Source organism: Aricia agestis, chromosome Z (assembly GCF_905147365.1).
Source record: "Aricia agestis chromosome Z, ilAriAges1.1, whole genome shotgun sequence".
Taxonomy (NCBI): Eukaryota; Metazoa; Arthropoda; class Insecta; order Lepidoptera; family Lycaenidae; genus Aricia; species Aricia agestis.
The window spans coordinates 28,589,550-28,877,907 of NC_056428.1; the positions used below are offsets into that span (position 1 = coordinate 28,589,550).

Consider the following 288,358-nt stretch of genomic DNA (forward strand, 5'->3'; position numbering starts at 1 on the left):
ACAGCTGATATAGATAGCTACGCTAACATTTAAAAACATGATCCCATCCAGACGTTTTTTTTTTCTGGAACCTAATTTTTCTATGATTTTTATAACTTTTACCGTATTGTACTGTTAGATACGGTCGAATAAAAGAATTAAAGACACATAGTTATTTTTATTGATTATAAGAATACAACATTTCGCACATACATTTATTTTACTGTTACATTTATCTTATGACACATACACTTATTCTTTAAACACAAAATGTCTAAGTAACAATTTGTAAAATTGAGAGCTACGTAGGGTTAATCACAAGATATACTGCTGGGTTACGGGTATAGCTTTATCATAAAACATATATTTTTAATTCTAGAAATATAATTAGAGATCAGTTAAAAATTAAGTAACTTTTTAAAACAACTTTTAAAAAGTAAAAAGTCCTAGTAAAAAGTCTACACTTTTTATGAAGGCTATAAAATAGCAAATCATTATTTTCAAGGCAAGGATCAAATTGATTTACCTACGACAAGAACAACATATAATATTATATTATGAAGGAAATGTTATGGTTTCTGTCAGACGAACGGCAATAATAATTGTCGACGGCTGCCGTCGACGACAATAATTGTCGTTCGTCTGTAAGCCGGCCCTTAGACGAACAATTTTATTGTCAATATCACGTATTGCGTAATATTATTGACCGTCTATATAGGGTTGATATTGAACATCACGCGCCTTCAATCTAATTGTCAAATAAACTGTTCAACAAAATTGAAGCGTAACGGGCCGGCTAAAAAGTTTATCTGATCTCTAACTCAACATAAACAAATACTAATATGACAAGACAGTTCAAATTTAAAGATAAACTTAAGCTAATATTAAATATTAGCTTGCATATTCTGTTTATATTACGTTAAATTTGGTAATTAAGAAAATCATACACATAAAAAGTTTTATTTACTGACATTTTTAACATTTTATATTACCAATTTACCATACTTTGACGCTGTTAAGCATTCGTGTACTAACCCACAAAAATTACTTATTGGGTTAGGAATGTAGAACTTTTATTCTATAGATGATTTAGAAAAAGACTACATTCAAAATTCAACAAAAAAAAAAATTGTGGGTCAGTACACAAATGCATAACAGCTCAAGCACTTATAAGTACATAGACACCGAATTAAAGTTAGTTGACAACAATGACCTACAAATAATCTTACTTCATTTTTATTACATTGAGTCCCACGCGTGTTTTTATAAGCTACTTCAAACCGTAGAATATAGGCTACGTATCCTTAATACCTGACTTGTTACTCTGCAAAATGTAGTCCCTACCTAGTGATGAAATCAAAGTTCTTTTAAATAATTAAGTACGTTTCAAAGTTTTACCACCGTACACATTTAATTATGAATAACCTTCAACTTAATGAAGAGTTTGGCAGATAATGTATGGGACTTATGTAAAAAGTCAAAATTTTGAATTAATTACATTTAAGTAATTAATATTCCACTCTGAGTGCGGCAGTTAGCTATTCAAGACATATAGTCTGTCAAGAAAGTGAAGAAATTAAAAAGTGGCAACATCGTAGTGTCATCCCTTTCAAATCAATCTAAGAAAAAAGGGATGACACTACTAAAAAGGGATTTTAATTTCTTCCCTTTCTTGACGGACTATAAGTTGTTCAAGTTATTCAAAGGGTTAATTCTGACCGCAACGTGATATTGTACTATATTGACAGGCTTCAATTGCATGAGACGTCATGCAGCCTACACGCTACATTGAAATGTGTCAATTCCATTTAATTAGAAATGCATCTCACGTTGCGGCTGAATTGTTATTGTTCTGTGGGCTAAACTGTATTTATTTATGCACTATTAATTTTGTTTAATCCTATGTGGCCCTTTAAAAAAAAACAATAAAAGTTTTAGCTGATAACTACGAATAATAAAAACTAAGGAAGAGTAACTCCGTCAAAAAACATGCTCCAAAATACTTGTCAAAAAAGTGTACCTTAGGTACACATTTCAATACATTTGCAATATTTAGGTGGCCTTGAGCGGTATAAAGGCTGACGTTACATGACAGTTCGAATGGAACCAAATTTTAAACGGTAATAGTATGGGAGTTATGGTTCCTTAGTTTTTATTATTTGTAGGCTGATAATAATAAAATATATTATCCTATACAAATATCAAATATTATTGTGTATATGGGGAGGGGAAGATTTCAGGACAAGCTCGAGCGTGTCAGATTAAGCTTATATAGGCTTCCGACATGTGTCTAGTTATCATGGTATAGAAATCAGCTTTCTCACGTGGTGTTTTTTTTTATATATTGAAATGTCATCGGAACTGTCAGATTAAGATATGTTTAGTATACCCCAAAGAAGCTTTCATATAAAGCACTGGTGATTCAAAGGTTAGGTAAGCTTGTACATTTTAAAATATAAAAAATAAAGCTTCATATTTTCCTGACTAAGCTTCGCAAATATTTTATTTTCCACTAAACTAAATGATTTAGTCCTTGTTGTCAAAAATATATTTATAATTTACTTAATTAAGCAATTTACTGAATAAATTTCCTTTTCAAAACTTTAAAATGGCTGCAGTTTATGGACCCACCGCAAAAAAACGCTCTTATTATTTTTTTATCAGTTTTACCTAATATAAAAAAACCTACTAGATCTCCATGACGCTTGAATGACTATACAAAAATAGCACTTTCCCCTCCCCTACTATTAGTGAATACTCTTTCTTGACAACTGTATCTATGGGCCTGTAATCTGTATTCACTAAGTGCGTGTGCAGGTGATTAGTGCGGGTGATAGATACAGGCCTTATGTCAAAATTACTATGTATTATTACTATGTATGTATTATTCCATTTCACTGACCTATTCCAACTTTATTTTTGTCCCAACCGTATGTGATGACTGACCAACATGATCTTTCCTATTTTTCTATTAGTACTATCGTTTAGATACTACTGTCATGGTTACAAAAATGTTTAACTGCATAGTGTGTGGAAGTAAAATAATAATTATGCCGCCATTGTGTGTTACCTGTGTTTTAAAAATGTCTTTTATTTTAAATTGTTATAATATGTATGCACAATAAAGAATATTTATCTTATCTTATTTATCTTATGTTCTTTCCTAATGTGAGTTTTTGTACATCAAGGGGTTGAAAATTAATAGTTACATCAATTTAAACATTTTTGATGCAAAAATAAATACGGATCATACGAAAAGCAACTTGGTATACAACTTTTAACGAGAGAAATATTGACTACCCTACAATAACAATGAATATAAAATCATAGGCTTACAATTAACACAAGGACTAGAACAATATTATGGGACTTCTCATGACTTAAATAACTTTTAAAATTAGATAAATATATACAAAAATACTAGATGTCCCGCGCGGCTTCGCCCGCGTAAATTAGAAATTTTACAGAATCCGTAGGTACATTTTCCCATAAAAAATATTTCCCCCGTTTTTCCCACATTTTCCTGAGTTTCTTCTGTCGTATTAGTCTTAGAGTAATAATATAATATAACCTTCTCGATAAATGATGAGTCTTACTCGATAAATGATCTATCTAACACTGAGATAAGTTTTTAAATCGGACCTGTAGTTTCTGAGATTGACGCGTTCAAGCAAACATACTCTTCAGGTTTATAATATTAGGTAGATATAGATTTTTTTTAATTATCGCTTGACAAACTCGAGTCTCGATCTAAAAGACTATGAAATGGTATAATATGGTAGTGATGATGATGATGATGATGATGATGAAGAATGTAATTTGCATAGTAGCATATGCTTTCTGTTCTTAAAACAACGCCGAAACTCCCAAACTTGTATCTATAAAGAATCAGGAATTCTCTCAGCACCTTCCGAACCACGGTATACGAGTACCAGGTATATCTCGGTGCAAAATCTTACTTGTTGGTAGCATATGCTTAGAATACTTCTCACGAAACCGAAGTCACCATATGTTTCCCTATAAGTTTTGAGGAGTTCCCTCGATTACTTATGGATCCTTCATCAGATCACCACTTTTCTGAATATAATACCAAATTGGGATGATACCCTATATACCAAAAGAAAAATTTTGAAAATCGGTTAACAAACGGCGGAGTAATCGTTGAATATAAGAAAACGAACATAACACCTCCCCCATTTTGAAAGTCGGTTAAAATTGTAGCCTATGTGTTATTTATTTAATATTTTAATCCGCACATGAATTGAATAACAAAATTTTTTTCAAATTAATCGTAGCACCATCTGTCAGGACAAACTAAAATTGAAATAGAATAATATTGAATGCGATGATAGCGCCGTCCGCCGGATCTAATGTAAAACATTCCAAAATCAACAACTCCTTATAAATAAGAAATTAATTGAAAAAACATTTTCCAGTAGACCAAACTGTAAATCTAAACCATTCTCGAATCTCCACGAACACACACAAAAAATTTCATCAAAATTGGTCCAGTCGTTTAGGAGGAGTTCAGTCACATACACACGCACACAAGAAATATATATATTAAGATATATAATTTGCTACTAAAATACTTTAAAGCAGAAAATGGACACAAAGAGAAGCGATCTAATACTAATGATAGATTGCAATTAACACTAGGTACGTGTAAAGGTGAATAATCGAGCAAGCTGCCGCAACCGACAAAAAAATCTAGTAAAATGCTACCTATTTACCGCTGCTTTGTTGAACGTAGAGCAATTTTCAGTCGCAGTCGCTTGCCGCTTTGATCGGAATGGTTACAGTCACAGGTTACAGTATTGGCTCTATAATATATATTGTTACATGACGAGGCGTTATTATGATGCGATTTTAAATTAGGTTTTAAAACTGAACTTTACTTACTACATAAGAAAATACATTGAATTGACTTGCCACCCACGCACAGTGTGATAAAAACCTCGATTTTGTTTCACCGCGTTTTTCTTTCAAAATACTATAGTTGATAGCTATATAAACATTAGAGTAAAACTCCGAGATCGATATTCTTTGTAGTTATTTTTTTAAGGAGTGTCAAAGTTGGCGTTTTTCCACCATATATACCAATTGAACAAGCACTTAATACTTTACTTTTTCTCCGAATTTGGTTAACCTACTGTGATCAAGTAGGGAGATATTTATTTATTTAGTAATTTTAGTTTTTTATTTTAAATTTCGCGATTAGATCGAATTAGAAAAAGTTTTAAGCATGAAACGATAGTGTGAGTAATCCTTTATCAATGTTATCAAAAATCACACTCTAATAACCTCTGTGTCAGAAGTTATATCGTATTTAAATTTTTTTTAATAAAAAATCGGTTTTTTTGTACCTAAGATTGTCACTAAAGGTCTCTTGTCTGATTTATCCGGTTGATACGCAAATTCGCAATCGATACCCTATACAAAAAATATCAGGATCACGTTTAGGTAGGTCTAATAATAAAAAATCTAAAAAGTGAAAAAATATGACGTAAATTAATAATTTTATATGCTCAAACAGTATCTAATCAGTAATCACCTTCTGATGTAGTCGGGGAAAATAAAATATCAACTTTAGTGACAACCCTAGGTATAAAAAAATCCGAATTTTTATAAAAAAAAAATTGAATTGGATATTACTTCTGACACAGAGGTTATTAGAGTGTGATTTTTGATAACATTGATAAAGGATTACTCACACTATCATTTCATGCTTAAAACTTTTTCTAATTCGATCTAATCGCGAAATAAAAAATAAAAAACTAAAATTACTAAATAAATAAATATCTGCCCACTTGATCACAGTAGGTTAACCAAATTCGGAGAAAAAGTCAAGTATTAAGTGCTTGTTTAATTGGTATAAACAAAATTAATGTTACTTGATTAGTTTTTTTTTTATTAATTTTTATGCAAATTTTTTACCCAGAAAAACGCCAACTTTGACACTCTTTAAAAAAATAACTACAAAGAATATCGATCTCGGAGTTTTACTCTAATGTTTATATAGCTATCAACTATAGTATTTTGAAAGAAAAACGTTGTGAAACAAAATCAAGGTTTTTATCACACTGTGCCACGGTGTTAGGCTGACTGTTGTACAGAGTTGCAGTAGGTTCTATCGTACGTGCAACTTTGCCTTAAGCAGGGAGAGGCGCCGTGGGGTTTAGGTGGATAGACCCTACGCCACATCTACATACCTGGCCCATATCGCCAATCTGGCTGACAGCTGGAATTTTGAATTGGTTTTTTAAATGCATCGCATCTTCTCGTCACGTTGTAATGTGTGTTAACATTTATTTACGTGCTATGTTTTTAACACGCTTTTATAAGCTTCTACTGTATGTATGTAACGGAATCTTTGAGCATGATTTTTACTTATCTCCAGTAGTCCAACTAATTCGAATATTTGCATAGGTATTAAAAACCAATAACAATGCAATAATTTGTTAAAATTAAAAAAAAAAAGCCTTTTTAACCTAGCTATTATTATAAGAACATATATGGCGAAAGCATCTAAGCGCCTTAGCGAAGAAACAGTCTAAACCACATTAATAAAAAAGAAAATCGTGTTCTACCCGGTCAAGAATCTGTAGACTATTTAAAAGACACCATTGCATCACAGCCATGTTGTCGCATGCCAGCCGTGTCTACAGGTATTTGCTTTTTGAGATGCCCTTATAATATATCATATCCTATAAGGGATTTCGAAATTCGACAGTGAAATTAGCGAAAGCGTATTAACTAGAAGCCCATTACTTTTTAGCGTTACAGTAAAAAGCGCTATCACTTGCGATACTTTAAATATTAATACATTTACATACAAAATATGTATTACAATCATAATATTCTTACATCTAATTCTACATTGAAAGTCTAAATTGACATTGGCCTTTATATAATCGTTTCAAAAACCAGTCCTTGCTTAGCACTTATCAAACAGATCGAGTTCTATTCAGTCCATTAATATTACATTTTAATTATATTTATCCTATCTCTTTCATACAAGTTACTTGCACAGATCTAGGTTAAAAATTAAACATTATTATTATGGAATGTACAGAGCAAGAGCGTCAAAACAATATATTTAACCCAAGGTTAAATTTCTCCTAGAACTGTTCAAAACGCTACCAAACATTTATCAAAATACATACAAATTAAATTCGGCATTATTTAGCCTGTTGACAAACAGTATCGTTACTATTTAAAACTACTTATTCTACTTATGGATAGGCGGAAATTGTTTTAAACGCATACGCGTATGAACATTTTTTTGGAAAAGTGTTTTTTATATAAGGAATATTTTGAATAAGTTAAAAATAACAGTACTAGATGTTCCTCGTAACTTTTTTCGCGTGAATTTTGGGACAAAACTACTCAATGTCCATTCGCGGAACTCTAAAGTATGAGCTGTATTTATATTATGGATTTTTATCTATCTATTTATATATAAGTACAGGTGAACAAATATACAAGCTGCTTCCGAATTATAATATTTATTATGGATACTATAATAACACTGCGTTACAAGATTTTGGTATCCTCTTAACAGCTGTTAGCTGGAATAAATATGGAAATGAGGTAATTAAATTTTCTAAACATACCGTAATAATAATATGTGGTATCGATCACGTCTACTTTTCGAGGTACATCATACATGCCAGTTATTATTTCTAGTACTAAGTGTACTAGTAAGTTTATACGTAAAAGAAATAGTTACCGTTTTCGATGTATTGTGCTTTTTATTTTGTTCTGTTTTGTAATTATTATTTCTATTACATATCGTTGACATCATTTGCGAGTTCAAAATTAATTTGAAAACACAATATAAATACGAAACTATGTGGTCGTTGCAACAACGAGCGTAACAAAACTCATTTCGTACACTTAAGAGGAGACACTAGGGCCGTTTTTCCATACAAACGTTGTCCCCTGTTTCCTCCCTGGATAATGCCAGTAGAGTTATAATTTTTTTCCTGAATATCTATCTAGACAGGACAAGGAAATAAACCAAAGAATTGAGAAGGCGTGGAAAAGCTTTTGGTCCATGAAAGAACTCATGAAAGGGGATCTTCCACTGTGCCTCAAACTTAAACTCGTCGATATGTGCATCTTGCCCATCCTAACCTACGGTGCTCAGTCTTGGTCCTTGATCGACTTACAGAAGAACCGGCTCGGAGTTTGTCAACGAGCTATGGAACGCAGCATTTTAGGTGTCAAAAGGATGGATCGTATCCGAAACACTACTCTGCGCTCCAAAACGAGGCTTATGGACGTCGGCAGGAAAGCGGCTGGCTTAATATGGAACTGGGCAGGACACGTCGCCCGCATGCACCCGGACAGATGGGCGCGTCTAGTTACGGAGTGGCAACCGAACGGTCGGCGAAACAGGGGCAGACCCAAGAAAAGGTGGCGCGACGAGCTAGACGCTGCTGACAAAGAGTGGCCAAATACAGCGAAGAATAGAGACACGTGGAAAGAGGCCTTTGCCCAGCAGTGGGACACTAACGGCTGTTAATAATAATAAATATCTATGGCCACTATTTGCATGTCCCTATGTTTTCTTTCTTTTCATAATTTAATTATTAAAAACACCCAGAAACAAATTTGGCTAGATTATACAAAAAAAAAATAGGAATACAGCTCAAGCCTTGTTTAATTTGTAATGAAAAAAGTACTTAAATCGGTTAAGTTTTGGAGAAGAAATCAGGGGACAACGAATCATTGATTTCCTGTTCTTTACATCAAGCTGTAGTTGTCTCTATCGCGCTCTGCGGAGGCCTCCCCGTGCTTGAGGTTAGGGAGACAGCAATAGATTTTACAAATATTTGTTTTTCATTTCTCTAACCCTTGGTATATCCTCTTAAGCAAATGTACCAAATGAGTTTTGTTACGCTTGCGGACATCATTGTAAAATCGCAAGCAAAAAATGTTTCCGATAAGGTTTCCTAATTCAAACACAATTTATTGGTTAAAGTTTTACATTATTTGATGGTGTTTGAACGCGGTTATCTCAGAAATACTTCTTTAAATTGCAAAAATCTTAATGTATTGGATATCTTTTGTCGAGGAAGGCTTAAGGCATACCATCACGCTGCGGCCAAAAGGAGTGAATAATCAGAGATGAAAGAAATAGAGAAAATATGGAAAAAAGGGGAAATTATAAAACATTTGAACACGCTGGTCGCTGATCCCACGAACTACTGAAGCGACTTTTGTTTTATTTGGTATACACTAATATATGTGTATACAGTAAACCACGGGAAGGGAGATTTTTGCGGGAATTTGTACGGTTCTCGTGAAATTGGAACGTCTAATTTTTAATACAATTTGACACGTTCTTATGGAAGAAAAATGAGATGTGATGAAAAGAAAATTTGTCTGCAATATTAATAAAAGTTAGCTATACAAATACACTATACATTTCAAACCGGGTACTAATTTATTTTCATTTGTAACGCAGTGTTATTATTGTTATTATTAAATTAACTATTATTTATCCCAACCATAAACTTTTTTTTTCTTCGAAAATATTTTAAATTTAGGTGCCTCGAATATCTTATCTCATATTATAATATTACAAATACGACAACTCATAATAGGTACTAAATATTATACCTATGTTTATTTCTAATATCTATCTATTGTATGCCGACAGGACATTCTTTCACGACTTTTGTTTTTAGCAAGGTAATAATTATTTTGTGTTAAGGGGGCGACCAACCCAAAAAATTAAACATCGTCCTTCTCTCTTCACACTCACGCCCGTCTTTCATATTATGCCAGGTGAAAAAGGATGACGCGGAATCATCGCCAAGTTAGCGGGCAGTTATAGGTATTCTTTTTTGGCGACTAAAGCAAAATCGATGATCTTGTAACTCATTTTTATATAACAATAAGCTATAAATCGTTTTATTTTTTTAACATTGATACTACACTATATTTGCGAGGGTATCTACTAGTGAAAACACGATAAGTAACTTAAAATTTTCTCTATAGAAATAAATCACAAAGACGCATCAAAATTTCACAAATATTAAATTTATTTTCCAAACGGTGCATTTAACTGAGACAATATTTCAATAAGTAAATATTTTTAAATTACATTATTATAAAATAATATTCTAAAATTTTATTACGCCCTCTTAACCAATTTTGTTAGATGTAGGCGACATCTAACAAAATTGGTAACCTATTTTTAATAATATTGCAATGCAGACGTCAAACAAAAAGTGGGCCATATGATATTATGTTGTACGGTCAGAAATAAAATGAAATATTAATAATGCCCGATAACAGGAAATATTACGCAAAGAGCACTGCAGAGGCCGCCACCAGCACATACAGTAAATATTACAACATTTTTACACGCCATATATTAGCAAAAAATGTATATTATTGTATAGGTACATCCCAAAATTAATTTAAACATTTGTTGAAATTAATTTTTGGAAGTAGCATTCGCTAACGACTATAGAGAACAAGTAAACAACACTTCCATATGCTGCACTCTAGCGCCTACACAATGCAGTAACATAATATCCCAATATCGGTCCTGCAAAATTATGACGACATTAATGATTTTAAAGTTATTCAGTTAATAATACATTTTATACATGACTGGGTTTTATCAGCGCTGTTTTTTTTTATTTCTTTATATTTTTTTTATTATTTTTTTATATCAAAATATATATTTTCTGGATTCATTTAAGTCAAATTTTAATTTACCTACTTCTTTTACATTACTCGCCCCTTTTTTTTGAGTAGTTGAGTCTTTCGTCTCATAAATGTTCGTCCCAGTGGGACGAACGTTACAAAGAAACAAGAGCCTCACTCAAAAGCCTACTCTCCCTTCAATTTCCTGTCACTTACGACCTTTCTGACAAGATCTTTGTCTCTTACGTTAGTGTCAAAGTTTACCAAAGAAGTGTACGATACCACTAAAGAAGTTTGTAAACCTTAATATACAGAAAGGTTAAAGTTTGTAGCCTCACTCAACAACCTACTCTCCCTCCAATTTCCCGGTGCTTACGATCTTTCTGACAAGCTCCTTGCCTTTTACGTTAGGGTCGAAGTTTTCCTTATGCCAAAGAAGTGTACGATGCCACTAAAGAAGTTTGTTAACTTACTAAACAGAATGGTTATGACTGATCATAATTTCTGTTTAATCCTACTTCAATGTTTTGTCAGAAAATAATAGAATTTAAAAATGGGACGAATCGTCTGAAATATATTTTTTTATTTGTTTCTAGTCTTTCGTTCCACTGAGACGACAATTTATGGGACGAAAGACCCAACTACTATTTTATTTTAATATTATAAAATACTCTTTCGTAATCCCATATTTAGAGTCATTTAAATCATGACTTTTTACTATACCTTAATTAAATGTAATTTTGTAAGTTATAACATTGACTTTATCTTGTAGACGAAAAGCAGATTTACAAGCGATAGTGCACACAGACAAAAGCACGGTAGTTTAGTTAGAAATATAAAAAAAGGTTGCCATAATTATTATACTACATAAGCTGTCTGTTTCTTACACAAAAATATACAATGTTATAAATTAAAGAATGTCTAGATGATAATGTAAATAATGATAATAATTAGAAGTAATAAAAAAAGAGAAATTTTGTTGATGCTGACTAAACTTTCCTACCTAAAAGCTACATGGCAATTTCGAATTCAACTCATACGCTTGTTTAAGTTAAGTGATAAACGATCTCTCGTGAATATTATTGAAAGAGGTAACAAGATATTTTGAGAAACAACATATACAACATGCGTTAATTAAGTATTAAGACTATTCGCATTCTTCAAATTGTAGTATAGTTTCAGTTTCAGTATCGTCTTGATTGCTATACGATTTGATGCGTGACCAAAACTATACTGCTTTGAATATACTACTGAATTGAATATTTTAATGACTTACCCCTATAATTTAAACCTATTCGTAGTTTTTCCCCCCCATTATGAAAGACGTTAGTGGAAGAACCAGATAACATACATTTTATAATTTATAACATACGGACAATTACTAATTTTTTTCCCTATAATTTTAACAAACCGTGTAACTTACCTACGTCATCGTCTGGATAATATATCTGGCTATACATAAAATCCACCTTTTTTATTTCAAATTATTTTTGCCTCCATTTATGCAAAAACCCGTCAATTTTTTAACTGTAATTTACCTGCTTCTTCCACTTATGTCTTCAATAAAATTGTTATTTACATAAGTACATTTGGCTTGGCTTGCACAATAATATATTAAGTATATCTGTAAAACCAACTTAAAGTTGATTCTTAGTATTTTGCAGTTGAAAATATAATTTGTTTAAAATTCAAATTCATCCTAAAGTACATTGGTAGAAAATGACCTAATATAAACGAAGAAGTATTTTTAAAATTTTAGCATTTTATTTTATTAAAAAAACACCAATACTAAAATCTATTGTTTAAATACCTATAGTTTAGTTATTCCTAACTACATCTTCGATGTTAGTATTAGGAATATGTTTTTATATATCTCTTCTTTTTCCTATGTATAAAACACCGATAGATGAGTCTTCAATGTACAACGTATATGCTCATCCTTTAGCGTGGATAATATAATGCATCAAAATATACAAAATATGCATTTTTTCAAGCATGAACACATTCTGGATCAAACTACGCATTGTGTAAGCGTGTCTATATAATACAATATTATACTGTGATATTTATTACTACAAATAAAGTAACAAAGCTTTACCAAGCATAAAGTCCTCATGATAGTTTTTTTAGCGTGTTAAAAAGTATTTGAATTAACCAGTTGCGAAATTTGAAACTTACAAAATTATGTTACAAACAAATATTTGTTTTGGCCAAAATATGTGTGAATTTCGACAGTTTTCAATTTTGAAATTTTCGTTTCTATTTTATTTTTGCCGTTTCTTGTCTACAATAAATTTTAATTCGTGTTAAATGTCTTTTAATTGACAATTTAGTACTAATTTGTCATAATAACTTGTGTTAATTTAAACTTTGTTTATTTTTTAGTAAAAATAAATATCATAGCAAGTTTCTTAATTCCTAGTAGGTATACTTACTAAATTCAGTACTTATCAAACTTACTTACGTATCTACTTAGATTACTATTATTTTTTGTTATTAATAATATACCAATTTTTTATTGATATTGGGCAAAATAAGGTTAATCAGAGTAAAGGTTAAGTCACGGTTAATCATTATAATTTTATATCGTTCAATACAAAGCTGCAAAAGTAATCCAAACCAAGAATATAATATTATTAAAAAAAGTAATAAGTAAATTATTATTAAACTATTTTTATAGAGTATATATTGAAATATATTTTATTTCAACATCAACATAATATTATAGTAATGTTTAGAAGTAATCTATATTTACTTAAATATTTTGAAAATTGCCACTTAGTTGCTGTAACAGAATTAAATTTATTTTAGAAACTTAATTTAGGAAGTTTTAAAATAAAAGTTGACCATATTAAGGATATTATTAATAACAATATACAATGTGTCCCATCACCGGTGTCCGGTCCTTTATTGTTATGATGTATGATATATTTATTGACAAATTGGCTCTTAAAACCTTTTTTTCCCTAACTTTTGAATATTTTTCTGGCTCTCATACTAATCTGACCAATAACTTCATAAGAAAAACGTTATAACTTAAACTATGTGAATTTATTAAAGACAAAAACCTCTTCTATCATTTAAAAATAAAAAAGAACCAGTTTAATGCACTAGATTTTTCACAAAAAGCCATTAATTAAAAAATACACATTTTTTCCATAATTAAACTTTGGTATTTCTATGTTTTGTTGCACGAAATTCGTAACAAATTTTCAGTATAAGCGTAGTCTAGCCTCAAGTTAAGGTATCAAAGAAGTATTAGTCATATTAGTGTAAAAACCCGAGAAAAATAAAATGGCTGCCATTTAACAACCGTGAGAAAGAGAGAAAAAATTTGAAAGCCAATTTGTTGATAAAATACGCCATACATCATGACATAGGGTCGGACACCGGTGTCGGGACACATTGATGATTATGTTAGTTCGCTCGCTCAGTAAAGCTAAGCTAGTAATATAAATAATTATTAACTACTTACTTTATCTACATTTAAAGCGCTTATAGCCGCGCTAGGCAGACACCTTTTATTAAACTTACACTAATTTAGTAATGTAGTACTATTCTTGCAAAGCTAAGTAGCTTTGACTTTCGTAGCATATTTTTAACTGCTAACATTAATAAGCAACTAAGGACACATGGGGTAAGAGGAACATGCCCTTTAAAGGCACTGGTCCTCTTTACCCCATTCATCATTTCTATGATTATAAAGTTTTTATGACTTGCAGCTTAAAATCGTATATTTATACTACATTATGATGTTTTAAGAACGTAAATTATAATCACAAAGACAGAATATTGAAAATGGCTTTAAAATGGACCTGTTTCTGAACTGAATTATACCTAATTAGCGAATGTTTGTCATAGCTTTTCCGAATTATTTAAGATTTTTGTTACTTTAAAAAGTATTATAAAACTGATATGAATATGTAAAGGTAGGTATAAAATAATTAAGTATACAAAATCACTGCTTTTGAAGCTCGATTAGGTATATAAATTTATATCAAAAGTAAATAAGTATATTTCAAATATCTAATTGTATATCTAACATTATTGTACAAGAAGATTCTGAGGACAGAATTATTTGCTAATTAATTAAGTATATTGTAAGTAATAATTACTCAAACTTTACAACAATTTAAAGATTTTTAAATTAGCACATGAGATAAATGGCTTTTGATTATTGAAATTAGCGATCGAATGATTATTATTATTAAAAAAAGATGCACTTTTTATAACACTAACTATAACCAACATTTCTTCTATTCTGTTTTAAAAACAAAAGAAATGGAAAGGGAAGTTTAATTTTATCTGTGCCGTGTATTATTGACCTATAGACTTCTATTTCCATATATTACAAATGCGCATTTACAATGTTTTGCGAGTTAACAGGTTCTTACAAGTAATTAACAAATCAAACTTATTGTGTCACAGAATATAAAATTCTTAATCAGGAGCCTCTATTAATACCTGTTACTTAATGATATGGATACTTTTATCTATATTACGTAACTTCAATTTCACAAGACCTGTTAAAGTCATCGTTCTTACTCTGTCCTTCTTCGTATGAATGAAAGAGAAAGCATGCCATTTAGATATCTAACAGATGACGGTGAAATTTGGACTAAGCTTGCACTTATTGAATCAGGTGTTCTGGATAAAACGGGTATTATGGAACTGAAACTTCATTGATCACTGGCAGTCAACCACTCTTGTTGAAGGATGACGCTGATCTCAACTTCTTCCTAATGCGAGGAGAACTCCAGCGAGGAACAAGTCTGGTGTCAGCCGGAGATACACCCTCGTCAACGTCGTCAGCTTCGGTTTTTATCTCCATTTTCTGGAAATTTTGAGAGTTTTCAAACTGGCTCTAGAGATATTGGTGCAAAGTGTAGATCGATCAGTGTAATAATGGTATCGGGCCAATTCACAAATAAAGGTTTAAAATCGATTTAACTTCTACACATTAGAACATTAGAAGAAAGAAACCATACCTGGACAATAAGTCTGACAAGGGTGTGTTGCTGTTCTATCATTTGCGACATTTCACGAAGACGTCGTTTCTGCTTGTCAAGCTCGCCAGTTATGAAATCCTCGCTGCTCTCCAGAACCAGGTCTAAGCCAACTGTAAAACAAAGCAAAATGTTTCAATATGATTACTTTATTTTCCACAATACGTACCTTTTAGTTTCCAACGTTTTTCGAATATTCCCAAAAAATCTAGGTTATGGGCCCAGTACTTAAAGTACCCACATCTTTCACAAATCTCAGGTGAAGAGCAAACATTTGTAGTTGACAGCGAGTTAGAAGTTGAAGCTGTATTAATTAAAATAGCCATAAGTAATCGTTATTTTTTTTTTGCTACAGCCTACAAGCAAGAATAACTTTAAAATAATTGTCTTAATGTGACAATAGTAACAATGTGACATATGTGACAATAGTTTATAGAACAATAATGTATGCAATGTCAATAATTTTCTGCGCCAAAAGATTGCCAATTATTATAGGAGATTGAAATACACCCACCATTTTAGTCTGTAAGTATCTGTAAAAGACTACGAAATTCGTTAATGAAGGATTAGATATTATGATTTGTCATGGTTTAATTATGGTTAGTATGATATTAGGATGCGATTGTGCTTTTTGCTTAAAATTTTAACATTTAAAAAAACTCACCATCATCAGTGAAGGGGTTACAAAACCATTTGCGTAGGATCAGATCGAGGAATCCGAGCTTGCATTTTTTATTGTTCGGATATTCAATAAGTTCTTCCTTGTCGACTCGTTCCAAGAGAAATGCTGGGAGTTTACGTTCTAGCTCGGTGTGAAGTACAACCTAAAAATAACGAAATCTTAGGAACACAAAACTTTTTGTAGAAGGAAACAATATTTACCGAATGTTAAAGACGTTAATTCTCTATTCTGTCGTGGGTAAAAGTATTGTGATAAAGCTTAAAAATAGTAGAACGAAATAAAATGTACTGGCGCAAAATACATACTTGCATAGCTAAGCGCTTCAACTGTGCGTTCCGTCTCACACTCTCTATATCACCAACCGCCAAACCAATCAGCAAGTTCATCAGCAAAATCGGCATGAGGACCATAAATATCGCGAGCATGAGAAACGTTGGTAAAGGAAAGGGTAGCATAACGTCAGAATCAGATTTATAATAGGGCTGCACGTAAGTTCCCACGAAGTCGATTTCGCCTAACATCATCGCGAAGGTACGCATCAAAGACATGGGGATGCTGTTAAAAGATAAGTGATGACCCTGGAAACAGAATATGTTAGTTGCTGCTCTTTATCCGTCGAAGAGTACAAATCGCACAGAACTCGCTGAGCAGTGAGTATGTGAATAAATAATTCATTTTCATGACGTCATGAACGCACAGCAATGCGTCGTCGGTGAAAGAAAGCTATTATTTCTGCCCACAGACAAAATTATTAAGAGGATTCCACACCGCCCTTTTTTCCATACAAACGCTGTCCCCTGTTTCCTCCCTGGATAATGCTAGTAGAGTTATAATTTTTTTCCTGAATATCTACGGCCACTAATACAATGTCCCTGTTTTCTTTTTTTTCATAATTTAATTATTAAATAAGATATGAACGTTCAAAAACCTAAAAAAATGGCCAGATTTTCAAATGGCCAATGGAAATTCAGATGGCCAAATTATACAAAAAAAGCAAAACATAGGAACACAGCTCAAGCCTTTTTTTAATCTTTATTGAAAAAAGTACTTAAATCGGTTAAGTTTTGGAGAAGGAATCAGGGGACAACGAATCGTTGATTTTCTGGATTTTCTGCAGTTGTCTCTATCGCGTTCTGCGGTATAGGCTTGAGGTAAGGGAGACAGCTATAGATATTACACGTACTTTTTTTTCATTTCTCTAGCCCCTGTTGTATCCTCTTAAGAATAAAACAACCACAAACCTATGAAATAGGAGCTTTCTTTGTAACTTTAATAAGAATTTATTTTAGTAATAGCTCATTCAGGTATACTTCGCTTTGCAATAATAATATAAAACACGCACTTTGGACAAAAGAACGAAAAAAGACAGCCCAAACGCAATAATAAGTATGGAGAAGACCATCAGGACTTTGATGAGCGTTTGTAAAATCTCCAGGAACATGACCACGTAGATGCCAACTTGGTCGAACCGTTGTAGTAGACGTAGCAACTCAAACCAGGAGAGAAATACTGTTATCGCTGCAGCAGAGTACTGAAATGAAAATGATAAAGCATTACAATATTTTATTATGATAAAATTTAACGCGAATCATTGCTCGAAATAGTAGAGAGAGAAATGAGTGCATCGTCATGTTGCACGTGCGGCTATAATAAATATTAAACTGATAAATAAAATTTTATTGTCCCATAATAAATAGAAATTTTTAGAGGAACATAAATAGTATCATTATTGTAGGGGTTGGCTAAAATTCTTAAGGGTTATTAGTTATAACATTTTCTTGATAGACTATCTTTTTAAACACAAAATTAAATTAGGTACGTCTTAGGGTGAGAAAACAGCGGCATAGAATACATTTTGTAATATAACGTACCTGTACATCCACAATAGCCGTAAAATGTGTTAAGAACGATGGTAGAACCATCAAAGTCGAACTGAAATACAGCATCCAGGAGACAAAATTAGATGGATCGACAATATAATGCCACTTCTGTTGTTTTATGTTATACAGCTCTCGAAACAAGCAGCAAGAGTTGTAGAAAAATATGCCAACTGTGATCGAGTAAAGAGCAACCATGGTTTCAAAATCTGAAAAATAAAGTTGGTATGTTCAATGTTCATTGCTCGATGATATGAATTTATATTATTGGCTATCTCCCGATTTACGTAGCTTACTTCTCTTTCACTCATCTTTGTTGTCTCTAATACGAAATTTATACTCGCGTATCGTGGCTCGGCTCGCGGCGCGTCTCGCAGCTCGCGTCGAAGCGCGAGTGTAAACATAAAGCTCGCGTCCCCTTCCTTTAGAAACCGCTCCCGACGCGAGCCCTGCGAGCCGCGAGCCGCGCCGCGAGACGAGCCGCGAGCTCGAGTTTACACTCAGGACTCGCGGCGCGTCTCGCGGCTCGCCTCGTGGCTCGCGCGCGAGTGTAAATCGAGTAGAGCCCATAATAGAAAAGGCCAATATTCAATTGGTGAAAATAGACTACTACTTAGCACTTACCTGTCACTGGATGAATATCACTTTGGTTTCCTCTAGTAGTGTCACCATTTGAAGTTAGTTTACGGGACGATTGCATCATAAGTAAATAAGTGTAAACAGTCACGAAAGTTAAGAAGAAACTATAAAATAGGAGGTTAGTCAAGTGAAAATATTTCCCATACGAGTTCCATTTCATCTGCAAATACTTTTGGCTTAATGGATGAGCTAGAAGCTCAACTCGACCGTGAGCAACCATTGCCTGGAAACATTGACATAAATATTAAAAAGTGTAAAATAATGATAAAAACACATATTATTAATAAAGATGCGAAAACATAAGCTTCACATTAGGTACATGTAAATTTTATTTAAAAGTAGGTTTTTGGAAGACACAAAAAACTTTTAGATCTTTTGATGAGGATGCTTGTGAAATTGTGATGTGATAACATGATGATTATATATTTTTTTTTTCAATAATATTGTCTGGGATTTTTTTTACACACAATTTGTCTTTGTTTGAATGTGTTGTATGATGTAAACGCTATTTTACAAGATGAGTATGTTGTGCTATGATTATGTAGGGGAACAAAGTGCATTTAGATTTCAGTAATGTCTATTTGGGACTAAGTGCAGTAGATACCTATTTAGGACTAAGTGCGTTCAATTACAATGTATAATGTATTATAATTGGGACAAAGTGCGATCAGATATTTTAGTGATAATGCGTATTCTAGGCAATATGCGTTTTTGTGACAAAGTGCGTTTAGATTTTTGTAATATGTATTTGGGACAAAGTGCGTTTAGATTTCAGTGAAGCGTATTTGGGACAAAGTGCGGTAAATGCTGATATTGCGTCACTCGACTCACGTTGATCACATGCAACGGTTCTGGCCGATACTTTGGGTCGTTCATAACCTGTCTCAAAGCTCGGGTGGAGCGTTGGTAGAATTTGAATGAGTACTTAATCTGTATCGAAGTAAAAACACAATTAATACAAAACTTACGTTCAGAGCTGGTAGTGGAATTTGTTGGGATTTTGGCACGTTATCGGATTTCCGACTACCGTCCTCGTCCCGTAATTTGGGACACAGAGCAGAGAAGCTGTATTTGATCTAAATAATTTCATACATTAGTTTATAAAATATGTTATGTAGGTTGGTTCTAGGTATGTAACTACGGAATAAAAACTAATCAGGAATAAAGTTATTGAAAAATTATAGTTAGGAGTGTTTGCTGCTATTTGTTGCGTTTATATACGAATATTTATAATATTGAGTATTACTATTAGAATAAAATACTAACAATATTTTACTTGTAAGCTACTAAATTCAATAGATACAGCGACGAATTTTTATAACAGCTACGAAAATACAAGCTTATAAAATACTAAGGAGGTAGACAAACATTGTTTGGATAAATAAAAAAGGGGATTAGGCGAAACAAACTAAACACCAACTTACGTAGAAACTTTTGGAATCCTTTTTGCAGTTGGCCTTGGTGATGCACTTGTCCTGCACAGCCTCGAATACACGTGGCATGTACGCGATCAGGGCAAGTGTGACACAGGGATGGCGGTCAGAACGCAGATACATCACTTCTTCGGCCCTGAAAATATCGAAAATGTAGCTATTACAACTATAAAAATATCAAGTAACTAGGACTAGAGGTAGTAAAGAATCTTTTGTTTTTGCGACTACAAGACTATTATTTATTACTGGTGATAAAGGTTTGATGGACTAAAAAAATAATTAGTCATTTTTAGATAGCGCGATTAAAAAGACAACGCCATCTAGTTATTACTATTACTAGAGATCGCCAATGGTCGAAATTCGACCTTAGTTTCAACGACAAGCTTTGTCCACACTGTGACCTATATTTTGTAAAAAAAAATGAGCATTATCATAATTTTTTCAACTCTTGTCTGCTGATCTCAGACTGGCCGTGTAAGCATTGTCTAATATATCAAATTCAATATAAAAAAAACCATTTTCAATTTGTCAACATGTTGTCAATAAACTTTAACAATAAATAAAAGAGTATAATTCGTATGTATAGGCTTGTCACTCAAAAATCTTTTATCTTTCTAAGTGTGTGTTGTAGTCTGTGTAAGGCACTGACCTCCATTATTCCGTATAATAATTGAGGTCAGAGGTGTTTTATTTGTTCAAAATAATATTAGCACGATGCACTCCTTCACCATATAAACTATAACTGTGCAAAATTTCATTCACCTACGTTTCCCTATTTTTCGTCAAAAGGGATACAGAAGCTTTTCGCTCGCGTATTAATATATATAAATAGATAATTATTGATTTTGTAAATGTAATTTTTCCTTATACAGCAGATTCTCATTACCTAACTATATTGAAAACATAATATTCAAATCATCTTACCTTTGTTCATGAGTCACCATAGCAAGGGCTGCTTCCGGGAACTTGTAGTAAATAGCATAGTCGATAGCACTCATGTCCAAGTTATTGTAGCTTAACCGACACCCCATAGACAATAACAGAGCTATAGAATTAGGCTTATTCTCCATCGTAGCCAGATGTAACGGTGTATTCTGTAATCCAGTAAAAGGTAATAAGCATAATAATAAAAACAGAGAGCACTCATAAAAGAGACTTTATTACATGGAGCGTGTGATGTATATTTGTTTGAGATAATAAAAGCTCATATTAATAAGCTTCATTCGCTATTTCTTGGGGAAAACAATGCGATGACAGATAAGTAAGCAATAAATCGATGTGAAAACTTAAAGAAAAAAGTGAGCGTAGTACGAGTATCAAAGCTTAATAATATATTCAAGGCAATCTGACATGTTATTTAACCGATGTACCAGACCAGCTGCAGACCTTGTATACATCGTATGAATATTTAAATTTGTTAGGGAGTTAGAATAAGCTCAAGTATTTGTGTACCATCGAGGTAACTCCTAGGCAGTTGTTAGATCAACGTCATTTGGTCGGATCATGTCAATTCAATGTTAATTGTGATCTGTCGGCTGGGTTTGACGTAACGCGACCAAACAACGTAGATCCCCCATCTGCCTAGGAATCAACTTCTCTGATAGTACATATTTTACGTGGGAGAGCCATGCTTCGGCACGAATGGGCCGGCTCGACCGGAGAATACCACGTTCTCACAGAAAACCGGCGTGAAACAGCGCTTACGCTGTGTTTCGCCGAGTGAGTGAGTTTACCGGAGGCCCAATCCTCTACCCTATTCCCTTCCCTTCCCATCTCTACCCTCCCCTATTACCCTATTCCCTCTTAAAATCCGGCAACGCACCTGCAGCTCTTCTGATGCTGCGAGCGTCCATGGGCAACGGAAGTTGCTTTCCATCAGGTGACCCGTTTGCTCGCTTGCCCCCTTATATATTCATAAAAAAAAACAATGTCTAATTTAGACAACTTACCCCATCCTTATCAGCTTGGTCCAAGAGGTGAGAATGTACGGAATGCAGTAGCTCAATAGTTTGGGTATACCCACTCATGGCAGCTAGATGCAAAGGGTTGCGACCGTTGTGGTCCCTGTGTAGAAGCGCTCCACGATTCAGCAGCAATTGTACAACCCTAGTGTGCCCTTCTCGAGATGCAATGTGAAGAGGAGTCAGCCCTTCGCCGTCGCTTTCGTTGATGATAAACGTTCCCTTATCAGAATCCAGTAATTGACATGCGGTGTGATAGCGGCCGTACCTGTAATATCATAGTATGAGCTAGATTTATTAAAGGACTTGCACGAATCAGTCGCTGTCCACACTAAGCTTAGTTATGATCTACCTACCAAGACGTTATTCAGTTGTTATGTCAAGTGAATTTTATTTTATTAATTTATTTATCAAACAGCTAGTTTAACAGTTCTCACAAGACTATGTGGTGTTGGTACACTATCTATCGGCTGGGCCTGATACAACTCTACCAAATAACCTAAAATTTGTATGTTTTAGTTTAGTTCTCTTCTCTATTTCCCTTCAATATCAACTAAACCCCCAAGAAGCTATCAAGTTGCTCTTACCTTGCAGCGAAATGTAGAGGACTTTCATTGTTGTTGTTCTTAAGGTTGATACAAGCTCCGAGTTTAATGAGGTTCTCTAAAGACCTGATGTGTCCCTCTCTGCTTGCGTAGTGGAGCGGGGAACAGCCCGTGCTGTCCTTTTCATTCAGAAGTTGCGCCAGGCTTTTTTCACATCGGTTCTAAAAACATATTCGTTATAAATATAAGTAGATTAGAAAAACTCGAATATCGTTGCAGTTACAAAAAGTGACAAATGGTCGATTTATACGAGTGACTGACGGGTCGATTTTAGTCACCCGGCAAGTCACCAGTCAACAGTAGTATTCGCAGAAAGAGATCGCTTGCGACTGAGCGTTTGCACGGTCGATTTTAGTCACCAGCCGCATGCGGCCATTGGCCGCATGACTTTGGGGCTTGCGACTTTAGCCGCATGCGGCGTAGTCGAATTGCCATTTACACGGTCGATTTTCGCCGTGCGGCGGAAATTGCCCGTGTAAATCGGCCATGAGCCTTCGATTTTACCAATATCGTAATATCAACACATTTTGTGAAGTTCAATGCCACCAGTTCAATGCAAACAAAGGTTATATTTTTCTATATTCATCTCCGAAAGGTTGCATCTGGTAATCGCGGGAATGAAAAAAGGCGGCCACAAATTTTTACTAAATCACGACGAATCAGTAAAATAATATAATTATCAGTCAGATAATAGAGACCATCCTAAGAATGCGAAAGGTATTAAATGATTGTGAATAAAATTCACGAAAACTCAGAGACAAAGCAATATACCGAAGCGTAAGCCGTTGCCTATTTTCTTTTTATTGTGACAATATTGCGGTTAAAATAATAAAGCTAAGCTTGTAACAGCGTACGCGGTTTCGTTGATGAAAAAATATTGTAAATTCTTGTACGTTTATGTGGTACTTCAAATGTTGTTTCATTTGTTTTGACCTGAATGTGTTTTTACTAAAATACGTATTGGTGGCCTTTTATCAATGTACCTCTGCAAGAAAAAACAACTTTACGTAGTTTTTTTTTTCTACCAAATGTCAGCAACCTGTTGCTATTTTCTTTGCTTTTGTTATTTTTTGTAGTGATTCATGTTGATATTCAAGTAAATAAAGTATATAAAAAATTACCATATAACTTTTTCGTACATTTTCCCCTCAGAAACAGAATATAAATATTGCCCGATTCCGTCCGTCCCTCCGAAGTTTTGTTAGTAACCGCCTCCAGTTGCAAACAAAGCCCTTAACTTTCCATGACTTTCCGTTTAACTGGGATGTATTCGAGTTTGCTATTTTATTATTAATAGGATTTTTTGCTTAACATCCACTCAGACATCTTAAGACTTCAGTTTCGAACGCCGCACCGTCTAGTACGCCGCGCGCGATTCGCCGCTAGACGGCTAGCTTCTTACAGACGAACGGCACAACAACAAGTGCCATCCGTCTGTTAGCGCACGGGTCAATTCAGACCGCAATGCGAAGACTAGATATGCATTTCTAAATTTCTATTCAATTGACAGACTTCAATTGCGTGAAACGTAGGCATTGTCTCGCGCAGCCGCCGCTCCTGTCCCGCTGCCAGGTGATTTCGGGACTGAAGCCTAAGAGTTTAAGCTTAAGAGTTGCAGTTTTATGGCTGCGTTTCCACCAGAGATGTTTTGCGAGGAATATGTTTTTAAGATCCAATAGTATCGCCGCGCTGAGCGATGTCATGCTCACGTCAATGAAGCAATTCTATTGGTTCTCAAAAACACATTCCTCGCAGCACATCTCTGGTGGAAACGCAGCCTAATCGAAGTTTAATGTGAAATTAAATTTCTACTAAAATTACTCATTATTTTACTCGCTAATGAACTTCAATAATTAAAACGCAAAGGTTAAAGTATCCCATTAAAATGAGGATCCTATTAAGTTTTCATTTGGGGTGTAAAAATATTTCTCTTCATTTGCCCGTAAAAAGGCACGAAAGTAATTTAAAACCGGTTCCGACAAATCACATTAGAAGTTGGTGAACTTTAATGGACTTCCAGACGTTTATCTCAACCCAACTCTTAATGGTCATTATGTGCCTTCAGGTGTTTAAATAAAGTCAGGAACTAAGACAACTGACGACTACATAAAAAGGAAATGAAGACAAATATAAGATATAAGTGAGCTGCTTCCCTCAACAAATCTCACCCGAATTCGTTGTGAATTACCAGAAAAGTTAGTTTTCAATACGAAAACGTTTGCCACAATCCCTGTCTAAATCAAACAAGTTACTAACAGCAAGTTTCGCTGTCATCTCGAATTATACTTTCATGTAAGTATAATTGATACCTAAGGCTACGTTTGTCGCTGAAGTTTAATAACAAAAAGTTTTTTGTATAAATCTACGTCTTCATTTTAGAGAGTCCTAATTCAATCACTGTGTTGTCCTCCGACTGTCACAATAATTTTTCATTCATTTGTTCAACAGAAGGCAAAGTGACCTTAGATTTGGTGGAAATTAAGAAATGCCTAAAATCTTGTTTTAAATTTCCGAATAAACAGGTATAGTTTGCGACACTTTAAGATGAATTGGCAAAACTGAAGAATTAACGCATGTAATAACTACCTTTTCCTTTTACCTTCTGATCGCGTTCTACCAATAACGACCAGTCTAATAACTGATCTACCATTTATAGTCAAAGATGTATCCTAAATTAATCAGACATTACTTTGTTTCCTTCCACTTTTTACGGGCGATCTTAAATTTGAGCCGCTTAAACAACATTCAAATACTTACGCACCAGCTTCAACAAATAATGAAATTATTCGACGCCACACGTCATGAAACAAGTGAAAATTTCATAAACAAGATGCAATACGCACATACGCATCACAAAGTATACTTCGTTTGTTCTTCCTGACGCGGCATCAATTTAGAACAAGCTCTACTGATTACTCCCTGTTTGTTAGGTGCACTATAAATTTAAGCCTACCATGCGTGAATTTTAAACACAGTCGGCTTAAAGCCATGAATATGCAACAGTTTCTAGCGCCTCCCTTTATTAGCGTCGTTTTGATACAGTTTGTGCAGCGATTGCGATGTCTGTTAATTTTTACGTCTGTCATGCATTTTTTAACTTAGAAACAATTTGAAGAGTTGAAAATGCATCCTTTGATATTTTTCTAAAGATTTATAACATTAACATAACATGAATATAGGTTGTTTGCCTTCTGCTGCCTGTCTCAAGAGAAGTTTCAAAATAATATTATGATTAAGATGTTGGGAATTAAAAATTGTGAAGCTCTGATTAACAGGCAATTCATATTTTTAACCGACTTTAAAAAAACGAGGAGGTTATATATTCGGCTGTGGATATTTTTATTTTTTTATATTTGTATGTTCAACCACTACTCCGCCGTTTGTGAACCGATTTTCAAAATTTTTATTTTGTTATATTAGGTTTCACTCCAATTTGGTCCCATTTTCACAAAAGTGGTGATCTGATGATGGGATCCATGAGTAATCGAGGGAACTCATCAAAATTTATCTGGAAACATATGATGATTTTGGTTTTATGAGAAGCATCCTAAGCATATGCTACCAAAACGCAAGATTTTGCACCAAGGTATACTATGGTTCCGAAGATACTAAGGGAACTCCGGATTCCTTATAGATACAAGTTTGGTGGTTTAGGCGTTGTTTTAAGAACTGAAAGCATATGCTACTATGCAAATTACATTCATCATCATCATCATCATCACTATCATGTCAGGGTCACCAATGTCACAACTCACATGGTTGTATATGGATACAATATACACACAACACCATAAAATATCATCACGTTATGTCCTTATTTATTTGGTACATTTCAAAGTGATTTTAAAACAAAAAGAGATATATATAGATATATATATATATATATATATATATATATATATATTTCCACCCCGAAGTTGATATTACGTCCTACATGGCGGTTTTTACCGATGATATTGCGTCCGACTGACTTGTTGCATCCTGTATACGGACGCAAGATTGACCATCTCTCAAATTCAGCCAGAAGTAGTGTTAAGGTTAGTACAATGGCTGGGTGAAATATTGGCATGGACGTTGTTTTGTCACCGGAGTGCTTTTCGGCGTATTTCTTAGTTCCGCTATTTGGCGCGCGAATTTTGGAGGTCGCTACTGTGCGCCGTATATCAGTGGCGTATATTCGATATTTTGTTTACGTATAACACGCCGATAATGTGGATTCCTGTATATAATAAAAGTTTTTATCAATTCTAATGTGTGATTTAATTACGTCCCACAAAACTACATCGTCCCAGAGGAGACGCGGGGGTGACAGAGGCGAGGGGGCGGAGTTCGCTCGCGACATGCAAGGGCAATGTTTTTGTTTATATTTTTTGCCGGCCAGCGCGGACGTAATGACGCTTGTGGTATAAATATTGTGTAGTGGGGCGAATATTTGAGAGAGACTAAATTCATGTCTTCGTAGTTGGGTTCAAAACGCCTTCGTAAATTTGATGTAACATTACACATTTCAATGTCTAATTAACTTACGAAAATGCTGCTAAGACTATTTGAAAGTAGAGTTAATATTTCAAAAGTTATTATAAAAAAAAGTACCAAATTATGAAATTTTTGCGTGTCGTTTTGTTACTGCCGCTTACAATTTATTATTTATAAAAAAAATGAGCTAGAAAGGATTAAAAATTTAATGTTAATTTGAAGATAAAGAACTAATAAACTATCCGATACCAACAAATAACACATCAACTTACATTAAATAACTAAAAATTATATTTTTAAAATGTTCATAAAATTCGCGTCATTGTCCTGCGCATTGTTTGTTTTGAATGCCTTGCCGATATACTCAACGTGACGGGTTGAAACCTATTTTGCGATAAAATCTGCTGGCACACTTTATTTGATCGCAGTGCTTTGGTGTGGATAGAGGTCTTCGTTTTATACAGATGAGTCTTTGAAATACGTTCTAAAAAAAAATCCAAATAAGACGTCATTTACATTTCTCGATGTGTGCCAACATTTGTCTGTTTTTCACTACTTTTTTTTATACCAAGTTATAAAGGCCCGCAACATTTCTAAGTTCTTAATAATTTTCTTAGTTTTCTTTATATCACTACTTAATTATAAACGAATTTAGTGAATTCCTCATTTTCCTGAACGTCTTTTTCCTGAATAGCCCTAAAAACATAATGACGATCATTCAGAATAATGATATTACAATTAGGTAGTTATTTGACACATTTTCGAAAAATAGCAGTAGAATAGTAAGAAAAGTAGTAAAAATGTTATCTACACTTCAATATTATAAAGAGGTTGTTTGTTTGTTTGAACGCGTTAATCTCAGGAACTACTAGTCCGATTTGAAAAATTATTTCAGTGTTAGATAGCCCATTTATCGAGAAAGGCTATAAGCAATATTTTATCACGCTAAGAATAATAGGAGCGAAGAAATAGAGGAAAATGTGGAAAAAAACGGAGGGAAATTATTTGAAAGGGCTTATTTGAACGCGCTTATCTCAGGAATTACTGGTCCGATTTGAAAAATTCTTTCAGTGTTAGATAGCCCATTTATCGAGGAAGGCTATAAGGAATATTTTATCACGCCAAGAATAATAGGAGCGAAGAAATAGAGGAAAATGTGGAAAAAACCGGGGGAAATTATTTGAAAGAGGGCTTATTTGAACACACTAATCTCAGGAACTACTGGTCCGATTTGAAAGAGTCGTGTTAGAGTCAGTGTTAGATAGCCCATTTATCGAGGAAGGCCATATGCTATATTTTTTACGCTAAGACTAATAGGAGCTAAGAAATAGAGGAAAAAACGGGGGAAATTATTTGAAGGGGCTTATCTCACGAGCTACTGGAGCAATTTTTCTGTTATTTGGTACAGATAACTGATAAGAATTAAGAAATTGACCACGTGAAGGATCATAGGCTATTTTTTGTGCCCTAATTTGTCTGTGAAATATCTAATTTACGCGAGCGAAGCCGCGCGGAACGTTTGATAATAAAATATTATTTGAGAAATAATAAATAGGTATCAGAATTATTATTATTTAACAGGTGCACATTTTTTATTGCAGGTGACTCGAAAAGGTAGAATATATTTTTTTAAAGGCAGATTTTGGTATTAGCAATATTTTAGGAAATACATTTTTATAATAAATCAACACTTTTACTAACATACAAGTTTTATTGAAAATCCTATTTTTTACTTATAATAATAATAATAACCCCCACACCGGTTTCGGTGACGGTGGCTGGTTTCATAGAAACCAGGCCAGTTACGCAGGAGTAATTTTATAGTGCCCAAGTGTGTGCGCAGTACACATGAGCACTCTATATTCCTTTTAACTCTCATAACCCAGTGGGACGGACGATCGACACGACTGGCGAGAGATGCGCAGGACCGACTTTTACATGCCCATCCGTGATCCGACGCATGGATCATCTTACTTGTCAGACCTTATTTTCCTGTTCTGAGTGTCAGACAATCAGGTGATCAGCTTGCAATATCCTAAGTCCTTACTAAACTTGGAAATAACAATTAAAAATATGTTTCCAACGCGGGAATCAAACCTCTGAGTCAAGAGTCACGCTCTGGACCACTGGACAACGGAGGCGTTTATAATAATAATATAATCAGCACGAATATGGATAAGATTTTTTAAATAATCATTATTCTCAACAAATTGTCATTATTCTAAGTAAACACGTCATTTTCCACAAATTTTGTCATTGTCATGAACAACAGTTTTTACTTAATATTAAATATCTCTTAAATTATTTAAATTTTTTTCGTGACTCTTACAGAAAGGGAATTCTATTTCGGTGTCTTTTAACACCAGAAACATTCAGAGCAATATTTAAGGGTTTTTTTAAAAAACACAATTTTTGGCCTAAAATAACATTTTGAGTAGATTCACCCAGTGGAAGTAAAATAACAGGCACAATAAAAAGAAGTGCTAGGATACTCTCATTAGTAAGTAAGTATCCCATTAAGTATATTAAAAATAATGAGTAGGTAAGTACCTAGTAGGTTTTAATTTATACTTGGTTTGTAAATTTAAATTTTGGTTATTATCTATAATAGTACCTATTATTTCTGTTTATTTGTTTTGTACAAAAAGAGGACGGTATTTGATTATAATACAAGTTCACAATAATAATAATTTTTTTCGTAAGTAGTAGGTTAACGCGCGCGCGTAAACAAACACGACGCGACGTTGCGTTCTGTGCTGTGATAGTCATAGTCAATCATGGTTGTCGTGATTGATGTAGATCGTTTTTTTAAAAGAAGTGATTTTAAAAACTATTTTAAAGACAAAATAAAATGGCCGTCGACCCATTTTGTAATACAAAAAAAATGTTTTAATTGTGGTGCAACGACCAAGAATAATATCAATATTATTATAAATCATTTTGTTCTACCTATGAAACGAAAGAACATAAAATCGCTTTATAAATCTTCATTTTTCTGGTGCAGCATTTGTAAATATGCAATTTACGATCATTATCCTGACATCGAGTGTCCTGTTTGTTGTTGAACTGTTTATATAGATACTTACCTGTCTAAAAGTATTTTGGATCGATTGTATTAACTACTATGTCCCTACCTACATACCTACGTATATGATTTTCTTTGATAAGTACTTACCTATTGTATATTTTAAACAAAAGCCCATCAGTGACTGAGCTTAGACTGCGAATTGGGTTGGGACTAATGTATTTTTAAATATCTATACTTACTGATATTGTAGAGACGAAATATTTAATCGTTTGCTTATTACTATTTAACTTACGAGGTACGAGACTACTGAACCAATTTAAATAATTCTTTCGCTATTAGAAAGCCACGGTAATGAGAAGTGAAATAGCCCAAACAAGTGCATCGAAACTCAACGTCAAGTGGTTACCGGGTCATGAGCTAGGCTGTACACTGTACAGTGTTATGAGATTTTTTTTAAATCTTGACTTGGTGACTTTCTTCATTTATAAATCGACACCCTTGACAAGATTTATAGTAACTGTGATGGCATACTTATAATAATAATAATGTACTTTTATTCAGCTCGATAACATAAAAACCTTAATCTAGACAATTACAACATGCAAATTATTCTATTTTCAATGGTTTTTTATATTAGAATGTTAAGATCGCAACCGGCAGCTTAGCTAGGTTACAGTATAAACTGTGTTAAAGCCACCGGACCCTTTCCCAACTACTGATCGCATATCGCTGATTTTACATTTCAGGCAATTAAAATTAGATAACAAATCAAATCAATGTTTAAAATTAATCAAACTTGATACAATAAACAAAAGGTACAAAAAACGATCGAAACGATCTACATCAATCACGACAACCATGATTGACTATGACTATCACAGCACAGAACGCAACGTCGCGTCGTGTTTGTTTACGCGCGCGCGTTAACCTACTACTTACGAAAAAATTTATTATTATTGTGAACTTGTATTATAATCAAATACCGTCCTCTTTTTGTACAAAACAAATAAACAGAAATAATAGGTACTATTATAGATAATAACCATAATTTAAATTTACAAACAAAGTATTGTTGTGTAATTTTTGTGTAGTTGTGTAATTTTTTGAGATTTTGGACTGATTTATCTTATTTTTGATAGGTACGTTAATAATTTTTTAAGCGTTTTTATTTTTCTTTTCGACGCCCAAAGGGCCTTTTTTTGAGACTTTGTACTGATAGGTATGTCTGATATGTGATTCTTCAGGTTAATATTTTTCTAAGCATTTTTGTTTTATTTTTTTAACGCCTAAACAGCTAATAACGAATTTCAATTTGTTAAATTTTATCAACTTGTCACGTGGGCAGAGCCAAAATTGAAAACTAGTATTGCTTACATACACAAGTTAATTATAGTCAATGTCACAGTAAATTAGCCTAGACTCAACTGGTCGTTCTTAAAATTGTTAATTTCTTAAATTACTTTTATGTTCCTATTTCGGTGTATTTGATTTGTCCGACACTTTGATTATTATGACTATGGGTTTATTGTTGTACCTACTTGATTTTAAACAATAAAACTTAAAAATACCTACTACCGAAACAATTGTTTTATTTTGTGTTCATACTTAAGTTCAGAAGAAACACGCTCACATAAATAAAATGCTCCCACATCATATCTATCATAATTATCCTTAATATTTTTTAGTTAGCATAGCGGACTTACCTAATTATAATTTAAAATTTAATTAATCTATGTAATATAGGGATAACTTGTTTTTAATGTCTGTTATGTACTCCAAGTTATAGAAATAAGTAATTCATTTTAATCGACTTCATAAAGAGGGATGATTCTCTATTCATACATACATATCGTCACTCCTCATTGGGGTAGACAGAGACCACATCACGCAATGAATTTATTGGGATCTATTATATAGGTACCTATGTATGTATCGATATAACATATAAGGTTAGGAGGAAGCAACAAACTCAACAGTTTATGGCGTACATACAAAAATAATATACGGTACCGATATAATCTCAAATATAGTAAGGAGTCATTTAATTAGTAGAATGCATGGAATTAATATAGTACAATATACGGTATCAATATAACCATACATTTAAATGGATGTAGGAAAAACGATTAAATGCATGGAACGAATACAAAAATATACAATGTGTCACATGATTTCCATCGAGAACGGAAGCAAAAAACCAGCGAGAATTATTTGAAATTGAATATCTAATTTTCGTACGTAAACAAAATTTCTCGTCGACAATAGAATTCACATGACAGCAATGTAACTATATTCGCACGAATAACAATTAAAAAGTCATTGGGAATGGTAGACGCCATAGGGTTCGACTTTGAAAAGACGCAACAAGTCTTCGGCGATTTAAATATATATATATATATATATATATATATATATATATATATATATATATATATATATATATATATATATATATATATATATATATATATATATATATATATATATATATATATATATATATATATATATATATGTATATATAATATATATATATGTAAATATATATATATATATATATATATATATATATATATATATATATATATATATATATATATATATATATATATATATATATATATATATATATATATATATATATATATATATATATATATATATATATATGTATATATAATGTTGTTTCAAAATACATAATATTTCAAGTACCACAAAATTGAACATAAGTAACAAATTCAACCTTTACTCCAGAGCGTAAGGCACACATTTGGGTTGGACTGAAGGAAACGGAAAGCGAGAAAAATAATGATAAATACATAAAATCTACTGGTGGAATCTTGACTTCTCTATGTCAAATTGTCAATAATTCTGATGTGGATGTAGTATGCTACAAACAGAAATCCAAATACACCATGTACTGGTGGGCAATAAAAGTATGGCGACTTGCCAACCTCCTTAAGTATTCATTTAAGGGCAATTGAACGTTAACTAGAAGTCTAGTTAATAAAACTACCTATTTCAATTGTAAATCGGTACAATGAAAGTAGAATGAGAGCATCAATAAACTCACTTTACAACTGGCGGCGAAGTCCTCGAGGCGCCCACCGTTTATAACGACGAGGTGGAGGACGTTCCGCGAGTTTATATCCTTCAGCTGAATGTCGGCTCCGAGGCGAATCTAGAAGGAATAAACATTTTAAATAATAAAAATCGGCCAAGTGCGAGTCGGACTCGCGGACAAAGGGTTCCTTTACCATTATAGAGCAAAATTAGGCCAAAATTTGTGTTTTTTGTTTGGGAGCCCCTCTTATTTTTTTTATTTAATATTAATATTATTATTAAATACTAGCTGTTGCCCGCAACTTCGTCCGCGTGAATGTATGTTATTAAAATCGAGATTTAGAAAATTGAATACCCATCTACGACTATTTTATTTGGATATCGTATGCGACATCAGATTTACACTGTAGGTTGTCTATCATTGTAGATGATTGTAATTTGTAGTTCTTTCGTCTTGGCCGAAAAAACTCTTCCAGAGAACATGATGAGAGGCTTATTCAAACATACTGCCTTCGGTCGTACATATATACTACTATACGTGGGAGAGCCATGCTTCGGCACGAATGGGCCGGCTCAACCGGATAAATACCACGTTCTCACAGAAAACCGGCGTGAAACAGCGCTTGCGCTGTGTTTCGCCGAGTGAGTGAGTTTACCGGAGGCCCAATCCCCTAACCCCTACCCTATTCCCTTCCCTTCCCATAACTATTCCCTTCCCTTCCCTTCCCTACCCTCCCCTATTACCCTATTCCCTCTCAAAAGGCCGGCAACGCACTTGCAGCTCTTCTGATGCTGCGAGTGTCCATGGGTGACGGAAGTTGCATTCCATCAGGTGACCCGTTTGCTCGTTTGCCCCCTTATTTCAAAAAAAAAAAAACAGACAGAGAAACAAAAATTTCAAAAACAGTTAAAATGTGTTCTATTACTCTTCTAACATGTCCCTGACTCGTTTTTTCAAGTTTATTATCAATGTACAAAAATTTTACCTCTACGATTTTATTATAAGTATAGATATAGATTAAATTAGTATAGATATAAAATATAGATTAAAACTAAGAATTGTGTGAAAAATTCAAGTACCTACACTTTGCTACTATTGATATAGAGCAACAAAAGCCAAAAACTTTATTATTAATTTTATTTTGTTTTTAGTATTTTTTGTTAAAGCGGCAACAGAATATTATACACAATCTGTGAAAATTTCAACTCTCTATCTATTACCGTTCTTGAGTTATATTATTGCCTGGAGACATACAGACAGACAGACGGGCAGACAGACAGAAAACGAAGTCTTGGTAATAGGGTCCCGTTTTTACTCTTTGGGTACGGAATCCTAAAAACTATGAATATTTGAGTCTATTGATATTACAATCAAATAAAAAGTAAAAACTCTTCATAATGATAACCAAACATGCCAGTGTCTATAGTGGTTATGCCGTTTGATTTAGGAATTAGTCTGGCCGTATACGTTTTCCGTACTCGATTTCCGAATTCGTGTTCCATATTCGGAAATCCGAATGAATAGAAGCAGTAGAAAATACATTAACTGGCGCACAAGTTTGCTTTTTCCCGAACGGAACGAATTCCGCAAACGTTAGGCATGCGCCTTAAAATTTCCCGAGGACCGAGTCAGGATATGGTTCTTAGGGCCGGGATACAAAAACACAACACGACGTCGTGTCGTGTTTTTGTGTCCCGGCCGTTACTTCGGAGGATTCCATAGATATTTTATGTTAAAATCAAATTAATCTTACCAAACAGACGGAATCAAGGTTACGTTACTACTTGTCCAAAGAACTTTAATATTCTTTCGCAATCATGCACACTATAAATACTTACCAAAGTGTGTACGGTCCTCCAACCGTCCTACGAGTAAGAGCAGCCAACAACAGAGGCGGCCTGCGCTCTTTGTCCAGCGGGTTGATATCCGAGCCCTCTTCGGCAAGGTAGAGAGGAAGAACTAAAATATTCTATCGCAATCTTATACACTACCACTTACCAAAATATGAACAGTTCTCCAGTCGCCTCTAAGAGCAGCCAACAACAGAGGCGATCTGCGCTCCTTGTCCAGCGGGTTGATATCGGACCCCTCTTCGGTGAGGTAGAGAGGAAGAACTTAAATATCCTATCGCAATCATACTCACTACCACTTACTCAAAGTATGAACATTTCTCCATCCACCCCTAAGAGCAGCCAACAACAGAGGCGACCTGCGCTCCTTGTCCAGCGGGTTGATATCGGACCCCTCTTCGGTGAGGTAGAGAGGAAGAACTTAAATATCCTATCGCAATCATACTCACTACCACTTACTCAAAGTATGAACATTTCTCCATCCACCCCTAAGAGCAGCCAACAACAGAGGCGACCTGCGCTCCTTGTCCAGCGGGTTGATATCGGACCCCTCTTCGGTGAGGTTGAGAGGAAGAACTTAAATATCCTATCGCAATCATACTCACTACCACTTACTCAAAGTATGAACATTTCTCCATCCACCCCTAAGAGCAGCCAACAACAGAGGCGACCTGCGCTCCTTGTCCAGCGGGTTGATATCGGACCCCTCTTCGGTGAGGTAGAGAGGAAGAACTTAAATATCCTATCGCAATCATACTCACTACCACTTACTCAAAGTATGAACATTTCTCCATCCACCCCTAAGAGCAGCCAACGACAGAGGCGACCTGCGCTCCCTGTCCAGCGGGTTGATATCGGACCCCTCTTCGGTGAGGTTGAGAGGAAGAATTTAAATATTCCTCTTCGGCGAGGTAGAAAGGAATCTTTCGCAATCATATACACTACCACTTACCAAAGTATGAACAGTTCTCCAGCCGCCCCTAAGAGCAGCCAACAACAGCGGCGACCTGCGCTCCTTGTCCAGCGGGTTGATATCGGACCCCTCTTCGGCGAGGTAATTCACAATGTCCGGGTGGTCGAACATGGCGGCGCAGTGTATAGGCGTCATCTTCTGCACGTCGCACGATGTGAGACAAGCCAGCTTCTCCTTTGGCTGCATTTCGAACATCAACTTCACGATGTCCAGAGCTCCCTATAAATAAGTAGATTATCTTATATCTTTAAACGGGCAATTCTTGTATATATTATATATTAAAATATATATAATTGGAATCTCGGAATCAGCTCCAACGATTTTCATGAAATTTAGTATATAGGGGGTTTCGGGGGCGATAAATCGATCTAGCTAGGAATCATTTTTAGAAAATGTCATTTCATTCGTGTTTTATCGAATACCGAGTAAAGCTCGGTCAAATATCTAGTAACGTTTATACAATAATATGAAACAAAACAAAGTGATAATAATACATTAGAGAGTATCTTATGTAGATTTTACTGTAAAAGTAGCAACGTTCAAAGAGTTACTTTTAAATTCTATATTTCTATAAGAACGACCTAACATCATGAATTAACAATAAACTCCATACACAATTTAAAAAAAAGTAACACGTACACACCCTAAAGTATTATTACTCAGTTTTGTTACACCCTGTATAATATTTTATACTAAGACACTCTGTAGGTTTGACTTGTGGCTTTTATTGTTAAATTATGATAATCGGTTGCTGTTAAGCATTTGTGTAATAAAGAACATGACTGCATTAATAACTCAATACGTAATTTGTGGGATGATACACAAGTGCTTAACAATGTCCAATTATCTAATATACTAAGCAATAATCAAGACGTAACTTAATTTCACTCACGAATAACCTCAACTACAATTTTCCACTCACTTGGGCACAAGCAAGATGCACAGGCGTAGACAGATCGTGTTGTTGCTTGGATATCTTCGCTCCGGACCTCAGACATAGTTCCACCGCCTTTATGTCCCCACCGTGTACGGCAGAATGGAGGGGCACATTGCCTTCGTTGTCGTAGAGGGAGATCATTTCTTCTCTCGTGCATCCTCTAGATTCACCCCACTGAAGAAATACCTCCATGGTCCTGGATGACGCATTCTTCGCGGCCTCGTGTATAGGATAGTAACCATTATTACATGATAACTTCCATTCCGCGCCTAGGTCAGATATCTAGAAAAATATTCGTCATTGTGTTATATTATACGTAGAAATGTAAGAAAGAATTGCTAAGTAAGGTGGTTTATTAAAGTAAGTAACAATTTGAATACTGGTGTTTTTGCATAAGTGGAGGCTGTGGGACCGGCAAAATGATTCGAAACAAAAATATGTACATTCTATGTATAGATGATAAAGTATAGATGTTATATATTAGATAGATGATAAAGTGAATTAATAAAACTTGTAACTTACCTAAAGTTACAAAATTTATTCAAATTTTAAGGGGGAAAATTAGTAATTGCTCTAAATCTAAATTATAAGGTAAAAATGTTGTAAGATGTTAGTTACCCTGTTTGTCCACTCATGTCTTTAAATCCGTTGCCGATTCGATTTTTACTATTACTGCTTTAGTAATTTACTACTGCCAGCATAGAATAAGGAACTTAGCAATGCCGTTTTAGTTCTAGGAAATTACCACCAGCATATAGTAAGAAACTTACCACTGCCATAGAGCAAAAGCAAGCAAACTCAGCAATGCCGTTTAGTTCCAGGAAACTAACACGGGCACAGAGTAAGAAATTTACCACTGCTGACAAACTGTAATTAAATTACCACTGCTGACACAGGGAAAAAACTTAATGATGCCGTTTTAAGGCAAGGAAATTACCACTGCTAGCATAGAGTTAACTTACAACTGCTGGAGTAAGGAACTTACGAGAATCCTAAGAAAATTCCACTGCTAGTATGGGGTAAGAAACTTACCACTGCCGACATAGAGTAAGAAACTCAGCAACATCGATTTAGTTCTAGAAAATTACCACCGGCAACACACCGGTTAGTGTAATAAACTTATCATTGCCGACAAATTGAAACTTACCAGAATCCTAGCGCAGGCGTCGTGATCGTGTATGGCAGCGAAGTGCAGCGCAGTGCGGCCGTGTTCTCCACCCAAGTTCACGTTAAACTGGCTCTTGTATTTAGCGAACACTTGGAGTACTGATACCTATGGAATAAATAAGATTAGATCAACTCTAGGGTTCATCCATAAAGTATGTCATCTAAAGTGGGGGGGTCGACGAAGCGTGTAATTTTTGGATGTAAAATTACAAAGCGACGTTACACTAGGGAGAGAGTTAGGCCACAAGGGGGGAGGAGGGTCTTTAAATCATGAAATTCGTGTGACGTAATTCATGAATGGTCAGGGGACTATGGGACCTGTAGGGTGTAGTAGAATAAAGTGATAATAAAACTTTTGGGAATGTATGACGTGTCTTTTATAAAGAGATGGCTGTACAAGGTAGCAGCGCTGAAAGTTACTTTTTTAACATTGTCTATGGACTTATTTATGATGTTACATACACTTCTATCCCCTCCTTCCCCCTTTAAATGTGACATACTTTACGGATGACCCCTAATAAGAAACAAGTTCCCGCAACTTAATTTGACTTGTTTCTTCAAAAGATGTTTTCTTTCCTTTTTTACAAACAATAAAGTATGTATTTATTATTATTTCAATAATAATCCTGCAAATAATTATTCGTTTGAGAGATAAAGACTTTGATAAGCAAAATGTTCCGCTATTACTCTTGTGTACTGCTAGAATAATTATTTGAAAGCTGTTTACTGACAAGCGCAAATTGAATTACGAGTAAGTGCTTCGTAACATTCCTATATCAGTTTTAAGAGTTTAATATTGCATGATGAGTCTCGGCCTACGTCTCGGCTATTAAATATTATATACTTGTATTATAAGACTGAAGATTTCTTTTTTATTTGAATGTGCTAATCACGTATACTACTAGAGTCTAGACAGATTTTATTGTAATTTAGCACAGATATAATATAGAGACTACCGGGAATGACACAGGTTTTTACAAAGTATCCAGGGATGACTTTTGCGATACTAATCGGTAAGTCGGTTTCGACTGCAAGAAGCGGTCCGTCTATGGCCGGCCTAAGGTAGGTTTCTATGTCATTACAATGTTCTTTGCGTTAAAGAAACCAAAATCAAAACGGTGATGTATGGAAGCTGTCCCCTAACTCCTAAGTATTTATTATTCGTAGATGTAACATTAATACGCGAATGCTTTCGTCGAAGAAACAGTTATCTGCACGCCTCATGGCACTTACCTTGTTCAATTCAGTGGCCAGATGTATTGGAGCTTGTGATTTCTCATTCAATATTCTGGTATCGACTTCCCTGGAAAATGGAATGAGTAATTATATAAGTGTCATGGCCGGTTTATATTATGGATTGGATCCAGTGATACTATCCAGCGCTTTTTTGCAATTTGCATTTCAGTTCATTCTAGTGCCTATTTACATTATTCTATTAGAATAAACCGGCCATTATAGGATCGAATGCTGTACAATATTTTACCAAAATTGATTTAATCTTTTATTTTATGTGGTATAAGGTTTCAATTATATTAATTAAATTTTTATGAAAAGCAAAAAAAATATTGGACCAAGAGCCCGCAAGGGCTAGACCTTCCATCGTTTCGTAAAGCTGAAAGTTTACCTGTTTGTGACCTATACAGAGGTAAGAACGACCAGCAACTATGGAGTTTCGGTAGCGGTTACTTTAGGAGGTATCCAGTTCTGAAGGTCTACTATTAGACTTTTATTCTTCGCGACCGAAACCCCATAGTTGCCGGTCGTTCTTACCTCTGTAAAAGTCACATACTGGTGAACTTTCAGCGTTACGAAACTGAGGAAGGTCTGGCCCTCGCGGGCTCTTACTCTACATGATGCTGGGATAAAAAATCATATCGTAATATAACATTATGTTTTAATTTAACAATCTAGGTTTTTTATCATTTTTGGTACATTATACAATGAGTAATTTTTTACTATCGCGTTTTTTTTCACTTTAGAAGATAGAAGAAAAAGGTAGGAATATTGAATTTTATAAAGGGCATGTGAAATCTTATATTATATAAAATTCTCGTGTCACAATGTTAGGCCGCGTATTCCTCCGAAACGGATTTACTGATTTTAACCAAATTTTATATGCATATTCAATGGGTGGGAGAATCGACTACTGGGTACTTATTATATTGATAAGTGCATTTGTTGAATAAATAATAGTAAATTATTAGAACTCGAGACTGACGGCGACCATTGTTTGTGCGACGGGATAGCGATGGACGTTGCCATGGTGACATACTTATTGAGTCACTTAAATAAAATAATATGGGTGAAATACTTTATATGGCAAAGAAACGTTTGCGGGGACTGCTAGTTATATATAAATAGATACTTACGCTTGTAGTAAGAACTCTATAGCATCCAAGGATTCGTTTTCTACAGCAACATGCAGAGGCGTGTTACCAGCTTTGTCACGGCAGTTTAGATCTACGAAAACAATAATTCAAGCTTAATATCATATTTGAAAATGTGTATTAAGCTTGAATAATGTGGTGGTTTATTATAGATTTATAGAATTTACCGTGGTTAAAAAAGTATATCTAAATATTTCCATGGGGTACTAAAATTATTGGTAAAATAGTGTTCATATCGAATTGAAGATTCAAAATCCACCAGCTGACTAATGAGATGCTAAAAAGTCTAATAAAATAAAGTCATCCTGTAAACCTAACAAATTAGGGAATTTCTTTTGTGGTACAAGAATTACGAAAACGTTGGATTTATTTTATCGTTAGTTAGCTTTGAACGAGAAGATAGATAAGACTGAAATAATTTATTATGTCTCACAATCGAGGGTGAGCGGGTGAGGTCACAAAGAATTTGAATAATCCTTAATCCCCGCTCAGAGAATAAGATTAAAAGGTACAAGTTAGTGTTAGAAACGAGGAAACGTGCGGAAAAGTTTCCCAAAGTTTAGAGTAGCCATTACTATTGTTCCGTAACTTGTACATATTATACAGTTTGATAACAATTTTTTTTTATTATTGTCTGGTTAGTACGTTATTTTGTTACAGACCTATTACTAAAATTTAGTAGTTCTAGTCATAAGTACACTATAATTAGTAACTTTAATAGAACATTTCATATTCCGGGAAAATATTCAAGGCTGATATCGATGAGCAAGCAGGCTTTAGCCAAGACATTATCATAATATTAATACGCGAACGAAAAACTTTGTAACCCTTTTTACGAAAAATGAGGAAACGTAGGTGCATGAAATTTTGCACAGTTATAGTTTATATGGTGAAGGAGTGCATCGATTTAATATTATTTTGAAATTATGCTTTTATCATACTTTTTTAAAAAAATAAAACATTACACACATTACAACACACACACAGCTTTTTGAGTGACAAGCCTATACATACGAATTATACTCTTTTATTTATGGTTGAAGTCTGTTGACAACAAGTTGACAAGTTGAAAATGGATTATAGTTTTATAATTGAATCAAAGATACTATTAAGCAATGCTTACACGGTCAGTCTGAGATCAGCTAAGTCCCAGAGACAAGAGTTGAAAAAAAATGATAAAGTCAATAATATTATTTTTTACAAAATATAGGTAGTAGTCCTAATGTCGTTGAAACTAAGGTCGAATTTCGACCATTGGGCGATGTCTAGTTTTCTTAATCGCTTCTTTATACTCGTACCCCCTTACTAATAAACGTTGTATAAGCTTTGAATAGTTATACAGTGTTTTGTTCCTGTCACACAAGTGACATTTATAATTGAATTGAAGAAGACAAAACACTGAATAATTATTCAAAGCTTATACAGCGTTTATTAGTAAGGGGGTAGAATATCCAACCAAAATGTATGAAATTGACATAAGCATTAGATGAAATAAAGTCGACAATCAACTCGTGTTATGTCAATTCCATACATTTTGATCGGCGATTCTACTAGTCTTGGCTAGGGGCTCTGCTGTATATCAAGTGACAATTTACAAGATGGCGGCATTATTTCCATAATAATTTCGTCCACGCGCTAAATACCCTTGCAAGGTTGCATGATCGTATTATTCTGGTATTATTATCGAAACATTGTGATATTACTATATTATTTCATTCGCTTTTTTACCATAATATTATCACAATTTTATCCACGAAAATAATATTAATAAAAGACAAAAATTCCGATAACGATCATAATAAAATGCACTAGATGATGCGTTTTTAGATGATGCGAAAATTCGTTAATTTCAAACGCCCGACAACCGGACATTTATCCGGAATCAAAACGTATTGTGTGTCCCTTTCCAGAGCCCAAACCGATTTCGCTGTTCTGGTATCTACATACCAAACAACAAAATCGGTTCAGCGGTTTGAGCGTGAATATATATATTTGTATACGTGGGAGAGCCATGCTTCGGCACGAACGGGCCGGCTCGACCGGAGAAATACCACGTTCTCACAGAAAACCGGCGTGAAACAGCGCTTACGCTGTGTTTCGCCGAGTGAGTGAGTTTCCTACCCTCCCCTATTCCCTTCCCTACCCTCCCCTATTCCCTTCCCTTCCCTTCCCATCTCTACCCTCCCCTATTACCCTATTCCCTCTTAAAAGGCCGGCAACGCACCTGCAGCTCTTCTGATGCTGCGAGTGTCCATGGACGACGGAAGTTGCTTTCCATCAGGTGACCCGTTTGCTCGCTTGCCCCCTTATTTCATAAAAAAAAAGAAGAGGTAACGACAGGCAGACAGACACTCTTTCTAATTTTTAATATTAATATAGATTTTTGGTCAGAGAAAGCTTTACTTTTAAGTCGGGTAATATTTGACTAACATTAAAAATATTACCTGACCAAAAAGTAAATGTCTGCCAAGCAGTTTAAGTATCACACAATCAACTTCACGATAAAGCCCTGTAGTTGCCTAGTTGGTCTTAATTTAATAACACTTTTTATAGCCGCATAATAGTATTACGTCGCCGTAAATTGCGGAGCAAAGGTATAATAAAATTTTGCTCGTAAATTCACAAACTCCAAAATACATGTTTAATTAGTACATAAAGAAATACAAAAGCTTTTTCCTTATTTATATCCTCCTCTTTTTTGGCAGAAAAACTTTGAATCACTTGCTAAGACAGTGGCTATGGTTTGGTGGTCACTTTTTTATATTGTGATTGGCATTATATTTCAGAGATCTTGGGACTAGTTTCCTGAGTTGGCTGTATTATTTTTTTATTACAAAATCATCTATACAGGAATTATTGTAACTGAAAAAGTCTGTCAAGTTCAAAACTTCAAAAAACGTCCATTTACTGTCTGGCCAAAAATTAGATAACTAGCTATCACGAGTGACTGGTCACAGATTATACGGGCCGTTAATTTTACGAGACGACATTAAATATATTCACAGAGATTTTCAAGCTTTGTGAAAATATACTTATTTTATTAAATAATTAATTTATTATTATTGGTAGAAATCTCCAATTTTTACTGCCTCCACCAACGGTAAAATCTGAGGCTTTGAAATGTATCTTTGTGGCAGTCGAGTGCCCAAAATATTCTAAAGTTTCTTGACGGAAGTTTATCTAGAAATAAATAAATAATAATAAATAATATCTATGGACGCTTCACACCACGTCAGTCTGGCCCCGTGCTAAGTACCTGAAGGACTTGTGTTACGGGTACCAGACAATGGAAATATAATATATTTAATACCATTATACTATACATATATTTAAGATGTTTATTATATTATGATACACATATTTAATATACATCCTTGACCCAGGAACTTTGAAAACTTTTTGTTTAGTGTCGGCGGGATTCGAAACCTCGACCCCCGGCTTGAGCTACCAACAGCCCGCCAACTGAGCCACAGAGGTCGTCAGAGGTCGTCTAGAGATCTATTCAACGGCGTTGGTGATTGCGGTTCATGTGTTGACGTAGTCAAAAAATCCCTGAAACGTTTGCACGTAAGTTAAACTATGCTTTAACTTACGTGCAAACGGAAATAAGCATAAGATCTTGACATTCTTAATGCCCTGAATCAAATTCATTGTATGTATTTAGGATCTGGTAATGCCACTTTGCCGACATAAAATAAAATACAAGTGGGAAGTTTTTTTTCCTACTCCGGGCAGATCAGGCAGGTCACGGGCGCCCTGACGTCACTGCGACCCTTTATGTCATCTTTTGTGACTCCAGTGAAAAGACGTATGTTCAAGTCTTTAAAGCTACAGAAATGCACGTGTAAAAGACTTAGGGAACCTTCTAAACTATTTTCAAGTTCAGCCGAGTAAAACGATAGTGAGCTGCATCGTGTCTCATATTTCTAACAACGAAAATCAACCCGTGATTAAACTTAGTCATTATAAGTTGGAAACTTCCTGAGGCTAAGCTGTATTTAAGTGTTTTGTTTTACATAGTTTCGCAATTAAGTTCACTCTAGAATACTGCAACCTAGACAATAAGTGTTTTGAATTAAAACGAATCCAGCATTTAGCGAGCTGATAATGGTTAGTTATGCATAGAATACTATCGGTCATATCTACTTGCAAACAAAAAACTAGACCAAGATCGGCCCCACCCGTTTGAATGCTAGGATATACACGTCAAACTAAGAACAACCCTTGTTTTACGTTGGGGGTTAAAATTTAATTACAATACAGGGAAAGCAATAAATTCTCTGAACATTCAATATTCAGTAACTAGATTGAGTGTGTTTTAATTCCAAAAATAGAACATTTGGGAATAGACTGCGAGCTTTATTTTTTATTGGAAATATAATATTGTTATTATTTCCGGAATTGGAAATATGTTAGACTTTTAGGGTGCTTTTAAGGTGCATATTTTTTTATTAAAGCCTATATATTATTCTGAGTAGGTAAGCTTTAAAGTATTGTGAAGTTTAATTAAAATCCATTCAGTAGTTATTGCGAGGGGGCGACTAACCCTAAAGTGTCGATTTTATAATTCATTTTTATACTCGAAAATAAGCTCCGAATTGTTTCATTTTCTAAAATTAGATACTACATTATATTTCCGAGAATTTGATCTGAGCAAAAACACGATATTTTAAAATTTTCTCGATAGAAAAAAATCACAAAGATGCATCAAATTTTCACGAATTTTTCACTTATTGCCATAACCTTGCATTGAACTAAGTTAATATTTTAACACATTGTATACAATTCTATCATTGAGAGATCGACCTAGCGGATTTTTAAAATGTTGTATATTTATCGAGTTATTGAGAAAAAACTAATTTGGCGATGAATTCGCGTCGTTCTTTTTCACCTGGCATATGAAAGACGGGCGTGAGTGTGAAGAGAGAAGGACGATGTTTGTTTTTGGGGTTAGTCGCCCTCTTAAGAAGCTTATATATATATATATATATATATATATATATATATATATATATATATATATATATATATATATATATATATATATATATATATATATATTATACATATTATACTTAATAATTCAATACTAGAAATATACTAGATATTACAAACGTGAATTATTGCTTCTTAACGCAATAACTACTGAATGGATTTTAATTAAACTTCACAATACTTTAAAGCTTACCTACTCAGATTAGCATGTATATAGTATATATACTAGAAAGATACTATAGTATATATACTAGGTAATATCTGGTATATATATTATATATACTAGATATTACCTATAATAGTATTGGGCACATCCGTGACGGGTGAGAATCTGCCTGCCATCCTTGAGGGGAAAAAAGAGGGATTTGTTTCTCTCTTTCTGTAAGAGAATAGTGTGTGATACAAATAAGAGAAATTCGAGTATGTTATTGTGATTCTTTAGCTGTGATATTAGGGTAGTTAAATGTTGTGCTGTATTTTTATTGTTTCTAATTTTGACGTCTATAATTATTTTTATCGGAATTTTATTTAACCCTTTAACCGCCGAGCTTAAAATCAATTGTCGTGCCTCTAGCGCCGGCACCATAAATCGAAAAATTTATACCTACAACAAATAGTGATGTGCAATACTTATCTTTTTCGATGTCGATAATTTATTTCTTAATTTTAAATTTATGAAAAGTATAAATTGATATCTAGTATTTGAATCCATAATGTTGTTAGTAAATATACAACGCTGGCAAAAACATAAGATAAAAACAGCTTGAATAATGAAGTAACATAATTCCCGATATTTGTTATTACACTTTAAATAATATTAATTTCATAGTTTCCACGGATTAAATAATTAAGTTGTTTAAAATTTTAAATATATAACCTACTACAAATATAGATTTTCAATAGTAGATCGATATCCCATCAGGGGATACATGCGTACAGTTTCATCTAAATGTAGCAGACAGACAGATAGGAAAGCGTTACTTTGTAATTTATTATAATTTTATGTCTAATTTAAGTATCCACTACAATCATATTTATCGATAGCATCATCATAAACACAATACTAGTGGAAAATTTTAGAAGGCGGCACTCGCTTATGACGTCAAAAGCGGTCGTCTTTTTCCGACCGTGGCGCAGGGTGTGCTGACAACATTCGTTTCTAAACATGCAGGCTAGGGATGGGAATCGTCAATTCAATCACTGAAATTTTTATACCATATTAATTATAAATTAAGTAAAACAAACACGTTTATTTGTTCAGTAACCATTGCTTTATTTGTTTTATAATAAACTAGATGATGCTCGCAACTTCGTTGCGCCAAAACTCGTTTATGGCACGGGAACCCTACATTTTTCGAAACAAATAGTATCCTATGTCTTTTCCCAGGACTCTAAGTATCTCCATGCCAAATTTCAGCAAAATCGGTTCAGCGTTTTGGGCGTGAAGAGGTAACAGACAGACAGACAGACACCCTTTCGTATTTATAATATTAGTATGGATTAGGTAGTAAAAACAAAAATGTTTTAATTTATGTGGATTTTTGTATCAGTAAATCATTGCTTATGTCCCGTCCCTACTGTCGGATTTTTCCGAATCGGGCGTTGGACATCAATACACTTTTCTAAGAATATTTTCGGCAATTTTTAAAACTTTAGACATTATTTTTAGGTCTTATAATTAAGAAACTAAAATGTAATCAAATCTAAATGTGTACTTCGTTAACTATTTACCACTATTTTAATATAATACAGTGCTATGAAACAAAAAAGGCAGATTATATAATTACTATAATTACTCTGTATAATTACTATAATTAATTAATACTACTATAAATAATTCTGTAAAATTGCTATTGTACTCACCACCAGAGCAGTTGTTGATGAAGTGAAGTATGTTCGTGTTGTTCCGAGCCGCAGCCTGGTGCACCGCGGTGCGGCCCCGTGCGTCGCGGACCGACAGACGTGATGGTTCGCTGAAGTACAGCCGCATAAAATCCTCCACATTCCCGCTCTCCGCCGCCTGCGTATTTTTTTAATATTAAAACATATAGTATATGTCATATACAGTATTATAGTTATACAGTAATAAAAGTATTTTAAAAAGATAAAACCGACTTCAAATTGTACGTAATTAAGAACTAAAGTTCACTATCTCAAAAAATACTCAACCGATTTTGATCTAACCTGCAATATTCCCTAACTTAAACAATACCTGGTACAATAAAAAAAGAATAACTTAAATCGGACTTGTAATTAAGGAGATAGGCGTGCACAAACATAAAAACATATCTACATACATACAATATAGATACACTTTTGAAATTTGGCACATTTGTTCAGAACATTTTATAGATAAATACAAAAACTGGGCAGTTCTGGAAATATTACAGACATATGATTGAGACGTTGCAACGCGACGCGCCGATGCATTTCTAAATTAGTGTGGATTTGACAGTTTCGCAAGACGTCTGACGCAATTGAAATCTGTCAAATCCATACAAATTTATGCCGCGCCGCGCCTCGCCTCGCTTCATCGCGTTGCGGTCTGACCCATACGCGTTGAATTGCTATATTTTGCTAACCTCCTTTTTTTGAAGTCGGTTAAAAAGTACTATGATTCAACGTGAGTTTAAATCCCTACTAACATTATAAGTGCAAGAGTGTGTCTGTCTGTCTGTCTGTTACCTCTCAAACCACCAATCCAATATAACTCAAATTTGGTATGGAGACATTTTGAGTTCTGGAAAAGGACAAGGATAGTTTTTGGACTATTCATTCGTACCACATTTTGCAGTCGTTGTCGACCGACCACATCGCAACCACATCGCAACCACGGCCGACCACATCGCAACCACAACGTTGCGTCGATGGCGTCCCGCGTCGATGCAATGACAGTGCGCGCACACCGCCCGCGCTCTTCCCCACCTCCGTTTCATTGACTTTCGTACGTAACCACAATAATCATCTCAACCACGTCGGCATTTTGTCGGTACTACAACGCAACTACAAAAAGCTGCAGCGACACCATTCATACGTAACCACTGCTTGACTGCATTTTGTCGTTGCGATGTGGTATGGTTGTGGTGTGCGGTGTGGTTGTGGTGTGGGTTGGCCCTTAAGCTTTTCCTTTTTAGTTGTAAAGTGTCAGGCTAACAGAGGTCTAGAAATACGTCGTTGTTGTAAGAAAGTATATTTTAAGCAAAATCACTATACCAATATTCTTATTTCTTAGCCAAACAATATACCTAGTATAGAATGAGCTAAGCTTTTTTATCTTTTATCTTTAAACGAGCAATTCTTGTATATATATAATTGGAATCTCGGAATCGGATCCAACGATTTTCATGAAGTTTAAGGTTAAATATAGGGGGTTTTGGGGGCGACAAATCGATATAGCTAGGAATCGTTTTTAGAAAATGTCATTTTATTCGTGTTTTATCGAATACCGAGCAAAGCTCGGTCAAATAGTTAGTGAAAATTAAATTATTCTTATAATATAATATTTCCTTCTACTTATTATTTCGTATAACAAAATAGCGAAATTCGGCCTTGATAATTGATAACATTAATAAAATATGGATACAATGCAGCTATACATAAGCTTTGTCCACACTGTGCCTTTTTCTGTTCGTCAAGGACATGCGTTATAGCGCAGTCAACAGCCCTCTGACCGTATCCAAAACTTCAAAAATGACAATATTGGCGTTGCGTTCCTTGACCAATATGAAAGTTGATGACGAAAATTGAAGATGAAAGTGCACAGTGTGGACATAACTGATGAAATTCGTAGAACGTCTACGGCGTAGCATCACAGTACATACGGATGCTACGCCGTAGCTCGGGCTACGAAACTTCGTAGAACCGTATAATATTGAATAACACACACAATATTATTGCGTTTCAATTGAATGGAAAGGATTTGGTGAACATATTAGTTTACATATTAGTATTGAAATCAAATGATGTATATTAATCCTTTATCTACATTTTGACTTGAGTAATATCTGATATTTTATTATTTGGATTTTCACTATTATTTACCTATTTTTATTCAAATTGTATGAGGATGGTAAATGTTATAACATGCAAAATAATATGTTACCATATTATATGCCACTTTTTAAATGCTAAATATACACTATACCCATAAAATATTAAACCAACTGGGCAAGAGAAGGAAAGAAAGAATATTGTTATTTGAAAACTTCTCCTATATTTATTTAAATAAAATTGGACCCAAGAGTCATGACGATTGCGGTAAAGTTAATGAGACAAAGGAAAGAAATCTTGTGATCTCAAAATATACATTTTAATATATAAATATAAATTACAAATATAAATTTTAAGTAACTAAAAATACAGCGGTTAACTTAAGTAGGTACTTCCTTAGGGTCAGTACACAACGTGACGATGCGATACGAGTAATAATAATTGTCGAATGTGTTATTCAAAAGTGACGTTTATTTACCACCGTAAAATATACATGTTTTATTGATAAATACGCCACTCGCGGGCTTTTATTTAGAGTTCCTAAAGGTGCACCCTCACCGGGAACATTCACGATTAATGCAACATTGAAGATTGGACTTTTGACACATTATAATACTACCCTGACTGACGAGCATTTGCGTGTAATGTGACATTCGAGTTTGAGCATTCCATAGCTAATTGATTCTTTAACGTTAACTTAACGTTAACGTGTTAGTGGCGGCCGAAAAGAAAGATCTTCCGACCGAGAGAGATAACATGCTCGGTCAGGCCGAAGCCCACTGACGTCATTTCAGACGTTGTATATATCTTGCCGTTCTCCGAAACTTCGATAGCGCGATGCAGGAATGTTAGGCGAATTGTGGGTACCGCCACAATTCCATAACGTCAGATTGATATGTTACAAGTTGTATCAAGATATTACACACTGTATCATTACAAGGTGCACATTGTAATGCTCGGATCTCCTACCTCACTGGTGTAATGCTCGACTCTGTAACGTTACAAGCGAATGTTCCCGGCGCTGGAGCACCTTTGGGTTGCGTCCAGATTAGCGTGGCACGATTGTGACCGACAATCTCGATAGATCTTACACACACATCTGAATTGTCACATCTTACTAACCCAATCCAAAACCCCTTTAAGCTGGGCCCATATTGAACGTGACTGTGACTGTGGCCGGACAACAACGGACATTACTCAGTGAGGAATGAAAAGGACAAATTACTTCAACGTTTTCACGCTAGAAGGCAGCACCAGCATAGCGAACAAAAAGTTTTGTTCGACGTTTGACAACATTTTTGTCAATACTTTATGACGTATGCAACATAATATCGGATATCGGATTTCGGTCGGATTATTTACTGTATATTCTATTAGCCCTCTCTGCTCCTACTTTTGCTTTATTTTCTCTTTTGTACCTATATTGTAACATGATATCAGTGTTACTCATAAAATAAAATTTTGCATTTTGTAAATATTTCCATTGCGCAGCTATTGCCATTATTTATATTATTATCGAGCATTTTTATGCTCGAAAAATCACGTTTATAATATGAGAGCCATTAATGGCAACAGGTAGGTATACTTTTTTCACAAAATCGTCTATTTGATACTACATGTAACAAATGTAACAAAAAACCACAATTATTGGTCTAGTTTTACTTTAAATATGGGTACGGAACCTTTCGTGAGAGAGTCGGACTCGCACTTGGCTAATATTTTGGTTTAAAGCGTTAGCAGCATTTCCATTGCTTATTTGATTCAAGGTACGCCACAAAGACCGGTTGAGATTGATCAAATTATATTATTTTTGTCAATTTGCCGTAATGCGAAGACGATTCGATGAAAATTTCATTTCGTCGACTAGACGTCTATAATATTTAAAAAATCTTATTACTTATTATAATCTCAGTAATAAAATCTGTTGTCTTATTTTGAATATATTATTGCACCAAAACTATATTAGCTTATACTTACCTACAATTATTCTCGTGTCACAATTTTAGTTACCGTACTCCTCCGAAATGGCATATTAAGTAGGTCTGAGAATCGGCTACTGGCTACTTTTTATATATTGATAAGTGCATTTGTTGATTTGTTGTATAAATTTAAATAGTAAATTATTACAACTGACGGCGACCACTATTTGTGCGACGCAGGCGCGGTCGCAGCCTAAAATTTTGGAGGGGATCAGACAGTAGCGGGGGGGAAAGACAGTAGCGGTCAGTGTCAAAAAACTTGCCATTTTCTATAGAAACCGCGATTGATAATGAAGTGTCAGATGTTCCTAGTCTAAGGGCGATATGGTATTTTGCATACTCGATGTGAACTGAATATGAAGCAATGACCGCTACCGCCTCATTTCGCCGAGTACAGTTTAGTCACTACATTAAAAAAATATTTGTCGCTGCTATGGGGTAGCTAGAAATTTCCTTTTATTATTTGGCAAGATTTTGAGATTTATCCATTTGTCCCAGATTTGAGGGGAGGGGGGGGTCATGTCCCCCGTGACCCTCCCCTTCGGCCCGCGCCTGGTGCGACGGGATAGCGATGGACGTTGCCATGGTGCCATACATAATATGGGCGAAATACTTTTACCAATTTGCCGGGACAGCTAGTTTTTATGTAAAGATTATTTTTTTATATTTCGACGGATTAAAATCAATACTATATTAGTAATTACAAAGGTGAATGTGTCTTTTTTCTTTTTGCGGCTAAGCCACTGAACAGATTTTGAGGAGACTAGACTTGACGAAATAGAAAATAGTATAAAGGCTATTTTTTGTCATAACAAAAGAATATAAATCTTGCTGTGTTAATGAATTTCGTACTTTATAATAATATTTCCCCTATATTAGAAGATACAATATAGTTGCTTCACTAAGGTAAATTTCATTTTTTTCAATTTTTTTTGTAACATCGAGGAAATTGATTCTTAGGCAGTTGACAGACCAACGTCCTTTATGGCTGATTTACACGTATTAAGTAGATAAGTAGTCAACAAAATTTTTACTTATGACTTTATACTTACCTACTTAACTAAATGAACTTGCTACTAAATTTTGTGTTTACATGCAATTAATAACTTAAAATTTAGTTTGTAAATTTAGCCAGCCATTAGTCGGATCATGTCAATTTACGACCAAAGTACGTAGCTACCCCACCTGCCTAGGAATCAACTTCTTTGGTAGTTCTTAAGGATCGCATACACGGGCAATAATTACGGCAATAATTGCTCGGCGTCACGAATGGAGCGATCTGGAGCAACTAGTGGAGCAATATGGAGCAATTTATTTCATATCGCTCAATGTTATATCGCTCAAATATTCGATGGCTACATCAATATTGTATTGCGCAATATTGATGCTTGTCGCCGCAAATTGCTTGATGTAGTCGTGACGTCAAAGTTGACGAGAATTGACTGGAGTTGAGCAATTTTAGTTGCCCGTATAAGCGCACTGTTACTCTTGTTGCTGGGCGATGCTGTTGATACCTACTTTGAGCTTTTGAACTTGATGAGGCGATGACAATTTAGCAATTAAGAAAACAGTGGCGTGTATTCAGTAATTGTTTTGTAGCCATTAACTGAAATAACCATTAATGGCTGAAAATAGTTATAGTTGATTACACTTCTATAAAGACCATTGGACTAAAATAGACAACGTTTGGAACACAATTTGAAGACGTTTCTAATTTTTATTCATTTCTTGTATTGTATGATTATTATGGGTGTTTATGTTAACTCGAAATGTAACTGCGTGTAGGATTTGAATGGGAATTACTTAATATTATTACTAATAGTTATAGTTTATACTCTTAAGTAGAAATCGGATTATATATGCACTATCAAAGTGCCGAAACATGCATGCAAATTTGCACTTAAAATGGACGAAATATGCACATTGCACAAGTCATAATAATATTATAAGGATTTAGGATTTCTTTAGAAGGATTTTGTTGGCGGTGTCGTTAATACTTGCGCCAATATTCAAAATTTTATTAAATCCAGGGTTACAAGCTTTTTTTGTACTCAATAAAAATATTCTACCAACACTTTATGATTGCGTAACAAAAAACATGAAAGTGCATAATAACTTTACTCAATATTTTTTTCTAATGTTGTCCCATGCAAAGAAATACTTTGTTTGTATGAAGATAATATTATATTATTATTGTATCGGGTGTACTGCGCAAGGCCCCAATTAAGGACTTTTTAGGATAGTCCACATTTTTTAGTATTTTGATGGATCGTATTTCTCTTTCATAGCCTCGGTGAAGATAGCCTGATACTGTATAATATCATGATTGATAGTTTGGGAATTACGACGCGACGGCATAATACGACTGAAATATTCATAAACAATGAAAAATTACCAAAATATCCTCGCAAAAAATCGCCTAAAAAGTATCTTATATCTTTAAACGAGCAATTTTCGTGGAAAAACGATTTTCATGGAATTTAGTATATAGGGGGTTTCGGAGGCGATAAATCGATCTAGCTAGGTATCATTTTTAGAAAATGTCATTTTCATCGAATACCGAGCAAAGCTCGGTAATATAGCTAGTATTATATACTTATTTGCGTATGCAAATGCATATATATAACCCGATACCTGTCATACATGCTCACTAATATTATAAATATAGAAGTTTGTCTGTTCCCTCTTCGCACTTATACTGCTGAACCGATTTCGATATTGTCGATATTTTTTGTTGCAGAAAAGTTTACGGTTTCTGTGTGAGTATCCAGTTTCGGTGAAACGGATTTCCGGCTTCCGAGCGTCATCTAGTAATGTATATTTTGCACTACACAATATTGTATCAAACACAGTCATAAGTTGATATGTTTGTAATTTATATGATTTTTAAAGGTCTTTGGATCTAGTAAAATAAAAAAATAGGTAACTTTTTTAGAATCGGTAAAAAATAGTTTTTATTCCTATTGTTTGAGGCCTTCTTATTATTCCTACTAGCAGGACTCTACTAAGTGCTCTGTAAGGTCGAATGTCTCAAACCATTTAGAGACGTGACCAGTACTAAAATTAGTTTATTGATAAATTGGATTTGCTTGGAAGAATCAAAACCTTTGATTCTTCCAAGCAATGCAATATTATTTATATTATGTGACAAACATCATAATATTAGTTTTCAATGTCCGTGGATCATGAATGTGTATGATACATAAAAGAAATCTTAAATATAAAATATTATGTATACAGGGTGTAACAAAACTAAGTGATAATGCTTTAGGGTGTGCAGTATGTGTTTCTCGTAGAAAGTTTACTGTGAAAGTAGCAGCGCTGAAAGATCATTTTTTATACTTTAGTATGGGAAAGCGCCTCAGTGCAGCGTCACGAGTTTTCCTATACAAAAGTGAAAAAAATGTACGTAAACTACAGCGCTGCTACTTTCACAGTGAACTCTCTACAAGGAACACATACACACCCTAAAGTATTATCACTTAGTTTTGTTACACCCTGTAGTATAAAAGTATTAAATATTATTTCCATTGTCTGGTAACCGTAACACAAGTCCATCAGGTACTCACCAGGGGGCCAGAAGTTGTGTGAAGTGGATAAAAATATCTATGGAGATATTTTTTTGCTTGAACACTTATCTCACGAAATGAACCAATTTTTATGTAATTTCGCTTAGCTATAGAGTATACTACTGGGAAGAAGGAAGAACATGACGTAGTCCGTAGTATGTCTGTACATAGACGTGCTTTTTGGCTTTATGATTCCCGCGGAACGCCCAAACGTCTAGTTTCATATATTTTGTAAATATTCTTCAACCAATTTTTTAACTCTCTAAAAAATCTAAAGTTACAATAATAACGAACATCAAACTAATAATTAATCTAACTAGCGATCGCCCAATGGTCGAAATTCGACCTTAAATTTAATATCTTCTTCTTTTGGCTCCCCGTTTAAAGTATTGACTATTTCAGATTTAATAAAAAAATAACAATCCATTTTTAATTAGACAACAGACTTCAACCATAAACAAAAGTGTATAATTCGTATGTATAGGCTTGTCATTCAAAAATATGGTAGTGTGCACATATCGATGGCCCCAACGAATAAACGTGCAAGAGCTCTTACCCAAAAAAATTTTTTTTTGATTTTTCGTTTGCATGGCATATGATACACCTATGTAATTTTTTTTATTTTAACGATTTTATAGCAATGTAAACCTTTATTGTACGGAAATATAATAACACATATCACATTAATAATAAAACATGCGCTTATTGCAGATTATTTTATTTATTTGAGTTCACCAGAGTGTTAAAACAATCTGGCGCACGTGTCTATCCTTTCCTTTGTGTTATAACTATTGCACGATTATTCGTGTAAAAATGCAAGCGACTTCTTTGAGTAATGCCTCATTGCAGATGACGAAACTTTGAATTTAATAATCACAGCTATTCTATTATCTTTTACTAATTTCTCTTGACTTCTCTGTTTTCTTGAAGGTTATTAGAATAGCTATTATAAAGTTTATCAGAAGAGCTGCTGGTGAGTTGCCGGTCTTTTTAAGAGGGAATACGCTCTCTTCTTGAAGGTTTGCAGGTCGCATAGGTCCGGAAATACTGCTGACTGCTGAAGACTGCCATTTATCAAAGTTATGAGGATGGTATATTTTCCACGTGGAAAGATGGCGAAAAGTTGCAGGAGGTATGATTCCAAATAATTCCTCAGAGCACTCCCCGTGACACAACCGACTGAGGATGCAGAGTGAATCTATTTACATCTCGGCGTAATTCCAAGGGATTCAGCCTGTTTGACACATTATGGCAGTCAAAAATTCGAGCGGCCCTTCGTTGGATACAAAGAGATTAGTTGGTATTTTGGGGTCCCTGCCCAGAGATTAGAACAGTATTTCACATGAGGCCAAACCTGCATCCTGTAGAGTTATTGGTCCAGACTGAAACACTGTCTCGCCTGTTAAGAACGCCAAGATTTTTCGAGGCTAACTTGGCATCACCCTCTAGATGACATCGGAACTGAACTTCGCTCGATATGTTTACTCCAAGTATTTCAATGCTAGGAGGGGATTGTTAAAGAGGTGCCCTGAAAACGATGATATACGACCATTGGTGACTTTTTAGTTGTGAACACTTTTTCAACACAATAGGAGGGTTTCCGTCAGGCCCGCTAGACTTTTGGATATCAAGGTCATGCGGGGCTATTCACTTTGGGTGCTGATGTAACCTAATATCCGACATGATGCCGATGAGATGACATGATGATGCATTGTGGTATGGTCGGCGGTTTTTATCCCAAGGTCATCAAGGGTCGAGTTTGACGCAAATGGCTTACACAGAAGATCTTCTTTGTATTTTGCGTCGTGGGCTAACGATCCATTTTCTACTCGTAGAGATGGTAGGATGGCTTTCAGAAATATCCTTGAATAGCTTAGGCCAGGGACCGGATTTCACTGGTTCCCAAAGGAAGGCACTCGAGTCTCTCACCAATACCATTGACGTGCTGTTTACTTTGCCCGAGTGATCTCTCTCTTTAAGGATCTATAGGCAAGGTTGTACTCCATTTTATATGTATGTATCCACGCATAGACGTGAGGAAGGTCAATATTTATCAACAACAACAATATTTTTTCACTGAACCGTCAACAAGAAAATGTTAGCTAACTAGACGTTCCACGCGGCCTCAACCACATAAATGATAAATTTTACGGAAACCATACATTCTCTCGCAAAAAATTACCTATGTTCCTTTACGTCATGGTTCATTCTACATTTGTGCCAAATAACTTAAAAATTCATCCAGTAGTTTGCGAGATAATGTTAATAAATGAAAATTTAAGTAATTTTCCCGGTTTTTTCATATTTTCCTATGTTTTTTCGCTTCTATTAGTCTTAGAGTGATAATTTATAGTCTGTAGCCTTCCTCGATAAATGAGCCATCTAACAACGAAAGAATTTTTCAAATCGGACCAGTAGTTCCTGAGATTAGCGCTTTCAAACAAACAAACTCTTCCACTTCATAATATTAGTATAGATTTATATTTTATACCAAGCACTTATAAGGTCGTATTACATAAATAATAAGTCGATCTTCTTAACACTAATATACGGGCTTTTATCTTTACAAACATGTAAAAGCAACAAAATATACAGGAATAAGCGTGTAAATGACCAGAGCAGGGCTCAGGGGAAAAATATATGCGTGGAATAACCATGCAACATTTCACTGCACTTGTTAAAACTTCATTTATGACACGAATAAACGTGCATTGATACAATAGTGTTAACGAGTCACATATTAGTCACTACAACAATAATTTAATATGGTTTTTCTTAAATATGCGGTAAACGGTTAATATTTGATTTTTAAAAAATATATGAGCTGAAAGATATTTTTTTTACCTTTAATTTGATCATACATTATAATTATCTATTTATTATGTACTCAAAGTAATGTGGTTCCAAACGTTTTTTTGTCTTCCTGAAAAGTTGTCTTTTTTCGATTGCACGTTTATTCGTTATATTTGATGATCCGATTGCTAAAAATACTCGCTTTTTGGATAAAATCAAAAATTTTGGAAAAAAAAATGGCTTTTAACCACAAATACGTCCAGAATTGAAGACATGAGTGGAAGAACCAGGTAAATAACAGTTAAAAAAATGCCTGAAAATGATTTAAAATAAAAAATCTGTAAATTTTATGTGTAGCCAGATGATGAAGTATATCTACTTCATCATCATCCCAACAAAATGAGCAAATGTCGGTATGTTATAAAATGTTAGCTAATTGGTTCTCCCACCCACGTCTTTAATTCATTTGCTTCTGAATAGTATAAAATGATTTTCATAGAAATTCTGAGGTAAAATATTTCCTAAGTTCCTTTCCGCAGTAAGTAATAACATTTCTCAGAAATATGCTCGCTGCTAGACGCTAATAGGATTATGACGTAGAGTTCGATATCTTTTTATTGTAAAATGTATATAATATATTATAATAAATGGGCTGTGCTATGAAATTAAATTTTACTGGAATCTATATATTAATACGTGAGCCAAAAACTTTGTATCCCCTTTGACGAAAAATGGGGAAACGTAGGTGAATAAAATTTTGCACAGTAATTTATATATATAAAACTCAAAGGTGACTGACTGATTGACATAGTGATCTATCAACGCACAGCCCAAACCACTGGACGAATCGGGCTGAAATTTGGCATACAGGTAGATGTTATGACGTAGGCATCCGCTAAGAAAGGATTTTGATAAATTCCAACCCCAAGGGGTTCAAATAGGGGATGAAAGTTTTTATATAATAATACTTCATAACGCGAGCGAAGCCGCGGGCAAAAGCTCGTTATTTATAATTATGGTGAAGGAGTGCATCGAGCTAATATTATATAGAAATTATGCTTTTATCATACATTTTTTTAACACATAAAACATTACACACACTACAACACACACACTAGGAAAAATTACAGATTTTTGAGTGACAAGCCTATACATACGAATTATACTCTTTTATTTATGGTTGAAGTCTGTTGACAAATTGAAAATGGATTATAGTTTTTTTTATTGAATCGATACTATTAGACAATGCTTACACGGCCAGTCTGAGACCCAGAGACAAGAGTTGAAAAACTATTAAGATAAAGTCAATATTTTTTACAAAACATGTCGTTGAAACTGAGGTCGAATTTCGACCATTTGGCGATCTCTAATCTTCGATAATAGGGAACATGCAAATATAATATTTATGAAACTTTTGTTACGAAAATGTTAAAAAAATATAAAATACTGCAAGGTAAATGTGTTATAATTTTTTTTTACAATAAATACGAATTAAGTAATAATAACTTGAAACGGAACAGATTTCAAAACACCAATCAGCGTTCAGTGGCGTCACATCTGCTATCCCCAAGTTCCATTTATCGTTAAAAACGCTCAAAATGCCTCTTATTTTGAGCGTTTTGATCGTTTTTAACGCTAAATGGATCGCGGGGTGTAACAACTTTTTGATTGTCAAGGTGGGGGGCATTGTCAATAATAATTATTGTCAAACAGTAGTGCCGTAAATAAATTGTTAATTATGTAACCAAAAATCACGATGTTATTTGAGGGTAAAAATAAACACAAAAATAAAAATATCGCATCTACCCTATTAGAAATAAGGCTGGCCGCATAACTACGTTTTCCGTATTCGATTTACTAATGTGGAATGTCGATTTGGAATTCCGTGAGATTAGCGCAAACGTTCGTGTTTTTCACGTGCGAACGCGCCGACTTGAACTTGAAACAGAGGTGCGGAATTTGTTTCGTTCGGAAAAAGGCGAACGTGTGTGCCAGACGCCAGCTGTTAATGTATTTTCTATTGATTCATTCATTCAGATATATTTTTTTTATGAAATAAGGGGGCAAACGAGCAAACGGTTCACCTGATGGAAAGCAACTTCCGTCGCCCATGGACACTCGCAGCATCAGAAGAGCTGCAAGTGCGTTGCCGGCCTTTTAAGAGGGAACAGGGTAATAGGGGAGGGAAGGGAAGCGAAAAGGGGAGGGTAGGGAAGGAAATAGTGTAGGGGATTGGGCCTCCGGTAAACTCACTCACTCTTTCTTTCCGAATACGGAAAACGAATTCGGAAAACGTGTGTATTTGGCCAGCGTTACAGATTAGGTAAACATGTTATACCTAATTATATTAAAATAAGATAACGCCTGCAACTCCATTGCGGCAAAATTCGTTTCTACAATGAAAAGTATCCTATGTCCTTTTCCAGGACTCAAAGCATCTCCATACAAAATTTTAACAAAATTGGTTCAGTGATTTAGCTTGAAGAGGTGACATATAAACAGATAGACAGACACATTTTCGCATTTATATTATATTAGTATCGATTCATATAGAAATCAGTAATTCGTAGCTAATATCTGATATATAAAACCTAAGTATGAAACGGAATTACTCACTAGGGTAAATAACTGTACACTTTTATTGTATGTTAGTTATTTAAATTGTCTTCTTGTTCGTAATTCCATCAAAACATTTTTACCCATTGGTTGAGTCATCCTAAAAGCCACCATCAAAACATGTCATCAATTACAACCTCATGGTTTGACGTTTGTACCCATCTTGTATCAAACGGGTTAAGAACTTTCTTCAGAAGTTATATATTTAATAGCTGATATGACGACAAATTGCTTCCATGTTCGTATAAGTGGAAAATTACATTTTAGAAATACGCAAAATCTTAAAATAACTTTTAATATCACTAGCCGAAGAATACCTGGAATTTCGTTCTACTTATCTTGCACTAGCGGAATATGGCCATCCCATTACAGGTAAAGCTAACTACCTAATAAAATCAAGTAAGCGAGCATTATATTTGTATAACAAGAAACTAGGTATAATATTATAAGAGCTACTTTTATTTTATTATATTATATTTAAAATAAAAAATATCAGCGTGCTCCACGACCGCACTATACAAGGCGAAAAAATCGGCCAAGTGCGAATTGGACTTGCGTGTGAAGGGGAAGTACCACAATAGAGCAAAAATAGGCCGAAAATTGTGTTTTTTGTATGGGAGCCCTTAGCCTTAAGTAGTAATTTTGTTTTTAGTATTTGTTGTTATAGCGGCACCAGAAATACTCAATCTGTTATCAGAAGTTCTATAGCGGTTCTTGACATACAGCCTGGAGACAGACAGACGTACAGTCAGACGGACAGACATCGAAGTCTCAGTAATAGGGTCCCGTTTTTACCCTTTGGGTACGGAACCCTAAGAACTAAATGATAATACAATATGGTGTGTATGAGTTCCATATAAAGTGTTCGCTGTAAAAGTAGCAGCGCTAAAGAGTTTCTTTTTTTCACCTTTGTAAGGGAAAAAATTCGGTCTCTTAGCGCTGCCACTTTCACAGTAAATTATAATTTATAAGGGACACATGCACACCTGAAATTATTATCACTTAATTTTGCTACGCCTTTATAATCGTCAATAGACCCAACAAACACTAAATGTCAGTACACAAAGACACTCGTTTCTTTTGCGTTTTAATTAATAATTTCAAATATTATAAACAAAGCACAGTGTTGATTATGATTCTAATTTACCTGTCTTCTACTTGCTACTCACTCAAATCTCTCGTATTAACCGCGTTATAATGAAGTACCGTACATTTAATTTGGTTGACTTTGAATTTTTTGTTTATATTTAGAACATACCTAATTGAACCGAGTGTAGGCGGTGATGATGTTGGATTTGTTGGGTTTCTTGTAACTTTTCAAAATACTCGATACAAGAAACTCGAGAAAAGTCTAGAGCTCAATAGAAACTGAGAAAAATTTAATCGCCTTACATTTCTAAAGCTCTAACCGATCGGAAAACCGTAGATCTGAAATTAAATGAAGAACGTGAGTGGACGAAGTGGATAACTAACAATTTATAAAACAAGAGCAAAAGTCTAGCTATTATACTGGCTGTACATAAAATTTACATTTTTAGCGTTCCGTACCCACAGAGCAAAAACGGGACCGTAATAATAATAGGGATTACTATGTCCGTCCGTGTAGTGTCCGTCTGTCTCCAGGTTTTATCTTAATAACTTCTGATTTTTTTACAGAATATTGTGTCTAATTAGTCCGGGTTCCCTAAAACATTATTTTTATAACTATCAAGCCAATTATTCGTGAGTAGCTTCATTTTCATAAGACGAATAACAATTTCCTATGCGAAAAGTCTCAGAAGTGGTAGCTAACAAAGATAGAAAGGATTTAATATTTTGAGTTGATGGTCCTAAAATATGGATTGTTCTATTTGTAGGAAAATGTTAGGTACTCTTACACTATAATATACCTATTAACATATAAATATACAAAAAATCTGCTGGTTAGGGTTCCGTTTTAGGGTAGGGTAGGTAGGGTAGTTAACCAAGTTTCGTTGATTACAAAACCCTAACGAGCTGATTTTTTGAATACTGATAGGTTAGTAATACTCACGAAAAATTAGCTTGATAGTAATAAAAAAAATTGGTCTAGGGAACCCTGACTATAATATCTATTGCCGCTTTAACAACATAATAATATAATAATATATTATATTCTAAAAATTTAATAAAATCAATATTAAAGGGGGCTCCGATACAAGAACGTGAATTTTTGTAGCCTTTTTTTCTCGTAATCAATAAAGGCAACAGCTAGGCACTTGAAATGTTCACAGAATTCATAATTCATAATTAAGTAAGTATAATAATAAAATTAAAATAAAGTAAATATATTTAAGAGGGGCTCATATTATACAAAAAACAGTTTTTCTTTTGCCTTCTTTCGTCCTATAACTGTAGGGAACCCTTCACGAGTCCGACTCGCACTTGACCGATTTTATGTTTATTTCAAATCCTTCTTTTAAAAACGAAAATTTTCAAATTGTTAGTTACCCACTTCATCCACTTATGTCTTTAAATAAAATGTTTAGAGTGTCTGGAAACCAATAATCTCTCTTTAATTATTATACTCTGCACATGAGCTCTGATGATACGGAATTTAAAAGTTGCTGTTGGAACCGTATAGCACAGGGGTTCCCAATCTTTTTCACTCATCACAATATTTTGTCACGGCGCCTTACTATACCTAGCTATTACAGAAATATACATACTTAAATAAACACCTTCAATGGTTATAGTTAGGTTAAACAGATAAATAATAAAAAACAAATATTTAATCATAATATCTATTTTTATTTATTTAACCATAATCTGCTTTGCATAATTAATATTATAATTTTTTTTTTATTTGTGGTTTCAGATAATGATTTAGAATCGACTCACGGCGACGCTCCTCTTGCCTTTCTACGGTGCACAGTTTGGGAACCCCTGGTATAGCATACATATTATTATTAAAACTTTCATATGTTATTGCCCGCGTCTCAGAGTATCCGCATACTAGATTTCAACCTAATCAGTTCAGACGCTTGAGCATAAAACAGCACAATTTCAATAAAATCCACAAAGATTATATACCGAGCGGAATAGAACAATCTCTAGCTTCCAAACGAAACCGAATTTAATTTACGTATGTGTGTAAAAATTTGTTTACGTATACCTACACTTACACGAGCATCTTTTTAAGAGAATAAATTGTCAACGTTCCGATAAGTGCCGACTGGACGTCAAACAGATGGAAAAAATTAGTTCTGCTGTCATGTGTCACAACTCACACGTCTCTTTTTTCTGTTACTGATAGTGACATCTCGCTTGCTCTGGCCTTTGTTCTCTATTCCGCCAGGTATTTATTAACTTTATGATAACATCTCAGGCGGTGCACATTATTAACAGACATTATCAATTATTAAACAGTTTATACTGTGAAAAAAAAACAATACCACTCCAACCTACACCTGCATCCATTTTCTACACCACCCACAAAGCCACTATCTACTGGAATCTAAAGGACATATTGCTTTAAAAAGACAAAGGTTCTTAAAGTAATATTAGTAGGTATTCTTGGCAAATAAAATCGGCCAAGTGCGAGTTGGACTCGCGCACGAAGGGTGTACCAAAATAGAGCAAGAATAGGCTGAAATGTTGTTTTTTGTGTGGGAGCCCCCTTACTTATTTTTTTATTTAAATTTTATTATCTATATATTAATACGTGAGCCAAAAACTTTGTATCCCTTTTGACGAAAAATGGGGAAACGTAGGTGAATGAAATTTTGCACAGTTATAGTTTATATGGTGAAGGAGTGCATCGAGCTAATATTATTTTGAAATTATGCTTTTATCATACATTTTTTGAGTGACAAGCCTATACATACGAATTATACTCTTTTATTTATGGCTGAAGTCTGTTGACAACATTCACAACAAGTTGACAAATTGAAAATGGATTATAGTTTTTTTATTGAATCTTAGATACTTTAAGACAATGCTTACACGGCCAGTCTGAGATCAGCTGAGTCCCAGAGATAAGAGTTGAAAAAAGATGATAAAGTCAATATTTTTTTACAAAATATAGGTAGTAGTCCTAATGTCGTTAAAACGAAGGTCGAATTTCGTCTAGTAAATTATTGAAGTACAAATAAAACTAAGTATTTCGTGAATATTTCAAGTGCCTATGTATTGCCGTTATTGATATAGAGCAAAAAATAACAAAAAATCACGTGTGTTGTATAGGAGCCCCCCTAATATAAAGGTGGCTGTCACACATTTCAATTTATTTTGTTTTTAGTATTTGTTGTTCTAGCGGCAACAGATATACATAATCTGTGAAAATTTCAGAAGTCTAGCTGTAGCGGTTCTAGAGGTAACTCTAGAACCGCTACAGCTGTAAAGCCGGACAGACGGACAGACATCGAAGTCTTAGTAATAGAGTCCCGTTTTTACCCTTTGGGTACGGAACCCTAAAGATACAACTTCACTTGAAAATCTTGTTTATTTTTTACTTGTTACTTCACAACAAAGCATGTTAAACATTTCAAAGGGTTTTGTCTTTACCAATATTATTAGATTGCATTTCAGACAAGACGTACTTATAAATAATAATTAAGATGGAACTGGATGAAGTGGGTAACTTATAATTTAAAAAATTTAGTTGTTTTGCTCAAATGATGCCTTCATTTGAGCAAATTGCATAAAGGAAGGAAAAATGATTTGAAATCAAAAAGTTTGGACTTTATGTATAGCCAGGTGGATAGTAGTTACAAGGTCTGTTTAAATTGTTTAAATTATAAGGGGAAAAATTAGTAATTGTTACGTTAAAATTAGTAATAGTTACGTCATTTACTGAACTTTTACATAGGCGTACCGAGGGGGGTGGGTAATTTGCCCCCCCCTGGCACCAGTACCTGGGTAATTTGCCCCACCCCTAGCCCAGAACCTGGATACGCCCATGAACTTTTATTATATTGTTACGTTTAAAATGATGAACCGGTCATGACTGATTCAATAAAGGTTGAATGCAATAAATATAATTCAATCACTGTACAAATTCCCGACTGAGATTATGTTAATTGAATTTGTGCGGTAAATAAGTGTCACCTGGTCGACATTTAATTTGGTGGAGACGATAAATAGGCGCCCAGGTATTTACGAGATATCCTTTTAGAGTTCCGCACCCGAAGGGTAAAACGACACCCGATTCGGAGATCTTGCTGTCGACCCGTCAGTAATGCTAGAAAAACACCCCCTAAAATCGATTAGATTTACAATGTTATCCACATAACATACTAATATTATAAATACGAAAGTGTATCTGTCTGTCTGTTACCTCTTCACGCCTAAACCGCTAAACCGATTTTGATGAAAATTGTTTCGGAGATGATACCCCGGGCCCGGGAAATGATACAGGATACTTTTTATCCCGTTATTTATGGTTCCCGTGCGATAAACGGATTTCACCGCAATGGAGTTGCGGGTATTAAGTATTTTTATAAGCATGATATGACAATCAATTTTTCCATAAAGTAAAATGTGTGGTGGGGTATATTGCCTGTAAAAAATTGGCCTAAAACCGTTACCATTCTTTTGACTCTACCACTTAGGTAAAAACAGTTTTGAAGTGCAGATTGAGGTCTTGATTTTGTGAAATTGAAGGTTCACTAACTTTTACGAACTGCTTAAGGCTATGTAGAATATGTATGGCTCATTGGAGCCGAAACGGCTTCGTACGATTCGGGAAATTCTAAGAATTCTTCGGATTTAAACAAACTTTCACAGACGCACGGTTCGTTTGCAAATTACCGAAAAATATTAATTTTTAAAAGAAAGGAACGCTAACTCTCTAGTTCGTCGAGCATTTTTTTTTCTAGATGATTATTATTAGGGGCGAAGGTAAAAGATTTTTCCGTTAAAAATAATCTTCAAGTTATCTTGAAAAATATAGAGAGATAATTTTAAATTCCAGTTCAAAACACAAGGTATTTTGTGATTATTCTCTTTACCATAATTTAGGCTTAAAACTAATGAAACTAAGTATGATTAGAGGTATGGACTATCGTTAAAACCTAACCATCTCAATTAACGTTGGTGATTTTAAGTTGCTCTCAAAACATGTTGTGAACTAATTAGCAACTTATTAATATAAGAGCTTAATATTTTAATACAATATTATTACAGTTAAACAGTTTTTTAAGGTTGATGGGTAATAAAAAAGAAAAAACTCTATTATTATTTATTATTCATTATTATCGAATTAGCTTCATTTATTTTTAAAGCATCATAATAATTTGAAAAATTGAAAAATCGTAATATTCTATTAAAAAAATAGTAAAAGTATATTAAAAAAACAGCCAAGTGCGATTTGGACTCGCGCACGAAGGGTTCCGTATAGAAAAATAGGTAAAAATTGTGTTTTTTTTTGTATAGGAGCCTATATTAATTATTTTATTTAAATATTATTATTATTTCTTAACGTACACGACATATATCTATATGTCGTGTACGTTATAATTAAGGCCTTTGTGAAAATTTCAAGTCTCTAGCTAATACTGTTTTTGAGTTACAGCCTGGAGACAGACGGACAGACAGACAGACATCGAAGTCTCAGTAATAGGGTCCCGTTTTTACCCTTTGGGTACGGAACCCTAATAGTCCATTGCACCTAGGGCAAATGTCTCAGATCACAATACAAACATGTGATCTGATCGAGGCTTTCTTATTTACTGCCCATGGTGCGTATACTACTCGTATTTTTCTCATCGGGGAAGGCGGAAAACGGCAACATCGGTAAGAAAGTTGACGTTTTCCGCCCCGAGGTGAGAAAAAATATTTATAAAACGCAATCAACAAAATTTAATAACTTTTATTTGCCTGAAGAGGCAAATAAAAGTTATTAAATTTTGTTGATTGCGTTGATTTTGTTCATACGAAATCAATGATGAAAAACTCAAAGCAGATATATTACTACCGCGCGCGTTGTGAAGATTGAAATACGGCCCAATTGGGCCGTCTGTTGTTTAGTCTGCATCGAGCGCAGCACGAACGTGCCACGTCTTGTCTTACCAAAATAAATGGAAAATGACGTCGTGCGTGTTTCGAAAATGTACCAATTATGACTCGAAAGTAAACAAAACACATGGAATCTCTTACCACATGTCTTGATTGCAGTAAATAATCGAATTATCGTCATAGCTCAGGCGAAGAAAAAGACAGCGATACTATTCGACGTTTAATAATAATGTCTCTTTTATGTAAATGGTTTTTCGTATCTTTTGTTTCACTTATCTGTCAAATTTGTCAATGTTTGCAATTTTGAATTTGAAAATTGTTCGGAAGAGATTTAAGCCGGAAAATAGTATGGACGTATCATATATCTGTATATGTAGAATATCATTGTACGAAATAGTTACTGCGCATGATGCGTGATGCACTATTTCGTATGATAAACTGGCAAATAAAGGTTATTAGATTTTGTTTTGAGTTTTATAAATTTTTAATCTGCTTAACCTTTCGCATGTTGAAATGACATTAGCCACTTTGCTGTGTCTGTGGTACCGGAAACCGGTATGGTCAACAGACAGCCCTAGACTTTTACTGTAACTGAATTTTCTCCGTATCTAGTACGAATCAAGTCAATTCAAGTTATAAATCTTATTGTAAATTGAATAATCTTTATTCACTTTCAACCATTTCTATATAAATACTCAATTATAACTAACATAGAACTTTCAACATAAAGTACTGTGATATTAGATAAGTTTCGGTTATAATTTTAATTACAACAACATTTGGAAGTAATCAATATATTTTATTTACAACTTATCACATTAGGTTTAAAATACAACTCAAAATTCAAGTGCCACCATACATATTTTTTACACAACACATGATAGTTTCATTTTCAGTTTTACATACATTTTGCTGATATAATACTATATCATTTTTTGTCTATGTTAAATATTGTTTATATAATATAACTTTAATTTTAATGTTCTACCCCTTCGTCTGAGCAGTAATAGGTAAACAATTTCTGTAGTCTATTATACGTAAAGTCACCTCCTATGTAATTGCTAAATCTGAATGTCAGCAGGGAGTCTATCGAATTAATCTGACATCAAAGATAACTTTAACCATCCTGTAGTATACCTTGGTGTAAATCTCGTTACAACTATATGAATGAAAATTAAAATGGAAATTACTAATTAAAAGACAGTTTTTCTGCCTTCAATTGTCAAAACAAGTCTTAAATTCTACCGGATATGAAAAATCTCAAAGAGTTGAAAAAAGGAGGTTAATACAACACGGCGAAAAACTTTTTTATACAGCCGGCTCTCGAGCATGGTTTGCTGCATGCTCAAGAGCGATGAGGCCTGGCAGGTGGCAGTCTCTTTCTGCGAAACCGCCCTTTCGCAGAAAGAGGCCGCGGAGCGAAACAGAGAGGATGATCCATCCTCCGTTCCGCTCCGCCGGCGTAGGACCTGAGTGCGGAGGCGTCTTTACGCGAACATTCAAACTTAAGTCTAATCCTGGGCTGCTGATGGGAACCTGCCCGGTTTAGCTAGTCCCGGCGCCGAGGGGAACGTTTTAGTTTGCCGAAGTGTTCCCTAACTTTGGTGGAAGTCCGGTCCCTTTTGAGGTAGACCGGTCGGTCGTGGAGGGAGTCCTGTTTTAGACAGATCCAGCACATCCTTCCGTATACGGCGGCAAACCGCAGGTGGTTTTAGTGGGTAAGCCCGGCGCTTCTCGCCGGGAGTCCCACATAGGTCACACCGCCCGGGATGCTTCAGCTTAACTGAGGCACACCCCCAACCTGGGGCACCCATAAAGGGTTTCTCATGCGCATCAAAAAAGGGGGTTTTGATCCGGGTTTTTTTTGAGTACGATGAGGCGTTAAATGAGATTAAAATGTTTGTACAACAGATAAACAGGGTTTTTGCCCTTTGAGTATGGAACCCGAAAAGATTGGTTAAGAATATAAGTCCGCCAGGTTTGTATTTTTAGAAATTTTCATCAATGTATTTTAGTCTCATTTTTAGTAGAGTACGAAAATCTTTGAATTTAGAATTCGCTTCACTAGTTCGGTACAGGTTAAGAAAAACAAAAACTACTAATTAGGGACGCCCCTACTGTTATCACAGATACCAATTTAAAAACAACCTTTTTTTGCATAAATGGAGGCTTTGGAACCCGGAAAATTATTTTAATTAAAAATTTTGAAAGCAAATTCAATGTACAGGGTATAACAAAACTAAATAATAATACTTTAGGGCGTGTACGTGTTCCTTGTAGACAGTTCACTGTGAAAGTAGCAGCGCTGACAGACCTTTTTTTCACTTTTGTATGGGGAAACTCGTGACGCTGGGGCGCTTGCCCATACAAAAGTGAAAAAAAAAGATCTTCCAGTGCTGCTTACACAGTGAACTCTCTAAAAGGAACACAATATACACACCCTAAAGTATTATCACTTAGTTTTGTTACACCCTGTATAGCTAGACAATATAATATTAGCTAGATAATGAAGTAGATTAAGTTGCAAGTTTTGTTCAAATTACAAGGGAAAAACTGATTAATTATTGCTTTTATGTTGTATAATGTTAGTTACCCACTTCATTAACTTATGACTTCGAAATTCGAATATGGAAAGCCTTGATGCATTTCTGACGAGAATGCACGAGAAAAATCGATTAGGACGTGATATTGGAAAATATAATATCCTGCAAGCATTATGAAGTTTTTTATTAACAACTAGCTATCCCTGCAAACGTTGTTTTGCCATAAAATTATTTTCTCTGTTTTCCTGCTTTTCTTTTGAAGTTTTTTTTTAATTTTTTTCTATGGACATCACGGAGCCCGATATCTTTCCAACGAATGCAAAACCGTTGAAATCGGTTCATGCGTTCTGGAGTTATAGCGTCAGGAAGGAAAACCCGACTTATTTTTATATAAGTAGTAGATTCAGGCAGTCTATGGCCTTTTTTGCCCACATGGGCAAAAAGGATATCCTTTTTAGGGTTCCGTACCCAAAGTGTCAAAACGCGACCTTATCCGTCCGTCTGTCCGTCTGTCTCCAGGCTGTAAATCAAGAACCGCTATAGCATGACTTCTGAAATTTTCACAGATTGTGTATTTCTGTTGCCGCTATAACAACAAATAAGTAACAGAAAATAAAGTAAATTTTTAAGGGAGGCTACCATACAACAAACCTGATTTTATTGGTTTTATTTTGCTCGTAATAAATAATGGTAACAGGCATTTGAAATCGTATATCTTTAAACGAGCAATTCTTGTATATATATATCGATCTAGCTAGGAATCATTTTTAGAAAATGTCTTTTTATTCGTGTTTTGTTAGCAACTAATTGTTTTAACGACCAGCAGATGGCGTTATTAAGTAACACGAAGTCAATGAGTGTTTGCTATACCGAGCAAAGCTCGGTCATCCAGGTACTACTCATAAAATTATCAATTTTTGTACTTACTTTAATATTTAAGAATAAAATTAAAATAAATAAAATATATATTAACCACCTTACTAATAAACGGTGTATAAGCTTTGAATAGTTATGCAGTATTTTGTCGTCTTCAATCCAATTTAAAATGTCACTCGTGTCACAGGAACAAAACACTGTATGACTACTCAAAGCTTATACAACGTTAAATTAACAAATTAGTAAGGGGGAATATATTTAAATATTTCATAAATAAAATATATCCCATACAAAACTACAATTTTGCGCTTCGCTTCGCTCAGTAACGGTACAGCTAAAAAAACGGTAGAGCTAACCATTTCTGCGCGAGTCCGACCCGCACTTTCCCGATTTTTTTGTTGTTACTATCATAATAATATGGGTTTTCGCACCAGGCATAAATTTTTTTCAAATTTTAAAACATTCTTATTTCAATGACTATTCTAATTCCATCACATCTTGGACTTAGACCAAAGTTGGTATCATACGTTTTCAAGTAAAGACCGCAGGACTAATCCTTTCTAATATTGTAAATGCGAAAGTGGGTCTGTCTATCTGAAACCTCTTCACGCCCAAACCGTTGAACCGATTTTGCTGAAACTTGACATGGAGATACTTTGAGTCCTAAGAAAATATAGTTTTTGTTGTAAAAAAATTACAGTTGCCGTGAAATAAACGAATAAGGAGGCGCGAAGGTGTTGCGGGCGTTTTAGTAATTTAGAAAATTAAGAGGAATAAAATTTGAGGGGTTATGAGTAACTTCGTCTGTTATTAATTTTAAATATATTTTTTTTAAATAACTGTTAGGTGGTTAATAATTTTAACATAGTTTGCTTACTTTTATAGTAAGAAATAAAATATTGGATAGTAAATAATAGATAGGCAGTTTAGGTGGTAAATGGTGCTAAACATAATAATATTACACTTTTCTAGTATTCGCCCAATGCGGGTGAAACGCCGATTCAAAGTTAGTTTGGAACAAGCTTAAACTCCAACAGATTACGAAACTGAAGCTCAAAGCTATATTAAAATTTCAAAAACTATAAATAATTTTAAATTAGTTGATGTTTTATAATAATATATTGCGTTTAAGCTATTCATTGCTTTTAATAAGTGAAAAACATTTTGATTGTGCTACCTCAAATGAAAAAAACCGCTGTTGTTTTGTACTAACAACAAAACAAAACTTTTGTTCGACAAATTCAATTATAATAAATTCGACTAAGCTTGAAATACCTTTGGCAGAGCAGGGCCCTATTTGCTTACCTGCAACAACTCCTCCGTGGAAACTTTGTTCATACTCGACAGACCGAACATTTTGGACCAGTGGCGAGGTAGTTTTACGGCGCCCGCTTTGAAATTCTGCAGGTTCCTCAAGCGCCGCAGCTGGTTGTAGGTGCTCATGATTGTGCTTTCGCCGGCCATGATTTAAACGAGTTGAGTGTTCATGACGCGACGTCGCGGGAAGCGACCATCCCGACGGACGTGAGGACTCCGACTGAGGCACAGGGTGTTTGTCTGTCGGGTTCACCCGCCAGGTACGAACCCCATGTTACATAATTATTATGTAACGTATTTTTGTATGAAAGTAAGGGTTAATTCAGAGCGCAACGCGACGATGCATTTCTAAATAGGTATGGATTTGACAGATTTCCAAGACGTCGCCCGCAATTGAAATCTGTCAAATCCATACAAATTTCAGCCGCGCCGCGCCTCGCCTCGCCTCGTCGCGTTGCGGTCTGAATCAACCCTCGGTTAATTCAGATCGCAACGCGACGATGCATTTCATTGGTATGGATTTGACAGATTTCGGAGACGTCTCGCGTAATTTAAATCTGTCAATTTTAGATAATATGCATCTACGCGTCACGTTGCGGTATGAATTAACCCTTTGGGGCTTAAGGGTTAATTCAGACCGCATCGCGACGCGTAGATGCATTTCTAAATAGCTTTGTGCTTTTTTCTGTTCGTCAAAGGCATGCGTTATAGCGCAGTCAAGAGCGAACGTGAGGCATGCCCGCAACGCATGCCCTCTGACCGTATGCAAAACTTCAAAAATGACAATATATTGGCGTTGCGTTCCTTGACGCATTCAATTATTGAATGCGCCAATATGAAAGTTGATGACGAAAATTGAAGATGAAAGTGCACAGTGTGGACATAACTTATGTACGTACTGAATTGACAGATTTCGTGAGCGTGAGTCGTCTTGTGAATCTGTCAAATCCATACAAATTTAGAAATGCATTACACGCGTTACGTAGCGCTCTGAATTGACCCTTCGAGGCTTTAGGATGTTTTGTAAAAATAGTTTGGTGTAGGTTTAAGGCTATAATAATATCGTTAATCGTGATAATCCTAATTAGCGTCTTATTCTAACACCTACTGAGTACTGACGAAAATAGACATTGCGACATTTATTTTTTGAAATAACAATGTTTTGACTTCGGTCGCGTTACGTCAAACCCAGCCGACAGATCACAATTATTATTATTGACATTGAATTGACATGATCCGACCAAATAACGTTGGTCTGTCAACTGCCTAGGAATCAATTTCCTCGATGGTACCATCGAAGAGACTGATTCATAGGCAGATGGCGGACCTACATTTGGTCGGGTTATGTTAATTCAATGTTAGCTGCGATGTGTCGGATGGATTTGACATAACGCGACCAAATGACGTAGGTCAGCCATCGTCCTAGGAATCAACTTTCTGATAGTACCATCGAAAAAATTGATTCATTTTGGTCGGACTCTATTCAATGTCTGCTGACTGGGTTTAACAGAAAGTGACCAAATTACGTAGGTCCGCAGTCTGCCTATTAAGTCAATTTCTTCAATTGTACATGTATGATGTACCTAGTTTTACTTATACTTATAACATTATGAGTAACGAAAATCACTACATATTATAAAACAAAGTCACTTTTTTTCCCTCATGTCCCTTTGTTCCCTTTAATCTCTAAAACTACACAACGGATTTTCATGCGGTTTTCTTTAATAGATAGAGTGATTCAAGAGAAAGGTTATAGGTATAATAACATTCATTAAATAGTGGTGAAATACTGTTATTGTTGGGGTTTCTAATGTGATGTCGTAAATAATTATATTTTTTTCCGCTTACATTGCAAACGCTTGCGTTTTTTTTAGGGTTCTGCTTGCAGAACCCTACGAGATTTATCAAAATAATGTACCAAGTATTGTACTCATTGAAAATGTCTACAGAAAACTCCGCGATGGTATATGTCTATCTCTTATGGATATCCCAAAATATTTTTTTTTTGTACATGTACATGATTTAAATGAATATTTTCGTAGATATTACAGATTAAGAAATAAAATTGCGGGAAGTAGCTTTTACGGCGGTACCAACCAATGCAGGCCACGGGTAGTAATAATTAATGAATACAAGTCAAAACTGCTGAATTGACTTTAATCATTTTTTCAGTGACTATATATTTTATACCTGATGCGAAGCCAGGGCTGGTCGCTAGTAATAAATATATAATAAATCAAAACTGCTGAATCGATTTTAATCATTTTTTTCAGTGGCTATAATATATTTTATACCCGTGCGAAGCCGGGGCGGGTAGCTAGTATAATATTAATTTATAGTTCAGAATAATTACAAATATCTAATTTAGTTACCACTTTTTTATTATGACTTGTAAAGACTTTTCAGTAAATAGAATATCTAAAAGGACACGTCTTTACATTAAATTTAAATAATATTAATAAACTTATTTCAATATAGTCGCATCGATGAAATATAAAAATTAAAGCAAGCTGCAATAGCTTGCTTTAATTATAGTTATTTAACATAGATAATATAGTTATATTTGATGTCCGATAGAGAATGGACTGACGAATATAAATAAAAACTTGGAAATGCCTTGGACATTCGAAATTAAAAGATTGGACTCACAATTTCACATTGACTATTGAATCTATGGAATAATAAAGTCTAGCAGTTATTAAAATGGCTCTTTCTATAGCGACGATGAAAACGCCTTTGTTCAGAGCTTTGGTGTAGTGAAAATTTCATAACGATTTAAAATATATATATTTATTAGGCTTTCACTTACATACTTAATATAAAATATATAAAATGAATAATAGGCTATTATTATAATAAATTATGACGCCCGGAACTCCGATGCGCCAAAATTCGTCAATCGTGCGGGAATCGTACATTTTTTCAGGATAAAAAGTATCTCATGTCCTTTCCCAGGACTGTAAGTATTTCTATACCAAATTTCATCAAAATCGATACAGTAGTTTGGGCGTGAAGAGGTTACTGATAGACAGACACACTTTCGCATTTATAATATTAGTATGGATACAGGACATTGTCAACCGTAGAGCTTCCTACGAATTTTTTTTAATGGCCCCTTACTTGGGACCTCTTGTTCCCCCTTCAGGAAGAAGAGAAATGCTTGCTACGAGCTGTCGTAGCACGTCTACGAGAACTTTTCTGAGACTATAATCTGATACGGGAGCCCTAGAACAAATGTTTTTGATTGGTATCAAGCAACCAACATTTTTATTTGCGAAAAATCTCGAAAGTGGTAGCTAATGGAGATAGAAAGGATTGCATACTTTGAATTGATGGTCCTAAAATATGGACGGACGGAACCCTAACGAGTTGATTTGTTTGTATATTGATAGGTTAACAGTTATATAACTTAAGAGTAACATTGTCCTACAAACAGAACCATCCATATTTTAGGACTATAAAGTCAAAGTATGCAATCCTTTCTATTTGAAGCTTGAAGCTACTCCCAAAAAATTAGCTTGATAGTAATCAAAAAAATTTGTTCTAGGGCTCCCCGTACTAGACTATAATTTCTGATCATTGTCTCCGACGAACATTATTTCAATCCATTGCCCATTTACAAATCACATCCAGTAGAAAGCCGGCGCTGAATTAGATTACTGGATACACGATTGACTGTGGCTCAGTTGATGGGCTGTTGGTAGCTCAAGCCGGGGGTCGCGGGTTCGAATCCCGTCGACGGAATAAAAAGTATTCAAAGTTCCTAGGTCATGGATGTGTATTAAATATATTGTGTCTCATATAATAAAAATCTTAAATATATGTATATGTAGTATAAGAGTATTAAATATATTTCCGTTGTCTGGTACCCATAACACAAGTTCTTCAGGTACTTACCACGGGGCCAGACTGACGTGGTGTGAAGCGTTCATAGATAATATTATTATTACTAGAGATCGCCCAATGGTCGAAATTCGACCTTAGTTGCAACGACATTAGGACTACTACCTATATTTTGTAAAAAATATTGACTTCATAATTTTTTTTTTCAATTTTTGTCTCTGGGACTCAGCTGACCTCAGACTGGCCGTTTAGGCATTGTCTAATAGTATTTAAAATTAAATAAAAAAAACAATAATCCATTTTCAATTTGTCAACTTATCAACAGACTTCAACCATAAATAAAAGAGTATAATTCGTATGTATAGGCTTGTCACTCAAAAATCTGTCATTTTCCCTAGTAGTAGTGTCGTAGTGTCATATTTTTAACAAATAAAACGTTACGTTTTATTTGTTAAAAATATATATGATAAAAGCATATTTTAAAATAATATTAGCTCGATGCACTCCTTCACCATATAAACTATAACTGTGCGAAATTTCATGCACCTACGTTTCCCCATTTTTCGTAAAAAGGGTTACAAAGTTTTTCTCTCACGTATTAATATATAGATTATTTGTTGAGATTCAACCCCATGGTTACAACAGGGTTTTCTGAAGAAGATAAGAAGGCATAATGTAAAAAATAAACATTTCTAATAAATTTTATTATTACATATTAAAACACTTATTTTTCCGTGTCAACAAGGGCGTCGCCAGCCGATGGCGTAGGGGGGGGCAAGTTGACTTTACCTACTACAATTCATACTTTTCTCATTCTCTACGAATGAGAAAAGTAGGTATGAATTGTAGGTAAAGTCGACAGCACATGAAGATTTTCACTTAAGTACTACGAGCCTTACATCTACAGCGATTGTAAAAACAGTATCTTAGTACTATATAAATATATATTCTGTGACAGTACAGAGTCCAATGTGTAAAGCTACGAGCACGAGCTCTTGACTATGCAATAAAAAACTTGTAAATAAGTTATAATAACATTGTATTTTTTTGAATTATCAGATTTTAATTTATAGTGGTCGTTGTTTGCATTATATTTGGCAACTTTTTTAGAATCTCTAGGGGGGGGCAGCTGCCCTTCTTTGCCCCACCATTGGCGACGCCCTTGCGTATCAATATTTTCAATGATATGTAAATTATGTGCCTGTTTTTGCAATAAAATTTTTAAAGAGCTAGTATAAAACATAATTGTAGTTATTATCAGACGCCATAAAGAAACTCAATATTCAAAAACTTATTGGCTAATTGCTCTTAAGCCATGGAAAATATTGTGTAAAGTATAACAAAAGAAGAAAATTCCTTTCTCATAATAGAACCCAGTGATGTACAGTTCAATTCATCTTGTTATTAGAAAGCCAATGTGAGGGAAGTGCAAAGTAATATCAGCAACGTTACTTCCCTCGGCTGAACGAGCCGCGAACATGCTAAAGACATGAATTTAATATCCTCTATTTAAACGATTTTTACACGGTACGATATAATTATCGTGTCTTAATCGTTTTCATAATAAGTTATATTCTGTAATATCTATATTACTAATATTATAAATGTGAAAGTGTGTCTGTCTCTCTACTATCTGTTCGCGTCCAAGCCGCTGAACTGATTTTGCTGAAATTTGGCGTGGACATACTTTGGGTCCCGGAAAAGGACAAAGGATAGTTTTTTCCCGGAAACAATAACGGTTCCCGCGGGATAAACGAATTATGGTGCAACGGAGTTGCAGGCGTCGTCTACTTTGGTATATTTTTAGATTTACTTAAAGAAAACAAATCTAAAGATGCACTAAGATCTGACTGTTGCGTTTTCTCGAATACTGTACTGGATATATAAGTTTAATTAACGACACCCGGCTGTCGCATAACAATAAATAATTGAAAATCTATTGTATCTGCGATTCCCAGGATATTAATAAGAGATAACTAACAACGTATTTTACTTATTTTTCGACACTAGCTAGTTATTCTTATTATTTTTAATCGTCCATTATTAATTGTAAATGTACTCATTGTATATTTTATAATCCAAAGAGTTACAAGAAGTCGTGAGACCAATTTAAAGGTGCTCACCGGGAGTATTCACTTGTAATGTATCATTATAGATTCGAGTTTGAGAATTCCATAGAAAGCTGACTGCACTGCACTGTCACGTAACAAGTCGTATCAAAATATTACACATTGTATCATTACAAGGTGCGCATTGTAATGCTCGGTTCTCCTCCCTCACTGAAGTAATGCTTGACGCTGTATCGTTACATTACAAGCGAATGCTCCCGGTGATGCACCTTAAGATATATCGCAGTCTAATGTCGGACCGTGCAAAGAGACCTTTTACAGCACGCTGAGATTTAGTCTACCATTACTTTATAAAGAAATACTTTGATCGATAGAAAACCAAAGTATTTCCGAAGTTTGAGAAGCTCGCGTGGCAAATCGGCATAGACAGGTTCCTAAAGTTATACGACGAGTCCTTTCAGTAACTCAAGTTAATAAAGTTATCGGTTTATTAAAGCGTGTATGTTTATTCAAGCCGAAGTTGTATCGTTTTACAAGCTTTTAAATGAATAAATGAATGAATATTCTTTATTGTATTTACACACTAGCTGTTGAACGCGACTTTGTCCGCGTGAACTTTAGTTTATAGTTATTCCCGTACATCTAATGAGTCGTTTACGCGCAAATCAGAAAAGTACTATATTGTGTGGGAACCGCACATTTTTCCGGGATAAAAAACATTCCTTGGCCCAGATTCAAATTAGTATCTCCAATCTCCATACCAAATTTCATCAAAATAGATTGAATAATTTACGCGCAAATCATTAAAGTATATTGTGCAGTAAGCGTACATTTTTCCTTGACAAAATGTATCCTATGTTCTTTTTCGGGAATCAAAGTATTACAGTAAGTATACATTTATACCAAATTTCAGCAAAATGGGTCCAGCCGTTTACGCGTGATGTCGTGACCACGCGAAATATAACGTACCGCGCAGCTTCGCTCGCGTAAATTAGATATTTCACAGATACATTAGGCCACAAAAAATAGCCTATGATCCTTCACGTGGTCTACTTCTTATCTGTGCCAAATAACAGAAAAAATTCTCCAGTAGTTCGTAAAATAAGCCCTTTCAAATAATTTCCTCCGTTTTTTTCCACATTTTCCACATTTTAGCTTTTATTAGTCTTAGCGAAATAAGATAATATAACTTATAGCCTTCCTCAATAAATGGGCTATCTAAAACTGAAAGAATTTTTCAAATCGGACCAGTAGTTCCTGAGATTAGCGCGCACAAATAAGCCCTTTCAAATAATTTCCCCTATTTTTCCACATTTTTCTCTATTTCTTTGCTCCCATTAGTCTTAGCGTGATAAAATATAGCCATTGCCTTTCTCGATAAATGGGCTATCTAAAACTGAAAGAATTTTTCAAATCGGACCAGTAGTTCCTGAGATTAGCGCGCACAAATAAGCCCTTTCAAATAATTTCCCCTATTTTTCCACACTTTCCTCTATTTCTTCGCTCCTGTTAGTCTTAGCGCGATAAAATAAACCCAAAACCTTCCTCGATAAATGGGCTATCTAACACTGAAAGAATTTTTCAAATCGGATCAGTGGTTCCTGAGATTAGTGCGTTCAAACAAACAAACAAACAAACTCTTCCCAATTATAATGTTAGTATAGATAACATAATATATAGAAATACAAACTTAGTACTATTAATAAACTATATAATAGAATATTATATTAAATGTTATTTTCAAGTAATTAGTAGACGAATATTCATGCTCATAATACTTTTATTATAACTATACTGTTATACGATAATATTATGTAAAGGTACATAAGTATTTTTATATACATTGTAATTTGTAACAGCTTCATTAAATAATAAAATTGTGAATGAAAATACTAAAATATATTTCATCTTCTCGTTAATAAAAATTAGAGTATTTATATGACATAATGGTACCATTCATTACCATTTTTGTGCATTCCCGAGTGTTGTTGTAGTGTGTACGATCAGATTAGCGATTTATCTGATTTGATCGACCTCCCTGGACCCCATGTATACGTGCTTTAATTGAGTTTTAGATGGATTATGTAGATCAGAGTCTTATGTCCGGCGATTGGTAGCGTTCGCATTTTACGCAGACGTATTATGGCAAGCTCTTCCTTTTTCTCAATAATTCGATCAAAAATTGCTTGCGAAAGTTGCAAAAACACTAATTGCAACGAAAATAGAAGTCCGCTTGATCTGAGGAAGAATTCGATACTATTTTTGAGCGTTTTTGTCATCCGTGCTATGACCCGTGCGCGGATCCGGTTAGCATGCGGATTGCAATTTACAAGACAGTATGCACTTGGCCGCGTGCGTAATGCGCACATGACCGAAATAATCAGCCAAGTGCGAGTCGGACGCGCGCACGAAGGGTTCCGTACCGTTATAGAGAAAGTTGGCAAATTATTGTATTTTGTATGACAGCCAGTGTTGCCAGATGTCCCGATTTTACAAAATTAAAAGTCCTGCGCAGGACAGTCTCAGTCAGCTTTCGGGGATAACTCATACGTACACGTGCAGTGTACTGAGAGAGAAAGGTGCATAATGAAGAAAGAGTGTGGGTGATAGAGGGGTGAATTTTCTATGGCTACTTTTGATATCTATTGTCACGTAAACGTAATTTTTAGTAAAATAAAATTTTTGATTTTATATGCTTTTTCCCCGCCTTTGACGGAAGAATCCCTCTATTTTCACTCAAAAAGTTCCAAAGTCCCGACTTGGCACAAAAAAAATCTAGCAACGCTGATGGCAGCCCCTTTAATATTTATATATATATATATATATATATATATATATATATATATATATATATATATATATATATATATATATATATATATATATATATATATATATATATATATATTTTGATATCATTATTAATTATTCAAGTACTTACAAATATAATTTAGGATTTTGGGAATATTCCAAGTGCCTATAATGTTGCCATTATTGATTACGAGCAAAAAAGGCCAAGAATTTCACGTTTGTTGTATGGGAGGCCCCCGTTTAGTTAGTTTTTATAGTGGCAACAGAAATACACAATCTGTGAAAATTTCAGAAATCTAGCTATAGCGGTTTTTGAGATACAGCCTGGAGACAGAGGGACGGACATACATACACAGTGTATGGACGAGACGAAAAATCGGAAATTTTCTTTTTTCTTCAATTTTGAATAGGCATTAGCACAGACATAGATCAAGATCTTGATCTATGTCTGTGGGCATTAGTAAGTATTGTGAATGCGAGAGTAAAACACCCGCGTGTCAATTCTCAAGAGGTTTGATGCTACCAAACATTGTATCATTACAAAAAGTTTTTTTGCGGTCCGGAAGCGAAAAATCCATATTACTCCTACAGTTTTTATATAATTTAAATAAAATTGTATTCCACCTGAAAGCCGGTTAAATAAGATATATTTCAAGCCTTTTTCTGATCCGCCTTGTCAATATTTTACCTACAATAAAAAAAAACATTTTTAGGTTTTTACTTTTTTATCCAAAACCAAACAAAAGATGCATTCGAAAATATCGAAAAATTAAAGGTATACATTATACAAGCATTCTACATGCACAAAAAAAAACACCCCTGAGATTCGTTCACACACAGGTAAATCAAATTATTATTCAATTTACAAACTTAATTGTCAATAGGGTTGTCAAACGACGCAACGCTATACTCATTTTATAGGTTGGGGAAAAAGTCTTTTCGCATTATAGCAAACTACATAATATGTATGAACTTGTCATAAAATCTCTAGGGCTATACTTGTGTCTGGTTGATTTTGGTATCATAAAGTTTTAATTTTACAGAAGACAATTCCAAATTCAAATTAGGTAAATGTGAGATTTTCATATTTTGTTGTTCTTATTGTTACAATGAGTGATTCTAATGAAGAAATTCGAAACATTTTAAAATTTATTACAATCAGGAAAAAAGCCTACCTTATTTAATAGGATTTCAGGTGGAATACAAAGTTTTATTTATTACGTAAACATTTTGGAGAAGTATGGATTCTTCGCTTTTGGGTCGCAAAAAAAACGCTAAGCTTTGGTAGCTCCAGCATCAAAACTATTGCGAATTGACATGCGAGTAGACTCTCGCATTTATAATACTAATATGCTTATTCAAAATTGAAGAAAATAGAAAATTTCCCATTTTTCGTCTCCTTCATACACTGTGAGACGGACAGACATCGAAGTCTCAGTAATAGGGTCCCATTTTTGACCGACTTCCAAAAAGGAGGAGGTAATACGTTCATTCGGCTGTATGTATATTTTTTTTACCCTTTGGGTACGGAACCCTAAAAACATTTATACGAGGTGTAACAAAACTAAGTGATAATATATTTAGGGTGTGTATGTGTTCCTTGTAGAGAGTTCGTTGTAAAAGTAGCAGCGCTGAAAGAGAAACATTTTTTGTGATTTGTATGGGGCATGGAATACAATTTCATTACGGTAGTTTTGAACAATATTTTTGAAGTAAAATTATAATAATTATTAATTTAACTGAGTGGCTTTCCCCATTAACATGCGGTTTGCCGTGTGGATATTTTATAGCCATAAAGTTTTATGATGTTGTTAATATTATTATTTGTTATTGATTACATATTATATTATGGGACGTTGTTTGTCTGATAAATAATAATATACCATTGAGGTACTATAGACTGGAAAGAGCCTTATATCAAAAGCGTGTAATGTTATGTCCTACTTACTAGAAGATAACAAAGGAGTCGGTCGGCATATTTCATGTAATAAAAGTGTTAAAAAAGGTTTTTAGTGAACATTTAATGCTAGATATTGTTGAGTTTTGTGGTTCCGCTAAATAATAAGCCATAAGAATGGTCAAAGAATGCCTCAAACACGTGGATTTAACATTAAATAAGTAAGTTTTGAATAACGTTTTTAAAAAGCCCGAAAACGTTATTCAACGTTTTCGGGCTTTTCGGTATTTTTGTACGGAACACTTCATGCGCGAGTTCAACTCGCACTTGGCCTATTATTATTTAATATGTGTTTGGTGTGTGTAGTATGTGTACTAAAGAGGATTTTTTTATTTGTATGGGCATGTGCATATGCGTCATGAATTTTTCCATACGAAGGTGAAAAAAGTTTCTCTTTCAGCACTTCTGCTTTCACAGCGAACACAGTATAGGAAACACATACACACCCAAAAGTATTATCACTTAGTTTTGTTACAGCCTGTGTATCCACCGTGACACGGTTCTCGAAGTAAAAGTTTTCGCGATCCTCATAGCTCTCGATATCAATCCGAGAAAAATGTATTCTTCGAATATTTATCCAACGTCGGATGTCAAAATCTCATCCGTATCGAGACGTTGTCTAATCCGTGACGGAAACTATTTAGCCACTGACTTCTATAACACACTGGACAGGCTATGCCGTACAAAATTACAGCTATTTTTTGTGCCGATTTGAAGCGCCGCGGTGAGCGTACTGTGAACTAATTACATAGAAAATTACAACCGCCATTTGCAAAATAGTAGTTCCAAGTACACTCACTACTGCTTTCACATAGCAATCAGCGCCAATATGGCGACTTTTAAATAGGAACATTTTATTGATAGCGATCGCCTGTCTAGTGTATTATAGAGGTCAGTGTATTTAGCCCATACGAGTACAAAATAATAATAATTGTCACTTATGTCAGTATGACCGCAAAATTCGGATACATTTTTTACAGCTAACGTGACAGGAGTTTCCGAGACGTATCCGTGCGGATTAGCTTTGTGAATCGGGCTATCCGCGCGCGTCCGATGACACGCATGACAGAAAAAGTGCCGACTTTCGTAACAAAATCGTAGTTGTGGATGGCAGTAAGATTACCTAAATCAGATATAGACACATATAGAAATTTGTACTGAATTGACATATTTTAATTGCATGAGCAGTGCTGTAAATAGGAGGTGCTACCGGTGCCCAGGCACAGGGCGTAGCCTCTAGGGGGCGCAAGAATGGCCAGACCAGAAAGGCCTATACGTAGCTTTGCTCGGGTACCTATAATATTATCTAAAAAGGAAACAGGGGCGCAGTTATAGAATTTTGCACACGGTAGCCTAAGAAAATTAAGCCGAAAATGGACGATCAGCGGAAATAATTCGTGTAGTTTTGAAAATCGCTACAGTTATTCCTTGAGATATCCAGATAAACATATCGAAAATCCCCAAGGGTGGGGGGTGAGCTAAAGGTGTAGGGGGGGGTCAAAGGACCCTTTTTTTAGATTTTAGCTCGTAAGTCTATAACCTGCACAAATAGCATAACGGTTACTTCTAGGAAAACATTCTACATAAAATTTCCTTTAAATTTGATCCTATATTTTTTTTTGTATGGTCGATACTTTAGAAGTTACAGAGTGTTCAACTTTATATAAGTATAAAAAATGAGACGGTTTTATAAATAAAATAAAATTGGTATGTTTTCAAAATGTATTCAAAACTAGAAAATAATAATTAGACAGTCTTAATTAAATCCACATTTTACGTCCGTGATTAAATCAATAATTTTCTTCTACTACATCATCATCATCTTCACCTTCTATATCTACCAAATCTACAGGTACGCCATTTGTACACGAACCCAAGCAGCCGTTGCATACTAGACTGCACGTGATACCAGCTTTTCGGCATCCACAATTACCAGTGCAATCACTTTTGCAGCGACAAAATATTGACTTCAGCACGGTGTCAGGAGCTGGAGGATCATGAGTGGTAACAGGCTCGAGGTTTCCATCAGCTCCTCGCTTCCATCCCCACATTTCAGGAGGCAGTGCGTTACCTAACCACTCTTGTACTTGGTGGAACACTCGGAATGAGTGAAATTTTGCTGATCCTTTTGTAGGTGGGAGAGAGGAAAGATCTGGTTTGGATTTGGTGCTGGATTTGACAAAAACTGAGTATCGATGTCTGTTAAGATCAAGCTGATCAGTGGCTGCACGATACATCGTCAAAAACATCCTTTCTCCTGACTCTGCTATTTCTTCAGATGTTGATGTTGGATTGTAGAAGATGGCGGCAATATCCTTGATTTTTGGTTTTTGATCAAATAGCTTAACGACTGACACTTTGCCTTTCCTGTAAATAGCTGAAGTTGTGTCGCAACCGCTGAAGCTATGTAGTAAAAGAATGGAAGAGCAAAATGAGAGTTTTTGGAGTTCTTGTGAGGAAAATATTTGCATTTCCACTTTCATTAATCTTGGTCTGTCCCTTTCAAACTAGTGTAACCATGCTTCTTGCCTATGTGTAAATCTTAAGACATTTTAAAAGAAAATCGCACAACTGAGAAGCTCAGTTTAATAACAATTATTGAAATTAAATAATATTAAACTGAAGCAGGAAAGCGCAGTATTAAAACATGTCGTTTATATAATATTTATGCCTTCTTTTATCGTTTTCTACGAAAAATGCTTTTTTCAATTTACTACCAATGTACTATCGTATATTTTACATGGCAATTGTGCGAAAGGGACAAACCAAGAAAATCGATTTCTCGCTCGTGCTCGCTACTATAAGGAGATATCAGTTAATAAAAATAATACTTTAGGTCATGGAAGTAAGGTTCATTTTAATATTTCAAAATGATGAAGTAAGCCTTCCAGCTGTATAGTACTTCCTAATTCCATGGTGACTAGTCCAACGTTTTGTAATAATAGCAGCTAGGACAAATAATTATCTGTGAATAGCAGGTATTTGAATCAGAATAAGTTGTTTTCTTAGTCTCGGACGTTCGATGCGTGTTATTTTCGCGATTCGCACTTTTGAGGAATTTGACCCCCCTGTAGTTCCTAAAGTATCGACCGTAAAAAAAAATTTATAGGACATAATTTAGAGGAAATTTTATGTAGAAAATTTTCCTAGAAGTAACCGTAATGCTATTTGTGCATGTTTTTTACTTATGAGCAAAAACCTAAAAAAAGGGTCCTTTGACCCCCCCCTACACTCTTAGCTCACCCCCCACCCTTGAGGACTTTTGACATGTTCATCTGGATATCACAAGGAATAACTGTAGCGATTTTCAAAACTACACGAAATATTTCCGCTGATTTTATTAATTTGATCGTATTACGGCACAAGGTGCAAAAAAGACTATTTACGGCACTGTGCATGAGACGTCTTGCAAATCTGTGAAATTCATACAATTAATAGTAATGCATTTACGCGTCGCGTTGCGATGAATCGAAATCGTCAATTACTGAATAATTGACTCTGTTGTCGAACTAGTAATAACTAATAAGCTGAATGCTGAGTCAAAATGCATTCGCCTGTTTTAAGCAATTACTACCTAGTACTTACTTAAAAAAAAGAAAATAAATTATGATGTTACATATGTATATTTCTACGCGAACAAAGTTATGAGGATATACTAGTATAATAATAAATTAAAATGGTATTGGTATTTGGTCGAGCGTTTACACAATCAATTTAGTCCAACATTACTGAGAGACGTGTAGCCACGTCCTAATATTTGATCAAAGTATCTGCAAGCTCTGCTAAGCTTAGTATACACTCTACAGTAAACCCGCCAGGTAAACCCCTTCCTTTGTTGATAATAAAAACACATATAAAACATGTTTAAAACTATAACAAGTATACTATTTTGAAAAACAAAATGTCGTTATAATTTTAATTTATTAGCAACATAATAACAGTACAATAAAAATAAATATTGTTTTATTTCTGAATAGAGTTTTAAAAAATACTTTCAGAATGTTGATACTACTGGTGCCTACCACCGGTTCGGGAACTAATCCGGCGAAAAGAACCGGCGTAAGAAACTCGCACGGGACCAAAAAAGTGAGAAAAAATTATTATTCTTTTAAAATAAAATTAACAATGCTGTAACATACAATTATACAATGTCAACATAATATATAATATATAATTGTAGGTCAAAGGCTACTCCTACATAATATGTTATATGACCTACAATTATAGCTTGCAAGCAGCCATCCTACTGCCAAGATGTGCCATCGTTTATGAAATCATTGACCTTATCCTATCCTATACCTTTGGCACACAAATGTTCGTTGACTACTTTTTTTAATTTAATATATATTATAACGTTGACTACTTTTTTAAATTTAATAATAATAATGAAAATATTTTAACGTTTTCTGGAAATTTATTGAAAAGGCGTATACGTACACATCTTTAAAATGTTTACTGACTTTACTAAATATGATCACTGGCAAATCTAGCTTGTGCTTATATCTGGTGTTTCTACTTTCTACAGTGAATGCCACTTGCCAGAACGCGCCGTTGGGCGTTTTCATTAGAGCCACAACGCGAATTTCGCGTCGTGGCTGTTTCACCGTGACCACAACGCGTTGTGAGCTATTTTTCCGCTCATTGAACGTTTTCGGTCTTTGAGCGTAACTTATACATAAAAGCTAACCGTGAAAACAGGTATTTAAAGGATCAGTGTAGACTTAACATAATAAAACCCGTTGTCACACTATTTGTGTACAATTCTTTTGTTCGTGTACACCAACCATTATATTAGAGAGGTTATCTCGAGCGAAACAGGTCAATACGTATATCCGTTTCAGGTGTTGTGTGACTGACCTTTTTCAGTGTTAATAAAACTAACTGAAACTCTAAGCTGAATCGGTTTTGCAAATTTTCCAGGAAGTACAGGGAAGGGAGGAAGTGATATCAAGTTCACCGGGTTATCTAGTAAATTGCATTATGTGCATGTATTTATAAAAAATTAGAATTATGTGAGAAAGAGTAGAAGGCCCAAGTAAAGTTGCTGTTACATCCAGGGCCCGATCTAGCTGCTTAGCCGCTCCGGGATATATAATTTCCGCCGCCTTATACATACAGAAAACCATATAAGTCATGAGCTAGTTTTGTTGCGAATGGGGGGAATGTTTATGATTTCCACTATCCAACCTGGAGTAGGTTGCAAGATGAAATTCTCAAACTTGGGTGGTAGATGGCTAGGCCCCTCGTTTTTGCCGCTCTGGGCAAATGCCCGGCTCGCCCCCCCTTTTATCGGGCCCTGGTAACATCACACTTCAAAATTACAGGCCAGCGTTTGATGGGGATCGGGTTTGCTCGCGCTCTTGCGGTAGAATAATACTGAGAAGAGTGGCTCAGTGGGTGCCTCAGGTCGCTCGCCTGGAGAAAGCGGCAAGTATGCACTAACGGCCATTCCCAATATTTGATCTATCTCTGGTTTTGCCCTACTAGAGATAGGAATAGCTCACAATTGACATAAAATATATGTCTCTAATGTCTAATGTGAGCTATTCCTATCTCTAGTAGGGCAAAACCAGAGATAGATTAAATGTTGGGAACGGCCGTAAGAAGTCTACACACATAAACCGAAGTATCTGTTTGTAATATAAAATATGCAGTGTTTTGTCTGTGAGCATAACTTTACTATTTTCTTGAATCAAAGTAAAAAGCTCTGTATCATAAGATATCTTAAGTTATCTGAAATCACCATTAACCTATCAAGCCTTATAAGGACACCGGTGACCGCGACAACAATAGAATAACAATAGATTTCCAAGAATCCGCGATCGAAGGAATTAGTATACGAGTGCGTAGCCCTGTTTTCGGTGCTGGTAGAGTTGCAGTAGGTTCTATATATTTCGTACCCGCAACTCTCACATAAGCGGGAGAGTGGCGCACCATGGGGTTTTAGTGGGCTGACCCTACTGGGGAGTTCCGTATAGCCCGGCCAATGTCTCCAATTCGCATAATTAGTCTACGCGTAAAGCTTCCCCCTCGTAAAAAAAGGCTAGATGGTCAACTTCTTACAATATGGATAATATAATATATTGTTCACTAACATTACACGACCAAAAAATCATCTTCATCAATCAGCCATCAATCAGCTTATGAATCAATTTCTCTGATAAGTACAGAGTCAAAATCCTAGTTTTGATAACGAAGTAAGATGACGTCAAAAACGTATGGCATTCGACATTTATAAAGTATCGGAAGTTCCGATATACAAATACAACTATTTAGTTTAGTGTGATAGTTAATCCCCACACAAAACGATCCAGTGGCGATGGAACCAAGTTTACAGTGATTTCTATTTTCCCAATTTCACAAATTACTTGACTTACGCTAAAATCAAGCCAGTCAATACAATATAGGTAATATATTTAATATATCAAATCATTTTTGAAACCTAACTTGTTAATCGAAACTAGTGAATGCATTTTGACTGCACAGGTGTACAAAGGAGAATGTCAGAATATCAGATGCAATCAATTCAATATCTAATTACTGCGTTGGTATAATGTGCAAAGGGAATACGATATAATAATATTGCGTCGATCAGATTTTCAGTTGACAGGGATTCGCGTTGCTACTGCCAATAGTTTAGGGTTTCCAATGTTAACTTTTCATGAAAAAACAATCATCAACAATTTTCCACTGGTCCATGGTAAAAACAATAGTTATATTGCTACTTTTTTTAGAAAATAGCAACTAAAAATAAAACTCTTCTGTAGTAGGTTTTTAATGACAGCATTTAATGACTATTCTTTGGGTGGACTAGAGTATGGTATTCTACTTACCTAATCTCTTATTTTATACGAAGATTCGACTATAACTCTAGAATGAGATCAACCTATAACTTCATTATAACATGAATAATAATATTACTGCAAATGTTATTTTTATATTTGCTCTTTGTCTTTCGTCGGTGGGATTTGAACCCGCGCGGGCTTGAGCTGCCACACGCTCAACCATTGAGCGACAGCCAGAATTGTTATGTATAATAATGAATTTGAAGAACTAACCTCACTTATGGTCAAAGCCGTCACGGGTAAGCTCGGCAAAGTTTGCGCGCGACGGATCAGAAACATTATTTGTGTCTCATAACTGCAAAATCCTAGTAGCACTTCACTATGGCCGATATTTTGACGGATATAAAAGCTTATTCAGAATCAATGCTTTTATCGCAACTTAATGCTATTATACACTATTTTATCGTTATCGTAAATAAACAAAGGACCGCTTTAATCTACGCCTACGTAAGCTTTGATAAACTTTTACAACTGATAGCTTTAGCGAGAATTATGTTTTGATTCATTGAGAAATGCAGAATTTAACAAAGCTTCTATGATAATAATCAGCTTACAGGTTGAGTTTCCCGATATTTGTATATTGTGAGCCCTTATTAAATCTACCCCAGCTGTTGCAACTGATTTTCAAAAGCGTACCTTCTTATTGAACTATAATATTGTTAATGAAAAGATGGAAGGATCTACCTTTTTCGCTGTACAATCTGATTTTTAAAATGGAAATAGAAAAAGAAAATCATTATATTTACTTCCCTACCTTCGTAACTGACGTAGGTTTTTTTGTATTGTATTGTAAGTATTTGTAATTGTAATAATACCCAAATTATTTTTATTGCAAAACTAGCTGTCCCGGTGAACTTTGTGTCACTTTAAAACCTTCCCTGAACTTCTACGAATATTTTAAGACTAAAATCAGCCCAATCCGTTCAGCCGTTTTCGAGTTTTAGCTAAAACTCGACACATTTGAAAATCCATTTTTATATATAAGATTAATTTAGCTTCCATCCTTGTCCTATTCAGTCCATTGCCTATCAAGCAACAGAATATAATTTAGTATTCTTTGTTCCTAATCTGGTCCATCTCATAATATGAGATGGACCAGATTAGGAACAAAGACGTAATAATTATAATCTTAGTACTGGCTAGCTGTCCCGGCAAACGTTTTTTTGCTTTAAAATGATTTTCCCTGTTTTCCTGCTTTTCTCTTGAAGTTTTTTCTGTTTTTTTTTTCTATAGACCTCACGGAGCCCGAGACCTTTCCAACGAATGCAAAACCGTGGAAATCGGTTTGTGCGTTTTGGAGTTATAGCGTCAGGAAGGAAAACCCGACTATCTTCTTATATATAAAATTCTCGTGTCACATGGTTAGTCACCGTACTCCTCCGAAACGGCTTTACTGATTTTAACCAAATTTTATTTGCATATTCAGTGGGTCTGAGAATCGGCTACTGGGTACTTTTTATATTGATTGCATTTGTTAAATAAATAATACCTAGTAAAATATTACAACTGGAGACTGACGGTGACCATTGTTTGTGCGACGGGATAGCGATGGACGTCGCCATGGTGACATACTTATTTAGTCACTTCAATAAAATAATAATACGGGCGAAATACTTTATGTGGCAAAGAAACATTTGCCGGGACAGCTAGTTTTTTTATAATATTAGATTATCACTGAGTGGTGAGTACACAAGAAGTGGGTAAGTAACACTTTGAAAATTGACGTTCGTTAGGTCCGGAAAAATGAATTGAAATGAAAAGACTTTATGTATAGCCAGACATATTATTATGATGATCAAGTAGATAGTACAAGATTTGGTCGAATTATAAGGGAAGAAATGAGTAATTGCCCGTATGTTATAAAATGTTATCATCCATTTAAAAAAATAACAAGGCCGTAGATGTGGACTCGATTTAAATATAGTATTTTCAAAACGAAGTAACCTTCTAAGTTTGCATGGGACGATATTTTAAATGTCCGTATGGTTCAACAAGCACATACGGCATTCTCGCAACATAATTATATAGATGAATGAACAGGTCAATATACGTCTGAGACCAAGTATGTGCGGGTTTCCTGACGACGTTTTCCTTCACCGTACGAGTGTCCGTATTAAGTACTTGAGATCTGAAAATGTCTTATTGGTACTACCCCTCCAGCCGGAATCGAACCTGCACCCTCTCGAGTGCGAACTAAAGGTCTACCCACTATTAGGCAACGGACGCTTCTGCTCACGTCGTCAATTACATAATTGTGATAATAATAATAATTATTACAGGTTGCACTTAAAGCACGTAGTCAACTAAGGGTCAAATTATACTAGCGTAGAGTCGAAGCGCATCGAAGCGAATTATCAAAACTGAACAAATTCAACCTTAACTCTAAAGCGTTAACGCACTTTATTACTTCTGCGGATTTAAAAGGCCCGGGCATTCGCGCGAATTCACACGAATGTGCCCAACCAAGGCTGATTGGTCACTCAGCATAACACATTCAACCTTAACTCTAGAGCGTAACGTACACATTACTTCGGCGAGACCAATCAGCGTTGGTCGGGTGCATTCGCGCGAATTCCAGCGAATGCGCGCGCCTTTTAAGAATTCTCAGAAGTAATTTGTGCTTTAACGACTTGGAGTTAGGGTTGAATTTGTTATGTTCAATTTTGTTAATTCGCTTCGATGCGCTTCGAATCTGCGCTAGTATAAATTACCCCTAAGTAATTTTAACGAGAGTCTGTCTCCACTGTCTAGAACGTGTATAATATGAAACTGTAGTGTGTAAACACTAAACAGCCTACAATACTATTCACGCCAATTTGCTTTTGAATAGGCTTAAGCCGGATACACCAGTGCGGCGGTAATCCTAATTAGTGAGGGACAAGTTCATTATATCCATTTACAAGCTGTAAGTTGCGCCAAAATTCTTTTATCGCGCGGGAACCGTTTTCTATACTTACTTATACTTATACTTATATACTTATAATATTATAAAGAGGTAAACTTTGTTTGTTTGTTTGTTTAATTGTAATGAATAGGCTCAAAAACTACTGGACCGATTTTAAAAATTCTTTCACCATTCGAAAGCTACATTATTTACGAGTAACATAGGCTACTTTTTATTTTGGAAAATATAGGGTTCCGTAAGATATTTCAGTTTTTCGGAAACAACCAGAAAATTTACTTATTTTGCGTACGCTGCCTAAACTATAAAAGATAGAACTATACAATGCTCTGAGTAAATGTAGGTCTTATAAATATCTACAAAAATGTCCGCGACACACTATACCTATCTATGTCAAGTGAGGCACAACAACCATTTTTTATTTAAAAATCTTGTTTTTTTTTTGACAACATTTAAACGGATTTATTTTACTCATGCTAATAATCTTTATCAAAACAAATTATTTTATCACTAAGTACAGTTTATGTAGAATATATTTGGTCTTTGAATGATTAAAATTTGACGTTTGGCTTAGAAGTTATGGCGAAATTAAAATATTGCGATTTACGCCCGTTTCGAAGTGCGCGCTACCAATGCGGGGATGCGCTCGCGGGAAGGGTATCACTATACATTAATTAATAGATATTCCGCCTTCCGCGCGGCTTCGCCCGCGTAATTTAGGAATGTCACGGAAACCGTACATTTTTCCGCAAAAAAGAAACCTATGTCTTTTCACGTGGTCTATTCTTCATGTAAATAATGTACCAAGTATTGTACACATTGAAAAGGGCTACAGAAAACTCTGCAATGGTATACTATACGTTTAGGGATAGATATTAGGGTGGAGCGATAATGTATGAAGAATTTTTTTTTATTTTTTTAATGGCATAGCAATAGAAAGTTGCTCTTTGATGAGTAAATTCTGCATACAAAATATAGTTTACTTGTCTTGATGTTATGAGGGGCCCCAACCCAATTGAAAATTCGAAAAATACGAATTTTTTGAAAACATTGGTATAGTATTGACAAATAGTATTTTTCTATATTTGCTGTTACTTGTAAAAAAAAACTACATTGTAATACATTAAAAAAGCCTGATGCCTTAGCCAAGACCTTTTCTTTATCGCTTTTCTATAGAATCGCCGATCAAAATGTATGGAATTGACTTAAAAATTCGCGAATATGACGTTGACGTTCGACTCGTCTAATGTCAATTCTATACATTTTGATCGACAATTCTATAAAGAATCGATAAAGAAAAGGTCTTGACTACAGGCTCTGGTTAGTGGTATCAATGTTTTTATCGAAAAAATTTAATAATTATGATATATTCTCAAGGAATGATCATCAGATAAAAGGAGATTGTTTGGTATTAAATTGTTTTTTTTTATATCACAATTAAAAAGTGCATCAAGCTAATTAATATTATTTTGAAATTATGCTTTTATCATACATTTTTTTAACAAATAAAACATTACACACACACTAGGAAAGATGACAGATTTTTGAGTGACAAGCCTATACACTTGTACTCTTCTGTTGACTATAAGTTGACAAATTAAAATTTGATTATAGATTTTTTTATTGAATCCAAGATACTATTAGACAATGCTTACACGGCCAGTCTGAGATCAGCTGAGTCAAAGTAATATAGGTAGTAGCCCTAATATCGTTGAAACGGTCGAATCTCGACCATTGGGCGATCTCTAGTTCTTTATAATGAGTACTAGCACGACGAGCTCTGATAGTAATAATAATAATCAGTGGTTGTAAAACTTACCCCAAAACTTGATATTGCCAAGTGTTAGGTTAGTTTGTTAAATTGCATATAAGCGGTATGTTTGTACAATTATTATTGTAATTTAGGTATGTAAATTTAGATTTTCATCATCTATTTCATCATATTTCATCACAATACGGCCCTGTTAGGCCAAAACCCTTTATCCTGTAACACGTCAACTTGCGAAAAATGAGTTTAAAATTTTTAAGCACGTTACCAAATTTTATCAAGTGTTGATAGGTAATTACATGGTTTCTATATGAGATGATTACTTAATTATAATATTTGCACATTTTGATTAGCAGGTTATTTTATCGATTTTTTAAATTATCTTTATATACTATAAAAACATGTTTTGTCGTGATAGTATGCAGCTAACCAGTATAAAATATTAAGGGGCAAACTAAGCTGCATGCTGAGTTATGCAAAAATAAAAAAAACTTAAACTTGGGCGATTGTCATCCTACTAGGGTTACAAAACGCTGCAACCCGGATAACAGTTTTTTGCAAAATATGTCATCCACATTATAGTTTACAGCAAAATGATACATGGAATATTTCGGTTAAAAACTTGTTCTCGATTGATGTAAGCTTTGTATTGATTGAGCCCAAAAGGCTCAATCAATACAAAGCTTACATCAAGTAGATAAATATAGAACTTATTACAAAACGGTGTAACCCGGGTTGCATTGTTTTGTCGTAACAGGGCCGAATAGCAATGACATGAATAATTATAAAGCTTTTGCTCATTCCCGATAACGTTATCAATCGTATTTGATCAATAAAATCAGCATTAGTATACATGGTTTTACTATATTTTTTCATAACACCTTTGCATTAACGATAAGTTCGTTTGTAAAGTGTTATATGAGATTACAAAACTAAAATCAAAATTATTTATATTAGGGTTTCCTGTTCTATCTAACGGCTAAACTGACTTGAACTGCCTTTTTACTAGGACTATTAGTTCAATTATTAACTCATAGAAATAAACCACCACCAGTAGAGGTCATTGTCAGTACTCAATTTTTTCTCCCGTACTAAATCTCCAAGGAAACTCAGTCTCACATCACTATAATCAGGGCGAGTGAAGCTAGTCCTAGTATATCCTTTATATTTTGTGGTACTCTTTACGGAAAAATTATCAGCTCAGCTCAGCAGTGTGACGACGCGAGCCCTCAAAAAGCTCGGCTTTCAGCGAGTATATTACCACAACAGTATCTGTCTTGCATCTTAATGATATATGCCGCACGTGTACTTGATAATATTCCTACTTTTAGTGAGATTAGTCCAGGTATCTTCAAGGTTTACTGCCAAAAGACTATTTGCTCGTACGAGCTGTTCCATTTTTATCCGACTTTCGAGAAGCCAGAATGGTAATCATTTTGGCAGTCCACGTGTATCCATAGCATCACAGCTACTGATCCAATTTTGATAATTTTAGTAGATTGATTTATAAACGCTTTGAGATACTATTAATTCAATATTGAGTTAGATTTTCTATCATTTCTCACGTACAAATTACAATGTACCATCGAGGAAATTGATCCCTAGGCAGTTGACGGATCTACGTCATGTGGTCGGCTTAGCATAACTCAATGTTAGCTGTGATCAGTCGGATGGGCATGACGCCATCTGCCTAGGAATGTACATATTTTTATATCGGGCTTTGTGATGCTGTGGTGGGCCCACACGTCATACCCACCACTGTATTCCTGTGTCGCCAGAATCAACAGAGGTATCCAACAACGAAAACCCTTTGATATGATCTCAGGGAGCCGCAAAGAAATTAATCAGAAGAAGATATAAGAAGAAGGAAGTATCGAAGTTTCCCTCCCCATTAAAAGCGGGAGACAGCACAAAATTGCAATGACTAAAAGTCAAAGAACTAAGGCGGCAGCACCACTGATCACGAGAATAAATTAATGATATTAATTTTTATGTCTATTAATCTAGATCAAGCGCGTACATTTAACGACTTACCTATATAGATTTTATATATTGGACGTTCCACGCGGCTCCGCCCACGTAAATTAAAGATCCAAAAGAACTGTACTGTACGATTTCTCGCAAAAAAGTAGTATGTTCTTTAGCGTTTACATATAAATTGGTGCAGTAAACAAACTCTTTTGCTTTTTAATTATACCTGGATGACCGAGCTTTGCTCGGTATGGTAAACACTCATTGACTTCGTGTTACTTAACAACGCCATCTGCTGAAATAGCTTTAGCTGTTGTTGTGTCGTTAAAGCAATTAGTTGCTCACAAAATAGTATTATTATTCGCCAATAGATGTCAGGAAGAGTAATATTTTTCAGTTTATCGATTATCGATAAAATCCGAATAAAAAGACATTTTATAAAAATTATTCCTAGCTAGATCGATTTATCGCCCCCGAAACCCCATATATACAAAATTTCATGAAAATCGTTGGAGCCGATTCCGAGATTCCAAATATATATATTGCTCGTTTAAAGATATAAGATAGAAGACACAAACACTTACCCGTAGTATCCGATATGGACTCTCAGCCAGGAGGCAGAACTCCCCGGAGTTGATCTGGTCCAAGCCCTGGTTGGGGAGCATGACCTGCATCTCACCACCCGGGTCGGGTATCTTCATCCGGTCTCTATGCCCGGTCTTCGTCCATAGCCAGGTCTGAAAAAAACACAACAGAAAATGAAAGCTAGAACGAAGGAGTATAAGACAAAGAGAGAGAGATTTATCAACTCCGTAATTTATACCGCGCTGGATGTTTGCTCTCCCTACGCGAGTTAATACCTAAACCAAAAAATTCTCTACACTGTTGATATAATTTTCTCTTAAAATACCTGTGAATGACTAAAGATTTTTATTTATTTATTTTATGTATTTATCACTAGATGACGCCCGCAATTCCGTTTCGCTGAAATTCGTTTATTGCGCGGAAACCGTACGTTTTTCCGGGATTAAAAGTATCTCCATGCCAAATTTAAGTCATATCGGTGCAGTGGTTTGGGCGTGAAGATTTATATATTAGTAAGTGTGGATTTAAACGCCTCCATGGTCCAGTGGTTTATGAGGTTGTGGTTTCGATTCCCGCATTGGAAACATGTTATGTATTTCCAAGTTTGGCTAGGACAATGCGGGCTGATCACCCGATTGTCTGACAAGTAAGATAATCCATGCATCGGAACTCGAGTGGGAATGTAAAAAGTCGGTCCTGCGCCTGATCTCACGCCAGTCGTGTCAGTCTTCCGTCCCACTGGGCTATGGGAGTAAAAGGAACAGAGAGTGCTCTTGTATATTGCGCACACACTTGGGCACTATAAAATTACTCCTGTGTAACAGGCCTGGTTTCAATGAAACCGGCCATCGTCACCGAAACCGGTGTGGGAGTTATATTATTATGGATTCCATGCGGCAGAAAGCAATGGGTTGAGTCCCCTGGCCTAGAACACTCCAAGGCACGAATTCCTGGCTCTAACAAAAAACTGTCAGAAATAGTGTTCACCATGGGTAGAAAGCACCTTAACAGAATAGGTGTTAGTAGCTTAACGACTTGCAGATTCTGCGAGGAGGAGGATAAGACACCTATTCACCGTCTCCTTGACTGCCCTGCTCTACTACAGAGCAGGAACAGGCACCTTGGTCGCCACGAATACTCATCCACAGAGGAAGTTCGTGGCACCAACCCCAACCATATCGTTCAATTTATGAGCAGCATTTGGTTGGAGACGGTATTCTAATGCGAAGGAGTCACAATAGATCCTTAAGGGTTTCAGTGACATCAGGGCTACTTGACGCTTAAAAAATGGATTGCATAAAATCCATTGAATGGCTGACGTGATTTAACAACATTTTAATTGATGCAGCAATCCAACCCACGACTTAATATCAAATGCCAATTTACTAAACTAAGAGTTTGCCAGACGTTTTGTATAATATGTGTCTCGTATTTTACTGTCTATTCCAGAGCAAAGCTTATATTTCATATTGATGGCGAGACGTCGACTTAATCCACTTTGCCTTCGACGGTTCAAAGTTGTGCTAAACTGAACTGAACTTGCTTCCTAATTAACTGACGTATCGTATTAAAATCTCTTCAATACCGTACTGAAAACTATAAATGTCGGGAACTGTGTGTGCAAGAAAATATTATTATAATACTAGATGTCCCGCGCGGCTTCGCCCGCGTAAATTTGAAATTTTACAGAATCCGTAGGTACATTTTCCCATAAAAAATATTTCCCCCGTTTTTCCCACATTTTCCTGAGTTTCTTCTGTCGTATTAGTCTTAGAGTAATAATATAATATAACCTTCTCGATAAATGATGAGTCTTACTCGATAAATGATCTATCTAACACTGAGATAAGTTTTTAAATCGGACCTGTAGTTTCTGAGATTGACGCGTTCAAGCAAACATACTCTTCAGGTTTATAATATTAGGTAGATATAGATTTTTTTTAATTATCGCTTGACAAACTCGAGTCTCGATCTAAAAGACTATGAAATGGTATAATATGGTAGTGATGATGATGATGATGATGATGAAGAATGTAATTTGCATAGTAGCATATGCTTTCTGTTCTTAAAACAACGCCGAAACTCCCAAACTTGTATCTATAAAGAATCAGGAATTCTCTCAGCACCTTCCGAACCACGGTATACCAGGTATATCTCGGTGCAAAATCTTACTTGTTGGTAGCATATGCTTAGAATACTTCTCACGAAACCGAAGTCACCATATGTTTCCCTATAAGTTTTGAGGAGTTCCCTCGATTACTTATGGATCCTTCATCAGATCACCACTTTTCTGAATATAATACCAAATTGGGATGATACCCTATATACCAAAAGAAAAATTTTGAAAATCGGTTAACAAACGGCGGAGTAATCGTTGAATATAAGAAAACGAACATAACACCTCCCCCATTTTGAAAGTCGGTTAAAATTGTAGCCTATGTGTTATTTATTTAATATTTTAATCAGCACATGAATTGAATAACAAAATTTTTTTCAAATTAATCGTAGCACCATCTGTCAGGACAAACTAAAATTGAAATAGAATAATATTGAATGCGATGATAGCGCCGTCCGCCGGATCTAATGTAAAACATTCCATAATCAACAACTCCTTATAAATAAGAAATTAATTGAAAAAACATTTTCCAGTAGACCAAACTGTAAATCTAAACCATTCTCGAATCTCCACGAACACACACAAAAAATTTCATCAAAATTGGTCCAGTCGTTTAGGAGGAGTTCAGTCACATACACACGCACACAAGAAATATATATATTAAGATTATGATATTGACAGTCTACGTTAGACAAAAATATTTTTTAATTATTTACGCATTTTTATATTCTATAAGCTCCAATTTCCAATTAGCAATGGTTAAGGTGGGCGGAGGGGCGGGGGGCCTAACGTAGGGCTTAACTCATTATAATAAACATTATATTATTGAGTTTAGGCCCCAATATGCGAAGTTATTATATTATCCAGCACAAAAATATTATTTTTTACGCGACAGAATGAAGAAATTCTTGGGGAAAAAAAATATAATATTTTTTTACTTTCCTACCCCATTTTGTGACTGACTACCTTTACCGTTTAGGATTATCATTCCTTTGTAACACTCCTTTAATCAATACGTAGAACGAGAACATATTGTTAGTTAGTCTAGAATCTAGATTAACCTTACAGGTGTTTGAGAAATTGGGCCTGTAACTATGTCCATGACTATTACCATAAAGATGAAGTCGTGTTACCATTTTGCGATATGAGAAGCTTGTTAGTTACACAATATAATATTGTAAGTAAAATTTTCTGTTTCACCTTGATAGTAAAGCCTGAACTGCAGCGCCAATTTCCGAACAAAGCATGATAACAAAACATATTATTAGCAAAACATATTTTGATAATAGCCTATCCGGTGCCTGGGGTTTTTTTTATTTCATTCCTTGCTTGAACGTATCTTGCTATAATGAGCGCGAACACAAATTGCGACGCTTCCCCACACCGCAGGCAAAATAGGGATGTTATTCATTTTCCTCGGTGGCCACGGCCCACGCCCTATTAAGTACCTATGTTTTTTAAACAGGTTATGATGTTAGGAAACACAAAAACACGGCGCAGCAGACCCGGCTTAACAAAACTATTAGGCCACGCCCTATTATGTTTTGAAAACATGTTATGATTAGGAAACACGTAAACAAGGCGCAGCAGACCCTTAAGAGGCAGTAAACGAAAACGAAAGACAAAAAGGGGCGATGCATGAAAGCAATACTTTAAAATGTCGAATGTATCTATATATAAACGTGGGAGAGCCATGCTTTGGCACGAATGGGCCGGCTCAACCGGAGAAATACCACGTTCTCACAGAAAACCAGCGTGAAACAGTGAGTGAGTTTACTGGAGGCCCAATCCCCTACCCTATTCCCTTCCCTACCCTCCCCTATTCCCTTCCCTTCCCTTCCCATCTCTACCCTCCCCTATTACCCTATTCCCTCTTAAAAGGCCGGCAACGCACCTGCAGCTCTTCTGATGCTGCGAGTGTCCATGGAATTTGCTTTCCATCAGGTGACCCGTCTGCTCGTTTGCCCCCTTATTTCATAAAAAAAATATATATAAAACTCAAAGGTAACTGACTGACATGGTGATATTCTATCAACGCACAGCCCAAACCACTGGACCGATCGGGCTGAAATTTGCTAATGGTAATAAACATGAACGAGTAAACTTGAAGCTCAAAGCGTTTGTAACTCAAAGAACTGCGTCGTACTTGCATTCTATTCTTTTTTTTTTCCCATTATTTCCCTTTACTTAACATAAGAAGTGGTTGGTGGGTATTATTAAATACTAGCTTTGAAACACTGGCTTTCCTGGAAATTCCTGAAATGGTTCAAAAGTTGTAAAGCCTTTTTGTTGAAGAACGTGGCAAAAATATGTCATATTATAATAATATACAATACAAGCTTTTGCCCGCGGCTTTGCTCGCGTTAAGAAGTATTATTATATACAAACTTTCATCCCATATTTTAACCCCTTGGGGTTAAATTTATCGAAATCCTTTCTTAGCGGATGCCTACGTCATAACATCTACCTGCATGCCAAATTTTATGCGTAGTTGCGTAGGTACGCGGTACGACTAGACGTAGGTCTCAAATAATCATAATTGTCGTGTCACCTTAGTGCACATTTCGTCTTAATCTACTTTAAGTCCATTACGCTTCAGCAGTACTTTTTCGTCAGTCTTCCTTTGCGTGACTTACTCTGGTGGTGAAATAAAATTCTAATTTTTCATCCCCAAATAGAGACAAATACTTCAGACAAAAAATCAGTTTATTACTTTAACCTCTCAACTATTACCCTATTTCCTCTTAAAAGGCCGGCAACGCACCTGCAGCTCTTCTGATGCTGCGAGTGTCCATGGGCGACGGAAGTTGCTTTCCATCAGGTGACCCGTTTGCTTGATTGTCTCCTTCTTTTATAAAAAAATGTTTGTTCGAAGAACACGATTCAAGAGTGCAATCCATACTAATAATTTTTTAAATGTGAAAGTGTGTCTGTCTGTTACCTCCAGCCGCACAAACCGCTGATTAGATTTTGCAAAAATTTGCATAGAGATACTTGAGTCCCGGTAAAGGACATAGGATACTTTTTATCCTGGAAAAATGTATCCCGCGCGATAAAAAATAGCGTCATTCATCTTATCCTACTAATATTATAAAGGCGAAAGTTTGTTTGGATGTATGGATGTATGGTTGTGTGGATGTGTGGATGTGTGGATGTATGGATGTTTGTTACTCTTTCACGCAAAAACTACTGAACGGATTTTAATGAAACTTTACAATAATATAGTTTATACATCAGAATAACACATAGGCATTTTAACCAACTTTCAAAATGGGGGAGGTGTTATTTTCGTTTTCTTATATTCAACGATTACTCCGCCGTTTGTTAACCGATTTTCAAAAGTTTTCTTTTGGTATATAGGGTATCATCCCAATTTGGTAATATATTCACAAAAGTGGTGATCTGATGAAGGATCCATAAGTAATCTAAGAAACTCCTCAAAACTTATAGGGAAACAAGTAAGATTTTGCACCGAGATATACCTGGTATACCGTGGTTCAGAAGGTGCTGAGAGAACTCCTGATTATTAATAGATACAAGTTTGGGAGTTTCGGCGTTGTTTTAAGAACAGAAAGCATATGCTACTATGCAAATTACATTCATCATCATCATCATCATCATCACTACCATCTTATAACATTTCATAGTCTTTTAGATCGAGACTCGAGTTTGACAAGCAATAATTTAAAAAAATCTTTACCTACCTAATATTATAAACCTGAAGAGTATGTTTGCTTGAACGCGTCAATCTCAGGAACTACAGGTCCGATTTAAAAACTTATCTAAGTGTTAGATAGATCATTTATCGAGTAAGGCTATAGGTTATATTATATTATCACGCTAAGACTAATACGACCGAAGAAACTCAGGAAAATGTGGGAAAAACGGGCGAAATATTTTTTATGGGAAAATGTACGGTTTCTGTAAAATTCCTAATTTACGCGGGGGGAAGCCGCGCGGGACATTTAGTATACCATAATTCATCATCATCGACCAGTTTATTAGCTGTAACGGGGATTACTAATTCTCTCAATAGTACCTAATCCACGCACAGCTTTAGTCTAGGATATTCCAGATTTTATATATTCTAGCCTTTATTAACGTCTATATACTACTACCTTAGCAAATAAACTTTTCTGGACTTGGAGGATTTAGAAGGTTCGGTCCAGCACAAAATAAAGCTTGATTAATTCTTGCCGACTTGATAAAGTAGAAATACTATGCCAATTTATAATGTCCACTTGGATCGATATTAACATAGGCATATATTATAGAAGTGTGGCGGTACCCACAATTCGCCTAACAATCCTGCATCGCGCTATCGAAGTTTCGAAGAACGGCAAGTTATATACAACGTCTGAAATGACGTAAGTGGGCTTCGGCCTGACCGAGCATGCTATCTCACTCGGTCGGAAGATCTTCCTTTTCGGCCGCCACGAACAACGTTAAAGAAGTATAGGATGTAACAAAACAATTTATAATAAGTACTTTAATTTTTTAGGTTACTTACCTTAATTCATGTATTAAGTCACAGGGTACGGGCACCAGTAGTCAGCCTTTTAGTGGAAAGCGCAAGTTTAAATGTGGATAGAAAATTATTTAAAATAGTAATCAAAAACCTTTTGTACTCATTCACTTATTCATTTATTAAACTTTGTTATGAGATAATTTTTCTTAATAAGTATTGAAAATAAAGTATTTTTCAAAATAACGCACATTTCCCCAGTACTCCGCCGTCACATCCCAGTTCTCGGCCTAATAGCTACCGGTAGTCAGCCTCTCCTTGGGGGGTGATTTGTAATTTCATCTGGATGTATTTTAAATTGAAACAATGGGGGGCGCTAAAACATATTTTTTTCTCAAAGTGGGCAGTAGACAAAATAAGTTTGGGAACCCCTGCCCCCTTAGACAAAGTCCCTTTCGTTAAAAACGATGATGTAATTCGTTCAAAATGTATGCGGTTTGACATAAGTCCCAAAAATGTTTTTGATGATTCCTATAAAATTAAATACAATACTAATATTTCCTTTAGCTATTATTTTATAAAGTGTGTGATTGTAGTAGTCCGTCCGTTTCACATATACACAATGATTAAATAAATCTCAATTTCATTTAAGTCAATCGTCTTCCGGGATCGTAATATAGTTATTAGAAAACACAGCAAAATTTGGCAGCCCACTCTTAACGGCTCGAGGCGATATCATGGTGACGATCCCTTTCCGAGTTGATATGCGTGCTGTGACCCTAAGGAATATCTTAGGGTCCAGTCCAGTGTATAGAACTTTTAGAATATTATCTTTGGACAATTGCTCCTTTTGCAACTGCAATCTTGGATTGGAAGTATTAGAATAAGATAGGTAAAAGAAGTGCTGGCCAGTCATGGTAGCCTGTGGCGGCTACGCGAATAATCACTTTACTTTGGGGTATTTATGTGACAAAATGCTGTGTTTTCTGGTCACTAAGTGAGAAATGGTGGAAAAATTGTAGACTCTACTCGAGCAAAAAACGTGACACGAAAAACCGACAAAAAATATAAAAAAAACCGAAACTTAAAGCTTCTACGGGACCCATCGGCATCGCTTTAGTAATCACAATATTATGACGTGATGAAGGCACAATTTGCGGAACGTCAGACCTCTACGTACCTTATTCCATGTCTATTGTCTACTACGAAGACACAAACAGCGTCATCAAACAGTAACCATCCATTAACTTTATTGTGCAAGTCAGCAGGAGGTCAATCTTTAAATGAAAAATATATCACTATTGATAAGTGGAAGAGTCAATAAAGAGAGTGAAAAGCGCCTTCTGAAACAATTTATCGCTTAATCGCGTTACTCCTTTACTAGAATAGGTGATAATCACTACTATGCCATTCATTTGACCTCTAAATGGAAGGTTTTATTACTGTCTTTTAAAAAAAAATTTAGTTTTCTACGTTTGTCCGCGATTGACTCAAAAATTTTATTTGTTCTAATAACATCAGTTGGTTGGTTAAAGTTTTCACTATTCGATAGCGACGAACCGAAAGTGTTACCGTATTTGAGTCTATCACACAGTGGTCAGAATATATGGTGGGCCAAGCCTGTTTAAAAAATCGGTCAAGTGCGAGTTGGACTCGCGCACGAAGGGTTCCGTACCGTAATAGAGCAAAAATAGGTTAAAAAGAGTGTTTTTGTATGGGGATTGGGGCCCTTAAACATTTATTATTCTTCAATTTTGCTATTGATTATTATTTATTAAAGTACACAATATATTATTATGATTGCTGAGGGTTTTGTGAAAATTCAAGTGCCTACCCGCTGCCATTATTGATATGGAGCAAAATGGCGAAAAATACCACGTTAAATATTTATATTATTTTGTTTTTAGTATTTGTTGTTATAACGGCAACAGAAATACATAGTCTGTAAAAAAATTAGAAGTCTAGCTATAGCGGTTCTTGAGATACAGCCTGGAGATAGACAGACAGACGGACAAACACCGAAGTCTCAGTAATAACGTCCCGTTTTTACCATTTGGATACGGAACCCTAAAAATGTAAGTGTGACTAATAAATAGGGGGGCAATTAGTAGTTCGGTAGAGAGTTTTTCTTATTAATCAGTAATATCTGTACTCTGTAGAATATTATATTTTATATCTTTAAACGAGCAATTCTTGTATTCGGCTCCAACGATTTTCATGAAATTTAGTATATAGGGGGTTTCGGGGGCGATAAATCGATCTAGCTAGGAATCATTTTTAGAAAATGTCATTTTATTCGTGTTTTATGGAATACCGAGCAAAGCTCGGTCAAATAGCTAGTAACTAATTATAACAGCTACGTTCGCCCTTCGCAGTTCGCACGAGGTCGGGCGACAGCCGCGTTGTATCTGTCGTTGATAACCGCTGCTATTTTAGGATTCATCTAATTACGCACAAACAGAAATACAGGAATTTAATAGTAAACTAAACCTAACTATACTTTGATAGTAAACTTAAATCTCTAACCCAACTGCACGAAATAAACAGAAGTTCGTTCGCACTGAAAACAGTTTTTTGCGCCGGAACCGTACACTTTACCGAGATAAAAGTATACCATACATACCTTATTATCTTTGCTTTAGTATTAAAATTGGTTCAACGGCTTTAACATAAAGAGTAAAAGACGTTGTAGACATTTTAATTGAAGTAAAAAATTTCAAACATGATTACACCGTCTACGTCAATGTCACACCTCAAGCAAGTAGAACTTATGTCTATTGTACCTCAAGAGTCAGAACTCTGAATGACCCCAAACCACATGGTAGGGGAGCCCAAAAGGGAATTTCGCGACATGCTCGAGCGTGGCTTTCTACATGTATCTAAACTTTTTAATCGGGACTTAACGCGACTTATTTAAGTAGTAATGCTACTACGAGTACATACTTTTTCTTACCCTCGAGGGTAGTCGTAGAACCGACCGCCCGCTGCAAACGAAGACGTCGCGCTCCTGCAGTCCCCTCGTGACCACGGCCGTTGCAACACGGCCGAAACGTCGAGAAAAAGTATGTACTCGTAGTAGCATTACTACTTAAATAAGTCGCGTTAAGTCCCGATTAAAAAGTTTAATTATAATGCAACGCGAAAGTTTAAAATGTTACATGTATCTAGTTATTATGGTATTTAACGTGGTTTGTTTAAAAATAACACGATGTGGGGCAGTTTTCCCTTGACATGCCTCTATTATATAAATCTACTAGATGACGCCTGCAACTCCGTTGCGCCAATATTCGTTTATCGCGCGGAAACCGTAAATTTTTTCAAGACAAAAAGTATCCTATGTCCTTTCCTGGGACTCAAAGTATCGCCAAACCAAATTCCTGCAAAATCGGTTCAGCGGTTTGGGCGTAAAAAGGTAACAAACAAACGGACTTTCGCATTTATAAAATTAGTAGGATGGCTTTCCACCTTTCTGATGTAACAGTCCTTAATATTGCTCAGTAAATAAGATTACATTGTTGCATTTGCGTAACACTTTATCTTACACAAATAGGAGTATTACATGTTTTATAACTGCTATCTTAATATTATGTATTATAATTGATATTTAATTTATAATATTAATGTGACTTTTCCTTATTTTAATAATAGTAAATTATTTTATCAACATAATTTAACGCTGAAAATACGGTGTTGGTCATCCTAAGTCCTAAGTACTCCCAAATTAACAATGTGCATGGAAATCTTTGCTAATAATTAATGTCGTAATCACGGAAACACTCCAATTTTTTAAACGTAAGAGCACCAAACTATGCACTTGCATGTGCAGTTTGTCCAAAGGAAATAGGAGACGTAAATATCAAATAGACGGTGGCTGTCCGCTGTCGCCGGTCCGTCAATAAGTGCTATAAATGTCCAGGAGGCAGGAAGCCGTCGCGGCGTTACCTGCATTTACCATGGTAAGGTCCAAGCAACGTCAGGCGCCTCTACGTAGCTGCAAAACGCTGTTTTTTAACTATGCGAAAGTGTGTCTGTCCGTCTGTCTGTCTGTTACCTCTTCACGCTCAAACCGCTGAACCGGTTTTACTGAAATTTAGCATGCAGATACTTTGAGTTCCGGGAAAGGACATAGGACACTTTTTATCCCGGAAAAATGTACGGTTCCCACGCGATAAACGAGTTTTGACGCAACGGAGTTGCAGGCGTCATCTAGTAAATATTAGGTATATAGCTGGATCGAAATAATGTAAACCCTTTATATTTTAATGTAGAGATCTACTCGTACATATTTTAATTACCTAATAATTAGGTCAAACAACAATTCTCTGCAGTTGTTGTATACAGCAGAAACGCAGAACGCTAGTTTCAAAGTCGCAACTAATTTCCATGCTAACTTTTCTCTATACATTATAATTGAAAGTTTAGACTCCTCGTGAATACGAATGTCCGCCAGTGTTGAGGAAAAGTGATATAAAAAATACAAGGCAATGAACTAAACATTATAAAACTCGTACTTATATTGTAAATGCTAATGTGTGAATGCTGTCTTACCCCTTCAAGCCAAAACCGCTGAACCGATTTTGCTGTGATATGGATATACTTTTTATCCCGGGAAAGGACAATATTATGTCACTTTTATCCTGAGAAAATGTACGGTTCTCGCCCGATAAATATCAAAATTCGAATATAATAAATACCGTAAAAATTGTATTTCACCACATCCTTGAATGTCAAATAGCAGAATGCTCTCGACAAGGTCAGCTTCAAACAAAATATTAAACCAACGTACAACAATTTGATTTTGATTTGTTAAAACAAGAAAAGTATTGTATTATGTAATAATATAATATTATGTAGTATTAAGTATAATATGATATTTTATTATGTAAAGTTTTAAGAACTTTCCTCTTTAGGACTATAAAAGTTGAAACAATCTGTTTCCCCAATAATTCGACAGTATAATATATTACCTACAAAACCATTTGAACCAGCCAATATAATCCAAATACTTGTCCGTAACCGTTATTAAATAAGTCATAAAACTCATGTCTAATAAAATTAATTCTCCAAGGGAGTTGTTAAAATAATTAACAGCTGTCATATAGCCGTCCACATGTCCATGGTCCATGTTGCGACGTCAAAGTTAAAACGTCACGGTGACGTGTGGCGGGACGGCACGCTGTCACGTAGTGGCACTACTACATGTACATATTGTGTACTTTCAATCAGAATTAATTTTTTTCAAGAGGTTACGGATCCAAATTGACTAGATAATAATATATCGAAATTATTTAGTGAAGGAGAATTTTATTTTTATTATGACGTGTCAAAATCTTAGTTTTGTTGGAATTTATATCTGGGTAATCGTTACCATGTGTGCCCAGTTCATTTTCATTTCATTTCATTTCAACACTTTAACCATATAAAATTCCGCTGTATTATTTTGCATTGTATTAAATTAAATAATTATACACTTTTCTTGCACTTATTCCAATTTCTTACATTAAATTTCTTACAAAGTTATTATTTCTTATAAGAAATCAAATTAAATAAAGTAGAATAAGTGCAAGAAAAGTGTGTAATAATTATTTAATTGAACAAGAATTTCCACCAAGAAGTTACAGTAGATTCAATATCATATTAAATGTTGTTCTGTTGGTGAATCAATAAATAAATAATTATTTACATGTCGTCACCTTCTGCATGGCACGTCAATAGCGCAACGCCGTGCCGTGCCGTAACGTTACCGTCATCGTGACGTGACAATGTGCACAAGCTTAATTCAGTGAAATTACTATAGTTGTCGAGGGACGGAAGAAGAATAAACCCCGAGTCATTACGACATGCGAAAGGGGCATTCCTCTTTTTCACGCGAAAAATTGCATGTTGTTATCAACAGCTAATGGCGACTGTCAAAATGCGATTATAAATAACTAGATGACGCCCGCAACTCCTTTGCTGCAAAATTCGTTTATTACGCGGGAACTGCACATTTTTGCGGGATAAAAAGTATTCTATGTCCTTTCGCGGGACTCAAAGTATCTCTATGAAAAAAGTGACACGCTCGTGTTCATACAAATTGAAGCGACATGGCGCTTCTATCTTGATCTATTTCTGTGGTTTGTACGATAGTCGGCCAACTTGAAATTGTATATCTGCGGGGACCCTTAATGTTACTACTTCTGTATTATTGTTTTGATTTACATATTGTGTTGTATGGTGAGAAAATAAAAATGTTCTTATTCTTATACATGTTTGGTGAGACAATATGTTCAATACTTAAGAAGAGTACTCTGTAAGCGATTCTCATTTTATTTTTGTCAGAATTTCCCTTTTAGTAAATAAATGAATCATGGACACTAAGTAAATTACACGGCTAGGCAAATAGGTATACTATGCGGCCGGCGCGGCAGCGTGCGCCGCCAAAGAAACACCGCTCCGCTACCCTTCCCGCGCGCGGTGTTCATTTTTTTTAACCTTTATTTATCAATAAAAAATACAAAAACAATGTTATACGGCGCAATATAAGCTTATACAAGTTTTACCATGCGCCGTCCAGTCGTTGTTTCACATATCAAAATAAGTGCAAATTATTATAAGTACATTGATCATCTATTAACGTGTGTATAAGTGTAAATGTAGTGTGTAAGGCGTCACGATCATACTAAACGTGCGCGCACCCCGGGCCGCGCAGCGACTGCGTGCACTGCACAGCCCACGGCTGCGCCCGCGCCGTTCAATACATTTACAACCGGTTAGCAGTTAGTACTCGTAGTTAGACACTGATTATACAGGGTGTTAAGGGAAAACATTAATTACTCACATTGAGATGTTAAGTTGTTTAATATACTTATAAGTTTTAATTTTGATTTAATATTCTTTGGGGTTAAACTATTTTTTATTTCTGTATTTAGGTTATTGATTAGCTTAGGTATTACATACTCGAGACAATTTTTACCGTATGAATTTGTAAACTGTGGGACTTCTAATTTTGATAAGTTGGCGCTGCGAGTGTTGTATGTATTTTGAAGTCCTAGTATAGCTACTGTCTACCTTCATGCGGTAAGATCGATCTTTGAGATAATCTTTGCACCAATCCAATAAAGGGCCTCTTATACCGCATTCTTCTAGTCTCTCTATTAGATTATCATGCCTTAAGGTATCGAAAGCTTTTGTATAATCAATAAATACCACCAGTACATGTAGTTTGTTATTAAGATGACCATTTAAAAGATTTGTAAAAGCAGACAGTATTTGTGTAGTACTTTTACGTGGTTGAAATCCATATTGTTGAGCATTAATTACACCATTTTTAGACAAATATGAGTGAATTTTTTGTGATAAGTATTTTTTCAATTATCTTGTCAATAGTTGCGAGCAATGTAATGGGACGGTAGTTGTCATAATCAAGTTTACTTCCTTTTTTAAAGATGGGCCTAACGATTCCGGTCTTCAGTTCTTTAGGGTAAATCTTATGTTCGATGCATGAGTTGATAAGCTTAGCAATCACGGGAGATATATTCTGGCATATGGATTTAATGTCTATTGCTCGTATTTGATGAAACCCAGGCGACTTGTTGTTTTTAAGTGATAGAATTATTTTTGAAAAGTCTACCGGGTTTGCTTTAGGAAGAAAGAAGGAATAATCAGTCGATACAATAAGTGGATAATTGTAATAGATTTTTGTTGCATTTATCAATGATGTTTTTGACAGCTGTGGAGAATTTTTTTGCAAATTTATTGACTATGTCAATTGGTTTTATAGTACTACTTCCGAAAGCGTCTAACAGAATGCGGTCTACAATTAATTTCATCCTACCTGTAAGTTTGTTCAATATGTTCCAAAGTTCTTTAGGATTGTGTCTGTTCTCGTATGTCTCTTTGTTCATTTTCTCATTTTTCAATTTTAATATTAGTTTATTTGCGTAATTCCGAGCCTTATTGTATTTTAATTTAATTATTTTATTATTTGTGTCCTTTAACCATTCGTGAAATAATTTGTCCCTAAATTTACAAGCTTTGATTATTTTGCCATTTATCCAGTTATTGATAGACCTCTTAGGATTTTGCCTTAAATTTATTTTAGTTTCAGATTTTTTATAGAATTTATGGAATTTATCATAAATATATTTATATATTAGATTAGGGTCGTTTATGTTAGTAACATTTTGCTAATTTATACTTTCTAGTGACTTTTTTAACAATTCCTTATTGCAGTTCCTAACACCGCAGTGAATAGTTCTTGAGTACGGGGTCTTGCAAATATGTGATCGATACAAGTTTTAGTTATACTGTTTATAGTGGAGGCGACGCGTGTGTATTGCGATATCCCGCACTCAAGACTGTGTAGGATGCTGCAGTATTTATGTTCGATGAAATTTTTAGTTTTTAGGTCTATATTTACATCACCGAGCAGAATAAGGTCCATATTAGTATCTAAGCTACATAGAAGAGTATCTAGGTCTTTTAGAAATAGGTGTTTACCGTTTTATCAGAAGGCCGGTATATTGAGACCAAATTAACGGAGTAGTTATCGGAAGTGGTTACGTTTATAATAATGGATTCAAAGTGCAGTGATTTGTTTTTTAAAATGGAGGTTTTATATTTATTATTTATGTACAAAATAATACCGCCCCCTTTTCTGTTGTTACGTAATTCTGTATACATTTGATATCCATCTATGTTAAACAAGCAACTTATGGAGTCAGAAATATTAGCCTCATTTATGGCAATAATATCGATTTTAACTTGACTAGAGTGTATATATTGTTCAAGAGAGTTAAAGTTTTTAATTAGGGATCTTATGTTAATGTGCATGTATAGTAGGTTAAGTTGGTTTAGGTTTTTAGGTATTTTGTTAGTAAATGAGTTAATATCGATGCAGTTAGTAATTTCAAATATATTAGCCATTTTTTTATTTAAAAATATTGATGTGTGTAGTGTTTACATACGGTAGGCAGTTATTTTAGTAGTAGTTTTTTAATATCTTCATTTGTCCTTAGGATAATCGGGCGGCCATTATCTTCTTTTTTGACGCGTATGATTCCTTTTTTACACCATATATATTTATAGGTATCTTTAAGTTTTTGTTTTGCATTCCAAAGTAGGTTTCTGTTAAAGGCTGTCAGTGCTTCTCTGATGTAGATTCGATCCTTGCCATTTTTTGAGAGGCCTCTGGTAACACGTTTTCTACCAAAATTGTTGCTGATTTTGCAGAATTTACCCACTGATTTTGCATGTTTTCAGATTTAAAGGCAACTATAAGCTTACCGGGGCGTTCTTGAATTCCGGATAGGTACGACATTTCTTCGATTTCTACGGCAGGCACATCAATTTTGCTGGCAATTTTTTGTACTATTGGCATATTCTCACCGTGTTCTTCTGGTATGACAACAGATTTCAATCTTCTTAGACAATTGTGTTTGTTCATAGTTTTGTAGTTTTTGTTCGAGAGCACCCACTCGGTTTCAAGTTCGTTGTTCTTATTAGATAATTCCAGATTTTTTCTTTTGAGTTCTAGGGTTGTTGCTTTAAAATTTTCTAAATTTACTAGGATCTCGTCCACTTTGTCACTATGAAACTGCAACGATTTAGTAAAGTCTTTCAACTCTCTTTTCATCGCTTTTTCCATATGAAGGATGACTTCGTTTAGGAGTTTTTGCATTTCTGGTGAGGAGATAGATAATTTACTGGAGAACCCTTGGTTTTCGTCCTCGTTGTCGTCCTCCGGAATGATTATCGACCGACGTCTAGGTGTATTTTCTTGACATTCATCGCAGGTCCAATCCAGGCTCTCATCGGCGCGCAGGGCACATCTTTGCTTGTTATTTAGTCCGGAACATTCAGGCGTTAGATGAACCAATTTATCACATTTACTTCACTCTATTCCTGGCTTAGTTTTGGTAATAGTTTTGTTACATTTTTCGCAAATGGCCATGATGAAGGTAGTATAATAAAAAATTACTAAATTGACGATGTACGTGCGAACTGTTCGGGTGTGACGCAACGACTGACATGACATGCGTTGGGTAAATAATGATACTTGTACTATTATCTATATTCATAATGATTTAACTTTAAGCTACATTTACTCAGTGATCAATTGATATTATTTTTTATATTTTAATCACACTCACTCACGAGTCACGCACTCCAAGAATATCAAGTGACGACCATGGCCACAAAATTGAATTTCAGAGCTTTTACAACGTTTAGTGTGCTTTAGTTGGTCCGACGCGCCTTTTAAAAGGTACAAAATTGATCACTTGTAAAATGTTCTAAAATGTTCTATCACTTTCTTTTCTGCGGGGCTAAAATGGTCGCTTTGAAGAATCATGATATGAATCATAATATGATCCATTTTTCTAAAATCGCAAAATGCAACTCTGCGTGCAATTCATTTCTGTATTTTTGCACTGATTTGACAATTGTCAGTTTGACAGTTTTGACAATTCATTTGCAGAATTGATTGAGAGGAATTGCTAAATGTTACCATTTTAGCCCCGCTGAGCCTTTTTAATTAATTTAACTGTTCAATAGGCAACGATTACTTTTTAATAAAGAGAAAGAACTAAGCAATTTTGATAGGCAAAAGATATTTAGATAATTGAAGTATATTTATTTGTATTCTAGTTTAGTTTGGCTACAAGAAAGATGGTAATTGGCGACGAATTTTTCCTCCGTTTGATCTCTAGTCAGTTGTGTGATCCGTCCCTCCATCCGTCTGTCTCACTGGGCAAGAAAAGAAGAGTAAAAGAACAGTGAATGCCCTTGCGTTTTGCATATTACTACTAATAAAATATGATGAAATTTAGTACTAATGAATCCGTAATCTTGCTTTGATTTCTTAAAACATTCCACAGACATCAAAGTCGATGTGGAAGCTATTATAATTATTTCATATCGCTAGTTTGTATTTTCAAACTAGCGTACCCGCCAGATGTTGTCGTAAGTAGGTATATTGTGAGGCTGATTCGTGAATCAAAATCATCAGGGACAGGGGACGCCACCCAAATGCATACAAAAACAATTCGAAACGGTCTAGCCGTTTAGGAGGAATTCAGTAACATACACATGTACAGTATACTCATTCGTTTCGTCGCATTTATAGTATCAGTATGGATGATTCTACTGCAGTATTTATTTTATTAATTACCATTATAATATTTAAAATACCTACACAATATTTCTCTAGGCTCTCTTCCTATTCAATTACCACTTCAATGACGTCACTTCTCACTACACTAACAAATCGTTGAAAAGTACAATATACATACGTTGTCAGTAATTAAATGTGTCGGAAAACTAGTCCAAGATGGCGTCATTTGATGACGTCATCAGTTGTAACCATGCTAATGAACATTATTTTCTATTTACGATGTTTGATTTTCGGGGTTAGTCGCCCTCTTAAGAGGGCGACTAACCCCAAAAATCAAACATCGTCCTTCTCTCTTCACACTCACGCCCGTCTTTCATATGCCAGGTGAAAAAGGACGACGCGGATTCATCGCCAAATTAGTTTTTTTGAGAGATCGACCTAGCGGATTTTTAAAATGTTGTATATTTATCGAGTTATTGAGAACGTAACCCGTAAAATTAAGAAAGACGGGCGTCTTTCATATGCCAGGTGAAAAACACCTGGCATATGAAAGACGGGCGTGAGTGTGAAGAGAGAAGGACGATGTTTGATTTTTGGGGTTAGTCGCCCTCATCAAACATCGTAAATAGAAAATAATGTTCATTAGCATGTTATGGCAATAAATGAAAAAATCGTGAGAATTAGATACATCTTTGTGATTCTTTTCTATCGAGAAAATTTTAAGATATCGTGTTTTTGCTCAGATCGAATTCTCGGAAACATAATGTAGTATCTAATTTTAGAAAATGAAACAATTATGGGCTTATTTTCAAATACAAAAATGAATTATAAAATCGACTCTTTAGGGTTAGTCGCCCCCTTAAGTCCTCACTTATCTCACTAAAGTATCTAATATCTAATTCTATAATAAGTAGGTTGTAACATTAATAAGAGAAAAATAAATACATAGAAACCAGTTGGGCCAGGCCACAACACTGCGTTGCGGCGTCGCATCGTAAAAATCTACGACGCCGCAGAAAGCATCGTGGAAATTTCCGATGAAATTTTGCGCTCCGACATCGCATCGCATGTTGTTTTTGCAATACGATGCCGCAAAGCAATGTTGTGGCCAGGCCCATGTCCCGACGACACGTCGTGTGCCGCCGCTTCATGTCGCCCGCATGTGCCAACCGGCACCTTAACCATAATTGACTTATGGCTGGTTTTATCGCTAAGCGTTTCGGCAGCGCCGTTGGAGCGCGCGCGTTCGAAGATGTATAATTTATAAAACACAACTACGAGTATCTACAGCCTTAGAAACTTAAAGGTCTTAGACCTTAACGTATTATATGTACATATAATACGTTAAGGTTGTCGCAGCCAACTGGTTTAAATAGCCGTTTAATCAAACAGCTAGACCTTTGACTGAACAACGCCATTCAACCACACGTCTAGATTTTTAATTGAATATTTAAGTCGCTCAAAATTTTCAACACTACAGCTGTTTCAAAAGCCGCCATTTGATTGAATTAGTTCAGCGCTCACCACCGCAGCGCTAGGTGCGTTTTGTTTACAATATGGCGTCAAGTAATCGGTGTTTTGTGGTTGTATTAAGATATTTTTCTTAAATGTTACAAATATTATTAAAGAGACAGAAATTATGGCGGCACATATTAGTTAATCAAAATTTAAACTCATATTCTAGGAGAAATTACGGGATTATGAAATGTATCACCAAGGTATTTATTGCAATTGTGTTCAAAAAGAGTTAGGATATAATTAATCTACTTGTTATACGCTTGTGTACTAAGAGCACTAAACTAATGGTCAACTTAGTAAATTTACCATTAAACCAGTTGGCCAAGCGTCATATTCTAGATGTAGTGTTGAACGTTGCAGTCAACAAGTCGGCTAAACGACGTGTAGCTGTGTGACTGAATGGCGTTGTTCAGTCAAATGGCTTTTTTAACCAGTCGACTGCAGTCTGCAACATATTATATACGGCGCGCGCCGGTCGATCTGACATACTACGTCAAACGTTTCGAGATCTCTTCTGAGTCTGCCTAATCGTTAGTTCTGTTTACTCTGTCCGCTATCTACCTACGGAGCAACTTCTCTGATAGTACATTTCGTTAAAAAGATATTGTATTTACTCACAAAGACGCTCCGTTTCCTCGGCATAGTGTTGTACATGTGCGACATGAATTGCACCGTGGGTGTGGCTCCGTCAGCCGTCGCCACGATGGCCGGCCCTTGCTCGCGAACCTCCCTCGAGCGACGTCGAAACAGCCACATGTTGAATCTGAAAATATATGATTGTGAAGTAAGCATGATCTCCTTGGAACAAATTGTGTAAATCTATAGGTAAACAAGTCAGTAGTTGTTATAGCTTACTATAGAGAAATAGATCATCAAAATTCTAAGGTACTTCTAGCAGACTTAGAACCATGAAATTTGGCAACAAGGTAGGTCGTTATCCAAAATGGAAGGAAAAATAGGGTTTCGTACCGTAAATTTGTATGGGAGCCCCCCTTATATCACAAGTTTATGTACTTTCTATTCCTTGTTATTAAAGTTGAAATACAGTTAAGTATTTTCTGAAATTTTCAAAAACCTTACTTTTACCATTATGGATATAGAGCAAAAAAGTGCAAAAAAAATGTGTTTTCTGTATGAGACCCCCATTAATCATTTATTTTATTTTAGTTGGACTATTAGCTTTTATAGCGACAACAAAATTACATAGTTTGTAAAAAATTTAAATATCTAGCTATTACGGTTCTCGAGATCTAGCCTCGTGACACACGTACGGACGACCGACAGACAGCGATGTCTAGACTCATTAGGAATAGGCTCCCGTTTTCATCCTTTGGGCAAGGAAACTTAAAAACTGAATAGTATAATATAACTTTATTAAATAAAAGAAAAGATTTTTATGTTTGTGGCTTTGCAAGAACATTAAAAATGAGTTTCGACTTCATAATAATTATTTTACCTACAAAAGGAAAAATAGTGTTAACAAAGTTAACAATGAAACTACGATAATTAAATTTAATTAAAATATAAATGAAATCAGAACTGCGAATTACGATGTACACTCCATACTCGCTCGATAGAGGGTGTAGCACTCCCTTTATATCGCGGTATCGCTTGTTTGCGAAGTATAATTAGTATGGTTTAAAAAAATCCGGGATAGGTCGTAATACTCAATCGAAAGTAACATCGGTGCGCGAATAACCTCCTGAAAGTTCAAAAGTTGTTGGGCTATCGTCATAGAATTTGTACTTTGTAGAAGTACCTACCTGTTATTATCAATTAATTTTACGACCTAGAATATATTCCTAGAGATAGAGAATGGTGCTAAGCTAAGTACAGAAAAGTTTTAACGTGACCTAAAAAGAAAAGAAACCTTAAAAAAGAAATGAAATCCCACCAAAACATTAAATGTAAAAAAGAGCCAAGCAAAATATTGCATAGCCATGCAATATATCTATCGTAAAAAGTTTTCAGATGACATTCAAGCCAAGCATTCAACTTATTTTGTAATTTAATCAACATTCAGTGAATTTATCAACAGTTTTCTTTATTTTATAATTATTATAGTGGCTTGGCAATGAGCACTAGAGAAATAATCAGCGACTGATTGGATTTATTGGGTACCATCGTCCACATACATACTAAAAAACACTTTACGCTTGCCGTTTATGTAAGTATGAACTACCCCAAATATGAAGTTTTATATTTGTTTTTCTTGTGCTTGCGAGCCACTATAATAATTATTAATTATAAAATAAAGAAAACTATTGATAAATTCACTGAATGTTAATTTAAATTACAAAATAAGTTGAAAGCTTGGCTTGAATGTCATCTGAAAACTTTTTACGATAGATATATTGCATGGCTATGCAATATTTTGCTTGGCTCCTTTTTACATTTAATGTTTTGGTGGGATCTAAAATAATACACAAAAATGAATGTTACATTCCAATTTCCAAGTGAACGCTCGCAGTGAGGGAGCACCTTTAAACGAAGTATGCCATAATATTAAAAGTTTTAAAACGCATTCTATATTAATACTTCATTAATATGTCTGTATATTAACGTTTACCCCGCTGAGCCGATTTAAATATTATGGTGTGCCGTGTGCAGATTTTTCTTCCTAGAAAATGTACGGTTCCCACCCGATTTAAGCTAATTTCAGCGCATCTATGTTACGGCCTACAATATAAAATATTACACTCTAGTGAAAATGTAAACAGATGAAAACAAATTATTGTAAGTACCACGCTCGTCTCGCCTGTGCCTGGTTAGGGTTGTCAAAAAATAAAATCACGATCCAATGACACGCCAATTTTCACGATAACTCTCTTATTCGTGGCAACTGGCAACCCTGCGATAGATTTTTCGCCAATAAAATCCGACTGAGTGTTCGTGGCACGGTGTCGCCCAGACCCCTATAACTAGCAATTTGATAGCGATTCCACGGGTTTCAAGTGATAATGTATCTTATTTACATCACAATAAGACTCATTTGCGACGATGTTGTCATCAATCTTATTTAGCTTTTCCGGCACACCCGTAATGGAGTTTGCAAGTTTCGACCTTTCAACTTACGTTCGATATTGAAACATGTACGTATTTTAAAGAAATATTGAAGATGAAAGCAGAGGTTTTCCAGTTGAAACTGAAAATTGTCAGCAAGAATCTCTTGAACACTGACACTTGAGCTGTTTGCAGAAGAATAGACAAAGACCGTATGATTATTATTTATCATATAATTAGCTAGATGACGCTCGCAAGTCCGTTGTGCCAAAATTACTTTATCGCGCGGGAACCGCATATTTTTCCGGGATTCCAAATTTCAACAAAGTGGTTCTTCAGTTTGGGCGTGAAGAAGTAACAGACAGACAGACACACTTTCCCATTTATAATATTATAATATCATATAACTAGATGTCCCGCGCGGCTTCGCCCGCGTAAATTAGGACTTTTACAGAAACCGTACATTTTCTCATAAAAAAATATTTCCCCCGTTTTTCCCACATTTTCCTGAGTCTCTTCGGTCGTATTAGTCTTAGCGTGATAATATAATATAGTCTATAATCCTACTCGATAAATGATCTATCTAACACTGAGATAAGTTTTTAAATCGGACCTGTAGTTCCTGAGATTGACGCGTTCAAGCAAACATACTCTTCAGGTTTATAATATTAGGTAGGTATAGATTTTTTTAATTATCGCTCGACAAACTCGAGTCTCGATCTAAAAGACTATGAAATGGTATAATATGGTAGTGATGATGATGATGATGATGATGATGATGATGATGATGATGATGATGATGATGAATGTAATTTGCATAGTAGCATATGCTTTCTGTTCTTAAAACAACGCCGAAACTCCCAAACTTGTATCTATAAAGAATCAGGAGTTCTCTCAGCACCTTCCGAACCACGGTATTCCAGGTATATCTCGGTGCAAAATCTTACTTGTTTGTAGCATATGCTTAGAATACATCTCACGAAACCGAAGTCACCACATGTTTCCTTATAAATTTTGAGGAGTTCCCTCGATTACTTATGGATCCTTCATCAGATCACCACTTTTGTGAATATAATACCAAATTGGGATGATATTGATACCCTATATACCAAAAGAAAAATTTCGAAAATCGGTTAACAAACGGCGGAGTAATCGTTGAATATAAGAAAACGAACATAACACCTCCCCCATTTTGAAAGTCGATTTAAATTGTAGCCTATGTGTTATTCTGATGTATAAGCTATATTATTGTAAACTTTTATTAAAATCCGTTCAGTAGTTTTTGCGTGAAAGAGTAACAAACATCCACACATCCACACATCCATACATCTATACATCTAAACAAACTTTCGCCTTTATAATAAGTAGGATTTATAAAGTAGGTATGGAAATAAGGATTGTATGGATTAAGTAGTAGATAATTAGATATAATATTATATGTAAGTAATGCCAGATTTCGGAGATTTATTGACAGGAGTATAATATATGTATATATTAATACGTGAGCCAAAAACTTTGTATCCCTTTTGACGAAAAATGGGGAATGAAAAATGAATAAGTGAATGAAAATTTGCACAGTTATAGTTTTTGTGGTGAAGGAGTGCATCGAGCTAATATTATTTTGAAATTATGCTTTTATCATACATTTTTTCAACAAATAAAACATTACACTCACTACAACACACACACTAGGAAAAATGAATTTTTGAGTGACAACTGACAAGCCTATACATACGAATTATACTCTTTTATTTATGGCTGAAGTCTGTTGACAACAAGGTGACAAATTGAAAATGATTGAAAACGGATTATAGTTTTTTTTTTTTTATTTTATTGAATCTTAGATACTATTATACAATGCTTACACCTTACACGGCCAGTCTTAAATCAGCTGAGTCCCAAAGACAAGAGTTGAATAAAATATGATAAAGTAATTTTTTTTTCAAAATATAGGTAGTACGTAGTCATGATGTCGAATTTCGACCATTGGGCGATCTCTAGTTATGTTCAAAAGCGTTCAGTTAATTGATATTTTTTTCGAATTCATACTATAGAGTTACTTCGTATAGAGTTACGATCGATTTATCGCGCTCAAAACCCATACCCATATATATATATATATATGGAAAGGTCTCGGGCTCCGTAAGGTCTGTAGAAGTAAAAAAACAGGAAAAACTTTTCAAGAGAAAAGCAGGAAACCAGGGAAAATCATTTTTGGCAAAACAACGTTTGCCGGGACGCTAGTGTAGAATAATTCCAAAGAACTATCTTTAGGAATGTGTAACAAGCGTGTTGTGAGTATATTAGGGAATAATATGCCATCAATATGAGCAGTATTTGTTGATTTATTAGGCGAGCCAAATAAAGAGACTAAATATTTTATGCACGCAATTCTGGGGTTTCTAGCCTCAATTAGACAGAAATAATAATATTATGTGTCGTACAACTATTGATTGTAAATGAAACTTAATAATGTAATTTGTAAAATTAGCTATATTAATAATTATGTTATGCCAGCCATTCTTAGGCTGCGTTTCCACCAGAGATGTGTTGCGAGAAATGTGTTTTTAAGATCCAATAGCATCGCCGCGCTGAGCGATGTCACGTCAATGAAGCGATTCTATTGGTTCTCAAAAACACATTCCTCGCAACACATCTCTGGTGGAAACTCAGCCTAAAAGTGTGCTCCGCGGAGCCCCGGGGCTCCGCAAAAGCCTTGTACATACATTTCTTTAGAAATGTCATCTTTTTTTGGTTGTTTGTCAGAAATGTCACTTATTAAAAGGGTTCCGTCCTACGATCCTATTCGTAGGTTCCGTCACAAAAAAGTACGAGAACCACATACATACCTATTATAATAATATCTAAAATAACTTTATCTACTTATATCCTTTATCTTTATAAAATACCTTACGCGCACTTACAATAATAATAATAATTAATTAATTAAACACAGTGATAATTATTTTTATATTAGGTCTTTGTGCGACTGTTCCAAAATATCGCTCAAAGACAACAAACCTTACATCTTTGTTGTGAAAATTATAAGTAAGATACTCGATGTTAATTTCCTGAGCTATATTATTCCTGAAACTGGTACAATCGTTTTATTTCGACACAAAATGTTATTCTGATTTAAAAACACTATCACAATTCACAAGATGTTTGTAAGGGTTCTGACGTGGGGCTTCTATAGGTCAATATACTATCACTGTGTCTCATACGACGCGTCCTTATAAGGCCTGAATATAAAGACCGGAGAAAATCATCCTTACTAATATTATAAATGAGAAAGTACGTTTGTCAGTTACCTCTTCCCGCTCAAACCGCTGAACCGACTTTGATAAAATTTGGAATGGAGATACTTCGAGTCCCGGGAAAGGAATTAGGACACTTTTTATCTCAAGAAAGTGTTCAGTTTCCGCACGTTGTTAAATTAAAAACTAGCAATCGTTATGCATTTAAAAACTCAACGCTTAGGTACATACATCTATATTCCAGCCAAAATTTTATCAGGGCGGGCGAAGCGAGCGCTAGTATATATCCCTCAACCTGAGCACTTTTGTGGTACACTCTTCGGAAAAACAATCACGCCTATTGATTTGTGCTTTAACATACTAATTTTTATTTATATTTAGATGTGTTATCATCGGTCAGTCAAGGGTTAGCTACTATTAAAGATTAATATTACCACGCAGAAAACGACGCGAGCCCTCACAAAACTCGACTTACGGCTAGTTTACTTATTACTAGTCTTTTTATTCCGTCGGAAATATTACTAACTAGAAAAATAAAACTCCTGTTGGTCATAAGGTAACAAACAACCTTTTCACACAAACCGCTGAACCAATTTAGATGTGTTATAGAGACACGCTGAGCCCAGAGTTAGGGTTGGCTGAAGAGCATGTAAAAATACGTTGGATCACCCGTTTGGCTTGTAAGTGTAAAAAAACAGTAAGTAATATACGCACACGTTTTAGCATGAAACATACTCCTGAACTCATAATAAAATAGCCACTGACATGACACCGAAGTCGGTGTGAAAGCTATCCTGATAGCGCCTGAAAAAGTAATATAACATTGTCTTTGTTCTCTGGACCTTACGTAATCGAATAAACCCGAAATGTTACCCAATGGGTACTTTTATGGCGGTTACGGTTGAATCAATAGGATCGAAAGATCAAAATTTAAGCGAGATCATGAAAGGATACGATAAAACTTATTTTAATAATAGTGACGTAACATTTGACTGTCAAATACTAAATAGTACTTACTAATGGAACACATTCCTTTAGGCGAAACTAAAACAGCTGATGTCGTATGAAGTTTTGTGACTCCCTTAGAGCCAGTCCCCACGGCGCGTTGCGTCGACGCAGCGGTGCCGTTGCGTTGTTTTACATACAAATAACCAAGGTGTTCACACGACGCGCTGTGTCATGACAGCAGCGCGCAACGCACACATGACGGACAGCAGCCCCCGAGACGAAGCGGGAGGAGGTGTTGACGTAGACTGATTCGCAATAACGCTGCGATGACACAGCGGCGGCCGGCTATGCGTCAAACGGCAGCGCTGCGTCGACGCAACGCTGACGCAACGCGCCGTGGGGACTGGCTCTTAGTGGTTTGGACCATAGGGTAGGTTTTTAAAGTACACTTCTAACAAAAAGTAGTTCATTATGTTATGTCGTAGCAGCTACCGAATGGATTTTATGGGTATAGGTGGAATGGATCCTATGGAACCCGAATAAGAAACACATATTATAATAATTTAAAAAATAAACTAGTAATACTCGCATTTTTTAACTAATAATTTTCTACTTTTGCCACACGAATTTATACGCGCTTAATAAAGTCTTCCGAAACCATGGTATTTTTGGATAAATAAGTAAAGGTAGCAAGTATCTTTCCAAGTTGTTTATTCTATATCAACACTTCATTAAAATTGGTTCAACCATTTACAAGTGATGCCGCATGCACCAGGGAAAACAGGAAACAATTTTTGAATATTAGAGAGTGTTTACATAATATTATAAAAAGTAGGAGCTATACTTAATCAGCCTGTTACGTGATAGCAATTGGCTATACCTTAATTGAATTATTAGCTACAATATATTATTATATAGCAACAAAATTACTCAATTAGCAATTAATTTGGCAAGTCACATGTATGTACACATGCGTGAGATTTTCACGTGTTTTCGGAGCTTACATGTGTTATTACAGTGAACTCGCATTCAAGTACTAGCTGGACTGGTGAATAAATATAAAGGTTTTCTTTTATGTTTACGTCATTGCAACGTGACGTGCAGATTGAAACGACGCTTTTTAAATGAGCCATTCAAATTTGGAATAGGCCTCCCAGTACCGAGCACCGCGAGCAGCAAGTCTGCCAATTCAGCAACGACGTTAGCCGGATCAGGTAAACAATCTATTATTTACAGCACATCTCCTGAATTTCATTACAGACTGTCCTAGTCGATCTTATCGAAATATTTCGGCCATGAAAGCGTGTGATTCATCTCCATAATTGTTCCAGCCAACGAACATCCACGTCCTATCACAGGTTAATTCTCTGTCACGCGTATAATAACAGCTCGATAATGTAATTTATGTTGTAGCTAAGGTGATGGGATTTTGGCTAATACGGAATTTGGTGCTATTTAAATTTCTTTAAAAAGAGGCTGGAGACAGACGGACAGATATCGAGGTCTTAGGGTCCCGTTTTACGCTTTCGGTGCGGAACCTTGAAAACACAAGGGGAATGCCGCGAAAATTAACCCGGCGAGCGAGACACAATAGAATAACAATAGATTTCCAAGAATCCACGATCGAAGGATTAAAAACGAAACAGCTGAACAGGTATTTTCGCCCCGCGGTAGGAAACGGATGATACTTCCAACACTGCAATAAATAATTACTTTTCATATTCTAATAACTTTAGGGGTTTTTTTACCTTTAGGCTCATTTGCGCCAGTCTGGGTTAAACTTGAATCGGGGTTAAATCAATATTATAACCCTTTTAAACAATATATTTCTCGATTTATGAGAAAAAGGCACAAGTGCAAGCCTTAGTAACTCCTATGTAAGATATCTTGATGGACTACAGTTGCAGGATACAACAGAAATATTCACACGTGTACAGCAGCTTTTATCAATAATCGCTCTGCGAGTAACTGGCACATACATAAAGGTGTGTCCCCATTAGCGGATGAAGGTTACAACGATAAGGAGAAATTACACAAAATGACTCCACTTCTACACTTCATTCCGCAAAGACTTTGTCGTCGTAAACTTGAATGGAGGATAAAAATTTCATTGTCACACGTGTGTGAAGATGGAAAAATGTATTAAAAGTGCGAGACTGGCTCACGAAGGGTTCCGTACACAGCAGTATCTGTCATTGGTCAGATTTTACTAAATTACGAAACCTATAGAAAAATCTTTGATTATTTTTTCTTCTAAGTAATAAAGGTCACTCACCGGGAGCATTCGCGTGTAATGTAATATTATCGATTCGACTTTGAGCATTAAATAGCAAGTTGACTTCATAGATCAGTAGCAAGATATTACATATTGTATCATTACAATGTGCGCATGATCGGTTCTCCTCCCTCACTATTAAATATTGTAACGTTACATTACAAGTGAATGCTCCCGGTGAGGGGGCAATTGCAAATTATATTTCCGTGCAAAGTATTAAAATCGATCATTGTGCGGATTCTACTAAGTTTCGGGACAAAATCCGTAATCTTTCCCTTTCATTTTCCTTGTAATATACGAATTTAATATCAAATATAAGGTTCCACTTCAAAGAAAATGACTTAAGCCGATCGAAAATTTTACAGATTAGAAATGAAGACAGCGAATCAGCTATCCTAATCCTTTGAGTTTTTCTTTTTATAGAAACTTCAGAACTTTCCGAAGCTTAATTGATTTATCGTGCTTCACTTTTTATATCGCGTACAAATCGAAACTAGTATCCAACTGAACTTTCCAGTGATGTAGGACTTTGTAATTTTTGTAGTAACAGCAATTCAATTATTCTTATTTGCATCATCACTGACAAAGTTGAACAGTTTTTCAGTTACAGCTTGGCAAAACCCAGTCTGGCACGTTGACAACTGGAACTAAAAGGTTGTATTTATGGCAACTAAATACATTTAGTCCAATCACTTTAGGCCAAATTAGGAGCAAATCTCGGAAAATTGAGATATCCAGTATAATATTACCACGTAAAAACTTGTAGTTTGGCATCCTAAAACAGTTCTCAAAATTCACGTATAATTGGATGGTCGCAAGTATAAAAATGGGGTCAAAAGTCACAAAAATAGTTTTTTTTTTATTTTTTGCAAATATTTCGTTTTCTATGCCTTTTACGTTTTTTGTATAAATAAGAAAGTTGTAGAGAATTAAATTTTCTACAACTTTTCTCTTAAACATTTTTTTATACCTTGAACTGTTTCCAAAATAGAGGGCGTAGAGCACGAACGAAATATTTGCAAAAAAAGTAAAAAAGTCGATTTTTGTGACTTTTGACCCCTGATTTTAAAACGCGACCATTCAATTATATCATGTAAATTTTCTATTTTATGATGGCAAACTACAAGTTTTTACGTGGTAATAAACTGGGTATCTCGATTTTCCGAAGTTAACCACCTATAGTGACTGGGCAAAAGTGCGTTCAAACATAGCGTGGAGTTGTCTATAGTAAAAAAAAGCGCCCTAATTTAACACCTCCATCGTGGGTATCGCAGACATAATAGATTTTCAAATTCAGTCGGCTGCCGCTTGGGGATTGATAGGTTAAAATGCAATATTTTTGGCCAAGCTCTACGTCATTATTCGTGTAGTTTAGGTACTACGCTATTTTTGAAATACCATGACACGTAAAGGTATCAAAAAATAGTTTTGTGAGTCTGCGGGCCTGTGTCACCACTTATCTGACAGCAGATAAGTTGTGGATAGCAATCCGACACTTTTTTTCTGTAGCGTGATCTTATGGTTTTATGATCGAAGATGTTGAACCCTAAGATTTTATAGGAGGTTGGTGAATCCTTTTATAATATTATTCGTAAATTATAATAGCAATGGAACTTTCTTCTCATGAAATTCGTTCATCTGTAACTGTACATTTTGCCGTAATCAAAACAATCTTTATCCTTTACCACAGAATAGATAATAGCCTTTACCGAGATTAAAAATATCTCCAAACCTTATCTCGACCACAGAATATAATATTATATTAGTAGGTAGTATCTCGATTCACATAGTCATAGACAATCCGATTTAAAACATTTATCAAGCTTGGATGACATCCATGAGAATAACAAATAGAATAGGTTTTTGCTCTTGTCTTTGTCTTATACGTTGGAAAACCTACTTGATAAACAGAAACAGCTCGTGGGGTGCATAATATTGTTATCAAGAAGGATCACTTGATGGGGATTATCTAGTTACGTAGCAATTACGTAACATTGTATTCTGTGCAGTCAGGTATGAAATATATTTAGGAACGTGAGGAAGGACGGATCCCATCGCCAGACCAGATACGGCGATGGAGAACAGCAGCACGGGACCGGGATTTAGACCTTTGGCTCGGTCGTCTAAACGTTATTTTTATACAGCTTCCATTCCCTTTCATATTGCTAGTATTGCCGATTTTACACATAATAAACACTTATACATATATACATTATATACTTATTATAATAAGTACATATTATACATACTAGATGACGCCCGCAACTCCGTTTTCAAAATTCAATTATCGCGCGGGACAGTAAATTTTTCCATGAAAAGTATACTATATCCTTTCCAGGGATTCAAAGTACCATCCATATCAAATTTCAGAAAAATCGGTTTAGCGGTTTGGGCGTGAAAAGGTAACAGACAGACAGACACACTTTTAGTAGGTATGGATAACGTCGTTTAGGGTCACCGCAGATATACTGTTGGCGTGTATACAACTAAATTGCGTAGTTTCACAATTATTTAATTGGACAACTTTTTAATTTGTAGCTAATCGGAAAGGAATCGCGGTTTTTAAGTATATTATGATTGATGTCCAATTATTTAGTTGTACAATTTAGTTAGATGCAATGTGCGAGCTCTCATAAGTCGCTATAGCTTTTGATACACTATGCGATTTAGTTAGCCTACTTGAAATTGTACTCGTAAGTCTGCGGTTGCACTAAAGCTCCATTTATTGCACCGAAGCCGCGGTAAACGCTAGTCTGAAATCGCGCCATACGCTGAATCAAAATTCAAGGTTCATTGTAAGCTTTGTGTTCCTTTTCGACGTGTGCCACTAAAACGTGACGAGAATCAAGAATGATGGAGCGCTTACTATTATAAAAGCTTTCTTTCCTAAATGTGGGCATGTGTATACGTCCATACAGTTTCTACAACTGACCGTCCATCCATTTTTGACATTTCAATGTCATGGTCTTTGGGATTGTGCTGAAATGCTAAATTATAACTATGGATGATTAATTTTATACTTCACTATACATTGCTACCCGCAACTCCTTTGCGAGATATTCGCTTATCGCATAGGAACCGTACATTTTGAACAGTTTTAAGTATTTCATTCTGAAGAACTTTGAAACCGCAAAATTATTTGCATAATAGTATATTATTTTTACAGTATATGCCCTATACGGCATTTTATGGGGACCTTGACCCGAAACAGAGAGGCACACTAGCGACAAATTTGGAATAATATAAATTGATTAGTTTCCATTTCAGTCAGAGCTTTCACTTTACTAATTAGTGATTGGGCGAGTGTTTATGAAAACGAATGCTATTAACGTTGATTTAATTTCACAGTAGGTAGTTATAATATAAAGCCACAGTAGGTAGTTACTAGGTACTTACCCTGTTAGCCAAAAACTCAAAACCTAGAAATGAATACGTTGGCAGGTTTAAACTAAACCGATCAGACATAAAGATTAGATAGATAATTATTTTAGACATATAAAAATATAAAAAATTGTTAAACTTTTTTAAAATGTTAAACCAAAAATTGGATGAAACTTGACAGGCATTAGTTTTATTTTCAACATAACTTTTTATTAGCCCTAGTGTTATGTTAGGTCTCGATTGTCCGAATTTTCTCCGGTTTTCAGGATTCCAGATAATTTTCCATCTAAGACTTGTTTTTCACCTCGTACTAGATAATATTGGATTACGTACCCACGTCAAATTTCGACCTTTCGCAAAAAAAGTTCGTGAGGAATTACTATTGTACATATTATAATATGTTTCGAAAAACATTAACAACAAATATATTTTGCTTTCATACGGATAAAACTGTTGCTCAAGCTCGATGTCGTTCGATAGGTATTTTATTTTAATTTTTGAACTAATATTGTTCTCTTTTGTGCTAATATAATCTACAAGAAAGTACGAAAAAAGTGAAAACACTTCTAGTGACAAAAATTTTGATAAAAGAAATCAGTCTTAGGGCCACGTCACACCGGAACGGCAGCGGCAAGGCGAGCACTTTCAGTGTCATATGATTTTAAGGGAGAGCGCAGACGACACACTTTTTGTGTGATCGAGTTTGCGGCGCCCATACAGTCGGCATGACCGCGCAATGCCGATTGCCGACTAGTCGCGACTGTATGGGCGCCGCAGACTCGATCACACAAAAAGTGTGTCGTCTGCGATCTCCCTAAACGTTATCTTCATTATTATTTAATACATAGTATCGCTTGAGAAATCGCGTTAATTCAATTTACTTGTCAGTTATGATATTATGTTGACTACCACAAATAATTATAATTATAATGAATATGTTGTGAACATATTCATTATAATTATAGTAACTAGAGATCGCCCAATGGTCGAAATTCGACCTTAGTTTCAACGACATTAGGACTAAGTTACCTATATTTTGTAAAAAAATATTGACTTTATCATAATATATTTTTTCAACTCTTGTCTCTGGGACTCAGCTGATCTCAGACTGGCCGTGTAAGCATTGTCTAATAGTATTTAAGATTCGATAAAAAAAAAAACTATAATCCATTTTCAATTTGTCAACTTGTTGACAACAGACTTCAGCCATAAATAAAATAGTATTCGTATGTATAGGTTTGTCACTCAAAAATGTGTATGTGTATGTTGTAGTGTGTGTAATGTTTTATTTGTTAAAAATGTATGATAAAAGCATAATTTCAAAATAATATTAGCTCGATGCACTCCTTCACCATATTATAAACTATACTTAACTGTGCAAAATTTCATTCACCTACGTTTCCCCATATTTCGTCAAAAGGGATTCAAAGTTTTTGGCTCACGTATATAGATATGAATTACTTATAACTTGAAACCTTATTTACTTAACGTCTCGTAATCAAAGACGTGAGAGGATGATCACGATAACTAACATTTTGTACCGTGTAGACATTTACTCGTTTTTTTCATAAAATTTTAACAAACCTTGTAACCTGTAACTTATCTACTTCATCACCCGACTAATATAATATCTGGCTAATGGCTATACATAAAATGCATAGATTTTTAATATCTAATAATTTTTCGGGCCCGCCGTAAAGCCTCCCCTTTGGGTACGGAACCCTAAAAACGTCAATTTTTTTTTATGTTAGTTATCGTGTTCATCCACTCACGTCTTCAATTGTATAATTATGTTTTGACGTTCAAATTGGCAGCATTATAACCCATAAGCCATAAGGTTTGTTTACTGATTACTCTTAGATAAAAAAATGAAACGGAATATGGAGCATAATAACTAATAAATATTAACTATAAACTTGTTTGTACGGCATATCTTTATTGTGCTGACGCGATTTTGTTTATAATATAGGTTGTTTATTATAATCCTTGGGTATATTGGCACGACTTAATTTGCCAAGGCCTGTTTCCGTTATTATTATCTGGGCTGTTAAAATACTCTAAAAAGTAGGTATAAAAATCGACCAAGTGCAAGTTAGACTCGCGCACGAAGGGTTCCGTACCACAATAGAGCAAAATAGGATGAAAATTGTCTTTCTGGAATGGGAGCCCCCTTTAATTATAATTAAAAAAATTGAATTAATTAAATTATAATTTAATTTGTTCAAATTAAATAATTATTTACTTAATTTATTAAAATTTTATTATTGAAGTACAAATATACAACTGAGTATTTCGTAAATATTTCAAGTGCCTATGTGTTGCAGTTATTGATATCGAGCAAAAATATCAAAAATAATAATCGGCCAAGTGCGAGTTAGACTCGCGCACGAAGGGTTCCGTACCATTATACAGCAAAAATTGTGTATTCTGTATGGGAGCCCCCCTTAAATTTTTATTTATTTGAATATTATTATTAATTAATAAATAACACATATATTTTAGGCCTTTGTGAAAATTTCAAGTGCCTACTTATTGATATCGAGCAAAAAGGCCAAAAAAATCACGTTTGTTGTATGGGAGCCCCTCTTAAATATTAATATTATTTTGTTTTTAGTACTTGTTGTTATAGCGGCAACAGATATACACAATCTGTGAAAATTTCAGATGTATAACTATAGCGGTTCTTGAGTTACAGCCTGGCGACAGACAGACAGACAGACAGACGGACAGACAACAAGGTCTTAGTAATAGGGTCCCGTTTTTACCCTTTGGGTACGGAACCCAAAAAATCACGATTGTTGTATAGGAGCTCCCCTGAAACAGGTACGGTATTTAATTTATTTTGTTTTAGTATTTGTTGTTATAGCGGCAACCCTAAAAAGAAACAAACATTTCCACGTTATTGAACAACAATAATATTGTGTTGTTTGATTGTCTAAAAATAAGATACACATTAAGGTACACGTGATAAACAAATAATATAATTGGGAATATTTTTATACAAACCACGTGGCTCATGAACGCGTAAGCTCACGGGAAAAAGTAAAAAGTTGTATTAAAAGTGTTTGAGCCTGTTCCGAAAATAAGACCCTGAGGCTTTTTAAACGGCTTTTTAAACGGCTGAAGCAAATATTATTTCGATGAAATTTTTCGATTTCGATTCTTCGTGAATTTCGATTCCAAGAAAACCGGCGTGAAACAGCGCTTACGCTGTGTTTCGCCGAGTGAGTGAGTTTACCGGAGGCCCAATCCCCTACCCTATTCCCTTCCTACCCTCCCCTATTCCCTTCCCTTCCCATCCCTACCCTCCCCTATTACCCTATGGCCTATTCCCTCTTAAAAGGCCGGCAACGCACCTGCAGCTCTTCTGATGCTGCGAGTGTCCATGGGCGACGGAAGTTGCTTTCCATCAGGTGACCCGTTTGCTCGTATGCCCCCTTATTTCATTAAAAAAAATGAAATTTGGTATCTTGTATAATATGTCTCATTTAGTCTCTTACATAATAATAGTTTTTGTTGCGGAAAACTATCTGTAATAATTACAAAAATTCAGCCTTGTTTAAAATTATTGCCTGCACAGTGCGATTTCCGTTGTAAAACATTGCATAATAGTTCTGATGATACTCAGTTTTTAATTAAGCACAAATATTTGCCGATACTCATATTAAAACGCAGCGTTATATTATTGCGAGAATGTTTTTGAAATTTCATATTACTTCCGAACACTGAACACTGGAGTATGGGCAGATTTAAAAATAATAAAAACGTTGTATAGTGCTCGAGAATATGATTTTTTACAAAAAAATTGGTGGCCTTATGTGGACTTCCTAGCCGTGTAGCCTGTAGAAGGCAGAACTTATTAATATTACTAGAGATCGCCCAATGGTCGAAATTCGACCTTAGTTTCAACGAAATGAGGACTACAGCTACCTATATTTTGTAAAAAATTATTGACTTTATCATATTTTTTTCAACTCGTGGCTCTGGGACTCAGCTGATCTCAGACTGGCCGTGTAAGCATTGTCTAATAGTATCTCAGATTCAATAAAAAAACTATAATCCATTTTCAATTTGTCACTTTGTAGTCAACCATTAGTCAACAGACTTCAACCATAGATAAAATAGTATAATTCGTATGTACAGGCTTGTCACTCAAAAATCCTAGTGTGTGTGTTGTTGTGTGTGTATTGTTTTATTTGTTAAAAAAATGTATGATAAAAGCATAATTTCAAAATAATATTAGCTCGATGCACTCCTTCACCATATAAACTATAACTGTGCAAAACGATATCCGATGCATTTTGCATATAAAACAATAGCATTTTGACATTCTCCCCTATTGGCTGACCATCGCTATTGCCATTATTTCCTTGTCATATATTTAAGAGTGAGTTTTTATCACTAACTATTCAATTAATGAAGCCCTTAGCCCTGTCGAAATCCTATAAGTATTCAGCAGTGGTTCTAAAACTCATTAACGTTCTAACCATTTGATAGATATTATTAATTATTATATTTGATATTATTATACTAACTATATGATAATTATGAGTAATTACTGTCTCATCCTTAATCAACAACAATCTATACATATAATAAAACTGTAGAAATGACAATTCTGTACATTAAAGATATCCAAAAAGTAATAAGCGGGGGCTGTTACTACATCGCTATAGAAGCCAAAACTGTGGTTAGTTTTTTGTCAGTCTGTCTGTCTGTCTGTATGTTTGTTCCAGCATCACACGAAAACTAATGATCCGATTTGAATGCGGTATTCCAACTTAACATCTGGTGTACAAAAATATTTCCCCCCACCTCTCTAAGGGGTCAAAAGAGGGGGTAATATTTTGTACCAAACTTTTTTCTTTAACACGAAAACTTCTGATCCGATTTGAATACCGTTTTCGCAGATATATTTATCTTCTTCCAACTTAACATGTGGTAAATTTTCCCCCCCTCACCCCTCTAAGGGGACCAAAGAGGGGGTCAAATTTTGTATCAAACTTTTTTCTTCAATGGACTAACTTCATATTATTAACTGTATTTTCCAATTTAACATCTGGTGTATAAAATTTTTCCCCCACCCCTTAAACGAGGCCGAAGAGGGGGTCAGATATTGTATCAAACTTTTTTTTAACATGAAAACTACTGATCCGATTTGAATATGGTTTTCGCAGATATATTTGTCTTCTTCCAACTTCATATCTGGTTTATAAAATTTGTCCCCCCCCCACCCCTCAAATAGCCTCCCCGCATATTAATCAGTGTTGAGTTTTAATTCTCCTTTTTTAGGAACAAAGTAAGTTATTAATTAAAAGTGAATTTATTCTAACCTAAGCTAAAGGTACAGTTTTCAAGTGTCATTGGATTAATATGCGGGGGACTTTGCCCCCGGAACCTACTTAGGGTGGATGCGACCCCCCCAAACCCCCCCCCCTTCCTGGTAATGTTGCTAAACAAAATGGTGTTGCGTCGTTAGTGTTGACTTTTAGTTCTTCTTCTTTTAAAACAAAGTTATTTATTAAAAATGTATTTATTTACTTATTTATTTCTAATAGGTACTGCTTGTTGTCTGTCAGTCGCTTGACAACTACTCAGGATCCACAGAATACCAGGGATCACGGTGCAGGACTATAACCTGTACCGTGATCATAGCCTGAGTGGAATCCCTTTCGACGGTATATTCGCATCGCACTGCCTTTCACTACTACGACCTAGTGATAGTGTAGCAAGGTAAATTTTAGTTTTTATGTCCTTATTATTATTATTATTATTTTTCTTTTTGTGTTTGTAGTTTACTTTGTTTTTTAATGTTAAATATATTTTTATGTATTTAAGTTTAGTGTGGTGTGAATGTGTGTTGAATAAATGTTTTATTATTATTATTATTATTATTATTATTATTATTATTATTATTATTAAAAATGAAATTAATGTAACCAAAACTAAACATACTGATTTTGAGTGTCGTTTGATTAATATGCGGGGAGGCTTTGCCCCTGCCCCTACTTGGAGGGGCTGCGGCCCCCAAACCCCCCCCCCCTTCCTGGTAATGTTGCTAAGCAAAATGGCGTCGCATCATTAGTGTTGAGTTTTAATTCTTCTTCTTTAGGTATAAAGTAATTTATTAATTAAAAGTGAATTTATTCTAACCCAAACTAAAGATACAGTTTTCGAGGGTCATTGGATTAATATGCGGGAATCTTTGCCCCCGGCCTTACTACGGGGGGCTGCGCCCCCTCAAATCCCCCTCCCCCCACCTGGTAATGTTGCCAAGCAAAAACGCGTTGCGTCGTTAGTGCTGAGTTTTAATTCTCCTTTAGACACAATTAATCAAACAAAGTTATTTATTAAAAGTGAAATTAATCTAACCAAAACTAAACATACAGATTTTCAGTGTCGTTTGATTAACATGCGGGAGGCTTTGCCTCCGGCCGGTACTTGGGGGGGCTGTGCCCCCCCACACCCCCCCCCCCCCCTCCTGGTAATGTTGCCAAAAAAAAAACATGTTGCGTCGTTAGTATTGAGTTTTAATTCTTATTCCTTAGTAACAAACTAAGTTATTAATTAATAGTGAAACATGTGAAACATACAGATTTCGAGTGTCATTTGATAAATATGAGGGAGGCTTTGCCTGGATATGTATATATCTTTGTAATCGGGTTCCGGTTTTTACCATTTGAGTAAGGGACCATAAAAAGGAGAGAATTATCCATTTCCGTTATTATACTATGGTAACGCCTACGAAGTCGCGGGAAACAGCTATCCATACTAATATTATAAATGCGAAAGTGTATTTGTTTGTTTGTTTGTTTGTTTGTCCTTTCTTCGCAGCCTAACGAAGCAACCAATTGACTTGATTTTTTGCATCGACTTACTTGAAAGGATGGAGAGTAACATCTAGGCTACTTTTGGTCTTGGAAAAACATCATGTTTCTAAAGGTGATTTGCAAGAATATTCGTATTGTACACGATTTTCGAATTCCACGCGAGCGAAGCCGCGGGGCGCGGGCAAAAGCTAGTCTTATAATATATAAAATGATCGTGTCACAATGTTAGTCCGCGTACTCCTCCGAAACGGCTTTACTGATTTTAACCAAATTTTATATGCATATTCAGTGCACTTTTTATATTGATAAGTGCATTTGTTAAATAAATAATAGTAAATTATTACAACTCGAGACTGACGGCGACTGTTTGTGGGACGTTGTCATGGTAACATACTTATTTAGTCACTTCAATAAAATAATATGGGCGAAATACTTCATCTGTATTATGGCAAAGCAAAGTTTGCCGGGACAGCTAGTAATACTAAAGAAAAATAAATTGTACTTTATTTTTATACTGTGTACTTTATTTTTCTTATTTAGAGTAACCAATGTAGGTAAGTACTTTAAATGCAAAAATAAAAGGTGGCAACCCTAATTACTTACTTAATTATATTGAAGTTATTATACCTACCACATTTCTAGTCACAATTAAACAAAATATTAAGGAAAGGGAGTGCCGTTTTAGGGTTCCATACCCAATGGGTAAAAATTATTGGCTATTGCTAAGACTTCGTTGTCTGTCCGTCTGTATGTCTCCAGGCTGTAACTCAAGAACGGTAATAGCTAGAGAGTTGAAATTTTCACAGATTGTGTATATCTGTTGCCGCTATAACAATAAATACTAAAAACAAAATAAAATAAATATTAAAGGGAGGCTCCCATACAACAAACGTGATTTTTTGGCCTTTTTTGCTCTATATCAATAATAGCAACAGCATACCTGTATTTAATTTTTCACACAATCCTTAGTTTTATGTGCACTTTAATATTTAATAATAATAATAATAATAATAGCTCCCACACCGGTTTCGGTGACGGTGGCCGGTTTCATTGAAACCAGACCAGCTACGCAGGAGTAATTTTATAGTGCCCAAGTGTGTGCGCAGTACACAAGAGCACTCTCTATTCCTTTACTCTCATAACCCAGTGGGACGGACAACCGACACGACTGGCGAGAGATCAGGCGCAGGACCGACTTTTTACATGCCCATCCGACGCATGGATCATCTTACTTGTCAGACAATCAGGTGATCAGCCTGCATTGTCCTAACCAAACTTGGAAATAACATGTTTCCAACGCGGGAATCGAACCCACGACCTCCGAGTCAAGAGCCGCGCTCTATACCACTAGACCACGCGTTTTTTATTTAATTTTTATTTAATAATAATATTAATATTAAATAAAAAAATTAAGACGGACTCCCATAACGGCCGATTATTTTACTTATTTTCCACGAGGCCATCAATCAAAATAATATTAATTGATTTTCTAATGATACAACGAAACCTAAATTATATCCTCTTAAGTCTTAACTCAGAAAAACGATGGGATAATTGAAATTTAAATGTAACAGAAGAGTGCTCAAAATCACACAGTATTATTGCACTATTTGGAAGAAGCGCGAAAAGGTAACAGACAGACAGCCAGACTTTTTTAATATTAGTATGGATGTAATTCTGACAAACGGACTCGCGAATAGAAAATAAGAAAAACTCCTCAAAAATCAGGACAATGCACTTTTGCGTAACTATTTGTTAAGGTTAAAAAAATATAAACAGACGAAAATAATATTATAACCTCCTCCTTTTAGTAAAGTCGGTTAGAAACCTATTATAAGGGTCTATTTGATTAATTTATGTGCTATGAATCTATTATAAAAAAGCAAATTAATGTATTTATAGGGTTAATACTACTAAATGAACAAATAATGTATACTTTGATTAATTTAATTCAAAATCGTATATATCGCAAAGCTTCATACACAAAATAAAATACCTATTCACAAAATATAAGTAGACAATTTTCATCTACAAACACATTTAAACTTAACATTTATTGAAACTTTAACGTAATTGTACATTAATAAATATCTCACATGTAAATTACTTAAATTGACCAATACCTAAATTAAAGTGTGAATAAATTAATATCGTTACCACATGACGAAAATTAATATTCACAATAATATCAATCAATAATTAATTATTGTCAATTAGTGCCTGAAATACTAAGACAAAGTTCGCAATGCTTCTTTACAATATTAAAACAGACAGTTTAGAAATAAAATCTCCAACTTAGTTCAATTCAAATGAAGAATTAACATGGCCAATAGCATCATTGTCTACTTTCTTATTTAGGCATGGCACATCAAAGAACTTTTGTGTTTTAATGAGTGTTTCAGCTTCGTCGAATGTTTGTGGCATATCCCTGTTAACGGTCTCAGGGAGTAATAGTGCCAAAACGGCACCGAGCAGTGCGACGCATCCAATAATAACAAGAGGGAGCCAAGTCACGAAGTTCTCTAAGTATACTACGTAAGGGGAGATAATTGTAGCCAAGAAGCTGCAAATGTGGACTATGGACACACCCGAACCCCTCACAGGAGTAGGGAGCATCTCTGCCGCCCACTGCATGCATGTATTACACGACATATTGATAAAGAACCTCGCTATCACTGCACACATTATCGAAGGCAGACCTCTACCTATAAATGTGCTCATCACGCTAAAAATCGAACAGATTACCATGGCCACAAACAAAAGCCACTTTCTACCGGTATAATCTAAGATAAACGAAATTAGAAGCAACGACGGACATTCGGTCATTGATAAGAAAGTAAAAGATAAGAAAAAGTCAAAGCCGAAACCTCCGATACTCCTCACTAGGGCGTCAAATATCAGCATGCAGCAAGTGTACTCCAGACATACGCTAATAAACATTTTTCTTAGCAGAGGTCTCCTTAGTAGGTATAGGAAACTTACGTTTTCTTCTTTGCCCTTCTTACTGTGTGACGCTTTGAATTGTTCAATAAGTTTTTGTGGAACTTCTTTCTTGTTTACTTGGCCTATTCGCACAATTCTTTCGATGGCTCCATTAACTTTTCCTTTAGATAAAAGCCAGCGAGGGCTCTCAGGCACAATAAAATGAGCTAAAACTGATAGGGCCATAGGAACACTAGTCACTAAGCTTAGTATCTTCCAGTCGTCGCATGCGAGAGCTATCCAAGGTAGCACGACTGCTCCTGCTGTGTAGAATATCGCAAACGGTAAGTTGGCGATGATGGTTCTGTATTTTGGAGCAACATACTCCAGAACCAGTAGGTACGCCATATTCATGCAGGCATCGTATGATATTCCCATTAAGAGTCGACTTAATGAAAACTCTAAAAGGTTTCTTGTAAATATACTCAGCACACCAGCGACGCACCCAACTACGTTACTTATAGTTGCAGCCGGTAATCTACCAAATCGGTCTGCCACCCATCCAAAAAGAAAGCCTCCAAACACAGAACCGATGAAAAATATCGATTGAGCTGTTGCTTGATAGCTATTCCTTTCGCAGACCCATCCAAGTTCGCTCGAGATAGTGGCATAAGGTATTTCAGTCTTATTAAACTCCCATCCATATTGACAGGATTGAGTACTCCAAGAGCTGTTCGGCTGATGACCTGTGCTAAGAACTTCAGTCCAATTGGCAACGTAGGCGGAGCACCGCGAGTATCCAAACTCTGAACTCGCGTCGGAGGGAATCGCCAATTGTCTTCGTTCGATATCAGTCAAGTTTTCTAGTTCAGGTATCCAACACCAGTGATTGGGCGATACTTCGGTTAAGAATAATTGAGAAAAATAGGCAAACACACCAAACACATAAAAGGGGAACGTCGAAATAAATAGAAATACTTGGTAGCGGCCGAATTCCCCGGCGGATGAGAGCAACTCGTCATAATCGACTTCTCTGCCTAAATCTAGGTGGTCAGCCTTATCGATACTTCTGCTGTTTTCTGACTGATTCTGTTTGTCACTGTGTCCCATATTGCTCAATTGTTTCGATTCGATATTGTCTATAATAATTTAAACGCCAACATCTATAGAAGGCTCGCGGACAGCCGCTGACTAAGACGTGTATTTATCTGATTAACACACGCGGAAGATGCGCCTATATGTAATGATTACCACATGACGAAAGATAACACACCGTATTTTATTTGCTCACTGAATTACTTCTACGACTATTTGTAGACTGTTTTATTTAGATTAGAAAGATTTCATACCGTGTTATCTTTGTACTGTTTATGGTTTTATTATTAGGTGCAATTTTGTCGTCATCCTATTATATTTACTGTCCCTCACGTATGTCACCGTTTCATATGTTTCTTCTTTAACCCTAGAAAGATAATCATATTTTGCAATACGGAAAAGATAATCATGCGTAAAATTGACGCATGTATTTGAATTAGTTGTAGGTCTAGGTTTATTAATTTATTTTAATGAATTATTTGTTATCACGTAAACACATATATATTAGAATAATTAATACTGCACATAATTTTTAAAACTCCTTTATTTGTATTTAAAAAAATCAAAACTTTAAACTCCTTCTATAAATCAATAAAATAGTATTACACTTACTCTTTCTAATGAAGACTTATTTTTTATTTTAATGATCTGTATCTTTTTTAAGTAGAAAATCAACAGTAAGCTTTTTTTATAATTTTAGAAAATAAAGTTACATATAAGTAAGTTACAAACAGCTTTGGCACATATCAACATTATGCTCACTTTTTTACAGTTTTTGCAGGACACATTTGCCTTTCTCCTTTTTCAAAAGGGAAAAACAACCATAAATCCTTTTTTTTTTGCTATTGACTCATTATTAGGGTCTTCGGATGTATCAAGCACTTCAATTGGCAACATATAAGAGATATTGTATCTCAAATATCTCTTCAAAGTTGGTGCTTCTAAGCGTCTACGAATAAACATATAGGGCAGTCGCAAGCTAAGATTTTTCATAAATGTTATGCTACTCAGAGAGCCACATTGATGTTAATTGTAAAGGAGAAATCCTTTACAATTAACATTATGGCTGTAAATTACATAACATGCGTTAATGCAGGCAATATTTATCATTCCATAAAATAAAGCCGTAGGCCAGATGTCCTACCTTATCTAGGACATTAGAGAACACATTTGATCTAGCGTGTCAACGCCAACTTTTGCTTGATTATAATACATAATCATTTCTAGTCACTCTGCACTTCATCTTCACTTTCGTGGTCCGCTACTTCACTGTCGGTGTCCTCGTAAGGAAGCTCTTCATCACTTTGCATAAGAGCGGCCAGAATATCATGTATAATATCTAAATTGGTACTCCCCATTGTGATATATATTATATATAATAACAATAAAAATTAAATTGTAATGTTAGTTAAGACAAAAAGTATTAAAAGTAACGAAACACAATAAAACTGTCATATAAGCCATAATCATAAAAGTCACGATAAAGATAATCATGCGTAATTTTGACTCACGCGGTCGTTATATTTCGAAATAGGTGGCACTTACCTTATTGATAAGTATGCCACTGGGCAGCTCCCAGCGACGAATGAGATGTCCTAAAAGCACAGCTATGGATTCGCTCTAATTAGAAAGATAGAGCAATTATTCGAAAACGCATGTGTTAAATAATAATAATACGATAAATACATTTATGTACTAAAACCATATTTTAAAGGTTAGCGGAAATAATATTTAGTTACAAATTTAAATGTAAATGTAAAGAATAATAATTTTAATTAGTTTAATTAAATTTAAATCTAAAGTGACATTATTTCACTAGGCTGGTAATTTTTCTACCAGGTTTTACAAATTGTTTTTAAATACTTCCGGTATAAAATATTTCCGCTAGTCTGATTAATGTTTTAAATAAAATCAGATTATTATTATAAAATATTTTTATATTTTACTGATATATTTACTAGTTTTTATAGTATTGTTAAAAATACTTCCGGAATAAAATATTTCCGGTAGTATACCGGAAATATTTTATTGATTCTGAAATTATTTACTTAATATTAAGACTGTTAACTGTTAATATCCGTTTAGATAGTATAAAAACGAGAGTCAATAGTGAAAAAGTTTAGTTTGTGTCGAGAGACAGGAGCAACCAGAGAAATAAGATAAGTATTGTACTTTACTGATATTTTCTATTAATTTAGATACTTGTTGCTGTGTTAAGTTTATATAATACTTATAACTTATAATTATAATATAAGTAAATAATTAATCGATTTATTTAAATGTTTGATGTTTGATTGTTATATTATTTGTGTACAAAGTTGGAAAGAGTTTAAATTTAATAAAATAATAATTAGGGTAAATTATAAGACTCTTAATGAAATAAATAATGAATTTAAAAAATTAAAATTGTTTCATTTTACTATTTTTTTTTACATTTATATTTTTAATAATTTAATATCAGAAGTGGGATAAATCAAACCATTATTTTAGACGTTTTTTTTATATAGTATTTTTTTTTAAAGTATGAAATTTTCGATAGCTAATATATATATATTTTTTTTTTGCAGGATGGATGCTGAAACTGTCTCCAATCTCCTCAAAGCATTTCGCGATGTCGTGTCTGCCACACAGCAGAAAAATGATGATGTTGTTCTGCCACTAATCGATCCTGAAACAAGCGACAGTGGTGCAAAGCGTTGGTGTGACAGCATCGAGAGTCTTCGGGTGGATTTCAACTGAAGCAGGATCAAGACAGCAGCTAAAGCCGGTAAGGCCCTGAATGGATCTGGTCAGACGTACTTCGAGTTCTGGGAACCTACGGAAGGCAGGACTTGGGAGAAATTTCGTACCAACATGAAAAGTGTGTGTGTGTGTGTGTAGTGAGGCAAAAGTAAAGACTTTAATTAATTCACTTATCCCCAGCAATACCAGGGAAGTACGGCAGTTTATCATATGGTCCTCACAAGTTATTTCAGAGAGTTTGTTCCAAATTTTGCGTCCCGAACGGCACCAATAACCAAATTCACAAAAAAAAAAACAAAAATGGGAGTGGGCACCGAACAGGATTTAGCTAGAAATTACGTCGTAAAACATTTATCATCTAAGCCATTATTAACTATATATGACCCAAAATTACCTACAGAACTTTATACTGACGTAAGTCAGAATACGGAGCTATACTATATAATGTCAAAACTGTCGGACGTCTCCCGCTGAATCAAAGTACATAATATTGCTCTATGAATTACAAACTTTGGCGACATTTAATGCTTTAAAACGTTCTAGTGTATACATTTAAAATTTTTACTGATTGTATAAAATAGATTTACAATTGTGTTAGTATCGCTATAACTCGATAACGGCTAGACCGATTTGGCTAATTTTAGTCTTAAAATGATCGTGGAAGTTCAGGGAAGGTTTATAAGTGACACGAAGTTCACCGGAACATCTATTCTAGTTATTTATAAAAAGGGTTAATACATAAGACATGTTGTTTTTCTCAGCCGTAATCTAGTAAATGATTCTAATACTGTTAGTGTTAACATAGAAATATCACCTCACGATTTCTCTGAACTGTCATATTCGACAAATCTTATTGAAGAACCTCAGTCTTGGTTAGAAATTGCCCAACAAAACGATTCAAAATTAAGAGTTGAATCCGACGAAATTGATAAAGATCAATGCTATTTATGCAATAAAATTCTCGTGTCACAATGTTAGTTAGGTACCGTCCTCCGAAATCCTCCGAAACGGTTTTACTGATTTTTTTTTACCAAATTTTATATACATTTTTAGTAAGCCTGAGAATCGGCTACTGGCTACTTTTTATACTGATAAGTACATTTGTTGAATTAATAAAAGTAAATTATTACAACTCGAGACTGACGGCGACCATTGTTTGGGCGACGGGATAGCGATGGACGTTGCCATGGTGCCACACTTATTTTGTCACTTCAATAAAATAATATGGGTGAAATACAAGTACAACCTAATGAGCAAAAATTGTATGTACCAAAAGGGTCTAGAATCTAGATACAATCTGCTTAAAACTATTTCATGACGAAAACTGTAATGTGGGGTACAATAAAGTAATTAATGAACTTCGTGAACATTTCTGGTTTCCCCGGATGTCAGCTTTGGTCACAAAATATTTAAAACATTGCCTGATATGTATTGAACGGAAAGGGCATGCTGGTCCTAAAGTAAACAGGGATATTTACACCTAACTGATAACTCTAATACCCTTTCACATTATCTACTTAGACTGTAGTCCTTTTTTTGCAAACAAGAGATGGGTACATAATATAGAATATATTGCTTTTAATTGATGGGCTGATGGCTTTACTAAATTTTCAAATCAATCAAATTGTTTATTCACCGAATGCAGTATATATACAACTGTGTTATCTCATCTAATTGATGCTTCCATTCTAGGATTAAAATAGTGTTTGAAACTTATTAATTGTACATTACTTTAAATTAAAATATCATTAATAATAAGTCAATAATAACATAATAAATCAAAGCAAATAATTCGTTAAAATAATATAATTCATCTATAATATAATAAAACCTTACAATAAGTTAAAATTCATCGATTCAATATTAATAATAAAAATGGTTAATAATTCAATCAGTCAAAGAATTCATTTAAATACTAAGGAGTCGCATTAAATTCCTTTAAAGATAACTCTCGGATATTCTTTGGTACGCTATTATAATTTTTTTATGGCCACAAAATTAAATTCGAGTCTGGTTGGATCCCTAGACATGTATTTTCTATCCTCGTTATTTGCCGGAAAGAGGTCTATATTTTTTTTTTTGGAACCCTATCAACGGTCATAACTGGTAAAGGAACTAATTTTAGTTCTGGCCAAATCCGTAACTTATTTAGAGAGCTAGCAACTGAACATCATAATATGATAGCAACAGGGTCACCAAGGGGAAATTGCCAGGTAGAAAGATACGTTTCCACAGTTATGGATATTATGCTAAATACTTGTTGTAATGGCACGTCAGATTGGCCGAACGGATTGTGGAAGGTCCAACAATCAATAAATACCACAATAATTCAAAGTTTTACAGAATTTACACCCGTCACGTTTACTTATTGGTCGTAATGCTAATATTCCCCCAATCCAAGCCCAACTAAACGAGGTACGATTAGATTTACCCGAAAATAGATGTTAGATCTGATCGCGAATAGCTTACCAGCGTCTTTGTTAGCAAGCAAACAAATTTAAAACTAGATTCTCAGTGAGACGGGATACGAAGGTATTTGAAGTAGGCAATGTAGTACTCGTATAATATAATATTATGTAAGGCAAGATCACAGACGACATGAAAAGCTTTATCCTAAGTATAGACTAGTTCCTTATTATTCTTCCTACTCCTCCTATTTTCTTCTGATTAATTTCGTTGCGGGTCCCAAGACAGCTTTAGCATGTCCCTCGGGCTCCCTGAGATCATAATATCAAAGGGTTTTCGTGGTTGGATGCCGCTGTCGATCCTGGTGACACAGGAGATGCAGTGGTGGGAATGTGTGGTGGGCCAAAGCCCATTTAAAAAAAATATATAGGTCCTTATGAAATAACTCCTCTTCTTCCAAATGATATCTACGCCTTACGGGGAACAGGTAGATTAAGAGCGATAACTGCAGTAGCTAAAGATAAATTGAGATTATGGCCGGGAGAATGGACTTTCAGGATCATGATAATATTGTGTGAAATAAAAATTATAACTTTTGTAAGAATTTTACGATTTCTTTTGTGTGTTCTTAATGATATAAGACACAGATTGTAAATAAAAGGAATGTTATATTATGTGAACTATTTTGATGTATCAATTGAAAATAAGGGTTAATATGGTTAATAACATATAAAAGTGTTATACAATAATTGTTGGTAACTGCTGAAAGTCAGTGCTCTGCTTTAGGCTCGTCTCATGTGCAGCAGGTGTGGAGCCAGGAAATTGAAGTTAGATCACTGACCGTTGCTATGTCCACTTAATGTGAAAAGTAGGACAGTAGCAATGTATGATGTACATATTATACTTAAGTCTCTAGTTATAGAAGTTAGATCATTAGACTGATCGTTGCTATGTCCACTTGATGTGAAAAGTAGGACAGTAGCAATGTATGATGTACATATTATACTTAAGTCTCTAGTTATAGAAGTTAGATCATTAGACTGATCGTTGCTATGTCCACTTGATGTGAAAAGTAGGATAGTAGCAATGTATGATATACATATTATACTTAAGTCTCTATTTGAATATGAGTCGAGTTGAGGAAAATGTGAAAAGTAGTAGCAATGTATGAAGTACAATGTACATATTATATACTTAAGTCTTTAGTTGAATCTAAGTTTAGTAAAAGTTAACACAAAGAATGTACTTCAGAGAACGAAGTACAAGTCAGTATGGCCGTGTTAAATAATAATAATACGATAAATACATTTATGTACTAAAACCATATTTTAAAGGTTAGCGGAAATAATATTTAGTTACAAATTTAAATGTAAATGTAAAGAATAATAATTTTAATTAGTTTAATTAAATTTAAATCTAAAGTGACATTATTTCACTAGGCTGGTAATTTTTCTACCAGGTTTTACAAATTGTTTTTAAATACTTCCGGTATAAAATATTTCCGCTAGTCTGATTAATGTTTTAAATAAAATCAGATTATTATTATAAAATATTTTTATATTTTACTGATATATTTACTAGTTTTTATAGTATTGTTAAAAATACTTCTGGAATAAAATATTTCCGGTAGTATACCGGAAATATTTTATTGATTCTGAAATTATTTACTTAATATTAAGACTGTTAACTGTTAATATCCGTTTAGATAGTATAAAAACGAGAGTCAATAGTGAAAAAGTTTAGTTTGTGTCGAGAGACAGGAGCAACCAGAGAAATAAGATAAGTATTGTACTTTACTGATATTTTCTATTAATTTAGATACTTGTTGCTGTGTTAAGTTTATATAATACTTATAACTTATAATTATAATATAAGTAAATAATTAATCGATTTATTTAAATGTTTGATGTTTGATTGTTATATTATTTGTGTACAAAGTTGGAAAGAGTTTAAATTTAATAAAATAATAATTAGGGTAAATTATAAGACTCTTAATGAAATAAATAATGAATTTAAAAAATTAAAATTGTTTCATTTTACTATTTTTTTTTACATTTATATTTTTAATAATTTAATACATGCGTAAATTTTACGCAGACTATCTTTCCAGGGTTAAATCTTCCATAGTTTTTGAGCTCAAACTTAGCACTTCTAAAATCTACGACTGATCACTGCCACTACACAATAGTTATCTATACTAATATTATAAATGCGAAAGTATCTCTGTCTGTCTGTCTGTCTCGCTTTCACGCCAAAACTACCGAACCGATTGTAATGAAATTTTGTATACAAATAGTCTTAAGCCTGAGAAAGGACATAGGCTACTTTTTTACTGGAAAAAAGGGTTGTAAGGGGGTGAAAAAACGAAAATTTGTTCAAATTAAGTTAGTTCCAAAAATTCAGACTAGATGGCGCCGTGCGTCTCTTACATCGCGCTAACGCTTGCCCAACATCTTTCTATAAGAGGTGGTATCATTATACAATCGAGTTTCGATTTTTTTCGATTGTTATTCTTTTTTACGTTATTAATTATAAGTCAGTACTTTATATTATATACAGTGACGTAACCTTATGCCCCAATTTCACCAACGACTGTTAAAGTTAACACTCGAATTAGTATCGCGTTACCTCTTTCATTTTTCTTATGAATGAAAGAGAAGACATGACATTTTAACAAGCTGTTAACACTAACATACGTTGGTGAAATTGGGGCTAAACCTATCAATGATAAATAGTTTATGGGTAAAGCTGTGTAATTGGGGGGCTAAATAAGCTTTAAAATTTGGCATAATATATAAAGTTTAATTTAAAAAAATGAAATATTATGTGCACACTGCACAGCTGTTTTGATATAAGGGGTACCAGGGTTTTTTTATAAAAGCTTTTGACACCAATTTTGTTGACATCGCGCGCTATAAACTGAAGTCCACGCGGACGAAGGCGCGGGCAACAGCTAGTTGTAATATACTTTTTGAACAGATCATAGGTGCGTTACATGATTTTCCTACTACGGGCAATTTTGCCAAATTAAGAATAAGTAATATAAAATCCAAAAAATGTTTTCCAGACATTGCTTAGTGCTTTCATTAGAGCCTAGACCTACATTTGAAATAGATTTGCTGTAGGTAATGTAAATTTTAACGGAAAACAAGATCGCACATCCATTTTATTTGTTAAAGTAATGATTTGCCAATCCCTTAAAATCTTTACTAAATATAAAATGGAACCAAATATTTAAACTAGTAAATTATTTTGAGACGTCCGTGGCCTAGTGGGTAGAACTGTGTCTTGCACTCAAGAGGCTGCAGGTTCGATCCCGGATGTGGGCGTGTACTAATTTGACATTTTCGGATCTCAAATCTATACATCTATACATCTATACATCTATACATCTATACATCTATACATCTATACATCTATACATCTATACATCTATACATATATACATCTATACATCTATACATCTATACATCTATACATCTATACATCTATACATCTATACATCTATACATCTATACATCTATACATATAAATAAAATTGGAGTGTCTGTTTGTAATATTGAAAGAACCGTTTTTTACTAGATGCATATGAATGTATATAAGGTATATACACCAAAACAACATTTTTTACAATTTTTGTCTGTATCTCTATTTTTTTACATTATCTGTCTGTCTGTTTGTTCCGGCTAATCTCCGAAATGGCTGGAGTGATTTTGACGGGACTTTTTTTGGCACATAGCTTATGTAGTAAGGCATAACTTAGGCTACTTTTTAACCGACTTCCGAAAAGGAGGAGGACATTTTTCACTTTTTTATATTGGTTCGCGGACAACTCCGTCGTTTGTAGACCGATTTCCAAAAGAATTTTGTTGTTGTACTCGTATGAGATGTAGCCCGAATTTAGTAACATGATCACAAAAGTGATGATCTGACGATGCAATCCATAAGAAATCGACAGGACTCCTTAAAATTTATATGGAAACATATAGTGATTTTACGTTTTTCTGAAGGATTTTAAGCTTAAACTACCAAAAAATAAGAATTTGCGCTGAAGTACACCCTGGTTCCGAAGATGCTGTACAGAACTCTTGAATCCTTATAGATAAATGTTCGGCTATTTTGGCGTTGTTCAGCAACTAAAAGCATATTATCAGAGATATTATTATGTCAATGTGTCAATAATACTAATCGTCATCATCACTATAATTGAATCGATGATTTCTAAAACAACGTAACTAACATTTTTGCCGAAATCGAGTTTATAGCGATTTTGGATTTAGTCTATGGCCATTAATAAATTGTGCATTAAAACAACACAATTGCTTTGCGTGTTCTATGTAAATTGAACTACTGAAAATACCGCTTAGTGTTAGAACAACATAACTGACTGACATTTCTCTTCGGTGATTGTTAGAACAACACAAGTGCATACAATGGGGATTGTCCATTTTTTTTAATTTTGCTCATTACAAAAACATTTCGAGGAATAAATAAGGTCAGTGATCGTTTTTCTGTATATAAACGAAAAAAATACCCATTAGTTACTTATATTTTTGAACAAATACGTTTAACCTTTGTTTGACCTTCAATGGCGTAAATTAGCAATAAATTCGACCAACATTACGTTTCGAACTTTTGGTAAGTACCGATAAATATAAAAAAATTGAAGATATCAAAAAGTTAATTTCTTATGTTCCTGATACCTTTAAAGACTTCTATGATGAAATTTTGGAGTGGCCAACCACAACAGTAGAAACTGTAGATGAAGTGGGAGATGATGCATACCTATAAAAGTAGGCATAGGCAATAGCAACATTATGTTATGATTTTAAGATAAATAAAGTGGAATAAATATGAGTATTTGAGTTATTATTTTATGTTACAGTAGTTTCTTGGGTATCAAAACAACACAAGTAACAGATTTAATGTCAAAAGCACATAAGTGAAAAACTTTATTATCCATTTATTTATACTAATAAAATAAAATAAAAAGATGTATAAAAATACATTATTAGGAGCTATATATACAGAAATATAAAATATAATATACATAATTATAAATTACTTGCATTATCAAAAATTATCCAGGTTTTTGTGTCTCCTGAAAATTTTACTTTTAGTTACTTACTTATGTTGTTCTAGAAATCATTGATTCAATTACGCCATGAATCATCACAATATTATCAAAAATATATTATTGTTCCACCGTGTGTTGACTGATTTTTAGGGTTCCGTAGCCAAATGGCAAAAAAAGGAACCCTTTTAGATTCGCCATGTCTGTCTGTCTGTCTGACCGTCCGTATGTCACAGCCACTTTTCTCCGAAACTATAAGAGCTATACGATTGAAACTTGGTAAGTAGATGTAATGTGTGAACCGCATTAAGATTTTGATACAAAAATGCAAAAATTATTAAAAATTTTAGGGGTCCCCATTGGTACAACTGAAAAAAAACTTTTTTTTCATCTAATCTATGCGTGTGGGGTGTCTATGGATAGGTCTTAAAAAATCATAATACTCGTATTGAGGTTTTTAATATCATTTTTTTCTAACCTGAATAGTTTGCGAGGGAGACTCTTCCAAAGTGGTAAAATGGGGGTGGCCCCCCCCCCCCCCCCTCTAACTTCTAAAAAAAACTCCGAGAGTCAAACTCGCACTTAGCCGGTTTTTACTATTTGGGTAAGGAAGGGGAAAATTTGTCTCTTTTTAAAACTTTTATTTAACATGCTCTGTATGTATATAAGTATGTATGTTACAGTGGAATTTTGGAACTCAATTTTAAGGTAGATATTTCATTTTCTTTTTTTATCGCATTTTGCTAATGCGGACGAAGTCGCGGGCAACAGCTAGTGAATATATAAATTTGAATTTGGAATTCTACCAAAGAGGAGATATTTGAGATCAAAGTGGCCTGTACAACAAAACGCCATTTCATTATAATATGTATTTTAAATGGTTATAGTAGTGAGCAGTAGTCAGTAGTATGACATCTGTAGACACGATAGTTCCAAAGGCAGGTTTCACCATAACATTTCATAATGTCGCACAAATTGGTGCTAGTTCAAATAACATTTTCCGTCTGATAAAGTCAATGGTAATCTGCCATTCCCAGCACTTATCAATAAATGCTTTTAGCGAGGCACCGTAATGGTGTTTTTAATTTACTCGAGTATGGCGCAATAAAGAACATAGTACAGCGCATAAGCTCCAAGAAATCGCCAAGCCGGTTATGATATAATTTGCAGATTGAAAGTATGTTTTATATAGAAAAAGAAAATACGATAATTATCTTATTACGGAATAAAACTACGTGTGATAAACTAATGTTTGAGCTAAAAAAATGGCAGGCAACATCTACGTCTACGACTACGACACGGAATGGCTGACTCAGAAAAAAGAAAAAAATTGAGAATCGCTGCCCTAGTGGTATGGAGGGTAGATGGAGGAGAACTATCTTATATGGGGGATATTTGAATAAAATTAAATTAAGAAATTTAAAAAAACCCCCGCCAAAACAATTTTAAAAAGTAATGAAATAATATTTACTGCATTTTAGTTCAAATAATTCCTAACTTGTGTAAAGTAATATTTTAGTCCATAATTGTTGTCACGGTGTGTCGGGGGACAGCCAAGTAAACTACAACCTACAAGCGCAAAGTCGCTGAATACCTATCTCGATTCAGATCGCTGTGAATTGATCCTTAAACTTGTTATGCGAAATCAAACATCTACATTACCGGTCCCCCGACACACCTTGACAACAATGGGGATTGTCCAAAAAAATCACATGTACTTTTTATATTATTTTTCGTTAAAATAGGGTATTTTAAGAATATAAATTAAATAATTTTGAAATTCATTGGCTAGTTTTTTCTTAATAAATTTTTAAAGTTTCGCTCTGACGTCATCATCGGCGGCCAATAATTGACCTCTGCAGTATGTTTTTTCCTTTCAATCTTATTTATAATGGCTGGTTCGTCAAATGCAAGTTCTCATTATGTGAAAGCTGATACGAAAAGCTTACCAAAAGTTCGAAACGTAATGTTGGTCGAATTTATTGCTAATTTAACGCCATTGAAGGTCAAACAAAGGTTGAACATATTTGTTCAAAAATATAAGTAACTAGTGGGTATTTTTTTCGTTTATACAGAAAAACGATCACTGACCTTATTCCTCGAAATGTTTTTGTAATGAGCAAAATTAAAAAAAAAATGGACAATCCCCATTATGGACTAAAATATTACTTTACACAAGTTAGGAATTATTTGAACTTAAATGCAGTAAATATTATTTCATTACTTTTTAAAGTTGTTTTGGCGGGGTTTTTTTTAAATTTCTTAATTTAATTTTATTTCATACTTTTTAAACTTGTGTTGGTTATAGTGCAGAGTAATTCCTATCAACAGAATCATATTCTCATGATTACCATCTATCAATGTCCTTTTCGATGAGGCCGTTAATATGAGCCCAAACATGAAACCTCCACTTTGGGTTCATAAGAAGCTCGGTTCCTATAGAATCCAGGTGATGCTGCAGCAGCAGCATGTAAATATCTACTTCTTACTGGTTGTCGCAATTAAAATGAGCCCAAACACGAAACCTCTGCTCTAAGTTGGCGAGGAATTGGATATCCTATTGATTACCAGGTGATGCTGCAGCACCAGTACAACTTTCCATTATTATGTGTATACGTATATTGTATATTCACAAATGTCACGAACTAGAATGAAATATAAAACCCATCAAACGACTACAAGTTGCTAACGGCCTTTCATGAACCAGATAAACCCTGATTGTCCAGCACTGAGCAGGCTGATGATGATGAACTATAGCTAAGAACACTCTCGATCATGTCAGCTTTCAAACAAAAAAAACTAGATCAAAATCGGTCCATCCGTTTGGATGCTACGATGCCACGGACAGATACACACACAGACAAACAGACAGACAGACCGACACGTCAAACTTATAACACCCCTCTTTTTTGTCGGGGGTTAAAAAGTGTCCAGCTGTACGCAGTAAATAACAGTTTAAAAATCCTCCAAGAGTGGCGCTAGCTGCAGCTCGCCACCCTAATTTAACGCATTTCAGCGGACACTTTTACATACAGAGATAGTTCTCCTCCATCTACACTCCATACCTAGTGCCTAGTGCATGAATATTGAATTCGGTTATCCTACGAGCGTTCCGACATGATACAATCGGCCTCCTCATATATGGGGTCCTTGATATTAAGAGTCCGTATACGAAATTTTGCCGATTTCGCTCATTTTACAGACGTGATTTAACAGTTAAAATACAGTATTTCTATAAGTTTTAATGCACAACATGTAAGATCATTTCAATTATAATCTAATGTTGCAGCTAGATTTTTTATTTGTTTTAAGTATCTTTAAATAATCCAACTCAAAACCCGCGACAGTTTTGTGATTTTTGCTGTAAAAGGTTTAGAATATCACCTGTTTATGGATTGTATTGACGTCTTAACGGTATGAAAAAAATACAATGTTCTGTTGAGAAAATCGTCTATACAATGTTGGAATTACTTTTTACCACTTTCATATAAAAAACCCTTTAAAAACCAGAAAACCTATAACTGCCCGCTAACTTGGCGATCGTCCTTTTTCACCCGGCATATGAAAGACGGGCGTGAGTGTGAAGAGAGCAGTAGAAAAGATAGTACGGGCTCTTATGCTTCTGCTAATTAAATAACTACTAAATAGCACTACAATTACCTGGTAGTCATTTGTCATCGCACTAGTGGGAATAATCCATTACTGGATACGAGTGGTAAGCAATTACTATATCTGTAAGGTTACGTAACCATCCAAAAGGTTGCACTTGTGAAAAATGGTGTTATGGTGTCCTAGTAGGCTAAATAATGATAAATACATGGACACAGTACTAAAAGCTAAATTCTGTCGTCAAAAAGAAAAAAATTGGGAGTCGCACTCGCACACGAATGGTTCCGTACCGTTGCAGAGCGAAAGTGGGCAAAAATATGTGTTTTCTGTGTGCGATATCCTTATTTAAGTACCTACAAATGCAATATAATATTTTGACTATTACCAGTTCCAGCGTTGCCATTATTAATGACGAGCAAAAAAGTTAAAAAACTTTTGTTGTATGGGAGCTGTTAATTTTTTTTTTTGTATTTGTTGTAGCGGCAACAGAAATACACAATCAGTGAAAATTTCAGAAGTCTAGCTGTATACAGTTTTTGAGTTACAGCCCAGAGATACCGGCTACCTATAATAATTATATACTTTGAGTCTCGATCCCCGGGAAAGGACAAAGAATAATTTTTATTCTCAATAGCTGTCCCGGCAAATGTTGTTTTGCCATATAAAGTATTTCGCCCATATTATTATTATTTTATTGAAGTGACTAAATAATTGTATGGCACCATAATATGGCAAAGGCCAACGTCCATCGCTATCCCGTCGCACAAACAATGGTCGCCGTCAGTCTCGAGTTGTGATAATTTACTATTATTTATTCAATAAATGCACTTATCGATATAAAAAGTAGCCAGTAGCCGATTCTCAGACCCACTGAATATGCATATAAAATTTGGTAAAAATCAGTAAAGCCGTTTCGGAAGAGTACGGTAACTAACATTGTGACACGAGAATTTTATATATTATGTTAGCTGTCCTGGCAAACGTTTCTTTGCCATTTCGCCCGTATTATTTTATTGAAGTGACTAAGTATGTCACCATGGCAACGTCCATCGCTATCCCGTCGCACAAACAATGGTCGCCGTCAGTCTCGAGTAGTAATATTTTTTTTATTATTCAACAAATGCACTTATCAATATAAAAAGTACCCAGTAGCCGATTCTCAGACCCACTGAATATGCATATAAAATTAGGTTAAAACCAGTAAAGACTTTTCGGAAGAGTACGGTAACTAACATTGTGATTTGTGACACAAGAATTTTATATATACTTACCTAAGAGATTTATTTACAGAAATGCCCTTCTAGTATATTATACGATCGTGAACGATCGTATAATATACTAGAGGACGCCCGCAACTCCGCTGCGCCATAATTTGTTTATCACGACGGAACCGTACATTTTTCCGGGATAAAAACTATCCTATGTCATTTCCGGGACTCAAGGTATCTCCATGCCTTTCAGCAAAATCGGTTCAGCGCACAGCTGGGCTAATCTCTCTCTCTATATATATATATAAAACTCAAAGGTGACTGACTGACATGGTGATCTATCAATGCATAGCCCAAACCACTGGACCGATCGGGCTGAAGTTTGGCATGCAGGTAGATATTATGACATAGGCTTCCGCTAAGAAAGGATTTTGGTCAATTCCACCTCCAAGGGGTTAAAACAGGGGATGAAAGTTTGTATATAATAATACTTCTTAACGCGAGCGAAGCCGCGGGCAAAAGCTCGTGAATCATAATATGATTCATTTTCCTAAAATCGCAAAATGCAACTCTGCTTGCAATTCATTTCTGTATTTTTGTACTGATTTGACATTTGTCAGTTTGACAGTTTTGACAATTCATTTGCTGAATTGATTGAGAGGAATTGCTTATTGTGACCATTTGAGCCCCGCAGTTCAGCGATTTAACCGTGAAGAGGTAACAGACAGACAGAAGGTCAGACAGACACACTTTCGCATTTATAATATTAGTATGGATTGGTTCTGGGCCGACGTGGAGACGCCGCATAAAATTTAATACAGCCATCACTTATGAAAGATTAACACACAAACGAAAGCTGGAGTTGCCTTATACAAACACACAAGTTTGTCCCGGAGTTTGTGCATCAATTTATGCTGCTAATTGGCTCCGTCTCGTCTGTCTTTACCACAGCTTCCGTTGGATTCATAAAATATTTACTTATTTAATAAGATTACAAAAAGGGGCTAGCAATTCAGAGTTTACTAAATCTATAAATAAATAAATGAAATAAAATGCGTTTATTTCGGGTAATTTTTCAATCAATCCATATTTTGTTCGTGTACAAAGGACTTAAAAACTAACAAGTTAGTACGACACATTCTAAAATAAAACAAATCGCCAAGTGCGAGTCGGACTCGCACGTGAAGGGTTCCATACCGGTATGTAGAGCGAATCTGGTCAAAAATGTGTTTTTTGCACTGAGATATAAGTAGTAAGTACTACGTAGTACTTATACCTCAGTGGTTTTTTGTATGGGAGCTCCCAAAAACCCCTAACATATATGTATTTATTTAATTGTAATATATATATATATATATATATATATATATATATATATATATATATATATATATATATATATATATATATATATATATACATATATATATACTAGCTATTTGACCGAGAATTTATATATTTTATATATATACAAGAATTGCTCGTTTAAATTATAATTGGTTTTTTATTATTAATATATAATTGGAATCTCGGAATCGGCTCCAACGATTTTCATGAAATTTAGTAGGTATATAGGGGGTTTCGGGGGCGATAAATCGATCTAGCTAGGAATCATTTTTAGGAAATGTCATTTTATTCGTGTTTTATCGAATACCGAGCGAAGCTCGGTCAAATAGCTAGTTTTACTAAAGTACAAAATAAACTAGCTAAAAGCCGAGCTTTGTGAGAGCTCACGTCGTTTTTCTGCGTGGCAATCAGTTCCAGCAGGCCGCGCATGCCGTGCACGTGCACTATTTACACGAACCGTTTCGACGCACTTTTGACCGCCCTGTAGCTCAATGTCTATTGTGAGTGCAAAGATAAAATTATACCTACGTAATTATATTGTACTAGTACTTAAGCAGTTTACCAAATTTCATAGATATAGCTTCGGTAAATACTGAACTATGGTCCTGTAAAAATAGCTTATTTTGGCACTGACTCCCTAACTCATTCACTAACTCACTGACCGGTAATCAAAACCTCTAGGCCACTTCCAATTGTCCTAGTGTTATGAAATTTGGCACACAGGTCGTGTGTTATATGTAGATTTACAAAAAATTAAGAAATCGCTCAAGCGTGAGTCGGTTCATCTACTGAACGGTCGGTCGGTCGGTTCATTGATTGATAAAGCGGCAAAAGAAATACACAATCTGTGAAAGTTTCAGAAGTCTAGATAAACAGCGGTTCTTGAAATACTATACCTCGAGACAGCCAGACAGACAGACATCGAAGTAATAGGGTCCCGCTTTTTAGTTTTACCCTTTGGGTACGGAACCCTAAAAATAATTAATTTTTGTAGGTATTTGCCACCCTCTGGCGCTATGGGCGCTATTAAAAACTGACGAGATTAAAAAAAACTAAATGTTAGTCCAATATTTTTAGGTTAGAGATGGAAATAGCAAATCAATGCAAGAGAAGGTATGTCAGTACCTCTGCCTCATAGAAAACCGGCGAAAGGTTAATGAAAGCCTAAAGGAAAACTCTACCTAGCTTGTAGAAATAATAATAATAATAATAATAATAATATAACTCTTTATTGCACACCAAAATACAGTACATAATACGAAAGATACAATAATATATATTACTAATTGATGTACAAAAGGCGAACTTATTGCTACTAAGCAATCTCTACCAGTCAACCTTTCTTTTTTTACCTTTAACCTAAAGAAATTTTATTCAGATTATTTTATTATTATTTAATTTTTAAAAACATCTAAGTAATTTTTAAAACTAATGATCCTACAAAAGTAATATTAAAATTAAGCCAAAATTTTGACGGGAATTATTGACTGTAGTAATTTTGAATTTCATAAATTAATTTGTTAATTTAACAAAACAGCTGTTAGGTAAGGCAATGGAATTGATTCAAAAGTTTTACGTAAAATAATTGAGTTGATTTTTTTAGATTCTTGTGGGATTTTAAATATTGACAATATTTTCAGTAAGTACTACAAAATTTTGTTACAAATAATTTTTCTACACAATTTAATGCAACTTTACTATAAAAACTTTTTATCATTACTTTTCTGCTCATAACGTCCTAATAATTTACGACCAAACTTACAAAATTCTTTGCTTACAAGAATTCGAATAAAAAAAAACTCACCAAACTCAGAAGCATGCGAGTCGAATTTCACTGTTTTGAATATCGAATGCTGTCCGATGTGGACGCGGCGGCGATTGGTTCGGTCATCGCGCGGTAAGTGCCATGACCAGCGCCCTCTCTACGAACCGACCAGAGTTATTTTACACCTCTCAGGACCTTTATTCTGATGTAATAAAGTTCATTTTCATATTCCCTCCGAGGCAATATAATTACGAACGGACTATAATAGACATGCGTGCTGAGTTGATTGCATTTTTCTCTCGTGCGTTTGCACTGGACCACTGCAGTTTTCAATGAAGCCAGGCAATACCTAATTAGTGTTTATTAAGTATGAAATTTTGTTTTTTTTTATTATTTTATAAAATTAGCTAATAATATGCATTAATATTATGATTTGATGAATACAAAATAGAATAGAATAAAAGAAAATTCTAAATTTATAAAATTTAAGTAAAACTAAGCCAAAACTTAAAACACAATACAGGAAAACTATGTAAAGGCCATCTATATATTTGCTAACAGTAGTTTGCAGATACTTAAAGCAGTTAAATTGAAAACTAAGTTTAACATGGTTTAATGGTCCAATATTTCTTTATACTTAATCTCGTTCGTTAGTCAAATCCGTTTCGAAGATCAAATGAATAGAATCTGTTAAGTTTGACTCAAATATGTAATAACTAATAAGTCAGACGGACAGACGGACAGACGGAAAGACATACACAGACAGACAGACAGACGGACGGACGGACGGACGGACGGACGGACGGACGGACGGACGGACGGACGGACGGACGGACGGACGGACGGACGGACGGATGGACAGACGGACAGACGGACAGACGGACAGACGGACAGACGGACAGACGGACAGACGGACAGACGGACAGACGGACAGACGGACAGACGGACAGACAGACAGACAGACAGACAGTCAGTCAGACAGACAGACAGACAGACAGACAGACAGACAGACAAAACACGTCAAACTTGTAACACCCCTCTTTTTGTTGGGGGTTAAAAACCATCCCAACTGCGCAATATTTGCCGCCTTGTTTTTAGGTTTCGCTGTATTTAGGGTTGCCAGGCGTTAAAAAGCCGGACATAGTTCGGCTTTTTAGTTGCGTGTCCGGCCGAATAAAAAGAGTTCGGCTTTTGTAGCCTTGTGCGAAAGTGTTTCTGTCCGTTTGTCTGTTAGCTCTTCAGCCTTCACGCCTAAGCCGCTGAACTGATTTTGTTGAAATTTGCTATGGAGATACTTACTTTATAAATTACTAGCTGTTGCCTGCGACTTCGTCCGCGTTAGCATAGTAGATCACATCCCTAATAATTATTTATTGTACAAAAATATTCAATATACAGAATTGACTTTCCTACGATTTTATATACAGGATGTAACAAAAATAAGTGATAATACTTTAGGGTGTGTATGTGTTCCTTGTAGAGAGTTCACTGTGAAAGTAGCAGTACTGAAAGACCAAAAAAATGTTTCACTTTTGTATGGGGAAACTCGTGACGCTCCGGCCATTGCCCATACAAAAGTGAAAAAAAATTTTCGTCTTTTAGCGCTGCTACTTTCACAATGAACTCTCTACAAGGAACACGTACACACCCTAAAGTATTATCACTTATTCTTGTTACACACTGTATATAAGATATAGATGTTCCGCGCGGCTTCGCTTGCGTAATTTAGGAATTTCACGCAACCGTACATTTTGCAGCAAAAAATAACCTATGTCCCTTCAAGTGGTCTATTCTTCATGTTTGCCAAATAACATAAAAATTGCTCCAGTAGTTCATAATATAATAAGCAATTCCATATAATTTTCACCGTTTTTTCCACATTTTCCTCTATTTCGTCGTTCCTATTAGTCTTAGCGTGATAAAATATAACTTATAACCTTTCTCGATCAATGGGATATCTAACACTGTAAGAATTTTTCAAATCGGACCAGTACTTCCTGAGATTAGCGCGTTCAAATAAGCCCTTTCAAATAATTTCCCCCCGTTTTTTCCACATTTTCCTCTATTCCTTCGCTCCTATTATACTTAATGTGATAAAATATAGCCTATAGCCTTCCTCGATAAATGAGCTATCCAACAGTAAAATAATTTTTCAAATCGGACCAGTAGTTCCTGAGATTAGCGCGTTCAAACAAACAAACAAACAAACTCTTGCCAATTATAATATTAGGCGGCGTGGTTGCGCTGTCATTTCCAAACTTTTGCTTGTAATCTCGCGGTGAAACCGCCAGACTGCGCGTTCGGGCGTAATTATATAAATCGATCCTAATGCCTTTATCCGACTAATGGGTATATAAACCTGGCAACCCTGGCTATATTTAATTTTGTATGTTGTAAGTGACGTGGTCAGTCGGTGGTTTTAATGCGATTTTCAGCTGCCGCGGGCTACGCAGGGCAGCCGGCCTAATCCGCCGACAAAAATCAATTATTGCAAATTGGCTAACTGCATGTTTCGATTTAGATTTTGCCTTTTTGTACATGAAAATCCCTGTACAGTATTAATTTACTTTATCCAAATATATCAATACTAATTACTAACCTTTATCTTTGTATTTTTGTCGTGTCGCGAAGTTTCTTACCTCCGCACTTTCGCCGCGCCGTTGGACCGATCGGGGTGGGAGGTGTTAGTTTTATTTTCGTTACGGAATTATTTCTTGATTCGGTCGCCGCGCTCAAAGCTCGCGAGTCGCGATAAAAGCCATACATTGAGCTTTAAAAAAAACTTCTGGTTTTTTTTTAACTTTTTCTTAAAAGGATTTTTTAAAATTGAATATAAGTACTTACTGCTCCTGTCTTTCTTCTGAATGATTACAATATGTACATTGTACAGCATGTCCCTCGGGCTCCGTAAGATCTTCTCAAAGTGTTTTCGTAGTTGTTCAGAATTTGTTGCGGTCAAATACCTAAATTACCTAATGTATATTATAATATAATAATTATTATTACAATAGCCGAGGTTCTCAAACTTTTTTGGTGGCAGAACCCTTTTTAGAAGTTACATTTTTGACGGATGGTTTTGTGTTTGAGTGAACTGTCTCCAATATCCATGCTGCTGTCAGATGACATAGTCCATGCTGGTGTCTGATACAAGAACCAACACACGTAAGAGCCAATGACAATGCAATAATTTCTTAAAATAAAAAAGAGCGTGTATGCCGAGCACACGTGCCAGAAGTGAAACTTCACTTTTTTTACGTGGTTTTAGGTTTTACGTGGGAGAGCCATGCTTCGGCACGAATGGGCCGGCTCGACCGGATAATACCACGTTCTCACAGAAAACCGGCGTGAAACAGCGCTTGCGCTGTGTTTCGCCGAGTGAGTGAGTTTACCGGAGGCCCAATCCCCTAACCCCTACCCTATTCCCTTCCCTACCCTCAACTATTCCCTTCCCTTCCCTTCCCTACCCTCCCCTATTAAGGCCGGCAACGCACTTGCAGCTCTTCTGATGCTGCGAGTGTCCATGGGCGACGGAAGTTGCTTTCCATCAGGTGACCCGTTTGCTCGTTTGCCCCCTTATTTCATAAAAAAAAAAAAAAAAGGTATCGCCATGACGCGACCTTGAAATTTTCTTGAAGTTTCACTTCCAAATAAAAAAATCGTGTTTTTTAGCTTTTTTTACTAGTTATTATTTTTTAATCAATTTATATATGTCTCTCGGAGCCCCTACAACGCCTGAGTGGAGCACACTTTGAGAATGACTGTATTATAATATCAATGGAATTCCTATTTAAGTACAAGCAAACCTAATGGTGGTAAAGTGCAAAAAATATTTGTCACCTCTTCTGTATTGTCTACAATAAACTCAATTACGGTGAAATACTACTTGGTTAACGATGTGATGCTGCTAATATTATATTATTATGAGATAAGATTTGGTAGCGTGTTTCCCCAAAAACAGGTTCGTCACAATGAGACAAACAAGTGTTTCACAATACTTATTATCATTTCTACGTGACGACATTGTATTATACTATTATTATTGTACTAGATGCCTGCAACTCTCACAACAATCTAGATAATAGCGCGGGAACCGTACATTTTTCTGGGGTAACACGTATCCGATGTTCTTTCCCGGGATTCTAAAATCTAAATATCTTAATCTCCATATCAAATTTCAACAAAACAAACAAACATACAGACACACTTTCAAATTTATAGTATTACTTACCTATACTTAAATACTAATACTAATTTAAATACTAATACTTAGGTATACTGAATACTTACCATTATACAGTTTATAGCAGGGGTTCCCAATCTTTTTCAGTCAATATTTTGTCACGTCGCGGCGTCCGTTTCTACCTAGCTAGGGTTGCCATCCGTCCGGATTTCCCCGGATTTGTCCTAGTTTGAAGGGCGTCCGGGGTGCGTCCGGCCGGGTTTTTGAAAAGTGTCCGGTTGAAATTCAGAGACTTTTGATGAGAGAAATTTAACTTTTAAGTCATGCAGCAATAAACGAAAGATAAAAACTCGCTAAGCATACACACGGTTTCTTGCACGGACTAATGAGTTTTTTACTTTTTTTTACAAATTCTTGTTGGAAAAGCAAAAATTGGCAAGACGTTATCGTAAATACTGTTTAAGAGGTGTCCGGGGAAATAACCATATTTCGGCCAAATGTCCGGGAATTTTGTCGTGACTGACCGGCGAAGGCAATTTGGGTGATGGCAACCCTATACCTAGCTAATACTTATTACAAAAAGATACATATCTTAATGATTACAATATAGTTATGATGAATACCTTAATGATTAATTATAGTTATGTTATGCAAGTAAATAATAATAAGTAAAGAAATATTTAATCATCTGCCTGCTTTGTATAATTCATAATATTATTATTATTTCATTACTTATATAAAATTTGTGGTTATGGATAATGATGGAGGATCGATTCACGGCATGCACCCCTCTTGCCTTTCCACGGCGCACCAGGGCGCCGCGGCGCACAGTTTGGGAACCCCTGGTTTATAGTAAGACGTATAATTAATAATTATAGTATTCGTATAGTAAATAATATGAAAGTAAGGATATTCCATTTCAAAACAATTTTCGTCAAGTTGTAAACAAAGCTCAGCCGTTTGGGTGAAACATTGCTAAATAGCCTGGTGGAAGTCGTTCGTGTTTACAATAAAAACTTTGGGTCACGTTACTTTGCAACGTGACGACAAGTCGCCACGCATTTTTTAATTTATACAACCGTTTATACTTTATATTGTATCCCGTCCGTGTATAATGTGATTTCTCCTCAGTCCTCACGCGTCAGTACTCAGTAGGCCTGGCACTTCCGACATCCGATCTTATTACTGAAATTCACGTATTTTTGATTATTGTGGCAACTGTAATTGTCAGGAGTCAACTGACAACAACCAGAATAATCAGAAATACGAGTTTACACTTACTGGCGCACTCAGAAACGAATTCCTAGCTAGATCGATTTATCGCCCCCGAAAATATAATTGAAGTAAGTTTTAGTGTCTCGGAGTGCGATCGTTACTCGGTTACAGCATTATCTCGGCCGAGTTACATTTTTACTGTATCGCCAGTCGCCACACTACTCGGAAGGTGTAATCAGGCCTTAACCTTTAACGTGACGGGCAGGTCAACGCAGACGCGCGCGTTTTTTGACGGTTTCTTTTTATAAACGCGTTTATTGAGAAGTTACGATCCCAAGTTTTCGGATAATCTCAATGCAACACGTCTTTCAGGGAGTGAAAGTTCGTCGCTCTTTGTTAAGGTAAGTTACATGTTTGCTTATGTGTGTGTGTGGATACCTGCAGAGTGCAGACCCCACCGGTGATACTTAGTTCTTTTTTCACTTTGGTTACATGGGCGTACCGAGGGGGGGGAACACTATTTTTACAACTAAAAAATATTAATTTTTTATTCTTTATAAACACCTAGCTTATGAAAAATCTGATTTACCCCCCCTGGCCCAGAACCTGGGTAATTTGCCCCCCCCCCCCCCCCCCCCAAACCAGAACCTGGGCAATTCCCCCCCCCCCCCCCGAGATTGGTTAATAAATAATAACAAATCATAAAAATGTAATTTATATAATATACGTCTATAAAATATAATGGTTGGTTTATTATTTATAAACGCTTTTCATAAATAAAATGATGTCTTAATTTCTTATAATATAAAATGGGTTTTAAAAATTATTGAACAATTCTGAATTAATGATTAAATAGTAGGTAAGTATATATTTTATATTGGATATACATAATATATTATATTATATCATATTAATTAAGTACTTAAGTAATGGGTGATTTTTTAAGAGATATAGGATTTGCTTTAAAAAAAAAAAATTAAAAAATTATGAAATATTTATTGGAATAGATAGTACGATCAATATAATTTAACGTTTAAAAATTAAAGATGATTACAAGCAAATGCTGGCAGCGTGCACTAGGTCCAATTTTGGCACTCTCTCTCCAACATAATTATCGACCGGTATTTCACGAATAAATGCTTCGATATTGGCTGCCAGTGCGTCAATCGTTGCTGGCTTATCCCTGTAGACATGAGCCTTAACATGGCCCCACAAGAAATAGTCCAAAGGCGTTAAATCACACGATCTTGGCGGCCAATTGACGACCTCAAAACGTGAGATAAACTGTTCACCGAAGACGGCTCTCAATTGGGCCCTTGTTTCATATGCCGTGTGGGATGTGGCACCGTCTTGTTAAAACCACAATTCAGGCATGTCCAATTCTTCAATTTTGAGCAAAACAAAATCGTGCATCTCGGTGAACAGTTTATCTCACACACACAGTTTTGAGGCCGCCAAGATTCTTGTGGATCCATGTTAAGGCTCTTGTCTACAGGGACTCTGTGACTTGAAGATCGCGCAGGTCCGACTCCACGACAGCTAGCCGTGGACGGCCGACAGCTCGTCGCCCGATCGGACGTCCAATAAATGCCATTTTAGTGGCGCGATCCTCCCCCATTCTTGCAACGTGACCGAGCCATCGAAGTCGCTGGGCTTTTGTTACGCCAATAATATTGGGCTCGGCCATGAGGTCTTCAACTTCGGCGTTGGTTCGGATTCTAGTTCCTCCATCTTCTGTCTTCACCGGGCCCAAGATCTTGCGGAGGATTTTTCTTTCAGCTACCCAGTAATTAATTCTCTTCATCGAGTGTAAGCGTCCAGGTCTCGCATCCGTACATTAGTATTGGCCTTATTACAGACTTGTAAATGGCGATCTTACTTTTTCTACTTAGGAGATTGGACCCTAACACTCCATGAAGTGCCGCGCTGCATCGTAAGGTGTTTTGGATGCGGGTGTTTATTTCCTCCTGCCTCGTGTTGGTGTCGGTAATGGTGCAGCCTAAGTATTTAAATCCGTCCCTTTATAAGAAATCCCTCTCACATTCAGGTCTTCTCGTTTTGTGCGCGTGTTTTTGTAGCGTTTAATGTGGAGGTATTCTTTTTTCTCGCGGTTTATACTTAGGCCTACCTTAAGGGCTTCGTTTTCTAAGACTTCGGCCGCGCTGGCCACTTCCTCTGGAGTTTCACCCAGTAATGCCAGGTCGTCGGCATACCATATCAACCTATGTTTCCCATTCAGTTGTAGCCCTACATCTAGTGCAATCACTTCTTTGAGGACATATTCCAGAACTAAATTGAAAAGCACAGGTGACAGCGCTTCTCACACATGGCCCCACAAGAAATAGTCCAAAGGCGTTAAATCACACGATCTTGGCGGCCAATTGACGACTTCAAAACGTGAGATAAACTGTTCACCGAAGACGGCTCTCAATTGGGCTCTCAATTGTTAAGGCTCATGTCTACAGGGATAAACCAGCAACGATTGACGCACTGGCAGCCAATGTTGAAGTATTTATTCGTGAAATACCGGTCAATATGTTGGAGAGAGAGTGCCAAAATTGGACCTGGCGCATGGACCATCTAAAGCGGAGCCGCGGCCAACATTTGCATGCAATCATCTTTAAACATTTAATTATATTGATCGTACCTACTATCTATTCCAATACATAATATTTCATATTTTTTTAAATTTTTTGTGTTTTTTTTAAAAGCAAATCCTATAAGTATCTACCTCTTATAAAATCACCCATTATTATTTATTATTATAATCGAGGAGCTACTTTTACATTGTACTTATTTTATTAGTATTTAATAGTGTCCGACCGAAACTGATTTTTCAGCCGAAACTGAAACCGAAACCGAACTTTCGGCCTTACTCTTAGTTTCGGCCGAAACCGAAATCGAAACCGAAACTTGGTAAAACATTCAAAATTACGATTATTTACTGAAATTTATTGATTTTTAACATAAATTACATTTTTTTAAACTAAAGAAAAAGTACCATATTGAATTTTTTACTTTTTGCGACATTTCTTACCATAAATATTATAATTCTTAGACTCTAATAACTTTTTGTACTATATTCCGTTTTTTTTAATAGATTCCAAGTAGATGCGTTTCATCTCATTCACAGCAAATCCGAATTTTATCTTCTGAACGCCCAATATTCGAGTTTCAACTTCATAAAACACATGTCCTATCGGTGTAGTGTATGACAGATCGAAAAACATAGGCGAAATAATTGTTAAGTTGACAGTTTTCACAGATATGCGTTTGGTTAGCTTATTTATCGTTTCTTGCTATTTGTTACTATAACAACGTGACAAGGCTCAAAGATGATAATAACGTATAAAAATCATCAATCAAACGTATAACGTAAACTTAGATTCATTAATCGCGATTAAATGAAGAATGTAAAATCTATTTGAAACAAAACGACATTCACGTTGCCATATAAACGCGTTCATTGTTCAATGAGAACTTAGTTTAATAAAACGTTTACGTGTGATTGGTGAAATTCCCCTTAATGTATTATAACGAAGGATAACCCTAAGAAACAAGAGCAGAAGTTATTTGAAGTAATTTTATTTAGGTGCGATTCACCTACAAATAGAACGCGCTTAGTGTACACTAAATTGGTTCTACACGTATAAAGCGTTTATAGCACCAAATTGCATTTCACTAAAATAAAGTTCACAACAAATCCGAGTTTTGTCTTCAGAACGTCCAATGTTGCACGGTTAAACTTCATTAAAGCCGTTAAAGTCCTGCCAGTGTACTGTCATGGCGAATCGAAAATCATAGACGAAAAAAATGATGAGTTTGGGTAGTTTATATATCGTTTCTTGCTTTTTTATTGATCCCCGTAGGAACGCGTTTAATGTGAACTCAATGTTATAAAACGAAGTTGTGCGATTGGTGAAATCCTCCCTTAGACATACTACTGAACGACGTACTACTGACAACAAAATCAATAATCGCAGTATATTATTTTTATGGGAGACATGGACACGACCGCGGTCGAAGTTCAAAACAAAATGACTAAGCAAACTTACAGTTGACGTCACATTTTTTTTCTCCAGAAGGCGTTTTGCCACTAAACCTGAAAAATATACTGAGCGCCGCAAGAGTAAAGCTTACGGGGAAGTAGGCTAGATAAGATTCTAGCAGGGTAGGAGCGGTCTAAGAGATTGCGTGTCCAAAAAAAAAAGAGTGAAGCGAGATGATTTACTAGATAAATCTCACAAGATATATCCTAAGATATCTTATAATCTCACAAACAAAATTCTTAAGTAAATAAAGGTCACACACAATATAATCAATTTATCATAGCATTTACTAAATCGTTTGTTTGGGAAACATTGTTAAAATAGCACGTAATTTGCCAACAGTTATATATTAAATAAGCCTGCTTTAATCGTAGAAATAAAATTCAATAATATAATGAAAATAAAACGAAGAGCTAATTTTTGATTTGGGACTAATCTGGAATACATAATCTCAAAACATGATTAAATAGATGGTGGCGAACTGCCCCAGAGCCTCGCTGGCAAGCAAGCTGTAGTTAACAGCGAAGTTTACCGAACGATGCATGAGTTTCGGTTTCGGTTTCGGCTATATTTTGGCCGAAACCGAAACCAAGGCCGAAACTAGATTTTTTGGCCGAAACTGGCTGAAACCGAAACCGAAAGTTCGGTCGGTCACTAGTATTTAAATAGATGTCACTTATTTTATTTTGACGTCAATAAACCGGCAAACATTGTTTTGCTTATATACGGTGTAAGAAATATTGCGCTTGAGTCATGCGATCCTTTCGGATGTCGTGACGTTTGTCGTGTAGATTGTTTTTATTTTTTACCCTTTAGGTACGGAACCCTAAAAACAAAAGAGTGACATCTATGAATAAAGTCGTGAACTACATAACATTGCCTCGGGCCACAAAGCAAACTTTCAAACAAGTTCATTATAGCTATGACAGATGTCACTGTTCCATGACTTAAAGCGCCATCTAGTACGAATTATTATAACAAACATAGAAAGGCGTGAGGTAAGGAATTTCCCTAGTATATTATGCTACTTGACATTGTATTCTATTAGTAAACATAGATGTCGCTAAAATTATTTTAGGACAATAATATCTATAATATTAATATTATTATACAACTAGATGTTCCGCGCGGCTTCGCCCGCGTAATTTAGGAATTTCACGTAAACCTTACATTTTACAAAAAATAGCCTATGTAGTAGGGTCACGGGGTCTATTCTTCATGTGTCCTAAATAACATAAAAATTGTTCCAGTAGTTCTTAAGATAATAAGCAATTTCAAATAATTTCCCCCGTTTTTTCCACATTTTTCTCTACTCTTCGCTCGTATAAGTCTTAGCTCCTATTAGTCTATAAAATAATATAGCCTTCCTCGATAAATGGACTATCTAAGGTTGGGTTGCACCTGAAGCGTGGTTAAGACGCTGACAACTGCCAATGACCTTGAGGATTCGCATTTCTAAGCCACGCCCCCTAATTGTCCGATAAGACAGCGCCAGCTTTGCTAGCGGCTAAACCGGGAACTTCTAAAAGATAGGTTTGATTAATATTGAGCTGTCGCATAGAGATTTCAATAGATGGCGCGTAATAAATAAATACTATGTACTATACTTCCGTGAGCGAACTATAAGAGTGCGGAAGATTAGTGCAGAACGGAGCACAGCGGAGAGGTAATATTAACGCACTTGAAAATAAACTTTATAATCATTAAACTAAAGTGCATAAATGCTTGAAACTTACAAAAAATGCACGTTTGTCCTCGAGGATACGCGGGAATCTTTAAAAGTTTGAAGTCGATATTATACTGATTCGTTATGTCTATTGTGGTAGTAATGTAAGCCATACACGCACGTTACGCAGGTAGACCGGAATGTGTGAGGGAATATACCTGTGCAGTTTTTTGGACCTGCGCAGGCGACCAGGTCCCACACACATACCGGTATACATGTGCAGGCATACCTGCGTGCTGTACAGGTGGATCTCTCCCGTCCCCGGTAGACGTGTAAGGCTTACTTATGGTAAATAAAACACAGTTATTCTTTTATAATATACCTATTATATTATAAAATAATGACAAAACCCAACTGCGTAAAAACATTCAATTTTTTTCATAAACATTTTTTCTGTTACATTACAATTTACATTAAAATTACAATTACATAAGTACAGCAAGAAATAAAACAAAATTCAGGAATCGTTTTTTACTGTCCCGGCAAACGTTGCTTTGCCATAATATTATATTTACGATAATATTATTATTTTAATTAAGTGACTAACGGCCGTTCCCAATATATGATCTATCTCTGGTTTTGCCCTACTAGAGATATGAGTAGCTCACATTAGACATTAGAGACATATATTTTGTCAATTGTGAGCTATTCCTATCTCTAGTAGGGCAAAACCAGAGATAGATCAAATATTGGGAACGGCCGTAAATAGGTAAGTATGTCACCATGGCAACGTTGATCGCTATCCCGTCGCACAAACTTAATGGTCGCCGTCGTTAATCCGTTAAAAAAAATGTTAGCTTCGTTAAACGTTAAAGCGTTACACTGCGGACGAATTAGTGCAAGTTAACGTTAATCGTTAATCCGTTAATATGTGTAATATGGCCTTGTTGTAACTTATATCATTGCTTTAGTGTACATACAAAACCTGTTGGTTTAAGGTTTTGGAAGTTAACAGGTTAGGGACAAAACAAAATACTTCTATAATTATTGTATTCTAGGTAGAAATTACAATACAATAATTATTATAGATATAGTTTATTGTTATTATAAATAATTTGCATGTTGATAAAGAAGAGTGCAGTATAATTTAGTTAGGTAACTAAATTATACTGCACTCTTCTTTATCAACATAATGAAATGATAAAACGAAACAAATATCTTCTCACTCGCATGCGCCTGAAAATGTATATCTAGTATTATTTTTGTTTCGTCTGAACCTGTTTTCGCGCGGCGCCGCGGTGCCGTGCGGTAAATAGTAGGCATTGGAATAACGAATAACGGACTTCTGCATATTAACGGAAGTTAACCAGTCCGTTAATATTTTTAAAAGTTAATCCGTTAATCAAAATGTTAACTTCGTTAATTAACGATTAACGGATTAACGAGTTAATGCCCAGCTATGTATATATATATATATATATATATATATATATATATATATATATATATATATATATATATATATATATATATATATATACTTGCCCTTGCTCATACAAAAGAAAAAAAAATCGTCTTTCAGAGCTGCTACTTTCACAGTGAACTCTCTACAAGGAACACGTACACACCCTAAAGTATTACATACTGTATATATATATACAGTATGTAATACTTTAGGGTGTGTACGTGTTCCTTGTAGAGAGTTCACTGTGAAAGTAGCAGCTCTGAAAGACTATTTTTTTTTCTTTTGTATGAGCAAGGGCAAGTGTCACGAGTTTCCCCATACAAAAGAAAAAAAAATTAGGTCTTTCAGCGCTGCTACTTTTACAGTGAACTCTCAACAAGGAACACGTACAAACCCTGTGTCGAGAAAATTGAATGCCGAAATCACCTACTTCGGAACTTCTGTAATAGGCTAAAAATTTACAAACTGATACGAAATATCCCATCAAAGACACAAATTTGACCCAAAGCGTGATCATGATGAAATTATTAGAAAATTATTAGAAAACTTTGGCCGGGTAATAAAAAGAAGACCCAACACTGCAAGTGCTAACCTAGTAAAAGACATTTTATATTAAAAAAAAATAAGCTTCGTTTCTTCTATCAAACATGGCCAAGAAAATTAAAAACAAGCAATAAGAGATTTAGAATTACAAGAAGGAATTAAAGTAAAGCCTTGCGGGCTATTTATAGATACAGACTTGCCATTTTTAGGAGCAACGCCCGATGGAATTTGCGATGAAAAAACTATTTTAGAAATTAAATGTCCCATCACAGCATATAACACTGGAGTAGACGCTGCTATAACACAACAAAAAGTTACATTTTGGAAAATAGATAAACAGGGCAAATTAAATATAGACAAAAATCACTCCTGGTTTTATAAGGTGCAAGGGCAGCTCCATATTTCAGGTTACGAATATTGCCTTATTATTATTGATAGGCATGTAATGGTCTTCATTTGAGTCACTATCAATTATTATCAATATTAGATTGCAAAGTATGCATAGAAATGTGAATTTTGAATTGAGGCCATCTTGCTTTTCACCTACTAGTTCTATGTCAGTTAAATCACATCCAAGAGGACCATGATGAGAAATTTCTTGCAACCTCTTATAAAAATATGAAACACTTATAATTCTTCTTCCGACATCAGGTTTCTTCTGAGGAAGTGCAGTTTCAACAATAAGCTTTTCAGCATCACATTCAGCCTCCAAACTACATAGTCCAGTGTCATGGGTACTTTTTTCTTCCAGCCTGTAAGTAAGTTTATACTTTGAGACATCGACATTTAACAACAGTTTAAAAACTGGATCACCACAAAATTTCATAAATTAAAATGATTAACTTTTAGATTATTGGGAAATAGGAATTAGGATAAAATTATACAGAACTCAATATTTAAAAAAGCCTTTTGCTCGTTTGCCTTCTAATTTCATTAAAAAGGTATACTAAAAATTTTATTAGGCTAATACGCTGCACTCCGCAGTAGGGGTGGGTCGTTATGTGATTTTTAACCGACGAAACAAGTTGTAACTGTACGACGCGGGCGCCCGGTAACGGTGTGACGTCATATCACAATAATTTCGCCGCGCGGGCCCCATACAATAAACGTGATTTTTTTCTCTATCTCAATAACTGCAACAGGTAGGCACTTGAAATTTTCATCAAGGCCTAAATTATATATGTACTTTAATAATCAATAATAATATTATAATAAAATAAAAAATTAAGGGGGGCTCCTATACAAAAATCACAAATTTTGGCCTATTTTGCACTATAACGGTATGTGTATTCATAAGTGAGTCCGATTAGTAACATAATATAATATTATTATTAATTATTAAAGTACACATATAATTAAGGCCTCGGTGAAAATTTCAAGTGCCTACCTGTTGCCGTTATTGAGATAGAGCAAAAAATCACGTTTATTGTATAGGACCCGCGCGGCAGAATTGTGCTATGACGTCACAAGCGGTCGCGGGACTGTTAGCGGGAATCGATATTTTTTGAAACTTTGAATGCCTATAAAATCAAAACTACAAGGTATTTTTGACTGCAACAAAAACTAGTGTATTTGTATACATACAGGCTTTACTGTGAGAAAATTTCAAGCAATTTGGCATACCTAGTAACATTCTCAATTAAACCTTCCTGCCCAATTATTCCAGCGGGGCTAAAATGGTCGCTTTGTTGAATCATGAGACGAATCATAATATGATTCATTTCTCTAATATCGCAAAATGCAACTCTGCTTGCAATTCATTTTTATATTTTTGCATTTGTCAGTTTTGACAATTCATTTGCTGAATTGATTGAGAGGAATTGCTAAATATCACCATTTTAGCCCCGCAGGGCTTAGGTTTCATTAGGAGAGCCCATTTAACCAAAAAAATGGGTGTTATTTTTTTTTAAATGACAATATTTTATCCCATTTAAAATCGTTGCAGAAAGGTCACTCGCGGCGCGGGGGAATGAAAGGGGGTGACGCCGGGATGAGGCGCGCGCGCGGGCCTATAGCCTATAGCCTTTTTTCAAATCGGACCAGTAGTTCCTGAGATTAGCGCGTTCAAACAAACAAACAAACTCTTCCCAATTATAATATTAGTATTGATATAAACTAATTAATATTTTTGCTAGGTAATCTGCGCGGAACTAGTTGGCTAGTTGGCCGCGCCGCCGGTATGCTCACATACCGGCGGCGCGGCCAACTAGTTCCGCGCGGACTATAGCAAACTCGCTGTCGCTCGCTAGGTCGACCGGTGCAGTGGGCGGCGGGCGCTAGCTGCGACTCCAAACGAAACAACGCGACGATCGCTCGACGGTACTTCATACCACCCAATGCAATAAAAACGTTACAAAAATCACTACTCTACTATATAAATACGACTCGAAACTAGTTATTCGGTTACTGTATGTAGCTAGTTATTGTAACTATAGTGACGTGAAATAACGCTCACCCCTACTCCGCAGTGAAGCCGCACCCTAATAGGGCCGGGGCACAAAAACACGGTCCGGCGCCGTACGACGTCGCGTCGTCGTGCCGTGATTTTGTGTCCCGGCCCTTACGGAGCATGTCCTTGAATAGAGCTGAAAGAATCGCGCAATCGCATCGCGCTCAAATAGTAATAAACTTATTATATCTATATTTACCTAGCCTATCGTAATTGTAAAAATATACTTGCCTTTTTAAAATACTACCCGTCGTTATATTGCGATCGGCATTTGCTACATTTTCCACTGTGTTATTATCTAATTCCATCGTTTTCGGTCGACTGGAAAAAAATTAAATCATAATAATATCATAAAAAGGCTAAAATAGCTTGTAATAGATAAACTGGATCATAAAAAATACAATGAATGAGCCATGCTTTGGCACGAATGGGCCGACTCGACCAGAGAAATACCACGGACTCACAGGAAAGCCGGCGTGAAACAGCCCTTGCGCTGTGTTTCGTAGTCGTGAAAGACGTTTGGTTACAACTTATAATAAGTAGATAAATAAACTTATATTACCTTTCCAACATACTACCTGCCGCTGGATCTGAATTGGAATTTGGTGATTCGTTTGGGTTATCAATAATTGCACTATCCATGGTTTTCCGCCGCCTGAAATAAAAATTTAAATAATAAAGGCCTAAATAAAACTTCAGATTCAAAGCAAAATGAACTTATAGTACCTAATTATAGTACTTGTACTATTATTTATTCTGTGCTAATAGTGATTAAAAAAAACCATAAAAAGTATTACGAAAATTCTCTGAAACTCGATCCATAGACCGATTGAATATTGATTTATCAGAGCGATCCCCGACGCGCGACGCTAAAACTTATTTAGGCTAACGAAATAATCAACTTTATGTGTGGTGATTTTTTAACTTTTTGAACATTTATTTTGGAGTGCAAAACTCCAACATAAATGTTCAGATACAAAGCAAAATTATTATCAGTGATAAAATAAAACATAAAAAACTGTATTACGATTTACGAAAATCCTCTAAGATTCGAACCATAGGCCTATTGGAAATTGATATAATGTTATCACAACGATTGTGATAACATTATTATGTCAATTTCCAAGGTCTATGGTTCGAATCTTAGAGGATTTTCGTAAATCGTAATCAATCGTAATACAGTTTTTTTTATGTTTTATTTGACACAACGATCCTGGCTATCCTAAAACACATTGAGAGTGACGAAATATTTTGATTCGGGGTCGTAATTGTTCGTTTTTTTTTTAATAAAGACGTACGCAACTAGAAAGTAGATAAAATTGAACTTACTTTTACTTCCATCATGTATTTGTGGCTTTCACGAAGCTGTCGCTTTTTTGCTGGACGTCTTTTCTTTTTCTTGTCACCCATTTTTACAGACGCGCAATATAATTTCAAATATTTACAGAATAAACTTAATATACTATAAAACAATGAGAAATACCTATATACAAATTTTAAGAACTAAACGCTTCAATTACACTAAAATCACAATATCGGCAGAGCGAAATCCGTCACACGTCCACATAGCACCGCGCCTCAGCGAACACTGTCGGTTTTCATGCGAGAGAGAGAGATGTGAAATGTTCACTCAGAAGCGTGGATATATTTTTCGTTTGTTAGAGGAAAAATAAATATTGTGGGAAATCTAGATGTCAGAGCCGAAAATCAAATCGGGCAATCTTTGGATTTTTGTAAAAGGTATCAAATAAACAAATTTTTAAAGCATAGATTGTATTATTACTTTAGTTAGAACTGTTTAAAGTTCCCGAAAGATGTGACTTTGGTATTTTTTTTCATCCAGTAGGAGTAAATTATTTTATTATTTAAATCGGACAAGCTTTTCCAAATATAATCAAAAATCACATATATTTTTTTTGTGCCAATCAATGAAATACATACGTCTAGAAAACTGCACAAAGATGTCAAATTGGCAGCTGTCTGCGCCTTTAACCAAAGATTTGATATTTTGCACTGTAGTTATTGTTAAAGTGCAACCCAACCTAACACTGAAAGAATTTTTCAATTCAGACCGGTAGTTCCTGAGATTAGCGCGTTCAAACAAACAAACTCTTTCGCTTTATAATAATATTAGTAATTAGGTAGAATATAATATACAGTTAAAAAAATCCGGCAAACGTTGTTTTGTTTTAAACTTAAACGGTGTGAGAATAACATGCTTGAGCACAGAAATACGTCTGTGTAGTGTGTGCTTTAGCCAACAGCTGCGATTTTTCGGACTTGTCATGTGAATTTGTTTATGTCACGTCAATCCCAAAAAACATACATGTGTACAATTGAGGACTGTACGCTGTTTGGTAACATGAGTCATCTCTGGACTATGTATATAATATAGGTACATACATTATCCGATTTTTTGCTGTTTATTTTGTTAAGGGGGTCAGTGAAAACTGTGCCTGATTTCCTTCGCGCCTTTCCCCGTGGCGGAAAAAGGTTGGGAAACACTGATCTTCTATATATATATAAAAGAAAGTCGTGTTTGTTACAACACTTATAACTAGAGAACGGCTGGACCGATTGCCATGGTTTTTGATTTGTTGGATTTGTTTCCGTCCCGAATAGCAGAATACATCTTAAAAATAATGAAAACTCGATATGTGTAATGAATACTTAATCATTTCAATAGATGCTGATTTGTTTATTACATGTCAAACATTTGTTGTCCAATCCTGTCAAATAGTGTAACAATTATTTTTTTTTTTGGAGCTTATGGCCTGGTTGGTAAGACCTTTAAGCCACAACTTTATTTTTTTCTGAAGTCATCATGTGTGCGTTCAGAAATTTATTTTTTGTCAATGAGTTTCTAAAATACTAGAGTAGCAATGTCTTACAAAAGATTCTCAGAAATGCGTAACCACTTTTTTGTTCAAAAGACAATGTCAAGTCATATATTCGTTATGTCATTATGTATGTGAGATATGCCTGCAGGCATCTTCGAAGTGGCAACGCGTTGCTACCGTAAACTTCCAATCTAGTTACTTTAGTAACATAGAATATCATTGTTTTTTGTAAAATGTCTACAACCTAATGTCTAAAACCAATATTTGTTTGTTTTAGACATTAATTTTCGGAAATTATTTATTAATTATTTAATTTTTAACTCCCGAAAATAATACCTAAGATTTATTCTACAGTAAAAACATAACATCATCGGAAAGGAACGGAATTTAGGGAATAAAAAATTAGTTGGTAAAGGTTATAAGATTAAGGAAAAAAATCTACAGGTTAACAAAAGTGTAAATGTCTTTTTATAGGTTGTCTATGATTTTTCTTGATAAGCTATTCATACGTAGTGGTTATATACTCTTTGAGCTATTGTCTATGTCTCGAAAGTTCAGGCACTGTTATTATATTTGGTGGTTTTATGCGAGTGCACATTTTAATGACAATGCCACGTCCGAAATATATTATTTTGTATCATTGTTTTACGTTCATCAAAGCCTAAATTAGTTCAGCTAAAAAGTAACACGACATTCATTGACTGTTAGGCGGTACGAAGTTCGCCGGGTCAGCTAGTCTAGAATAAGTAAAAGTTTTTCAGTTGTCAGGAACTACCGCTACTACCTCATTATCAATCATTATAATGATCATTGTTCATTAATAATTCTATGCTATCGTTAACCTTAAACAGTATTATTAATAATAAATAACAGTTATCTATCTACGTGTATCTGAATACCCCATGGCCTTCTATTTATACTAAATTAAAAATGCATTTTACACTCTCACTTCCCACGACTCTAGCACGCAACTCAACTAGATAGATGTGGTTTAAAAAACACATGTGGCACTCGCGAACTGCCGCGGTAAAGCTATTGCATAGTATTTTTTATCAACTTATGCAATTATAACTCGCATACGTCTAGTCGCACGCACACAAACACCGTGCCGATCGGAGGCGGTGTTAGGTTTCTCGTTACGGAATTTGTTGATTCAGTCGCCGCGGTCAAAGCCCGCGCTAAAAGCTTCTATTATATCTATTATAATTTAAGCTGACTCCGCAAACGTTGTCTGCCCGGGCCTTTACGTATTCAACGTCTATGGCGTAGTTCCATGCTCATCAGCTCAGCGGTAGGTACCTTCGTCCTCCTACCTTTCTTCTAAATTACTTTTAACTTTTAAGTTTTTACATTACTCAAGCTTAGACTAGGTTCATACAGCACAATTCTGCATTTTTGCAGTATACGTCTAAAGGTACGCGCACAGTTTGTCGGCGCGTGCCGGGGCGCAGCGGGTCTTGCCGGGGCACAGCGGGTCTTGTCGGGCCGTGTCGCATTGACAGAAATCCGCCGAGCAAAAATCTGCGCCGATGCGCCCCGGCACAGTGTGCGATACGCGCATCCGCTTCCATACAAATTGTATGGAGGCGGATTTTTGCGATGCGCCCCGGCACGGCCCGTCTCAGTGTGCTCACTCCTAACATTCATACATCGATAATTGTACTGCAACAAATCGTGCAGTACACTGTACAATCGACATGTGAATGGTTCTATTAATATATCGTATGCGCCACTGTTTATATACTGCAAGAAAACGTGCAGGAAACGTGCAGGCTTTGATAATATATTATAATCAAAGCATGCAGGATTGTTTGCCCCTTAATTTTATAAAAAACATAAATTTTCATGCAAATTTTTATCGAAAGTTTTGTGCATCGATTATTATTATTATTTATAATCCGTTTGGACTGTAATAGAAGACATTACATTAGACGTGCTGATAATAATTATACCTGTCTTACCTAGGATATAAATGAATAGGCGCCTCCGTGGTCCAGTTATCAAGAGTGTGGCTCTTGACTTGGAGGTCGTGGGTTCGATTCCCGCGTTGGAAACATGTTATTTCCAAGTTTGGTTAGGGCAATGCAGGCTGATCACCTGATGACTAGTAAGATGATCCATATGTCGGATGGGCATGTATGAAGTCGGTCCTGCGCCTGATCTCTTGCCAGTCGTGTCGGTCTTCCGGCCCACTGGGTTATGAGAAGGAATAGAGAATGCTCATGTGTACTGCGCACACACTTGGGCACTATAAAATTACTCCTGCGTAACTGGCCTGGTTTCTATGAAACCGGCCACCTGCACCGTCACCGAAACCGGTGTGGGAGTTATTATTATTATAAATGAAAATTAGAACTTCGCATTTTATTAGTTAGGTACGTAATTTACGTAAGTATCTATTATTTTACGCCTATCTTATTTGTTTTAATTACAACATAATAACTTTATTTCGGAGTAATTACAATCAGGTATTGGTCATGTCCATAATTTACTCTATAGCCTCAAAATAATTCGCCATGTTGGAATACAAAAGCACCGACTGAAAATGCGTTGCAAAAACATTAAATTATACGGTGGCCTGACAATTTACATCGGGAGGCCATTGTATACAAAAACCAATAAGGGTACATAATAAATAATGTATAAGGCGTTTACATAACCTGAAAACGCTTCCGGGGCTGGTGCACTTTTTCTCTGTATTCTGGTTTCTAGGGTTCCGTACCCATTAACCAAACCACAGTAGTACCTACATCAGTAACAATATGAGACTTGTTCTCACCACCGCGACCGCAGAAATGCGGAACAACTAAATTATGATGGATTTTGACGACAAAATCAACTTATATTTTCTTTGTCTGTATATGCCGTAGAAAGAGGTTTTCCTTAATAACTATGCTAAGCTTGTAGAGCTCTATGACAATTGACAATCACCAATCTCCCAAGCCACAAAATCTGTACTGTTTGTAAGCCACTGGAAATCAGACGCGTTTTGAGCTAAAGAGGACTTAACTAGGCGGCTGTAGGTTCTAAAAATGTATTAAAAACAACTAGGGCTCCGAAACAAACGTGATTTTAATACGGAACCCTACAACGCGCACAGCGCACTCGACAGCTTATATTAATGAATCAATACGAGATCGGTACATAAATCTTTCATAACCTCGCTCGAATTCGACCGGTCCTTTTAGGTCCATTTTAAACACCACTGCAACTGGTACTCCACTTTTTAGCCTATGTGCTTGTTTATGGGTTGGTGCGTTGACTTTTGGACTGCGGTATACGGTACCATCAACCATGATTATTGAATCTCCTCCGTTTATCCATACGAATATCATAAATGAGAAAGTGTACTCTCTGTCTGTCTGACTGTATGTCTGTATGAGAAAGTGTACTCTCTGTCTGTCTGACTGTATGTCTGGCACCTCTTTCACCGAAAGCGCTGAATCGATTTTGCTGAAATACAGGGTGAGATTTTCTGTAGACAGCTCAACAATCGTAGAATCGGGAATGTCAAATGCCAAACATTAATATTTAAAGCAACTGTTAGTGTAAGTACTTACATACGGTTTTGCTCGATCGAGCAATCACGTAGACCATGGCTCGGGCTTTCGTCCACACATTCAGCATTGCTCGATAGTTTTACTCCAGTTCGAAGGAAATTAGCTACGAATAATAAAAACTAAGGAAGAGACTGTGTCAAAAAATTTGTCAAGCCGGCTCGATTCGAGCCTTCAAACTGGCTCGATGCGAGCCTTCGAGCTGTGAGTTTTGCGGTCCACACGGTGGTTTTTGCACGATTTCGAGTAAAACTATCGAGCAAAACCGTATGTGAGTACTTAGCATAATGTGTCAAATACGGGAGCTGATCATTAAGTAAAAAAGGAGCGTTCAATCGGTCAGTTTTGCGTTCTTTGTGTTTACATAATATAGGGAGCGTTATGACAGCGTCAGAATTGCTTCTGTGCGACTGACCGCGAACGCTTGAACGCGTGACCTCTCCCTGTCTGATAGGTCCCTATTATGTCATATGTATATTATGTATGTCTTCGTAACCTACCTATACTAAATAGGTAACTTGCAAACTTTATGATGCACACAACTTCTTAAAAATAATATGTACCTTAGGCAATAAAGCGGTAAACGCCGGTTACGCCCTTTTTAATGTTATTTGATTTTTTGGCTTCTCTGAATATCGGTCTATCACCCTTATTTTTTTTTAAGTAAGTACTTTGGGTTTAATAAATGACAAAAGCTTTATTGAATGGAAAATTTTCTTACGATTAAAACTGTATTCTTGCATTACTCTATAAAACATAACTAAAAAATCCGGTGGAGATACGATACAGCTAAGCTTTCGTTGTAAGATTCCCCAGAATGCTGGTACGCTCGAAATCTAAAGCGATTCGTAAATCTCAACCAGTTTGGTGTTTTTATATAAAGTCAATAAACAATGTTGCAATTAAAACAATATAGCTCTTAATAGTTGTATTATACATTTTTTCAATTATTTCTATAATTTTTTACACTAAGTATTACAATTATTTTGATATAATATAGTTAAATTGGAAAAAAAAAATACTTTCATAAGACAATTCAACCTCTTGTTTTGGTCCACTGTACTCTGCACTATAAACAAATTAGCTTATTTTGTCTCTCCTGAACAAAACGATTTTTGATTTTGACAAACTATATTGCCCGGGGCCAGCGAAATGTTAGCTTAGGCCCCAATTTCACCAACGTCTGTTAGTGTTAACAGCTTGTTAAAATGTAATGTCTTCTCTTTCATTCATATGAAAATCGAAAGAGGTAACGTGATACTAATTCCGGCGTTAACTTTAACAGTCGTTGGTGAAATTGGGGCTAAGTATAATTAAATAGCAGTATTTAATACTAAAATATATATCGCGCGTGAACACGAAATCCTTGGAAGCAAACGTTTAGTTACAAAACCGCCATAAGGGTGAAATTTTAAAATAAAGATTTAAAAAAAATTGCATCCAAGTCTAACCTACCTGATCTGTATTTACTTAAATTATATTCAAATGTTCCAAAAAATTAGATTAATTAAAATTTGTATAAAATTCTTAGCAATAATAAATAGTCTAGTATATTATCATAATTAGTCAACACCTGTTATACAAAGCTATTAAAAATATCACTATTTTTAGAATTTTGGATTTTAACTTAGCAGGTGTGCTGTGGTATTTTTAGCCAAAACATTTTAATGTTATGTGAAAATCTTGCTCGATATACGAAATTCCACATAGGAAAGTTAGCTCTTAGTTGTCTTATAATACTAGCTGTTGCCCGGGACTTCGTCCGCATGAACTTCAGTTTATAGCGCGCGATGACAACAAAATTTGTGTCAAAAGCTTTTATAAAAAAACCCTGGTACCCCTTAAATCAAAACAGCTGCAGCTGTGCAGTGTGCGCATAATATTTCATTTAATAAACTTTATATTTTATAGCAAATTTTAAAGCTTATTTAGCCCCCTCATTACACAACTTTACTTATAAACTATTTAATATTTATCATTGATAGGTTTAAGGTTACGTCATTGCATAGATAAAGGACTGAGTTATTTAATAATGTTAAATAGAAATAACCTCAGAAAAGGACCATGAATAAAAATCGAATAAATCGAATCTATAATGAAAGATGATACCACCTTTTATAGAAAGAAGTTTGAGCAAGAGTCAGCGCGATGTAGGAGACGCACGGCGCCATCTATTATGAATTTTTGGAACTCACTTAATTTGAACAAATTTACGCATTTTCACCCCCTTACAACCCTTTTTTCCAGTAAAAAAGTAGCCTATTTGCTTTCTCAGGCTTTAGACTATCTGTATACATAATTTCATTATAATCAGTTCGGTAGTTTTGGCGTGAAAGCGAGACAGACAGACAGAGATACTTTCGCATTTATAATATTAGTATAGATTATAATGGGTTAATCTACTATGATGGGTTCCCGAGAAAAAAGGTAAATTAAAAAATACGTGTGGCACTCGGGGACTGCCGCGGTAAAGTATATAGCGTAGCATTTTTTATCAACTTACGTTTATAATTATTACATTTATAATTATTGTTTACTTATTTTAATTGTGAACGTGAAGTATTTTTTTCTTTCGCTTACAAGACACAAGCGCGCACACAAACACCGTGCCGAAATCTGCCAAACTGAATCGACGTTAGACGATGCACGACAACGCCGCACCGCTGTGCTGATCGGAGTGTTAGATTTATTTGCGTTACGGAATTTCTTGATTCAGTCGCCGCGATAAAAGCTATGCAATGGCTTAATATAATATTTCCACAGGCGAACATAGAACTTCCTTTTTTGGAAGATAGTAAAAAGGCTGGAAAATGCTCTAACATTAGTAGATGCCTAGAACCTATTCTATTTTCGAACAACCGAAAACCCAACGTAAAATTTTTAAGATGAAATCGTTCCATCAAAGGTCCACAGTAGCTAAAGAATTCATTAAAATATTGACATTTCGTAATAAATCCAGCCGAGATATTTTAACAAGGCTCGTCTAGTTAGATATCTCTGTTCAGATATTTTAATAAGGTCCCCAACGATTTCGCAACTCCCAAGGGATATTATGATCAAATCAGAAGCAATATTATTGAAAAATAAATATTGTTTGCTTTTCTTAGACCAGCTATACTCAACCTGCGACCCGCGGGCCACATGCGGCAGTTATCAGTGGCCTGCGTGAAGAGCATTTTAAAATTCACGTCCACAGGCAAAATAAAGCAAAGTAGTCGTGAAAGTCGCGAAAAATGTTGCACGCTAATCGCAAAGTTTAAGGAACGTCTGTTTTAATCCTAAAATGTTTTGGTTGCGGCCCGCGACACTAACAAACTCAAACGTGGTTGTGGCCCGTATAAAAAATGTTGAGTACTTAGATTATAGTATATATTAGAGCCTTACGGTCGTATGAATAAAAACTTAGCGAAGGTTTACAACAGCTTTATAAGCCTGTTGTAAAATTTAATATGAATAAAGGTTCTCTAACAGTGCTCTAACACCTTTTTAAGGTGACAGCTGTCAAAAAATAGCGCGCCTGTTTTAAACCTATTTTAAGAACATTTTAAGCATAATCGATATGAATAAACGTTTGCTAACAGTTGTTTAGGCGCGAAACGTCAAATAGGAGTTCGCAAACTTTAGTGAAGCCTCGGACCTACTTTAAGACCATTTTAAGAGACTGAAAATGGACGCAATATCGAGTATTATCGCGATTTCTGACATTATTGCAATTTCAAGAATCAGTAAGGGTCTCTACAGACGGACCGCATTTCAACTGCAATCCAACCGCAAATTGCAGTTCAAGTGCAGTTTAAATCCAGTTGACACGATTACGGGTCTACACAGACGGATCGCGTTTCAACTGCAATCCAACCGCAAATTGCAGTTCAAGTGCAGTTTGAATGCAGTTGACACGATTGCAATTCGACTGCAATAGAACTGCAAACCATACAGTTTACACGACTGCACGCCAACTGCAACTGAACTGCAATCCGACTGCGCGTTTAGTTTGCAGTTCTATTGCAGTCGTATTGCAGTCGTGTCAACTGCATTCAAACTGCACTTGAACTGCAATTTGCGGTTGGATTGCAGTTGAAATGCGGTCCATCTGTGTAGACCTTACAATAGAACTGCAAACCAAACGCGCAGTTGGATTGCAGTTCAGTTGCAGACTTACAGTTGGCGTGCAGTCGTGTGAACTGCATACTGACTGCATCTAAACTGCACCATCCTACCCGCCCGCACGGTCCACTCTCCAGCAGTGCAGTTTGGATGCAGTCGGTATGCAGTTCACACGACTGCACGCCAACTGCAAATGAACTGCAATCCAACTGCGCGTTTGGTTTGCAGTTCTATTGCAGTCGTGTCAACTGCATTCAAACTGCACTTGAACTGCAATTTGCGGTTGGATTGCAGTTGAAATGCGGTCCGTCTGTATAGACCCTTAGATACATTGTGTTAAATGCACTAATTGTAGGCCTCAAAAGTAAAACAGAATAAAATAGTATTTTTAGTTATCTTCTCCTTCTTTTCATTATTCTTCTTCTTCTTTTATTATGGCGGCCTTAGTGAGTTGCCAATGTCAAAGTCTACTTTGCTCTATGATTTATAAAATCCATAAAGTACATTTATTTTTTCTTTACTCTTTATTTTTGACACATTGAATACAATTTTTAATCTGTGGAATACAATAAATTGACACACTGCCAACATTACCAAAGAAAATTCTTATAAAACGTCATCTAAAGGTATTTTACTTAGCGAAGGCTTAGCAAGCGTTTATTCATATGGAGTGTTATAAGACGGTTTTTAACTTTAGTGAACATTTTAGTTAGAAAGCTGTTAAAACGTTCACTAAGATTTTTTTATTCATACCACCGTTAGATTATATATTGCGTCTTTGCATGGGGTAGAAGGTTGCTTTAGCTTTTTAGAGCCCTTCCACACAACGTTTTGTACGCTCTTATACAAACGCAAATTGAACCGTCAGCAAACGGAAGGAAGCCGACACGTTTTTTTTACCTGCCAAAACGCAATGAAAACGCTCTTAAGACGAGCGCATCAGAAACGCGCGTCGTCAGTGCGCAAAAAATACGTCGTGTATGCCCTTAGGGCAGTGGTTGAGCCGTCGCCAAGACTAGGTGAAAACCGATTTTATTTTTATTTAGGTTCGGATGAAATTGTCCTTAATTTCGTATTGTAAGTGAACTTATTGCATGTTTGTGTGGTGTGGACTCAGGGATAGAAAACATCTGAACAAGTAGCAATACATTTTGTGAAAACTAATGGTAAAGGTAGATTAATATACCTTTCAAATTTAAAGGTCAGATACACTAAGACGACGACGACATCTCTTATCATTACAAAGTTCAATTTAATTTATCATTTAATTTATTATCAGGAACTGGAAAAAACATACTTGAAAGAAATAATTGTATTTTAAAAAGATATAACCGACTTCAAAATTGAGATTTAAAGGTCTGTATCTCCAAAACTACTGAACCGATTTTGATTAAACTTACACTATTCTCTAAGTTGAACAATACCTAGTACAACAAAAAAAGAATTACTGAAATCGGAATGCTAGTTCCAGAGATATGCGAACACAAACATAAAAACATACATACATACATACACTTTTGAAATTTGGCACATTTGTTCAGACGCTGATAATGAATAATATAATATACGAAAATTGGGCAGTTCTGGAAATATCACATACATACGCCTCGAATTGATAACCTCATTTTTTTAAGTCGGTTAAAATACCGGGGGAGGACAAATAATACTACAGAATATTGTAATATCAATATATTAATTTGTTTTATGTATAAATATTATGTTACTAAAGATAGTTCGTATGTCTACTCACATTGTTATAATGTTCTTAGTTAGTTCTTAATGAGAGCCTATAATTTACGTCTGGCGTCTTTAAGGGTGAAGCCAAACGAGCGTAATTTGTGAGTTGTGATTTGAGAGTCGCAGAATTTCGGCTGGCAGAAATTCTGCTGCATTCAGTTTCATACAAAAGTCCTGTTTGATTCACACGAGCGTAATTTTGTGAGTCAAGATTTGTATGAAAAGATATTTACGCGACCGAAATTCAGCGACTCACAACTCACAAATTACCTACGCTCGTTTGGCTTAACCCTAACAGATAATAACATACGGGTGTTTTATACCATTTTGACCAAAACTTGGTACAACTAATATATATTTTGTGCCAAAACTCGGGAATGAGGCTCGATTTATGTGCGACCGCCCGAACGCGCGGCTTAGCGGCTAAAATTTTAAATCGTTACGTACATTATAGGTATTACATATTTTGCTTGTGATCTCGATTCTCGCGGTGTAGCCGCCAAACGCCGCGTTCGAATCGGCCACCGCCGCAAATAAATCTCGCCTGGGAATTAAAAGTCCCTATAGATAAATGTATTAATCAGATGTTGGACCTGCGTTATTTGTTTGGGTGTGGGTATTATGTCGGCTGGGTTTGACATAACAGCTATTTGATCGATGGAATTTCCATCGACTGCATCTTAATCAAAACAAGTGCTATCAGAAAAAAAGATAATTAATATAAAATACAAATGTGGATCTCGTTGTTGCATTTTAAGGCCTAACCTATTAAGTTTAATTAATTTAATACGCATTATATTTTTACAAGTACAGATACTTAATAATAATAATAATAATAATAAATAACATCTACTCTACTTATTTACAATGTGCTTACCTTCTAAATAGTTTATCTATTGCAATGTGTGCAATTTTATTTACTGGGGACATAGTATTTCCATGTTTCGATTGACACTTCGAAGTTCGACTTCGAGCGCAGGCTGTGTCACTCACATGTCCGAGAGCCTGCGATCATTCATCATTCGAAGCATAAAAAATATGAGGCTGGAGCCCAATTCCTGTTTTTCAAATGTTAGGTTAGATTCGATGAACGAGAATTAGTGTCATAGAACATTTATTATATTATATCTTCATCTACATAAAAGTTAATACTATTGCAATTGTATTGTAGATTGTATTACTTTAATGCCGCGGCCGCAGATGCGTTTATCGTCACGAAGCCGAAGCTTCGTGCTATGAGACGATACCATTGGACGATACACGCAGATTTATTACGTACGATATGAACAACTTTTTCTATGAGAACAATGGAACTCAAAAAAATGCGTCTTCATACCCATACAAATTGCCGATCCGGGCATCCGTATGGGTATGAAGACGGCATTTTTTTTTTTGAGTTCCCAGCACTGTTTTCATAGAAAAAGTTGTTCATTTGAACGGTCTCATTTGATGGTTTCAAGGATAACGGTGTTGACACAAACACACTGTATATTCATAACATTGAGTCGAATTATTCCAAGATTTGTCTACGTCTGAACTTCACCTTATTTATACAATAAAATTTATTTCGACAATACTTAAAAAGGTAGATGCCATTAAAATATTTTATTGTGACCTAACAATTACGTACAATTTTGAAGTCAGTTTTATCTTTTTAAAATACTATTATTTGTATGTTATGCTTGACTAGTATCACTGTATTTACATACATTATTACAGGAATTAAGGGGTCTATCACTCTATTTCTAATCTAAAACTGTAACAACATGGCTTTCTTACGATATTTAATGGTAACTGAACCTAATTTAGATCCTATTGCTATAACTATGTTCTGCTTAGGCCTTAGGATAGTATTTTAATTCAGTATGCAACTCCTAATGCTAACAAGTTTAAATGGTAATTAATGAAATAGTAATTAATATTTAACATTTAATAATATAATATTTACAAAACGTAATATAAATAATATAAAATAAAATTATTAAAAGGAACAAAAATAACTTATTTTATGGAATGTATTGAAGAACAACATGCGCCTCGCGAATTTATTCATTTAATTTTTTCATCATCAGTGCAGATTCTCTCTAAAGATTATAAATTATAAGCAAAAAACTTAAAAAAAAGCTTTTATTAATTTAAATGATTACTCTAAAAAGAAGAAAATAAATTTCTCCTGAAAATTCTAACAATTAAGTTATAACCTCAATATCGCGCTGTTTAAATTCGCAGTGCGGACAGGCCCCTAGGGACATATTGACCACGAAATTCTGACTGGTACAAATTTTTTATAAGTACTTAACTTAATTTTATTTGTTACAACTTTTAATGCCTGTTCGCACTGCAAATTTTAACCGCGTAAATTTTTTTTGCGTTTTTGTAACACATTGAATCTTATGAGAGTATCCGCACTGCAGATGAGAAAAAATATATGAATAAATTCGCGCGAATAAAACCCTCGCGGTTAAAATTCGCAGTGCGGACAGTCCCTTAAGTCGCTAGAGATCAGAATAATTGTTTAAAACAAATATACTAACTAAATCATTAACAAAAATAATACGCCTGTCCGTTACTGCTGTAAAAGTGTCATACCATTCCTTTCATACAAAGGTACAAAGAAAGACATAGATATAATATTATAACTCTCGATTGGCGCAAGAGAAAGAGAAAATTAAATCTCCTGCAATTCTACTTCGTCCGTTTGTCAGTACATTTCGTTGAAGGTCATTGGATGGGGGGTGTGGACCCTCAGATCCTCTATCGGCTGGAGCGTGTCTGACATCATGATAGAGGGTCCCACGCTGGGAGGTGGACCACCAGGCACCAGGCTACCGTTGGTGGTGTGGTTTCCGTTCGGCGTGAGTGGTCCGTGCTGTCCTGACTCCTGTCGCATTATGTTGCGTCGCCATTTTGCTCGAGCGTTTTGGAACCAAACCTAAGAAGGTAACTTGTTTTAGTAACTTCTAAATATTTGTAAATTTTAGGTAAGCCTAAATCAGCTTGCAATGCAGAAACAGCTCAGTAAAAAGCAGCTGTTTTTACTAAGCTGCTTCGTCTGCTTTGATTGTCTAACTTGCAAACCGTTTAATTTGAAACTTTCTGTTTGGCTTGTTAAACTGCTGTCTAAACCTGCCTAGATAATTAACATCCGTAATTCCTGACAACGAAATTCGATAGTTATAGAGGGCTTGATGAAAAGCTTGAAAAATCTAGACCACTAAAAAAAAATGAACCAAATTACAGAATATATAAAAAGATGTATAACGAACCTGCAACACCCGTTTCGAAAGACCCGTCTTCTGTGCCAGTTGCTTAAGGTCTTTTGCATCTGGATTTTGGTTGATGGCGAAGTAGGACTTCATGGTCCTCAGCTGATGGTGCTTGAAGCTGGTCCTCATTCTCTTGGTGCGCTGAGTGTGAGAAGACACGCTGCCAGGAGACGCCACAGAAGAGTCATAGGCCAGAGACTCCATTGAAGAAGATAGATCACCCCGGTGAAGAATCTCTGAAACAAACCATTTTAAATTCCACGACCTAAAAACTTTGCGGTAGCACACAATAAATTTGATTGTTACAATGACACTGCAGTTCGTAAAGGCGGCATAAACAATGTTAAATTCGCAGTTACGCATACGCAAGCGTATCGAGACAGCCGTAACATAGGCAGAGTATAATCCTAAAAATATCACCAGATATCATCGAATTAGTTTTTACGTCAACCGCAGGCGGAACATCGCAATCAGTTCGGCAAGATCTTACCATTTCCTCTCGACGCTCACTCGGATGTGGCTACAGTTTTTGCACCTAATTTTTAGATTATTCAACTAGAAACGCAAATAGAGGTTGCTATCGCGTAGCTTTCGTACATTTCGATGTACCGTGAGTCGTGACTTTTACTGACAGTTAAATGTGACGAACGTGACGAAACTCTTTGAAGATCAAAAAAGGCGACGCAAAACGCTTTCGTCTTTGTTCGAGATGAGATGCAATAATTAGTTGGCAAAAATTTCACTAGAATGCTTAATAGCTAGTTTAGTTTTTAGGCCAAACCATAAAGTTAATATACCTAGCGGTTTTCTTTATGGGCCAAACCTTAAAAATTGGAAGCATTCTTCATTTTTTGGATGACAAAAAGATCGGCAGAGAACTAAACAAATCTACGTCATTTTTCTAGATTTTTTCTTTAAGTATATAAATGTGACCTTTTAACTTATTAATTACTTTAATATTAAGCAGAAGGCTACGTAGTATCGCATATCATCAGAAATATAAACTATAACGAGTAATAATTTAAGAAATAACATAAACGGCGGAAACAGTTTTACCAAAACATTAAACAACCCAAACAGTGGGGGTCTTACGGAAGCATTACAATTCTAAACGCCCTCCATAAACATTAAATAAAAACTTAACTTGATTAAAAATAATAAATTAGACGTCATTAGTTATCGAATTATTTTACAAACGTATAGAATCACAATTAATGATTTCTATTTAATGAATTAAATAATTGGAATAAAAGACGATTGTGGAAGCCTGAAGATCGTGAGTCTCATTAGATGAAACAAGCAAAAAGTTAGACGCAGTTCCGTCTGTGTTTTCCTCTAATCATTTTAATTACGATATAATAGAAAACAGAAAAAAGTTGCTAGGACTTCAAGGTATCTGTTTTCTGTTGTCTATGATACTTTGAGAAATGTCTATCTTTGAAGGTATCATTATCTCGACAGTTATACCTGGATTTTCTAATTTTTTCTTAGCATTTTTCTCTTATACCTAGAGTAAATTATTATCTCTATGCCACATTTTTACCATATCTGATTTTTTTTATCTCTGAGGCTTAAGGTGCTCCCTCATCCGGAGCATTCGCTTGTAATATAACCTTACAAAGTCGAGCATTACATCAGTGAGGGAGGAGAGCCGATCATTACAATGCGCACCTTGTAATGATACAGTGTGTAATACCTTAAAAAAACTTGTAACATCAACTAGCTCTGAAATGCTCAAAGTCGAATGTTACATTACACGTGAATGCTCGCAGTGAGGAAGCACCTTTACGGGAATTTACTTATCTCAAAAGTCAAAACAGACGTTCGAGTTATTTTTGAAATTTAAGAAATCGAAAAATGATAAAGTATACCTATCCATCAAGAACAGAAAAGTTTATATCTGATTTTTTAATTAAACGAATGAATGGCACACGATACCAATTTGCAATTGTTTCATCCGATTTCGAATTTTCAGATTCATTTCACATCACTTTTTTGTTATGAAAGTTATAATTAACATGTTTATTTTCAACAATGAATAAAATGTATCATGTTGAAATCGTAAACAAAATATTAATTATAAAATAATATTAACATCTTGCTTTTTATCAGCACCTAAAGTCTATTCTATTCATATATGATATAAAGGATATTACAGCTCACGTTTTGGGGTTCAACGCAGATCATTAGTAGACCCAAAAACTCGATAATTTCGCATATTTAGACAACTTCAAAGATAATTTGGCCCTCAAAGGCTTCCGACATGTGGCAGGCCCTTCGCTGCCGGCAGGAATGTCTTATCTGTCCACAGCATCTGTCTAATACAGCCGTTATGAATGAAGTAATAAATAAGTCGGGCCCCGATAACAGCACGCTCTAAATTTAAGGCTTTATAACTTAGGAGTTTTTAATTAAGTGTTTTGTCGCCTGGGTGATCTAAAATAACAATGTACGAACTACGAAGTAGTGTTGACTGCTTTTTTTTTAATAACATACTAAAGATTTTGGTAGCTTGGAGGTAACAAATACTACGGAATCAAACTTAATAAAAGTTTTCATGTATTTGAAGCTTAAAATTTTCTCTCCAAGAACCTTAGGGTGAGGCCAAACGAGCGTAATTTGTGAGTTGTGAGTCGCAGAATTTCGGCTGGCAGAAATTCTGCTGCATTCAGTTTCATACAAAAGTCCTGTTTGATACACACCAGCGTAATTTTGTGAGTCATGGTTTGTATGAAGAAATATTTACGCGACCGAAATTCTGCGACTCACAACTCACAAATTACGCACGTTTGGCTTCACCCTGATGAGGAATGGGATGCGAGGAGGAAGGGGAAGCTTGTAATAAGGTACCCATCGCCCCGACTCTAAAATCTTAAAGCAACATAATTATTGCAGATTCGTTCTTTGTTCAAACCATCCCGTTTATACAAGTCGGTATTCTCAACTAAAGCTAACTATAAGTTACCTCTCCGTGAACTTCAAAATAATGCTCAGGATAAATGAATCCAATTCTAATCAAATATTGTTAAATAAATCAGCCGGTTAAGTTATAGGTCTGATAACATTTTGGGCTATTAGGTTTTTTTGAGCAGGTGCAATTTTTACCATTTAGGTAACTTTTTTTTCATCTATGAGTTAAAACGGTTTCTTTTGTTTATAATACAATCAATTTCGGAATGCTATTAGATCCCTTATCGGAGATTAGGCGTTTAATATCATTTAACATGTCAAATTATACTTAAATGGTACTGATTATTGTTTATCACGTCTTTCCCTCCAGTTATTAAAGGTTCCTTGCTGGTGTTTCCTCGAAATTTATTGTTTTTGAGTTCGGTTCGATTGCAGATATTAACATTATTATGAATATAAATGTATGTCTGTCTTTCAATAAACCAATTACTACTACTGTAGGTATATCTAGTAACCTATATGCGTTAAAAATTAAAATAGTAAGCAAACATACGGTAGATAGATAATTAATTACCCAATAATATTCAAAGTTAATAAAACTACTTACTATCACATTATTTTATTTAATTAATAAATAATAACACAGTTAAGTCATACATATTAATACCTATTATTATGTAGTTTACTTTAAATTGATTCACGACTTAATTTCATGCGAACAGGTAATAATAATTAATTGTATTTAATTGAAAATGCGTATTTAACAATGACATAAAAATATTTCATTGTTCATACAGAACACTAATTGAGAGTTGTAAAGAGGTTCTTATACGAATAAAAATGCACTTTAAATAACAGAAACCTGTAGTAAGTCTTGAACAACATTCTTTTTGGGATTAAGGGTTTGTCTGTAGAAAAAGTATAAATTAAAGTGATTGCGTTTTGTAGCCTGTAATAACCTGTAAAGAAATACCTGAACGTTCAGGTTTTCCGATGAAAACTTATGACGGAAGCTCTTTAGCTTTACTAAACAACACGGTCTCGATTCTGTTATAATCGAAACTAATACTACTAATAATAAATCGGCATTCTCGAAATACGATACGAGAATCTTAGTAAATCCCATTGTGAGGAAAAACTCTTACTTTAATATAGACATGTAATTATTAGTATATTTAATAAATGGAGATTTTGGCATAAACTTAAAAAATCAATTAAAGTATACATTATATTAAAGTTAAGTAATCATTTAGTGCTACAGATTAAGTATGAGTCCCCGGAAGTATGATTCCACCGTAGTTTTTCGCCCAAGCATTCTATTTTTTCATAGGAGAAAGTACTTAATAATTAGAACAGTAGAGACGCGTCGCTTCGACTCTGCCCCCAGTGTGAGTTGACCCTGAAGTTGGTACTACTAATATATTATATCCTGTGTCTGAAGTATGATCGATGCTCGAAAACAGTTAATTAAGACTAAAGTAGGCATTAAAATAGTTGAGATTCCAAAATTTATTAATTACCGACGAATTTCCATTTGAAAGAGCTTATGCATGTTTGGGCCGTGGCGCGGAACCGACAGACTGATTGCAAGCTATAGACCTATTAAAATTAATAACCTTAAAAAACAATTAATGGACGTGGTTCTTTGAATGACAGACGCTTATCAAATTATACATCTCTTGTTGAGCAATAGATAATACAACTAGGTGTAAGGTTTTTCTTTAAAATTGTAACACTTGCTTTGTGGCTCGAACTTTAAGCACAAAATTTAATTAAACTCGTTACGAATTTACTACCAGTCATTGAAATTTACGCCTGTTGAAATGTCTAGAACCTAATTCAGATTCCCACAAAAAATACGTATTAAGCCCGGATGGCACCCGGCTCGGGTGCCATCGAAATTCTCATACATACGTAATACCAAAATCATTTTCTCATACAAAAATATTTAACATGTTTGAGTTACTTTTCAGCTTAAAATAGTAATTACCTAGGTTCCTGCGTAAAAATTTACTACAAAATATTTAAACACTAAAAAATATTTTTTAACGTTTTGTAGTAAATTTACTATTTATTTAAATATTTTTTAGTATTGAAATATTTAGTAGTAAATTTTTACGCAAGAACCTAGGTAATTACTATTTTAAGCTGAAAAATTACTCAAACATGTTAAATATTTTCGTATGAGAAAATGATTTTGGTATTACGTATGTATGAGAATTTCGATGGTACCCGGCCTCTTAAGTTACGAACGCAGTCATGTTCTCTAGATAATTTAGATTTTAGAACAAGACTGCATTCATAACTCAACAACATTTTTTGTGGGTTAATACATAGTTAATACGCAAATGCTTAACAGCGACCTTATCTATTTTCTATGTTCTATCTCGGAGTTTCTGTTAGATTCAAGATGATGTTATCAAAGGTCCTCTAAGGATAAAAAACTGTTACACGAAGCACTACTGCTTCTAAGCTGCGAGGCCACATCTCTACTTGCGGTGCGCCGTCACTGCGTCGACGCTGATATTTCGCGTACATTTTATTATACTGTATGAAATCACAAAACACTGTACCGCAGATGCAGCCACAAAACTGCGTTGCGGTGTCGTATCACAAAAACAACCATTGCAAAGGAATGGAAATTTCTTCGAATGCGCAACTCATTGCCACAAAACTGCGCTCTTTAATCTCATTCGAAGGGCCAAACCACAACAATGCGTTGCGGCGTCACATATTAAAAATCTACAGCTTTGCAAAATAGTTGTGGCTTGGCCGTGAGGTAACAACTACTACGGTGCGCTACAGTGTACTGCGGGGGCATATACCTACATAAATGTCTCTACCTCAATCTCATTTCAAAACGTAAATGTAAGAAACACGATTACTAACATTTTGGAACATAACTACGGCCATTTTTTTCCTTATAATTTGAACTAACTTTGTGACTTATCTACTCCTGGCTAGTATATCTGGCTCACGGAACTATTTTACCTCCGTGATCTGGCTACACATAAAATGCAGTTTTTTTTTTTATTAAAAATCATTTTTCTGCCCCTAAAGCCTCCATTTATGCAAAAATCTGCATTTTTACTGTTATCGTGTCTCACTCACGTCTTCATTTGTGACGCAACGCACCGCAGCGACCATGGCTTCGCTGTAAATAGCGGTACCTCTTACGTTGCACCCCGTGGGCTGAACAGTCGATGCACAGAGATAAGACACGGAGTGGCACGCTCAAGGGCGCTAGTTCTCGTTATCGATGTCACGCGCGACTCGAGTACCAATATTGTGTCAACACGTGAGCAGACTTTGTAGCTTCCCGAAATATAAAAAAATACTTGAATGAGCCATTAGAGCAGGGGTCACCAAATGGCGGACCGCGGTCCGCATCCGGACCGCCGACCCATTGTATGCGGACCGAGCATTTTCGAAGGTGAACTTCGTTAATAATAAATGTCGGTCTTGACTGTAGATGAACATCACCAGGATTTAATGTCAATAGCTTGCACCAATTTCACTCCAAACAAAATTGTCACTTTTCTCATTGATATTAGGTAAATTTGTAATTTCCGTAAAATAAAAAAATAAACCTTTGTAATTTCCGTAATTACTTTTGTTTCATAAATATTTTTTTTATTATAAAATGTGCGGACCGCGAAGGTCATTTCTTTTCTTAAAATGGACCCCGAGCGAAACTAATTGGTGACCCCTGCATTAGAGAGTCAAGAAATTGATTTATAGTCGGCGTGATCCCAAGCAGCACAAGTATATCTAGTGAAGCACTATTAGTTATTTTATAGAATTAAACTTGGTATTCTTACATAAGAGTCAATAATCACCGAATATATCCTGAAGATATCCTATATACCGAGAGAAAAATGGGCACCTATCTATACTATAATGACAAGAGCAGCATAAGAATTCATCATAAGATAACGATAAGAGCAATTCATATTTATCTATAGGGAATATCTACAAAACTATTATAAGAACATAATAAGAGGCACATAAGAAAGGAATTAGGTTTTGAAGCCAACATTAAGATAACACAATTACTCTACTGATGTTCTAATGGTGAATATTTTTAAAACCACTAATAATCAAAATCAACTAAATAAAAACATCAACAAGAGTTACTTCTTTTAAAAAGCATTTCCTATTTTCTAATGGCACCCCGTAGTTAAAAGTATTTTAAGTTAAAAGTATTATAAGCTTTAATGGCGAAATTAAATTAAACAAGTAAATATATTTTTTATGTTTCGCGCGAACGGAGGGCTCAAATTCCGTGCCGAATTTATTTTATCGTAAAAGTCGATGAAATAGTTTTAAAAACTTATGGGCCTATTATATTCGTAAATTTAAATGATATTTTTTTAATAAAATATATTATTGATGCACATTTTTAACATATTTTGTTAAAATAAATACCTAAACAATGTATTTTGATAAAAAATTCATTTATTTAAGTATTTTTATGTTTACAAATAAATAAATCGCGTATTTTATTGTAACTAAATTTTTAGATTCTTACCGAAATGGCGATTACCGTCGTATTCTATTAATAAAAATGGTCTCTAGATTAAATTATCTATAAGTAAGTCTTGATTAGAAGATTTACTCCTAAAATTGAGCTAAAGATAATTTTAAGAGCATCACAAGTCAACTTGCACTTTCACCACAAAAATTAATCTTTCAATAGTATAATTATTGTTTTTAAGACCATCCTACCGTAATCTAAAGAAATAAATGTTTGTAAACTATTTTTTCTAGTAATTATCTACCAAAGTATATTATGAGAATGGTATAAGAAGAAGATGTTTTGTTCGCGGTTTTGGTGATTTTTCAGTGCAATACCATAGAGAACCAATATTTCTGCTGGTCTTCCTGTTTTATATTACTTATTGTCATATAGTCAAAAATATTCGCAACATTTTATTGTCTGTAAGAAAATTATTAGGCATTTGCTTATTACACGTATTTTTAAAGACAGCAAATTATAGGCAACTCTTCATCGCCAGAATCGTCACTTCAACTATCATTGTCAGTCTGTAGTTCATCATGGTTTTCATCAAGAACCGATTTTCGAGACGGTGTCAATTCTTCTTCTCCGCAGCTTGATATTATGATGAAAATATGTCGTTTCGTTGCTGAAGTGATGACTGATGACTTTAAGGGCAAAGAAAGTTGATGTGACTGTCTAACGGCACCTTTGTAGGGATCCGTAGTCAACAAGGAACCATAGTATCACCCCACCGTGTGGGGTATCGTTGGATCCCTTATAGTTTTGGTCTCTCCGTCCGTCTGTCTGTCTCTCTGTCCGTCTGTCTGTACGTCTGTCTGTCCGTGGTTTTTCTCTGAGACTATAAGGCCTACAAAGCTGCAATTCGGCATGAATGTACATCTTAATGACACATAAAATTTTAAAAAAGAAATGTACAGTGCCTCCCATACACATCAAGCGGGGGTGATTTATTTTTTCCGCGTCCACCCCACCATAATATTAAAAAAAAAACCTATCCAACGGGTTTTTTTAAATATCATGAGTATTCACAGCAGCGTTGCCAGATTTTTTTTTGCCAAGTCGGGACTTTAGAACTTTTTGAGTGAAAAAGCGGGATTCTTCAGTGAAAAGCGGAACAAAGTAAAAAAAGGTATAAAATCAAAAGTTTTTTGAAGTTTCATCTTTTTATTTGCGTTACTTTAGCTATCTATTGTCACGTAAAATGACGTTTACGTGATAATAGATAGCTAAAGTAGCCAAAGAAAATCCACCCCTCTACCTCCCACACTCTTATCTTCATCACGCACCTTTCTTTGCACGCTGCACGTACGCTTACCCCGCCCGAAGGCTTACCCCGAAAAGCGGGACTCAGTCTGTCCCGCGCGGGACATTTAATTTTGATGAAAAAATCGGCATGTCCCGCCAAAATCAGGACGTCTGGCAACGCTGATTCACAGACTGTTTTCCTATTTAGGAATCCGTTTGTGAAATATGAAGTTTTAAAGTGGAAGAAATCGTTAGAGTCCGGTTACCCCCATCTACTGCGGTACTACGGAACCCTATAATATTGCGCGTGGCCGGACATGCACTTGGCCGGTTTTTTTTTAATACTTTTTCACTTTTTGATGAAAGCCTCCTGTCTTCTTAATATCTCCTGCTTTCTTCATGCTTGCAGAACGCTGTCCTTTATATACTTAATACTCTTAAAATAAAATATTTAAAGCCTAAGTTCCCTAATGAAGGAGGAAACTGGATTTTCACTAGAGTATACACTATTGAGTATCTAGTCATTGATTCTATTAAGTATAGACTTAAAAAAGTGCCTAACAAATCCATCTAAAAGCCTTTTTGATTACTTTTAGAGTAATTACTCTACAAATAATTTCAATTCTTAAAAAGTATTTGTGATAATAAGTCTATAGAATAACTTAACTACAGCAGCGATTTTAACAGAGCAAATATAGTCCATAACAAATCAATTTGCTCTTAACTCAGTGTAATGAACTAATAAAGGTTTTAAAACAAGGAACTCTAGATATTTTTTTCTATTAGAAACTTAGTTCTTATTCAAAACCATGTATAGAATGCCAATGTCTATGATGTCTATAAAAAAGCCATGATTAGTACTCCTAAAGCATAAATAGATTTAAGGCGTCTGAGGTGTGCTACTTAGGATAGTAAAGCCAGTTACGAATAGTATAGTATATACAACAACTAGTGGACTTTGTAGCTTCCCGAAAAATACCCGACTTGAACCGTATCCATCAGAGAATATAGAAATTGATTAAGTAAGCAAATAAGCTTGATTGCTTTTGGTTACATACTTGTCAGCAATTACAGCTAACATTGCTAACACAGCATACTATGAAATGTTTTAAAGATAAATGAGTGCATAGTCGGAGTAATATGAATATCTAAGAGGAAAATAGTTATTCGTTCTTTATCGATTAGTTACATACAGTAGCGAATATTTTGAGTCCAGGCAGGTATTATAATAATTTTTTTGTTAAAACATCCATGATCCATGGATGTTTTAACAAAAAAATTATTATAATTCTCAAAGTAAACAATCATCTCATTAATTAGTGACTCTCTGCTCGAAGTTATTCAGGCTTGGATATAAAAGTACTTTATTCTGTAGATGTCAATAAATACTTTTCTATCTAATGCTAAGTACTCACATGCGGTTTTGCTCGATAGTTTTACTCCAAATCGAGTAATAATTACTGTGTAGACCGCAAAACTCACAGCTCGAAGGCTCGCATCTAGCCGGCTCGATGGAATTTAATATTATATCAATTTAGAGTAAAACTTATTGTGCACGACAGCCCGAACCGCGGGTTTCGCTCGACGTTTTTGCTCGATCGAGCAAAACCGTATGTTAGTACTTAGCAAAAGCAGTAGGTACCTACATATCTGAAGTTGATTTTAAAATCCATACTTCCATACTAATATTATAAATGCGAAAGTGTGTCTGTCTGTCTGTCTGTTACCTCTTCACGCCCAAATCTTATATATTTAACTTAGTTTCGTATAAAAAAGTAGCTGTCGTGTAAAAGCGTCGTATCGCAAAGTGTGAAAGCACTCTAACTCGCCACTTCACACCAAATTTTTAGCTCAACATTTCCAGGATTTTATATTAGTTCCTTTTTATATGCAAATGACTTGGGAAAGCCATGCTTCGGCACGAATGGGGCATGGGCCGGCTCGACCGGAGAAATACCACGGGCTCACAGAAAACCGGCGTGAAACAGCGCTTGCACTGTGTTTCGCCGAGTGAGTGAGTTTACCGGAGGCCCAACCCCCTACCCTTTTCCCTTCCCTACCCTCCCATATTTCCTTCCCTACCCTCCCCTATTCCCTTCCCTACCCTCCCCTAATACCCTATTCCCTCTTAAAAGGTCGGCAACGCACCTGCAGCTCTTCTGGTGCTGCGAGTGTCCATGGGCGACGGAAGTTGCTTTCCATCAGGTGACCCGTTTGCTCGTTTGCCCCCTTATTACATAAAAACATGCAAACTCTACTGTACTCTACATTATAATCAATTAAATATATAAATATTTACTCCATGATGTATACCTAAAGTAACTAATAAAAAACAAATAATTAAGAGAATAATCACCATTTTCTATAAAAATGCTATGTATATTATTTACTACTATGAGTATAACAATACTCATATTAGTAAATAATATGACGCACGTCATAATAATATTATAACGAAAATTTTATCGCATTTTATAAATTCTGATAAATTGACTCACCTAGAAAATAAGTAGTTCCCAAAGTACACATATAATAAAATATATACACAGTACACAACAGTTAGAACCGTATATTCCAATGAAATATTCAATGTGGAGAGTAACGTTAGAAACTTAATATAGAGTTTGAAGTTGAAAGCTCACCGCTCGGTTAACAAGCAATGCTACTGTAGACATGCCACTCGATGTGGTATAATTAGATACAAACAATGGACTACTGATGCATTGTATGTAAACGTTTTATGTGAGACCGTGGATTTTGTACTTTGATTTTCATACAACAGTGAACAGGGTACTTAGTTTATTGCATTCGATAGTTTTGACAGAGAAATTATAATAAACAAGTATAGGACATAGTGCATAGCAAGTGCCATGTCCCTTAGTGATGACATAAATCCCGTACATTTTTTTTTTATATTTTACTTCTCTGTATACTTAGTCGGAAATAGGAATTAATAATAATTATTGTTTGAGTTTCAATGTATAAGCCGAGTAACAAAATTATGAAATTTTATTGATTACAATATGTTTGTTAACTCATATCGTGGTTGCACCTTGAGAAAAAACTACGGTAATAAAATCATGTGCATTTTTTAATTTTATAATTTTTCTACGGCCAGCCTCTTACAGCAGTATTACTTTAATATTACTTTTGAATTTCGCATAAACAAACATGATCTCTATATTTTAAATAAACATAGCTATGATTTTCGTTTGTGCGAAATAAAGTAATACTGCTATAAGAGCTCATGGTAGGGGGGAGATCGTAGTTGCGATGGATCTAGAATAATATATCGACGGTCAAAAACTAAACAGTTTGAAGAAAAAACTAACGAAGTGTCGTTCCGAGATCCATTCAGTCTAGCGCCATGATTAATAGGGTCGAGGAGTCGCACAACCTGAATTCTCTTCAATGAGTGCCTCGCATTTCGACGCTATAAAGAATAATCCAGACGACCGACCCTGCCGGCAGACGCGACGCACCCGACCACAATCCTCCCGCTCTAACTTACGGGCCCACGACGGGCGGGACAGAGATAAAAACAGTTTTAAGAGATCGTCGCCTATTCATTAGTCGTGATTACGGGATGAATTGACATCTGGGACGCGGGCAACCCGTCCTCGTGCTTTCCCTTCTGAGGATTCTGCTAAATTTTAAGGGATTGTTGAAATATGGGGCTAAAATACTTCGCTATTTCAATGTCTGCTCGGCATGGTATTTCAGATGATTCTGTGAATTTCAAATGACCATGACTCAAAGCTACCAGAGATATCAATAGTGCTTTAAGAAAACAAAATTGTATGTAAGTAAAGATATTTAAGTAATTAAAAAAATAAAATACTTACTCCAGAGAAAACTTAAAAAAAGTATTCTTATCTGGGGGCACGGGAGTGCCCCCGCCAAGATGAACCAAGCGAAGCGCGCAAGGGCACTACCTACCTTTTCTCGAAACGTTTCGTCGTATTTTTGAACCCTCGTAACTTTGGTTTGAATAATGCCAGATAGTTTAAATTTTTAAGATAAAGTGACATGGGTATAGTTATTAAATGCGCAAAGTTTGAATATCGTAGCTATTATACTTTAGATTTTATAGGAGTCCAAAAACCCACAATTTGGTCACTGACTCACCGATCATCAAAACTGTTAGGGTACTTCCTGAAGTCTTAGAAAGCTGAAATTTGGTATGTAACATTATATTAGTACTAAAACAACAAAAAAAATATCAAAACCAACTTAACCTATATCCGTACCATTATAAAGCAAAATTAGGCAAAATTTTGTGTTTTTTGTATGGGAGCTTAATTTTTTACTTTATTTTAATATTATTATTAAATATTAAAGTAGACATATAACTAAGGACTTTGAGAAAAAGTCAAGTACCTACCTGTTGCCATTATTGATATAGAGCAAAAAAGGCCAAAAAATCACGTTTGTTGTATGGGAGCCCCCTTATATATTTTACTATATTTTTAGTATTTGTTGTTATAGCGGCACCAGAAATACACAGTCTGTGAAAATTTCAGAAGTCTAGCTATAGTGGTTCTTGAGATACAGCCTGGAGACAGACAGACGGACAGACATCGAAGTCTCAGTAATAGGCTTCCGTTTTTACCCTATGGGTACGGAACCCTAAAGAATGAACTAAAAGAAAAAACAACGTAAACCAGCTTACAAAAAGAAATGAAATCCCACCAAAAAACATTTTCATGTAAAAATGTTGCCAAGATGAGAACATAATAATATTATAGTTCGTCGTGTCAAAAAGTAGTGAGATCTCATGTAGAGCCAAGTTTCTAACCTTACATACTCAGCCCTAAATCTAAAAACCTTAATTTTACACTAAAGCGCGGCAAAATATTTGATAATAATATTATAATGTGTCAGCCGGTTGACGAGAATCTAAAAACTCTACACATTAGTTAAAATCGGTGACTTGGCCATTTTGTTATTCGTCAGGGCTTTGAACTTAATAATATACCGTAACTAATGATAAATGGCCAGGCCACCGATTTTAACTAATGTGTAGAGTTTTTAGATTCTCGTCGTGCAGCTGACACATTATAATATTATTATCAAATGTTTTGCCGCGCTTTAGTGTAAAATTAAGGTTTTTAGATTTAGGGCTGAGTATGTAAGGTTAGAAACTTGGCTCTACATGAGATCTCACTACTTTTTGACACGACGAACTATAATATTATTATGTTCTCATCTTGGCAACATTTTTACATGAAAATGTTTTTGGTGGGATTCAGTATACGTCTAACAAATAAATTGTCAGTAAAATGTATAATCAGTATCAAAAGAAATAATTATTAATTGCCTGCCTAATTAATAATATTATAAACCTATATGACTTAATTATTCACAAAATAAACAAATTAGACATGAAAAAATACACAGCGACCTCAAAGGATCATTCTAAATACCTTAGCATTATTTATAAGTACTTGTGGACCTACAAAATCTTCAAGAAAATCTCTAAAGGGAAAAACTGGAGCCATTTCTTTGTGAGTCAAAGCGATAATGTAAATGGGAATTTTTATAAGCGCCTTTCGAGTTGGACGAGGAAAATAATTAAGAGGGTTGACAGTTTTTAATTACATTGGGAAATATAAAAAATCGCTTTATGAAAAAACCTTCGCAGTGCGGCATAGCTTGGACGCTGTTGGCTATTTTCACTCAACACTACGACGACCATAGGTATGGAATCTGCCTCTCATGCAACTTGATTGGCCAGACCGCCCAAAATCTGGCAAACTTAAAAAATCTGCCAGACTTCTCATAATATAAACACTTCTCAAAATATACAATACTTTTCAAAATCTGTCAGACTACCCAGAATCTTTCAGCAATCTGGTGTAACGGATTCCACATCTATGCTCGTAAGCACGGTGTCAAAGGACCAGCTAAGGATCTGAACTCACCTAAGGCTGTGCTGGCCATCCTCATAGTCTGGACCTGCATGTCATCAGGAGACCCTTGTGGCACCTTCCTTTTCCTCGGCCGTCCTTTGCTTGAGCTTCCAGTGTAGTATTGATTCGGAGAGTCTCCTTCGCTGTGTAAATCTTGGCACCTAAAATAAAGAATTTAACTGTAAATTCCGTTTTGAAATTTAAGATAGACAGTAATATCAAAATCCAAGAAATGCATACGATTATTATCTTTTAATGAATATAATTTTCAAATTATGTAATGAACACCGAAACCACTTTATACTGTCTTATCTACAATCTAGGGCAGATTGTAATCAGATGAGGGTTGTATTAACGGGAGCTCAAGATATTGGCTATCCAACATTTTTGTAACCAAAAACCCTAAAATATGTTCTCTGACCTAGTAACACGCTACTCCTAGACCCACAACGGAATCAATCAGAACAATATAGGAGTTAGTGATGAGCAAAATTGATTTTGCAGCTTAGTCTAGGTCTTGCTTCTGACCAAAAAAAAGCAAGACCGAAACCAAGGCGATAGCCTTGGTCTCTGTCTCGCTGTCTGTCTGTCTCGCTCTTGGTTTTTCTAGTTTTAGGATACTAAAACTAGAAAAATCATGAGCGAGACAGATGTGACCAATACCAAGACTTTACTAGAAAAACCAAAAGCAAGACTCTGTCTCTGACTCTGTCTTGATCTCGTTTTGCTCATCATTAGTAGAAGTACGGACCTGTAAACATCATCCTCGCAGTATTCATCTAAGCACGCGTTATCGTAATGCGGCCTGCAGTACACCATGCCGTCCCTCATTCCGAACACGTCGCCCTTGGACAGCAGCGTCCCGCAGGCGATGCACGTGAAGCACGTAAGATGGTACACCATGTCACGCGCTCTCATTACCAGCTCGTTCGCCGTGATACCATTCCCGCACCTCGCGCAGCGCTTCACGCAGAACAATCTGGAACAATCCTGGTTGACAGCGCACCGGCATCCGCGTCCATCCTCATTTTATATCTTAAGGAGGATGAGATGGAGGCATACCAAGTGTGACAATAACTTTAAAGGTACGGTATTGAAATGGCATATGGCATAAGGGGAAAAGTGTTGAAAAAATATATGGTTTGTAGATGGTCCTTCAGAATGCCAGTTTTATCATGTTTCACTGTGTGACCGTAAACAAAAATTAGTACGGCGTTAAATTGGCAACTGGGAGTGCCAATTAGATTTAACGCCTGCATGGTGAGAAATAACCAAAACATACGCACTCAGTGTACGATTGTCGTAATCGATGTCAGTTCTCAGATCTTTAGAGAAATTTTAGACAATTTCAGAGAATTAAGATATGAATTATGATGTGTGAGAATTAGGACCCTATGTAAGGTTCGATAAAAAAACGCTTCAGCACATACAAAACACATAATAATATAGTCAGTCACAAATCAGAATTAGTGAATTTAATTATAATATTTCAAGTAGTAAGCCTCTGTTCACATCGAATTGAGAGATATTTAAATTTTGTGTTGTTATAATGCATAGCTTTACCTTCTCTTGTTTCGATCTGAATTTAACCCGTAATTCGTAAAAGTTATCTTCGTTACATACTAGTAACGTTTAACGTTTGATTTAACTACGTAAATGAGAGAGGTGAGCATGAACTCCTATAGCAGCTATGTAATCGTAACGTTATATTAAAATCTTAGCAGTAACGTTATCGTAATTATCTGTAAAAAAAAAAAACATTTTCAACAACATTGCGATTGCTATCACTTTAGAAACTCAACCCTTTATTTGGAAGAGCATCGTTTCATTACCGCGGGAGGTAAACAAATTAATGAATTGCCTAATAATTGTTATCCACTATATCTCCATCTCTGTCTTTCTTGAAAGCATTATTAGTTGTGTCTTGCTCTTTTTCTAGCATAACAGAAATGGTTGGAACAGATAAAAGTATTTACTTAGCAAAAAATATGCTGGTTTTTCTAGCATATTTTAATGGGCAAAAAGATTTTTTTCAATAGATATGACTCTTGTGGAAGTTCGTTTAATATTGCCCAAATGCCAAAAAACATTCTCCAACTGCCTAAACCCAATGTAAATAAGTTTGGCAATGCTTCTTCAAGTATGCCATAAGAATATTTTAATTGACGGACATTAAATCATTAAATCTTATTAACTTACGTAAATAAAATAAAATTTTATGAAAGCATAAATTTGATTCAAGTCCGAATATTTCTATTTTTACATTTTTACTGTACACTTTATTGCTTTAGTGAGTTATTAAAATATCTATAAAATTACAATTATACTAATTATTAAAATTAAGGATTTCATAAAGATTACTTCGATAAGGGAAGTTCACATATTGAAGTGCAGAACTCGTGGAATAATGATGTGCCGTCGAATTGTCGATAGTCGACTAATTGAATTGATAACTCTGACACATTGACGTGGCTAGCACCCCTTCACCGCTCGCAGGTTTATACAATTACACCATATGTTGAGCGTTAAGCCGCAGGGGTGAGACTTGACCCCTAAACGTCATAAGTGATAAGGTACTCAGTTACGATGTTTGACATTAATTATTGTTTATAAAATTATTATTGATAATACGATTTAGGGGGAATTTTCGTCCAATAAAATATATAATTGCGAAAAATAAAAATATTTGGAAGTAGCGACAAAGATAAACATATTAATATGATTATGATTGTTTGTATTTATTGTAATTATTAGAAAATACTACCTTTATTGGATGCTTGAAATAAAGATAGTATCGTAAAGATTGTATGTGTCGAATTTGCTCCGACATCGAACAAGCAAACATAAGGCAGATGCATAATGTATTTAGTGCGTAGGACAGGTGTGTGAACGCGCGAGTGTGCTCGATAGTGAGTGACGTTAAAACGCCACCTTAATTGCTCCACTTGACAAGTGACAACACTCGTTATGTCCGCCAAATATTGTGCTTTTTTTACTCACAAGAATTAGAAACAAATGTTACCGTAAAATGCATTTTTTACCAACCAGAAATGTTGGTAATCGTAACAACGAATGTTAATTTTGTCTTACATCAATTTTTCTTTGCATTAGCATAAAAACATCGTAAACCTATTAACGTAATTTATCTACACGGATTTGGTGGTACTTAAAAGCTTATTTTATCGATAATTTAATTTAACCGAGTCTGATCTAAAATATTTATCGACATCGATGTTTCAGTGGCTACTTCTGCATTGAAATAAGGAGCTAAAGTTATGAGTGTTATGACATTTTCTTAATGAGCTTAATGTTATTTTTATGTACCTCATATCTAAAGTTATGGTCATTTAATTATGTTATCATAATATTTTTACTACAAGATTTTACTGGAAATAAGGGCTGGAAATAAGTACGTTTTGTATCTTTCGAGGGTTTACTCGTACGTGCTATCTACGTGATTTGTAAACACTTGGTAGAAGTTAGTGCGGATGACATTTAGAAAAAATTCGGAGCAAATTCTTCTACAAATAAAGTAGAATACAAAATTTTTATTTCGTTTACACACCAATTTAAGCGCTTAGCTTCTTGATTTTTTTTTTTTAATTTTGAAAAATTTTATGATTTTACTGCCAAGAAATTATCCAATTATTCAACAAATTAATTTCCCAGAAAAAATTCTATACATTCGCAAGCAAATCGCCACAGCAAAAAATTACCACAGCCGAAATAAATCTCTGAAAAATAATGCAAGCTTACGAAATAATTAATATAATAAAATATATTATTGTGAATGGTCAGCATTCTGTCAAGTAAGTAACGAAAATGTTCGCAATTTTTGGTGCCCTTACCTCATTGATATGGATTAAGTAAAATTCCTACGTACCACAGTAAAAGTATAAATTACTACCATAAACAATTATTACTAAAGTAAATTGTACTAGCTGCCTAAATGGGTATAAAAACAAAATTTTTAAACGTTCAAAAATATACTTACTCATGAGTCATGTGACAATTTTCTAATACCATAATATCATTGCTTCAAAAGTTTACCCCATTGACCAAGATAGGTATTATTGAGTGAAGCTCCTTTGAAATTGAACTCTTTTTAACTATTTATTAACTTTATTAAATGTGTAGGATAACATAATAATATTTTGAATTAATAATACTTAGGTCTCTTAATTCAATGACTGAAATGTTATTAACTATAAGGGCCGCGCCGGGACACGATGTCGTGTCGTAAATTCCCACGACACGACGTCGTATAACGACGTCGCGTCGTTATACGACATATTTTCATAACATTTTATAAATGTTTGTTTTTAATTTTTATCGATAAATAATAATAATATATAATTAATTATTTAACCTGACACAACACTATTCATATTTTTAAAATGATTTCCCAATTGAATTAGTGCATATTATTTTCAATTTTGTATGGTTTAGTGGACATAATATCATAATAATTAAAATGTAGATTTTGTCCTGTTTTCAAACTATCCAATTTGGAATGCTAGTTTTTTTTTTAAATTTAATCTTGATTATACCAATTGCAATCTGAACAAAGGGCATTGGGTAACTTTAAATGGGCCTGTGGCGTCATTTTTTTTTCCAGCAGCCAGGGATAAAACCATTACTATTTTGTAGCACTACATTAGAGAAACATATATTAGTAATAAAAATTATTCTAAGTAATATCGGAGCTGAGCTACGATTACAACCGATATGGATGCAGAGTGAAGCTACATCTCGGCGTAATTCCAAGGGGTCCAAGCTGTTTGAAGCACTATGGCAGTCAACGATTCGAGCGGTCCTTCGTTGGATACGATCTAGAGGGAGCAGTTGGTATTTTGGCGCTCCTGTCCAGAGATGAGAACAAAATTCCATATGTGGCCGAACCTGCTTCTTTTTTTTAAACGGGCTTTGGCCCACCATACATTCCCACCACTGTATCTCCCCCGGGATCGACAGCGGTATCCAACCACGAAAACCCTTTGATATGATCTCAGGGAGCCCGAGGGACATGCTAAAACTGTCTTGAGACCCGCAACGAAATTAATTAGAAGAAAATCGGAGGAGTAGGATGATGATCCTGCGCCTTGTAGAGGTGTAGGCGTTGGTCCGGACTGAAGTACTGTCTCGCTCTGTTGAGAACACCAAGCTTCTTCGAGGCTAATTTGGCCTTACCCTCTAAATGATATTGGAACTGGACTTTGCTCGATATGCTAACGCCAAGTCTTTAAATGCTAGGGGAGATGGTTAAAGATGTGCCCTCAAAACGAGGATGTACGACCATTGGTGACTTTTTAGCGGTGAACGCGCAGACTTGTATCTTGGCGGGGTTGAATTGGACTAAGTTACGTCTACCTTATTCAGAGACTTTCTCCAATGAATTCTCAATTTTAGACACATGTTCGTTTCGACTCTCAATGACATTTAGCCGAGAAATATTGGGGAAGCCGGTATATACAGCATCACCTGTACTATCATCCGCATAGCAATGAATGCCGTTGGTCTGTAACATGTCATTGATATGCATTATGAATAAGGTAGGCGATAGCACACAGCCCTGAGGGACACCAGCATCAACAGACTGAGTTTCCGAGCATTCGCCGTCAACTACGACCTTTATGCTTCTGTCTGCTTAGAAACTTTTTTGTGATTTGCATGGGCAAGCGCCCTGGCGTAAAGAGTTTCCCCATACAAAAACGAAAAAAAAAGTTCTCTTTTAACTCAGTAACTCAGTAAACTTAATACACGGGACTCATACACAGTACATACACTAAAGTATTATCACTTAGTTTTGTTATACCTTGTATACTAATATTATGAAGCTGAATTGTTTGTGTGTTTGAAAGTGCTAATCTCAGGAACTGCTTGTTCGATTTGAAAAATTCTTTTTTTTTGGATAGCCCATTTATCGAGAAAGGCTTTAAGCTAATAAATAATGCAGTTTTTTTGTATTTTACTGAGTATTCATGTTATGATTGAATTTACTTTTAGTTGAAAATACGAACTTAAAATGCCTATATCTCGGCTCCGATATAGTTTAGCTATAATATGTCCTCCATAATAAAGTTTACTCCCCTTGATATGTTCTTTCATAAAATGCCGGTTTGGTGAGTGGCCGCGAGATTTGAAAATGACGCCAATATTACCCAAACCCCTTTGTTGAGCAATATATGAATCAATATCATGGAGTTGCAAAACAATTCTTCAAAAGTTGTTGTCTAAAACTGATACTAGTATTTATCTATTTATGACACCATCGTGCATCGTCCGAAATCGCCCGAAACTGCTCGGAATTTATCCTGCGCCCTTCGAAAGCAATTTTCTTCCAGCCAAGTCAATACAAATAAATAATAGTTTAAAAGAACTAAAAAAACACTTTTTTTTATTTTAACATTTATTGCATAAGCATAATTGTTAAGTATTGCATTGTCATTGGCCCTTACCTACGTATTAAGGGCCAATGCAAAGTTTCGAATGAATTAGACTAGGAGACAGGTAAAATTGTGCTCAAAGATCCCGGTACATACGTACAGCCCAAGCTAATAAAAGCCTGTTAATACCTCAAGCGTTCCTCAACTTCACACATTACCTGTAGTAGTCCTCCTTACAGTAAATGTTGCCGTCACGGGAGAAGCATGTCAGCTCGCTGTCCAGGGGTAGCCGGCACTCGCAGCAGCGGAGGCAGGAGCCGTGCCATTGCCGGTCCACCGCGAGCAGATAGTACCTGGTCATCATCAACATCATTATTATTAGCACTTAGGGTTATAACTCACCGGGAAGCCAACGCGACGTAGCCGGTGATGTTACCATGGCAACGTCGAAGCAACGTCTGGCGTCTCTAGGTCGCCGCAAAGCGCTGTTTTTCTTACAGTTGACAGCAGACACTCCACAATTAGCGTGTTTACACACGGTGTCGCAGCGGCGGCGTGTGTAAGGTCATATAAAAACACAAGGATGAGTATATAATGGACCGGCACCGCCGAGGCGTGTGTATAAACAGCCTTAGAGCTATAACTCACCGGGACGCCATCGCGATGTAGCCAATGACATTACCATGTCACCTCTACGTCGCTGTAAATCACTATTTTTTTTAACTTAACTTTAAGAAAAACAGTGCTTTGCGGCGACAAGCGACGTAGAAACGCCAAACGTTGCTTGGACGTTGCCCACATCACTGCCAACTGGCTACGTCGCGTTGGCTTCCCGGTGAGTTATAGCCCTTAGAGCCATGCCGCACCGGGACGCTATAGCGACGTCGCCAACTAATTCTATTGGATTTATGACGGGTAACTCACATGGCGACCGCCTGGCGACGTTGCCAAGTAGCCAGAGTCGACCGCTTCGCATGCGGCGACTCTCGACGTTGCCAGTAATTGTTTGCACGTCTTTTCATACACTCAATAAATTTTTAGTGATATCCTCATATATGAAAAACATTTTTCAGGGTATTTTCTTAAATGTTCATAGAATTTAAGAAAAAACACCGCTTTGCGGCGGAGACGTATAAGAGTCGCCAAGTTACGTAGTTTGCATACTCTATGGACGGCAAACGTAGCCATGGTAACGTCGCTGGCCACGTTGCCATGGCATCCCGTTGAGGTATGGGCCTTTCAAAAGTTGTAGCATCTAAAAAGTTCATTTTAGGCCTCTTGGATATCGTTGCTAAGCTACGGCAACGCCGCGGGTCGGTTGACGGCGGAAACTCACGGGCGCTTTTCTCATATGATTCTCATACAAGTCACTGCACTTTTTTGGTAATTGTTTATATTTTTAGCACAATAAAAAGTAATGAGCCAAATTATTATTGATTGTGGACTTCATAATATTTCCGCAGACTTTTTCCGCGGAAAATCAGTACTTATCGAAAGCTGTATTTACTTAAATATACACGATCATGAAATATTCTTTCAAATTCATTGAATATGATTTTTACTTTGTATTTATTTATTTGTAAGATCATCTTCTTAGTTATTACTTATTACTAAAAGCAGGTTGTTTACCTAATTAAAAATTATAGAGCACAAACTAATTCCAAAGCAATCATGTTCATGAAGTCTTCGAAATCCATGATGATGGAGAACGAATCATCCGTGTAAAACTAATACCACATACCAGAGTAGGTAATCGACTGTACGACGTGAAAGTGGAGCTATGTATTGAATAATCTAAACAAATATATTTTCAGCAACTTTTCAACCATACATGCAAAATAAAAATGGAAAATGCAGATGTATTTTATTATCAAAGACATTTTTCTTTGATTTTTATGATTAATATATGCAAGGGCGTCGCCAGCCGATGGCGCAGGGGGGGGGGGGGGGAACCGTACATTTTCCCGAGACAAAAAGTATCCTATGTCCAGTGGCGTAAATATAGGGCTGGCAAAATGCCACGGGCCCCCGACCCATATGGGCAAAACATTTAAGTACATAATATTGTTTATTATAAACGTGACGATTTTTACTGATAGAGCCCCATCAATTTGCCACGGGTCCCGGATCTTATAGTTACGCCACGGACTATGTCCTTTTTAGGGACTCTTATGAATATCAAAATCTATTCAGCAGTTTAAGCGTTAAGAGGTAACAGACAGACACACTTTCGCACTTATAATATTATTAGTAAATTAGTAATATCAGTAATTAGTATATTAGTACGATAATATTATAAATGCGAAAGTGAATATTGAAGGAATTAGTAATAAATATTGAACCGACAATAATTTTATTTATATAGTTTTTTCAATTACAATATATTATTATACATAAAACAATGATATTAAAAATAACTAGCACGTAATATTTTATAAATATTCATGCGAAATATTAATTTCGATGCGTTTCCCAATTCCGTCTCAGAAACGAATAAAACGTTAATTCACGAATCCAAGATTGGGAATTTTTGCACCCTACACACAACAGTACCTCGTACCGCCCATATTTTCCTTATTCAGAGCATTTTTTAACGTTTTCAACGTGTTTTCATTTTTAACTAGTAAACCGTATTTCACAGCTGATCGCACTCTGACACCCACGTGTTGCCTGAATCTGCCACTCGCCGCGCCACTAGAGATATCCAAGAGGCCTATATGGCGGACCCATATTCATAATTTTGTCGCGTTATGTCAATCCCAGACCAGCCGCTCTCGACTTACATTGACGTAACATAAGCCCAAGCCCAAATAATGCAAATTTCAAAGGTTGAGCACAGATTTTTTAATTACGAAAAAACATCGTATAGTTGTACAATTATTATACATCATTCATAGGTGTATTTGGCAAAATATGGGCATTTAGAGCGACTAGTGGTGATTGTTAATGCCCATCCACAGTGGGTAAGTGTTGCTGAGCTAAAATTAATTGCCCTCAATGTAGCCTCCACATGTGCCCATGATTGACTTTGAAGTCCATCAAGCGATTATGAACGTTTAGTGTACATTTGTCTATGATCGACAGCAATTATTGTGAATAATACGTACTTATTAGCTAAAAGCCGAGCTTTTGGGGAGTCGCGTCGCTTTTCCGCGTGATAATAACCTTTAAGGCAGTTTTTCATTAAATATATTTTTTATAATATATATGTACGAGCTTTTGCCCGCGGCTTCGCTCGCGTTAAGAAGTATATACAAACTTTAATCCCCTATTTTAATCCCCCTTGGAGGTAGAATTGATCAAAAATAACATCTACCTACATGCCAAATTTCAGCCCGATCGGTCCAGTGGTTGGGCTGTGCGTTGATAGATCACCATGCCAGTCAATCACCTTTTAGTTTTATATATATAAATAACATATAAATAAAAATTGCTATGTTAGGGCACATTAAATCAATAGGCGTAATAGTTTTTCCCTAAAGTGTACCGCCCTAGCTCGCTTTGCTCGCCCTGATTAAATAAGCTTCGCAAGCATTGTGGCAATCATGGTTATTGATCTCATCATGGAGACATCAAGAATAAGACCGTTGCCAGTGCCAAAGGTAAGGTAAGGTAAGGATAGGTAAAAATTACAGAAAATCATCCAAAAAGCATTAACAACGCCAAAATATTTTTGTTTTTACCGGGCTTTACAGGCTACAAAACTCTATACAACTTTAAACGAGATTTTAATTTAGAACGAAAATTGAAATTCGAATTTAGAACGAGCCACTTGTTAGGGATTAAAACAAATCCATAGTCACCCTGTATAATTCGTCTCACCTGTCCTGTATCCTCCCCCCGCACCCCGCGCACTCGTCTGGGGTGCCAGGAGACCCCTCGGAGCTGTCTCGCTCCTTCAGCATACTGTCCTCCGTCCTGCGCTCCGGAATGGACTCTGTGTCTCAAATGACAAGGTTCATTTCACCCTGCTTCGTCTCGTCATTACTATTCGGGGCAGACATGGCTTTTTTGTTCGATAGAATCAGAGCTGGATTCCTGGCGGTAACCTGTGGGAGACGGTTGGAGTTAGTTTTGAAAATACGACGTCGCTTTGTTTGTTTTCTAGATTTGTATATGACAGGAGTAAAATTATGAGTACCTAATAATTCAGATAGATATTATATTAAATAGATTATAATATTACCAAATCTACGTTTTTGAGTGCTCTACAGTCTACAGTTTTACTTAATTCTCTACAAATTATAATTTCTATCGAATATTAAATTATAATATTACTAGACGTTCCACGTGGTTTTGCCTGCGTAAATTAGGAATTTCACACACAAATTAGTCCACAAAAATAGCCTATAATACTTCACGTGGTCTCCTTTTTATCTGTGCCAAATAACACAAAAATTGCTCCGGGAGTTCGTGAGATATAAGACCTTTCAGATAATTTTCCCGGTTTTTTCCACATTTTCCTCTGTTTCTTTAGCGCCTTTTAATCTTAGCGTGATAATTTATTATAGCCTTTAGCCTTCCTCGATAATTAAGCTTTCTAGCACTGAAAGAATTTTTCAAATCGGACCAGTGCAGTAGTTCCTGAGATTAGCGCGTTCAAACAAACAAACAAACTCTTCAGCTTTATAATATTATAGATAATAATTAACAAATATAGATGTTGTTCTAACTATCAGAGAAGTTGATTTCTGATATTTGGCTTTTATTTTAGTTGAAAAAAAACCTCCAATACATTGTAAGCAGATTTCATGAATTAAGTTCTAACAAGAATATTAGTAAACTAACGTCTTAAGACTTTTATTTATAAACGTGAATAAATTACCATTAATTAAGTATTTTTAAATTAAAATCATTCGTAAAATCATCCAACTGACCAAAAAGTTTCTTATCATAAATATGTGTATTTGCTTGACCAAAACAAGATAATTTTACATGTATATGGAAATCAACATGGCAATATTTTTTTACAATACACCTGTTTGAATGAAAAAATAAAAAAATGTTATTAAAATTGCCAAAAATATATTCACGGAAAAAATAAATTATGTTGTAAAGAAACACATTTATTGTTTCAGTTGTAAATCGTAACCAAAAAGTAAACTACTATAAACATAATTAATTGCAGCATGTGAAGAATAATATAAAACTAGTTTAATCGGTTCAGGGTTTCCGAGTGAAGAGGTAACAGACAGACAGACATGCAGACAGATAGACACACTATCACATTTATAAAATGCCGAATAGACTATTCACAACTTTTTTGACAGATTCTCCATACTAATTGATCTGTCAAGTTAATTGGTGGATAGCCTATTCGTCACTTATCAGGAAGTGGTGAAACAGTAAGTATGGATTATTTTATAAAATACGGTCTATATTTCAAAGAATAACTATTACTGCTCTACCAAATATTAATTGAATTTACTTGCTACGAAGCTACGGCGTAGACCATCTACAATCTTTTTATTTATTTCAAAAGCTTTATTAAAAAAATATTTACGAAATTCCAAAATACGTTTAGTGCAGTTTACACTATAATATTACTATGTACACATAATAGATAATATTTGCCCTGAGGTGTACCTCAGGGTAAATATCATATTATTATCAATGAAATTGTTCATATCAGTAACATAACTAGTTTTGAATTTTTAATCAATCCTATTAAAATAAGTTTAATTAATCGATGTGAAATGCTTTATGAATAACTATTGTTACTAATTATAATATTTAAGTAATACAAACACATCGTTAAATCAAATTTCGAATATTTACATAAAGCGAGAGCTAGAACAGTATCCTATAGTGAAATTTTTCGGAATGAAAAGAAATTATTATGTTATTATAGAAATATTATGGGTTAAAATCCATAGAAAAAGCTACTTTTGTCATCGAACATACTGTGTATTCGATGTTTAAAAAATAGGGTTCCCTAGTACCGCTAGTTTTTGATAATTTTTGTTTATTCAATGAATATACATTCATAACGTGCTTTACACTACTAACAACATCATCTTAGTTACGTTCAAAGGAATTTGAACGAAAAGTTAATTTATACTTAGCCGAATACATTTTTTTTAGTTGATCGACTATTACTCAATTTATGAAGTCTTCTTAGCCTTGTTAATTTTCCTTTTAAATTCAGCATATTTCCTACTCCCATGAATTTTTTCAAATTTCCCGAAGCACCCTTTTAGCTGGTAGAAGCGGGGGACACCGGACTCTAACGATTTTTTCCACTTTAAAACTTCATATTTCACAAATGGATCCCTAAATCGAAAAATGATCTGAGAATACTCGTAATGTTTTTAAAAACCTATCCAACGATATCCCGCACAATGGCGTGGACGCGAAAAAAAAACCATTCCCGCTACATGTGTAGGGACCTCCCCTATGGGGATATCCCCTAAAATAATATTTTTTTCTTATGTGCCATTTTGTTGGCATCATTAATATGCGCATTTATGCCGATTTACAGCTTTGTAGGACGTCCTATATAGTCTCTGAGCAAAACCACGGACAGACGGATGGACAGACAGACGTACAGACGGACGGACAGACCGAAACTATAAGGGTTCCTTGTTTACTACGGAACCCTAAACATGAGAAAGGATTATATAAAGCCTTCTGAAGTAGACAATAATTATTATCATTTATACTCTCGAGACCACAAATCAGTATACAATGGAGTTCTATAGGCAGCTTGTGTTCTCTTTTATTGAGAAAGACAATAGCGAAGGTTTTGTTTTTATACTGCCTCGACAGTTGGGGCATCGCTCCAAACACGCGATCCTTATGCCGACGACTTTAGGTTCATTCTTCTATAAATTGTAAGCGAAAACAACAGCGGTCTGTGTGTTGGTTGGTACATTATGTATTCTATATTTATTTGTTTTATATCTTCGGAGGATTCTGAATCTAGTTTCAATGATTGTTTTTTATTCGGATTGTTTTGTATACAATATTAAACCTACTTGTATTTTTTTACGATTTTTTACCACCAGGGTAAAATAATGTAAGTACTCACTACTCAGACACAGTATCGATTTTCGTTCAAAGTTAACGTGGGCGAAGAGAATGGAACAGATTTTTACTCCGGGATAACGAAAACACAGAGAAGGTTATAGATTTTTGTCCGAAGTTAACGAATGCACAGATAATGGAATATTTTTTAATTCGTAGGGAGCGAATGCACAGAGACTGGAGTTGATTTTCATTCGAAGTTATCGAATGCGCTAAGAATGAAATATATTTTCGTTTCGAATGCACATTTTTTCAGAATATTATCGTAGGGCAGAAAATATGATTTGACATTTAATTGACATCCATAATCTGATGTACAAGTTTCGAATTTCGAATACGAGTCTGCCCAAATATTTTAGTCCACTGAGCGCACCGAATAAATTACCAAATTTTAGGGTAAATTCGTCTAATTCACGAAAAAAAATTATAACGATAACATGTTAGAGATAGTGACTAATTGCTTACATTAAATATGTAGGTTAATAAATGAATGATAAACATATATAAATAAAACATAAATCAAGATATCAGCTAACCGGAAATATCGTTGAGGTAACGGATGTGTTTGTAACTATGCCATAAAAATGTTTGCTTTTTGCCATTGTTAAGAGCAACATCCAGGTTGTAAAGATAAACAGATGCCTGAGCGTGCCCTTAGATTAAAAAGCAATAAAATGTGATTTTGGTTCGAATATTATTACGCGTATAAGTATAGGTATATATATATATATATATATATATATATATATATATATATATATATATATATATATATATATATATATATATATATATATATATATATATATATATATATATATATATATTTTATATATTTATATATAAAATATATTTATATATATATTTTATATATATATATATATAATTTTCTTGGATTTTTTCGTCGAGGCATAATATTTTAGCTAGTGTAAAGTTCACGTTTAGTTTTAGCCGATTAAAGTAGGTGTAACTATTAACACTTGGCTAAATCTTGTATTAGCCGATTGTTTTCGGTAAAATAGTTTTAGCTGATATCGTGTCTGCCACCGCCGACACTTATAGTAGTAGAGTACATCTATATTAATGAGACTGGGTAAACCATAATATTATTATTAACTTTTCCTAACGCCTCCAATTTCTACCATCTATGAAAATATTCGACTCTAGCAGACTCTAGTGTACACATTTTTGTGTAAATTGCACTTCAATATCATAAACTGACAAAATTTTAGGAAGGCTCTACCGCCTCCATCGGACTGTAAAAAGATATTGACATTTCACTCCACGTTACGCTTCTCCGAGGCAATTTATCGTCACATAAACTCGGTAAAAAGAATGTTGGAATTCCATAAAATTACAACACACCAATTATAAATTGGAACGCATAAAAAACTATTGGAAACCCGTCAATACGTCCACAATCGGCGCAGTAAATGTTTTACGGTGGGGTTTTTTAACGATTCTATTGAAACGGCTTTATTAAAACATAACAACAGTTATAAAAGTACAGACCGCGGACAATAAACGCTGATAAAAGTTTAGAGACCATTTTGTTACAGATTAGATAAGGCTTTTTAATTGAAAACAACCGCGCTTACCGGAACTGATTTGATGGACTTTGAAAGCTTTTTGAATATTCAGGGAGTAATATTCTTAACTGGTCCAGGATGCTTAGTCGTGGCATTCGATAATTTCATCAGTAATCAGTGAATTTACAATTTTACAAATCCTAAATGTATGAGAATTGGCTTTGGGTGGTGTAAAGGCTATTGTTATCTGACATAGTTAATGTGAATGTCAGATTTAATGAGATAATCTACATCGATAATATCTTGATGACATTATAACAAAATGTTACCTATAAGTTGCAGCTACGCCCGCGTAGGTACGTAATCATACATTTTATCGCCATAAATCCTATGTCCTTCCCCGTGGTCTAGTCTATACCAAATTTTATCAAAATCGCTTCAGTCATTTCAGAGCCTATTTGCTACAACAAACTTTTCCTCTTTATATTACTGAATACTGATACTTATAACATAAATTGTTTCTCATATAAATTTAAATTCAAAACGATCTTAAATACAGTAGATCCCTAGCTTTACATTTAACGATAGAGAATGTGCTCGAACATTTCGCTATTGCAACGCGCTTACTAGACAATTTCCCCCAGGGGCGGAACCCTCGCCTCCCTCGAAATACGAGCTGCGTTACCAAGAAAACGGCTCAAAGGGTGCCTCTGTAGGTATGTATCGCGCGTATCGACAGTAAATGATTTTGATATAGGGTAAAGGAGAAGTGGCAGCGTCGTGTTGTGCTTATAGAGTCGGCGAATTTAGAAAAAAATACCCATCCCAAGATTAGGGCCAAACCACAACAACGCATTGCGGCGTCGCAAGGCAGAAAACTACATTGCTTTTCAAAGTTTGTTTTTGCGATGCGACGCCGCAGCGCACTGATGCTGACCCTAAACTTGGGATGGGTAAATTTTATTTAAAATCGCGTTATGACTTGTACCCTGATTGACGATTAGTAAGACGTTATAGAGAAGAAAATTGAAAATATTATTGGTATCTTCATGATAAAAACATTGTGTTTTCAGTGCTGAACGGATTTAATAAAATATACCACAATTTTCCTCACTAACTCTTTTTTTCTGAATTATATTAAGGGCATTTTCAATTTGAATCCTGCATTACAAAAAATAGACAAGGTTATTTTAAACCAGAATATTATCGAAAAATAGTTACGGTCCCGCGTGTTACATGACGAAATATAGTTGCGTCAAAAGTGTGATAATTTACTGAATTATTGTTTAAAAAACGTCCAAATAAGGGCAACTTGTAAAAAATCTCATTCTAATTGTCAATATTAACTTTTTGTATGAAAAAGGGAAATTTTGATCTTTGATTTTGCGCCAATTAGCAGATATGTAAATATACTTACAGGCATTTTAGTGATCCAACAACCACCGGCTCGTTAGCGAAATTAACAAAAAAGCTTTAACATTCAACAAAAAACGCTGGATTACAGAATTTTTATGTTAACATTTTTATTATCAATATATTAAGGGGAAGTAATTTTTTCATAAAATTCTTATTTTATAGCCAGCTGACTTTGAGATGCTTTTAGAAATAGGAATCCTAAATTTAAATTTTTAAAATCACTTTAATTTGTAGGTATTCCCTAAAATTAACATGATTTCGAAAGTAGTTTATTATCATCACCTAGGCACGGTCGTGCCAAAAATTTTGATGTAAACCACCCTACGACCGAACGCGGTTTTTTTTTAAATTATTGATTTATAGCGTTTTTATTGTTTATGATTTTATATTTTACTAGAGATCGCCCAATGGTCGAAATTCGACCTTAGTTTCAACGACAGTAGGACTAATGGCCGTGTTTAAGCAGTGTCTAATAGTATCTCAGATTCAATAAAAAAAACTATAATCCATTTTCAATTTGTCAACTTGTTGTCAACACAATGTCAACACTTGTGTACAATTCGTATGTATGGGCTTGTCACTCAAAAATCTGTCATCTTTCAAGTGTGTGTGTTGCAGTGTGTGTTTGGTTTTATTTGTTAAAAAAATGTACGATAAAAGTAAAATTTCAAAATAATATTAGATCGATGCACTCCTTCACCATATAAACTATAACTGTGCAAAATTTTATTCACCTACGTTTCCCCATTTTTCGTAAAAAGGGTTACAAAGTTTTTCGTTCACGTATTAATATTATGATGATGATGTATTCGTATTAAAATACATTTATGATAATTTGATTACAAATACTAAGATTTGATTTTTTAACAAGATTTAGCAACCTATATAGATAACCATATTATTAGGACTAACCAGAAACATAGGAAATCTCACATTGCAAAAAAAAAATTAAAATTGATAAAAAGTTACATATTTAACTAGTGTCAATTATTTCATTATTCAATAAATAAAATATTTTGTAGTTTTTACAATGAAAACTTAGCGCCATCAATGCCGGTTTTCATATTTCCTCGTCAGGCTTTTGATGTAAGTTTTGTGATCGAAAATTGTGATCTAAGCTTTGACTGCTGCAACTAAATAGTTGATCAAGAGAATACAAGTGACAAATATTGACCAGTCTTGTATCCCAGACCTAGTCTAGGAGACACACTTGTATGAAAATGAGCTAATCCGGTGACTTCTGAAGTTTAGGGTCGTTTACTCTTAGAAAAACATAATCAAAATATCTATATATTAATACGCAAGCGAATAACTTTGTATCCCTTCTGACGAAAAACGGGGAAACGTAGGTGAATGAAATTTTGCACAGTTATAGTTTACATGGTGAAGGAGTGCATCGAGCTAATATTATTTTGAAATTTTATGCTTTTATCATACATTTTTTTAACAAATAAAACATTACACACACTACAACACACACACTAGGAAAAATGACAGATTTTGAGTGACAAGCCTATACATACGAATTATACTCTTTTATTTATGGTTGAAGTCTGTTGACAACAAGGTGACAAATTGAAAATGGATTATAGTTTTTTTTATTGAATCTTAGCTACTATAGACAATGCTTACACGGCCAGTCTGATATCAGCTGAGTCCCAGAGACAAGAGTTGAAAAAAATATGATAAAGTCAATATTTCTTTTACAAAATATAGATAGTAGTCCTAATGTCGTTGAAACTAAGGTCGAATTTCGACCATTGGGCGATCTCTAGTAAAAATAATTGAATTTGTATATAGACTTGTCATTTTCTATATAAAACGCGATTGACAATGAATTGTCAGATATTGTCAATCGTGGTTTTATATGGAAAATGACAAGTTTTTGACAGGGAGTCAACGACCGCTAGCGACAAGTTAGCCCGAGTGGAGTTTAGTTTTATTCTGACTTGTAAGTAGAATTGAATCTCGAATAATATAAAACAAACTAAATAAATTAAACGTATTTTAGTTTCACGAAAATAATACACATGTTTTATTTCATCAGTACGATTTTTGACACATTTTCGTAGAAATTCACATATTTGTTGATTTTTCAGTAATTTAATAATTTATTAAATAATTTTTCGTTTTAAAAGCAAGTTAGTTAATTATATTTTTGATTTTATTTGTTTTTTTAATTAAAAAATAATAATCATGAAAACAATTAACATTTTTAGGTGTCCTTAGGCCTACCGTGGTAAGCCACGCGAGTACTCGTGTAAAACAAAAAAAGGGGCGCGTGTACAGCAGTGTTAAGACTAAGTAGGTGAAGAGTATGTTGTAGGTTTTGAAGCTAGTAAAACGATTTTGTATACAGAAGTAGATCCCCGATGCTAAGGGCCTGTTTCACCACTTCCTGATAAAGTGCCGGATAGGCTATCCACAACTTTTTTAACAGATTCTCCATACTTGATCTGTCAAGTTAATTGGTGGATAGCCTACTCGTCACTTATCAGGAAGTGGTGAAACAGGCCCTCAGAATGTTAAAAACATTGCCTAGTAAAATAGCATGTACTAAAAAAATTACTGCCTAGTTTTTTGTACATGTTAAATTTTAATATAATTTAGAAAATATGTATTGTTAAATTAACTGTATTTTTAATTTTTAACAATTTAATTTAATTTAGTTTTAGTTTAAAATATTGTCTATTGTTTAATGCATGTTGAGGCCAAATGTAACTAGTTATTGTATCTAACTGTAATGTTATTAATCATGAATGTATGTATTTATTGATACAAAACTGTATCCAATCCATAGATAAATAAAATAATATGTAAATAAAATAAAATAAATTTCGGTTCGCACATAAATAGGTCGACTTAAAATTATGATACGAGTACGTCTAACATCATACAAGATAATTTAACGTAGCGATTTAGCAGCGGAGCCGGCGAACAAGTTTAAATTATTTAATGAGTTCTTCTTTGTTGAACTTTGCTGTATGTTACTCTGAAGGTTTTCGTCGTATTTACTTTTACGGAGCTTAAATACTTATGTTATATTATGTTGCCAACGTGTTTCATTTTATTCCATCTTGAATCTAAATGTAAATAAAAATTTAACTCGGTCTTGTGCTACTGTGTTTCTTACTTTATGACTACGTAACATTTAACTTTGCTTAGCACAGGGCTTACCAGGTACTTAGCACGGGGCCAGACTGACGTGGTGTGAAGCGTCTTTAAAAAAAAAAAACTTTGCTATCAGTCAGATAGTTTAGAACATATAACGATCTTATAAAGTATGCCTTAATCTTGTCGTATAATATTTGTGGCAGTCTTCTCACCTATATACATTATCACGCATAACAAGGCTTATCTACTCGGATTTTATTTCAATTGTGAGAAAAATTTCTCTATCTCTATTATTATTACATAGTTATCTATGTTAGAGAGACAGAGGTCTAAAAGTCCAAGAACTTTAATTTTATTGACTAAAATTAATTATTGTAATGTTACACTCATTATAGCTAGTATATGTAATTCTTCAAAAAGAGAGTAGGTGTTTACAAGGCCTGAAGCCCATTCGTTACTCTATATCGTAAGGTTCGGTGACGGTCCTTCTCGGCGAAGGTCATCGCTTGCCACCAAGTGATCTGTTGTTCAGTTTGCTCCTTAGCTCCATGACTAGCTACTCCGTTGCGTCAAAATTCGTTTATCGCTCGTGGGGAATGTTATTTTCGAATATATTCCAATATTTTTAAAGAAGTATTCGTATATTATATTAGAATTATTATTCTAATATATACTTACGAGTACTTGTAATACATTTCATAATTACGCGGGCAACGCACATTTTCCGGGATAAAAAGAAACCTATGTCTTTGCCCGGGACCCAAAGTATCCCCATTTCCTATATTTACACAATTATATAGATATTATTATTATTACCAAATTTCAGCAAAATCGGTTCAGCGGTTTGGGCGTGAAGAGGTAACACACAGACAAACACACTTTCGCATTTATAATATTAGTATGAATTAATAGTGCAACAAGTAACGTTAGACGTGGGAGAGTCATGCTTCGGCACGAATGGGCCGGCTCGACCGGGGAAATACCACGGGCTCACAGAAAACCGGCGTGAAACAGCGCTTGCGCTGTGTTTCGCCGAGTGAGTGAGTTTACCGGAGTGCGAGTGTCCATGGGCGACGGAAGTTGCTTTCCATCAGGTGACCCGTTTGCTCGTTTGCCCCCTTATTTCATATAAAAAAAGTAAGTATAATGTTGTAAGTGTAAATATTTATAATAATAGAATTGATAATAATAAGGTAATATAACGTGAAACTATATAGAACGTTTTATAGTATGATGTACTTACAGTGAGACCATAATATCGTCACTAAATGTGTTCGGGTATCGTCATTATAATTTGAAGAAAAAGTAACTAGGTAACAGTAAAAAACAACAGGAAAACCATTAAGAAATAGAAATTTCTATAATTTCTAGCAGTTCTAGGAACAGTTAACCAAATTCAACCTCTATGTAGAGCACAAAATTAAGGCGCACATAATTTGGTGAAATATATTTTCTTGATCTTCTCTCTCTAAAATGGACTGCCATTTTTAGAGAGAGAAGATTATAATATGTAGGATAATCATATTCAGGTTTTAAGATTATTTGACAGTCATTAGGCACTACTGTATTAACCCTAATAAAATAGTAAGTATGTTTCCAGTAGGTACTGAAATAAATCCAAGTTCAAAACACACAAACATTTATACGAATATTTCAAACAAAATCATTGATCAGCTTCATTCTAAAATGAGTAAAAAATAAAAAAATATTTGTACAGACCTCGGCCCAACGATAAGGTTTATTATAAAGAAAAAGGTTTTCGCAGTAAGTATAATAATAAGTTCTTTGATAAATAAGCAATACCATATTAAATAATGTTTGCAGACAATAATTAGTAACTAAAAAATGATAGAAAAATATATACTTGAAAAATGAACTAACTAGATTCGTAAAAATGATAATAACACATGGCTCCAAAACAAAACTAACTACGTCACGAGTCACAATCAGCTACTAGTAAAAAACTGGAGCGAGCACAGCCGGTCGGAGGTAATCAAATTCATCGAAATCAAAACAATTTACATACTGGTATCTCCACTATTTATAGTTTTATGTACTTATTTACATTCGTAAATTGTAACATTAGAATAAAATGTAAATAATGTTACAAGTGTAACTATTTATGAGTGTATTGTTTTGTACAATTATTCCATAGATAATAGCAGTTCAAGAGATATTAATGAGCTTCGCTTGCTCCAAAATTTTTGAGCAAGAAATGCACGTGAAACAGGAAAATCATATAAAAATAAACTACTACAAGAAACTGAAATACCCCTCGTAGAAAAATAAATTTCAATTACCTCTTGATCCCCGTAGACGCGAATTGGCAACGTCGCGTAACGCGACAAAATTCGCCGCCAAACAGTTACAATACGCATTCAACTGTTCGAAAGCGGCACTGTTCGAGACCGGTAGACATCTGAAGGGGCGAAGCGATGCTGCGACGGCGCCCCGCCCCCGCCCGCTGCGACCAATCACAAAAACTCCCGGACGCTAACGGTTAAACCCGAAACAGTATAACGGGCTCCGTCCCGCTTCGTCACGTTAAAAAACGCGCTAAAAAAAGAGACAACTGAACATCAGCGTGGATTTAGCCCGCTCGATGTTGACAACCGTAAGGTTGTAACGACCGACACCAATAAACAACCTTTATGCTATGACATAAAGCGTAAGATTACCGGTAGCGAGATTTCATGTGGAAGTGAAATTTTCAGTAACAATTTGCTTTGTAAATACATCGCTGACGAAATCGACCATCGCCTATTGAGAGTCTCAAGACGTTCACAAAATTTTACAAGTCAATTTCTTAAAGTAAATAAAAGTTATTTGGAAATCATATTTGAAATTTATTTTATCATTATAGAAACTGATAAAATCGAAGCAAATGAATCAAACATTAATACATTAAAATCTATTTTGGACGTTTTTGTACAAAAATATTAAACCTTAAGTAGGTATGTAGGACGTAGGTACCTCAATTATTGTCTTATACCAGTAAGAACTCAACTTAGATAAAAATGAAGAAGAAAAGGTTTTCGTAATTAAATAAATACATACTAACTTTAAATACATAATATCAACTCTATGCATTGCTGTAATATAACTATTTGTAACAGCTTTGATACCAAAAAAGCCTCATTATTATTTAAAAAGTATAATAGTCAAGTCAATAAACTGTCGGTAGAGCGACCGCGCAAACAGATTTGGAACAACCTCTGAAAACACGTCATATTAACATTTTTAAGAAGTCTTCCAACTGCAGCTGGGCTGTGTAAAAATATAAAATACTAGACAGATGACGTCCACAACTCTGTTGCACTAAAATTAGTTTATTGCGTGAGAACCGTACATTTTTCTGGGATAAATATTATCCTGTGCGATGTGTCCTTTCTCGGGACTCAAAGTATCTCCATACTCATTACTTAGCAAATAAATAGTAAAGAAGCTTAAAGCATAAAAAAAACCTAGTGAATGTACCTATGGAGACAATAACCTTAATAGGTATATCTATCTATCTTTAAAGAAATTATAAGCGTTATATAATATTATTATTACTAGGTGGGGGGAAAATTTTTATACACCAGATTTTAAACTAGAAAATACAGTTAATAATATGAAGTAAGTCCATGGAAGAAAAAAGTTTGATACTAAATCTGACCACTCTTTGGTCCCCTTAGAGGGGTGGTGGGGGGTGGGGATTTATGCACCAGATGTTAAGGTGGAAGAAGACAAATATATCTGCGAAAACCGTAATCAAATCGGATCAGTAGTTTTTGTGTGATGCTGGAAAAAACATACAGACAGACAGACAAAAACTAGTGGTTAGTTTTTGTCTGTCGGTCTGTATGTTTTGGCTTCTATAGCGATATAGAAACAGCCCCCGCTTATTATTTTTTGAATATCTTTAATGTACAGAATTGTCATTTCTACAGTTTTATTATATGTATAGATTTTAGGTATTTTTACGAACTAATTGCGTAATATTTATTTCATTTCGTTCACTAAAGTATCAGTGACATTCATTTTAATTTTACTTAATATTTTTGTAGTTATTACCAGCCAACTTTAGAACTAAAGTATGACCTCTGTATCAAATAAATATGTGATCCCAACTAAGTATAATATTATGTTTCCATAATATGGTATTCGATTAATCGTTAATTCCATCATCAGTCATTTTCATCGCCACTTTCGTAATAATGGTACCATTTTCAGATTAAGCTCTACAAAATAAAACAATCATTTTGAGAATCTATTTACAAACGGTGAAGTAATCGTTTAATATACAAAAATATATTTCTATGGTAGAACTTTCTTTTTTTGGATGTAAGTATAAGTTATAAATTCACACGTACCTCAATAATTAATTTTAATGATACGATGCAGACGAATGATCTAAGGGGAACGAAGAAAGGGCATATCACTAAACTTTAAATCCAATAATTATAGAACAAGGTAACCATAACTATCCACAAAACGTTAATAATTAATTACCAATTATTATGAAGTAAATACAGGAGGTTTCTCCTTTATTTTATCGTCTTATTTTACACAGAGAGTTTTTTTACGTATATAATAAAAATCAACCATACCAGATGATAAATAAAGACTAATGATATGACACAAAATATGTGGATAAATAATAATAATAATAACATCTATGGACGCTTCACACCACGTCAGTCTGGCCCCGTGCTAAGTACCTAAAGGACTTGTGTTACAGGTACCAGACAACGGAAATATATTTAATACTTTTATACTATACATATATTTAAGATTTTTATTATATCATACACATATTTAATATACATCCAGACCCGGGAACATTGAAAACTTTTTTGTTCCGTCCTCCGGCTTGAGCTACCGACGCGCTCACCACTGAGCCACAGAGGTCGTCAAAATAAATAAAGCGAGGTCGTATTAAAGAGTCTCTACCTTATGCAGCGGTACTCTATTTAGTTACTCTCTCTTGGTACCCTGCTGTTATTAAAGTTATACTCATGACCATATTATCAAAAAGTACATCTTTAACGGTCATTGTGATTAGCGCTCTAAGGTTCGTTTTCATCAGCACGATATGTACCATCGAATAAAATGATTTATAGACATTCCTGATACATTTGGTCGGGTTATGTCGATTCAATATTAGTCGGGTTTGAGTCGGTGGGTTTGATATAACGCAACCAAATCACATGGGTCCGCCATCTACCTATGAATCAACTTTTCTGATAGTAGGTATCTCACGTTACACGATGCATACAAAAGTGTGATATCGAGCTGTTTTGTATTTTTAAACGACTTCTTTGTTGTCTTGTTTTTTCAAGTTGCACATCGTTTCGTTTTGTTTCTATACCCTCAAATATTTTTATTTTTATTCTATAAATATTCTGTATCTAGTAAAGTTTAATCAAAAACGTTATGTCTTAATTAAGTTAAATGTGCAGCTAAAACACGAGGAGGCAGTCGTGCAGTATTTAATCAGCTTATTCTGGTTACTTACAACTTCATTTAATGCCTAGTTATAATTTTACCTACGACTCTCAGTGTTAATGGTGTATCAAAATATCTAATAGACTTCTCTTTCTTTAATACGATATTGTAATATTAAACCATACCCACTCCTTTATCTTTTGACAGGCAAGTTTTTCATTTCGAATTTAGAGAGAGAAATTAACGAAGTCATCCTAGCTTATTGGTCAAGAATTTTGAAAGAAAGAAAGAAAAAGTCTCCAAAAATTCTTATTAGTCCTAATTAATTTCACTTAATCATGTACTATAAGAGAAATTGATTCATAGGCAGATGGCGTAAACGTTGTTTAGTCGAATCATGATTCATGTCAAGTCGACGTAGACGTAAATCGTGATTCGGGTGGGCTTGACCCAATAAAATTACATACGAGTAGGTCTAGCTAGCCTATGAATAAATTTTTCCGACATTGGAGAGTTTTATTTATAATATGCTCGTATTGCCGAATTCTGTCTGTAGCGGTCATTGACCCTCTGTTAAAATACTTGTCATATGCCATTGTTTTCTATACAAATCGCGATTGACAACGAAGTAGGTAAAAATGTTTCTAGTCTTAGGAGTTAGAGTGATTTGCATACCTATAGTGTTTTGCATACCTACTTGATGAAAACACAGTAAGAAGTATATCACTTCGAACTTATAAAATTCATAGTTGGCGGTGAATGCTCTGATAATCAGTCTGTTGATGCTGGTGTCCTCAGGGCTGTGTGCTATTACCTATCCTATTTATACTGCATAATATTATCAATAACATGTTACAGATCCACGGCATTCATTGCTATGCGGATAATAGTACAGGAGATGCTCGCATGTTTCTCGGCTAAATTGTATTGAGAGCCGATTAAACGAACTTGTGTCTAAAATAGGGAATTCATTGGAGAAAGTCTCTGAATGGGGTAGACGTAACTTAGTCCAATTCAACCCCACCAAGATACAAGTCTCACTTAGCGTTCACCACTAAAAAGTCATCAATTGTCGTATATCCTCGTTTTGAGGGCACCTCTGTAATAATCTCCCCCAGCATTGAAATAAGTACTTGGCATAAACATATCGAGCGAAGTCCAGTTCCGACTTCCGATGTTATCTAGAGGGTAAGGCTAAGTACTTAGCCTCGAATAAGCTTGGTGTTCTTAACAGAGCGAGACAGTACTTCAGTTTTTACCAACGCCCACAACTCTACAGGGGGCAGGTTCGGCCTCATATGGAATAATGTTCTCATCTCTGGGCAAGGGTGCCAAAATACCAACTGCACCCTCTGGATCGTATCCAACGATCGTATCCAAATGGCAGTCAACAAAGTTGACTGCCCCATGGCAGTCAACATAGCCGCCATTCGTCCATGTTTCAAACAGGCTGGACCCCATCGAATTACGCCGAGATGTGGCTTCACTCTGAATCTTCTGTGCGAAGTTGCGATTATGATTCTAAGAGTTACCAAGAGGTTTTCCGATGAATCTATAATAGTTTGTGTCTATATGAGAGTTAAAAAAAATCTCAAGAATACAGTACGAGCATGTTCCATATAGCTCCTAGACTAAAAAGATCAATGACTGCTGGTGTCATCCTATTTTATTTTAACTATAGGCAGTTGGTAGACCGACGTAATTTTTTACCTGATTTGTTCGCGTTATGTCAAACTCAGGCGACAGATAACGACTGTTTAATAATAAGTACCCGGATGACCTAGCTTTGCTCGGTATAGCAAACACTCATTGACTTCGTGTTACTTAATAACGCCATCTGCTGGCCGTTAAAACAATTAGTTGCTCACATAATAGTATTATTATTCGCCAATAGATGTCAGGAAGAGTCATATTTTTCAAACATACAAGAATTGCTCGTTTAAAGATATAAGATTATAATACTGAGTATATAATATAATATTGGGTTGTGTAAAATCCGACAATTTTTTTTTTTTAATGAAATAAGGGGGCAAACGAGCAAACGGGTCACCTGATGGAAAGCAACATCCGTCGCCCATGGACACTCGCAGCATCAGAAGAGCTGCAGGTGCGTTGCCGGCCTTTTAAGAGGGAATAAGGGTAATAGGGGAGGGTAGGGATAAGAAGGGAAGGGAATAGGGGAGGGTAGGGAAGGGAATAGGGTAGGGGATTGGGCCTCCGGTAAACTCACTCACTCGGCGAAACACAGCGTAAGCGCTGTTTCACGCCGGTTTTCTGTGAGAACGTGGTATTTCTCCGGTCGAGCCGGCCCATTCGTGCCGAAGCATGGCTCTCCCACGTTTAAATTACGTAGTTCTAGCCTATGAATCAATATCTCCGATAGTACCTAAGTGTTCGTCATACTATGTCCTTGATATTACGATAGAGGTCACATTTAATTATAATGAACAGTAAAATTTGCATGTAGATTATTTTTAATTTATAGCTGTCTTTCTGTCTGTTTCTTCTTCTTACAAGCTTACAAGGGTGAATAGAGAAACGATATTTGGATTTGGCACGGAGTACTTAAGTACTGACTCTCTCCCAGAAATCAGAACTCAGAGATATCATATTTTTTCTGAGATAAAAATTATTCTATGCTTATCCCGGGAGAGGATTAGCATAGAATATTTTTTATCTCAGAATTTTTATGGACCAGAGGAGAGGTCCAGACCAGATTTCGAAAAAAGGAACGGTTCCTACGCTATAAATAATGTAAAATGTGAACAAAGTCGCGTAAAAAAAAAACACTATCATATAATATGATAGTTAAAGTAAACAATTACATGTTTAAAGCAATATGCAAACACATCGCTGCAACTTGCCTTCGTGTCGTATTAGGCAATTTGTATTTTAACGTTTCGTACTAATTATAGTAAATTACCTCCAACGGGAAATCAACCTGCGACCCTCCACGAGCGCCACGCTGTGATAACTGGACGACCCGCCGTTTAGTTAAGCGCCTAACATTCCACACATTGCGCTGACTTTAAATAACGCATTACATGCATTAAACATTCAACGAGCGGAAGATAACCTGATTGCGATAACCATCCAGAATGAAATGTTTATTTTAGACTGGGGGTTCAATTCTTGTACATCGAATATCGCTTCGTACCCTGTAAGTTGAGCGAGTACCACAGCCCGAAGAGGCGTTTTGAAGTGTGAATAGCCTGCCCCTGTTCTTTAAAATCAGCGGGGAATTGACTACTGGGCTGCCCGCGGGCCGCCCGGTCTGGCACAAGTCTGCCGCTTGCCCCTATTGAACACACACACAACAGGCAAGTCAGTCGAATAGATAGAGAGCTGCAGCTCGGTCGTAGACTCATGGACTCGACATTCTTTTTAACAAATGATAGATCAGCATCGGCATTCATTTCTTTGGATTTTTCAATAAGTTCGCTGTACGTAGATCGGTGTTCATGTAATCCTTGCTTTTAACTTTCCACAATCAAGGATGCGACCGGTAAATAGAAATAAATGAATGTCAAAATTGTTTTTGTTGGTTTTTCTTTAGTTTAGTGTTTGTATTGTTTACAATAATATGTTTTAAGATATTATTTTAAGTGCACTCCAGTCGCTCTCCAACGCGCAAATGACGACGGGCCACCCGTTGCGACCATTCATGTACAGACTGGCCCGTGCCCGCGCGGGAAAAATGCGATCTCGCGGGCAGGCTGCGTGCCCAGGCCGGCGGGCATGTCTGTGCCCGTACCTAGGAATTGACGAGCAGACATGCGACAGACCTGCCCGTGACGGGCGGCCCGTAGCGGGCGGCACGGTAGTCAATTCCCCGCTTAAAATAATGTTTCACATTGCCACCTCCTTGGTGAGTCGGAGAGAAATTAATAGCTATTTATTGTTTTACAACGTTTTTTGGGAGATCGTGGTAGTTATCGTCTTTCTTGATAACAAACAACTTACAATCAAGATGGCAATCATGGTATCCATACCCCGTTGGGCCCCACGGCCCACCAGATCACAAGTGTCGCTTACAATTTACACTTCTCGGAATAGAGGGAACACAGGAAAAGACGTGTCTACCACTTATCGGTCTTTTTCGGTTTTCGGCTTTTAAAATGTTCGGTTTCTATGCTTTTCTTGCTGCTCAATGTTGAGGGCATATTTCGCGAGAATACCTTCACATTGTAGTGCTCTTACTCCACGACATACTCATCATACAGCCTCCTTAATTTTCATGCAGCCAAGCTAATTTTCATACATTAACATCTTTATGCGACGTTAAGACTTTTTTCTTAAAACACAAGACATACAAGATGACGTAGGAATCTTTTTTGAATTTATGTAAAAACAATAATAAGGATTATGTGGTTATTGTTATCAGCAATAATTGTTTTAAAGTTCGGTCAGAACTCAGATCATTTTTTTTTATGAAATAAGGGGGCAAACGAGCAAACGGGTCACCTGATGGAAAGCAACTTCCGTCGCCCATGTACACTCGCAGCATCAAAAGAGCTGCAGTTGCGTTGCCGGCCTTATAAGAGGGAATAGGGTAATAGGGGAGGGTAGGGATGGGAAGAGAAGGGAATAGGGGAGGTCAGGGAAAGGAATAGGGTAGGGGATTGGGCCTCCGGTAAACTCACTCACTCGGCGAAACACAGCGCAAGCGCTGTTTCCCGCCGGTTTTCTGTGAGAACGTGGTATTTCTCCTGTCGAGCCGGCCCATTCGTGCCGAAGCATGTCTCTCCCACGTATAGTAGGTAAGAAATGAAATAACTTATGTAACTGTTAATTTTATTTATTGAAAATTTTAACATCGAAATAATAATTAATAATGGAATACAGGTACTACATAAAATACATATTTTGTGTATACCTTAAAGTGGAGCAAGATCATCATATTAGTATGTATCATATTAGTATGTAGTTACGATGTAGCTGAAGAACTGGGGACTGACCAGAAACGGTTTTGCCGCATTTGAAAAAAGCTGGCTACACAAAAAAGCTTGATATTTGGGTGCCTCATGAGCTCACTGAAAGAAACCTAATGAACCGTGTACTCATTTCGGATTATTTATTACGACGTAATGAAACCGAACCATTTTTGAAGAAGCTGATAAATTTTTTTTTAGTCGGGTTTTGGCCCACCACACATTTCCACCACTGTATCTCCTGTGTAGCCAGGATCGACAGCGATATCCAACCACGAAAACGAGCCCAAGGGCATGCTAAACTGTCTTGGGACTCGCAACGAAATTAATCAGAAGAAAATAGGAGGAGTAGGAAGATTTCAATTTCCCTCCCCATAAAAGCGGGAGAAAGCACAAAGTTGCAATGACCTTAAGGGGGAGAACTTAAGGGGGAGCACCACGGAAATAAGGTTAATAATTGTAACTCCTAAGCTAAAGCTAAGTTAATATTGGAGTTTATTGTGTTTGACTGTTGCCAATAATAATTGTGACAAAAACGCTTGAAGGCAGGGTCCAAGTTCCTAGCGCTGTCCACGAGATCACCGTAGTATGCGATTCCAGATGTATAGAATAGGTTGTTTAGCATAGTAGTTCTTTCATTCTGCCAGTGCACTTCCAGAGCACATGATGAGCTGTTTGTTCAAACATGTTGCCTTCGGTCGAGGACTCGCATATGGGTGAATCTACTAGTTTAAATCCGTAAAGTTTGGCCTTAAAAGAAGCTGATAACTGGTGAAAAAATGGATCACGTACGACAAGAACGTGTTAAAAAGATCGTGGTTAAAGGCCGGTGCGCAATGGGATCATGTCCCTACCAACAAGATGGCAAAAAGTGATCGAACAAAATGGCATATAATATTATATAATATACTTTAGTCAATTGTAAATAAACTTTATAAAAAAAATCCTTTTGAATTTTTATATAAAATGCGAAGAAACTTTTTCGCCAACCTAAAAATATTATATTTTATTTATTTAAGTTTATCATTAAACATAAAATGCGAATTTAACGTCCACTAAAATTATTATGATATTAAAAACACAATTAATAAATTTTAATGCTAAAGGTGTTGAATATACACTAGACGGGTAGTTGATATTGTGCCGATAGCAAGGAATTCGCTGTGCTCGTAAAAACTTTATTATGTTACGAAATAGCAAGGAAATAATAAACATTGACCCGACGTAACTTCAAATTTTACGTGGGAGAGCCAAGCTTCGGCATGAATGGGCCGGCTCGACCGGAGAAATACCACGTTCTCACAGAAAACCGGCGTAAACTCACTCACTCGGCAAAAGTTCGCTTGCGCTATGTTTTGCCGAGTGAGTGAGTTTACCGGAGGCCCAATCCCCTACCCTATTCCCTTCCCTACCCTCCCCTATTCCCTTCCCTTCTCTTCCCTACCCTCCCCTATTACCTTATTCCCTCTTAAAAGGCCGGCAACACACTTGCAGCTCTTCTGATGCTGCGAGTGTCCATGGGCGACGGAAGTTGCTTTCCATCAGGTGACTAGTCTGCTCGTTTGCCCCCTTATTTCACAAAAAAAATAGTTAGATTAGTAGTTATAATACTTAAACTAGCTTTGATATTTATTTTCCTTTCAAACTCAATCCAATTTTCGTAACGGTAAGGCCCAGGGTTCTTTCACAAAAAAAATATCGTACGTTAATGAATCTCTAAATGCCTTTTGTCAAATCCCATTTTTAGGGTTCCGTATTCAACAAGGAACCCTTATAGTTTCGGTCTGTCCGTCCGTCTGTCTGTCTGTCCGCAGTTTTACTTAGAGACTTTAGGAACTACAAAGCTGTAATTCTGCATGAATGCACGTATATTAATAATGCCGACAAAATGGTATGATGCCGACATAATGGGGTGACGTTGGATAGGTTTTTTAAAAATATTACGAGTATTCATAGATAACTTTCAGATTTAGTGAACTTTGTGAAATATGAAGTTTTAAATCGGAAAAAATCGATTAGAGTCCAGTGTCCCCCTTCTACCAGCTAAACGGTTATTATGCGGAATTTAAAAGGAAAATTATCACGGCTAAGAAGACTTCATAAGTTATGAAGTAATAGTCGATCAATTAAAAAAAATATTCGGCGAAGAATAAAGGAATTTTTCGTCCAAATTCCTTTGAACGTAACTGAAATTTTATGTTGTTAGTAGTGTAAAACACGTTTTAAATGTACATTCATTTATCGTACAAAAATTATTATCAAGAACTAGCGGTACTACGGAACCCTATATTACGCGTGGCCCAACACGCACTTGGCCGGTTTTTACATAATATTATCTAACTTCACTGAATTATCACTTTACTAGCGAATGTCATTTACCAAGTAAGTGCACAAGGTACAAGTTGTACTGAATTTAAGCACTTCAATTTAGATTAACACCTGGAATCTAGATACAACGAAAGTCTAGGTTACATAATATTATGTAAATAATTAACTAACATATACCGTATTAATCTACGTAGTATAAAGATTCTCATATAGATAACTTCACTTTTAATTATAAATATAAGGTGAGTAGGAGATAATTACTAAAATATTTTAATACGTAATTAAAAATATGCTATTATAAAATGTTTGATAATAATTTTGTTTTTTAATGTATGCTTTTTCGAAGAAAGCAAATAGTAACTAGCTAGTAAGTATTTATACTTATTCCCTACTTATTTCATAAGGTCTAAGGAAATGATTGATGGAAAATAAGCAGACGGCTATCTACTCTAAAATTGTTGTCGGTCTGTCTGTTTATTACTTTTTCTGCTTAATATAAACATTTAACGAAATTTCGTTTGGAGATACTTAAAAATAAAATAAAAATTAAAAAAACTTGAGTCTCAAGAAAAAACCGGTTTGTAACCCCCGACAAAAAAGAGGGGTGTTATTATTACACAAAACGTACGGTCGCTACGGGACTATTGAGACGTTTGAGTTTTAAATGGGAGTAGAAGGTATTTGAAATGTTTATTCTGAAGCTTTGCAGGTAATGTCATGTCATTTCTATGATGATCACTTCGGTCACTACAAACTGACGGTCAGCGATCACTGGCCACGGCGTTTTTCGCGTTGAACGCTGCGGTTTTCACGTGTCACGTGCTGCAAGTGTATCGACATTTTTGACCGACTTCCAAAAAGGAGGAGGTAATACGTTCGGCTGTATGTATCTTTTTTTTTTGTATGTTCAACGATTACTCAGCCGTTTGTGATCTGATTTTCAAAAAAATTTTTGTGTTGTATAGGGTTTAGCTCGAATTTGGTACCATATTCACAAAAATGGTGATTTGATGATGGGATCCTGAAGAAATCGAGGGGACTCCATGAAATTTGTATAGAAACATATAGTGATTTTAATTTTTTCTGAAGTATTCGAGGCACATGCTACTAAAAAGTAAGACTTCACACCATCATATACTCTGGATCCAAAGGTACCCAACATAACTTTTGAATCCTTATAGATACAGGTTCGGGGATTTTGGCGTTGTTTAAACAACTGAAAGCATGAGCCAATATATCAATTTGATTAATCATCATCATCACAATTATAATTATACCATGGGTCATCACTTTATGACCCAATTAATGGTACTGTTCGTGATATTTTGCATCGAAACTGATGTTTTTGATTATTGTTTCGCTATTTGTTCACCGATTTTTAAAATTCTTTTGTTGTTGTATAGGATATAATCTAAATTTTGTATTAACAATTACGAAAGTGGTGATCTGATGATGGGATAAACAGAAATAGTTGAGATTTAGACGAATGCTCAAAAAGGCAATATTAAAGAGTAAGAGTTATTTAATACTTTTTAGTCCATATTATTATTGTTTTACCTTAGAAGTCGGTATTAATTTTTTGTTAAAAATAATAATTACCGTAAAAATTTAAAGCAGTAAGTACTAAAAACGCGTGTTTACGCCCGCGCGCATATTTTTGCAGCGCAGTTTATAATATGAATCCTGATTTATATTCAACTACACAGATGATGCCCAGAACTCCGTAGTCCGTTGCGCCAAAACTTGTTTATCGCGCGGGAACCGTACATTTTCCTGGGACAAAAAGTATCTTATGTCCTTTACCGGGACCACAGAATATATTATATTAGTAGTACCAAAAGTATCTCCATACCGGGACTAAAAGTATCTCCATACTAAATTTCAGCAAAATCGGTTCAGCGGTTTGGGCGTGAAGAGGTAACAGACAGACCAACAGACAGACAGGCACACTTTCGCATTAATAATATTACTTATTAGTATGAATCTAGAGTGTGTCGCTTAAATAAACAGTCGATTGATTCCAAACGCGGACGGAAGTCTGGTTCATATGCCCAATAATGACGTTGTTAAAGTGAGATTATTTTTTATTGACTCGTAAGTATGACGGAAGTCGCTGAATGCTGATACCATATCAGTTCTTTGTCCTACTCCGTCATATGAAGGTTTACAAACTTGTGATTACGAAAGAAGTGAATAACAATAATAACAATAATGAGCTACTAATATTATTAACTGTAAATAATGATTATGTTGTTTTAGTTCTTTGATCTGAATGTTACCTGTAATAAACTTCAGTATCGATACTTCGTAACTACATTGTAATCTGCGGTATTTTTATAATCATAATAATAATATTAATACGCGAACGATAAACTTTGTAACCCTTTTTACGAAAAATGGGGAAACGTAGGTGCATGAAATTTTGCACAGTTATAGTTTATATGGTGAAGGAGTGCATCGAGCTAATATTATTTTGAAATTATGCTTTTATCATACATTTTTTTAACAAATAAAACATTACACACACTACAACACACACACATGAAAAATGACAGATTTTTGAGTGACAAGCCTGTACATACGAGTTATACTCTTTTATTTATGATTAAAGTCTGTTGACAACAAGTTGACAAATTGAAAATGGATTATAGTTTTTTTATTGAAATACTATTAGCCAATGCTAACACGGCCAGTCTGAGATCAGATAAGTCCCAGAGACAATTGTCAATATTATTTTTACAAAATATAGGTAGTAGTTCTAATGTCGTTGAAACTAAGGTCGAATTTCGACCATTGGGCGATCTCTAGTATTATATTAGGTACTAGCTGTCCCGGCAAACGTTCTTTGTTTCAGCCAGTAAATGATCGTTATTATAATAACAAGTATTGTTTTTAAATTTTATAACCACTCAGTACTAAAATGTTAAGAAATAGCTTCCGAAAGTTTTCTAAAAAACGCCGCAATTAATGGACACCACGCGTCGCGGCGGGAGACCTTATGGAAATGGTTTTATAACAAAAGTTGTTATGGCTCCGCGCCGTGGCTCAATGGTTAGAGTGTGTGGCAACTCAAGCCGGAGGTCGCGGGTTCGAATCCCGCCGATGGAACAAAAAGTTTTTCAATGTTCCTGGGTCAATGGATGTGTACTAAAATATATGTGTATGATATAATAAAAATCTTAAATATATGTATAGTATAAAAGTATTCAATATATTTCCGTTGTCTGATACATATAACACAAGTCCTTCAGGTAATTAGCACGGGGCCAGACTGACGTGGTGTGAAGCGTCCATAGATATATTATTATTATTATTATTTACTTTCAAGGGTCATAACAAAAAAATACAACAGTTACTTGGTTAAAATTTTGGAAATACTTACCGTTATATCCTTATTTTATTAAACAAATAATTAAATCTTTAACCTTAGAAACACCTTTTTCCACAGGCTCCAAGATTTAAAGCACCAAGCGGAGAGACTGAGTTTACAACTGAGGCTGAACAGAGAGAAGAGAGGGGTAGTAATGGATAATAGACAACACGCTTTGCTAATGTTGGACTACTTGAAGAACTTTGGACAGGAGCGCACGGCGTAGTGAGTATCTCTTTTTTATTTTTCAACTCTATAGAAATTAGAAACCGACTTCTTTGTGTCAGTTTTTGAACCAATTTTTTGTGTCAGTTGCTGAGGTTTTTTCAAAGGGTTCTGAATGAGTTGTTGATTAGTTAAGTGTGCGGCCTCCCCACGTTGGCTCATGATGGGCCAACACAAGCGATTACAAGCGTGTAGTGTAGATATATCGTTTAATAGCTTTGCAACCGTGGTGGCATTTGGCAATCATGGTTTAATATCCTGGCTTGAAGAGTTTTGAAGGAGAAAGTAAGAACACGTGACTCACTAAGAAACTGGTGAATAGATATTGTATGAGTATGTACAGTAGGAGTACAGTCGCCAAATTTCGTCCCCGTCCCCTTCGATATCTACTTATTTATAAACTGCCATCTATCATAAGTGGCACGAGCTAGGAGCTAGTTGCATCAGTCGGTCATTGTGAAGAAGTGAGGGCATCACGCCTTTCGTACCAGCAGGAATTGGAAAATCAAAAAAAGTTTTCAAAGTCAGTTTTTCATTAAAATATTCATGGATACCATATATTGAGATGCCTGACTTATTGATACAATTTGTTTGTAAAACTAATTATTATTTCCTCAGATGTTAATCGATAAAGTAACATTTTGAGTTTATAACACGTTTTTTGTTTAAATAGATGAACAAAAAAAAAAATCCTTATATCGTCCCCTTACATGAACCTAATATCGTCCCCAAGACGATATTAGGACCTCAAACAGTGAATGGATCTCGAACGTTCATATTACTTCTTTTTGCTTGAAACTGTAGAAAAATATGTTTTTTAGGGTTCCGTACCCAAAGGGTAAAAATGGGACTTTATCACTGAAACTTCGTTGTCTGTCCATCTGTCTGTCTTTCTCCAGGCTCTATCTCAATAACCGCTATTCTAAAATTTTCAGGAATTGTGTTACATATATTCTGTTGCTGCTACAACAACAAATACCAAAAATAAATACATTATTTATCCCTTTAATATATTTATATTAAAGGGTCGGAATTAGAAACCCAAAAATAAATTTTGAAAATATGAGTATTTTTGTTAAATTGACTTTTAAACTTTTCCCGAAAACGTTAACGCATTTTTGATTATTTTTAAGAATAGAGGAATAGTGAAGCTAAAGTTTGATGTTTGATTTATAACTGTAGTATTTTATTGTATTTTTTTAGAACGTTTTTAAAAAAAGGGGACGATATAATTATGGCGACTGTACCTTACCTATCTATTCAAAAACGTCATAAACATGGCCGGAACTTTTGTATTTCAACAAATAAATAAATAAAACTTTATTTCCATTTTAAAATAAGTATATAAATTACTATGAGGGTGATGAAATTCTTTTAAGGTTGCTTCATTAAGGACAACCAAGATTCTTGGTCAACAAACAGGGTGTACAAAACGTGATAATCTTTAGGGCGTGTATGGGTAAAGAGTTCGCTGTGATAGTAGCAGCGCTAAAAGATTTTTTTTTGTGATTTTGATAGGCCGAGCGTTATGAATTTTCTCATACAAAAGTTTTAAAAAAAGTTACTCTTTCAGCGCTGCTACTTTCTCCTGGGACCCTAAACTCTAAACTATTATCACTTAGTTTTGTTACATACTGTATATTATATAGCACAATGTAACAAAAAAAAAATATGAAAATCGGACCACAAACGGCTGAGTAATCGTTGAACTCTATACAAAAATTACATTCAGCCGAACGTATAACCTCCTCCTTTTTGGAAGTCGGCTAAAAACTAAAGAAGGAGCTTTTTATCTTGTCAAAAACATTTATTAGAGGTATTTTTAAACAAAAAATGTAAATTGTAATTAAAAATTGAAGGATAGAGGATACTTGAGATAATATCAAAATCACTATAATTATAATATTATGTTTTCATTTCATTTCAAGGAGTCCCCTCAATGGGGATTGTCCATTTTTTTTTAATTTTGCTCATTACAAAAACATTTCGAGGAATAAGGTCAGTGATCGTTTTTCTGTATATAAAAGAAAAAAATACCCATTAGTTACTTATATTTTTGAACAAATATGTTTAACCTCCAATGGCGTTAAATTAGCAATAAATTCGACCAACATTATGTTTCGAACTTTTGGTAAGCTTCTCGTATCAGCTTTCACATAATGAGAACTTGCATTTGACGAACCAGCCATTATAAATAAGATTGAAAGGAAATTTAAAACATACTGCAGAGGTCAATCGGCCGCCGATGATGACGTCAGAGCGAAACTTTAAAAATTTATTGAGAAAAAACTAACCAATGAAGTTCAAAATTATTTAATTTATATTCTTAAAATACCCTATTTTAACGAAAAATAAAATAAAAAGTACATGTGATTTTTTTTGGACAATGCCCATTCCTCATGAATCCCATGTTCAGATTATCACTTCTCTAAACATTGTACTAATTCGCATTATAATAATTAGCAATAGAACGAAGAAAAAAATTTGAAAATCGGTCCTCAAACGACGGAGTTATCCGCGAACCAACATAAAAAAGAACATAATATTATATTATATGGTTGAATTGAGAATCCTCCTGCTTTTTGGAAGTCGGTTAAAAAGCAATTTTGCCAAGTGACGAAAAACAAATCAAATAACACACTAATTGATTTAAACTCTAATTAGTTCAAACATATTTTATTGAATATAAAAATGCAGTAAAATAATTTAACATATAAGATATATTATGTAGCGAAGTATAATATGAACTCAACCGACATTACTTGCGTGAATTTACTCGAAATATACAAATAAAACTACACAATAACACTTCGCTGGGCGCCGACAGATTTATAATAATTAGACGATATACACACGGACATGTTGGTCAACGAACAAGATTTATTATTTGAAACACTTTTTATAATAGCCAATAACTTATGGACGTACACCGACGAATAATTATTATAACATGCAGATGTACTATCAACAAATGATATTCTGGATTCACTGTGCAAAAGATATTTAGCCTGAAAATAATAATAGTCATGCCCAAAAAATAATTTTCATGTCTGTAGTCGACTCTCGACTCACGTCCATAAAAATATGTCATTTTTTTCAATATATCAAAATATATCAATATCACACATACCTATTCGAAGTTTAAGCATTATACCTTTTCATATTTCTACAAACTGAAGCAACATTTAATGTCGCTTCAGTGTTAATTATTTCGTCAATCATCAATAGTGACAACTACAAAAGACATATTCATCTACGACTGACCATAATTGACTTCGATTATTCAAACTATGAATTGCTTCGAAAACATAGTTATGTCATAAGTGTCATTACAGATAACCATGTTTTATTCGCCCGACTTGGAGAGAACGACTCCTGTTTTAAATTCAGTGCCGGATATACATATTATTATGCATATTTTTTTATAAGTGAATGCCACTTTATTTCCGCCGTCCGTCACAGAATACATGCTCATGTACGAAATCCGTCTTATATCATGAACGAAATATCCCACTAGGACGTCCCCCACCCCCTAGGACGTGGCCTATACCGTCTTTATAAATCCAGGACTGCTTAAATTCAAATATCAAACACAAGTTACGTAAACTCAAAAGCCGTGTGTATCATCTCACTACCTTTTGGCTACATCCGAAAATAGATTTGATCTCTTTCATCTCGTTATACCGCGACAATTATACCTTCGCTGATTGACGTCATCTCCCAAACGGGGGCCATAACTGTACTAATTATATCCGAACATAAAAAAATCATAATAAACATACGGACAATATGCCACGAAACGTATAGAATGAAAGAAAGAACGTGTATTCTGCAAAGTCTCGACACGAAATAAATATACATAATTAAGTGCTGTGGAAAATAAATAATACAGTTTGGCGTGAAATGTTTACATTTTATAATGTAAAAAAATTATATTGTAAATATTATATTCTATATAATATTAAAAGAATTCCATGGCGTGATGGACTACAAGTACAATCTATACTAATATTATATTATTATATCTATACTAATAATGTCATAATTCTGCAGAGTTTGTTAGTTTGTTTGTTTGTTTGAACGCGCTAATCTCAGGAACTACTGGTCCGATTTGAAAAATTCTTTCAGTGTTAGATAGCCCATTGATCGAGAAAGACAATAGGCTACATTTTATCATACTAAGACTAATAGGAGCGAAGAAATAGAGGAAAATGTGGGAAAAACGGGGGAAATTATTTGAAAAGGCTTATTTGAACGCGCTAATCTCAGGAACTACTGGTCCGATTTAAAAAATTATTTCAATGTTAGATAGCCCATTTGTCGAGGAAGGCTATAGGCTATATTTTATAACGGTAAGACTAATAAGAGCGAAGAAATAGAGGAAAGTATGAAAAAACGGGGGAAATTATTTGAAAGGGCTTATATGAACGCGCTAATCTCAGGAAGTACTGGTCCGATTTGAAAAATTCTTTCAGTGTTAGATAGCCCATTTATCAAGAAAGGCTATAGGCTATATTTTATCACGCTAAGACTAACAGTGGCAAATAAATAGAGGAAAAAATGAAAAAAACGGGGGAAATTATTTGAAAGGGCTTATATGAACGCTCTAATCTCAGGAAGTACTGGTCCGATTTGAAAAATTATTTCAGTGTTAGATAGCCCATTTATCGAGGAAGGCTATAGGCTATATTTTATCACGCTAAGACTAATAGGAGCGAAGAAATAAAAAAATGTGAAAAAGAAAAAACAGGGGAAATTATTTGAAAGGGCTCATCTCACGAACTACTCTAGCAATTTTTCTGTTATTTTTCACAGACTTATCTGTAAGTAAGTAAGTAGACCACGTGAAGGATCATAGGCTATTTTTTGTGGATTAATTTGTCTGTGAAATATCCATTTTGCTGAAATTTGGTATAAATATACTTTAAGTCCCGAAAAAGAACATAAAATACATTTTGTCCCGGAAAAATGCACGGTTACTGCGCAATATATGATTTGTGCGTAAACTATTCAATCTATTTTGATGGAATTTGGTATGGAGATACTTTGAGTCTCGGGAAAGGACAAGAAATACTAATTTTGTCCCGGAAAATGTACGGTTCCCGCACAATAAACTTTTATGATTATCGCCTAATTGGAGATACTAATTTGAATCTGGGACAATGAATGTTTTTTGTCCCGGGAAAATGTTCAGTTCCCACACAATATACTTTTCTGATTTGCGTGTAAACGATTCAATCGATGTACGGGAACAACTATTAAAACTAAAGTCCACGCGGACGAAGTCGCGGGCAACAGCTAGTTAAGTAATAATATTATTTCAATTATCCTTGGTGCGAAAAACCTATATATACAAAGATAGCAAAAAAGGATATGGGCGAATTATAGCCCATTGACGGCCCCACATATAAAAAAATGTAAAAATGGGATTAAATATAACTTCCTTGTTTTCACGCTAGACGGCAGCTCACGCACAGACAATAAACAAACAAATTTGTTCGACGTTTCTGTCATTATATTATTATGACGTTATATGTAACATAATATTTTATTGTTATTGTAAGATTTTGATCGGATTATTTAATGTATGTGCTAGTAGTGCCCTCTGCTCTGCCCTTTGCGCAATATTCCCTATTCGAGATTATACCTGACTTTCAAGACAAATGTATATTTTTATGATAACATGTACAAAATTTCTAAATCATCAAAATCAGCCCTCGTACGAATATCCAACATAGCACACTTTCGCATTTATTTATTACATAATACTCAAGGCAAAAATCGCTTACCAATTACGACACCCTTTCAGTCGAGACGCCACGTGTGAAGCGTCAGGGCCTCTTTGATGTGCCGCCCCTTTGAAACGAGACCCGGTGACACCTTATAGTAAGGATCCGTTGATGTTTCATGCCGCGTGTATCGACGTGGATTTTGTTACTTGACATATTATTACGTGTGATGGGAAGCGATCGCTATAAGAATAATAATAAGAATTTTGTTATTAAAACAGTATAAACTGAGGTTTTAAATGAACGTGGCGAAAAAAGGAACTAACGCCGCCATCATACAAAACCCCATTTTTGAGATGTTTATGACAGTTCTCCTTTACGCTAATCTAATTTCTATGTAAGTATAGATGTAAACATTTTTGTTATTAAATATGTATACGATAAGATAATACAAAAAAGTCCTGAGGCATGACGGACTAAAATAAGATTAAGATGAAATTTAAACGAATACCTTAGCACGTACAAAAATGTATAGGACGCATTGCAAAATTATGGGTTCCTAATAATTGTATTATGGGTTCATAGTAATATTGTATTTTTGTCTAACTTTGCTGTCAACTAGCTCGCTAAACTCACTTATGCAATATGACTTAGCAGTTAGCACCCAGTTTAAACCTAATTATAATATCATTCTTTGTTCCACAATTATTTGATAAACTATAATAGTTATTATGTCTTAATAAAATTTAGTCATTCCAAATAGATGGTTTACCTATGTATAGTAAACTTTAGGAAGGTTCATTTTTCAACTAATATCCATGAATAATATTATTAATAAAACTAAAATAATTTAGTAGATTGGGATGATAAATAAATGTAGAGTCAATAATAATATTTTGTTTACGTTATAGTCCTACTAGATATAAAAACTGCATACTAGTTTAAGCAAGACTGAAATTTGAATACGCTTTTGAATAGTTTGCTTCTTGATTTTCACTAACAGGTTGAGCACATAAGGAGTAATACAAGTACACTAGTAAACTTAAATAAGATAAAAAAAATGTATTTCAAGATGTTTTAAATTTTTCATTGCTGTATCAATAGTATTTTCATCGGAACTGTTTTTCTCAGACAATTTGCTTAGGCATCTTATTCTAATCTATGTTGACCTTTTGAAAACTCTTTTTTAGGGTTCCGTACCTATAGGGTAAAAACGGGACCTTATTACTAAGACTTCGTTGTCTGTCCGTCTGTCTATCTGTCTTCAGGCTCAAGAAGCTCTGTGTGATTTAAGCTTCGAAAATTTGTAAATAGATTGATTCAAGCATACACTTTAATTAGCCCATGGTTTATATCAAATGTATTTATGATTTTTAAATTACGTGACAAAACCATTTTGTCGCTTACGCCCTTTTCGTTTTTTGCTGTTCCATTGCTTATTTTCTATGAGATGCCGGCTCGGCCCCTCATAGAAAACAAGCAATCTAAAACATATCCAACACGGTTTTTTAGTTTAACGTGGCGTCACCTTAACCCTTTTAGCAGTACTTCAATTGCAGTGGAGAAATCTCATCGCTGAATTATACTTCGAAGTGGATAAAAATGCTATTTTAATTATTAGGTAAACATAAATAATAAATAACTATTAAGCAATAATATTGTTCTATTCGATGACATTATTTCGCATTTAATTATTATTTTCTAAACTAACTGGAATACAATAACACGTCCAAAGCAAAAGTTGTTCCTAAATATCAGTACTTTCATTTGACTATAATTTCATCAATGGCCGCTGATAGCCCAAATTTGCCCATTGTCATTTAGTCGCAATTACAGTCTACAAATCGAAACTTACAGTAGCAGATCATTATAACCATCATCTGATAATGCCGAACAATGGTAGCGCATATAAAGGTACAAGTTAGAAGCCGGCTACATGAAGCGGCAGCAGACGACGTGCCGTCGTGACACCACTGGTTTCTTTTTTTTTTATGAAATAAGGGGGCAAACGAGCAAACGGGTCACCTGATGGAAAGCAACTTCCGTCGCCCATGGACACTCGCAGCATCAGAAGAGCTGCAGGTGCGTTGCCGGCCTTTTAAGGGGTAATAGGGGAGGGTACGGAGGGGAATAGGGGAGGGTACGGAAGGAAATAGGGGAGGGTAGGGAAAGGAAAAGGGTAGGGGATTGGGCCTCCGGTAAACTCACTCACTCGGCGAAACACAGCGGAAGCGCTGTTTCACGGCGGTTTTCTGTGAGGACGTGGTATTTCTCCGGTCGAGCCGGCCCATTCGTGCCGAAGCATGGCTCTCCCACGTCAAATGTATTTCTATGAATAAGTTAGATAGCTTCATGTCGCTAGCTGCGGAGGGTATTTCATAGAAATACATACGAACCAGTAGTGTCGCTGCGACACGTCGTCTGCGGTTGCTTCATGTCGTCCGCTGCCAATTGGCACCTTAAAACGACACCTGCACATTCCCGCTTTCGGACCAACCTCTTTTTACTACTGCAAGGCGGACCTACAATTGATATTAATTTCATAAAGTGGTACCGAAGTAAAAAGCGGTCCTGCGATGCGATGACAAGATAGCGTGCCGTTTTTGCCTCAATCCTGATCTGTGCTGATTATAATTCAACATATATGGCCGATACGTGCGGCCTTAACAAGGTACCGTACTAGCTGGTGGCAAATCACAAGCAGGAACGGATAGTGACCAGCGCAAACTTTGATATTAGATATACCTAAGACTCTAAGAGATGCTTTGAGTCCAAGTGAGCTGGGAATTGAAGAGAGAATAGGACAGTATTTATCCCAACAAAGTCGATTATAAAAATATAGTATAATGTACCCGTAACTTATATTCGCTAAATTTCCTGTAGGTACGACAATATAAATTTCCTTTATCGAAGAGAAAGGTAGAAACAAACAGTAATTTTATAGTGCCCAATTAAGTGCACAATAATATTTAAAAAAAAACAGCTCAATCGGTTAAATATATTGTTGTATTAAAGGTCGCAAAAATACAGTTTTTTATATTATAAAATGCGGTCATTAAATTGTGGTCGCCATAATATACTATAACTCACTTAACGAACTAAAGGTAAGGTAGGTGCTTCTAAAAAAATTTATATCACCTAAAACTAGGTACCAGTAAAACCAACTTTCCTCAAAATACCGGACATTGTTCTGTCCGGTATGACCGTTTATTTTTTACCGGACAGGCCTCGAAAATACCGGACTGTACGCTTAAATACCGGACATCTGGCAACCCTAGTCATGTGCCTTCCGACAGTGCACTAACAAAACGAGGAATACAAATAAAGCCAAAGGTGTAATATTTCACACGTAATTACTAAGATTTTATTAATATTTAAATTATTGTCTTCCATTTTAAGAGAAAAATCAAAGCGAAGCGTAAAATGAGCGAAAGAGAAAGTAGTATATGCTATTACTGTAAGACAAAAAAGGACGACAATATTTTCTCGATACACATTTTGCATGCAAAAACATTGCTACAGTTTTGACGGCATACGTCGTATCTAAGTATTTTGATATCGTTGGTCGTAACTCCGTGGTAATAATATGACCGAGAAATTGCCTGGCGCTGCATCTATTTTTGGGCTTCCGTTATCTGCACTCAAAGGGTAAAAACGGGACCCTATTACTGAGACTTCGATGTCTGTCTGTCTCCAGGCTGTATCTCAAGAAACGCTATAGCTAGACTTCTGAACTTTTCACGGATTGTGTATTTCTGTTGCCGCTATAATAACAAATTCTAAAAACAAAATAAAGTTAATATTTTAAAGGGGCTCCCATACAACAAACGTGATTTATTTGGCCTTTTTGGCTCGTAATCCTGGCAACATGTAGAGCAAAAGTACAAAAGCTTTGACTTTTTCTTCAAAATACCTACTATAAAATCTTTTTTTCAGTACAAAAATGAAATGGCACCTATTACAATCAAATTCTTCTCAATTTCTAAGACTATAGTATATATCTAGCTTACACTTGAAATGTTCATAAAATCCTCAATTATTATATTTATTATGTGTACTTTAATATTTATGTAGCTGGGCTGGTTTCATTGAAACCAGGCCAGCTACGCAGGAGTAATTTTATTGTGCCCAAGTGTGTGCGCATTACACAAGAGCACTCTCTATTCCTTCTCATAACCCAGTGGGACGGAAGACCGATACGACCGGCGAGAGATCAGGTGCAGGACCGACTTTTTACATGCCCATCCGACGCATGGATCATCTTACTTGTCAGACAATCAGGTGATCAGCCTGCATTGTCCTAACCAAACTTGGAAATAACACGTTTCCAACGCGGGAATCGAACCCACGACCTCCAAGTCAAGAGCCGCGCTCTATACCACTAGACCACGGAGGCGTCAAAATAAAATAAACAATTAAGGGAGGCTCCCATAAAAAAAACACTATAATTGTTTCCCTACTTTCGCTCAAAAACGGTACGGAACCCTTCGTGCGTGAGTCTGATTCGCACTTGGCTGATTTTTACAAAACAGCTTTTTTATCTACCCCATACTGCTAAAACTGTATTAAATTTCGAGTATTTTTTCATTCCAAACAAAACACACCTACAAACACCTAACAATTATCGTCATGTTAAGAGAAGGCCGTGGGCCCGCAGTTAGCACCTATTCTATTAACCGAAAACATTAAACAAAAAACTCTTTGTTCGAAGCACCTGCGTACTGGAATTGTGATGTTCACACCTAGACCTTACAATACGTTTAATTACCCCATATACTAAATATTCAGTAGGTGAAATATCACAGTACGTCAATACTCATAGTATAAATTATTAATACAGACATACAGTCTAGAGACGGCTGACGGACAGGCGGACAGGCAACGAAGTCTTAGTAATGGGGTCCAGTTTTTACCTTTTGGGTAAGTACGGAACCCTAAAAAGATAGCAAAGCTGTCACTCAGTCAATAATACAATAATATTATACCCAACTCCCAACTACCAGCGAAAGAGATAGCCCTGCCCGAAATTTTTTCATGTCCCAATGGATATTTAACAAAAAAAAACCATATATACCATAATAATAATATAATCATATAATATAATATATAATAATAATATAAATAAAATTGGAGTGTCTGTTTGTAATATTGAAAGAACCGTTTTTTACTACATGCATATGAATATATATATATATATATATATATATATATATATATATATATATATATATATATATATATATATATATATATATGCTACATTTTTTACAATTTTTGTCTGTATGTCTGTCTGTCTGTCTGTTTGTTCCGGCTAATCTCTGAAACGGCTGGAGCTATTTTGCCGGGATAGATAGCTGATGTAGTAAGGTGTAACTTAGGCTACTTTTTAACCGACTCCAAAAAGGAGGAGATTATATTATTTTAATTTTTTCATATTTGTTAGCGGACTATCCATCTTTGTTGTTATACTATGTTGACGCGGACGAAGTCGCTGGCAACAGCTAGTCTATCATAATAATATTATTATTGAATTGGCTCTTGCGCGTTGAGCGTGATGATCGACTTTCGTAGGTAGTAGTAGGAAACTCAGATGTACCCATATCTGAGTTTCCATGGAAATTGTTACTATATACTACATTCATACTCTAACGCCGTTCCCAATATTTGATCTATCTCCGGTTTTGCCCTACTAGAGATAGGAATAACTCACAATTGACATAAAATATATGTCTCTAATGTCTAATGTGAGCTATTCCTATCTCTAGTAGGGCAAAACCAGAGATAGATCAAATATTGGGAACGGCCGCTAAGTAGGACGAAACTCTATAATGTCAGTTAGCACCTTCACAACCGAATGTTAGGCGAAATTCCTGGAAAGATCTTCTTGCACGTTATGGTGGATATCTCAGTTGGTACCTTAGTGAATCCGATTAAGAGGGCGACTAAGCCAAAAAATCAAACATCGTCCTTCTCTCTTCACACTCACGCCCGTCTTTCATATGCCAGGTGAAAAAGAACGACGCGGATTCATCGCCAAATTAGTTTTTTCTCAATAACTCGATAAATATACAACATTTTAAAAATCTGCTAAGTCGATCACTTAATGATAGAATTTTATACACTGTGTTTACTTAGTTCAATGCATGGTTATGGCAATAAATGAAAAATTCGTGAAAATTAGATGCATCTTTGTGTTTTTTTTTCTATCAAGAAAATTTTAAGATATCGTGTTTTTGCTCAGATCGAGTTCTCGTTTTATTTGTACTTTAATAATTTATAATAATATTTAAATAAATGTAATAATCAAGGGGGGCTCCCATACAAAAAAGCACAATTTTCAGCGTATTTTTGCGCTATTGTGGTACGGAACCTTTCGTGCGCGAGTCCAACTCGCACTTGGCCAATTTTTATTTTTATATAGGTACGGTAATTTTGTTTCTGTCTGCTGTTTATATTATCTACTAGCTGATCCGACAGACATTGTCCTGTCTTAACGATGATTATTATTTAATTCAAATTGGTATAATTAATAAAAAAGTGTTTATTTCCCCTTGCCATTGTGTCGTGCACTCATCCCAAACGGATTGCTCTGCTGCAGCACTATGGCCATCGCACAATTTCTCGAAAGGTTGCAAGTTGGTGTTTCATTAATCATTATTTCATATTTTATTTGCAAGTTTAACGGCAACTTTAGTGTGAAATGAGCTGTTCGACGACGCGCGACGTAGCTGGATACTCGGGACTCAAACTATGCCTACAGTCTATAACTCTGTACCTTTAGCAAAATCGGTCCAGCCGTTTACGCATAATGTCGTGACCAGGCGAAAATGGATTCATTTTTATTTATATACATACTTAGAAGATAATATAAGATAATAATAATATCGTAAAGAGCCAAACTATTTTGATACTAATATTTCGATGTAAGTATAAAAAAATCACCATATGTAAGACTTAAAATATTGAAGCCACACAGAACAGGGGTTAAGTTCTTAAGGCTTTGGCAGTAGTGCTTTAATTTCCTTCGTCTTAGCAAATTAATAATTCAATAACTTTCAAGGAACAACGTAATTATAAATTTAATTAGTTTCTTTATCCACATACGTAATAAGTAATAACGCAATATAGAAATTTCATTTATAGCTAGCAATAGTAATAAATAATCATAGAAATTCGCTTTATAGAATTACCTTTTACTTATTAGATAGATTAAGTTTGTAATGAACTAACAGAATACAACTGATATATCTGTTGGAACATAACATTTCGGCGTTATAATTTATTTTGTATTTTGCTGCAATAAAAAACAAGCGACATACGCGTACTAACCTCACTTTCAGATGTCTTTTTTTACAGAAGTTTACCTTTTCAGTACGTCTTTGATAGGCTAACGACAAAACAGTAACGAGTCAACAACTCTAGTTGAGCAACACTAGAAACGAGGTGGACAGCATGCATCACAGTAATGTTCGAGGTATGAGAATGATTGCGCGTTTTGTGCCTCTGGTAAGAATACAGGGTACGAGTATAATAATAATTTCTCTATGATACATGTAAGGTGCAGTGAGCACGAGTTCTAATTGACAAAACAATCATAAAAGGAAAGGAGTTTTGCCGGGATCTTGTGTTTTTTGTATTATTTTCCTAAAATTGTGTTAACTGCATTTGTAATGTGTAATATTGGTAGAATATTAACAATTGGGTTAATTAATATTGGACATGTATCTCGTTATTTTATGCACAAGTGTAGGCAAGTGATACAACTTTCAGGAACGTGCCATTTGGTGTTTCCACCAAAACTTCATCGAAAGTTTTAGTAAAGCGTCTACTACTTTACTTAATCCACCGACTTGACTCCTTGACTTTTTTTTTTTTATGAAAAAGGGGGCAAACGAGCAAACGGGTCACCTGATGGAAAGCAACTTCCGTCGCCCATGGACACTCGCAGCATCAGAAGGGCTGCAGGTGCGTTGCCGGCCTTTTAAGAGGGAATAGGGTAATTGGGGAAGGTAGGGATGGAAAGGGAACAGAATAAGGGAGGGTAGGGAAGGGAATAGGGTAGGGGATTGGGCCTCCGGTAAACTCACTCACTCGGCGAAACACAGCGCAAGCGCTGTTTCACGCCGGTTTTCTGTGAGGACGTGGTATTTCTCCGGTCGAGCCGGCCCATTCATGCCGAAGCATGGCTCTCCCACGTCTAAAATCTTGACTTGACTGCATTGACTTTAACTTAAAAAAAGAAGGAAAGCTTTGATGATTCAATACTTGGTAACATCAGCTGTCTACAGGAACTCACTCTCAACCTCGTACCTAAACGGTATATAGCACACTAAAAGGTAAGGTACGGATAAATCAATAATTATATGTTGTATGTAGTCGTATTTATATTCGTCGTAAAACATATTATATACGTTTACAACCCGACGGCGCTTGCCCTATAATCAACGATTTATTACCGCTAACTCTATCAAATTCGAACGCATGTCTTTATTTACTACGTCGTGAGAAACGGAGCTGGGCTCTTCTCGGAAATGTTACCTTTTAATTTCGAAATAAAGAATTCTAACGAGTTTTATTGAACTATAAGACGCCTTTTTTGCTACTCGACAATAAAGCGGTCGTCTTTTTTTACGAACGGTACCGCGCTTGAGAAAAAATCGCTAACTTTGTTGTCTTAGGACGGTGTTTTGAGATTCGCGCTTGAGACTCAAAGGAATAATGGAAGTGTCGAGTCACTCTGATGTAATATGCAGGGGGACCGGGGTCATCGCTACTTTTTAGGGTTCCGTAGCCAAATGGCAAAAAACGGAATCCTTATAGATTCGTCATGTCTGTCTGTCTGTCTGTCTGTCTGTCTGTCCGTCCGTATGTCACAGCCACTTTTCTCCGAAACTATAAGAGCTATACTATTGAAACTTGGTAAGTAGATGTAAACTGTGAACCGAATTAAGATTTTGATACAAAAATTGAAAAATTATTAAAACGTTTAGGGGTCCACAACTGAAACAAAAAAAATTTTTTTCATCAAACCTATACGTGTGTGGTACCTATGGATAGCTCTTCAAAAATCATATTAAGGTTCCTAATATATTTTTTTTAAATCGAATAGTTTGCGAGAGAGACGCAATACGCAATTTAATGTGAGATGATACACAAATGCTTAACAGCATCCAAATTAATGATGATGATGATTCATAAAACAATGGCATATGACGTTCGTTTAGCACCAGTACATACATCAGGCTAAACACACACGGTCCGAGGTTCAATTCCAATAGTTATGCAAATAGCGACGGAGGTTGTAATGACTCGCCGGCAGTTATTTAGAATCGCCTCGTAACTCAAAAGCTGCTTTGAAATTGAACTTTGGATAGGGAAATGCGTAGAGTGGGTGCATTTTTTTTCGTTATTCACGCGTTTTTTTTTTTTGTTTTTTGATTGGAATTAATTGATAATAGTAAATTGGAATGTAAATGAGTAATTGTTATGTTTTAAGAATCTGCTGACATCGTCGCTTATTATAGTTGTAAATACGTCTTTCTTTAGATATTGCTATTATCGTAATAATTATATAACCCTTACAGGACCATAAGGTATCCAATATGAAATATTATAATGCAATACAATATTTTAGCAATTTTGGGTGTAATGTAAGGGAATATCGATAAAAAAACAAAGAAACAATTTCGCTTACTTGTAAAGCACAAGTGGACATGGCACATGGCATATTCATTATATTATGTCCTATTTTCTATGCGCTTTTTCGCATAATTGACACGTTGTGAAGCGTTGTGTCAATTGTGCGAAAAAGCGCATAGAAGCGCTTTTTCGCACAATTGACACAACGCTTCATCTTCTCAGCCTTTTGCATATTGTGAGTTCTTCATCAGTCTACCAGTAGGTAACATCTAAATGTAGGCAAAACATGGTAACCCATAACATAACTCATCCCCAAAAACGCCTTCATTTCGTCCAAGCTAACAGTAAAAGATCTTCCGTCCTGTTGTGCGTATCTGATACGTTCTTTTACTATAATATCAGATACTAACTGATCAAGTTGTGTTACTTCCATGAAAATATCCATTGGTAACAACATATCATGCCGGTCAGACAATATATTTATACGCCCAAAATCATACTCACTTTCATAAAATGTATGGGGTACGTATGAGTTCGTTCTCCAGCCAAAAATAGGAATAGTCTCTGAAGTAGCTGAACTGGAGTTTTGAATCGCCGGTTCTTAATCGAAATCTTCTATTTCAACTACACTGGTTCCATTTTCTATATCCTTAGTTATGAACTGCTGGTCTTCTTCATCTAATGGCAACTCGTCTTCGCCATCACTATTGTCTGCTGCCATATCTCGTCCTCTCCTATGTAGAATTCTCGGCACCCTCTTCTAGCCATTTCTGTAAAACATTATATAGAAGAAAATGACATAAAACTACCCGAAAACAATACAATATTATATGGTACCCTAAAAAATAATAGTTCAATAAGTATACCCGTTATAGACCACAGGGAAAAATGTTTCCCTTTATGTAATTTGTAATTTTTAGGTACTTTCGCTAATTTTATTCAGTTTACTTCATTATTACATAAAATTATACTTACCAAATAACATAAAACAGGTGAAATAACACAGCAATTTTAATATAACTAGTCTAAAAAACTTTGAAGAAATGCAGAGTACAGCCCGCGAATGTTTTAGTTTTGGCGCAAAAAGTTTGACAGCTTTCTTTTTTTTTGGGAGTTCAAATACACATTTACAGCCTTCTGCATACGTCCTATTTTGAGATCCAATGAAAAAAATATCGATTTGGTGATAACTGAGTAATCAATTACGAATTTTATAGAAGGGAAAAATGTTTCCCTTGAGCGTGAAAGGGTTAATGTTCTTTTTTAACAATTCTTTTATAATGAATTAGCCTGAAGCAAGTGTCGGGAACGTTATCAAAATAAACGTTTTGTTAACTTTTTTAACAGTTCTTCTTGTTCTGTTCTTTGTATCGCATTGGGAACGAAAACGAAATAAGAACGTTTTCAAAAACCGGTGTCCGGTTTAATCCGTAGGACGGACGGGCTGAACGTAATAATCATGTCTCATGAAACATCGTGCAACACAACACAAGCCAAAAAATAAAATAAAAACTGTTCAAAACGTTTTATTGAACGAATTGATATATATTTTCTTATCTTCAAAAACGTTATTAAATAACGTTCCGTTCAAACAGAAACGAAACAAATCGTTCTTTAGGAATTTTAGACGATAACGTTTAGGTATCGGTATCCGGACAGCTGAAAGCTGAAGTGATCTAAGCGAAAAAAGCCAAATAATAAAGTAAAAAGCTTTTCTTGCCATTCGTTTCTACGTGTTTTCATTTTTATCATGACGATCAATAAAAAAGGAATGTCCATTTTTCTGAAACTAGATAGAATCTTTGAATTACTTTATTGAAGATTTTGGTTTTAAAATAATAATTGTAATAATATAATTATAAAATAAACTATACACAATTAAAGTATAATATTTTATTATGACTTTTTCAATGATAATATAGAGGCTCCACAGGTTTCCCTGTGCACGCATCTCACACCTCCGCCGAACACAAAATTAATAACATGTTGATTTTTAATTTTTGTTCTCTCGCGCTTATTATTATTTAAACTGAATTTCGAGACATTATTTATTACTATTTATATAACATATGTTGATCATTTTTCAATGTTTCCATACAATTAACACTTCATTTCAGTATTTATCCCTTTTTGTTTCGACTTGCAATTTATACATTTTATTATTATGTCATTACAATGTATAATATGCGATCTTAATGTTTACGGTCTGTGTTATATTATGTGGTCGTATTATTCTCGTGCTTGATAGAAATCTTGGACACATTAAAATTTTTTAGATAGACATTGGTGTTACTGGATATTATTTTATTGAAAAAATATAGTTTTTTAGCCAAAAAGATACACTTTTAGATATAAATCTATATTAGATATAAGTTTATATTAATCAAACTTTTACTCTCGAGATAATTTTTAAGCTTTACTCGTATGATTTGCATAATATTGCAATTTGGAGAGCACAAATCACTTGCTAAAATGTTGTTCTTGCTCTATAGCTGTCTCATCTGAGATTAATATTATACAATCAATGCTTAAATCATTCGAACATAACATCGATTTCTTAGATAACCATGACGCCCGCAACTCCGTTGCGCCAAAATTCTTTTATCGCTCGGGAACATTTTTTCAGGATAAGAAGTATCCTATGGGAAAGGATACCGGGATTGAAACTACATAATATGTAGTTTCAATCCCGGGATGAAGATATTATCTTCATACCTTACTGTAAAATCGGTTCAGTGGTTTGGGCGTGAGGAGGTAACAGACGGACACTGTAATTTCTAATATTAGTATGGAAGTATTGATGATTAAATCATTCTGGCATACCATCGATTTCATAGATTATAAAGCTGAGTACACAATAGGGTTTCGGGCGGTAGTGTAGTGGTATCGGCGCGTTTATGGGCGAGCGATTATATTGTTTTTTACTGTTTTTACTGTTCGGCTGGCGGTTTATTGTCGGTTAGTAAATGCGGCGATCCGTTCGGATTTTGTTACGCAGTAAAATTTGATTGTTTGGCTTTTAATTGCTTTACTTTGGTGCTGTGTTTTGATTTTACAGATTTTACACGCGTTTATCACCATCAACTTTCGGTGTAGAAAAGAAAAACATATTTTGATGGGTTGTCATTTTATTTAACTCAGCCCCCGCAGTCTGCAGAATTTTTTTCGGTCGATTTTAGTCAAACTATCAACTTCAAGTCAATTTTGGCTATAGTTATTATTGTGTAGCTGTAGTTTTCCGAAGAAAATAAAATAAATAATTATAATTGTTAATCAGTATTAACTATGAAGGTTTATGGAGGTGGCGCAGAATAAACGATTTTTATCGGCCGATATTAATGCACTTAAACCCTAATATGGTCAAATTATCGGCCGACTAAAATATTGTAGTCTGCGGGGGCTCTTAGCAGAATGTAAAGTGCTTGTGCTACCTATAGTAATTTCAGTAAGCTATTGAGATCACCTTCAATTCATTTTGAATCAAAACAAGAACATGAAGATCAGCTATGTTGAATTCGGGTTGAGCTTGAAAAGTTTATCATTTTATTGTACATCATGAAGTCGTAACAATTGCTATAAAAGAGTTAAAATTTTATGTGAATGTAAATTATTAATTTCCTTCCATAAACATTATTATTCGGGATAAATTTAAAAAATATATTTTGTAAACCGGTAGTAGACTGTAGAAACCAATTTACTATTGATTTCTACAGTCTACTACCGGTTCGGGAGACCACTGGGTCTCCCGAACCGTAAACGGTAGTAAACTGTAGAAATTTTTTTTTTTGTTCTCACTGGAAAACAAAAAAATTTTTTTGGAGCAGGAATTCAAAAAAAATCCTATCAAAACCAATGTGTGAAACAATTTTTGTGTTAAACACCTGTTACTAAAGTGACGCTTTACAACATATGGTTTTATTTCTTATTTTAGCTATAGGTACTCCAAAAAAGCTTTGTAGAGCTCTAGAATCCTTTACAAGGCAATGTTTAAATTCGCAAATTTTACTAAACCAGTTTCAAAATAACCCTCCTTTACATTAGTAAGTACCACACATAACAGGTGACCACAACGACTATAGTCTAGAGTCTAGACTGTAAAAAATGACAACTGACCAAATACTTATAACAGTCGAACATTGAACCTCCTTTTTAGTATTGTAGTCGGTTATTTAGCACGTGTGTTCACACGATCCAACGCATCTGCGATTTTCATTTTATTATGCCAGCAGCGTCGCTCAAAGTAGTCAAAATTTAATCATAATATGATTCATTTTTAAACTCCACTTTGCGTGCAATTCATATAGTGATTCGCTTCGATTGATGATTGGTCTCCGCGCGCGAGCGCCGCTCGCGGGACCAATCATTAATCTAAATGAATCACTATACGAATTGCACGCAAAGTGGAGTTTAAAAATTAATCATATTATGATTAATAATATGATTCTCCAAAGCGACCATTTTAACCCCGCGGTACTCAGTAGGCTCCAGTAACTCTTTTTCAGAGAACTACATACAAAAAAGTAATAGTCATCAGTCTTGTACCCAATTGTGCATCTCTCCCACGGATATAAAGGTAACTATTAAATTTTTACTGCCTGTATCGCTGCCTGTACATGATTTACTTCTAAATTGGACCACACTAACTGCAATTAGTCTATTATGACCATCGCATAATTTCACGTCTATTTTATAACATTTATTGATGCTATAAATCATGTGTCTGTCCGTCTGTCTGTCTGTCTCCAGGCTGTATCTCAAGAACCACTATAGCTAGACTTCTGAAATTTTCACAGATTGTGTATATTTGTTGCCGCTATAAGACAACGAAGTCTTAGTAATAGGGTCCCGTTTTTACCCTTTGGGTACGGAACCCTAAAACGTGCAGGACAATGCCGTGTGAACCTGGCCTTATGGGCAAGGGCCCGGTATACTAAGATATAATATGTATTTTGTAACATACCCCTCGTAATTAAAGGTTTATCTTATTTCGGTCAAATACACGTTAGCCACAATAGATATAACTCGTTAGCCTATACCAGTTTAAATATATATATTTTTATTTAATCGTTCCTTCTATGCGCTCTCCTTTTATTTCGTTATATCTCTTTCATTTCAAACTCCTATAACGATAAAATAATGATAAGTATTATGATTTGTACAATCATCACCATCGGATGATGACGGGGTATGTAACATCACCTGTATACGAGTATCAAGATTTACGAGATAACAGTTATCGTTTACTTAATTACCATGGGCAAAATTAAACTTCACCACGATGATTTGATTCTGAAATGGAAATTTTTACGACTGCTCCTTATTTGATTACTTTAAGCCCCCAACTCTTTATGTTACTACAAATCTAAAGTTTATGCTACTATAATTTCTGCCTACAGCTGTTGTAAGTTTACTGTCTGTCAAGAGGTATACGGTGGCCTTTTTATAAACGTAATCACGATTGAATGGTTTTTTTTCGCTTGACCATTTGCAGAGACGTTTTAACACTTTTAAATTTTAATGTCATCGCCCTGATAAATTATATATGAATATAAACAAGTTTTTTTTATAATTCTTATGAGTTACGTGATATTCAAAAATTATGTCCAGCGACTACTCTTTTTTAACAAGGTGTAAAGTATCGTTTGAATTTTGGATAGCCGAAGCTGTAAGATCCAAAACTGTCAGAGAAAAACAAAAAGTTTTGCTCGACGTTTAACAACTTTTCAGTCAATATTCATTAATGACTGAAAATTTGTTAAACGTCAATAGTGCAAAATGTCAGATTTTGGTCGGATTATTTACTATATTATGTGCTAGAAGCGCCCTCATTTTAGACCTTTATGTAATATTCCTAATGGTAGTAACAATCAAAAATATACTATCAGTCTATGTAGTAATTTCAACATTCGCCTCCGGAGACGCGCGTCATTCATACATGATACATACTAGTCATTTATTTCCTCCCTGGGCTAGCAATGCTACCATTAATATTGTCATAGCCTCTAGGAATATTGTGTTTTGTGACATAATTTATTATAATAACTTCTTCGAAACTCTACATCATACGTAAAATTGAATACAATACGAGAGAGTACTGTAGCTCATTTTAGTAAAAATATAAAATGTATTCCAATTTCCAATTCTATTATTAAAATGCGACATGGATGTGGCTTAGTTCTTTATTCGATCCCTGTCTAAACTAATAATATAAAACTACCTAATACAAACCAACATATTGGCGACATAAGAATACCATTTTGCTGATATAAGACTGGATCGAAAAACTAATATATTTGGATTAATGTTATTTTATATCTTTACATGAGCAATTCTTGTATATATATATAAATCATTCCTACGATCTAGCTAGGAATGATTTTTAGAAAATGTCATTTTATTCGTGTTTCATCGAATACCGAGCAAAGCTCGGTCAAACAGCTCGTGTACATTAAATAGTAGTAGCTAATTGCAGTACTAAGTTTGTAGATGCTGTAGAAATCTTAAGATCATTAATTTAAAAAAATATGTAAGTAGTCAAAGTTCATTCTACAGTGTGTAACAAAAACAAGTGATAATACTTTAAAGTGTGTCTCTACAAGGAACACGTACACACCCTAAAATATTATCACTAATTTTTGTTGCACCCTGTATAGCTTCTGGGTGTGCATTGGAAATCATATTCCATCTAGTATACCTAATGTCTGAACTCTGAACTTAATGTTGTCTGTATAATAATTAATAACTTAAATAATGGTTTGAGGTTTTCCAGGAATAAAATTTAAGTACAGTAGAAATTAAAGTATCCGGCCCTCGGTACTTCTCCTACTATTACCTATTCTCTATAGTCTATACCAGGGGTTCCCAATATTTTTCAGCCTGCGCCGCAGTTTCACGTAAAATATTCTGTCACGGTGCCCTACGCTACCTAGCTATTGGAAAAAGATACATAAATAATAATTAATACCTTTAATGATTATAGTTAGGATAAGCAGGTAAATAGTAAAAAATAAATATTTAATCACCTACCTGCTTTACATTATTAATATTATAATTTAAGTTTATAAGTGCCACTTAATATTTGTGGTTTCGGATAGTGATGGAGAATCGACTCACGGCAGCGCCCCTCTTGCCTTTCCACGACGCACCAGGGCGCCGCGGCGTACAATTTGGGAACCCCTGGTCTATACTATTATACTATACTATTATCTATTCTGTGCCCTCGGCGACTACCATCGGAGAACGTAGTTAGCTCCTAATTATTTCTCAATAAACATTGATTTCCTGTGTCGTTTATAATAAACGCATATTTTTATATTCTATGCATAATATGCACCAACCTCGCATTTTTCATACATTTTATTATCCGGATTTTCTAATATTCGAATACCTATCGACATACCTACTACTAGTCCGGTTAATCGAATTGCTACTGTATTATTATTTGGTTAACCGTGATTATTTTGATTATAATATAGGATGCTATATAATTTTGTCATATAGCTTGAAGCAGGTGAACTCCTTTTTTAAATACACCATTTTAAGTACTCCCAAAGTATTTGCCGTGCGATTCCTTTCGGGTGGTTTCTTGCTATTCTACTATGAACATTAACAGCACAGTTTAAGTGTTATTTTTGTTTGATTCGGTCAGGTTTATGGGGTTGTAAATTGAACGCTTGAGTTTGAGCGTAACGACCAGCCCTTTATAATGATTTATAGGGTCGTTTCTTAGCCTTCACTATTCGCTTGCAATCAAACGTTACTGACACTTGACATCCGAAGACCCCACCTACTAATTGCAACTTGGCTGACAGATTACCGTGGGGCTAGTGGGAGAAAGATTGATTTTTTTTTTATTACATAGCCGTTGTCAGTGTCGATTTAAAAATTCTTATTAAAAGTTTTCCAAATACGTGTCAAATACAAAAAATCTGCCAAGTGCGCGTTGGACTCGCGCACGAAGGATTCCGTACCACAATAAAACAAAAATAGGCTGAAAATTGTGTTTTTTGTATGGGAGTCCCCTTAATTATTTAATTTATTTTAACCCTTAATTAGGCGCATCAAGAAAGTCACACAAGTAGTCGCATGGGGTCTTTACTGACCCCAAGCTAAATAGTGAAAATTAAGTTAAAAAATGAATAAAACGAAGTATCAATTATGCAAATTGTTAGAGGGCTTTATTGTTATTAATATTATTAAACCAAAATCCTAGTTTGCCTCTTTACAACAAAAAAAATCACTCAACCTCTTTTCTGCCTAGAAATCTCCAAAATATCACCATAGCTGAGATCGAGATGAAAAAAAAATACTTTTCAGTCTGATAACTATGGTATTAGATCTTGAGATAATATTGACAAACATATTTTACTCACTTTTTGGATTTTTACGCACTTTTGGTCATCACCCTCTGATCATCATCGTCATCACCATCCGGTGGTCAGAGATAATTTTAATCATTACTGAACTCTTCAATCTTGCTTCCTGATTCATAGCCATCACAATCGGTGTTTCGAAGTTCGGAGGCCAGCCTCACAAAATATCTTTTATCTTCAGAAACCTTCCAGATGCCTTCGTACTACACTGTCTTGACTCATATTGACATATTTATAAAGCAAAAACGTAAAAAATGCTTTTAATAGAATGATATAAGTACTCCTATAATATTTATGAAACATCCCAAATTATAACAAAAACTAGCTGTTGCCCGCGACTTCGTCCGCGTGGACTTTATAGTTGTTCCCGTACATCGATTGAGTCGTTTACGCGCAAATCAGAAAAGTATATTGTGTGGGAACCGCACATTTTTCCGGGAAAAAAAAACATCAACTGTCCCAGATTCAAATTAGTATCTCCAATCTCCATGCCAAATTTCATCAAAATGAAAATAGATTATATAGATTAGGCGAGAATCATAAAAGTTTATTGTGCGGGAACCGTATATATTCCGGAATAAAAAGTATCCCTTGTCCTTTCCCGAGACTGAAAGTATTGCCATACTAAATTCCATCAAAATTCGTATATTGTGCAGTAAACAGTAATTTTTCCGGGACAAAATATATCCTATGTTCTTTTTCGGGACTCAAAGTATCTTTATACCGAATTTCAGCAAAATGGGTCCAGCCGTTTACGCGTGATGTCGTGACCACGCGAAATATAACGTTCCGCGCAGCTTTGCTCGCTTAAATTAAATATTTCACAGACAAATTAGTCCACAAAAATAGCCTATGATCCTTCACGTGGTCTAATTCTTGCCTGTGCCAAATATCAGAAAAATTGCTACAGTAGTTCTCTATTTCTTCGCTCTCATTAGTCTTACCATGATAAAATGTAACTTATAGCCTTTCTCGATAAATCGGCTATCTGACACTGAAAGAATTTTTCAAATCCGACCAGTAGTTCCTGAGATTAGCGCGTTCAAATAAGCCATTTCAAATAATTACTCCCGTTTTTTCCACACTTTTATCTATTTCTTCTCTTTTATTAGTCTTAGCGCAATAAAATATAACCTATAGCCTTTCTCGATAAATGGGCTATTTAACACTGAAAGAACTTTTCAAATCCGACCAGTAGTTCCTGAGATTAGCGCGTTCAAATAAGCCATTTCAAATATTTTCTCCCGTTTTTTCCACACTTTTCTCTATTTTTTCGCTCCCATTAGTTTTAGCGTGAAAGAATTTTTCAAATCGGACCAGTAGTTCCTGAGATTAGCGCGTTCAAACAAACAAACAAACTAACAAACTCTTCCGCTTTATAATATTAGTATAGATTAAATATAATATTACAATAATAGAAACTTATCTTGTGACAAAAAGTGTAGTAAGTTACGTAAGTGGTCGCATTCGGTCAGCGCTCAAGAGAGTACCGACGCATGCACCAGCGCTAGCTGACCGGCTACCACTTATTAGTATACCTTGATAGGACACTACCAAAAGCGTCGTTGCATTCCTAGAACTCTAGCACATAATATTTTTTTCGGTTTGAAAGTCATTTGATCCCATGCGACTAATTAAGGGTTAATGTTATTATTAAAGTACAAATACCTACAACTGAGTATTTCGTGAATATTTCAAGTGTCTATGTGTTGCCGTTATTGATATCGAGCAAAAAATTGCAAAAAAATTACGTTTGTTGTATGGGAGCCCCCTTAAATATATATATTTTTTAATATTTGTTGTTATAGTGGCACCCGAAATACACAATCTGTGCAAATTGAGGAAGTCTAGCTACAGCGGTTTTTGAGATACAGCCTGGAGACAGACATCGAAGTCTCAGTAATTATAGGGTCCCGTTTTTACCCATTAGGTACAAAACCCTAAAAAGCTTTCGGACAAGATCTTACAATCCAGTAGTATCAAGCTGCCGTAACTAAATTTGTAAAATAAAATTGTATTTTGTTAATTAATATTCTATTACGTAAACGAGAAAGTTAATGATTATAAGACAGAAATTAAACAGAAGCTCACTCCGGAGTCCGGACACAAGTTAACGACCGTGACCTTCAGATTTTTATGATCGTGACCGAAAGAACATCTAAACCCATAAAACATACATCGAACAGTAATTATAAATTTATGTCTTGAATTTTAATATGCTACTTCATAAATTGGTTCAGTGATTTTATTTAAAATATTCGTCATTTACTATGCTTACTGTATAAAATATGTGAAGGCTTACGAAGGCCTGATTACAGAACAGAGATCGAGATTAAAGTTAAACCTGGATTTAACATCGTATAATCTCCTCAGCACGGATTTTGTGTTACTGTTGTAATAATTAACTACATAGTTAGCTTATTATCTCTTATCCTGGGCGTACCCAGGTAGGGGCAGGGCCCCTAGAAGATAAAATAAACGTCAATGTTCCTGACAAGTGGAAAAACGTGTTGCACTCTGCGCAAAATGAAGTGTTGGAAACAAAATATACATTTTCAGTCAGATTAATAAAAGTCAATTTATATGATTTTTTTTTTCGATATGTCAGATCGACCATCTTCTCGAAACCTCTATGTTCCCCCCCCCCAATAGCTGAAATCCTAGGTACGCCCTTGCCTTCTTATCTTATGTTTGAAAAATTGGCATCCATATGAGTTTCTATATTATTCTAGTCAGTTTCTATATCCATACTAATATTATAAAAGCGAAAGTGTGTCCGTCTACGGTCTCTCTGTTACCACTTCACGCTCAAATCCCTGAACCGATTTTGCTAAAGTTTCGTTTGGAGACATTTCGAGTCTCGAGAAAGATCATAGGATGCTTTTTATCCTGTATAACTAACTTTGGCGCAACGGGTCTGTCTGTCTATCTGTTACCTCTTCACGCCCAAACTGCTGAACCAATTTCGCTGTTTGGTATCGGGAATCGGGATACTTTGAGTCCCGTCAAAGGACATAGGATACTGTTTATCCCGGAAAAATGTACTGTTCCCGCGATAAACGAATAATTTTGGCGGTACAGCGGGCGTTATCTAGTTTTAAGGGCTTCTATTTAAACAAGGACCAGGGCCTGTAGACAAGTGGCAAAGCGCTAACGCTAGCTCTACAAAATGTATGCGATTTGACATAAGTCATCGCTTCGCTAGCGAATACTAATGTCAAATCCATACATTTTGTAGCGCTAGCGCGAGCGTTAGCGTTTTGCCACTTGTCTACGGGGGCAGCTGTCTCCTCTGCATATATCTGATATTATCATGATACTCCACGGCTACGAATAATAAAACCTTATTCGTAGCTCTACGCTTAACTTTAACTGAGCTATGACCAAGTAGGCCTTAGATGTAACTGATGTAAGGAATAATATTAAAGAAGAAACAATAATCATTTCGTATAACATTTAATAATCGTTTAATAACAGTCATTAAAGTTTGTGCCGTTCAAAAGCGTTGTGGAGTAATGCGAAAAATACTGACATTAAAATTATTATGGGTATAAGTAACTAGTAACAATATGGAGTAACTTAAGTACTTATACGACTACTAATAACAACGATGATGTAAAAAATAGCACAGTACATTAAAAGACAATAAAATCGGCCAAGTGCCGCAAGAGCAAAAATAGATCAAAAATTGTGTTTTTTGAGGTTTTTGTATGGGAGCCTCCCTTAATTTTTAGGGTTCCGTACCCAAAAGGTGAAAACGGGACCCTTTTCATGAGACTTCGATGTCTGTCTGTCCGTCTGTCTTTCCGTCTGTCTGTCTCCAGGCTGTAACTCGAGAACCGCTATAGCTAGACTACTGAAATTTTCACAGATTGTGTATATCTGTTGCCGCTATAACAACAAATACTAAAAATAAAATAAAGTTAATATTTAAGGGGATCCCATAAAAGAAACGTGATTTTTTGGCCTTTTTTTTAGTCTAGCTATAGCGGCTCTTGAGATACAGCCTGGAGACAGATAGACAGACAGACAGACATCAATCTCGGTAATAGGGTCCCGTTTTTACCCTTAGGGTACGGTACCCTAAAAAATTGCTACCACTTATTGTAAGCTTTATTCTGAAAGAAGACTGAGGGCCTGTTTCACCACTACCTGATAAAGTGCCAGATAGGCTATCCACAACTTATATGACAGATGCTCCGTACTCTATCTGTCAAGTCAAGTGGTGGATAGCCTATCCGGCACTTATCAGAAAGTAGTGAAACATGCTGTAAAAATAATCCTAAATACTATATAAAAACCAGACAATTCATTAGTATATGAACGGACCTTTGTAATATGGCCAGTTGTAATTCGGTTAAGTTACGTCAACCTTCGATTACAATGGCCGTGTTCGTCGGCGTATTTTTGGACAAACCTTTTATTGCGCATGTCCAAAAGATGTCATGGCAACGCCATAACAAGTTGCTGGTCAAGTCGTAAACAACGTCTTAATTGTTTATACATGATTAAAATAATAAAAGCTAAACATAAATACATAAGCCTAAATTGTCTGACAGCCGCACAAATAATTTATTTAACACTATGATAGTGTTTGATTATTTTATTTTGGAAAATATGGATATGGATCACTTGGATTTTTTTTTAAATTTAATTGTTTTTTTTTTATGAAATAAGAGGGCAAACGAGCAAACGGGTCACCTGATGGAAAGCAACTTCCGTCACCCATGGACACTCGTAGCGTCAGAAGAGATGCAGGTGCGTTGCCGACCTTTTAAGAGGGAATAGGGTAACAGGGGAGGGTAGGGATGGGAAGGGAAGGGAAGGTAGGGAAGGGAATAGGGTAGGGGATTGGGCCTCCGGTAAACTCACTCACTCGGTGAAACACAGCGCAAGTGCTGTTTCACGCCGGTTTTCTGTGAGAGCGTGGTATTTCTCCGGTCGAGCCGGCCCATTCGTGCCGAAGCATGGCTCTCCCACTGATTTGTTCATTGCAAAAAAAACGAACAAATTGCAATTGGGTTAAATGTCAAGTCGTAAACAGTTGTCGTTGCCATGGCATGACATGATTTGGACATGCGCAATAACTAGGTTTTGCAGCGAATGCGCTAAAAATTACGCCGACGAACACGGCCAATAATTATTAACGTCGACTTGACGTAGCCCTCCTCAATTTTGTGGATTTACGTTATTTTATCGGGCCAGCCTATAAATAACATACCTACTTAAGTCACAGTATAGCAATATGACATATCCCACACATATCCCTACTGGCTGCCAATAAGACTGGCAGCCAGTATTGGCTTGGTATATGCCGCGTGTGAACAGTTTGGCCTGGCTTGAAAAACTGTTCACACGCGGCATATACCAAGCCAATACTGGCTGCCAAGACTGGCAGCCAGTACTGGCTCTGTGAAAACTATTTTACTTCTGAAGCCTCTGATGACATAATAATATAATTCGTAACTCATGATTAATTTTATGTTTTGTTACTTGTTAGAGCTAAGCTCACGTGTCGTAGCGAATTCTACCCCATGCCAAAGGACCGATACTTTGACATGGATCGTTAACTTGGTGCCTGAACAAGTGACTAACGAACCATTCCAGAGCTGCATTCCGAATCGCCACATTTACCTTTTGGACATTTTTTGTTTTAGATTATTATTTTTTATAAAAAAAAATAAGAAATGGTAATCTAAAAAATCCGGATGCATTTTGTTATTTCTAGTGTCACTCTTAGGGTTGATTCAGACCGCAACGCGACGCGCAGATGCATTTCTAAATTTATATGGACTAGAGATCGCCCAATGGTCGAAATTCGACCTTAGTTTCAGTGACATTAGGACTACTACCTATATTTTGTAAAAAAAAATATTTACTTGATCTCAAACTGGCTGTGTAAGCATTGTCTAATAGTATCTAAGATTCAATAAAAAAACTATAATGCATTTTCAATTTGTCACCTTGTTGTCAACCATTGTCAACAGACTTCAACCATAAATAAAAGAGTAGGTATAATTCGTATGTAATCATTATAATAAATTAATACGCGAACGAGAAACTTTGTAACCATTTTTACGAAAAATGGGGAAACGTAGGTGCATGAAATTTTGCACAGTTATAGTTTATATGGTGAAGGAGTGCATCGAACTAATATTATTTTGAAATTATGCATTTTTTTTAACAAATAAAACATTACGACGACCTCTGTGGCTCAGTGGGTGGGCTGTCGGAAGCTTAAGCCGGGGGTCGCGGGTTCGAATCCCGCCGACGGAACAAAAAGTTTTCAAAGTTCCTGGGTCATGGGTATGTATTAAATATGTGTATGATATAATAAAAATCTTAAATATATGTATAGTATAAAAGTATTAAATATATTTCCGTTGTCTGGTACCCGTAACACAAGTCCTTCAGGTACTTAGCACAGGGCCAGACTGACGTGGTGTGAAGCGTCCATAGATATTATTAGATATTACACACACTACAACACGCACACATGAGAAATGACAGATTTTTGAGTGACAAGCCTATACATACGAATCATACTCTTTTATTTATGGTTGAAGTCTGTTGACAACAAATTGACAAATTGAAAATGGATTACAGTTTTTTTTATTGAATCTAAGATACTATTAGACAATGCTTAAACGGCCAGTCTGAGATCAGCTAAGTTGACAGAGACCAGAGACAAGAGTTGAAAAAAAAAAGATAAAGTCAATATTTTTTACAAAATATTAGGTAGTAGTCCTAATGTCGTTGAAACTAAGGTCGAATTTCGACCACTGGGCGATCTCTAGTATACTAAATTTCATGAAAATTTATATAATTTATTTTATTTTATTCAAACAAAATGCCACTTTATAGGTTATATCATGCGCTACGCCACTACAAAGCAGTGGCAGCCAACGTCGTCAGTCGCGCACGCTTGTAGCAAAGATCGGAAAGCCAGCTTTATGTCGCGGCTGTACATGTGTCTATCGTCCGAAGCTTCGTGCTATGAGAACATACCATTGGGCGATACACGCAGATCGTCCAATGGTATCGTTTTAAGCACGAAGCACTGCACAGGTGCGGCCCGGGCATTACAGTAGGTAATCACGAATCTAACGGCACCTCCCAAGCTAAATTCCATCAAGTCGTTCAGGAATCAGACCGCAGAGCGCGCTTATAATAATGATAATTAGGTAGCTATATAAAGTCGAAAAACATAACCTTCCTTCTGGCGCAGTCAGGTCAAAACAATTTCTTAGAACTAATTTTTCAATATATATACTAAATGAACCAAACTACAAAAATATACCAAAGGAAAAAAATGTTACAATTTAGTTTTATGTAACGTGTGGTTAAGCATCCGGTACAGCGTTGCCAGACGTCCCAATTTTGGCGGGACGTCCCGATTTTTTCATCAAAATTAATCTGTCCCGCACGGGACAGGTTCAGTCCCGCTTTTTGGGGAAAGTCCGAGCGTACGTGCAGCCTGCTGAAAAAGAAAGGTGCGTAATGAAGATAAAAGTGTGGGAGGTAGAGGGGGGATTTTCTTTGGCTACTTTAGCTATCTATTGTCACGTAAACGTAATTTTAACGCCAATTTATAGATAAAAATTAAAAAAAAACTTTTGATTTTATACCGTTTTTTTCGTTGTCCCGCTTTTGACTGAAGAATCCCGCTTTTTCACTCAAAAAGTTTCAAAGTCCCGACTTGGCGCAAAAAAAATCTGGCAACGCTGATCCGGTATCTACGTATTCAATAATTTATTTCGTAACCTACGAATAATAAAAACTATTCGTAACCTAATAAATTGTTGTATACTTACAATATAAATTATTATTAAATTACTTATTTACTATTTATTTAAGCTACAGTAAGTTATTTTAATGTTTCAAAATAATGTTTATAAATTAGGTAATACCAATTCTTTAGTTTGCACACTTTACTTCATAATTATTTCCTCGTAATTTAAAAATTATTTTAATATAATATAATTATTACGGTCAAGATTTTTTCACTCGAAGATAACATAATATTTAAAATATTTTTGAAATTGAGGCAATTATATTTCTCTAAACGGTAACTTATTTAAATGTATATTTAACAGATTACAACCCAAACCAATTCTGAGAACGTTGGTAATAAGTTCGTTAAATTATTTTGTTGTAATTAAGCCCGTCACAGACTCAGCTATAATATAGGTATATTAATATTTTTATAACTAGGCATATTACTATATATTTTCTATACTAATTTTCGCGTGACCGCACACTCAGCTTCAATATAATATATTTCTGGTAGCTACTATAATATTATAAATTATAGTACGGTATATTAATATATATTATAGCCAAGTCTGTGACGGGCTTAATTTAAAAGTTTTATTTTTAGAATATAAATATAAAATATTATATTATTTGGATTCTAAAAATAAAAAGGTAAAAATTTGCGGTCTACAATAATTGGAATGCATAAGCTTGTGAAAAAGCGTTAAGTTCATAATAAAACTTAAAATTAAAGTTGTAACATTATTTAGTAAAAGTTAGTAATTTACTCTTCCACTTACTCTCAACACATTTGCTCAAAAATCTTCCAAAATGATTGGTAGAAAGTAACGGGTTTCATAACAATTATACATACACATATTATTACCGACAGAAGTGAAAACTAAACATGCATTTACTATTTTATCACTTTGACCTTCCTAGGCAGCGCCGTCAGTCTACTGATTTTCTTTCAGGTTGAGAAGTTTTCCCATTAAAATGCGTAGGTTCTGGTGCTTTATTTATTTAAGGACCAAATACAGTTTTGTATCACTAAATGTAATAATTCAAGTAACAACGATAGTTTCTACTCTGTTGATGATGCTCGGTGTGATCTCTTACAACAAAATTTTAACACTGGCAATACTAACATGCTCAATATATGTCACCTAAATGCCCAAAGTGTTCCCAGTCACTTTGACGATATGTTGGAAACTTTTACAGGTTGTAACGTCCACGCAGTACTTATTTCGGAATCCTGGTTGAAACCTCATCTCCCATCCACAACATACAGCTTACCCGGTTTCATATTAATACGTAATGATCGTGTTGACAGACGTGGCGGCGGTGTTGCTATTTACCTACCCAGTGACCATTCCTACAAGATAATAACATCTTCATCTCCTCAATATACGGCTACTGCTGAATATATTTTCCTAGAAGTCTGCATTAAGGGATCTAAGCTAGCTCTGGGAGTTGTATATTGTCCCCCTACCGTTGACTATTTTTCCCAACTAGAATTGGTTTTGGAATCTCTTGGCACAGACTATATACATCACATAATCATGGGAGATTTCAATACCAATATTTTGGACAATTTATCACCACGCTCTCAAAAGCTTCAACAAATACTAGAATCTTGCAGTTTACATAACTTGCCTCTTCAAGCAACACAAACACAAACAACATCAGTGGTGAGGACACGTGGTTAGATTTAATTCTGACTTCTAGTCCTTCGTCAGTTTTTTCTCACGGCCAGTATCCTGCTCCTTCCTTTTCGCTGCATGACCTTATCTTTGTTCGGTACAATCTAAAACCTGCGAAATTCCGTCCGAAAATTATATACAGACGTTGTTTATCTCGCGTAGACACCAATAGATTAAAGTTCGATGCAGCGGAGATTGATTGGGAGCCTCTAATGTCAGAAACCTCTATAGATAATAAGGTTCAGATCTTTAATAGTAAAATCAACAATCTATTCGACACCCACGCACCTTTTAAGAGGATTAAATTAAAACATAAACCAGCACCGTGGATGTCGGATGATATTAGATTGCTTATGAGACGGAGGGATCGGGCATTCCGCAAATTTAGGTCTCATCGGTCTGAAGACAATTGGAACGAATTTAAGGCTGCAAGAAATCGGTGTAACCAGGTGATACGCAATGCGAAACGCCGACATATTCTAAATAATATAAATTCATATTCTTCTTCATCCGCTAGCATTTGGAAATTCCTTGGCACGATTGGTATCGGCAAACCAAGACAATGTGGTTTGCTAAGCTCCATAAACTTAAATGATATTAATATCCATTTCTCTTCTTATACTGCATTGGATGCTCAAACCAAACGCTTGACCATTGCCTATCTAAAAATTTACCATTTGCTATCGATGAAATATTCCATTTTTCTCAAATTACTCCGGGTGAGATCAAAGCTACCATGAAACGCATTGACTCCAAAGCTGTAGGCTGTGACAACATTTGTCGGCAGATGTTAGTGCCTATTATTGATGAACTCCTGCCAGCTATTACGCACATTATTAACTTTTCTATGGAGTCCTCTACATTTCCTAAAATATGGGGTAAAGCTATATTCGTCCATTACCCAAAATCCCTCATCCTTTACAACCGTCCCATTTTCGTCCTATTTCCATTCTCCCCTTTTTATCCAAGGTCCTGGAAGCATGTGTTCTGAAGCAGTTCTCCGAGTTTGTACTCCAAAACAAAATCCTCTCACCACTTCAATCTGGATTCAGACCGGGGCACAGTACCACCTCTGCTTTGTTAAAAATAACTAATGATGTAAGGGCTGGCATGGAGAACTCAAAAATCACAGTCTTAGTCTTAATTGATTTTTCCAGTGCGTTTAATAACGTCGACCATGACATTCTTTTGTCGATTCTTTCCCGTATACTCTCACCCGAAGTTTTAAATTGGTTTTGTTCCTATCTTCGAGGACGCCAGCAGAGTGTAAGATTAGATGATTCCTCTTCTAGTTGGGTGGATCTTGAAGCTGGTGTACCTCAAGGCGGTATTCTCTCTCCTCTTTTATTTTAATTGTTTATTAATTTTATATCCTTAGTTATAGTTCATTGTGCGTATCACCTTTATGCTGATGATTTGCAGGTCTACATTCAAGAAAGGGTTGAAGATTTACCTGTCGCAATTAGAAACATTAACAGGGACTTAGAGGCTATAAACGCGTGGTCCAAAAATTTCGGTCTTCATGTAAACGCCAGTAAATGCCAAGCCATCTTGATTGGAAGTCCGCGTTTGTTGAGTCGAATCGACATTAGAGCCCTTCCACCCATCGTCTTAGGTAATAGTGTTATCCCTTTTAGCTCTAGTGTTAAAGATCTCGGGCTATATATAGACAACAGTCTCGATTGGCGTACACACATAACCAACGTTAGTCGTAATGTTACCAGCTCCTTGAGATCTCTTTATCGATTAAAAAACTTATTACCTTCTAATATAAAGTTGTTGCTGGTTCAAGCCCTTATAGTTCCGCTGCTGGATTACGGTGATGTTTGTACTTTCGAACTCCGTGAAGAACTACTTAACAAACTTGACCGTATGCTAAATAACTGCATCAGGTTCATTTTCAATCTTCGTAAGTTTGATCATGTCTCTCAATACAGATCTAAGCTGCAATGGCTGCCAATTCGTCAACGTCGATCACTACGTGCACTGTGTACTTTGTACTCTCTCCTTTACTCTCCTAGCGCTCCTCCATATTTGTCGTCCCACCTTGAATTCATCAGAAATACCCATAGTACGGAACTACGATCATCCAATAACTTGCGCCTCCACTGTCCTTCTCATAATTCCAGCATTGTCCACTCTTCCTTCCTTGTACAGTCCATCCTCCTTTGGAATGCCCTCCCTCAAGAAATCAGGATGTCCCCTAACAAAAATATCTTTAAACATAGAGTTCGTCAATTATATTTAAAAAATCAGTTGAATGATAATATGTAATTAGATTTAGTTTCTACAGGAATTCATATTTAGCGTTTTTTCTATATTTTCTGTTGGTAATTTAGTATTTTATTATGAACATATATTTTATGTAGGTATATTTTTTAATTATTTATTTTAAATATGTATGGTTTTATCATAATATTATAGTGTGTATTAGTTTGTAATAGGTAAGTACGGTATAAGTAGGTTTATTAAAATAAAATGTATTTAAAATAAAAGTTATCAGACATTAATGTTAATAAAACTATTTATCACATCATATTTTAACTAAGTAATATTGTTTTAGAATGCGCCTATTCAACATTCTCATCATCACCCTAAGGTTGGCTGGTAGAGAATGCCACTAGGCATTAAGCCCGCCTATGTAAATATTTGCATGAAGTGTTTAAATAAATAAATAAATAAATGCATAAATTCATGATTAATAAAAAATTACAGCTAGATACATTTTACACAGCTTTACTTACATTTTACACAATATCATGAAATCGCACTTTATAAACCTTAACTTAATAAAAATATAATAATTCACACTATAAAACTATTTTGCTATACTTGCCGGCCCGGTACCGAACATATCGCGACGGTACCAATACAAGAATTTTGAGAATCGGTCCACAAACGGCGAAGTTATGGTTGAATATACAAAAAATATATATACAGACGAACATATAACCTCCTCCTTTTTGGAAGTCGGTTAAAAACGACAGAAAAAGATATGGTGGATATGATAATAAAGATATGGGCGAAAAGTCCATAAACGACTCAACCTACTAAAATTAAAAAAAAAAAACACAATTTTGCTCTATAAAGGAAACGAATTAAACAAAGAAAGGAAGCTGCAATAATGCTGCATTATAACAATAGAATCAGAGTTCTGATGGACGTCTCGTGTTGCCGGTTTTAGCCCGGCCGCACATTATCCGAATTTTGATCAGAAACAGTTGAATTTTGCCGGACTTCCACCCCGCACACTATCCGAAATATCCTTCCGGCGAGTTCGAGCTCACTCGGCTCAGTACAAAGTGTAAGAGACAGCGCGGACGTTCAACTGTTTCTGATCAGAAATTTCGGACAATGTGCGGCCGGGCTTAGTGCTAAATCTCTCTGTCCGTCTACTGTCTAGGTTTGATATATATCATGCAACGTAGTGCCGGTCCAAAGCGTATTTCCGTAATAAATTTAGTTTTCACTACTTTTCGTAACTAAGACATGATTGGATGAAGCGGGTAAGTAACAATTTGAAATGTAGCTTTTTGCATAAAGGGAAGCTTTAGGACCGGGGAAAATATTTGAAATAAAAAATGTGGGTTCTATTTTAACTATATTAGCTAGATGATGAAGTAGGTATGTGACGGGGTTTGTTCATTATAAGGGAAAATGGGTGATTGCTCTTGTTGTAAATTGTTAGTTACCCGGTTCGTCCACTTATAATATGTCTTCAATTAACTTTTGCTGATTTTAATTACGTGTCCCCGCTGATTCTTGTATCTTGTAGAGTAAAAAGTACAGTAAAATCATGTTGCTAATGGCTCTTAAATGTATATTTTGCTGTCTATTGATAAAAATAATGTTTGTAATAGCCAAATTAAAACATGTTGACTATCTAGTGAACAGCTGAATTAGTACTCTTAGGGCCTGTTTCACCACTTTCCACTTTTGATAAAGTGCCGAATAGGCTATTCAGAACTTTTTTGACAGATTCTCCTAAGTGCCTATTCGGCACTTATTAGAAAGTGGTGAAACAGGCCCTTAGTCAAAATGCATTCTCTAGTTTCGATAGCGAAGCTACATGTAGAAAATGTATGGCATTTGGCGTTGTAGCATAGGCTACAATAGTATAATAACTATAACATACATCGCGTGAGTTGTTTTTGAGGTTTAATTAGGGCGCTTTTCGCTAAATACTTATATTTAAAATTTCTGTCCAAAGCCTCAGAAACCTAGGGTCAATTCAGACCGCAACGCGACGCATTTCTAAATTTGTATGGATTTGACAGATTCGCAAGACGACTCACGCTATTGAAATTCGTCAAATCAGTACAAAAGAAATGCATCTACGCGTCGCGTTGCGGTCTGAATTTACCTTTAAGCTGTATTTAGTTTAAATAACTCTACAATTTAACTGTCGCCTCCGAAGACTTGGATCATACACAAGATAAACCGCGTATGTCAAAATTTCGATGTCAAACGATCATTCATAGGGCACAGGGAAAAAATATGAGCGATTATTTTGAGGATGTGTCGTGTTTTTGCGTGTTCCGCATGAGCGAAGCCGTGGCGACGGCGCCTCTCCGCGCGCCGACTCACGTTACAAAGGCGGCCCGCTAGCGGCCAGCCCTTACCACATGTTGCAGAAAACCGCAATGTATAAAAAGACACAAGATTGTCAACCAGTGTTGTTACTAATCTACAATGAGGTTGTTTGATATTTGCCACCAGGTGCCGCTATGTAGCGGTCTGAATTGACCGTGACACATGACAGCTACATGGTGACAGCAGTTTGACACGATAGACCCTAAGCCCGGCCGCACATTGTCCGAAATTTCTGATCAGAAACAGTTGAACGTCCGCGCTGTCTCTTACATCTTGTACTGAGCCGAGTGAGCTCGAACTCGCCGGAAGGATATTTCTGATAGTGTGCGGGGTGGCGGTCCGGTGAAATTCAACTGTTTCTGATCAGAATTCGGACAATGTGCGGCCGGGCTAAGGCTGTATAGCGGCAACTGATGGGCGGTGGCAAATAGAATATCAAACACCCTTTAATTGACACGATAAGATTTGCAATTCGCAACCAAGCAGTTGAATGGAATTGACGTAAGAAGAAACAATTCGTAGGTAAATGAAAAATGCTTCACTTAACACTAAATGTTTTATGAAAATTAATAAATGTAGGTTTCGAAAGTTACAAATTGCCTACACGTAAATACATAACCCAAAAATAAATAACCATGATCATAGCAATACACAGTAGATAGGAGATACGCCAAGCAAAAGAACGATTTGATTCGCGACCAAACAGATTGTTATTAGCATCGCAATTGCCACAAATCAATTGGACTAGCCAAATTAAGAGTCAGATAACAATTTGCTAATAGCCGTAAAACAATATTGCAATTAGCAACCATTATGTAATTAGCTAACCAACAAGTTGCAATTAACATCTAAACAATAATTAACCACAAAGTATATAGTATAACAAAACAATTAACCACAAAGTATACGTCTATTATATAGTATAACTAAACAATTAAAAAAACAAGTAAATTAGTAGAAACAATGTTTTTTTTTAATTTACCATAATATTATAGCCTAGCCTAGTTTCATATTACGGGTGAGGCCGCCAATTTTTGCGTTGGTAACGTAGATGCTTCTACCAGCTTCTACTACAAGAAAAAGTGTCTACGCTACTCACCAATCTACATACTAAAATGGTAGCGAATTTTTATTTCTACGCTACCGTAGCATTGAGAAAATCAAACTTAACTCTGTAAATGTGATTTGTATTATAGTCCTAAACATGGCCCTTCAGATATTACGAGACTTTCCATAAAGTACGTAAAAACTCAGCATTGCCACATCCCTATTTTACCTTTCCTAACACTTAACGATAATATAGTTATTATAAATGGGTATTATTAGTGACGTCTAAAAAGTGGTATAGAATTGATTTCTAACGATTCATTTGATTTTAAAGAATTTATAAAGAAAGTTATCTTTTTCGTTTTTATAAAATTAGGTGAGGTGGTAGCCATATATATAAGAAGGGCACAGGAAAAGAAGGAGTTCATTGAGTTCATAACATATCCGATTTATCTTCAAATCTGTCATACTTACCTAGTACAGTACTGCTACAGCGACAATTGAAGTGCACCTCTTCCACGGCGGCTGCTATTATATATATATATATATATATATATATATATATATATATATATATATATATATATATATATATATATATATATATATATATATATATATATATATATATATATATATTTTTTTTTTTTTTTTTTTAAGCTATTTAGTATTTTCTTACCTTTTTTATGTTTAAGTAATTGTAAATATATTTTTAGACTATTCGTGCCGAAGAATGGCTCTCCCACGTGTAATCAACCACGTAAAATCATCCCACGTAAAATCAGCAAAAATTTACGGCCTCATCCTTATGAGTTCATAGATATTGTTACAAAAAATACATATCATCGCAGCGTTACTTTAAAACCTGACAAGCGCACAGTACGTACCTAATACTTACTTATATTTGAATACCTTTATTAAAATTTAAAATCCCTTTCGAGAAACAAAATCGAGTTCCAATGGTAGCGCTCGTAAAAAGTAAAACTAAAGCTCGGGATATCGCTCACCACTGTGGGTGTTACATGTCATAATTCATGATACATTCGCTGTTAGAAGAAAAAATATGCCATTAAGGAACCTAAACGGTGAACAGTATTAATTTCCGACGATTAGGGAGCTTGAATGTCGAAATATAACCCATATTCCGTGAGTATTAAGATACAGATATAGTGGAGAAATCGGCAGTGCATTTTGTTTTGAGGACACATTTTGAGGACACATTTTGATAAATTGCAATAGGAAGTGAGTGTGTTCATTGAAAATGTTAATATTATCGTTTCTGCATAAAATTGAGTACTTAAATGAATAGTAAAATTATTATTGGCATGTTGAAAAAGGAATTATTTAGAATAAGAATTTTTTACATTCCAATTTTTTAAATCTTTGCTTTACCACAGAATATATATTAGTAGTGCTTTACTGAGAAATGATGCTTGCAATTTCATTGTTCCAAAAGTTTAACGTGGGATTTGCGATAAAAATATATCCTGTGTTATCCGCATTCTCTTTTTTTTAAGGACGCTTCACACCACGACAGTCTGGCCCCGTGGTAAGTACCTGAAGGACTTGTGTTACGGGTACGAGACAACGGAAATATATTTAATACTATACATGATATATTTAAGATTTTTATTAATAACTAGCTGTCCCGGTGAACTTCGTGTCACTTTAAAACCTTTCCTGGACTTCTACGAATATTTTGAGACTAAAATTAGCCCAATCCGTTCAGCCGTTTTCGAGTTTTAGCGCTACTAACACAATTGGAAATCTATTTTTAAATATATAGATATGATACAGTACATATTTAATTCACATCCATGACCCAGGAACTTAGAAAACTTTTTGTTGCGTCGGCGGAATTCGAACCCGCGACCCGCGCCTGAGCTACCAACGGCGCAGCAACTGAGCCACAGAAGTCGTCCATTCTCTTACTTTCATCAAAATCGCTTAGTTAGCAATAGATAATGAGAAGAGCTGAAAGACCCTTGCATCCATACTATTATACATATATACATACAAACTATACATATATTACATCCATACTATACATATACTACTATAATAATATTATTAATGCACAAGTGTGTGTTTTTCTGCATGTTTGTCTGTCTGTCTGTAACCTCTTCATGCCCAAACCGCTGAACCAATTTTTCCGAAATTTTGTATTGAGATACTTTGAGTTCCGGTAAAATGTACGGGTGCACAATAAACTAACTTTTTGGAGGATTTGTCGGAGGACTCGGAGGCATCTAGTTTACTATAATGAGTATGCCGCTAGCCCGCTACCATCTTAACAATATCGTAGGAGTTAGGATAATTTGATTAAGCGGTCTCGTTCATTATGTGGAGAGAAGCTACTGCTATTGTGACCATCATGACCGTCGACCGTGGTGCCATCATCGCATGAATCACTCAATCAACAAACTAACACGGCAACTCTTTTGTGGGATGAAGAATGCGATGCCGAAACTGTGGTGAGTTAGCATAACGCTGTCGATAGTTTACGTGGTCTAACTTGTGAGATGAAGCGGTTTTGTAATTGGGAAATGTAACAGTTACAAATCCTTAACCAAAGTATTTTTAATAGAGTCTGACTACCTATAGGCAGCAGGGGCGTTAGGGGGCGGCATGAGGGGCGCTAATGCAAAAAAAGGGGCGCTGCCTTTTTTTAGCACTAACAGCAGCCTAGGCGCCGAGGAAATCTCGCCCAGGGCGCTGTTAGTGCTAAAACCGGCCGTGCCTTTATGCGTGTGTAACGTGAACTAACGTGTAAGAAACGCATAACATGGGATTGGGACCCCAATATAGATTTAGCTCGGGGCTAAAACTTGGCGATGAACACAGTACATCTAATACTAACGTTCCTGCTTGGGTTATTCTGATGGACCAAATCTCATACAACTAAGAGCTGAATGGACTAAAATCTACAGCCTATTTCTTCATATGAATAATGCTGTTATTGTTCTTATGTGGTTAGCACACATCCTTTGGTCCCGTCACAGGTAGCCAGCAAGATCTTGGTCTCTTTCAGACAAAATACGATAAGTTTCGAGATGTTCCAATGATTGCAACTAATACTAAGTATACACAAAGACACTGCATCGACAGAAATGTCGACACTATAAGTGTCAATTGCGCCAAACTACATCTGCAACTAACTGTCGCGGCATTGTACACACACAATCGTTCCATATATTATACACTGAGTGTTTATTGTCTATCTGGTGTCGTCGTGTATCCTTACCGTAACTTCCTATGATTTTAGGTAGCATTTGGGAGTTCATCTTGGACCACATAATACGGGAGCAATAAAAACGTTACCGTCTACCCGCAATCATCAATAACGATTATCATTAAATCTGGCGAGATGACCGTACGGGAAATGCACGCGCTCCGCCAGCTTTGTTCTACAGTGTTGCCAGTTGCCAGCCGCAGAATAACCCCATATTCCGCAATAAAAACGGGAACCGACGCCCACTATTTGCATAGCAAAAATAATTCCACAAAACCTTTGTTAACATGACAGTGTCAAAATAGATGAGGCTTTTGCATGCGCTTTTGTTAATCGATATGAAAATAGTTTTTATGATAAACGGCGGTAATTTCATAATTTTGTCACCATGATTGTGATTATTTCACGTCGAAATTTCATTATGAACTACAGATAGGGTTTTAGATAGTAGTTTTGACTTTTGACCCTTGATTAATACTCAGGCTAGGTATATTTTTACTGTTTTTATGATAAACGAGGAGTATGGAATATTCCACACAGTGCCTCAGGCTTATTCTAGTTGGAAACAAAGCTCAAAATCTAACGATAGCGTGCTAGTGTTAAACAATAAATCACATAAAAAGAAAACTGTTCTAGAAAATGTGAAGGTAACTGTATGTTTACTTTTCATTTTATTGCGGCTGTTGCTAACTGCTATCTTTGCTTTACATTATACATACAGTAGTTAAGTATTACATGTAGCCCATATTTTTATTTTATTTATTTTTATTTTATTTACCACATATTATTATTTTATTTATTTATTTAAAAACTTTTTGCACGTTGTAGTACAAAGGCGGGCTTATTGCCTTGTGGCACTTTCTTCCAGCCAAACCTTAGGGTGTTGCAGAGATAGTGAGGTAAATGCAAATATTTAGAGGACAGAGGGTTTTTAATGTAACTTAATACTACACGAAAACTGTTTCGGGAATTTCTCGTGAAGAATCAGCAAAGACTAAAAACAATTTACGCAATTGACGTAGTAGGTACCAATTAGAACCATTCTAAACGCATTATAAATAACTAATCAGAGCGAGCGAAGCCCTGGTATATCCCACAACCTGTACATTTTGTGGTTGTTGGTACACTTTACAGAAAATCTACCACGCCTATTGATTTGTGCTGTAATATAGTAATCGGTCAGTCATGGTGTGACGAAGCGAGCCCTCACAAATCTCGGCTTTACGTAGTCTATTTAGAAATAACAAATTTTGAAGTTCAAAAACAAATTAATAATTTAGCATTATCAGGTGAATTAATGGGCAAAAAGCTATAGCATAGCAACACTGAGAATTGGACAGCCGGTAACGTTTCAATCGACGGCAAGTGGCAAGTCACGCTGTTGTACCAAATCGGTTGAGAATCAATGGGATATCTGTTTTATGACGGTTTAATTATTTCCACACGTCCATATTGTATAGCGCCCCGTGAAATGGTAATAATCGTGGGAAATATAAACAATTAAAGCATGTAGTAGCTCGCGTTTTCCACTATTGTTATGCGAAATTGATAAACCATTAGCACAGAATATATGCAAGGATGAAATTCGTTGAATGGGATCTTTGGACATGAACAATATGAACCAAGAGCCAGCGACTAACTTTGGTCATTTTATAAAAACCGAAAGTTTTCCTGTATTACGAACCTGTAGAGGTAAGAACGACCAGCAACTAAAGGGTCATATTATACAAAATACTTTCAGCTTTAATAAAATCACGATGAGCTGTCGCTGCAGGCTTTTACTCTAATACGACTGAAGGAAATGAAGGACAGACGCATTATAAGGAGGAAGGTTATTTATAGGCCAAAAACAATACCGAAGGATTAAGAGGAATGTAAACATTTTTCGATTGAAAACTCAGTACACGCAGTAGTTTAGATGCATCATGCAACCCACAACAGAACCGTATACAGTAGACTGCTATCATCCCAAACAGCCCAATTTGGCTCATCCACATTTTTTACCTATATAACACTAGATAACGCCCACAATTCCATTGCATCAAAATTCATTTATCGCGGACATCGTACATTTTTCCGGGATAATAAGTAGGTACTTATCCTATATCCTTTCCCGGGAGTCAAAATATCTCCATATACATTTTCAGCAAATCGGTTCAGCGGTTTGGTCGTGAATAGGTTACAAACAGACAGACACACTTATACATTTATAATATTAGTATAGATGTACTCGAGTTTCCAGAAAATTTAAAATCACAAAGTAATGCAAAAATACGTCGCGTGCGGAAATACTTATCTCTGTATTGAGCGAGTTTGATTTTACTGACACAGCTGAGTTACGCTACTGTTTATTATTTATATTGTGTACAAACTGTGATAAATTATTGATCCTATGCATATACTCAGTGGTGGATTTACCAATAGGCTAAGTAGGCTGGAGCCTAGGGTGGCAGATTTAGAGGGGCGGCAAATTTAGCCCCATTTTTTTTATCTTACAGAAATAAAAAATCCTACCAATTTCATTTCTTGTAAAATATTGCCGAGACAATCACATATTAGGTTAACGGAAAAATATATAAGAAATTGTGAAAAAGATATAAGATCTCATGTAGAGTCAAGCTTCTGAATCTACACCGCCTAACTCTACTGACCCTAACTTAAACAAATTTACATACTTATACCCTTATACCAGTAAATATGTAAGTCTTCGCCGTTTCGCTATCGCTCAAGGTGTGGTCGTCTTAGCAAAATTTTTCAAAAAATGTTTTCGGTGGGATATGATTGTGAACTAAACTAACGTATTGAATTTTAATGGTCAGTTATAGGGGCGGCTAAAATTGAATAGCCTACAGGCGGCAAATTTGTAAATCCGCCACTGCATATACCCTTTAAGGTTAGGCTCAGGTGCAGTGTCAATAGATACAAATGCCGACATAGGGTGAGGCGGTGTGCGAACTCTATTTAGCATTAGTCTCTTGATCTATGGCCTGTCTCGATTTTTAAAGATCGAAATTTAGCTGAAGCCGATTTTTCCGTGATAATAAAAATTTTGACTGTAGCCGAAGAATTATGTACGTTTATGAGACTGGCAACACTTTAAAAATCCATACTTCCACTTCCACTAGTATTAGATATGCGAAATTGAGTCCGCTGAACCGATTTGGCTGAAATTTGATATGGACATACTCTTAAGTTTGAATCTTCTTCCAGGAAACTTGTACGGTTCCCGCGCGATAAATGAATTTTGAAGCAACGGAGATGCGGGCGTCATCTCGTAAGTTTATTTTATACGAGCTTTTGCCCGCGGCTTCGCTCGCGTTAAAAAGTATTATTATATACAAACTTTCATCCCCTATTTGAACCCCTTGGGGTTGGAATTTATCAAAATCCTTTCTTAGCGGATGCCTACGTCATAACATCTAGCTGCATGCCAAATTTCAGCCCGATCCCGATTTGGGCTGTGCGTTGATAGATCACTATGTCAATCAGTCAGTCACCTTAGAGCTTTATATATATATATATATATATATATATATATATATATATATATATATATATATATATATATATATATATATATATATATATAGATTTTCTTCTTCATGCGCAGTTAATACGTTAATTATTTATCTAAGTTTACAATTACGTTTTAATAATAATAACGTTTTAAGTTAGTGGCCTTATTTTATATTTATATCAAAATTAATTAAAACGGACAGCTGTTACTAGAAAAGTGCGTATTAATAATAATATTTTAGCTTTAAAAAAGTCTGACCGTCATTTTATTTGATGTGAAAACTTTTCACTTCGCCTACTTGTTGATAAAAAATACGTTTTATAGGTCACAACTCACAGGTCAAAAGTTAGATTAAACCAATGTTAGTACAGCGGACGTAGATAAGGCTAACCTTCCGACCTGAACCTAGCGGCTTTCCAGGAATCCGTGTATCGTCACAGAATATATATTAGTAGTACCAAGTATCGTACATCTGATCCTATACAACTTTGTATTGTTTCCGTCAAATTGTAAACACCGTTGGATTGTAATATTTCTAAGTGATCGATTGTCAAAATACAAAATACAATACAAAATGCAGTTTCAACGTCAAATTAGTTTGTTTTGGTCACCAAACACAACATTTTAATTTCATATCCTTATTTAAATACTAGCGACCCTCCCTGGTTTCGCACGAGTATCACTACATAGTATAAAACAACACCTTTGTTGTTTTATATATATTTTGTATAATAAATGCCGTATTGGTTGAAATCGCTTCGAAAATTGGCCATTATTTGTAGGATATCCATAAGAGATAGACATATACCATCGCGGAGTTTTGTGTAGACTTTTTTATTGTGTTACTGTGTACAATACGTCTTAGTACATTATTTTGATAAAGGGTTCAGCCTGCGTTTGCAATGTAAGCAGAAAAAATGTAATTATTTAATACATCACATTTGAAACCTCAAAACTAACAGTATTTCTCCATTTTTCAATGAATGTTATTATACTTATAAACATCTCAAACTCTTCAATCATTCTTAGATATATTAAAGAAAACCGCATCAAAATCCGTTGCGTAGTATTATAAAGATTATAATATACAAAGGGACACAGGGACAGAAAAGGCGACTTTTTTTAAGTTATTTTAAGCACGACATCAATTTAAAATCAACAAATTATTGCTTGTTCACAATCGAGCACATAAGAATATTACCTACATTCTAAGTTCTAACGGTATAATTACAATTTGACGGTAATGTAATGTTATATATTTTATAATTTTACTAATGACGAAAAGCCTGTTGCTTTTCCGATAAAGCTTTTTCATTAAATGAACCAATAAATGAGCTGATAGTTCACTGGTAGTAAGCGTAAGTGATCATAGACACTTGTTAAACTGTTAGTTGTTACGTCATAAAGCTTTGACCAAAGACCTTCTCATACAAATTCGCCAACACCCCTTTCACGGTTGACGTAATTTTTGGATGATCGTATAGTTCTGACAATATTCTTTTATTCAGTTGACTATGCTCTCATGTAATATTTGGTTAACGAAATTCTCCTATTAGACAATATAATAATATAATAGACAATATTAATAATAATAATATCTATGGACGCTTCACACCACGTCAGTCTGGCCCCGTGCTAAGTACCTAAAGGACTTGTGTTACGGGTACCAGACAACGGAAATATATTTAATACATTATACATACATTTAATATTTTTATTATATCAAACATATATTTGATACACATCCAAGACCCAGGAACATTGAAAACTTTTTGTTCCGTCGGCGGGATTCGAACCCGCAACCCCCGGCTTGCGCTACCGACGCGCCACCAACTGAGCCACAGAGGTCTAATATTAGTTATACTCGTATATACCTAATAGACAATATGGACAATATATTCTCATAATATTAATTTCGGTTATCAATATTCTATTAGGACATTGGTTTGAGATATTCTCTCCAAATTTGGTTAGCAATAATAATATTATGTTACTGCAGTATTGGGTTATTGTATATTGAATATTGTACAGTACAGTAGATATCTATATATCTATACATCTATACATATAAATAAAATTGGAGTGTCTGTTTGTAATATTGAAAGGACCGTTTTTTACTAAATGCATATGAATGTATATAGGTTACAGACACCAAAACAACATTTTTTACAATTTTTGTCTGTATGTCTGTCTGTCTGCTTGTTCCGGCTAATCTCTGAAACGGCTGGAGCTATTTTGCCGGGACTTTTTTGGTAGATAGCTGATGTAATGAGGTGTAACTTACGCTACTTTTTAACCGACTTCCAAAAAGGAGGAGGTTATATTTTACTTTTTTCATATTTGTTAGCGGACTATCCATCTTTGTTATTATACTATGTTGACGCGGACGAAGTCGCGGGCAACAGCTATTTATCTAATATAATCTAATATTTGATTGACAATATTCTATATAATATAATAATATTCGCTTGATCCCTCCTGTAATATTATAAAGGGAAAAGGGGCTATTGGGAGTCACCTTAGCAAGTATTTCACTTAGATAAAACACGTAATATTCATATAAATTTTACTAGTAATTTAATTATTATTATCAGTCTTAGATAGTTTTATTATGTTTGGATCGGCGAAAATAATATTAATTTCTATAAGAAAACCTGTTTCACCGTCGTTGCCACCGTTGAAGACAAATAATAACTAGTCACTTAATTGGCTTATCCCAGTACCCATTTCCCCTCTCATGTAATATTCGATATATTCCCCTTGTAATCCACACGTTTTGAGTTCTAACTGTAAGCTGAATTCCATGTACATTGTACATATATCTGCGAACTCATATGATGCCATACATCTAATGGCGGCTCTCGACATAGGCGAACGCGTTGGCCAACGCGTCTGCAGACGCGTTGGTCCAATGTGTAGAACGGGCGTTCGCGCGTTGGCCGTAGGTATTTAGACGTTGGCCAACGCGCGAACGCCCGTTCTACACATTGGGCCAACGCGTCTGCAGACGCGTTGGCCAACGCGTTCGCCTATGTCGAGAGCCGCCATAAGTCACAAGTAATTACAAACAATTGCAATGCTACGTTGCATTCTAGTGATGTGCGGTCGCTAATTCGCTATGCGGTAATGCGAATTCACCGTGAGGAACTTCTTAGACTTTAGTC

The 288,358-nt window shown here is 35.3% G+C and overlaps 3 protein-coding genes across 4 annotated transcripts; all 3 read right to left on the reverse strand.

Annotated features, from left to right (window-relative positions):
* Window positions 1-15,255: 15,255 nt before the first annotated feature.
* LOC121738966 (transient receptor potential cation channel subfamily A member 1) lies at window positions 15,256-158,283 on the reverse strand. Its single transcript, XM_042131258.1, has 22 exons — window positions 158,232-158,283; window positions 116,949-117,093; window positions 97,136-97,288; window positions 47,591-47,747; window positions 40,715-40,805; window positions 39,579-39,648; window positions 38,326-38,451; window positions 37,164-37,460; window positions 36,221-36,460; window positions 33,428-33,535; window positions 22,833-23,011; window positions 22,234-22,513; window positions 21,209-21,378; window positions 20,276-20,420; window positions 19,683-19,781; window positions 18,837-19,074; window positions 18,207-18,421; window positions 17,678-17,866; window positions 16,641-16,913; window positions 16,318-16,477; window positions 15,636-15,766; window positions 15,256-15,481 (listed from the first exon to the last, which is right to left on the reverse strand). The coding sequence occupies exons 2-22, from the start codon at window positions 117,084-117,086 to the stop codon at window positions 15,344-15,346; spliced, it is 3,597 nt and encodes a 1,198-aa protein (XP_041987192.1). The 5' UTR covers window positions 117,087-117,093; window positions 158,232-158,283; the 3' UTR covers window positions 15,256-15,343.
* Window positions 138,269-140,124, reverse strand: LOC121738967 (carcinine transporter-like). Its single transcript, XM_042131259.1, has one exon. It carries the CDS (start codon window positions 140,054-140,056, stop codon window positions 138,320-138,322), a length of 1,737 nt encoding a protein of 578 aa, XP_041987193.1. The 5' UTR covers window positions 140,057-140,124; the 3' UTR covers window positions 138,269-138,319.
* A 14,665-nt stretch (window positions 158,284-172,948) lies between the features above and the next one.
* LOC121739197 (LIM/homeobox protein Lhx9-like) lies at window positions 172,949-225,727 on the reverse strand. 2 transcript variants are annotated; one of them, XR_006037410.1, is made up of 8 exons: window positions 225,624-225,727; window positions 214,061-214,287; window positions 210,457-210,591; window positions 204,604-204,831; window positions 203,865-204,013; window positions 189,264-189,499; window positions 188,528-188,929; window positions 172,949-172,959 (listed from the first exon to the last, which is right to left on the reverse strand). XR_006037410.1 is itself a non-coding variant. In XM_042131547.1 (7 exons), exons 2-7 carry the CDS (start codon window positions 214,141-214,143, stop codon window positions 188,699-188,701), a joined length of 1,062 nt encoding a protein of 353 aa, XP_041987481.1. In that variant the 5' UTR covers window positions 214,144-214,287; window positions 225,624-225,727; the 3' UTR covers window positions 188,187-188,698. The 2 variants fall into 2 exon arrangements, 1 of the variants encoding a protein (XP_041987481.1); XM_042131547.1 differs by lacking the exon at window positions 172,949-172,959 and having other exon boundaries at window positions 188,187-188,929.
* Between the last annotated feature and the right edge of the window lie 62,631 nt (window positions 225,728-288,358).

Coding starts and splice junctions, on each gene's coding strand:
- LOC121738966 (XM_042131258.1), bottom strand. CDS start 117,086: ATGTGGCTGTTTCGACGTCGCTCGAGGGAGGTTCGCGAGCAAGGGCCG. Junction 20,421..21,208: donor ATGGTGACTCATGAACAAAG/GTAAGATGATTT, acceptor CGATATTTTCAG/GGCCGAAGAAGTGATGTATC. Junction 18,422..18,836: donor TGATATTCATCCAGTGACAG/GTAAGTGCTAAG, acceptor TTTATTTTTCAG/ATTTTGAAACCATGGTTGCT.
- LOC121738967 (XM_042131259.1), bottom strand. CDS start 140,056: ATGGGACACAGTGACAAACAGAATCAGTCAGAAAACAGCAGAAGTATC.
- LOC121739197 (XM_042131547.1), bottom strand. CDS start 214,143: ATGCTGAAGGAGCGAGACAGCTCCGAGGGGTCTCCTGGCACCCCAGAC. Junction 210,592..214,060: donor GGGGGGAGGATACAGGACAG/GTGAGACGAATT, acceptor GATGATGACCAG/GTACTATCTGCTCGCGGTGG. Junction 189,500..203,864: donor GATGGCCAGCACAGCCTTAG/GTGAGTTCAGAT, acceptor GGTTTGTTTCAG/AGATTCTTCACCGGGGTGAT.